The sequence below is a fragment of the Nomascus leucogenys genome, chromosome 15 (genome assembly GCF_006542625.1).
Source record: "Nomascus leucogenys isolate Asia chromosome 15, Asia_NLE_v1, whole genome shotgun sequence".
Classification (NCBI taxonomy): domain Eukaryota; kingdom Metazoa; phylum Chordata; class Mammalia; order Primates; family Hylobatidae; genus Nomascus; species Nomascus leucogenys.
The window spans coordinates 69397929-69686286 of NC_044395.1; the positions used below are offsets into that span (position 1 = coordinate 69397929).

The 288358-nt window shown below is 45.7% G+C and overlaps 3 protein-coding genes, 1 long non-coding RNA gene and 2 other non-coding genes across 9 annotated transcripts; 3 read left to right on the forward strand and 3 right to left on the reverse strand.

Moving 5' to 3' along the window:
* Positions 1 to 24761: 24761 nt before the first annotated feature.
* On the reverse strand, positions 24762 to 92596 carry TRIM66 (tripartite motif containing 66). The gene is made up of 20 exons (XM_030829628.1): positions 92567 to 92596; positions 61295 to 61398; positions 59245 to 59392; positions 57923 to 58055; positions 57477 to 57593; positions 55985 to 56099; positions 55281 to 55427; positions 52584 to 52701; positions 49820 to 50745; positions 48252 to 48413; positions 33963 to 34478; positions 33609 to 33801; positions 32068 to 32128; positions 30783 to 30957; positions 30170 to 30459; positions 29585 to 29711; positions 29192 to 29266; positions 28627 to 28779; positions 27994 to 28212; positions 24762 to 27246 (listed from the first exon to the last, which is right to left on the reverse strand). Exons 1-20 carry the CDS (start codon positions 92589 to 92591, stop codon positions 27187 to 27189), a joined length of 3864 nt encoding a protein of 1287 aa, XP_030685488.1. The 5' UTR covers positions 92592 to 92596; the 3' UTR covers positions 24762 to 27186.
* LOC115838624 lies at positions 81023 to 81822 on the reverse strand. The gene is made up of 2 exons (XR_004033681.1): positions 81685 to 81822; positions 81023 to 81535 (listed from the first exon to the last, which is right to left on the reverse strand). It is a non-coding gene; the product is annotated as an uncharacterized LOC115838624 (long non-coding RNA).
* On the forward strand, positions 92141 to 95250 carry RPL27A (ribosomal protein L27a). Its single transcript, XM_003254910.4, has 5 exons — positions 92141 to 92202; positions 92588 to 92651; positions 93408 to 93483; positions 94120 to 94294; positions 95080 to 95250. Exons 1-5 carry the CDS (start codon positions 92200 to 92202, stop codon positions 95206 to 95208), a joined length of 447 nt encoding a protein of 148 aa, XP_003254958.1. The 5' UTR covers positions 92141 to 92199; the 3' UTR covers positions 95209 to 95250.
* Positions 93629 to 93758, forward strand: LOC115830541. The gene has a single exon (XR_004026091.1). It is a non-coding gene; the product is annotated as a small nucleolar RNA SNORA3/SNORA45 family (small nucleolar RNA).
* On the forward strand, positions 94841 to 94971 carry LOC115830540. Its single transcript, XR_004026090.1, has one exon. It is a non-coding gene; the product is annotated as a small nucleolar RNA SNORA3/SNORA45 family (small nucleolar RNA).
* Positions 95251 to 102683: 7433 nt separating the features above from the next.
* DENND2B (DENN domain containing 2B) lies at positions 102684 to 224135 on the reverse strand. Of its 4 annotated transcripts, XM_030829629.1 has the most exons (21): positions 223972 to 224135; positions 223803 to 223891; positions 160660 to 160764; positions 139671 to 140930; positions 135826 to 135962; positions 127053 to 127204; positions 124905 to 125120; positions 123914 to 124010; positions 123295 to 123339; positions 121833 to 122017; positions 120416 to 120525; positions 120137 to 120206; positions 117096 to 117173; positions 116403 to 116543; positions 111889 to 112037; positions 108536 to 108713; positions 108256 to 108297; positions 106869 to 106980; positions 105771 to 106010; positions 104804 to 104890; positions 102687 to 103461 (listed from the first exon to the last, which is right to left on the reverse strand). In XM_030829629.1, exons 3-21 carry the CDS (start codon positions 160737 to 160739, stop codon positions 103427 to 103429), a joined length of 3414 nt encoding a protein of 1137 aa, XP_030685489.1. In that variant the 5' UTR covers positions 160740 to 160764; positions 223803 to 223891; positions 223972 to 224135; the 3' UTR covers positions 102687 to 103426. The 4 variants fall into 4 exon arrangements, with proteins under 4 accessions (XP_003254955.2, XP_030685489.1, XP_003254956.1 ...); XM_003254907.3 differs by lacking the exons at positions 223803 to 223891; positions 223972 to 224135 and adding an exon at positions 223075 to 223486 and having other exon boundaries at positions 102684 to 103461; XM_003254908.3 differs by lacking the exons at positions 139671 to 140930; positions 223803 to 223891; positions 223972 to 224135 and adding an exon at positions 223075 to 223499.
* Positions 224136 to 288358: the final 64223 nt, after the last annotated feature.

Here is a 288358-nt window from a genome sequence, read left to right on the forward strand (position 1 = left end):
TCAAGTGATCCTCCCACCTCAGCCTCTAAAAGTGCTGGTTTTACATGCATGGGTCCCCATGCCCAGCCTAGGAACTGATCTTAAGTAATCGAAAATGTAGCAAAAAGATTTAAGTGTAAAGACAACCATTAATACATTTTGTACCTGAGGTCTAAATATTCAACAATAAGTAAATTGCAAATAAATTATGTTTCATCCATAGTGTGGGTTATTACAGAGCTAATAAAAATGATATGAAAACTGACCCTTTTATAGTACTGATGAAGGACCATTCCCTGTTCTACACAGTTAACATGCACTAACTCGTTTACTTCTCAAAACAGCATGACATGGAGCCTGTGACATAGGCAGGTGCTGGTATTATCTCCATTTTACAGTTGAGGAATCTGAGGCCAGAGGAGTTAAATGACTGGCTCAAGGCTACACTAAAGCAGAATCACATATCCTCATCTGAAATTCTAAAACCCAAAAATCTTAGAAAATCAAGTGTTTTCTTTTTTTTTTTTTTTTTTTTTCCTTTTTTTCAGAGACAGGATCTCACTCTGTCACCCAGACTGGACTGCAGTGGTGCAATCATAGCTCACTGCAGCCTGGGGTTTGCTCTGGGGCTCAAGAGATCCTCCCACCTCAGCCTTCTGAGTAGCTGGGACTATAGATGTACACCACCATGCCTGGCTAATTTTTAAAAAATTTTGTAGAGAGGGGTCTTATTATGCTGCCCAAGCTGGTCTCAAACTCTTAGCCTCAAGTGATCCTCCCACCTAGGCCTCCAACAAGAGTCAAGTGTTTTCATAAACTTGTGGCAAACTCATTTGGAAAACCTGACCTAAACTGACAATGAAACAATGTATCATCTCTATCCTACTTAGAGCGAATTCATTTTACTAAAGAAAAGTTAATGTGTTTGATTACAAAGTGCTGCCCCAGACCCCATTAGACATGATGCAGTGTCTATACCATGTCATCTTTCTATAAAGTGAAAATTCTGAATTTTAAAACACAACTAGCATCATAAGTTTTCAGATAAGGAATTGTGACAGAGCTGGGATTCAGATCTAAGCCATCTGCCTGTGCTCCTAACCACCATGTGATCTTTTCAGAGACTGTTTAATGACATAGGAAAACGCTTATCATTCAAGTATTTACACAGACAAATTTTAAATTGCAATTGTGATTAAGTGCTACTAAGGAGAAATCACTGGTGTCAGAAGAACCTATGTTAAGCCGGTTTGTCCTAGACAGTCAGAAGCAGTTTTCCTGAGGAAATACTTGATCTGAGATGTGAACAAGAGTTAGAAGAGAAGAGGGAAGAGCACATCTGGCAGGGAGACTATCATATACAACAGCCCTGTAGTAGGAGGGAAAATGGCACAAAAGTCTGAAAAGAAGCCAATGTAGAATAACCATTTGCCTCAGTTTGCCTGACACAGACCCAGGTTAGACCTTTTGTCTTAGTATAAATAGTAACATTCTTTTTTTTTTGAGACGAAGTCTCGCTCTGTTGCCCAGGCTGGAGTGCAGTGGCGTGATCTCGGCTCACTGCAACTTCTGCCTCCCGGGTTCAAGAGATTCTCCTGCCTCAGCCTCCTGAGAAGCTGGGATTACAGGCCCACGCCTCCACACCCAGCTAATTTTTGTATTTTTTTTTTTTTAGTAAAGACGGGGTTTCACCATGTTGGTCAGGCTGGTCTCTAACTCCTGACCTTGTGATCCGCCCGCCTCGGCCTCCCAAAGTGCTGGGATTACCGGTATGAGCCACCGCGCCCAGCCTAATTTTTGTATTTTTTAGTAGAGACAGGGTTTCACCATGTTGGTCAGGCTTTTTTTTTTTTTTTTGAGACAGGGTCTCACTCCATTGCCCAGGCTGGAATACAGTGGCAAGTTCACTGCAGCCTCGAACTCTCAAAAATATCTTGGTCTGGATGGTCATGTACATGGTCACCCAACTTTTAGGCCACATTAAGAGTTTTGTATTTATTCTAAGAATAATGAGAAGCCATGATGGATTTTGAGCTAGAGGAGGTGGGGGGGGGGTAGCATAATTAAATTTTAGTTGTTAAAACACTACTCCTGCTGCAGGGCAAAGAATGGATGGGAATATTGAAAGGAAAGGATAAATACCTTTAGGTTAGTTAAGAGGCTACTACTGGTAGATTGGTCTAGGGTGATAGTAGCAGAGACAGAGATACTCAAATGGATTTGAGATTTGGTTTGAAGATAAAATGAATAGAACTTGATGATTGTTTGGATATGGAAAGGAAGAAAGTACGAGGTGTCAAGGATGAGGCCAAGATTTCTGATTTGCAAACTAGATAGAGGTTGGTATGACCCATTGAGATAGCAACAGATTTACACGAGCTAAAAATTTAAATGTGCGATATATCTGCATATCCATCACAGTCTAAAGGCACGGGCCTGGAGAACAACGAAAGAGTTTGGGTTCAAAACTTGTTGATGTTCCTTTCCATTCACAGAGCCCTCTTCCAAGGCAGGACCATCCTATTTTCTGGTTGGATATTGGAGTCATTTGGTGGTCAGACAAAAAAGAAGGTCCTGCTTAGCTGGTGATATGGGACGGGGAGCACCAGACCACTTTTAGCATGCAAATATCCCTTACAACTAACGCTCAAGTGCTTTTTACATGTACTGTTCACAAAACAGCTTCACATATAGGTTCACTGAAACCCACGACCTTGTGAGAAATTATAATCTACATTTAGGAAGCTGAGGGAGAGTGCTTAAATTACCTGTCCACAGAGCCAGTACAGGGCTGCTTTATGTCATCCTATCACCTCCTATGTGCATCCTCTGGGTGCAAGAGACTATCTTAAGGGCAACAGGAAACCTACCATATAATGAGGTCCCACTAGGTACCAGGCTCTAGCAGATTAAAAAAAAGAAACACAATTTTAGAACTTCTAAGGATGTTTCCCACACACTTACCCTACAGTAAATTCGCTTTAAACTTTCAAAAAGTTTCACTTCCCAAGATGGGGTGGAGGCGAGACGGTGGAGATGAACCGGGGCAAACAGAGACCACCCCAAATACCGGACCCGGGGGAAATCGGGTCCCAACGGCTGGGCCCCAGGAGACACTCGGAGGGGTCCGCGGGCTTGGCCCGGTCCCTCCGCTGGGGGGTCGCCAGCCAACCGGCAGCGAGATACCCAGAGGCCCGTTTTATCCACCGCGTTGCCATAGCAACGGCCTGGGCCGGCTGCGCCCCGGGCCACCCGCCCCATCCCGCGGGCCCGCCCTAAGCCAGTGACTCCAGGGACCACTCACCGCGGCCGGCGGACGGGCGGGTCTCCGACAGGTGCGCACACTCGGCGCAGGCTGTCGCTGAGCCCGGAATTCTGCACCGGGAGAAACTTTCCGGCCCGCAGAGCAGCCGCAGGGCGGTGGACGGGGGCCGCGCGGGGACAAAGAGCGGCGGAGGGTGCAAAGCCCCTTCTCCAAGCCGCGGGGTTGTCCCGGAGGTGCCGGCTGCACAACGGCGCCCACGTGCCCCGGGTGCAGCCCCAGGCGCGCCCAAGGGCAGCTCCCCCTAGAGAAGGACCTAAAACCCCGTCTGGGGCACGGAGCAGCAGCCACATGTTACGTAAAATAAAGCTTTGTAGCAGGAATATCACGGTACTGAGGTGAATGATGCTCAGGCCACTCTTCTCACTCGGAGTCAAGCCCTCAACCCCCAGCCAGTTGGAGCTACAGCTGCAAGCCTTGAACTACAGTGGGTGGGGAGCTGGCCTAAAAAGACGGGAAAATGCTGGGAGGAGGGTGTTTGTCCCCACGCAGGGACTGAGAAAACTCCTGACAGATCAAATGACGATTCTCAGGGATATGTTTTAGCTACAGACCTATGAGAACCATCTGAATGCCTGCCCCATGCAACAGAGGGTCCAGCTGTATGCTAATGTATTTACTGGCCTGAACTAGGAATGGCTTCTGTGGTCCTGGGTCCTACTCTCTAGCAGTGTGGGGAAGAAATTCAACTCTCCTAATACTAGCCTAATTATTTGAGGCAGATGTTCTCTAAAATTAGACTGATTGGTAGCCAGTAACTTGATACGGCAGGTGGATTCATTGTATTGCTTGGGGGGAGGCTACATCTGGCAACTAGTTCATCCAGTCCTTTTCATCAAAAAACTCAAAATGGTCATAATGGGTGACTGGTAACTTCAAACTTCAAACCACTGGACTAGTCCGGGCGCAGTGGCTCACACACCGATAATCTCAGCACTTTGGGAGGCCAAGGCAGGAGGATTGCTAGAATCCAGAAGTTCAAGACCAGTCTGGGTAACACTGGGATGCCCCCATCTCTACAAAATTAAAAACTACCTGGCCACCAAAGGGCTGCAAGAAACCTACCATATAATGACGTCCTACTAGGTACTAGGCTCTAGGATGTTAAAAAAGATCTCCTAGGATAATCTCCCGCATCTTAAGGTCCTTAATCACATCTGTAAAGTGCCCTTTGCATATAAGGTAACATATTCACAGGTTCCAGCCTGGGCGACATAGCCAGCCCTGACCCTAAAAACAAAAACAACCACTGGACTAGGTTTTGCACTGGATTAAACCAGACCATCAAAAAACTGTATGTTTGTACCATTTTGTCTTCACCGTTGGCAACATTGCCTGCACCGGGTCATGTTTAGCACTATGCCATTTGCTTATATTAAGAGATGCTGTTTTAAAAAATTCATGATACCTCTCCATTTACTAGAGGGATTACTTTAAGAATGTTGTTTATTACATATTTGTAGCAGAATCCTACCAGCTTGTCCAGCCCAGAGCTTTTCAAACTTTTTTGAGCACAGTCCATCAAAATAAATATGTTTTACATTATCACTCAATACACAGGTACTCATATATTTAGTAACTGAAACAAGTTTTATAAAACATTACCCGCATCACATGCTATGCACCTTGATACTTTTAATCTCTTTTTAAGGCTAGTTTCTACCCACTAATGGTTTCTTGACCTTCAATGCAAGTTGCATTTTAAAAACAGCAGTATAACCAGATGTCTTTTTCTGGAAACTAGCCCTGGATCCTCAGACAAGGTAACCAGGCCACCTGACTACAGTTGATTGCTCCAATAGTAGGGACCTGATTCAAGATAAGGCAATCATATCCCTCTCCCAGGAATTTGGAATTAGGACGGAGAGATTTCAATCTTTCTCTAGGAAGCTAATGTGGAAACATAGAACATCTTTAAAATAGAAAATCAGAAGCCTTCAACAGACATACTTTCCCACCATGTGGCCAAAAGAAATGTAGAAAGCCAGGCTGCAGGGAAAATGGGAAGAGAACAGGAAGGCTGAAAAAGATATACAGAAAGAAGAGACCAAAAGAGTTCTGACAGCTTTCCATTCCTAGTCATGGTATTTTCTGAAATGAATTGTATTCCTGCCTTTGAATTCCATGTAGTATTTCCAACTCTTTGGAGTTGGGAGGAGGGGCCTACCACACTAATGTAGTCACCTATATGCCCTGTATAGGAGGGTCAATGCAAGAAATATATTTCAATCCTAAGTGCCAGAAAAGAATATTTTTTCCCTAGAGAAACTGACATGACTTTTCTTTATAAAGAAAGCAGACCATGAGATTGATCACATTTCCCTTTCACCTTGACTTCCAGGAAGACAGCACCCAAATTTGTAACTCAATTTTAATAACTTTGTCAAACTACAGTTTGCATATCTGCATCACAACTTTCTCCTGTTCTCTTTCATTTCCCCTCATTCCTACTTTTATCTTTTTGTTGTACTGACTATTATTTTAAACTGCTTCAAATATTTTGCACTTGCTGTTTCCTCTTTCCGTAAGGATCTGCCCCTGTATCTCCTAAAGCCTGGTTCCTTCTCATCATTCAGATCTCAGCTCACTTGCCACCTCCTCAGAGAAGCCTTCCTTGATCTTCCTACCTAAAATAGCCCCACCCCACAGTCTATCACATCACCCTGCTTTGTTGTCTTAGAGCACTTAACACCATCTAAAACAAGCTCTTTATTTTCTTTGCTTCCTCACCGGAAGCTAAGCTCCAAGACAGTAGGGACCTGGCCTCTTTGTTTATTGCTTGTTCCTAGTGCCTGGGAACAGTGCGTGGAACTTAGTAGCTAGTTAGTAAACATTATGGAATTAATAAATAAAAGAATTAATAGAAGAAAGGAAGGGAGGGAAGAAGGAAGAAGGAAGGAAGGGAGGGAGGGAGGGAGGCAGGGAGGGGAAAGGAGGGGAGGGTTGAAGGAAAGAGATTTTGTTGAACATGGTAAGATATAGATGGATAGGTAAATAGGTGGATAGATAGACTGACAAATAGACAAATATTCATTTCCAGTGTGCAAATGTCACTAATATTTATAGAGAGGAACCAGAGGAACTATACAAGAAAGTAAAATATGCTTGATTCCCTAAAATATATAGAGAAAGATCCTAGGTTTCCTTGGATAACTCTTGACATAATGCCTTAGACCATTTTTTTTAAGCATTCAAGTCACTCAAGGCAGCTACGTTAAATATTAGGGCTAGTAACCATAGCTGAAGTCATCAATTCTCAGTGAGATAATGGATTGCAACACCATGACCACTAACATGACAGATTCTTAACACTGCCAAGGAACTCAGTCTATTCTAGGGGCCATTACTATACAACAATCTGCTCTCATTCTATTCCTGTAATTATTAGTGTCACCACTAGCAACAAGTGCTGTATGTTATTTACTTAAACACTCTATGGTAACGTTATTGTTACAATGCAACATCAAACTGCTTGACATTTAAGGAAGAGAAGCCAGAATTGAAATTTGTCAATAAAACAAAACACAGAAGCAATTAGTACAGTTTGTCCCAGGGTTTGCTGATCCTGTTGTAAAAATACCAGAATTTGTGGGGTGAGTGGAGGATTTCAGTTTTCTTAAGTCAAGAAGCAGTGGATTTATACATGTAATCAGGTTATCTCTGCTATTCAAAAAATTTTAAGAGACTCTATATAACAAAAAAGACCCTATAATTTTTTCGTTCCATAAAACAAATTAAGAGATGCTTAGATTATTATGTGTTATATTAAGATTTCTCCCTTCCTTCCTTCCTTCCTTCCTTTCTTTCTCTCTCTCTCTCTTTCTTTCTTTCTTCTTTTTCTTTCTTTTCTTTGAGGGGTCTCACTCTGTCACCCAGGCTAGAGTGCAGTGGCACAATCTCGGCTCACTACAGCCTCAACCTCCTGGGCTCAAGCAATCCTCCCACCTCAGCCTCCTGAGTAGCTGGGACCACAGTCATGCACCACCAAGCCTGGCTAATTTTTGTATTTTCTATAGAGACAGGGTTTCTTCATATTGCCCAGGCTGGTCTTGAATGCCTGATCTCATGCAATCCACCCACCTCTGCCTCCCAAAGTGCTGGGATTACAGGCATGAGCCACCATGTCTGGCAAGATTTCTTAAATGGGAACATATCTTTGAAAAGTATATAATACGAAGTGTAACTTTTTCCTAATGAGATATTTCTCTGATTACTGATAGGCTCTACCAATTTATATGTCTTTCTATTTGTTCTCTTCCCCTACTTCAACAAAATAAAACTATACCTTATCCATACAGCTCAAAAATGAAATAAACATTTGGCAATTAACTTGGTGTGTCTCATCAGTTTTGGATATCTGGACTAGCTTTCTTGTCAGATAATAATTAAAGTTCAAGTTAGTGCACACCAAACGTTCATGGATTGGAAGACTTATATTGTTAAGACAGCAGTGCTCCCCAAACTGATCCACAAGTTCGTTACAAGCCTTATCAAAATGCCAGTGGTCTTTTTTGCAGAAATTGACAACCTGATCTTAAAATGTATATAGAAATGAAAGGGACCCAGAACAGGCAAAACAATCTTAAAAATAGAAAGAAAGTTAGAAGATTCACACTTCCTGATTTCGAAACTTACTACAAAGCTACAGTCATCAAGACTAGATCATTCAGCACTGTAAGACAGGGCAAGAAAAAAAAAAAGACTGGGTCATACCAGTATGAGAATAGACATAAAGATCAATGAAGTAGAATTGAGATTCCAGAAATAAACCCACTTACCTACGGTCAATTGGCAAAGATACCAAGACAATTCAATGAGGGAAAGGGTAGTCTTTTCAATAAACGGTGCTGGGAAAACTGGATATCCACATGCAAAGAAATAAATTTAGACTGTACCTCACATCAAATATAGAAGTTAACTCAAAGTGAGTCAAAGACCTAAATATAAAAGCTAAAACTATAAAACTGTTAGAAGAAACATAAGTATAAATTTTCATGACCTTGGATTAAGCAATGGTTTCTTAGATACAGAACCTAAAGCAAAAGCAACCAAAAGAAAAAACAGATACATTGAACTTCATCAAAATTAAAATTTTCACGTTTCAAAGAACACTATCAAGAGAGTTAGAAGACGATCCACAGAAAAGGGGAAAATATTTGCAAGTCATATATCTGACAAAGGTCTAGTATCTAAATTATATTTTTTAAAATACTCCTACAGCTTAGCAGTAAAAAAGACAACCCAATGTTAAAACGGGCAAAGGATCTGAATAGACATTTTTCCAAAGAAGATTTACCAATGGATGGCCAATAAGCACATGAAAAGATGCTCAACAACATTAATCATCAGAGAAATGCAAATCAAACCGTAATGAGATACCAGCTGGCAAACTGGTATGTGCTAGCCCAGCTACTTGGGAGGCTGAGACAGAAGGATCGATCAAGCCCAGGAGTTGGAGTCCAGCCTGGACAACACAGCAAGACTCCTGTCTCTAAAAATATAAATAAATAAAATTAAAACCATAATGAGATATCACATCACACCCACTAGGAGGGCTATAATAAAAAATCTGGACAATAAACAAGTGTTGGTGAGGATGTGGAGAAATTGGAAACTTCATACATTGCTGATGGGAATGTAAAACAGTACAGCTGCTTTGGAAAACACTCTGGCAGTTCATTAAATGATTAAACATAGAGTTATTATATGACTGCTCCTGGGTATATGACCAAAAGAATAAAAAACATGTCCACACAAAAACTTATACATGAATGTTCACAGCAGCATTATTCATAATAATCAAAAAGAGGAAATGACCCAACATCCAACAAATAATGAATAAAATAAGCAAAGACGGTATATCCATACAATAGAATGTTATTTGGCCATAAAAAAAATGAAGTACTGACACATACTACAATATGGATGCCCCTGACAACATTATGCTAAATGAAAGAAGCCAGATGCAAAGGGCCATATACGGTATGATTCCATTTATATGCAATGTCCACAACAGGCAAATTTATACATACAGAAAATAAATTAGCAGTTGCCAGGACAGGGAAAATGGGGAAGACTGCTAACAGTTACATAGTTTCTTTTTGGGGTGATGAAAATATTCTAAAATTAGACCGTGTTGATGGCTGTACACTTTGTGAATATTCTAGAAGCCACTGAATCGTGCTCTTTAAAAAGGTAAATTCTGGTCAGGTGCAATGGCTCACACCTGTCATCCCAGAGCTTTGGGAGATCGAGGTGGGAGGATTGCTTGAGGCCAGGCGTTTCAGACCAGCCTAGGCAACACAGCAAGACTCCATCTCTACAGAAAAAAAATTTTAATTAGCTGATGCACATGCAGATGATGGTGTGCATCTGTAGGCCCAGCTACCTGAGAGGCTGAGGTGAGAGGATCATTTGAGCTCAGGAGTTTGAGGCTGCAGTGAGCTATGATGGCGCCACTGCACTCCAGCCTGAGCAGCAGAGCAAGACCCTGTCGCTCTAAAAAAAAAAAAAAAAAAAAAAAAAAAAAAAAAAAAAAAAAAGGTGACATGTATGGTACATTAATAGCATCTCAATTTAAAAAGTAAAAACAACTAAATAATGCTTCACATTTTACAGATGCTAAAACCACTTTTTTTTCACTTTTTAACTTCTTGGAAATTCGGTTGCCTCTAACTGATTACATATTACTATTGCTGTTAGCCAGGTAGCAGTCATGATATTGTGGCATAAAAACCTTTTGTTGACACCTTCCTGAAGAACCAAGAAATTACCTACATTTATGTGCCTTCGTTTTAATAAAATACAGGTACTACTAACCCATCTAATAATACCACCAATTCCGTGCCAGGCACTGTCCCGAATGCTTTATGTATTTTAATTTAATTCTCACGATAACTCCGTGAGGTGGGTACTGATGAAGAGACAGAAGTACAGTATACAGGATCGACTTGTCCAAGACCACATGGCCAGTATGTGTGAGTCCCATCCGGGCTGTCTGGTCCAGGGACTGTGCTCCTGACCATTTGGCATCACTGCCTCCCTTACCTGTAACGTGCTGTGAGTGCAAGTCAGCCTTAAACAGCCTTTAAGGTTCCTGGAGGCAAAGTGGGCCAAGAGAGTAACTAAAGCTAATTGTCTAGTGATGGTTTCATGATAAAAACGCCATTCACTTGGAAGTTTGATTCGTACATCGAAACATTGTTTGGCTATGTCTAAGAAATTTCACGGTGGAGAACTTCGTTTACTGAGCACAGATAAAAGGGAATAATCTTTTTCTGCTTTGCTTACACGTGAGTAAAGGGAGCTGGAGCCTTAGTCTAGACCCTCATCATTTTTCCACCAGTTGACTGCAGAGATTGACCTCCCTGTCCTGTGAGAAGAGCTGAGTGAGGGGCAAGCCCAGCCAGGCTCAAGCATAGGAATAGATGGACGAAGTCCCTTTTACTCACATGTGAAGGATATAGACACAGAGGGAAAGCCATCAGAAGTCATCCCAGGAGAGAATGCAGGGCCGCATCTGGGGCAAACGTTCTACCGCCCTGTCACTGACATCCAATATTGATAATTTAATGCAAGTAGATCATAGGAAGATTGGAAGGACTCCTGAGGTTTCGTGGTGTCTGGCATGCCCAGGTTCATGAGAGAAGGTGGATTGTGCCACCTCCAAGAAACTGTAAGCAGAGGGAAAAGATAGCGAAGCCCTTCCTGTTCCCATACCGCCAAGGCTCTTAACACACCCAGTCCTGCTGAGTCCCCTCAGATACCAGATGCCTGTTCAGAATGGTCGGGGAAACCCAGCTGGAGCCTGACTGCTTCCAGTGGCCTTAGCTCACTGAGGGCAGAGTGGGGGTGAAGTCTGGACTCAGAGGCCTCCACTGCCTCTGCACATCCTCTTACGAAACCTTCAGTGGCATTTTCCAGCCATAGACAATAGTGGCTCCTCCCCTCCAGCCTAGGCCTGTAAGCCAAACACAATCCTATCAGAAGAGAAATGATGGAAGCAAAGGAGACAGCAGAAGACACACTCTAATGAGGCAGGACGCTGGCTCTGAATTGTGTAACAGAAAGAGAGGTGGGCAGAGGAGCTACCTGGGATCACTATTGTTTAATTCTTTTTTTCTTCTTAAATTTTTGTTTGGAAATAACTTCAAACTTTTACAGAAAAGTTATGAAAATTAAAATAGTTTTAAAAATGCCCATATATCCTTTTTTTTTTTTTTTTTTTTTGAGATATAGTCTCACTGTCGCCCAGGCTGGAGTGCAGTGGCACGATCTTGGCTCACCGCAACCTCCGCCTCCCGGGTTCACGCCATTCTCCTGCCTCAGCCTCCCGAGTAGCTGGGACTACAGGCACCTGCCACTATGCCCAGCCAATTTTTTGTATTTTTAGTAGAGACGGGAGTTCACCATGATGGCCAGGCTGGTCTCAAACTCCTGACTTGGTGATTCGCCCACCTCGGCCTCCCAAAGTGCTGGGATTACAGGTGTGAGCCACCACGCCCAGCCTATTTTTTTTGTTTTTTTAAATAGAGACAGAATCTTGCTCTGTTGTTCAGGCTGGAGTACAGTGGCATGATCATGGCTCACTGCAGCCTCAACCTCCTGGGTTCAAGCATGGAGTCCTGCTTTGTTGCCCATGCTGGTCTCAAACTCCTGGGCTAGAGTGAGCCTCCTACCTTGGCCTCCCAAAGCTGTGGGATTAAAAGTGTGAGCCACCCAGGTGGGAGCTAAACATGTGTACACATGGACATACACTGAGTGAAATAATAGATATTAGGGAATACAAAAGGTGGGAGGGGGTGAGGGTTGAAAAACCTATTGGGTACAATGTCACTATTCAGGTGATGGATACACCAAAAGCCCAGACTTCAGCACCACACAATAAATGCAAGTAAGAAACCTGCACTTGAATCCCCTCAACATATTTGAATAAATAATTTAACTTTAAAAGAAAAAAAATGTGAGCCACCGTGTCTGCCCCCTATGTCCTTCACCCAGATTCACCTATTCAGATTTTACATCAGCCAGGCACGGTGGCTCACGCCTGTAATCCCAGCACTTTAGGAGGCCGAGGTGGGCAGATCACAAGGTCAAGAGATCGAGACCATCCTGGCCAACATGGTGAAACCCCATCGCCACTAAAAATTAGCTGGGTGTCGTGGTGCACACCTGTAGTCCCAGCTACTCAGGAGGCTGAGGCAGGAGAATCACTTGAACCTAGGAGGCGGAGGTTGCAGTGAGCCAAGATCGTGCCACTGCACTCCAGCCTGGCCACAGAGCGAGACTCCATCTCAAAAAAAAAAAAAGATTTTACACCATTTGCTTTATTAATAGCACTCTCTCTATATATATGTGTGTGTGTGTGTGTGTGTGTGCATGTTTAATTAAAAAAAGATATACATCTACAGTTTTGTTCTGTACCATTTGTGGGTGAGTTACATACGCTAAGGACTTTGACTTCTAAATACTCCAGTGCATATTTTCTAAAAATGAGAATATTCAATTATATAACCACAGTTCAGTTATCAACTTTAGTACATTTAACATTGATACAATAATCTCATCTACTCTCCATATCCCCATTTTGTCAGTTGACCCAAGAATGTCCTTTCTATTACATTTTCCTCACTCCACTACAGGACCCAATATAGGGTCAGGAATTGCATTTAGCTGTCATGTCTCTTTAGCCTCCTTGAACCTGGACATTTTCCTAGCTTTTCTTTGTCTTTAACGACAGGGACATTTTTAAAGAATTCAGTCCCCTATCCCCTGCCTTTACTTAATATAACGTCTTTCATTGTGGGTTTGCCTGATGTTTCTCTGTGATGAGACCAGGTTCTGCATCCTTGGCAGCAATACTTTATCATGGGTGACATCATGTCCTTCACACAGCATTATATCTGGATGCACAGTATGTCCACCTGCCCCTTATTGGTGATGTTATTTTGAGCACACGATCAAGATGTTATGTGATTTCTCCACTGTATAATACTCCAATTGCTGTGTATTTTTTCCTCCCTCACAACTTTTCCTGCACAAAAAAGAGCAGTCAGTGGAGAGACAATTTAGGACTATGCAAATATTCTGCTCCTCATCAAAATTTCCCCCTAGGTTTAGCCCTTAACAAGTTTTCTGACGATCCCTGGGGCTAAATGCGTGCCACTGGCGCCACCTATGGGGCTTGCAGCACACTGCAACACGGGGAATGAACCTCCGACCTCTCTCACTCTGCCACTTGTCTAGAGTCCAGGAACTACTTCAGCCCTAGACATTTTGAAAGATCCTATAGAGACCTGAGTCGCAAGCCTGAGTTCTAGTGCGGACACCACCAATGACTCATGAGGAACCTTGGACAAGTCTTCTTAAGACTTACGTTCCTAGTGAAATGTGGGGTTGGCTGAAGGAGACCTAAGTTATACATTCAAGTAATACTTATTGAGCAACTACAGGCACTGTTCCAGGATCCAAACAAGATTTCTGCTCTCAGGGAAGCTTACACCCTCTGTGACTCAGACAGTGAGCAAGAATACAAGACGAAGAAAAAGATAAACGTACCTCATTGTAAGTGCTATGATGACGATGAAACAAGGCTGTGAGAGAGAGTGCCTGGGTCCACTTCGGATTGTGTGGTTAGGAAAAGCTCTCTGAGGAGGGGTGTGAGCTAAGATCTAAAGGGTGATTGGGGCCAATCCCAACCTTGAGAAGTTTTGGAGGTAGAGCCTTCCAAGCAGAGGGAACAGTCAAGGATGACTAGGGGTTTGGTACTTCTTCCATATCTATGGCTCTTTAGGGGTGTGGGGGTAGGGTCAGGAGACTCCCAGGCGTCCCTGAAGCAGAGCAGGAGAGGATAAGAGAGAGGTATGTTCTCCAGAATAACAGGGAGAAATTCTAGAGGTGTTGACAAATGAAGTGGCTTTTAAAAGATGAGTAAAGATTTTGAAAGGTAGATTATAGAACAGAGAAAGACATTACATGTAGGAACGGGGAAGAATGGGAGGCACACAGGAGTCATTGGCTATGGCAATTCTGAAATCCAAGTGGGCAAATATGTTGAGGGCCTCCTAGTCTGGTTGGGAATTATTCATTATTTTCTGATTCAGGTCCCTGGAAGTAGCTCCCTTGTCTGTTGTTCTCCTTATCCCTTGCTTCTTCCCTCTAAGAGGTTCTTCACGTTTTAGTGTCCCTGCTGAGGTGGGGCTTGAGGCATAAACCTCTTTGGGGGCTAAGCAGCCTTCTCAACTCTTAGGTGTGTTAAGAGCCTGAGCATTCTCTATCATAGATTATTGAAAGCCCAAGAGCCATTTAATGTCTTCAACAGTTATTGTTTTCTGTTAGTCTAGGCTAATCATTCCCCTGACCGTAAAACACTCTAAAAACCTCATTATGGGCCTGGCACAGTGGCTCACACCTGTAATCCCAGCACTTTGGGAGGCCAAGGCAGGCGGATCACCTGAGGTCAGGAGTTTGAGACCAGCCTGGCCAACATGGTGAAAACCCATCTCTACTAAATATACAAAAATTAACCGGGCATGGTGGCAGGCACCTGTAATCCCAGCTACTCAGGAGGATGAGGTAGGAGAATCGCTTGCACCCAGGAGGCGGAGGCTGCAGTGCTCCAGCTTGGGCGACAGAGCAAGACTCCATCTTAAAACAAACAAACAAACAAACACACCTCATTATGTGTCTATCTATTGGAATGCAGGCAGCATCACTGGCTGAAAGCTATACCTGCAATTATTTTTGAGAACTACAGTAGTTCCACCTTATCCACGGGGGATATATGCCAAGGTCTTCAGTGGATGCCTGAAACCATGGATGGTTCTGAACCCAACATACTGTATACTGTTGTTTCCCATACAAACATACCTATGATGAAGTTTAGTACACAAATTAGGCACAGCCAGAAATTAATAATAACTAATAAAATAGAAAAAAATGTAACGATCTACTGTAATACAAGTTATGTGAATGTGATCTCTTTCTCAAAAATCTTACTGTACTGTACTCACCCTTCTTCTTATGATCTGTTGACCTAATAACTGAGAAAGCTACTAGGGACTAAGGGTGGGTAGTATATATAGTGAATACACTAGACAAAAGTGATGATTCATGTCCCTGGCAGGACAGGGTGGGATAGAGTGGGGTGGTAAGAGATCTCATCACACTACTCAGAATAGTGTGCAATTTAAACCTCATGAATTGTTTATTTCTGGAATTTTCTATTTAATATTTTCAGATTACCATTGACCACGGGCAACTGAAATCACAGGAAGCAAAGCCAAGAATAAGGGGAGTTCACATGCCCATGCCTTGCTCTCTCTCTCTCTGTCTCTCTTTATCCCTCTCCTCCTCCTCCCTCCGCACAGGCTTTGGTGGAAAAGCCACATCCTTAGAATTTTTTCCTTGAATCTTATCCAACTAAAAGATTTTGCTGGGCACTATATTCTTATTTTGATATTTTCCCTGAAGTGCCTTAATCCATTCAAAGGTTTTAACAATGAGTATTATGCCCGTATTTTTAATATGATCCTTACCTCAAGGCTGAATTTTAATGGGCCTTCAATTCTAAATTTTATCTTAGTCTTCAGCGTCAAGAAGCAATTACCTCTTCAAAACCCTAAGTCCTTGGATTTTTGTATACTATGTATTTTCTTTCACTCCTTAAAAACAGGGCAATTCTTTTCTGAACTCATGTCTTTCTTGAAATAGCTTGATAAACAGAATATCAACAAATGTAGGCTACCAATGTTGTTTTCCAGTATCTTCCCCTCTATTGAAATTCATTAAGTACATGATGTGACTCCAAATTATCTCAGACTATAGTTTTACCAAATGTTTTTCCACTGCATAACATGAATCACTATCCTTCTAGTCACCAATATCGGTTTCCTTGCTACCTGCTTGCTAGGCCAGTGCCTTGGATCTTAGTGTTTTGTTATTGATTTTTTTTCCCCAAGGAAACCCAAGCTTCTTTGTACTATAGGCCAGCTTATGCTGCAGTAATAAATAACACACAATTCTCACTGACTTACAACAAAAGTCCTCATTCATGCAAAATTTGCTGCAGAAATGGAAAATATTGCAAAACTTATATTATCCACGTATCAGCACAGCACACCAGACTGGTTCAGACTTAAGCATCTTCATATCAGTGCATGCTCTCAGAATCACCTCAGTAAGGCAAGAGAGAAAATAGAGAATCAAGCACTGGCTCTTATTCAACCTGGCAATGACCTACATCACTGCCACTCTCATTGGCCAATTCAAGTCTCATAAACACACCTGAAATAAGTAAGTGGCGTGCAGTAGTGCAATCTTCCCATGCACTCAGAAGGCGAGGAGCACTAGAACCATTGGAAGGTAACATTTACGTCTTCCCCTCTGCTGTTGGTAGGATCTTCTCTGTCTTGGGTGTTCTGCAGTTTCACTGCAATATGTTTCAAGTTTCTTTTTATTTTTCAAGTGTATTTTGTTCAACATCTTATAGCTATGAATTCATGTCATTCATCACTTCTGGACAGTTCTCAGCCATTATCTCTTCAAATGTTCTCAATGTCTCATGATGTTTTTAGTGTGTTTAAACCAAGAGGCAAGTAAGTTCTATATATTGCAACTGGTTTATATGCTTTTTAAGGCTCTTTAAGGTTTCCCCGCCATCTCCCTTTTTTCCCTTTGTAATGTAAACCAAGTTGTTTGTTCCATCGGTCCTCGGAGACTGGATTTTGCTGACTGGATCCTTGTGAAGTCATTTAAGGTGTTCCTCTATTCTCTGCATTTCCTGTCAATTGGGACTTAATCTTTAAATGGGTAGATGTAGAGACTTGTTTAGGTTCAGATTCTATTTGTTTATAAACAAATGCACACAGTGTCTGTTCGTCTCTTTTTTGGTGATGTGAGCAGCCATAGATGGTGATTGCCTAGATTCATTCATTCATTGAGGGCTAAAAAATGGTGATATTTTAAATCTATCAGTCCTTCTTCAATTACTGTGGAAAACTTTTTAAAAAGAAACTTTCCCTCATCAATTATTTGGTTACCAGAGATTCAGTTTATGTAGGAGAGAGAGGATGAATGCTTTATTAAGCTAATTAATAAAATTTACTTTTTATGTTTTCATTGAGACAGGGTCTCGGTCTGTCACCCAGGATGTAGTACAGTGGCACAATCATGGCTCCCTGCAGCCTCAACCTCTTAGGCTCAAACGATCCTCCCACCTCAGCCTCCCAAAGTGCTAAGATTACAGGTGTGAGCCACCATGCCTGGCCCTAATTAATAAATTTCAAAAGTCACAGAGGCACTGCCTTGGCAGAATCTTTACCATAAAGCAACATTGTCAGTGGGCCACACCACACATGGAAACCACTGGAACAAATGAGGAGTCCTAGATACAAACAACTGCTTCCTCCAGCATCAGGCCTTAGCCCTTAGGCTGGGGCAAGACCGAGGCTGTGGTGTTCCTGTTTACAAGCATGAAGCAGATCCTTATTTTCTCCACGAATGTGGAGCTTGGCCTCCGCAGGTCTTACATCTCTGACATAGCGGGAAATCAAGGGTACATCAATTTCCAAAAAAGCTTAGGAATATTGTCCCAGCCCAGTGAGCAAACAAAGCACTGTTTTTGGAATACTTGTTACAATATAGTTAGTTGCTGTAAAAAACAAAACAAAAAGAAACAAAAAACACCCCAGACTGGGTGCCCACACCTATAATCACAGCACTTTGGGAAGCCAAGGCAGGAGGATCGCTTAAGCCCAGGAGTTCATGGCTGCAGTGAGCCATGATCATGCCACTGCACTCCAGCCTTGGTGACAGAGCAAGATCTTGTTAAAAAAAAAAAAAAAAAAGAAAAAACGGATACTGGCAACAACAATTAGCAGTCTCTGCTACAATTGCAGAGCTGTCTCTAAGGATTGGTTACACCCTCTCATTTCCCAAAGCATATTCTGTGCAAGGCCTTCAGGAGTGATGTCTATAGGACAAGGGGTCCCCCTCTCCAACCCGGGCATAACTCCAGGGCCCATGGATAAGAGTGCTTCCCAGAGAACAGGCATTCTTATTCTAGGAAACCCTACATCAAACATGAAGCTGCACCTACAGCCTGTGGTAAATATAGCTTTTATTGCAAATTTTTGAAATTGTTTTTTTATAATTTTGCTTTTTAAATTATTTGGCTAGGAGTAATTCATTTAATTTACATTGGGCTCAGGTTTCTTGGCAATTATCTTGTGTATATAGAATTTCTTATGAAGTGAGAAACTCTAACTTACAAATTGTTTTCAGGTATAACAATTTTTATGAAACTTTATGAAATTGTTATAAAATTAACAATTATAGGTTTAACATGATATATAGACATTTAATTAGACATTTATGTATAATTTGCCATTTTTCATTTTATATTGTTTCAGGGCTTTTTTTTTTTTTTTTCTTGAGATGGAGTTTTGCTCTTGTTCCCCAGGCTGGAGTACAATGGCGCAACCTCAGCTCATGCAACCTCCACCTCCTGGGTTCAAGCAATTCTCCTGCCTCAGCCTCCCAAGTAGCTGGTATTACAGGCATGCACCACTAGGTGTGGCTAATTTTGTATTTTTAGTAGAGATGGGGTTTCTCCATGTTGGTCAGGCTGGTCTTGAACTCCCGACCTCAGGTGTTCCACCCGCCTCGGCCCCTCAAAGTGCTGGGATTACACGCGTTAGCTACAGCACCCGGCCAGGACTTTTTTTTTTTTGAGACAGGGTCTCACTCTGTTACCCAGGCTGGAGTGCAGTGGCACGATCATGGCTCACTTCAGCCTCAACCCCCAGGCTCAAAGTGATCCTCCCACTTCGGCCTCCTGAATAGCTGGGACTACAGGTGTGTGCCACCACACCTGGATAATTTTTTTTTTTAACAGACAGGGTCTTGCTGTGTTGCCCAGGCTGGTCTCGAACTCCTAGGCTCAAACAATCTTCCCACCTTGGCCTCCCAAAGTGCCAGGGTTATAGGTGTGGGCCACAGTGCCTGGCCAGGACTTATTTTTATAGGCCTTTCAAAAGATCCTAGACCCTGGATACTATGCCTCTACTCCCTAGTGGATAAAATAATCCATAGGCCAGGTGTGGAGGAAGAGGAGGTCAAATGCTGCCCCACCTATGAGAGCAAGACTTGCTCCAGGGAGCTGGTCTGATTAGCAGCTTGCCATAGAACTCGAGGAGTGGGGAGTAGAAGGGCTGTGTCCCTGGAACCTAGAGAAGGACTAGTACTAATAAAATTAGTAAGGCAAGTCAGTGTGGTGGTACATGCCTGTATCTCAGCTACTCAGGAGGCTGAGGCAGGAAGATCACAGAGTAAGCAGGGAAACAGTTCACGTACTTGGGCCAGTCTGGAGAGGGGTGAGAGGTCAGAGAAAATTTTTCAGGTCTCATCTTAAGCATTAAAACTGATGATTATCCTTCCTTGAAACACAAACTCCCTTGGCTTCTCTGATACCACATCCCTCTAGTTTTCTTCCCACGTCCTGGCTGCTGAGATGGAGAATATGAGAGGAAGAATCTGTTAAGGGGGTGGCTAGTGTGTCAGGTAACACTGAGACTTCCAAGGGGAGGTGTCCAATAGACCACAGGATCAGTGAGTCTGGAGGTCAGAAGAGTGGGTCCATGACTTTTATCACCAAACATCAGTTAGAGTGTTGAGTTGCAAGCAAATACCAGAAACCATTTCTGGCTGATGTAAGCAGAAAAATGAATTTATTCTAGGGTTTTTTTAGGTGGTTCACAGAATTGTCAGGAAGGCTAGAGAATTATACTCAGAGCTGTGCAGCCAGGAACAGTTCCTGAAATCATGTGCAAAATTGGTCCGCTGAAGCTAGCAATGCCATTGAGCCCCACGTGCTTCACCTTGTACCGCTGCTGCTGCTACTGCTGCCATGGAAACCCCACCTGCCTGCAACCAACACTGTCACCAGAAAGGAGGCTCTGGGCTTTTTTTTTTTTTCTTTTTCCCATAAATCACTACCACTAGGCCTGTAACCTGACTTCAACGGATGCCAGGAAATCAAGATTCTAGTATATTTAGCTTCTGTGGGGAGGAATGAGCTGTGTCTCCCAAGACTCCTGAGGTGGGAAATTCACCAAAAATAGGAAAGGGGTTCAGTTGCAGCCTAATTGAACGACAAATATTCATAACAATGTCCTTGACCCCCCCCCCCCCGCAAAAAAATGGCTAGAAACCACTAGCGTGGAGGAAGCAGAGAGGACAGCTAAGGATAGGTAACCATCCTTATAAAGAACTATATAAAGAACATTCTTGAAGTGTTTAGCACTTGGAAGTGTTAGGCATTCATATGATGCCTTTTCCCTAACTCCACCTCAAACTTGTTGCCTGTGTTTTGAGACAGGCTGTGTTAACACAGTAAGAAGCAGAGACATGGTGGCATGTCCCTGTAGTCTCAGCTACTCAGGAGGCTGAGGTGGGAGGAGCACTTGAGCCCAGGAGTTTGAGACCAGCCTCGGCAACACAGCAAGACCTTGTCTCTGAAGAAAACTAAAAATAATAAAAATAAGAAGCAGGCTGGGCGTGGTGGCTTATGCCTGTAATTCCAGCACTTTGGGAGGCCAAGGCAGGCGGATCACAAGGTCAAGAGTTTGAGACCATCTTGGCCAACATGGTGAAACTCCGCCTCTACTAAAAATACAAAAAATTAGCTGGGTGTGGTGGTGCCCACCTGTAGTCCCAGGTATTTGGGAGGCTGAGGCAGGAGGATCACTTGAACCTGGGAGGCGGAGGTTGCAGTGAGCCGAGATCACGCCACTGCACTCCAGCCTGGTAACAGGGTGAAACTCCGTCTCGAGAAGCAAAACAAAAAATAATAAGAAGAAGGAAAAGCAGAGAGGTGAGTTCTTCCCTAGAGAGAAAGGCTTCCCAGGCTATTCTTCCCCACCTTGAGTTCTTATGATGTAGAGATCTAGGGGCAAGAAGGCCATGCAATAGGTTCAACTATCTTCGCTGAAAAACACTCCAGGACACAATTCTTGGTAAAGAAAAGTGCTGTTTTTTATTTGTTCTTGAATGTATAGGTTCTTTTAAGATCAGTGATACTTCCCTTTAAAATATCCTCCCTCATGCCCCAACCGCTTTGGATCCAGTAGCCGCTCCTAACAAGGGCCTAGGAGGAACTCATCCTACATAGCCAAGAAAAGGGTGCAGCTTGAGGAATGGGCATATGGCTCAGGAAGCAGCACCAGCTGATAAGAACTTTCCCCAAAGCAGCTCTGTTTGGCTTGTGAGTCCCCTTTCCCTGCCCTGGTCTGGGCTCCCCAAGCTGTGTCCCACCCCCCGAATTCCCCTGTTCCTTATGTGCCCTGATCTTTAGAGTTAAAATCATAATTAACATCTTTACAGCTGGAGAGCTGAGAGATCACTGTTCTCAGCCACTCTCCCACCACAACCTTATAGATGAGGAAACTGTATCCAAGGTCACACAGTTCATAATGGAAAGAGCCAAAAATTTTGGTGTTCAGACTCTCAAATCAGATATCTTTCTAGTATATACCTCCTTACCTCCAAGAAAGCAACCAATAGCTGCCTCCAACTCCAGAAACAACTGGAGCAAGCAGGTGGTGGTAATCAGCACAGGTGGGAAAGGCCCTGATATAGGGAGTCATGCTGACTCCAGCTGAGCCCCAGCAAGGGAGCAGCCACCGCACTCCCTAGTCTCCCTCCATCCGAATGTTATCAGCAGCAGACACCCACCCTGCCAGGTTCTCCTCCTGGTTAGCAGCACTGACATGCATGGAAACATGTCTTACTACAATCCCAGGCACCTTCCCAACTGCAGCAGGCTCTAACTGGTGCAGCATCATGGTGAGGAGCTGCCTGCCAGCCTGGTCATCCAGTTTAGCCAGACTGCGGCCTGGATGCTGTAAAACCCAATCCACACCCTCAGGCTGACTTAGATGGGGTCTCTTAGCAAACATGGCTAAAACCTCTGTGTTGTCTGGGAGAGATAGAGGGAAGGACTCACAGATGCTGTCCTCCCAGCAGGAGCTCATAAACATGGCTGGCATGAGGAGAACTGAGTTCAGGAAAAGGAAAGGACTCAGGAAATAGAGAGACAGACAGAGGAAGCAGGAGCAGCTGTGATTCTTCCTCCCTACCCAACTCCTGAAAAAAGAGACCACAGACAGCCACAGACATTTCCCCTGTCTAGGTTTCAAGGACGGCTCAGCCTGTGTGGGCTGAGAGGTAAGAGAGAATCCAGAGACTTGTTTTTTTTGGATTCTCTGAGAATCCAGAGACTTGTGGTGTCATAAAAGCTAAGGGAGGAGGTTGTTTCACTGAGGGTTGGTGGGTGGTGTGAAATGCTACGGAGAGGTCAAGACAGCTGAGCACTGAAAGGTATTCATTCTATTTGGCAACTGGGCAGTCACCGGTGACTTTTATGAAAAAGTATACAGGGCTGAAGAACAGCTGAGGAAGAATCAGTTTTAAAAGGATCTTTTTAAAAGTAACTTGGTTAACAAGGAAAATGTGTAAGGGATAACAGACTCTGAGAAATGCTGTTTTAATCTTGGGGAGAACTTGTTTGCAGGCTGTATGGAGGTAACCAGTGGAGACAGAGGCTGGAGACTCCAGGGAGTGGGAGTAGCGGACTGAGCGAGGGAGCAGTCTTGGAGGACATACAACAGGATTCAAGACATAGAGAACTAAATAGGAGCAAGAATGGAGGGGTTGGGGAGAGTTACAGACACAGATGAATGAGAGGGGAGAGAGGAGCAGTGGGCAAGGAAGCTCTTGCTTTAGGGGCTGTCTTCTGTGAAGTAGACAGTGAGCTCAGTCATCTGTGGAGGGCAAAGATAGAGGCATGGGTGGGGGAAAAAAAAGGGGTCACAACAAGTTAAAGAATTTGCAGTCAATACTGAGAGCTCAACTGAGGCTGCCAACTGTGAATTTGTCATGCTTAGCAGCCCAGGAGGTGGAAGCAGCAAATATGATGCTGCCGAAAATGGAGAATGGCTGATAGTTTCAGCAAAATTGAAGGGGATACGCCTGGCGCAGTGGCTCACGCCTGTAATCCCAGCACTTTGGGAGGCCAAGAGAGGCAGATCGTTTGAGCCCAGGAGTGTTGATACCAGCTTGAGCAACATGGTGAAACTCCATCTCTACCTAAAGTAGAAAAATTAGCCAGGCATGGTGGCATGCACCTGTAGTCCCAGCTACTCAGGAGGCTGAGATGGGAGGATCACCTGAGCCCAGAAGGCAGAGGTTGCAATGAGCCGACATCATGCCACTGCACTCCAGCCTGGGTGACAGAGCCAGACTCTCTCTCAAAAAAAAAAAAAAACAGTTGAAGGGCATGAGAAAGTTCAGGATGCTGATAAAAACATCAGTGTGTGATAGGCTCTGGGTTCATGCTGGGGAGAGGAAGAAGTCCAGGAGAAAGCTAAAAGACAAGGAGAGGAGAGAGAGGGCTGAGGACATGGAAATGGACTAAAGGAGCAGGGCAATTTTGGCAGTACTGAGGGAGGGAGAAGAAGCCCAGGAGATGACGATCCAGAAGGAGCAAAGGCTCAGTTCAGGAGTTCAGAAAAGAAGACTATAAGTGACTCCATGGAGTGAGAGAGGGAGCAGAACAGAGCCCAGGAACAAACAAGGAGGCGCCTCCGTCTTAGCAGCCAGGCAAGGAGCTGTTGCTAGAAATGGGTACGGGGAGGGAGCCAGAGTCCGCCGGGGGGGGATGGCAGGGACTGCCACGGAACAGAGCCTATGGAGGGTCTGGTTGCCACTCAGGTAGGGGTACTAGAGGCAGGCAAGGTGTATAGTTAGCAATTGCTAGAAGTCAGGCAGGGCTAACGTAACCATGTTCTGTGGAAGAGTGCTCTGCAAGTTCATCCTGAACCAATTTTTTTTTTTTTGAGATGGAGTCTCATTCTGTCGCCCAGGCTGGAATGCAATGGCATGATCTCAGCTCACCACAACCTCCACCTCCCGGATTCAAGCAAGTCTCCTGCCTCAGCCTCCCACGTAGCTGGGATTACAGGCATGTGCCATCGCACTTGGCTGATATTTGTATTTTTAGTAGAGACGGGGTTTCACTATGTTGGCCAGGCTGGTCTCGAACTCCTGTCCTTAGGTGATCCACCCACCTCAGCCTCCCAAAGTGCTGGGATTACAGGCGTGAGCCACCGCGCCCAGCCAAAAAATAAAATAAAATTTTAAAATCCTGAACCAATTTTTAACTAAAATCCCCTCTGCATCAACTGAAGCCATTTACTGTCTTATTTCTCAGCGCACCCAAGAAGTCAATTTTTCCTCTAGGACTGCATGCTATCCCATAAGAATCTAGAACTCACCGTATTTCCACTGCATGATGTTGTCAAGAACAAAAGGACTTGGCTGACTTCAAAACTGGGCCATTATGGGAGTAAGTCAAAAGCAGGATCAGCCCAAATGTTAATGAAGAGCCTCTGCAGGCAGTCACTTGGCTAGCAGGATTTTTTTTTTTAATTTCTAAGTCATGTTCTGGTTTTTGCATGCAAAAACAAAACAAAACCATGACTCAAACCACTGGTGGCTAGGTCTAAAGGAAAAGCTAGCAAGAGGCAGGTGTCTAAACATGCAGGCTCTCTGTGATGAGAAGGGAGCATGTGTCTCTCCAGCACATTACTAAGACCCCCCTGGCCCAGCAAGCTGATCCTTGAGCCCAGGAGGCCACACCCAAGCTGGGAGCCTCACTGATATAAGGAAAGCCAAGCTTTTAACAGGCATTTCTGCTTTAAATTTGTGGTCTCCAGTTGCTCCTGAGGAAGGATCAGGTCTGAGCCTGTCACAACACTCACCAGCTGCCCAACACCAAGTACAACAAAGCTCACAGGGATGGTGGGAATGTGGGCTGCACAAAGGGAAGATGACCTAGAGCAAGAATTAGTGACATGAGAACAGAGGGTACTTTGCCAAGCCAACTGAACAGAGAAGAAGATTCAAAAATTGAAAGGGAAATGACCAGACCCCAAACCAAAAAGTCATGTGAGTCTCAAAGGGCAGAAGCCTAAGTCCAAAGACTGTCGGACTAGTAAAGCATTGAAGACTCAGTTACCCCAAACTAGAAAACGGGATCACGGAAGCCCATCTGCTTAGGAGAACGTGGCATGTGCTGCTGAAAGAATGGCAAGCCAAGGGGCATGGTTTGCTTTAAAGTGAAGATGATCTCTCAGGTTGGGTAGAGAAGGAAATGAGCAATACCATCAACTCACAAAGAGAGAAGAAATGTTTTCTAATTAAAAAAAAAAAAACCTGCTCATTAGCAAAGGCCCTACAAACAACATCCTTGAACTTCATCTCTTAGCAAAAACAAAGCCATGACCTCAGACTCCCCTGAAATTAGCTACGCAATGACAGAACCAGGGAGAGCTGTCTCAGTCCTGGCCACTGACATGTCAGGTTCATAGCTCCCCCAACAATATAAGCAATGGGTTCCTTCTCAACCAAGCCCTTGCTTGGGAGGTAGCCTGACCTCCAGTATCTTCACAAACACCCTGCGAGGGCCATGCAGATCCATTCAGGATGCAGCCTCAAGCTCCTGTTCCCATGGCTTCCAGAATGCTTCTCTCTGCATTCTAGGAGAACTAAGGCTCTGAGGTTGCTTCACAGTCACCAAAGGACACTGGCTTTTTGCCTCTTGATTTTTCCCCCTGTCCACCTTAGACAAACTTCCCCCAGGAATGTCTAGATCTGGCCCCTGTTGGTCCCTGAGGCCTTCTCTAACCTCCAACAAAAAGGGCTGCCAGAAAAGTGTTAGCTTTTTTGGGGCTGTAGACAGCCTGGAGGCAGGCTAGTCAGAAGACTCACTTCTGATCTTTGGCTCATGAACTTGGAGAGGTTGAGAACTAGAATCTTTAAGCAGGAAGAGAGGCCCAGAGGAGTGAGCTGGTTGTGGGTTACTCTCTCCACCCAATGGAACTCTGGACCTGAAGCAGACAGCAGCTGTCTCACAGTATTCACAAGCAGAACTCAAGATCCAGACCTCTAAATGAGGATGATGAAGGGTATGGCCACTGACAAGCACCAACAGTCACTTCTAGGAAGGCAGGTTCTCACCCTAAAGAAGTGTGATTAGCCCAGAGTAAGTAGCACAGAGGGCGGGCTCTGAAGTGGACATCTTTCTAAGTCTGTAAGTGAAATCTGAACCAGAAGATGTAAGTGGTCTCTGCACAGCCACCCAGCTCAACCAAGAATGTCACACCATCCACAACATTTTCACAGCAGCCACCTATGTCAACATCAGGAAAGTGACTATGCAAAACAAATACCCTGAAAACCGTTAGAACCCAAACAGGCACAAATTGAGACCTATGGCCTCTAGAAACCTCCACTAGTCTGCACATGGCAGATGCCTCTATCCAGACAGGACAAGCAAAGGCAAACAGTGACAGTCTTTGGCTGTGCTGGGCCAGGGATCACAGTCCTGCCATATGTCTAAACCTCTCTCCCTTCTTTTACCCACTTCTGAGCCCAGGAGGAGTTCAGATGTATACATGGCTCCTGAGCCCTGGACACTAAAAGGTTAGACAGGTCTGCTTTCCCAGGCAGAAAAAAATTCACCAAGGAAAGTAGGTCCTCCCAAGCCTAACCAGGTGTGGTCTTGTCAAGTGGAGCCTATACAATTGATTACTCTGGTAATAATAAATACCTTCCTCTTTCCTGTTTATTACTGAAATCTTCTCTGTAGTGGATGTACTACGGCTCCCAAATAAATGCTGTAGATGCAAATGGCAAAGAAGAGCACTACACAGTTCAACAAGACTCATCTACCATCCACACTCTGAAGAGGATAAGCTGCATGATGGGAAGGAATGGTCGACAGTATGGGACAACAGCTGCCAGAGTGCCCAGTCTCCTTTTGGCTCTCACACCTGAGAGATGCTGTTGGCCAGGCGAAATGACACTCTTTTTGCTCTTTCATTCTCCTGAAAGAAAAATACATATTTGGAATTAAAATAGCCAAATGTAGGATTTATTAACATGAAAAGGCTATGTCAAGATTGCAGTTCTGCAGAGTCAACATATTTTATTCTACCCTAGGAATGCAGCAGTAAAACTTACTGAAGCCACTAAACATTGTATGCTAAGTACGGTAAGCAACTGGGGATGGCTGGTCAGACCCTGGCACACAGTAGGCAGGCAAAATATTTCAGTGGAATTAAACAGCCCTGAATGGACATTTCTGGTCTACACAGGTGGGACCAGCCCAAAGATCAGAGGAGCTCTCTCTGCTGCAAGCAATACCTCTCCTTCCTTACCTACACCAAGGGGCTAAGAAAGATCCCTTCCTTTCTCTCTCAAACCCAAATAGAAACCAGGCACTAAGACCAGGTAATTCCCTTCTTAGGGGCATCACAATCACAGTGTAGTGTAACCAGCACCAAACTGGGAATCAGGACAACTGGTTTCTCAGCCCAGGTCTGCTGCTAAATGCTGGGTTACCCTGGGCAGGGACAGGTACCTTTCTGAATTTCAAGTCTCGCGAGTAACTGGCGTTGATGAGCCCTGTACTGCCCTGCCTTCCCTGGGGGCTAAGGAGCTGGAAGTGAGGGTTCATTGTCACCACTATCTTTTTGCGCCACCTGAACAGCTTCACCTTAAGTTGCTGCTTGGGTGCCCCTCTGCTTGCCTGATCACCGCCCACCTGCTGCCAGCTGGCAGTAACTCTTTACCATATGTCGTCGCCGCCTCTTGGGTTGGATGCCCTCCTGCATGTAGGAAGGCCACGGGAAGCCCTGGGGAGTGGAACATCCACTCTCACTAGACACCTCCTCGGAGTCTGAGTCCTCCTGCCTTGGCTGGGCAAACCGTTTCTCTGGGTAGATCTCCTTCAACCAGCCCTCAAAGAACACTTCCAGGCAGCGGCCGGCCTCTGCAACCTCGGAGTCAGGCTAATGGGGGAGGAGAGCAGTGATGGTCTAGCCCGTTTTTACCAGTCCATCTCTTTCAGGTGCCTCAAGAGCTACACAGAGCACAAAGCCTGGCGGGGTGTCCTGAGGTGTCTGGAACTTGACATTTTTCTCCTAGGACTCAGGAAAACTAGTTTGGTAGCAGCTCTTATAGCAGAAGTGACCCTAACAGGTATCCACAGATGGCCACTCACTAGTACCTCCCCTTTTTCCTGAGTCCATGCTGAGGCCTGAGTGTGGGAGAGAGCTTTTAAACACTCACCACAGCAGGCCCCCAGAATCTGCTCCCCAGTCCTCAAGGCAGCCCAGACCAAACCTAACCTCCCAACCCTACCCACCCATGACAGTCCTGGGGTTGCAAGGAAATAGGAGAGAGGGAAAACAGGCAAGACATACGTAATTGAACTTAGCACAGTTCCAGAACATGAGGCGCACATCTGATACCACCTCCTCTGGGGTGGTATAGTGAGCCGGGTCCTTCTTTTGCAGCTTCCTCCGGATGATTGACAGGTCCATGGGCCTCTTGATAATCTGGTAATAATGCCGGGCCTTGGGGGAGGAGACATGAGGAGAAGGAGGCAAAGGGAGTGAGAGAAGAAATGTAGGTGTGGATAAGAAGGAAGAAGAAATGGAAAATGAGTTGAAATATAAGTGAAAGAATAGGAGGAGGAATGATGAGGAGCAGCAGGAAGAAAAGGATGGAGAAAGAAGACAAAGAGCAAGGGAAAAGGAAGAATGTGTCACCTGTCAAGTAGGATCTGATACAGTAGCAGTTGTGGTGGGGGAGGCTGGAATGGCCATGGCCCTACGGTCCCCTGGACTATCCACAAGTTAATATTGTCACTACTCCCAGTGGCCATGCTCTGAGCCCAACCTGGGAACCATCATGCTCCTGCCTCATGGCCTGGGCCCTCTGAGCAGAAAAGACAGTAGCAGGCAGAAACAGTGTGGCCTTCCTTACCAGGGGGCTGACAGGTTCATGGAAGGGCAGGCTGAGGTTATTGCAGCACAAGGACAATACCAGCTTCTCACACTTCTGCAAAATCAGAATTGGCAACAGAGTCACTTTGTTCTGGTCTCACCTCAGTATGAACTAAAGATGTTGACCCTGATAACTCCCTGGCTCTGTCCCACAGGATGCTAGCTGCCATACTAAGGCGCAATTCAGGTTCCCAAGCCAGAGGAAAACTGCTAGAAGGAAAATTATCCAAACACCCCTGGGCCAAGTTGTCAGGCATAGCACAAAGAAAGGTATCCAGAAAAGCCCCTCATCCCCTCTGAAAGGCCTCAGACCCTGTAGCCAGAAGGGGGCTGCCAAAGGCAGGGAACCTTGTTTCCAAAGACTCCTCCCTACCTTCTGGTCATACATGCTTAGGCCAGGAGATGCCTGCATTCCAGGCTGGTTATAGCGGGCATTCTCACAGTCGTACTCCATCTCGGGCTGGGTCAGGCTGCGGCACAAGGTACACACCCACTCTCCCCTGCAGGGCAGGTGAGGCCATGTTAGGCCTCAGCACATTGCCCAGAGCACCCTTCCCTCTCCCTCTGCCCTATGGCAGGCGTGAGAAACTGAGTCCCTCACCTTGCCATGTAAGAAATGGCTTTCTAGCCACAGGCTGGGAAGAAATTCAATAACTCAGAATTTTGTGAATCTAGAAAAACAGGGGTTAGGGGAGGCTAGGGTAGTAGTATAGGCACAAATCCACATGCAAGAAGAAGGTGAGAAAAGAGGTAGAAATGAAGTCAACCAAATGTCAAGCATCCACCTGTCTGTGTGCAGAAGATACCCAGGCCCATTAACTCACAGACCTGCAATTCAAGCAGGTCCAGAAGAGGGTAGTAAGCCCATCCTGGGAGCTCTATGGATCTGGCCTGGAATAATCATCCCTGGAAGGTAACCCTACTAGCCAGGTGATGGTCCTGGACTGGCATGACTCACCCTGGGAAGCTGAGCAAGGCTGGCACATGGCAGGAGAGGTGGAACACTTTGGGGCAGCGGTCACAGCACAGTAACTCTCCACCATTGAGGCAAACAGCACAGAAGTCCTCATTCTCTATTGGGGCTGGGGGGCCCTTCTTGGCTCCTGGGGTTCGAGGAATGAGTCTGTGTTCTTCAGGAGATGTGCCCTCCACTTCTGGTGGCCGCTGCCCAGCCAGAGAAGTGACAGTGACCTTTCTTCCCTCCAGACCTGGGGCCTGGGTGGCCTCAGACAGTCTGTCCTGGCTGACCTTGGGGAAGAAGTAAGTCTGGGCAGCCAGAGCACAGAACCAACAAGCTCTCGAGGGAGGGGAGGGAGAGACTGGCAGGCCCTGCATGCCTACATGAGAGCCACTTATTCCAGGACCCCAAGCCAGCAAGCCCATGAATGCTGGGACACCTCACTCCTAATATGCATCTCACAGGCCCCTTGCAGCAGGGGACAACGTCTGGCCAAGCTGCAGCCCCATCAGAGACTCAGGAAAGGTCCCAGAGTCAGAATTCAGGCAGTAGCAAAAAGAATAAGCTTTTAGGCTGGGCCAGGGTTTAAGGCCAAGGCAAAGCAAAGTGGTACCTTAATGGACATGCTGGAGGACTCAGTGCCACACTCGATGATCAGCAGGAAGCTCCCACCCTGATCATTCTTCTGTGGCTTCAGTTTGAACACAGGCATCTCTCCTGAGGAGGCAGCACAGATCTTGAGTCGCTCCAGTCGCACATAGGGAATCTTATGCTCGCTATTGAAGGCTCTGCAGCAAGACAGACACCCCGGGGTCTTGGTGGGATCCTCCTCTGGTCCCAACCTCTAAGTCAGAAACATCCATGATCCCTGTGATGATTAATATTGAGGGTCAACTTGATTGGATTGAAGGATACAAAGTATTGATCCTGGGTGTGTCTGTGATGGCATTGCCAAAGGAGATTAACATTTGAGTCAGTGGGCTGGGAAAGGCAGACCCACCCTTAATTGGGTGGGCACCATCTAATCAGCTGCCAGTAAATATAAAGCAAGCAGGAAAACATGAAAAGGAGAGACTGGCCTAGCCTCCTGGCTATATCTTTCTCCTGTGCTAGACATGTCCTGCCCTTGAACATCGGACTCCCAGTTCTTCAGTTTGAGACTCAGACTGGGTCTCCTTGCTCCTCAAGCTTGCAGACAACCTATTGTGGGACCCTGTGATCATGTAAATTAATACTTAATACTTCACTATCCAACTTGGGGGGGGGGGGGGGGGGACAGGTGAGTATATATGGGGGGGGGGGGGGGGGGGGGGGGGGGGGGGGGGGGGGGGGGGGATGATACTGTAAAGAACTACAAAAAAAAAAAAAAAAAATAAACATAATATATATGTGTATATATATGTATATATATGTATGGAAGTATACACACACACACACACACACACACACACACACACACACACACACACATATATCCTACTAGTTCTGTGCCTCTAGAGAACCCTAATACAATCCCCAGCTGAATTGCTGCTCCAGATCCTCTTGGATCTGGACTCTGAATGTGGACTCTACAGGTCCACATTCTGCCCTCCTGGCCCAGCTCTGCATGGCCAGGCCCTGTCAGCCACTGGGAAGCCCTATGGTGTAGTCCTGGTCAAAGACAGGAGGTCTCTGAAGTGCAAGGACTGCACCCAAAGCGCATGCCTCGTGGTGCAGGAGCCAGGACATCCTCCCACAACCATCCCAGACATCCACTTGAAGGTTGAGGGGTTGAAGAAGGCAGTTGCAGGCAAATTTCTTCCACTTGTAGTTAATTCATCAAGGATGCTTCATCCCTGTGCCAACATCTCAGGATGTGAAGTCATGGGTGGGAGGGAGATTAGCCAGGAGGCTGTTACCTGATGCTCTCGTTCTCTTTTGCATCCAGCTCTAGGGCTCCTTGTTCAAAATTCTCACACTCTAAGGCAAAAGACAAACAAATACCTGTGACACACATTTGTGGCAACAAACCTCATCATGCATACCTTCCACTTATATCTGCTATTCATACCTTTGGCCACACACCTGTCATACAGTAGTTACCTACACTATAGTCATTCATAGTGGTGACAAGTCTGCCATGGATCTCCTTCTTGAGAGGAGGAAGCCCACCTTCTTTTAAAAAGATGAACACAAGTAACATTCAGAGGCTGCCTATGGGTGAGTGTTGGGTCAGGCACTGATGGGCCAGTTTCTCACCTCCAAGATGAGCTCAGAAATCACTTGTTCTCAGTACACCAGTGTTGCCTCCTCTGAGGAGTCTTTTTGTCCAGCCTCTGCCCTGTCAGCCAAGTGCTGGGATTCCAGCAATGCTTGAGAATCCAGCTCACACTCCATGGAAAAGAGACTCCCAGGGAGTTCTTCCCTGAGTATGCAGTCTATGGAGATGGGCAGGAGGCAGTGGTGGGGCAAAAGGATGAAACTAGCATCCATTCAGCACCAGGCATGGTCCTAGGCACTGTACATGGGCAAGCAGGGTCTAAAAAGTTTAACTGCATAAAATGCAGCGTCACATTATTATGTGTAATAAGAACCAATAATTTTTCAGTTGGCCTTTCAGTCAGTGTGAAAAAAAAAAAGGAGAAAAATTATTCCTTTCGTTTTCATTTATTACACGTATAAGAAACAGACTAATCATTACAAATTAAACACGCATCATACATTGAACGAAGGAAGTCCCAAATGATCATCAGGGAGTCGCTTCCTGACTTCCCAACTAGCCCTCACCTTCCACAGAAGAACAAACTTAGCCTAGCCTGGTTGGAGAAGGGGTATGGGAAGCTGAGAAGCGAATCAGAACCAATCTCCATTGGTCCAAATTCCCTTCACTATGAGGCACAACACAAATCCATATTACTGTCAGGTACCAGGAAAATCCTTACTACTCAGAGGAAGTTATCAAATGATTTCACTATAGTTATTGGTCCCAGTAGCCTATGAAGTAGGTGCTATTGGCCCCATTTAGAGAGAAAGAAATCAGTTGAGGGAGGTTAGGTATCTTACCCAGGATCACAGGGAGAGAGAACTGGTTTACTAACTTCCATCTATTGGACACCAAAGTCAGACATGCTCTTTTCCCTATAACATTTTGTCAAGGCTAGCCCTCCTGGGCTGAGTTCTGTTTCCCCCTAGGTATAATGCAGACCCCCAGGACTCTTTGCATGGGGAGTGTTACAAAGAGAGTAAGTCCTGGCCATGCCTAGATCAGCCATGGCCACAGTGAGGGAAGCAGAACAGGTGTCACTAAGACAGTTCCAGAGGAGAGAAGTAAATTCAGCCTCAGAGAGATGCACTGCTTCCCCAGCTTAGAGCTTGCCTGCTGGCCTCTCTCACCTAGAAGTGCTGAGTCCATCTGCTCAAGTCTGTGGCCAACACGAAGGGCAGGCTGCTTGAGTCTCACCTTTTGGGTTCTGGTACTGCTGCAGAGCTGTAGATGTGCTGACCACTGGCGCCAGTGGAGGTTTCTTCACAGAGAGGTTAATTGGCTCCTCCAGCTCTGAGGGGATGGCCAAGTCCTTGGGAGCATCCAGACCAGGGACTATGAGACCTTGTCCCAGTGAGTCACTGAAGTGAGTGGAATCCTCACTTTCCATCTTTCAAAAGTGAAATGTCAACAAGAATCAAAGAACTCAGACATGGTTGTCACTAGTGGTCTCAGAACTGTTAAGCTAAGGTCAGAATAAGGGTCCCAGTGGCCAATCTTTTGCCCATTGATGAACAAAGGAAGTTTGAATAGCATTTCCCCAGGACTTACCTTACACAGAGCATTCCCCAGGGAGGGATCAGCCCCATCTCCGGGGCACAGGCTCCCTGAAGTTCGGCCAGAACTGGAGCTGGACCCGGTTTCTGGCTGTATGTCAGAAACTGGAGGGATGCTCTGCAGAGGACAAGTTGCAAGACTCGGCACAGCCTGGGTGTGACCAGACATTAGCCTGGACCCAGCCTGAGGGTGATCATTTGCCAGGCTTGCCATAGCCTGAGGGGAGTCACTTATCAGGTTGGGCATGGACTGGAATGTGTTATGCACAAGGCTGGGCACAGTCTGTAGGTGACTGGTTGTCAGGCTGGGCATGGCCTGGTTTTGAACACTTGTCAGGCTGGACACCATTTTGGGGGGAGCACTCAGCAGGCTTGGTACTGCCTGGGGGGCACCAGCTGTCAGGTTGCTCACACTCTGGATCTGTGGTTCTAGGGGCCTCTCCAACCTGGTAGATGACAACTCCATCTCCAGAGTGTTGGAAAAGCCCATGATGCTCACCGAGGTGGAGTGCTGCGGGAACAGAGACAAGGGGTAGAATCAGGCTGCTAGCTGGGAATGGAGGGAGGCAGAGGAGGGACCCAACCCACAGGAGCTCCCATGCTCCAATTCCACTCTGGCTTCAGAGTCTGGTAGCTGTCAGGAACTCAGGCAATGCATGAAGCCCTGTTCCTCTTCCTGAAACCAAGGAGGCTGCTAGGCTATGACACAGAGAGAGAGGCACAAGCGGAGGACTGTTTTGTGTGTGTGTGTGTGTGTGTGTGTGTGTGTGTGTGTGTGTGTGACAGCAAGAGTGAGAAAGAGAACTTATTTCCTGACCTGAGGCATGTACACACACACACACACACACACACACACACACACACACACACACACAGAGTCAGCCACATCCCTCACCCCAGGCTTGTACCTAAGTAAAGGGTCAGGTTGTGGGACTGCCCTCTAATTTCAAATTCCCCTCTGACTTTACCACCAGTGGCTTCTCTTCCTGTCAAGGGGTGCTATAGAATAGTTTCTGCGATACAAAAGTAGCAGGGGGTTGAGAAGGCTCAAACTCTTATCGGCCTCAGACCTTCTTTGAGAGAATGCCAAGGCTCAGAAAGTTCCAATCAGTCCTGGGGAACCTGGGTCAACTCCAGGGCCTTCATATGGGGTTGTTCAGATCAACTCCAAGCACTACTAACATTTGATGTAGGCTTTAACCAAGATATTTGAAGGTCTTTTCTGGCCCTAGTATACCTGCCAAAGATATTCCAAACCAGAGGCAGAGAACATCAAAGCAGTTAAATCTTAATATCACCCAGTCCGTACAATCATTGGATAAGGCAGTAATGTTCTGACTCCAAAATTATTTTCTTACATCTGAGGAGAAGAGATGTAAAAGGTTTATAAAAAGAAGTTGAAGATATAGATTTCTGTACTGAATCCATTCCATTTTTCAGATTGAAGAGACAGATTTAGGGAAAAGGAGGGAGACTGGCTCTAAATATAACCTTCAGGAATGTGTAAGTTTCATATCCCTGCCCTTTAAAAAAAAAGGCTAAATATATAACAATTTCACATCTTTTGAAAAACAAAGAGAAAACGAGGATTAGACATATCTATCTAAGTTTCCAAAATCAGTGTCTTGAACCTGTCATTTCTTTCCCCATTCAACTTTTCACAGGAAAATAAATACTTCAAATACATTCTCAAGTTTCAATATAAAGTTACTAAAGCGATTTTGCCATGAAGACTGTCCTCATCTCAGTGAAAGTCACTCCTAGTCATTCAGTTCTGCAAGTCAGATCCTATGAGGGAGGCATCAGTGAAGCATCCCTCCTGCCACACCCAAGCTAATACCAAGCCCCATCAATTCTACCCCTTAAACATCTCTCAAATATACCCACTAATTCTTCCCTCTGCTGATGGTGCCCTAGCCTAACCTACTTTCACATCTCCCTAGACAACAGTAGTAGCCTCTTCAATGGAGAAATATTTTCAAAACACGGATCCGATCACATCATTTCTTTTCATAAAACTCCGCAGTGCACTCCATTCTTCTTAGAATAACTGCAAAAATTCTTAACAAGACTCCCGAGACCCTGACGACCTGTCCTCTGTCCTCCTTTGTAGCCATAGCTCATTCAATAACCCTCTCCTCATTCTCTGAACTCCAGTCACTCATTTTTTCCAGTTCCTGAAACATACCAAGCTCTCCCTCCACCCACTATCCTCACCCCCCTCAGATGGACTGCTTTCTCTGCATGGAGGATTCTCCTACCCCTGCCCTGTTCCACTTATCCTTCAGAACTCAGCTCAACTGACATTTTTTGCCAGAAAGACTTCTTTCATTCTCTAGTCCAGACCAGGTTCCTGCTTTTATACTCTCATATGCCTTGTACTTGTACTTTCAGCCTCATACCACAATCCGTGGTATCATTTGATTAATGTCTGTTTCCCCTACTAAAGTGTAAACTCCATTAGGGTATGGATTTTTATCTATTTTGCTTATCCACTGTATTCCTAGACCCAAGAGCAGTGTCTGGATGAATAAATGAATTAATGAGCTGTTTAAAAATTCCAAACAACACTAATACAGGACTGTTTATTCTACAGATCTTTAGCCAAATGAACAGCAGCTTAGGTCTACTGACAACTTAGTCTATGAGTCTCTCTAAAATAATGATTATTTTTATACAGCTAAAGTTTATTGAGAATTTATTATATGCAAGGCAATTTGCTAAATGTTTTACATATATTACGTTATTTAATCCTCACAATAACCATTAAAGGTTAAAAGAAACAATCCATGTGAACATTTAGAACAATATCTGGCATACTGTAGATGCTCAATAAACTCCAGTTGTTTCTACTGCTGCTTCTATTATTTTTATTGTTATTATTGTTGCTGCAGACCTAATTTTACACTTGACAAAGATGAGGCTCAGAAGGGCATCTTAAGTTTTTTCATGTTATTGTAAAACATAATTTTGTAGATTTCCATTTCTCTTTATTATTTGTGTACTGTATATAGAAATACAATTAATTTTTGAATATTGACTTTGTATAGACCTTGCTAAAGTCACTCTGGGATTTTCCTTTCGATTTTCTGTGCACGCAAATCATGTCCATCCATGAATAGTAAGTTTTTGTTTTGTTTTTCTGAACAGGATCTTGCTCTGTCACCCTCACTGGAGTGCAGTGGCACAACCACAGCTCACCGCAGCCTTGACCTCCCAAGCTCAAGCAAGCAATCCTCCCACCTCAGCCTCCAGAGTAGCTGGGACTACAGGCACATAACACCACACCCGGCTAACTTTTATTTTTTATTTTTGTAGAGACAGGGTCTTGCTATGTTGTCCAGGCTGGTCTTGAACTCCTAGGCTCAAGCCATCTTTCCACCTTAGCTTCCCAAAGCGCTGGGATTACAGGCATGAACCACCATACCCTTCCTGAATAGTAAATCTATTTTCTTTTTTTCTTTACATTTGTTTTTCTTGCCTCACTCCACTAGCTAAGACCTCCAGTGCAATATTGAATAGAAGTAGTGATAGTAGCCATCCTAGTCTCATTCCTGAACTCAGAGGATCCTTTCAATATTTCATCACTAAGTAGATTTGATGTAGATTTTTTATAGATTTAGATCCAGATCTTGGTTAGGCATGGTGGCTCACACCTGTAATCCCAGCACTTTGGGAGGCCAAGGCAGGCAGATCGCTTGAGCCCAAGAGTTCAAGACCAGCCTAGGCAATATGGTGAAACCCCATCTTCACAAATGATAGAAAAATTAGCCAGGCATGGTGGCATGGGCCTGTGGTCCCAGATTTTCTGGAGGCTAGGGTGGGAGGACTGCTTGAGCCCGGGAGGTTGAGACTGCAGTGAGCCAAGATCGTGCCACTACACTCCAGCCTAGGCAACAGAGGAAGACCCTGTCTCCAAAAAAAAAGAGAGAATCTATATCTTTGGTACCAAAGCTACAACTTAATTTTGACTTGTCTCCCTCTATACCTCTCTGGGCTTACTCCCCTTCACTATCTCTCATATTCTGTTCTATTTCTTTTCCTTCCCCCTCTTCTCCTCTCTCCCCCTCTCTCTCATGAGCTCCTTCTCTCTCTTCCTGTCCTGCTTTCTTTTATCATCTCTTTCTCTTCTTTCCCTACCTCTTTCCCTTATAATTTAACTGCTTTAGTAAGGCTTATATTTTCTATTCTTAATTTTAAACACAGATGAGTTAAATATCTTTTATCTCTCCAAAGAAAAGTATGCTTTTTATATTTTCCTTAGTAGTTTAATAGTGTTCAGTTTTTTAAAAAGCTTCCATTTCCTCCACAGTGTGAGTGCCAAGACAAGAAAGGTTGAAGGGAAGCAAGGTGGAAAGAATATTTAAACCAAATTGGGTAAGCTAGGAATGAAGCCCAGCTTAAGGGACCAAGGCCAAAAATCAATGGCTATCTCAAACATGCCCAGGCCTGCATTCCTTAACGTCTCCTTGTTGTCCTGGTTATGCACTACCATAGCTTTCTAATATTCTATATTTCCTTATCTATGAACAAGAATACCCAGTGACTATTTCATTCTGTTTTGCAATATATGACAGTCTAATCCTTTGCACTGGATTCTTTCTCCTTTCCCCTATTTGACATGTATATTTAGTGCGGTTTTGGCGTTCCTTTAATCTACCCATGCTGGACATTGAGAATTATATAGATGTCTTTTCTTAGTGAGATCCTTGTTGCCAAGCATTAACAGCACTAAAATCCACGTGAGACCACCCAAATAATAATGGTCAGGTGCCATATGTCACAAAATATGCACAAGATAAAATCCCCAAGGACAAAACTTCCCAGATTAGGGGTAGAGATCACATGCGTGGGAAATCGGCTCTCCTGTCCTAATTACCTACTGCATATGTGAGTTAACATAATGATAGGGGAGAGGAAGACATGCAGACTGAGCTGTGGAAAAATTGCGGAAACCCCATGGCAGTTTATTTTGAGGTGAACCCGATGAGCCTGGTCCTGTAATGCCCAGAAGACAATACGAGGTCAGCAATACATCCCAAGATATTGCATACTTGACTGATTTCTTTCCTTTTCACAGCCACAGCCAATCTCAAGGAGGCCAATGCTATCAGGAGAGGGGGTAAAGCTCTGGTAGTATTAACAAGAATGTGGAAAACTTCCATGGAGCAAGGGACACAGAGAAAGTGCTGTGAGAAAGCCAGCCCAACCCCATTTTTACAGGCTATGCAGACACAATGGCATTTCTGAAACCTATATATGCTATGTGTTAGTTATTTTTATACTATATCAGCTCTCTAGAGTGAAGGATTGTAAAATATTAAAACAAAAGGTACTTATTTCACATACAAAAAGAAAAAGAAGATTTGAGAACCTCCATCCTAGTCTGTTGCTAGTGCTACAAGATGGGTGGGGGCAAGGATAGGGCCAACTTTCACAGCAAAGAAAGCAGGCTGAGTCTCCAGGGCCTGGGAGGAGAGGAAGCACTTCTTGAGAGCATGATGGGATTGGAAAAGGGCTTGAGAGCGTGGCCGGGTTATCTGACACTTGGTGCCTCCCATGCAGAAGGGAGCTCACTTGTCAATGGAGATGATACCACCCGCCCTCTAGACCCCAGGATTGTTCAGAGGTCAAACGACAGGAGGTGAATGTGTATTTCTAGCTATAAAATATGTAGAGGGTTATCACTGAGGTTTCTAGGCTGTCAACTATGTAACTGACACCTTGACTTCATCTTTACATACAAAACCTCTAGATTTCACGAAGGAAAAGGTATATTTTGAGATTCACAACTGAAAATAAACTATTTTCTAGTTTAGAGAGGAAGAGTCAAAATGCCAAAACACATTCACTCTGATAATCAGCTCAAGTCATCTTTGGGGGATGAAGAGAGACAACCCTGAGCCTACGCAGCCCCATCTTACCTCCGTTAACTAGCATCTCCTCTCGCTCCTCGTTTCTCTTCCCCCAAACTGTGTGTCCCCATCCCTGTCCCTTTCCTCTTCTTGCCTCTTTTTTGTCTCCTTATCTTTGTCTGCCACCTTATCTTTGTCTGACTTACCTGAAATTACCTCACCTATTAATTTAATGGATTCAGTTAACCTATTTAACCTACCTGTCTTTACCACCTGACTTGACAACTTGCCTGACCTACGACCTCCCTGAATTGTCTGACTTTCAACCTCTGCTACTAGTCACCTATGTGACCCTGCACCCATCTAACCTGAATTCTGCTTGACCTGTGCTCTGTTACCTGCTGCCCTCTCTCTCTCCTCACTCTTACCACCCAGATGTGTTTCTAGAGTTCAGTGTGTTGACATTATTATTCTAATGATCGCTACGTGGTATTGTCAAAATTCAGAGAAAACATTGCTCTTTCATTTTAACAGGAAGGGAAATTGAGACACAGAGTGATTACCTAGATTTCCCAAGCTCATACAGGTCCAAGACTAGGAATCTGGGACCAGCCTTGAAAACAGGCTGGCTGGTCTTGATTCTGTGCCAGAAGGTAGAAAGCTAGTGCCCTAGTAAGAAATGATTGAGAAATCAATAAACAGACACTTAGTGCACATGCCCTGAGTTTAATATAAATTTCAGATTCTTACAGCAAGATAATATTGCTGGGGATAAAGTAGTGCAGATAGGGTGGTGTTCCACATAAATTAATTTTCCAGTTATCTGAAACATACCTCTTTCAATAACAAAATGCAATTGGCTTAAAAACATTATTTCGAATGGGAGTACTTCTAAAACACTTTACACACTCTTCTGTCTTATTAAACAGAGCATAAGGAGCCTAAGGAGATCATTTGTTAGTGATATCAACGAATTTGGATGAACCGATAAGTAATTCAGTGATGCTTTCGGGAACTTCTAAGAACGCAGGGCTTAGCTTGTTCTTTCAGTGAATGACCTCATACCGTGGCACTTTTCCAAGTGATGTTTCTTGTCTTCTCCCTTGTTAGCTGCCCTTAGAGAAATCTTGGCTCCCTGCTCCTACTCTGCTTACTACTATAATGTAGTTAAACTAAAACTTTCCCAAGAAAACCATACATTTAAGCTTGCTAGATCAAGAACACCAGCTAGATACCCACATATGAGTTTATGATCTCCTACAGAATATAATGCATGGGTTTTGTGATGGCTGTTTTTGCTGCTGTTCCAAAGCTTTGCCTGGTCACTTCTAGTTTCAGATTTCTGTTCTAGTGGTTAAAGTAATCAGAAACTGACCACTGTGTAAATATGCAATAGAAAAAGGGACCGAAGATTTGGGAGTTGTGTCTTGGAAACACACTGAAGGCCTTCAGTCTAGCTAAGGAAACAAGAGAGAGGAAAACAGATTGGTGAATTAAATCCTCAAAATATGCGAATGCACCGGGCGTATCACCTGAGGTCAGGAGTTCGAGACCAGCCTGACCAATATGGGAAAACCCCGTCTCTACTAAAAATACAAAAATTAGCCGGGTGTGGTGGCATGCGCCTGTAGTCTCAGCTACTCAGGAGGCTGAGGCAGGAGAATTGCTTGAACCCAGGAGGCGGAGGTTGCAGTGAGCTGAGATCATGCCACTGCACTCCAACCTGGGTGGCAGAGTGAGACTTTACCTCAAAAAAAATAAATAAATAAAGTGAATGCTTCAACAGCTTCAAGATTAAGTAGACTGGTTTAACAGTAGCAGATCTTGAAACAACGGAATCAGATGGCTGAGGAAGGGACTAACTTTTCTAGTAAGCAGTTTCTCATGTTGATTTTTTTTTTTCTTTTTTGAGACGGATTCTTGCTCTGTGGGCCAGGCTGGAGTGCAGTCAGATGATCTCAGCTCACTGTAACCTCTCCGCATCCTAAGTTCAAGTGATTCTCCTGCCTCAGCCTCCCAAGCAGCTGGGATTATAGGTGTCCGCCACCATGCCCAGCTAATGTTTGTATTTTTACTAGAGATGGGGTTTCACCATGTTAGCCAGGCTGCTGGTCTTCAAATCCTGACCTCCAGTGATCCACCTGCCTTGGCCTTCCAAAGTGTGGGATTGCAGGTGTCAGCCACTGTGCCTGGCCCTCACATGTTGATTTTTAACAGCAAAGTTGTTGCTCTTCTTGACAATGAGTGTTCCTCCATCTCAACAGAAAGCTCTTGTACTAATTAAGGCTGTCACTATGGATGTAACTATGCAGATATATGATAACTTAGTAAAGTCAAATGAGAAAAGGTTCATGAGTGGTGAAGAGAGAAGTGAAAAGTGCCCAGTGCCCTGATAATCCAGGGAGGACAGAAAAAGCAAAGAGGATCTCAGAATCCGAGGTAGAAGAAAGAGGAAAGGAGTAAGCGGATTCTAGTAAGTCTGAAGTGAAAGCCAGATGAGTGGAACCCTCACCCCAAGGCTTGGAGACTCAGGAGAATTTGGTCAAAGGTATTTTGCCCAGGCCAGTGTAGGAAACTGACTTAAAAACATTATTTTGAATACAAAATTATCCAGGCATGGTGGAACATGCCTGTAATCACAGCTACTCAGGAGGCCAAGACAGGAGAATCGCTTGAATCTGGGAGGCAGAGGTTGCAGTGAGCCAAGATTCCAGCCTGGGCAACAAGAGTGAAACTCCATCTCAAAAAAAAAAAAATTAGGCAGGGCGCGGTGGCTCACGCCTGTAATCCTAGCACTTTGGGAGGCCGAGGCGGGTGGATCACGAGGTCAGGAGATCGAGACCATCCTGGCTAACACGGTGAAACCCCGTCTCTACTAAAAATACAAAAAATTAGCCGGGCGTGGTGGCAGGCGCCTGTAGTCCCAGCTACTCCGGAGGCTGAGGCAGGAGAATGGCATGAACCCGGGAGGCAGAGCTTGCAGTGAGCCGAGATCGCGCCACTGCACCCCAGTCTGGGGGACAGAGCAAGACTCCGTCTCAAAAAAAAAAAAAAAAATTATTTTGAATAGGAGTACTTCTAAAACACTTTACACACTATTCTGTCTTATCAAACAGGTAGGAGCAAGGACCTGTTTTCTCATGGGCCAGGAGACCTAGACAAAAATCTTAGGTTTGGATGGTGAATGAAATCAGGATAGAACTAAGGAGATAGGCTTCTTAGAGTGTGCTAAGTTCAGGAGCCAAACTTGGGGAGTGTTTGGCCTGACTCTTGAGTAGAAAGAGCGTACAATTCTCAGATGCTGACCAGGACACAGGCTGTGCCCTAAGAAAGCTTCACCAGGCCCCAGGAACATTCTGAGCAAATGCTGCTGTCAGGGCTAGGCTATGAGGAAAAGATTGTCCCTGAGGTTGAGGACCCACAATCTGATCCACAGCAGTGGCTTTGGAGACTATGGAGGCAGGATGCCTAGTATTTACTCACAGTTACCAGGGTTTAATGAGTTTAAGCAAGTCATTGTCCAGCTCTGGGTTTTAATTTCCTCCTACACAGGTTAATGTAAATCTCACTGAGTTTTTATAAGACTCAGATTAAGAGATCGGGCATCAAAATGCTTCAATAATGGTATAAATACTATCTGCCTGAGTCATTATCCTTTACTCCTCTGTATCACTCTTAATAATCTGCATCACAGGAATGCCTACCGCTTCTGTATCATTTACTGGAAATACATCTCAGGCTCCTAAGCCATGAGCAGCATGCTGGTGGCCTCGAAGTCCTCTCTTGAAGATCTGGGGCTATGTTACAAGCAGCAGAAGAAAGGTCCCTCTTGCAGGTGAACTGGGACTCGGATAGGGCTTTCTGTGATGCCTACAGCTTTGACTCCATGAGAGCTTTTCATTTTTTTGAGACAATCTCGCTCTATTGCCCAAGTTGGAGTGCAGTGGCACAATCTCGGCTCACTACAACTTCTGCCTCCCAGGCTCAAGCAGTTCTCATGCCTTAACCTCCTGAGTAGCTGGGACCACAGGCATGCACCACCACGCCTGGCTAATTTTCTTGTGTTTTTTTTGTAGAGACTGGGTTTCACCATGTTTCCCAGGCTGGTCTCGAGCTGTTGAGCTCAAACAATCCGCCTGTCTCAGCCTCCCAAAGTGCTGGGATTATAGGCGCGAGCCACCGCAACCGGCCAACTCCTTTGAGGAAAGGATTGTGTGCATTTTTCAGCAGTTGATTGGTTCAGAAGCATGAAATGAATGCATCAAAATGTCTCCCAGTTTCACTTGAGATGTAAGGGTTGCTGTGGTAGGGTTGTAGCCATGGTCTTTCTTTCAGAGTGGTTGAACCAAGATTAGGAAGCTTAGGCAACAGCTGGCGCCAGACAAATACCAAAATTCATTCAAAAGGGGTTGCAGAGCTCAAGTCACTAGAAAAATCCATTCTAGAACTTTCACATCTCATTTTCAGCAGCAATCTGTTTCCACCATCGGCTCACGTAGCACCAACTCCAAGGTACTTGTACACAGATGTTCTGCTTCACCAAAAGTCCTCTTTTGGTGATATACAGTCAGTGTGGAACTCACAGAAAGGTGTGTGGTGCCACAGGTTCTTCTGGTCCATGACCTTCAGATAGATTCTTTTGACTTTCCTGGCACTCACAGGCCAGCACAGGCCGGGAGTGAGATGGAGGACAAAACACCTTTACCAGATAAAACAACCAATACCAAACTAGGCTGGGTCCTAAGACCTCTCCCCAGCAAGGCCTTGGGCTACTTCAAGGATTGTAAAGACAGGAAAATCCAGCAGGGGAGAGTCTTATTTCTCCCACTGCAGTGCAGAAAGAGAAGCGATTTAACCTAGTCATTGAACACAGAGCTGTCAAGGACCTATAGTCTGCTCCTAATATTGCCCAATGGGTTGGCTGTATAACTCTTAGGTGGGTCACTTAACCTCTCTGTGTCTCAGTTTCCACGTCTTTCAAAGGGGAATAAGAAAGTGGCCTCCTCATAGTATCGCTAGGATAAAGAGATAAAATGAAATAATCCATGTAAAAACCTATGAAAAAATTAGAACGATACTATACAAAGTATTGTCACTCAATGGTAAAAGGCTCAGAATGTTGTTTGCTATCCTTGAGCTTCACACCCTCCACCCTGCCCAACCCCAGCTCCAAGGCAACAAATTTCCTCAAAAAGAAATCCCTTTTCCTTATTACAGTAGTTTTGTGGACAACCAGTGGCTCTCACTGTCAGGGTTGATCTCTCTCTGCCAATCCAAAGGTTCCTCTAAGCCAGGATGACAAACTTGAGGGTCCTTTTTCTGGGAGTTCAAGCCATGAAAAGCCTATGAAACACATGAAGAATGCCAGGCCATCTGCCCCTCCAAACCTCTACAGGAGTCCCTTTTAATAAGGGGCAGGAGAAGCTCAAAATGAGAAGATAGAGTTCCTAGGATCTTTGCTAACCCCACTGCCAACTTGCAGCCACACAAGAGGGCAGCACTCCTTGCTGCTCAGGGAACCCTGTGGGCCACTCACACAGGCAGCACTGACTCCATGCATGTATGTCGCTCAGCTCCTTTCCTCTGCTCTGTGTATAGGAACAGAACTGAATCTCATCAAATGAGAAGCAGCATTTTCTGCATGGCTTCCACTACAACTGAGCACTGGCAATGAAACCACCTTTGCAAAAATTATATCAATGAGCAAATTATGACAGTGAAAAAGATCTGATCTAACTTACCCACCCCCACCCCTTGCCTTTCCCTTAATCATTCCTGGGCCTATTGTAGATTGGCCTTTTGAGATATCTTTTCAACTTTTCTGCATGTCTGACATCCATGGCTTCACCCAGATCCATCAATCCCACTCCTGTGGCCCCACCCAGAAGCAACTCAGCTCAAATGGACAGCTTTAACCCATGATTTCATCTCCATCCCAACCAATCAGCAGCAAGCACCCATTTCTAGCCACCCCCACCCCTTCCCCAAACTGCCTTTGAAAAATCCCAGCCTCACATCAACTAAACTCTTTCTCTACTGCAATGCCATGGTCTTCATTTGTGCAGCAGGCAACAAGAACGCATCAGGAGGTTACAGCAATTCTCATGCTTGCTTCTGAACTACTGACATCTAGAGCTAGCTGCCTTCAGGTCATCTTCTAATGTGTATTCCATAAAAGAATAGCAATAATTCAAAACTTAACTTCTTCCCCTAAATATGCTCTTTTTCCCGTGCTCCCATCCCAGTGGGTCAAGACAGATCCACTGGGATGGGAGCATGGGAAAACACCTGGGTGTTAAGCCAAAGGGCTTTCTCTGCCTTACCTATCATCAATCAGACACTGAGGCCAAAACTCCTGTGATCTGATATCTCTTGAAATCTTTGCTTCCTCTTCATTCCTATTGCTATTGATTTCATTCAGCCTCCTGTTTCACCTCTGTACTATTCTGGTCTCCCTTACAATAGCTAAAGTGATCTTCCAAACTTAATTCAAACCATATCCCTCCTTTCTGGAAGTCCTTCACTTACTCCTCACATCCCCCGAGACTGAATCCCAATTCCAAAGCATAATTTACAAGGCCTTACAGCCCCTCTGGTTTCAATCCATCCCATTCCCCAGTGCATCTCGTGATCCTATCAAGCCAAATTACAAATTATCTGAAGCCCCCCTAACTTCCCCAGGCTTTCTCTCACTTCTGAAGCTTCCTAGTTGCCATTCCTTTTGACTATTTGTTCTACCCCTCTACCCTTCACTAGCCCAACTTCTCCTTTTCAAAATTTCAGCTTAAAATAATGTCCTCTAAGAAGTCTTCTGTCAACAGCCCCCTCTCCCAGAGCTAGGTGCTCCAATGGGGTGTACTCCAATGACTATTATAGCACTTTACCACAATTTATTATTGTTGCTTAACTGTCTCTTCCACCAGACTGTACTCTCCAGCATGGGACTGACTATCTTATTCACCAACGTATGCCTGGCACCTAGTAGAATATGGGGCACATACTCAGATATATATATATAGATATAGATATAATCTGATTACATATATCTATAACTCAGATATATATATATAATCATTTAATGCATATATATATGCATTATATATATGCATTTGCACATATATATGCATTAAATGATTATATAAATGGATGAATGGTTAGGTGGCGGGCCCAAATACAAGAAGTTAAACATCTAAGAGCCACAAAGGGCCAATATACAGTAACTCAAGCGCCTCTATGCCAAGCCATTTTCAACAGGGTAGGACAGGCACAGACAAAAAGCCTCAAGAGTCACCAGCAATTTCCAAGTTGACATTTCATTTTTGCCATCCCTTCTTTTTTCTAAACTTTCCTCAAGTATCACTGAGACTGACTGTTCTAAGACCTGCACCACTGCAGTGCAATGGTACAGCTAGGGAAACTTGGTGAGGGGTAGATATACTGAGCAACCAGCACAGCTGGGCTGCAGGGCCAGAGGGATGCTACAGGGCCAAGGGTATAGGCTGGGAGAGTTCAGAACACCTCACAGAGCTTCAAGTCCAGGGCTGGGTGGAGGCACCGGAGAGCTGAGGGCACCAGGCCAGAGAAGGCAATAGGGTAAGTGAAACAGGGCCAAGGGACACTAGGAGGAATGGGTGGAGGACACAGCACAGGACTGTGGCTCCAGCTAGATGTATGACAGGGGTTGGGGGTGAAGGGGCAGAGGTGAGAATAGATAGTTGAGGATTTGTGGGGTTCTGGGTTATGTCCAGGGTAAGCGAACACTTTCAGTAAGCTAGTAGGTGGGTGGACAGAAAGGCCTCCAAGAGCTCATCTTCAAGAGATCTCTATGTCTCAGCTGCTTATCTACCTCTGCAGAACATCCCTGCAGACCACTCACCCAACAAATTCCATTGATTCAAATCCTAAGGTATCCAAATCTGGGTTGTGGAGGCCACAAAAAATATTTTCCCCATCTTCATTGTAGAGAGAAAAGTTCAAGCTTTGGATTCTAACTGATCTCATTTTAAATAAACCTCAGCTCTCTCTTCTACTAGCTGTAAGGCCCTGGACTTCAGTTTCTTTAGCTATACAATGGGGATGCTCACTTCCACAACTGTTGGAGGTGAGGTGAGATAATGCTGGTGAAGCAGCACACATGTTTCCAAGCACAGAGTACATGTTCAATAAATTGGCTGTCTTTCCCTTCCTCCTTCCACTCTGCATGAAGCCCAGGAGGTCCCATTTTAAGTGTGCGTGGGGGAGTGGAAATGGGGAGGAGGAAGATCTACATTGCTGACTCACTAGGGCAGAAGGCATGAATCAGGGCTGTGTAGCATCCAGGGATGGAACAGGGACACTCCTTCCCCCACCCTATCCTCCTCCTCCAAGTGCCTGGGGTCTTGGCTGGCAGTGGGTCCCATGTGGTCAGGGAAAACAGGCTCCTTTAGTACCTTTCTCACCACATTTGGAGAGGAGTGCTGGATGGTGCTGTCCACTGGGGGGACACTGCGAGGGGTTTCTTCCCCAGATGCCTGGGGCAAGGCAGCAGCAGTATTCTTGTCAAGATGGAGAGCTGGCTTTGAGCCCTCAGATGCTGGGGGCTCATCTGTAGCCTGGAGAAGAAAATAAGAACTTGGGTGGGTTTTACTGCAGAGAGTGTAGCAGCAGCAGCAGTGGCAGCAAAGGCTAGTGCTCACCCTGCCCTGCCCATTGTCACCACCTATACATTGTGGACTGTTTAAACGTTTTCCAAAAAGAAAAATACTCTTATCCCAACTCTTCCAAAGACTACATGCTAATGGGAATGTCTTAGGATGGAACCCAAACCAAGAATTCTGAGCTAATTTTGTGATATTCACTTTAGCAATCATAACCTAGTTTTAACTTACATTTTAGCTTGTGGCCCTCTATGAACCCTAGACCCTTCTCTGCCATCACATGCATTATTCTATATCTTCTCAAAAGAACTGGGCCTCAGGGGAAGACATTGAAGCATGATCTGAAGTTGTCAGTACTGAAGCATAAATGTGAGGCCTTATATTCTATAATAAAGTAAAAATCTGTAAAGCTGCTTTGAAGATATAACTGTGATTACAGATTTAAAGGGGACATCACTATAGAAAAAGTGAGAGAAGGGTAGAGAGAAGAGGATAGAACAGGAGGTTCTGGGGGAAAAAAAAAGAAAATCAAGAGCTAAGAATGAAGATGTGAAATGCAGCAAAGATCCCAGGGGTACAAACTGCACCTCTTCAACTGTCTTTTAGCTGAGAAAAAAGAGGAGCAGCATCCAATATCCTCCTATGGAAAGAAGACTTCTTCTGTGGCATTACAGAAATGTCAGCAGACCTGAATCCAAGTCTTAGCTCTATCTCTCAATGTTGTATGATATGGAGACAAACTGCTAGCCTTCTCTAGCTCCCACTTATATACCTATAAAGCAGAGATGGTAATGCCTACCAAACAACATTGTCGGTAGGATAAATGATATGGTGCATATAAAACAAACCCAGCTTAGTAGAAGTAAAAAAGTTTAAGTCTATATCTGTGCAGTATTATAAAAGTGCTGCCTGCCAGCATCTAACATGGACCCTCACTCTGCTCCTTAAGCTCTGCCCTTCCCCCTGTCTGGGATTCATAAGGTCCGGCAAGGGAGCTAGGGAGATGACAAGATAAGAGACAGCCTCTCTTCTGCTCTGGCACTGGCAGGAGTTCAGCACAGCTCAGAAGGTACCATCAGTGGGCAGGGTCCCTACTGTCATCCAGGAAGACTAGGCTAAGCCAAGCTACTCTGGAGTGTACTGAGCCTAGATCTAATTTGGGACTGGGTACTATGCTCTCTGGAGCTTTTCTGAGGTGGAAGGTTGAGTCCAGGGTAGTTTTGAAATGTGAGGGCTGAGCTCAAGGCAGCCCTACGGTGCAGAAACTGTATTCCTGTGCTTCCTTGTTTTTGGGGAGGCTGTGTTCCCTGAGTGATCCTAGGACAGGCAGAATATGCATGCCAAGCCACCCTGATGCTTACCTGCAGGGTCTCCTCCTGGCTCTGGGACTGGACAGGTGCTGGCTGCCTCACAATGTAGTTGATCTGCCCCACAATGGTTTGCTGAAGATGCTGAGGAGATTTGGTCTGACTCAGTTGCAGGCTGGGCTGTTGAGCCTGGAGAAGAAGCTCCAAGTCCTTCTGCATTTCCTCCAGCTCAAACTTGTGATGCATTATGTCCATGTTCTGAGAACAGGCAGGGCCAGGAGGGCTCTCGTGCTGACTAGAAGCCAGATGCTGGGATGGAGGTAGAGGTGGGTGTGACTGCTGTGGGGGAGGCGGGAGGGGAGGTGGGGGGTGGGGGAGGGGTGGTGGTGGAGGTGGTAGCTGCTGCTGTGGCTGCTGCTGAAAGTGACTGAGCTTCAGCTTCTGGTGGTGGCCAAACTGGACGTGGATAGAGGGTGTCTGTAAGGTGGGCTGGGCATGGGCTCCTTGCTGAACATCCTGTGGGGGGACAATGCACACGGGCTGGGAAGTCAGCTGCTGCCCCAGCCGCTGGGATGTGCTCTCCTGCTCCACAGGGGGCTGGGTTTCCAGCCAGGGCTGCAGCAGCTTTGGTGGATGAGGGCTGCAGGCCAGCTCTTTCTCCCTGGGCAGCAGGGCAGAGCACTGCAGAGACCCCAGCTGCTGAGGCACCATCTCAGAGGGCTGCCTAAAACTGTGGGCTGGGTGTATGCTGGGTGGGGGGACCTGGCCTTTGAGGGAAGGCGAGACTGGGGAGCAGTGGGAGCAGCACACAGATGAGGAGCACACTGCTGGAGACTGGAACTTGTGTGAGGGGTGGCTAAGAGCCTCTTGCTGAGCCACTGGAGACTGGTGGCTTTGATAAAAGGGTGATGACCCCTGTAAGCCTCCATAACCAGGAGCATCTGCCCTGGACATTTGTCCACCTTCAGTAGTTATGCAGCCTGAAAATGCAGAATAGACAGTTTTTCAAAAGTTTTTCAAGTTGCTCCCACCTTGCTACTTCCTGCTCCTGAGACAAAAGAACCTCATTCAACAATCCTGTAGCAGGAACAGATTAAGAAACTCAACCCTTGATCTCCTAGACTCAGTCTAGAATGCTGCCAGTAATAGCACCTGTATGGACCTGCTTTGGGGGCCTAGGATATTTGAGAAATTAGTTCAGCTTTTACCAGATGCTCAGCCCTGACTCTGTTTCTGTCCCACTAGGGAAACCACAAGCTCTCTCAAATAGCACCCACTCATTTTTTTTCCAACAGAACAGCCCAATCAGACTCTGACAAAAAGAATCAACTTTGGGGTGGGGAGGGAGTATGCTAGAAAGTAGCAAAGGGTAGAGAGTCATGCCTGGGACCAATGAACAAGTTCCCAGATACAGGTGTGGGGAACTGTGTGTTGAGCAAGTAGGATGGAAGAGAGTGGGGAAGCTCTAATACCAGGTGATATGGTTTGGAGCTGTGTCCCCACCCAAATCTCATGTTGAATTGTAATCCCCAGTGTTGGAGGTGGTACCTGGTAGGAGGTGACTGGATCATGGGGGCAGATCCCTCATGAATGGTTTAGCACCATCCCTTTGGTGCTGTTCTTGTGATAGAGGTCTCGTGAGACCTGATTTTTTAAAAGTGTGTAACACCTCCCCCTTGCTCTGTTTCTTGCTACTCTGTCCATGTGATGTGCATCTTCACCTTCTGTCATGACTGTAAGTTTCCTGAGGCCTCCCCAGAAGCCGAGCAGATTCCAGGATCATGCTTCCTGTACATCCTGCAGAATCATGAGCCAATTAAACCTCTTTTCTTTATAAATTACCCAGTCTCAGGTATTTCTTCACAGTAATGCGAGAATGAACTAATACACCAGGTCAGTGCCAGGCACCAGCACTGCCCCCTGAGGTCTCTAGGTCCCTTGTGCACAAGTAGATCTATGGCTAACTCAGTATAATGACTCCTTCATCTCATTATTTTGGTAAGGCTTACTTAGAGGAAGTCTGAGCTCCTTAAGGAATATGTGTTTTATTCACCATTGGTTCTTTGGTGCTCAGCATGGGGCCTAAACAAGAGTAGGTGGCTATCAAAGGTCTGCTGAGTTAAATCAAAGGAAAGAGGAAAGAAAAGAAATAAACCTAAATATCGTTTGCCAAGTTCAACAAATTTTCAATAAGATCAACAGCCTCAAATGAAGGCAGCAGTTGGCCATCAGTTTAACAAACTCGTTAGGCTGTCAACACAGGCACAACTTCAAGCTATCTACATTCTGCCTAAAGATTGAATGCCAGCACGATTGCAGCAGGGAAGAAAAATGCACAAGGCCATGAATTACCTGCTTACATCTCAACTCAAAAGGATATGTCTGTGTAACACAAACATGCACATGCAGTCTCACTGTTGCTGAGATACCCCTGCTTGTGCCCACACGTGTATACCTTTGTGTGACCACAGAGAAACACATTCATCTGTACTGCCATACAGCATTCCAGAGAGCAGGGTGACTGTCTTGTCTCCTCCTCAGCAATAAAACCAATGTAACAGGACATTTACACAGAATGGTAAACTCAGATTTCAACTCATCCTGATACAAAGTCCTATATTGCCATGGTTATTTAAATTCCTCATCCTCTCCTCTTCCCCCTCAAAAAAAAAAAAAAAGGTTTGCTGAATGATTCCATGACCACTGGCAGTCCCAGGAAGTGCTTTCTCTTGGGCATATGCTGACCTACCCAGTAAGGTAAGCAATTAGGTCAAAGCCCACAGGGTGGGTAGGCCTAGGTGTGTGGGTCCAAGCTCACCAAGAGAAGCCAGCTGCTTGGTCCAGAAGTTAGGCTCCCAGGTGAATCTGATACTCCAAGGGGAGCCAGGGTCTGTGTTACAACTTGTCTCCAGCAATCGCTGCATCTGAAACACAATCTGACAACAGCACCAAAGGTCATTTATTTGGGCATCTTGCACCTAAATGACAACTCCCCTTCCCTTACTCTTTGGACAAGCTGAAAGGCTCAAAGTCATGGCCCTTTAACCTCTGGTCATCCTCCATATTCTCATTCTCTTGCACCTTAGCACCTGCCCATCCTCCCAGCTGATCCCTTTCCTCTTATCCAGGCTCCTACATTCTTTTTTTTTTTTTTTTAATTGAGACGGAGTCTCACTCTGTTGCCCAGGCTGGAGTGCAGTGGCGCGATCTCAGCTCACTGCAAGCTTCGCCTCCCAGGTTCATGCCATTCTCCTACCTCAGCCTCCTGAGTAGCTGGGACTACAGGTGCCCACCACCATGCCCGGCTAATTTTTGTATTTTGTTTAGTAGAGACGGGGTTTCACCGTGTTAGCCAGGATGGTCTCGATCTCCTGACCTCGTGATCTGCCCGCCTCGGCCTCCCAAAGTGCTGGAATTACAGGTGTGAGCCACCACGTCTGGCCTGGAACCCCTACATTCTTATATTTTCAGGCCTTAAGTGATTTGTCACTCTCTCTCATGACATCGACTGGCAGCTCCATTCATTCTACCATCACCTCAATTTAAAAGCCTAGTGGGGGGCAGGCATTTTCTGAGCTCCCCATTGCTGTACTTCCACTTGCAGGTAAAACACCCTTCTGTCCTACTCAATAGCCCTCTTCCTCTCCCAACACTTTCATCTATTTCTCATCACTAACTCTCCTATTTATCCAGGGCTTTGGCAAGTGTACAACTTATCCTGCCATCCTCTAGTTAACTAATGTCCCAACTAACATCTTAGCCTCTTATTTCATTGATCTCTTGCATGGCAACCACCTTGTTTTCAGTTTAGTCACCATACCTAGACCCTATTAATCATTTACAACCATTCTACCTATGAGAACTTTAAACTCCAACAACCCACCCAGGTCATAACAAGTTCACGCTCTTTCAGAGTATGTTCTTCAACCTCTCCAAGCCCTGCTCCTTCAGTCCACAGGACTTCCCAGCTTCCTGTCATTTACAGTAATGATATCACTAGTGTCCTAATTCCCTCCCCATCACCAACTCCTACTCTTAGGTAATCCAGCCATACCAAAGCCATGTTATCTGGGGCCACTTCAGTGATTATTAATTTCAGCAGCACCCCTCAGCCCTTTCTCTTGTCACTTCTTTTCTTGTCATCTTTCTCTTCCACTGCACTCAATGACTACTTAAAATCTTTACTTTGGTGCTACTTACCAATGTTTTAACCCTCTTATTATCACCTCCTATTTCACAGAGAAAAAAAGATACCATAAAGGATAAATTACCCCAACTTGTATCCCTTCTACCCTCAAACTTAACTACAGCATTGTCCCCTTCCTGTCCTCCCATCTCAGACGAAGGGACTGTCCTTGTGTTTAAGGTCAACCAGTTCACTCTATATCCTTCCTCCTGCTTTCTCAGTATACTTACCCCACCACACACCCCTCCTCTCTATGTTCAACCTCTTCTCCCATATACATGTGTGCAAATGTTTTCCAAGCTTAAAAAAAAGTTTCCCCCAACTCTGCCATCTTCTCAGGCTACGTTTTTATTTTTCTTCTTTTCACTTCTGTCTCTACTTCGTCCCTACCCATCCTCAGTCTCCTCATTCTAGCTTTTGACCCTTCTACTTCACTGGAGCTTCTTTCAGAAGATAGCCTGATTCCCAGATCTCGAGGCTGCTCTTCACTATTCGTCTTCTTTCACCCATGCAGCGTTGCCAAATGGACCACTTAAAATTGGAAACTGTTCATTTCTGTGCACCACACTCTGTTTTGCTTCTAACCTCTGACCATTGCTTCTCACTCTCCTCCACTCACCATCTTCCTCTGTCTATGCTGAAAATGACGGTATTCCCTGGGTTCCTGACTTTCTCTCTTCTTGCTCCACACACTCTTCCAAGGTGATACCACTGATTTCCTGGTGACTCCTACATCTCCTTCTCTAAAACCAACTTTTCTTCTGACTTCCACACCCATATATTAAAACAGCTTTTTAATAGTAGGTAGCTTGGAGTTGGTTTTGGATGTACTATAGGCACCTTAGATTCAAAGTATTCAAATATAAACCCCATCAACTTCTCTCAAAATTCTTCCTCCCTCTCCTGTGTGCTGCCGTCCTCTCAAGCCTAATACTTCAACCTTATCTCCAACTCCTTTTCTCTCAGACCCCCGTGTAAACCCCAGTAACTTTCTATGAGATGCCCAGCACACTGCTCATGTCCAGGGTGATGTCTGAATCAATTACCTATGACAAAGAACTACAGACTTTCCAACTGAGCTACCTTTGGGAGGGCAGGACCATTTCAGCACCTGTGTCCTCTCTGCACTATGGGATTTGGTAAAAGATGGTGTTTACTTACTAACCCAAAAGCAGTGATTGAATTTGAAGGATGGATGGAGCTATGTTATTCCTCCTTCCATCCTAAAAAGAAAAGGCACTTCCAAGGACCGCCTCATTGCCCCTATGACAAAGGGGATGCTCTGATAAGCTTCAAGGACAGGCTGAGGAGTTGGGAGATTCTTCTTACCAGCTCTTTGCTGAAAAGAAAAGGGACACTGGTTTTGCTGCAGACAGCCCAGTTGATGAAATTCTGCACATGCTCAAACTGACGGTTGAGAACCATGATGCTCTGTAACTGCTGTTCCAGCTTCCGCTTTCTCTCATTAGTAATCCCCTGGGTACAGAGAGAAGACAGAGTCCTTGATCCTGTTATTGGACTGTAATCCACCTGCTTGGGAAGTCTGGTGGCTTGTGTGTGTCACTGATGGAATCAGATGAGACTACACCCCTGAGAGGATGGCGGGGCAGAGTGTTGCCATGGGATGCTGGCTGATGGAAAAGGGGAGGGGGAGATGGTGGGAGATTTCATAGTACAAATATGGAATGGGTAATAAATGAAAGAGGAAATGAATAAATGTCTACATCTCTTGGGCATAAATTGGTGAAGAAGGTGGTTCGTTTCATGACTTTCTCTTCCAGGACTATAACCCTGAGCAGTTAAGGATGGAAGCTGCCTAAGAGACATAGCATCAAAAATCAGTTTGAACTTATTTTCTAGCCCTTCATGAGCCACCCTCCCAAAATTAGGCTGACATTTTAATACAGGGAGCAGCACAGAGCTATGGAAGCTGTATATCTGAATTATAGCCTAGGCTTCCCTAGGTCCTGGGACTAGCTTGATATGTGGATGGTTTCTGAATCCATCCATCTGATCCATCTGTCTATACATACCTCTAATTCCTCTATTAGCCCATTGGCCTGTTTGTTCAGCTCATTCATCAGAACCATCTTGGCCATTTTGATCTGGTTTTCCACCTTCCTATGCTGATGCTTCACTTCAAAAATCCTGTAAACACAGTGGGACAAACCATGGTAAGCTTTCCTCATGGACTATATGAAGACCAAGAGACGGCAAACATAAGAACCAACTTGGAGGCTGCCTACTGAGATCAGGGCCTAGCAGACACCAAATACAAAAAAAAAAAAGAGAGCCTTTCTCCACCACCCCACCTTTTGTACAACCGAGCCTCACTTGATCAAAATTCAGCTTGGTTTTCTCTAGTTAAACCTCAAGTCTACACCAAGGTCAACCCAGTAGCCCACCAGTTGACATAACATTAGAGGTAGGACCAAAAGAGAAAGTATGGGAATGATTTACTGTAATTTGTTGTCTTTAAAAGGAGGATGCTCCAATAAATGTTGCCATGAGGTAAAAAGAGGCAGAAAGCATACTAGTGGTTTCTGAGGGCCGGGGGGTGTTGGGGGAATGGAGAGTGACTAATAATGTTTATATTATTGGCATAATAACATGTTATATAATAAACATATTATAGAATAAATAAACATATTATATAATTATATAATAAACATATAATAATGTTTATATTAATGTGGCTTCTTTTTGGGGGGATGAAAATATTTTAAACGTAGATAGTAATTATATACAGTTGCGCAATTCTGTGAATGTACTAAAGGCCACTGAATTATACATTTAAAAAGAATAATTTTATGATATGTAGATTATATCTCAGTAAAGCTATTTTTAAAAATTTAAAAAGCATGGGCATTGAAGTCACCACAGACCTAGCATCTAAACCCAGCACAGTCACTGGCTAGTTGTGTGATCTCAGATACATTACCTAACCTCTGTGAACCTCAGTCTCCTCATCAGTAAAATGGAGATAATCCCTAACTGAAAGAGTGGCAAGAACTGAACAAAATAATGCATATACGATACCCAACCCAGTGCCTGCCACATGAGGTGCTCTCAGCACCTACCACTTCCTCTTTCTATGTAAAATACCAATGATTTCATGTGACTTGTAGATTTATAGAGAACACACAGGGAAAGGGGTGATAAGGCACAGATTGCCCCTGGTTTGTTCCACCCTCATAATAAGCAGCACTCTCTTCCCTAGTGTCTGCTGGGTACCCTTGTTCTCAAGCACCGACTTCTGGCTAGTTCATAAGGCATATGCTTTCACCCAGACTCACTCTGATCATCCTGACCTAGCTTGGTCTCAGCCACCAAGTGATGACTTAATGACCCCTCCCTGGTCCTGAGACCTCTAAGGCCAAGACATATGCCTTCTAGGACATATGCCCACATCTGCTTAACCACAGTTCCTCTTCAAAGGCACTACATCTGACGGCCTGGTGTTAGAACCCCGGGTGTGCGGGAACAGGGCATTTCCAGCACTGGCAAGGCACTAGCCTGTGCTACCTGTCCTCAATTTGCTTTGCAGATGTCTGTAGACTGGATTTCTTATGTGCCACCTGTGTAGTCACACTTTCCAGAAGCATCCTCTGGTTTTGCAAAACTTCTTCAACATGTCTGCACCTAGGGGATGAGGCAGAGAAAACGCTGAGAAGGGCTGAGTCCTACTTTGAGCATGCCAACCAAGCGGGAATCTCCACAGGGAACTGTCTCAGCCTGTCTCATGGAAGCTGTGATGACTTCTAGGGAAAGTCTAAGTCACCACAGGCTCTTGGCCCATTAGGCCTTTTCCAGAGAAGTCCTACAACAGGAGCAGAGAAAAACTTCAGCCCAGGGGCTGCAGGTTGGCTTGGGCAGGGAGAAGACTTCGATGCATGGGGAGTCCCAGAGCTCTCACAAGTAAGAAATCCAGAGCCCTCCCCAGCCCATTTCAGGCAGTCTGTCAGCCCCACCTGTGTTCTTTGTGTTCCACCATTAGGCAGCTATGGCAAGTGAGCATATCACATGTCTCACAGAATAGCTTGAGTACTTCCTGTGTGTGTAGAGGACAATACAAGGTGAAGTCTCCGGAACCACCATTCACTCCTGCCAGAGAAGACAGAGAAAGTGGGCTTCTCTTGCTCAGGTAGATAAACCTCTCAGTTAAGCTTTGCTGCACAGCCCTCAGCCTTCAGAGGACACTGCAGAAATATGGAGCTCAGGGGAAGTGATATAAACAGGAGATGACTCTCCGGGGCACAAGGATGATTTTGGGCTGAGCTTGGCTGGATTTGCCCAGTTGTCCAGAAATAGCACACCATCAAGTCCAAGCATTCCACTACCTGCCAGAGGCTGAGGAAGGCGCTTGCTACTACTCCACATAGATCTCCTGCAAAATAATGAATCCTTCACAATTAACCTCAACCTGTTCATTAATCAGGATTCCGTTTTTAATGGAGCTGAAACCAGCTACCCAGCCTTGCCAGGCTCCAGGCTAGATCACATGGATCATGAACTCCGGTTCCTGTGGATTTGACAGATGTAGAACCCCTCTCACAATTCAAGGGCCTTGAGAAAAGACTTTCAAGAAGATTGTCATTTAAAACAGATGGTGGCCAAGCACAGTGGCTCACGCCTGTAATCCCAGCACTTTCGGAGGCCAAGGCGGGTGGATCACCTGAGGTCAGGGGTTCAAGACCAGCCTGGCCAACACGGCGAAACCCCATCTCTACTAAAAACACAAACATTAGCTGGGTGTGGTGGCGCATACCTGTAATCCCAGCTACTCGGGAGGCTGAAGCAGGAGAATCGCTTGAACCCAGGAGGTGGAGGTTGCAGTGAGCCAAGATCATGCCACTGCACCCCAGCCTGGGTGACAGAGTGAGACTCCATCTCAAAAAAAAAATAAAATAAAATAAAATAAAATAAAACAGATGGTGCTGGATAGACAAACAAGCCCTAATCCAGACTAAGTTAATCAAGTAAATAAATCAGAAGGGTGGCATGATTACTCTACAGGGGAAAGGCAGGGAGCTCGCCTAGCTTCCACAATAATTCAACACTTTCCTCCCTATATCATTTCATCCACACTCATCCACCCCCACCCCCAACAGGGAGGGATGAGAGTGAGTCACCCCTTTGACTCTGAAAGAGACTTCCTTTGGGAAAGGCTCTGAAACTGTCCCTACCTTCTCCCCCAGCAAGAAAACAAGATCAGAGAGCTATTCTCCAGGGATCTTAGGGTTCAGCCCTGCTTTAGGGTATGGGAGTGGGTGGGGAGAGGTGGGATTGGTACCTGGAGATCCCTTCTGGGCCCGAGGAAAGAACGGGTCCCCAGGGACAGGGCTGTGTTGGTGTTCCTCTGTGCAAGAGCTGCACAGCCAGCGATTGCAGTAGGTGCAGAGGATATGTGCTGCCCTCTTCTCCTTGCACTCGGAGCAGTTCTGGAAGCAGAGAGTTATGGAGTTACTGATGTTATCCTCATTTGGTTCTGCCTCCACAAGTGGCAAATGCTCTAAAGACAGGGGTCCTGCAGGCCTATTCCTCCACCAGTTTGAAGTGTAATCTATTCTGCAGAGCTGTCTGGAGGTAACATGCTGGGGCTTGTGGAAGGAAGCATCCTTTGTGACCAAAAGAACAGTGGCTACGTCAGGTATGGTGGCTCACACCTGTAACCCCAGTACTTTGGGAGGCCAAGGCAGGAGGACTGCTTGAGCCCAGGAGTTTCAGACCAGCCTGGGCAACATAGTGAGACCCCATCTCTACAAAAAATACAAAAATTAGCCAGGAGTGGTGGCACATGCCTGTAGTCCCAGCTACTAGGGAGACTGAGGTGGAAGATCGCTTGAGCTCAGGAGGTCAAGGCTGCAGTGAGCTAAGATCGTACTACTACACTCCAGCCTGGGCAACAGAGGAAGACCCTGTCTCAAAAAAGGAGGAGGAGGAAGAAGGAAAAGAAGAAGGAAGAAGAAGGAGGAGGAGGAGGAGAGGAGGAGGGGAAGGAGAAGAAGGAAAAGGAGGAAGGGAAGGAGGGAGGGAGGGAGGGAGGAAGAGGAGCAGCAGCAGCAGCAGCTGTCTCAGGGGCTGTTCACACAAGTCCTGTGCTGAAGCTAAGGATACCCAGATGCATAAGCCAAGGATCTGATCTCACGCTATCGACGGCACACAGGATGGTATACGTTAACTGAGTAATGCTGTAATAAAAAGGATGCAACATATGCTAAAGAAGCAAAGGAAGCCTTCCTGGAACTCAGTCTAGGAGTGGCTAGGAAAGGTTTTACAACAAGGAAACATTTGAGCTGGATACTGAATGACAAGTAGGTTCACCAGGCAGATAAGGGAGGAAAATGTTGTAACAGAGGGAAAGCACCGGCAAAAGCAGGAAATTCAATGTGCTTCAGAGAGGAGAAGGCCCACATATGGCAGTACACAGCAAGATGGTCAAATGCAGCCAAGAAAGGGCAAATACAGACCAGCGTTCAGAGTTGTGCTCCCACACCTGGGCTCTGCCTGATCTGAGGGTACCTAGGCCTCTCCTAGTCCAAATGTTCATTCATTTCGTAAGCAAATATCTTGCCAGGGCTATTATAAAACATCAAGAGAAGGGGAGATTTGGAAAAGTTGGCCTATCTGTGCTTGAATCACAGAGGCCACCAAATTGATGTGAATTCTGAAAGTTCTACTAATTAAACTATGAATTCCTTGAATGTACGGTATATGGGTCGATCTCCCTAATATCCAGCACAAGGCCTGGCACATGTGAGACATTCAACACAAATCAGACACAGGAACAAGTAAGTAAATTAGTAAATTACTAATTTACTAATTTACCCTACTAGAAAGATACCCTAGTGGAAAGAGGAACAGAAGGGCTGCCGGCCAATAAGTGATAAAAAATTTAAGAAATTCAGGAAAAAGGTGATAGTTGTTAAATACAGGCAAGATTAATAAACCCATTTAATCCAGGCTGGTAGATGAATTTCAACTTAGGATGATAAAAAAAAAACAAAACCCAGTACTGGTATTTTTCAGTAAGAGCTGTAAGAGACAGAAAAATAATTATATAGACAGTAAGCAACTCTTAATGTACCTTAACTTACATTCACCTTCTGCTAAAGGGATTGACACAAAAAAAGTCAGTAATTTTCACTTAATGGAAAACCCCCTCATTGTTTCCCCCAACTCATGCATTTTTATTTTCTTCTAGATGGATGGATGGATGATTAGGAAAACTGATGGAGAAGTAACAAATCAGATGGAGTGATGGATGGACAGACAGACTTATGGACAGGGGCCTCACAGATTTCTGAAAAAGATCAGCTGCTTCTTTCCTTGTCCTGACTTACCCTGGCCATCTTGGGTTGCTCAGTAGGAACACAATGCAGAAAAAAATGTTCAGTTACATCCCTGGTAAGATATACTCGTTTACACCCAGGACAGGAGATGAGCTCTGTGCAAGAAAGATAGCAGAGTCAGGGTAACATGGCTGATTATACCTAAGGCCTGGACATAAGACTTTCTAATACACAACACCAAGATACGTGGCAATACCCGTGTCTGCCAAAATGAACTACACTTGATGCCATAGTCTGCATTTAGTATGTGGGTACCCTGAACATGACCATCACATTGGGGCCTTCCCTACAGACCATCTGGTCTCCTCACATTCTTGTCTTTACCTGGTCCTACCTTCCTACCTGCCCCATAAACCATGCTACTATAGGCCCAACCCTGCTTTGGTTCTGACAATCAGGTGCCTTCTTGCTGCTCCCATTCCTCATTCCACATCCCTGACAGCACAGCTCCCATCACTAGCCAAGATCCAGAGTCAGTTTAGTCTGGGGCACAGCTCCAGGTCATTAAGGTTACCACGTAGCAGGATGACTTGGAAGATCTCGAAGCTACTGCCTCCAGAAGGCTTTAGTCAGAGAAAGGCAAGGCCTCCCCACCTGCTCATCTAGGCGGTATTTTTCTCTTAGTACGGCATATACCAGTTAGTCTGCCTCTGAGGCTCAGAGGTCTTTTGGAGGGCTCTCTCCCCATAGTCCATGTTAGATGCATCATATATATATATATATATATTTTACCTATGAACAGCTTGACTTACAATCTCTCCCCAGAGAAATACATCAGTGTCTAACATATTCTTCAGCATAGTGGGCTTCTGGACTATAAAAGCAGCAAAAGACTCCCACCCTGGAGACCACAGTGATTCTGCCGGCCCACCGCAAGAGCAGTCAACCTACTAGGAACAAGAAAATGAGCCTCTGGAGTAGGGCAAGGTACCTGTGTCCAGGGATGAGGGTGATCTGGAAAGGGGTTGGCTATGGCAGTGAATGCAGCAGTACTGCTACAATCTCCTCTGTCTCATCTCTTCAAAATACGAAAGAATGATATGATGGCAGTTGCTCCAGACTTATAGTCAGACAAATGTAAGTCCAAATACCAGGCTTACCAGCCAATGACCTTGGGCAAAACACTTAATCTCACTTAATTGCTCTGTGCCCCAGTTTCTTCATATGTAAAATAAGGAAAATAAGAGTTGCTGTGCAGATTAAATTAGATAAAACTTCAGAAATCACATGGTCCTCCATGAATGTCAACTTTGGATTCAAAAGATTCCTCAAATCCTATTCACAATAATGCAATAAACTCAATTATCAACTCTCTCTGGTGATGAAAGTTAGTTTGAGTGGTAGATTCAAAAAATGGCCACAAATTCTTCCCCCCCCTGCATCCATACGCTTGCAATCCTACCATCAAAAGGTAAGACTCTCCACGAGCTTCAGGTCAGTGATGAGTTTTTAATTTTTAAAAGAGGTAGGACCCTTCGCCCTTTGAATCTAAGCTCACCTTGTGACTTTCTTTGGCCAACAGAATGCAGCAAAAGTGACAACAAATTCTCCAAGCCTAGACCTCAGTGGCCTTATATAATTCTGCTCTTGTTCTTAGAACTCTAAGAGTGCCATGTGAAAAATCTAACCTGGCATTGAGATTGCTGGAAGATGAGAAATCATGCAGAGAGAGATCTCAGTTGTCTTAGGCATCCCACCTGAGGCCAGCATAGACCAGCCAGCCCCAACTAACCCACTAGCTGAACACAGATGCAAGAGTGAACACAGTCATAATTAGCTAAGCCCAGGCCAAACCAGAGGAATTACCCAGAGAATCCCAGCCCAAACAGCCAAACTGTAGAATCATAAAATAAATAAAGTTTAGTTGTTTTAACCACCAAGTTTAGAGGTGGCTTGTTATGCAGTAAAAGCTAACTGATACATCCCAGGAAAATCGAAATCCATAAAATCATGAAAAATAATAGTTTAACACTCCCTCACCCCACCAAAAAAAAAGAAAAGAAAAACTTTCTGAGTTTTTGCAGAGCCATGAGTGTTAATGACAGGACTGCATCTGGAATGTCCCGCATATTCTCCTGCCTGTCAAGGACAATGGCCAGAGATGGAGAAGGATGCTCTCCACAGGTGACATCATCCAGGGGAATAAGGCTACTGTCCCTCCCTTCCACTTGGCTCACCCTGAGGAGACCTCCTCATCTATCGCAGGACAGAAATGCTGCTCTAATTGTTGAAAACGACTTCCACAAGACTTCCCTGGTACCAGATGCCCAAACATCGGTCATTGTAACATGGCCTCATGAGCAGAATGAAAAAAGAGAAAGAACTGAATAGGTCAAACAAGGCCTCATCACACATCCTCTGCTCCCTTGGCCTTAAAGCCAAAGTCCTCCGCTTGGCATTCAATGCCCCTTGCAAATTGACCTTATCTCCCTCTAATCTCATCTTCAGCTTTGCCTGCCATACAACGTGTTTTTGCCATGCCCAACATCTCTGCTATCTCTTGAATACACCAAACTTTTGCACAACGCTGTGTCTGTGAAAAATGCTGTTTCCTCTTCCTGAAATACTCTTTCTTGCCCCTCTCCTTTTCAGATAAACTCCTATTCATCCTTTCACACCTGTTCAAATGTTCCACCTTTGAGCGGCAGGGTTAATTTCCCCCAGGATGAGTTAATTAGTCCCTCTTCTGGGTTCCCACAGCACCCTGAACATCCTTCCAGTACACAAATATCACATTGCATTTTAAATACCTGTTCACATGTCTGCACACAAAAATAAACCACAGTTGATATTAAAAGATATTACCTGGTTTTTAGCAGACTGAACAATTATAGAGTAAGTCCTCACTTAACATCACTGATAGGTTCTTGGAAATGGCAACTTTAAGTATGATGACATATAATGAAACCAGTTTTTTTCATCAACGTTGTAACAAAAGTATGTTTACTTAAGGAACTGCTGTACATTGTTTTGCTTAAAATCACAGTTTCTAAGAATCTAGCTGATGATGGTAAATGAGGACTGCATTTCTTTTTTCTTTTTTTTGACATAGAGTCTTGCTCTGTCACCCAGGGTGGACTGCAGTGGCACAATCTCGGCTCACTGCAACCTCTGCCTCCTGGGTTCAAGCAATTATCCTGTCTTAGCCTCCTGAGTAGCTAGGATTACAGGCACCTGCCACTACGCCTGGCAATTTTTGTATTTTTAGTAGAGACAGGGTTTCACCATGTTGGCCAGGCTGATCTCGAACTCCTGACCTCAAGTGATCCACCCACCTCAGCCTCCCAAAGCGCTGGGATTACAGGTGTGAGCCACCGTGCCTGGCAGAGGACTGCATTTTTTGGGAGTTTGTGTGTTCCACGTGTACTCTTGCATTCACAGCACTGAAAGTAGTAAGAAGCCACCTGGAAGTTTTCTGGAAAAAAAGCCAGTGCAGGTTTATAAGGAAAGCAGAGATGTGGGGCTTGGGAAAAGCTTTTAATTGAAAAATATGAGTTCTAGGCCCAGGGCTGGCAGTATCTAACTATGTAACCTTGGGTAAGTCACCCCCTTTCACTCAACCTTACTTTCTACACCATTACAATGAGGGAATAGGAATGCAGGGGAGTACAAATTATCCAACCCATTTACTCTGCCTACAGCAGCCAGATGTTTTTTTTCTCCTGGATGCCAGGCACGGTGGCTCATGCCTGTAATCCCAAATGCCAAGGCGGGAGGATCAGCTGAGGTCAGGAGTTCGAGACCAGCTTGGCCAACATAGCAAAACCCAGTCTCTACTAAAAATACAAACAATTAGCCAGGCGTGGTGGTGGGCACCCTGTAATCCCAGCCTCAGGAGGCCAAGGCAGGAGAATTGCTTGAAGCTAGGAGGCGGAGCTTGCAGTGAGCCGAGATCATGCCACTGCACTCCAGCCTGGGCGACAGAGTGAGACTCTGTCTTCAAAAAAAAAAAAAAAATTAATTAAAAAAATAAAGAAAGAAAGAAAGAAAAAAGAAATATTCTCTTGGGCAAGCTAGGAAGCAACAGAGAGCCAAATGGCACCCTGGCTATCATCCCTGTCAGAAAGTCAGGGAATAAGCTTGTAGTTGAAAGGAAGCCTGGATTTAAGAGATTAGCCCTCTAAGAGGGGCTGGGCAGCAAAGAGCAGAGATGGAGAACCATCACAGTGGTGCAGGTACTGTCCCAGGGAGGCTGCGGGCCCCAGAGTGGACCCAAAGGACATGCACTCCCTTCGTGTCACAACATCTTTGTCCAGAAATTCTTCTCTTCCCTCACAAGGTCCCTAACCCCATCAAGCTGTGTCAACCTTGACTTTTTCTTATTTTTAAAGAGATTCTCCATCTTTTAATGAGGATATCAAAACAAAGTTTTACTTTAGACAACTGGAATATATCAACTCTTAGAGCTGTGTATAACCAAACATCTACTTAACAATATTTAATATTTAGTTATAAATACATATTTAAATCACATTGCATGTAAAATATTATTTAGATATCATGCTTTTTTCTATTTTATTCAGTTAATTATTATTCAAACGACAGCCCTACTCTTGTATTTCACATACAAGAACACTGATTCTGAGAAAGATAGAGACAGGGCCCCAAGTCCACACGATTATCCCCAGGAGATGTGGGGCTTCTGCCTCCAGAATGAGGAAGTCACAGACACCACAGGTGTTCCTGAGAACTTAGGAGCCTAGGAGAGCAGCTCTGAAAGCGGAGGACATTTAGTCCATCTGTCACAAGTGCAAACACTTCTGGTCCTTGAGAGGTGTGGGACAAATTTTCATCTGTACACCACAACTCTCTGAACCAGGCACTTTACATGTGTAAAAAATTCCCCAGGTGAATACAATGTACAACCAAGTTTGAGACCCAGCACCTTAGAGAGAGCATCCCCTTCCCCTGTGGCTGAGCCTGATAGCTGTCTCCTGTATCATGCAGCTGAGAAAGGCAGGCTCACCCCACTTAAAAAGAGACTCTAAGAAGTTAAGAAAGACTCTGAATTCAGCTGTGATGTAGTTCCCCTCTGGCAGAGAAAAGGGCAGATTCCCAACAGACAGGTAGTGACCTGATATCCCTGTACCCGGGGATTGGCACTGAGTTGGGAGCCAGACTCCCAGCTCAACTGCAGAAGCCATGGGCAGGCCTAGAGTGCAGCCTGAGGTTTGGCACAAGGACCGCTGCTGGGACCTAGAACATGTGCTAAGCCTAGGACTTAGCAAGGCAGCAAGGAAGTGGGGCCCACACTGGGTAGTCTACCTTTCAGATATGAACAGCAGGGTCAAGGCAACATGGACACCAGGGAGGCAGGGGAGGAGAGAAATCCCAAAGAGGTCTCAGAAAGCTGGTATCGGGTCAGCTTAGGCCACCAAGTGAGGACACATTCATCGCATAAGCCTGAGGCCAACGCTAAGCAATCCTCTGAGGGTTAGGAAGCCTTCATTCCACAGCTCTTGTCCAGGGCTCCAGACAACTTGAAGCTGGGGTCCGAGCTCTGATCCCAACAGAGCAACAGGAGGAGCCTGATGCTCCTCTGCTAGTTCCAACCCGTAGATCCAAAGCTGGACAGAGCTTCACTGTTCATCCAGCCAATTCCCCACCACACAGATGATGACATGGAGGCCCTGAGACAGGGTGGAGCTTAGCTAAAAATCACATGGCCCTTGTATAACATAGGTGATACCATGAACCACTAAGCAGTCCCTGATTACCTCTGTAGCCACAGGTAAGATGATCTACCTCCCTATGCCCCTGTCAGACACTAAGCAACGAGAAAAACACTCTGTATCCTCTGGCAGGCTGGACATCCTCACTAACAGTTCTGCCCTCCCACCCCCAGGCAGCCCCAGTCCACTGAGCACCAGCTAAGGCCCCCACCACACAGCCCCTGAGGGCTTCCTCCAACCCACCACTCAGAGCAGCACCACCTTCATGAAACATGTTGCACCCAATCCCCAAATACCCAGACCCTGCTAGAAAGACAAATTTTTGTCCAAGTCACCCCTAAAGTGACTGCTGCTTCTGCCCCAGCTGCCAGCAGGCTTATCTGTGGCCCTGTTGCCGTGATTAGAGCAACACCTGGGAGAGAAGTCAGAGGAGCGACAGGTGAGATCACCACAGGTCCCAGAAGATGGTGCTTACCAAGCGCCCAGGAACACCCACCCTGCATGCTGCAGCCAGCCACGCTGCAAGGCCTAAGCCTCGGGGAGTGGATACTGGATAGGGTAAAGGGAGCAGCCTGGATCCTCTCCTTTCTCTGATGCATCCTCAGCCAGGGCTGCATTTCTCTAGCTCACCTGAGATACTCCTGCAAGAAAGAGCTTGGTTGACTCCTCCTGTTTCTGTTTATCTCGAAGGCTCTGCAGCAATTTTCCCAAACTGAACAGCAAGAGGGAGACCTCAAAGAGGCGACTCTCTTCCTAGCTGCATCTCCTTCCTAATCCTCTGGGTGCCTTGGAATAGAAGCTCAGAAGGAAGAAAACGACATTTTCAACTTTCAGGAACTAGCTCTGTCGCCCTCTGCACAGCTCGGGAGCCAGCACTCTCAGCCTTTTAGGACTCCATCCAAAAATCCTTCAGCCCTCCATGTTCCCCAAAATGACAGTGCTCATGTGTGGCTGGAACCTGCCCCGATCCGGCAGCTCATTTAAATAGAGCTCATCACAACAACAGTGTTGGTGGTGAAGTGAGTAGCTGCAGGGCCCTGGGGACCCCCTGTTTATACGTAGGAAGAATGATGCAATCTGGGTATCAAAATAGCAATCCAGAATGGAATAACAGGCTCACGCAGCAGCGGTGCCTGCACAGCCAGAGCTCAAGTTGACACACTCTGTCAGCCCCACACTGCTGCAGCACGCAGATGCCAGGCACACACTCTCACCGCATCATTTTAAAAAACAGCAGGAGCCCAAGATATCCCTCCATGCCCCCGGCACTGAAGGAGGGTGTGGGGGTGCCTTCAACAGACATTGAAATCTGTCTCCTACATACTCACCTGCTCCTGCCACTTCACCTGAAGTCCTTATCCTGTGACGTCACAGTCAGTTGCCATAGTGACCAATTGTCCGTCACAAGCAGAGAATTAGGACTTCGGATGGAGAAGACACACATTTATGATGCACAAAGGTCCTGGGAGGTCTCCCTTGGCAGCTAACTCTACCCACCAGGAAGATCCAGTCACACACAAGCAGGGAGGGAAAAAGGGAAGGATGAACAGGGTTGACTGGAGGAGACATTAGGATGGGGCAAAACTACAAGTACAGCATAATTTCAAAAGCACAGAGCAACCAGACGAGGGGGAGTGGCAGGGATGTGCTTGGAAAGACTGGCAGGAGAGTAAGTTCCTGAAGGGACCAGAATGCTAAGCTCAGGAGCTTGACCTTCATCCTAAAATAAAAGGCAGCCCAAAAAGCTTCTGGAGAGTGACTGAGCTGGGCTTTATGATTAACTTGATGGACTGGACACAGGGAGGTCAGGGTAGCTGAGCATTAATGGGACCCTAAATGAGGGTAAAAATGGAAAAAAGCAAAAGAAGACTCATTTCAAAGAGAACTGACAGGACACAAGCAAATTAGGATGTTGGGGCTAGTGGTGGTGTGTGAAGAACAGAAGTCAAGTGGAGGCGCTGTCATGAACAGAGGTAGGTAACAGGAGGAAGAAGTGGCCAAATCTCATGTTATCTATGCCTTCCTTTCTCTGGCATTCTTGCCCTCTTAATATCAGGCCTCATTCTGCCTTGCCTGGACCAGTGATGCCCAAATCTGGAGAGCTTGTTAGAAATCCTGAACCTACCAAACCCAAATCTCTTGTGTGGGTGTGGGACTGGGAATCTGTATTTTTAGCAAGCATCACAAACAATTCTTAGGCATTCAGACCAGCACTGGTTCAAGGCCCAGCAATCAGGAACCAATGGCCTGGACAGCTGCAGTTGTCCAGCAGGTCTTCCTGTATCTAGTCCTGTCTCCTCCAATCATTCTTCTCATTGGGCCAGCATGAATTTGTTTTTTTCTTGTTTGTCTTTGTTTGTTTTGAGACAGTGTTTCATTCTGTCACCCAGGCTGGAGTGTGGTAGCATGATCATGGCTCACTGCAGCCTCAACCTCCTGGGCTCAAGTGATCCTCCTGCCTTGGCCTCCCAAGCATCTGGGACTACAGGTGTGCAACCAGCTAATTTATTTTTTATTTTCTATTTTTTGTAGAGACAGGGCCTTACTATGTTGCCCAGGCTGGTCTTGAACTCCTGACCTCAGGATATGTGACCATATTCCACTGATCAAAAACCTTCAATGGCTCCCCACTGTCCACAGAATAGCTTAATCAAGATCCTTCACAATTTGGCCCTAAATTTCCTTTCTGAACGGAATCCCCACTTCTCTCCTTCAAGCATCCCATACTCCAGCCAAAATTAACTCCCTCCTGTTTCTAATATTTGCCCTCCCCTCCCCTCCATGTGCCTCATCTTAACACTATGCCCTACCTGGGAGTCCCTTGCACATTTTTCTGACTCTGCCTGGTTCCTGCACAGCTATTCCTACTTGGTGTCACCTACAGATTGAAACCACCCAATTTCCCCAGACAGAACCTAAAACAGGGGTCAGAAAACCATAGACTGCCTGTTCTTGTAAATAAAGAATACAGTAATGCCCATTCATTTCCATATTGTCTATGGCTGCCTTCTGCTTTTCTGCTACAGTGGTAGAGCTGAGTAGTTGTAACAGAGACTGTATGACCCACAAAGCCTAAAATATTTACTATCTAGCCTTGTGCAGAAAGTTTATGACATCTGGCCTAAAGCAACAGCTCCTTAAATTGTGCTAGCCTCACCCTTTGGGGTTTAATTCTGATTACGGGGATTTTGCTTGTTCCAAGCCCACGTCCATCTTTGTGAACTCTAGTTCTGTTAAGTGGGTCACATCTGAGCAAGTTTGTGTAGGATGTTTCAAGCAAGAAAAGGCATTTCAGGAGGAAGGAACATCATAAATGGAGAATTATAGATATGAAAGTGTGAGGTCTCTTTGGAAAGTCTTGTAAGGCTAGAACATATAGAGAAATGACAGGAGATAAGGCTATAACATTAGTTTGGGACCAGATTAAGAAAAGACTTGGAGGCCATGCTAAGTGTCTGTTCTAAACTGCAAGCAACTGGAAGCCTTTAGGTAGCTAGAAGTGCAGTCCCGGAGTCAGAGGGCATGATCAGGGTCAAAGCTAGAGGATTTGGAAGCATAATCACAGTGGCAATAAGTGAAGTGAGGTCAGGAAAAATATCACTGTAGGAAAGAATAGGGAATAAACTGAGGTCAGGCAGATATCCAGGGACTGTGAGGAAGAGCCAGACAGCCGGCCTGAGCCAAGAGTCAGAATCTGGCTACGAAAGCCAGGTGACTGGCTGGGGCTGGAGATGGATGCGTGATCCACGGCCTTCAGAGCCCATGCTCCTAGGAACCACCTGGATGTGAAACAGGCTTTCTGTGCCAAAAAAGTACCCACCGTATAATGCAAAAAGTACAGGTAGGATGAGTCTGGGCTCATTTCATTTGATAGATCCTCAATGACCAAGGTAGCACCTCTGTCTCTTTTCATCCCAAATCTTAAAAGTCAATCCAAAAACTGATGCACTGACACACTCCATGCAAAGCCACTGATCCCTTTTCCAGCTGGGCCTGGAGACAGTCAGTTGGGGAACCAAGGGCAGCATCCTATTCTGTGTCTGTAGTTTCTACTGGCCCTCAAGCCCAGGAAAGCCCTGGACTGTCAGGCAAGGGAGCTGGATTTTTTTCCTGGCTCTGCAAGTGACCAATTATGTGGTTTTCAGCAGGATCCTAGCCCTTCCTGGACTCCTGATGCTTCATCTATGCAGGAGGGGTTGGAGATTAAGGGCCTTCCCTGCCTTCTGGCCTCCACAGCACTCAACCCTAACTGCTCCCCCTTAAATCAGAAAGTTCCAGCAGACAAGAGGCTCCTCAAAGATCCCATCCATCAATCACAGCCATCTCGAGCTCCCTCCCTCAGCAAATCTGTTCTAGCTATAGCCTTCCAAGCAGCACTGGCAGCACAAGCACCTCCCCCAAAACACAGCCTGCCTCCTTTCCATTATCGGGGGAATTGCTCTCCCAGTAATGGGTCCTGTTCTGGGGTGCCAGTGCTACTCCCAGGGCCCTAGAGAGCCAATTAAGGCAAGGAAACTGTTCATGAACTAAAAAGCCACTCCACTGATAGGGCTCCGGGCTCCAGCTTCCGCACCTGCTGCACACCCAGCTCAGCAGCCTGCCCTTCACCTGGGAGACTTGAGTCACTGCCCACAACAGACCTCACAAGGCTGGACACACTGCAGCACCTGGAATGAGCAAAGAGTAGTCACCCACCTCCCAGGCTCCTATAGCTGATATCTCACCCCTGGCCTCCCATTCCCACCCAAGACCATTAGAGCCCCTCCAGCTGAGCTGCTCATTAAGATAAGTGTCATTTCCCTCTCTGACTCTAAGGTTGTAGCATCTTGCATCAGTTCCCTCTCTTTGGATATTCCTAAAGTCCCAAGGCCTGCCCACTGAGGGACCATGATTGCTCCTCCTTTCAGCATTAGTAGTGTTCGGGGGATGCTGTCACCCTTCACTAGCTTCAAGAAGCATGGGGCTATGGCAGTTATTTGGTGTTCTTAAATCTCATTAAGTCTAGCCCTGAAAGCCAGAAAGGGCCTAGGATTGCCCAGTCAATTAGTGCTAGTGTCCAGGTGAGCTCTAGGGCCTGTGACTTCCAGCTGCATCCCCAACTTCAAAAACGGGAAAAATAAGATACTAAACAAGAAGATTCTGAAATCTGCATCTCAGTATCAAAGTCTTCCAGCCATGATTTGTCTTTTAATTGACTTGAAGAGAAACAATAAGTAATGTTCCTTTTCCTCACATGGGGAAGGAAATATCCAATTAATTCCCCCTTCCCTTTCCTAAAATGACAAATAAAACCACAGCAACTCTGAGAACCTTGAAGACAGAGCCAGCATATGGTAAGAGTCAGTTTCCCCTGAAACTGTTAGCTCCCTTCAGAGCTTGCTACATTTACTTAAAGTATCATTCTGGTACTCAATGGCCAACTTTCCAGATAGAATTTGACCTGAGACCATTTTTAATTAGCCAAAAAAGTAAATAGCCCCAAGTAGATATTCTCATTGGCGAGAAAATCCAATTCCAATAGCCAGCATTTGTGTACCCAGCCATCCCACTGCATGGCTAAGCCACTGTATTCTCACCACACTCCTACCTTTGCTCTGGTCCCCATCATTAGCTTTTGAAGATCTTGCCCAGCTGGTCTCCTCAGTACCTGAGAGGTGACGCAAACCCATCTTCCTAGTTGCTGGGAAGAATCCCAACTAGGCTGTGGCTGTATTAATTAAAGATGTGCACTTGATCCAGCAATTCAAATACCGAGTATACAATAGTCCCCCTCTTATTCATGGGGCGTATGTTCCAAGATGCCTGAAACAGTGGATAGTATCAAACCCTATATATACTATATCTTTCCTGTGCATACATACCTATGATAAAGTTTAATTTGTAAATTAGGCACAGTAGGAGATTAACAATAATAACATAGAACAATTATAAGAATATACTGTAATAAAAGCAACATGAATGCAGCCTCTACTGTCTCGCTCTCTCTCTCTCACTCTCTCTCTCTTCCCCCTGCCCCCCACAAAATCTCTTAATATTTTCAGGCTGTGAGTAACTAAAAACTTGAAAAGCAAAACCTTGGATGTGGGGGGAGGGGACTACTGTATTTCCAAAGAAAATGAAATCCGTATGTCAGAGACATACCTGCACTCCCATGTTCATTGTTGTACTATTCACAATAGCCAGGACAGGGAATCAACCTAAGTGTCTACTGATGAATGGATAAAGAAAATGTGACATATATACACAATACTATTCAACCATTAAAAAAAAGGAAAACCTGTCATTTGTGACAACATGGTTGTACTTACAGCACATTGTAAGTGAAATAAGCCAGGCACAGAAAGACAAATACTGTATAAGCTCACTCATGTGGAATCTAAAAAAACTGATCTCATAAAAGCGGAGAGTAAAAGAGCGGCTACCAGGGGCTAGAGTGGTTGGCAGGGGGCAAGGGTAGTTAGGGAGATGTTGGTGAAAGAATACAAAATCCAAGTTAGATATCAGGAGTCAGTTCAAGAGATCCATTGTACAGCATGATAAGTATGGTTAATAATATATTGTATTCTTGAAAGATCCCAAGAGAGTGGATGTAAAGTGTTCTCACCACCAAAATGATAACTATGTGAGGTGTTGTGTATGTTAACTGGCTAGATTTAGTCATTCTGCAATGTATCTATACTTCAAAACATCATGTTGCACACTGTAAATACATACAGTTTTACCTGTCAGTTAAAAATTTGTTTAATTAAAAAATATTTATATTTGCTGGCTCAGGCTGCAGGATTTGTTCTTTCTTCAAAGATTCTCCATGGAATCTCCTCATCAGTTTGGTATTCTAAGTGAGTGTGGACTCTCCCCCTGAGCAAAGTGCTACAATGTCGATGGCAAGCTTTGAAGACAGGTGAACCTGAATTTGACCTTACCGGGCAGTAGTTATTAACCTTAGTCTATAAATATCCCAATCCTCACATTTTTCATCTATAAAATGGGAATACTAATACCTACTTTATAAAGCTGCTGTGAAGTTTACAAAAGATAATGCCTGTACAGTGTCTGCCAACCAGTAAGTGCTTGATAAATGCATTTTGTACCTCCCACTTGAAGAACAAAAAGGGACAGATCACAAGCGAAAAAAGCCTCCTACCCAGGCTTTATTGATTAAGTCATTTATTCAATAAATATTCACTTAAGACCTCCTCTCCTGTATCACGTTCTGTGTTGGGCTGCGGGGTTACAGACATGAAAGGCACCGTCTGGTTGAATGAGAAGATGCCTACCTCATGCCATCCCCTCTGTTCCAAGCCCCAGAGCAGGAGTACAGCCCTGGGGAGGCTCTGTTGAAGAACTAGAGTTGCAAACCAGCTGGACAGACCCTGAGACCAGGCACAGCCCCTCTTCCATTCAACATAGCAACTGCTCGGCTCTGCCCAGCAAGTAGGAGAAACAGGTTTATAGAAATGAACTCAGCCCCATGCAGTGTGGCTCCATCCGGTTGGAGGCATTGAAGCTAGGAACTTGTTTATTCCTCAGCCTCTATCCGCCTCCCCTGCCATCCCTCTATCGGCTCTCACATTTTACTTTAAAAAAAAACACAGATTCCTGCCCAGATTCACAGAAAGAGGATAAACTTTCCAGAAAGCCTATGTTCCTACTCTGTTGGACAAAGTGACTGCACTAAAAACTCTCTCCAAACATGGCTTCTCAAACTACAGACCAGAAATCTAAGTTCAGGTATTGGGTATTTCACCAGGCTAGCCAGAGACAGGTGACAGCTCTGCCTTTCATCAGACAGCTGATTTGGGAGCCATTCTTTTGACCCTTCAGAAAATATTCAGTGGGCAACTGATATCTGCCAGTCCTAGTACATAGAGAACTTACCAGAGTTATTGATCCTTTGCTTGAACTTTAAACAATCTTCTCTTCACTGTATTATTATCACCTGTTTATTTGGCTGTCATTCATTAGACTATGAGCTCTTTGAAGTCAAGGGCTCTGTCTTTTAATCTCTGCACCCTAAATGCCATATAGCCTGGTACATAGTAGTCAATAAATATCCATGGGGGAGAGATAGACATACAAACCAACAAATACCACACCACATAGGGTCCTAATAGTTCCAAGTAATAAAGAGGAAGTTAGGCCAGGCGCAGTGGCTCATGCCTGTAATCCCAGCACTTTGGGAGGCCGAGGCGGGCTGATCAGGAGATCAAGACCATCCTGGCTAACACGGTGAAACCCTGTCTCTACTAAAAATACAAAAAATTAGCCGGGCGTGGTGGTGGGCGCCTGTAGTCCCAGCTACTCAGGAGACTGAGGCAGGAGAATGGCGTGAACCCGGGAGGTGGAGCTTGCAGTGAGTCGAGATCTCACCACTGCACTCCAGCCTGGGTGACAGAGTGAGACTCCGTCTCACAAAAATATAAAAAGAGGAAGTTTATTCAACTTTTTACCCATAAATGCAAATGTGGAAGGGAACCATGGCCTAGCCAGACCGTAAGACCTACTAAAGAATATAAGAAGCCGGGCGCGGTAGCTCACTCCTGTAATCCCGGTACTTTGGGAGGCTGAGGTGGGCAGATCACCAGAGGTCAGGAGTTCAAGACCAGCCTGGCCAATACGGCGAAATCCCGTCTCTACTAAAAATACAAAAAAATTAGCCGGGCATGGTGGTGGGCAACTGTAATTCTAGCTACTCAGGAGGCTGAGAGAGGAGAATCGCTTGAACCCGGGAGGCGGAGGTTCCAGTGAGCCAAGATCGCGCCATTGCACTCCAGCCTGGGCAACAAGAGCAAAACTCCGCCTCATAAAAAAAAAAAAAATATATATATATATATAAGATGCCACATATCATATATATTATATGAGAAATTGACTCTCTGGTCCCAAATTAAGCATGTTTCCATCTAACAGGCTTTTTTCCCCTATTTTACATCTTCTCAAGTTCTAAATAACAGCACTTTTTGTTTTTTTTACCTTTCTTACCTTCTTTCTATAAACGAAGCATAGTACAGAAGGCTTTATGTATACGTCCTCATTTAATCTTCACAACAGTCCTATGAGTTAGTAACTATCACCATTAACCCCATTTTACAGGCAAGAAAAAACCTCTTGGGCAGAGAGATGAAGTAACTTGCCTAAATTACACAACTAGTAATGGCAGGCAGATCAGGAATGACACTCAGATGGCCAAATACACTGACATCAAAGCTTTTGTTTTTATTCTTCATTGCAATTAGAATAACTTGGCAACGAATACTATGATTCAGGTAATTGTCATACATATAGACAGAGATGGAGTCTCACTCTGTCACCCAGGCTGGAGTGCAGTGGTGTGATCTCAGCTCACTGCAACCTCCACTTCCTGGGTTCAAGTGGTTCTCCTGCCTGAGCCTCCAGAGTAGCTGGTGCCTGCCACCACTGGTACCTGCCACCACACCCAGCAACTTTTTTTTGTATTTTTAGTAGAGACAGGGTTTCGCCATGTTAACCAGGCTGGTCTTCTCCTGACCTCAGGTGATCCACCTGCCTTGGCCTCTCAAAGTGCTGGGATTACAGGCATGAGCCACCACAGCACCCAGACCATTAATATGAATTTGATATTCTCCTTTTAGAGTCAAACACAGCCTTGACACATGCATAATTCGTTCACGTTAAAAACCTTAAATGAGATCAAAGACCTGAACTTATTAAGAGCTAAAACTATAAAACTCCTAGAAGAAAACAAAGGGGAAAAATTTATGACATTGGATTTGGCAATGATTTCTTGAATGTGACACCAAAAGCACAGACAACAACAACAAAAAACATAGATAAGTTGGACTTCATGAAAATTTAAAACTTTTGTGCATCCCAGGACACTACCAACAGAATGAAAAAGCAACTCACAGAATGGGAGAAAATATTTGCAAATCATGTATCTAATAAGAGACTGGTATCCAGAATGTGTAACGAACTTCTACAGTTCAACAATAACAGTGACAACCCCATTAAAAAATGGGCAAACTGAAACTCTGTACCCATCAAATAACAACTCCCCATTCCCCCAGCCCCTAGAAATCACCTTTCTAGTTTCTATCTCTATGATGCTGACTACTCTAAATATCTCATGTAACCAGAATCATACAGTATTTACCCTTTTATGACAGGCTTACCTCATTTAGCATAATGTCCTAAAGCTTCATCCATGTTGTAGCATGTGTCAGAACTTACTTCCTTATTAAGGCTGAATAATATTCCATTATATGTACATACTACATTTTGTTTATCCATTCATCTGTTGACTAACACTTGGGTTATTTCTACCTTCTGGCTATTGCAAATAATGCTGCTAGAAACATGGGTGTACAAATATCTCTTCAAGTCCCTACTTTAAATTCTTTTAAGCATATATCCAGAAGTGGAATTGCTGGATCATATGATAATCTGATTTTTAATTTTCTGAGGAACTGCCATATTTTCCACAGCAGCCATGCTGTATTATATTCCCTCCAACAGTGCACAAATATTCCAATTTCTCTACATTCTTGTCAACATCTATTATTTTCTGGGATTTTTTTGGTTTGTTTGATAGCCATCCTAATGCGCTTGAGGTGGTTTCTCATCATGGTTTTGATTTGCATTTCCCTAGTGATTAGTGATGTTGAGCATTTTTTCTTGGGCTTATTGGTTACTCGTACTTCATCTTTGGAGAAATGTATATTCAAGTCTTCTGCCCATTTTAAAATCAGGTTTTTTTTTTATTGTTGAGTTGTAGGAGTTCTTTATGTATTCTAGATATTAACCCAACGATGCTGGAACTTTTTTTTTTCCATGGCTTAAAACATCAGAAGTTTATTACTTTCAATGATTCCATGGGTTGACTGAGTAGTTCTACTTCAGTGATGTCATCTGGGATACTGGGATGGCCCAGTCCGAAACAGCCTCACTCATGGCTGGCAACTGGTACTGATTGTCAGGCAGAAACTGCAGTTCTACTCTCCATGGGACTGCTTGGGCTTGCTCATAGCATGGAGACTGGATTCCAAGATGGCATATTCCTTTTCTTTTTTTTTTTTTTTGAGACGGAGTCTCACTCTGTCGCCCAGGCTGGAGTGCAGTGGCGCCATCTCGGCTCACTGCAAGCTCCGCCTCCCGGGTTCATGCCATTCTCCTGCCTCAGCCTCCCGAGTGGCTGGGATTACAGGCTCATGCTGCCACGCCCAGCCAAGTTTTTGTATTTCAGTAGAGATGGGGTTTCACCGTGTTGCCCAGGCTGGTCTCGAACTCCTGAGCTCAGGTAATCTGCCCACCTCGGCCTCCCAAAGTGCTGGGATTACAGGCGTGAGCCACTGTGCCCAGTCCCAAGATGGCATATTCCAACCAGCAAACTTAGACATTGCAGATCTCCTGAGGCCCAGCCTTTGAAGTTACACAGCAACATTTCTGCCACATTCCAGTGGTTAAAGTAAGTCATAGGAACAATACAGATTCAAGGGAAACAAATAGACTTCACCTCTTAGTGGGATGGGTGGCGGAAAAGAATTGTGGCTATCTTTAAATCCCTACAGTCATGAAGGGCACCATCACCAAAGCTGACAAAAGGTGCCACCACTGCTGCAGAGGCCCAATATCATTTGGTCCAAAGCACAGACTGCCTTATGTTGATGCATTGAGACTGCCATCTCCTACTGCTGCTAATACCAACAGTGCTATTTACCATTACTGAAGAATTATGGTAAAGTCACAGGCACTATCCTTCATACTGTCAATACTGCTGAAATCAATGGTACCCAATACCTTGCATCCTCATTGTCCAACATGATTTTAATAAAACTCCTTTAGGGCCAGGTGCAGTGGCTCACGCCTGTAATCCCAGTTCTTTGGGAGGCTGAGGCAGGCAGGTCACTTGAGGTCAGGAGTTCAAAACCAGCCTGGCCAACATGGCGAAACCCTGTCTCTACTAAAAATACAAAAATTAGCTGGGTGTGGTGGCACATGCTGTAGTCCCAGCTATTTGGGAGGTTGACGCAGGAGAATCACTTGAACCCAGGAGGCAGAGGCTGCAGTGAGCCGAGATCGCACCACTGCACTCCAGCCTGGGCGACAGAGCGAGACCCTGTCTCGAAAAAAAAAAACAAAAACTCCTTTTGGGATTTTATTCACAGCCCCCAATGGCAGCCACCTATCACTCAGGCCTCAGGTCTGTCCAAGGGCTGTGGGGCCAGGGTCAGAGATTGTTAAGTAACACCGCATTAAGCCTGAGGGACTAACACAGTAATTAGCCCTCTTCTCTGTCCTTAGGCACTGGAATTGAACCAAACCTGACTACCTCATTTATTTCTTTTAAGTTTTATTTTAGGTTCAGGGGTACATATTTAGGTTTGTTATATAGGTACATTGTGTGTCATGGGGGTTTGGTGTACAGATTATTTCATCACCCAGGTAATAATCACAGTACCTGATGGGTAGTTTTTTGTTTTGTCTTGTTTTGTTTTTATTTTTTATTTTTTTTTTTGAGACAGTCTCACTCTGTCACCCAGGCTGGCATGCAGTGGTGCAATCTTGGCTCACTGCAACTTCCACCTCCCGGGTTCAAGTGATTCTCATGCCTCAGCCTCCTGAGTAGCTGAGACTACAGGCACGCACCACCATGCCCGGCTAATTTTTGTATTTTTAGTAGAGATAGGGTTTCACCATGTTGCCCAGGCTGGTCTCAAACTCCTGACCTCAGATGATTCGCCCGCTTCAGCCTCCCAAAGTCCTGGGATTATAGGCGTGAGCCACCGCACCAGGCCTGATAGGTAGTTTTTTGACCCTCACTCTCCTCCCACCCTCAACCCTCAAGTAGGTCCTGGTATCTGCTGATCCCATCTTTGTGTCCACATGTACTCAATCTTTAGTTCCCACTTATAAATGAGAACATTAAGTATTTGGTTTTCTATAATGCTGGAACTTTTAAGGTATATTTATGATTCACCATATTTATAAATTTAACTCACTGGATTTTCAAGAGTTCTTTAATCAGGAATGCCTATTTGCTAGATAATTGGAGTACTTACAAAGAAAATAAATTACATTTTATTTTATAAAAGCCAATATTAACAACATTTGTAACTAAGTTCACATATTAATCAAAGGCCCTTTAAATGGCATTGTTAAAATTTATGCCACTTATAAAGAGAGTAAGATTTGTTAATTAAAATTAAGATTAAGGGAAAACTAAGTTTATGTTTAAAAACCATATATTAATGTAAAAAAAATCAAAATAGATCATATCTCTCCTGTACTCCAAACTCTCAGCAGACTCTGAGAGGCAAGGTAGCTTGCCCATGGGTTCAGAGGGCTTAAATATGTAGATAATCCAGACTATAGTTTTTAAAACTCTATTATCACAATGAAACACTAATTTTAAAAAATTATTGGACGGGACTCATGAAAATATGTGTGTGGACCTCAGCTTGAGAACATTTCACTAATTAAGAGTGTGGGCCAGGTGCGATGGCTCACGCCTGTAATCCCAGCACTTTGAAGTCCCCATTTTTAACCAGTGCTATAATGCCTCACAGAGAGCCTAGATTTGTGCTTCAAATCACTTGGGAAATACTGCAGAGAATAAAACAAACAGAAAAGATCAACAACGATATTTCTAAATGTTGCCAACTTATTTGACTTTCTCACTGCATAATTTCATTCAATGGATATTCACTGTACTTCTGTGACATGTCCTGTGCTAGAATAATAAAATGAAGGGACCCGGTTCCCGTCTCCAGTGACTGCACAGTTCCCAGTGAGACCGTTTCCTAGGAAACCTGACATTCTGGAGGAAGACACAGGCTCTTCCCTGCTGGGCATCAGCTTAAATACTGAATAGCTCACTAGTCAGTGTGATTCTATTCAAAATCTGTTCCTGACTAACCCTAGGAGGCCAGCCAGCCATTCTCTCTCTGCCTTGGAGTTTTAGTGAGTCAGAACACATCCTCTCCGTCTGGGGAGGCAGCCAAACTTTGAATCAAAACCTTCCCAGGCTTCTTAGTCTGCCACCAATTTAAGGAAATCCCAACATGTAAAGTTCCAGCTTACAAAACAGATATATTAGGCATCAAGAGGATTCACTCTGTCTCACAGATTCCCCCAAAGATTGCTTTCAGCAATGAGCGTCCCTTGGGCATTTAAATTCTGATTCTTTCTACGCCCGAAATTCAGTTCCTATGAAACAGGAAGAGACCTGTTATGTAGTGGGAGGTGAACCTGTGGTGCCTTTGTACTTACCATCTGCAACAGTCTCATGAGCCTTGGCAATCTGCCCTAGATCCTGTATCAAGCCCTGGAAGCAGTCCTTACAGAGCAAATGCTGGCAGGATAGGAGATAAGAGCCCACACCTGGCAGGTCCTGACAGCACAATGAGCAGGTCATGACCACGGCCTCCATCTGTCCATTCTTAGGGCAGTGTTTCTGGCCAGCTAGTGGCAGCCCCATAAAGCTCATGCCCATGTCCACAGCCATGCCTGTGCCCAGGACTGGGGCTTTTCCACTGATATCCTCGGGTGAGAAGCAGCGTGTAGAGCGAGCCAACTCCACCCCCTGTAAGTGAAGCACAAAGCAGAGTGATCTATTTATTTTGAGCAGAAAAAAATCTTGGGCCAGAGGGGCCTCGGAGAACAAGGCCTCAAAAGTCCAGGCCATGTTCCTCCCCAGAGCTGGAGGCTCATGCCTCAGCCTCAGTTCCTCACCTGGGACCAAAAAGAGAGTTTAGCCATCTCTGCCGTGGAAAACAAAGCCTGGAGATGTCTGCTGTTTGTTTGAAGGCAAACAAACCCTTCAGAAGTGTCCCATACCTGTGCCTCTCCTTATTGGTAAACAAGCTTGACCTAAGTTTTAATTTTGGGAAAAGGAAGAAAATTGCATTATTGACAAGTTTATGACAGGCACTTTACATACTGTATTTCCAAGGGGTTGAGACACTTTTACAAATTAAAACCAAGAGGGATAGGCTGAGGAAACAGGCTTAGAGAGGTTGGGTCACACACAAAGACAGATGGCAAATGGCAGAGTCCAAATTCAAATCCAGGTCAGTCTGATTGTGGACTCCAGTCTCTCTCTCTCTCTTTTTTTTTTTTGAGACACGGTCTCACTCTGTGGCCCAGCCTGGAGTGCAGTGGCACAATCACAGCTCACTGCAGCCTTGACTTCCCTAGGCTCAGGTGATCCTCCCACCTCATCCCACCTCAGCCTCACAGGTAACTGGGATGACAGGTGCATGCCACCACGCGTGGCTAATTTTTTGTATTTTCAGTAGACAGAGTTTCACCATGTTGCCCAGGCTGGTCTCAAACTCCTGGGCTCAAGTGATCTGCCTGCCTTGGCCTCCCAAAGTGCTGGGATTACAAGCGTGAGCCACCACATCTGGCCCACACTCTTCTCTTTTTTTTTTTTTTTTTAAAGACAGAGTCTTGCTCTGTTGCCCAGGCTGGAGTGCAGTGGCATGATCTCTGCTCACTGCAAGCTCTGCCTCCCAGGTTCACACCCTTCTCCTGCCTCAGCCTCCCGAGTAGCTGGGACTACAGGCGCCCGCCACCGCCCTGGCCAATTTTTTTTGTATTTTTAGTAGAGACGGGGTTTCACCGTGGTCTTGATCTCCTGACCTCGTGATCCACCCGCCTCGGCCTCCCAAAGTGCTGGGATTACAGTCGTGAGACACCGCACCCGGCCCACACTTTTAATTAGTGAAATGTTCTCAAGCTGAGGTCCACACACATATTTTCATGAGTTCCGTCCACTAAAAAAAATTAGTGTTTCATTGCGATAAAGTTTTAAAAAGTATAGTCTGGATTATCTACATATCTACCACAATATGATTTTGGGGGTGGTGTTAAGAGTCTAGGATTTAGTACACACCAGGCAGTATTACTTGTCTCAGGTTAATGAACTGAAAGAGTGGCAGACTTAATACACAAATAATGTATTCTTGCCACTTGAAGTCTAAACAACATTGTGGCACAAAATGATGCATGTTTTACAGTACTTGGAATAGAGAAAGGAAGTGGGAAAATTGGGCCGTCATCATTGTGGCATATGTTTGCTGAACTTTGCTACAAGAGTGAGCACCACATTTAAGTCATAATGATAGTTTAGTTTAGAAAAACATCACATATATGTGAAATTAATATTATTAATTTGATGGCTTTGTAGTTTTTTATAATTTGTAAACTATATTCGGTTTTATAGTTGTATAAGAGCTAAAAGCCAAAGGAAGTTGTACCTAGTTTTATACTTGTACTTATTTAAGAAACAAAATACAAATCATTTAATTCAAATCTGGGTCTCGGTAATTATGCAAGTTTGAGAAAAATTTCACTCCAGTCTGAAGTCTTTAGGAACCAAGCCTTCAGGAAGGAGGAAGGATGATGGGGCTGGGAGAGGCCAGGCTGCCTAGGGTCCAGAAAGATGCCACTACATAAAGCTATAGATAGACTTGCACTTCTAATTCCTTCTGGGAATTATTTAGCAGAAAACAGCCATAGCAGCAGCATGATTAGAGATGAGGACAGTCTCTATTAGAAGATTCAAGTATGCCTGGGTTTATTTCATTGGGCCAGTAGTTCTCAAACTTTTTGGTCTTGGGAACCCCTTTACATATGTTTACTTACTGAAGACCCCAAAGAGAGTTTATTTATGTGAGTTATATCTATTGCTATTAGAAGTTAAAGCTGAGAAAATTTTAAAACATTAATTTTCAAAATATAATAAACTTGTTATATGTTAACACGAATAACATACTTTTTGGGAAAAAAAAAAAAACTATTTCATTTATTTATTTATTTATTTTTTGAGACAGGGTCTTGCTCTGTTGCCTAGGCTGGAGGGCAGTCGTGCGAAGTTCACTGAAGCCTCAAACTTCTGAGCTCAACAAACTTCTTGCTTCAGCCTCCTAGGCAGCTAGCACTATAGGCATGTGCCACCACACCCAACTATTTTATTTTCACTTTTATTTTTGTAGAGACCAGGTCTTGCTATGTAGCCCAAGCTGGTCTCAAACTCCTGGACTCAAGTGATCCTCCACTTTGGCCTCCCCAAGTGCTGGGATTATAGGCGTGAACCACTGCACCCAGCCTAAAAAAAAAAATTAACTACTTTCAAAAAAATTAATTTAATGAGAAGAGTCACATTGTTTCTATTGTTTCTCATATGTGCCAAACTCTTTAACGTCTGGCTTAATAGAAGACGGCTGGACTCCCATACCTGCTTCTGCAGTCAATCTCTTATATGTTGTTTTGTTTATAGTATATGAGGAAAATCCAGTCTCACACAGACATACAGCTGGAAAAGATAGGAGTACTTTAATAGCCTTATCAGGTAATTGTGGATATTCTTTGATACCACACCAAAATTCAACAAGTGGTAGTAGTTTCTTAAATGTTATTTATAAGGTAGACTCTGAACCAAACTTTTCTTATTCTGTTATATTAAAATCTGCTGATCTTGCTCTTTGAACTAGTCTTTTCCCCAGGCATAGTTTTTTAACACCAAGCGTTGGTCATTTGGAAAATACCAGTTCAATGATTTATGCAGATGTTCCAAATATCGACACATTTCATTATACAATAAGAAAAAAATCATATTCCTTAGAATCACCTCGAATCTCATCAGAAATTTCTTTAAGCATTGAGAAGCTGCCAAACTCATGGAGGCAGCAAAAACTACCAGAATTCTAACTTCTGCTTGAATGCTTGAATTTTATCATTGGCAACAAATACTGTCATTTCACTTTTGAGAAAATATCTGACAAATTCCCCAGCCTGAATAACCACAGTGTGTCTGCCAGTTATTCTTTTTTTTTTTTTTTTTTTTTTTAGATGGAGTTTTGCTCGTTACCCAAGCTGGAGTACAATGGCGTGATCTCAGCTCACAGCAACCTCCACCTCCCAGGTTCAAGTGATTCTCCTGCTTCAGCCTCCCGAGCAGCTGGGATTATAAGCATGCACCACCACACCCAGCTAATTTTGTATTGTTAGTAGAGACAGGGTTTCTCCATGTTGGTCAGGGTGATCTCAAACTCTCGACCTCAGGTGATCCACCTGCCTTGGCCTCCCAAAGTGCTGGGATTACAGGCATAAGCCACCGTGCCCAGCCTGCCAGTTGTTCTTTCGTGTAATACTGATGTTTCATTTTTTATTTTTTAATTAATTATTTATTTATTTATTTATTTTTGAGACAGAGTCTCGCTCTGTCGTCAGGCTGGAGTGCAGTGGCGTGATCTTGGTTCACTGCAACCTCCGACTTCCTGGTTCAAGCGATTCTCCTGCCTCAGCCTCCCAAGTAGCTGGGATTACAGGCACGCACCACCATGCCCAGCTAATTTTTGTATTTTCAGTAGAGACAGGGTTTCACCATGTTGGCCAGGATGGTCTCAGTCTCCAGACCTCCTGATCCACCCGCCTCGGCCTCCCAAAGATTACAGGCGTGAGCCACCACACCGTCCATGATGTTTCATTTTTTAAAAGGCTAGTTTAACTTGCAACTCAATAGCACAAGCACAGTTTCTCACTTTGATGTGTAGCAGGAATACTTTTTCTTCACACAGAACATCAAAAAGAAATCTAAAAAAGTACTTAAGAATTTAAGGATTGAAATTTAATAAAAATTGTTCCCACTTCATCATGTATGGACATTCTTAAGGTAAACTTCCTTTTTTTTTTTTTAACCAGCAGATGCCTAGCGGTAAAGAATATAAGGTTTTGTTCCGGTTTGGTGCCCAAAACATCAGCAGTTTTATACAACATTGCTCTGGCACCATCAGTGCAAATGTCAACCCAGTGAAAAGATCAAATAACACGTTAGCTTTATTATTAAAATTGTTTGACCTGTGGACTCTCTGAAATGGTCTCAGGGACCCCCCACCCCATAGGGTCTACAGACCACACTTGGAGAACTACTGCATTAGACCTTGCATCACAATCCTGGGAACTCAGGGAGGTAGCATGGTTTTCCACCACCAGCAAGTACTACACAGGGTAAGAATATAAAGAAACAGGCATCTCATTTATGTCTTAGAAGAGCAATTGAAGTAACTCCATGAAAGTAAATGGTTAATTTAAAGGCACATCCACACAATGAGTTTCTGATTTGAGAAGAGGAAGGGTCAAATGACCCCATTTCTGCCCCCTTCCTTATGGCTGCTTTCATCATAACTTGGTTCTTCCCTCTCCTTCTTATCTCCCCTGACCTAGAAGAGTGGAGGGGACAGAGTTTGGAAGACTACTTAAGCCAAGGTAGTAAATTCAAATGCCTACAGGGGCTGGGCAATCTATATGAATAAGGCGCTTTACTTAAAAGAATGTGGGTCTAATGTCTCCAAATCTTAGTTTTCCAAAACCCAAGAAATTCTTATTTTTATTTACATTTTAAAATGTTGACAAAAAGTTAAATTTTAAAACATTGCCTTGCCACAAACCACCTCCTTTTAACATCTTACCACATCTATATCTAAGAAAAGGAAAATATTTACTGGAGTACCTTAACCTTGCTAAGGAATGATGGAACAAGTCACTCCACATCACACTGGGAATAAGAATTTCAAAGATTGTTTGCATGAGGGGCACAGAACAAATTATCATAAAAATAACACTCATTTTAGGGAGAAAACGTGAGGGAGAAATAGTAGGTAATGAGAGTACCTACTCTTTCCTAGGCTGTGTTATATGTGATATATTATTTGTTTGCTTGTTTAATGTATGTCTTAGACATAGTCTTAGGGAAGGACTTTTGTTCACAATTGTACCTGCCCTTCACTTGCCTGGCACCTAGCGTAGGAACATAGTACGCACTCAATTAATATTTATAAAAGGAATGAATGAATCTCATTATTTTTTCATTATACAGACAAGAAAACAGATTCAAAGAGAACATGCTATTTGTTCAATATAATTCAGTTAGTAAAAACAGAACTAGGAGGCTGGGCGTGATGGTAATGCCTGTAATCCCAGTGCTTTGGGAGGTCGAGGTAGGAGGGCTGCTTGAGGCTAGCAGTTTGAGACCAGCCTGGGCAACATACAAGACCTTATCTTTAAAAACAACAACAACAACAAAAACAGAACTAGGAAATGAACCCAGCTTTCTGTGTTCTTTCCATTCATTTTATCCTCTGAAATTAAATTAAAACCCAAATATGTAACTCCTTTTTTTCTGCCATTGTCTCAAAGACTCTAGAATTTCTCTTTTCATGTTTTGTTACTCTGAGTTTAATAGCAGCAAGGTTTTCCACCCTAGTTTCCAACAAAGCTTTAGGAATATAATTGCCATGTAGAACAATCTATCCAACACAGGAAAGAAAGACTCCTAAAAATTCCTAATCTTCCAATTAGATTATTTTTACTTTGTGCTGAAGAAAACCCCGCTTGATCCTATGGATTTCCCCTAAATGCCATGTATCAAAAACTACCGATAAAGGCAAACAAAAACCCCCAAGGCTAGGGAGGTTAAAATGAAACTGGAAACTGTACATATTGCTGGTGAATAAATTGGTACGATCCTTTTGGAAAAAATACATAGTAACATAAAATGAATCACAAAAATGTTCATACCATATAATCCAGCAGTCTCACTCCTGGGAATTTATCCTAGACAAGTTATTCAACAGGAGAAGAAAAAATTATATACAAATGCTCATTCCATCATTGTCTCTAACAGCAAAGAATACAATAAGAATTTTTTTAAAAAACAAAATACAAAAGAAAGTGGTTTAATAAATGATAGTACATGCTGAAAATAAATTATTCTTCAGCTGTTAAAAATAATCCTGAAGACTGGGTAGTGATACGAAAAACTGCCATGGTATTAAATAAAAAGAATACAAAAGGATTTGTATACTATGATCATTAACTTTGCAGACAGCTATGTCTCCATGTATACAAGAGTTGAAAGGTAATACTCAGAAAAGAAAATGGCATCGTAGGGTGGAATGATTTGAGTTGCTTATACTTATATTTTTTTCAGAATTTTCTTTACTGTTGTACTGTCTATTATGTATAATTTTCAAGTCTTTCTGAAGTAAATTGGGATTTCTGAGTTTTTGTCTAATTCTCACTTGGAAAAAAGGCAGAAACACTGCTTCTTCCCATCTTGATTAACAGTGCTCTACTTAAAAAAGAAAATGAACATAATATTTCCAAATGTCCACATCTAAAGATGGAGAGCAAGAAAACAGAGCTGGATCCATCCAGGATGTTGCTGCTATCTGAAGGACTTATGTCGAATTCAGGAACCCAGCGAGGAGAGAAAGGAAGAGGGATCACCAGAGCCTTCTTCAGGGTGATGATGTGTTCCCAAGGCCACCTGGAGAGAGGCCTGGGGCAGCAAAAAATCAGCACACTTGCCTGCCTCACCAGGCTGCTGCCTGGTATCATCTCTTCCGTTCATTTCTGAGGTATTTTCTGAGGCCCTCACACTCTGAGGAAGCCCAGATGCCTGAGATGTCACAAAGCCATGCTGTACTTCAGAAGAGATGTCGCAGAGAAGGACACCCCTCAGGAGTCATGGCCAAAGGTCATGTCCCATGTGCCTAGTTGGGAGGGACAGGTCCCCTAATGCCAAATATCTGGCTGCTACTCCACTTTGCAGACAGAGAACTCAGCTTTGTCTGCTCTCTCAGACCTCTGTCGACCTAGGAAAAGTGACACACACTGAACAAACCCCACATGAGCTGTGTGTTTAAGTCATGTGATTGCCTTTTGAAGGAGAGGGAGCTGGATAGAAAACTGGTTTGAGCCAGACAACTACCCAGGGTACTCCCTCTACAACCAGATCAAGCCATTGATGAGAAGAATGTTAGGTGAGCACAGAACCCAACGGGGAGTGCTGGGTCCACTCTGGGAGGCCTTCTGTTCAGCCAGGTGGCCTGAGGGACAGAACGTAGCTCCTGTATAACCAAGGAACCTGGCAAACTATCCAGGAGTGTCTTAGCACCCAGAACCCTACCTCAACCTCTTGCAGTGGTGGTCCTTATTGTAGGCCCCAGCTCTAATACCCCTGATGGTTCCCTTTCATTCCCAAGGCCCTGCCCAGCTTACCTCCATTGACAGATCATCTTCCCAAGGTTAGGTTCCAGGTAACCCAGCTCATTTCTTGTGCACTTACTGGCCAGTTTTGATGTCAAATAGACGATGATGTCTTCTTTGATCTCGCCTCCTACTCTCAAGACCCCTCTTCCTGCTGGTCACATGCAGTATGTGATTAAGGTTGATGGAGGGATGAAGACCATAATGCTGTGAGGTCAGAGAGGCACTGGTCACTGAGGTAAAAGCAGGGGATCTGGAGAGAGACTAAAGGCTAAGCCCAGGCTCTGTATCTGACCACCTATGCAGCCTCTGACAAGTCACCCAATTCCTCTGTGCTTCAGTGTTCACACACGTAAAATGAGGCTGGTAGTGCTGTACCTTCAGGCAGATGTATTTTGTAAATTGCCAAGTGCTCTGAAAATGTTGGTTGTTATCCTTGTGGACTGAAGTGTTCTGGGAAGAAGCAGAATATAAAGTGCGCCTTAAAGGTTGAGGAAGATTCAGGACATGTGGTCAGGAAGAGGATGGGCACTCCGGGATGGGAAACAGCATGAGCAAAGGCAAAAATGCAAATGGGATATACCAGGCATGGCTGCAGTAGAAAGCTTGTGTAAGGGAGAGGCTGAGGTAAGGTTGGAAAGGCAAGTGGGCTATATTCTGTTGGTCATAGGAGCTATTGAACTTTTTGATCAAGTAAGTAAAGAATGAAAGTCATGTTTTCGGAATACTAACCTGGTGGAGGTGTGAAGGATACAGAAATTGGAGGAGGGTTAGAATGCAGGCAGAGTGAACAAAGGAAGGTGTTGTAAACTCCAGTTAAGAGATATGATGGGGGCCTGAATGAAGGCAGGGGCACTAAGGCTTAAACAGAGGAAGCACATTGGAGAGATACAGAAACAAAAGGATAGGGTGACAGTGTAGTAGACAGTGGGGACAATTTTCATTATCTAGGTGGACAATGGTGCCACTCACCAAGATAGAGAATAAAGGAGAAGGCACCAGTGAGCAGTGAAGATTGAGTTCTTTGGATATGTTTACTTTGTCTGTAGAACGTCCAAGGAATACCAACCAGTAATTAAGTGACCATATGGGTGTGGAGCTCAGCAATAAGGATGTGAATTGAAGCCACCCAAGAAGACCATCTACTGTGAAAAGATAAGGACAAGGACAGAAGGCTGAGGAACATCAACATTTAAGTGGTAGGCAATGCTGGAAGAACCTGAAAAGAAGACTGATAAGTGACCAGAGTAGGAGGAAGGCAAGACTTTTTCTAGAAAAAGACGCCAACAGATTAAAGTACAACAGAAAGAACAAGTGATATGAAGGATAGGAAGAGTCCAATTTGGAAATCGGTTCATTAATGACATTAGTAAGAGCAATTTCACTGAAGTCACAGGCTGTGAGCTAGACTGCAGTGAACAATGGATGGGAAGGTGCAAATGGGCAGGATTTGTAGACTACTCTTTTAGGGAGCTTGGCTGTAAAGGAAAGGGCAAGGACATGGGAGAATTTTGGAATTTTTTTTTTTTTTTTTTTTGAGACGGAGTCTCGTTCTGTTGCCCAGGCTGCAGTGCAGTGGGGCTATCTCGGCTCACTACAAGCTCTGCCTTCCAGGTTCACGCCATTCTCCTGCCTCAGCCTCCAGAGTGGCTGGGATTACGAGGGCCCGCCACCACGCCCGGCTAATTTTTTGTATTTTTAGTAGAGGCGGGGTTTGACCGTGTTAGCCAGGATGGTCTCGATCTCCTGACCTCGTGATCCGCCCACCTCGGCCTTCCAAAGTGCTGGGATTACAGACGTGAGCCACCACACCCGGCCAGAATTTTGGATATTTTAGCGAAAATATATTTTAGCATAAGGGGGTAAGACAAAGAAAAATAAATACATGCTCACACATACAGAGAATAACTGAGGGGATGGGATTTTAAAAATTTGTTTCATTTTTCCCATGGGATCTATTAACAGACTAGCAAGGGGATGGGATCTTGAACACTGGTTGAAGGAACTGACTTAAGAGCGAAGACATGCTGCTATTAGTGAAGACAGGGAGGTGAGGGTAAGTTCATTTATTCACTCAACAATCACTAGTTGAGTATGGATAAAAGAAAACAGTCCTTGACCACATAAGGAATTAGGTCTAGTAGGAAAGACAAACGTAGGTCAATAAATTACATAAGGGTTATACTAGATTGTGTGGTGGTACAGGTGGGAAAGCGAGCAACTGTCTGCATTGTGTCCAGGAAAGGGTCACAGGCGTGTTATGTAAATTCTGGAGAAAATTCAAAAATAGCATTTATTTTTACTTATTTACTTTTGTATGTGGAGACGAGGGTCTCACTATGTTGCCCAGGCTGGTGTTGAACTACTCGCCTCAAGCAATCCTCCCGCCTCTACCTCCCAAAGTGCTGGGACTACAGGTGTGAGCCACCGCGCCTGGCCTAAATGTGACATTTAGAAAAAGTATTTACAACATCTGCATTAAAAGGACCATAAAGCAACCAGGCATCTAAGTCCCTGAATTAATTTAAGTTGCTCAAACTTGAGAAGACAACCAAATGATAGCAGAAGGGCAAAAGAGAAAGGAAGCCGGAGTGCCCACTCAGAAGTGTGAGAGCGGGAGGAGGCATTTCGGGAGCCACCGGAGCTTCAGGAAACCGAGCGAGACACCAGGTGGGCACACTGAGGATTAAACAGGGCCTCGCGCTTCCGCACTGCGGCTGGGAGACAAACCAGTAGCCACTATCACCAGCCCCGAGCAGACCACTAAGAACTGTGGAGGCGCGCGGGGCGGCTCAGGGCTGGCGCATTTGGTGAGGAGCTCAGACACCGAGGCCCTTAGGGTCGGCTTAGGCGGTTCCCTGGCCAAGGCGCCAGAAAAGGGCCTGGCTCAAGCAAGCACGGGCGACGTGCAGTACAGCACACCTAGCCCCAATTCTTCAACAGTTTTTGCCCTCCGAGCCTAGCACAACGAGCCTCACCAAGACCGTTCACCGCCACCAGGACACTCCGTGAGGGGGATCACCACCCCCAAAAAGAGAAAGCGACTAGCAGACGCGCGATACCGCGAGACCAAGATGCCCCGCCCGAAGCCCGGCCTCTGTGACCGGAAGTGAGGCATTTTGCCCCCGCCCCCCGCGCCCGATACCTCGCGAGACTTGGCGAAGGCCTTCCTTTTTCGTCTGGGCTGCCAACATGGTAGGTGTTTCGTTTCTTGCCTCCTCTTCCTTGCCGGCGGAGACCCCTAAGCTCTATTCCCATTGCCCCTAGTCATCCACTCCCTACCATGGTCGGGGCTTCCAGGCTGCGCATGGCCGCCTGCAGGGCACGGTGGCCGGCGCGGGCCCGGGGCGGGGCTCCCGGAGCCGTGTGTTAGGTCCGCGGTTCGGATCTCTAGGACACGCGGGCCCTGGCGCTACTGTGGTGAGACCTCACGGCCGTGAGCCGATCGGTACCCTCAACTTTCCCGAACTCTCCAGAAGTTAGGTCTTTGACCCACGGGCTTACAGGACCATCTCAGCTGGCAGGCATCGCCCCCTGCCCCTAATTCCTTAGGCCTTACCACCAAGCTTTTTCCACACAGCCATCCAGACTGAGGAAGACCCGGAAACTTCGGGGCCACGTGAGCCACGGCCACGGCCGCATAGGTAAGTGCCGGCTTCCCCTAGGGGTGGGCCTTGGGCTCTCTTCGGGTGCTTAGCTAGTCTGGAGATCGATAGCCGATAAGTGGGTTAGAATAAGACCTTTTTGTGGTCAAGTTCGACAGCTGTTGATTTTTTTCTGAGGATCCTCTAGTATTCCAGTTGTAAGGAATTTCACATCAGTGGGGTAATAGGAATTGAACAGGCACGGTATTGGGTTAGTTGAAGACATGGAGTACTGTGGGAATGCTGTGATGTGGAACCTGAAAAGATGTTTCACCCGGAATCCTAAAGTAATCGCATTGCTGAAAACGGGCATCGGTAGGGTGGGAACAGCGTAAGCGGGACACAGAAGTCTGGGGAAACACTCTGCTTTTGTGCGAGGAAGTATTCAGACGCGTGAGAAGGCTGTGTGGCGCATGTAGCTTTTTTTTTTTTTTTTTTTTTTTTTTTTTTGTGAGACTGATCATTGTCGCCCAGCCTGGAGTGCAGTGGCAAAATCTCGGCTCACTGCAACCCCTGCCTCCCGGGCTGAAGCGATTCTCTTGCCTCAGCCTCCCGAGTAGCTGGTATTACAGGTGTGCGCCACGACGCCCGGCTAATTCTTTTTCTATTTTTAGTGGAGTCGGGGGTTTCTCCGTGTTGGCCAGGCTGGTCTCGAACTCCTGACCTCAGGTGATCCACCCGCTTCGTCCTCCTAAAGTGCTGGGATTACAGGCATGAGCCATCACACCGGCCCCATGTAGCTTTGTATTCCTGTAGGCAAGCACCGGAAGCATCCCGGAGGCCGCGGTAATGCTGGTGGTCTGCATCACCACCGGATCAACTTCGACAAATAGTAAGTGTCCTTGGACTGCTTTTATTGACACAGCTTGGGAGGTAGGGGCAGAAAGAGGGCTGGCTTAAATAAAAAGTTTAGAAGCAAGCCTTGCCTATTGCTGTTTTTTACCAAGTTAACACTTGGTGTGAACTGAGAACCTGTCATCGAGGCTAGAGTCACGCTTGGGTATCAGCTATTGCCTGAGTGTGCTAGAGTCCTCGGAGAGTAACTGCTGACCTTATTCACTGGCTGTGGGCCTTATGGCACAGTCAGTCACCAGGTTAGAGACATGCTTCACATTCACCTACCCACAAACTAGTGGATGATAAATTTTTGCTATTTGGAAGATGTTTATTATAGGAGTATGGAGATTTTCCATAGGGTGCTGTTATGTGACTTGAATTTTAGTCTCGGCCCTGCTTCTGACATTGTCGGTGGTTTATCCTGGTTCCAGGAAATAAGAATAGCCTTTTCCTCATGATAGTCTTTGGTGGTTTTTAAAACAGTTGTTTAAGTCAGCAGATGTATCATGTGCCTGACACTGCTCTACACCAGTGAATAATTTACACTGTAATAGGGGGAGGTAACTATAAAGATGATAAACATAGCATCTTAATTGGAGTGTGTATGAAGGTGGTGGTTATCTCTTCCTAGCCACCCAGGCTACTTTGGGAAAGTTGGTATGAAGCATTACCACTTAAAGAGGAACCAGAGCTTCTGTCCAACTGTCAACCTTGACAAATTGTGGACTTTGGTCAGTGAACAGACACGGGTGAATGCTGCTAAAAACAAGACTGGGGCTGCTCCCATCATTGATGTGGTGCGATCGGTAAGTTAATTGGATGTTTTTCTATACTTCCATACCTTCCCTTACAAAACTCTGGCTTAATCTAATCCACTTATATAACCTGTACTTCCCAGTTACCTACCAGACATTGATATTCTTCCTGTGGTAGAATTATCATAGGTAGTTCCCTATCCGTAGCAGTGCCTACTGTCACTGCCCAGGTTGTATCAGGTTTACATTTCGTGCTTGAACTATAGCTGGTTTTCATCAAGCACAGCTCTTGGCCCTTCATGTTCCCCAGATAATAGAATCCTAATATGTTCCATTGATACTCAGTGCCATACATTATCTGAGGAGATTTTCCCCCAAAACAGATGTATTATGTCTGTCCTTGCGGGGGTTCTGGTCCCTGTGTCAGTCTTAACTGTCATGAATATGGAGGTAGTGTTAAGAGGCCAGAACCCTAGGGATGCTTTAAATTCACTTCGCGGCCTATTTAATGTCCATTGAGTAGTTCTGGTGGTCAGGAAGGTGGTTGTCTTCTTTTGCTTAGCAGGGGGTATTTGAGCAGGAGGAGGCTTATGCTTTGCCGAGACTAGAGTCACATCCTGACACAACTCTTGTCCTGGTGTGCTAGAGTACTCGAAGATAATCTACTGGTCTTGATTCACTGGTGGGGGCAGTCGGTGCCCCCGTTAGTGCCCAGATCAGAAACATATATACCCTGCCTAGGGATTTAGAAAGTGGGTTGGCAGTCTTTCCTCATGCTCATCACACAGTTGGTACCTACTATAGTGTATTGTAAACTTTTTTCTCTGTTCTTCTAGGGCTACTACAAAGTTCTGGGAAAGGGAAAGCTCCCAAAGCAGCCTGTCATCGTGAAGGCCAAATTCTTCAGCAGAAGAGCTGAGGAGAAGATTAAGAGTGTTGGGGGGGCCTGTGTCCTGGTGGCTTGAAGCCACATGGAGGGAGTTTCATTAAATGCTAACTACTTTTTCCTTGTGGTGTGAGTGTAGGTTCTTCAGTGGCATCTCTACATCCTGTGTGCATTGGGAGCCCAGGTTCTAGTACTTAGGGTATGAAGACATGGGCTCCTGCTGACTTCCCTCAGAAAGTATATGGTAAACATAAGACCAACACAGACGTTGGCCAGTTAAACATTTCTGTTTATAAAGTCAGAATAATACCTGTTGATCACTGAAAGGCCTGCATGTATTGTACTCTGAATTTTTACAGAGAATGAGAGAATGTACCCTAATTGTTCAATGGGGCTCAAAAGGAAAGATTACATTTTGATGGGTCACATTCTAAAGAGAGGGGCAGTGTGATAGGAATGAGGTGGTCCTTCAGGACAGCCCAAGGTTTTTCCACGTGGCCCCCTAATTTTTTTTTTTTTAAACGGAGTCTTGCCAGGCTGGAGTGCAGTGGCACCATCTCGGCTCACTGCAGCCTCCACCTCCCAGGTTCAAGCGATTCTCCTGCCTCAGCTTCCTAACTGGGATTACAGGCGCCCGCCACCATGCCCAGCTAATTTTTGTATTTTCAGTAGAGATGGGGTTTCACCATGTTGGCCATGCTGGTCTCTAACTCCTAACTTCAAGTGATCTGCCCACCTCGGCCTCCAAAAGTTCTGGGATTATAGTGTGAGCCACTGCGCCCGGCCATGGCTCCTTAATCTTGATCCAAATTCTTGTTACATCCAGAATGTGATGAATCAAAATCTTGAGATGGGGGTCCAGCAATCTGAAATTTCAGTATGCCAGGGCTTTTCTGTATGTCAAAGTGGGTTTGAAATTGTTAATTTTTCTTCTAGTCTGAAATGTATCTTGAGAAAATTTGGAAATCCTGAAGGCTGGAAATTGAAATAAGTTTTTCTAGGATTTGTGTCTCTTGCTGTTGGAAAACATGGTGACCAATTCATGTTTACAAATAAGATCCTCATAGATGTTAGGGTAAATTATAATTTGCTACAGTTTTATGGTTCTTCCTGTGATTTTGAGCTTTTTTTGACCCAAAATAATACAGTCTAAAACTCTAGACAAATAAGATGGCACTTAGACTCCTGGGTTTTAGTTAGTGGAGGTTTCCTTAGTGCACTGTGGGGTCATAATATGCATAAGCCAAGAACCATGGTTGTCTATGGGACACATCTGTCAGGACAACCTTTAGAGGATGTTGGGGATCAAATATAAGGCATAGAGAAACACTAAATTGGCTTACATAAGAATAGGATAGAATTACAAGTAGTGAAACGTTAATTAAGCTGGACAATTTTAAACAAATGTATCATTTGGCCTGCATCTTTTGTGCTGGAGAAAGTTAGAAATAAGGGCTCTCCAGACCAGCCTGACCAACCTGGAGAAACCTTGTCTCTACTAAATACGCAAAATTAGCCAGGCGTGGTGGCACATGCCTGTAATCCCAGCTACTTTGGAGGCTCAGCCAGGAGAATCTCCAGGGGGCAGAGGTAGTGGTGAGCCGAGATGGTGCCATTGCACTCGAGCTTGGGCAACAAGAGTGAAACTGTCCCAAAAAAAGGTAAGGGCTCTCCATTAGGGCCCATAGAGGACTTTTAATATGGAACCTGAATCCAAGGATCCCACAATAAGTGGTCAGTAGTTAATGATGAATTAAAAGACTCAATATTTGGTCTTCACCCAATACCTGTGTGACTTTTAGTCCCAATTTCCTCATCTTTAAAATTTAGGTGAAAGTGCCTACCTGAGGATTGTGTAGATTAAAATGGAAACCATGCACTAAATTATTTGTTTTGTTTGAGACGGAGTCTTGCTCTGTCGCCCAGGCTGGAGTGCAGTGGCACGATCTCAGATCACTGCAAGCTCTGCCTCCCATGTTCACGCCATTCACGCCTGCCTCAGCCTCCCAAGTAGCTGGGACTACAGGCGCCCGCCACCGCGCCTGGCTAATTTTTTGTATTTTTAGTAGAGACGGGGTTTCACTGTGTTAGCCAGGATGGTCTCGATCTCCTGACTTCGCGATCCGCCCGCCTCAGCCTCCCAAAGTGCTGGGATTACAGGCATGAGCCACCGCGCCCGGCCCATGCACTTAATTTTTGTGTTTGACTTAGGAACTTAAGTGCAAGCTATTATGGAAGCAGATGGAGTCAATTGGCCTTCATGTGATTGTCAGTGGGAAATTGGTCCAAGCAGAGGGAATACTGGTTCAGGAAACTGGTTTGAGAAGGTTAGGCAAACGGGAAGTGCTATGGTGGAGAGAGATTACTCTGGCCGGGCTGTAAAGGACGGCTACAATGGGAGGCTGAAGGCAGAACCAAGAAAATGGGAGTGAGTATGGAAAAGGTACGATTCAGATGGCATAATGGACGGGACTTGGAGACTGAGTTGTAGTGGGCCGACCACAAAATGATAAGGCATGGAAGGAAGTAAAGTTTTGGGGGAAGGATCCCTAGTCCCTTAATGGCTGCCTTCTTCCCCAGGAGTTCCTTGTTAGGCCATCCGATCCCCTGGCCTGGGAAAGAAACACTAATTTCGTTGCTGGCTTGTTCACTCACCAGAAGCTACACTAGTAACAGTTCTAAAAACTTTTATGTGATGAGGAACAGACGAAAATAGTTTTGAGCCCTAAGTCCGCCGATTCCAGTGCTTTCTTGAACCTGCATTTACTAAAATATTTTCATGACTGCCAAGCTTTGAATAGCCTTCTGTGTTCATGGAGGCTCATACTGGCGATCTCTAGTGCCTGGCTAAAGCTTGAATTGCAAAGGATATAATTTCTGGTCTGATGTATATATGCCTTAAATATAGTTACGTTCCAACTTGGGAGCTGCAGGTGCAACTTGATTTTATGACAAATGTCTGCCACATAATTTGCACAAGCAGTGCTCATCAAGGGCAGCTAAATCAGGCGAGCTTTCAATCAAAATAAATGTACTACTAGACCCTACTTAGCGGCTAACTAGCCCAAGAGCAGACAGCCCAGGGACGGACTGCAAGTCGGAAGCGCGGGCGGAAGCTGTGCAGCGCCCGCCTGGTGGCTCCATCGGCCGCCTTCATCAGTCAGCACGACCCGACCTCAGTGGCGTCCTCACAACACAGACCGGAGCTTGGGTCTTACCTCGGCCCCTGAGAACCACTTCCGGTGAGTAAGCTTCTACTTCCGGAGACGATGACTCCCCCGCGTCCCAGACCGGAAGAAGCCCGGCGGAGACCGGCCTCGCTTGGCCACTTCCGGCAAGGGCGGCGCCGGCCAGTGGTGCGCGAGCGCAGATACCTCCCCTGGAGAGGCGGGATGTTCAACTCCACCCCTAGTCCCTGGGCGGCCGTGGGTCCCCTTCCAAGCGGAGGAATGGCCAACCTCGCCGCACTTCGAGCCCCGTTTAGGGCGCGTTGAAGAACAGTAGGCGTGGCCTTTACGTAAATCTTCAAGATGGGAACTTCCAGAATTTGTCTCAATTGTCTAAAAGGTAGTGAGCGTCAGCGACATTCAAGGGCACTTTGGGCTAAAAAGGAAAGTGCTTGTACACGGATGGCAGTATTCTGGAAAAACATAAAAGGAATTTCCTCTTAGGAGCTTAGGGAAATGAGGGAGACGAAGTATGTTTTGGTGCAGTTTTTCAATCCAATGCATATTTTCATATTGAGAGGCAATATAAATGGAGCAAAAGTATCTTGAGAAAAAAAAATACCAGAACTTGCCATTGCTGAAAAGTAGTATTTTCTCTTTCGAGAGTTTTCATGGCCTTTTAAATTACACCCCCACCTCCACAGGCAAATAAATTTGTTTTGGAATGCATACCACATCATCTGGCTCTAGAAACGTATTTTGTGTAGCTCCCCTAGCAAGAATATAGGTTAAAGCGTATATTTAATTCCTGGCTCTATTTTACATCCCAATTTTTATTTTCCTCTCATTCCCACTTTACGTTGTTTCAAATAACCTAGTTTGTGTACAAAGTAGGTTATAAGTGTACATGTGAAAAGATGTTTTAACAAAAATGTAACTGAGCTGTGACTAATCACACTTATTTTCTTGGGTCATGCTATGGTTTGGATGTGGTTTGAAACTTGGCCGGCAGTATGGCAGTGTTGGAAGGTGGAGCCTATTGGGAGGTGTTTGGATCATGGAGGTAGATCTCTCACAAATAGATTAATGTTCTCCTGTGGGGGTGAGTGAGTTCTCACTCTACTGGGAATGGAGAGCAGGTTGTTTAAAAGGCGTCTGGCTTCTCTCTTGCTTCCTCTCTTACTACCCGATCTCTCTGCACACGCCCAGCTCCCCTTCTGCTTTCTGCAGTGAGCTGAAAGAGCCTGAGGCCCTCCCCAGGTACTGCTGCCCAATCTTCAACTTTTCAGCCATCAGAACCATAAGCCAAATAAGTCTTTTTTCTTTATCAATTACCCAGTCCCAGGTATTCTGTTATAGCAACACAAAATGGACTAAGATGGGCCCTAATTCCACAGATTCCAATGGGAACCAGAGTTTGACTAATGCTGTTTAAGGGCCAATTCTTCAAAATATTGCTTTTTAAAAAGCCCAGAATACTTATTTCAAGACTACAGTTTATCAGAGCATTTAGAACCGTGTAATGAAGCGGCCTGCCCTGCATTAAAAGAACTTACAGAATAGAGGAGAGCTGACACTCCTATAGGTGAGGGGACTTCCCTGGTAGAGGAGATAGCACCATTATCCCTGAGCAACTGCCCCAGTGTTGTCAGAAAGCCACTGTTTAAGGACACTTCCTCTCAATGGCCACAATACCATCTTTTACAGGAGTGTTTTGGAAACAGTGGTTTGTTTTTTTAATTAATCGAAATGAGGTCTTTACTATGTTGCCCAGGCTGGTCTCAAACTCCTGAGCTCAAATGATCCTCCTGCCTTGGCCTCCCAAAGTGCTGGTATTATAAGCATGAGCCACCACACCTGGCCATGCTGGAGCATTTTTGTTGTCACAATCATGGAGGGGAAGGGACCAGGGATGCTAAATATCTTGGAATGGATGAGCTGGTCCTACACAACAAAGAAAAATCTAACTTAAAATCTAACTTCATTTGCACATAACCCAAAAGTTGGTTTGTTTTTTGTTTTTGCAGTTTTCATATACTTCTGTTTCCTAGGATTCTAACTACTGTTTAAATCAGGGGAAGCTCATACTCTGTTTTGTTCAGAACGTTACCAAAAATTGTTCATTTCAGAAAACTCACCAATAACTTACTCAGTAGGATCTGAGTTGCTGATACAACACTTTTCTCCATCTGCATATGTAGCTGTTGCATTCATGGTAATTCTGTGTACGGTGTAGGCATCTGATTATCTCTTCTAGTACAGTTGTACACAAGCATTTACATATTTGAATATTATAACAAAATATTTGTTTTATTTCTCCCCTTTTATATTACAGTTAAGGTATATTTCGGTAGCTTATATTATCTTTAAATTTCATTTCAGGGTAGTGAAGGAGGGAATTAAAGTATTTGCTATTAAAAAAAAACTGTTGGATCTGATAGGGTTGAAAATCATTGGTTTAGAGCTCCAGAGATCATGTGAAAGAACGTGGAAAGAAGCCCTGAGATCATGTGAAAGAACGTGGAAAGCAGCCCTGAATATTTTTTGTAAACCTCAAGCCAGGCCCACTGTCCACACCCTCCTTTCTCTGTAAGGCTGCTGTGCCTTGGCCATGGCAATCACTCTATGGGCCCTTGCAGCCTATTCTAAGCCATTACATGCCAGTACTGATTTTCTGGATTGGGACCAAAGCTGCAGCCACAGTAGCGGGGAGACATACTGCTCTGGTATTCACGCAAGGGCATACTATATTTTAAAGATACATAAAAGTGGCAAAATTTATGAATAAGGCTGGATATGGTGGCTCATGCCTGTATTCCCAGCACTTTAGGAGGACTGTTTGAGCCCAGGAGTTCGAGACTAGTCTGGGCAACATAGTGAGACCCCATTAATGCAAATTTAAAAAAAATTTACACATACACATCTTGTGATCGGATCACATGTCTAAAGGTTCTTCGGAGCCACACTGAAAAGGAGGGGTGGAGGAGAATAGGGGAGGAAGGGAGAGAGAGAGCGCATGTACCTTCTAGGAATTAAATCTGGTTTTTTTTGTTTGTTTGTTTTTGTTTTTTTTTTGAGATGGAGTCTCGCCCTGCGCCCAGGCTGGAGTGCAATGGCGCGATCTTGGCTCACTGCAACCTCTGCCTCCCGGGTTCAAGCGATTCTCCTGCCTCAGTCTCCCAGTAGCTGGGATTACAGGCACGGACCACCACACCTGGCGAATTTTTTGTATCTTTAGTAGAGACCAGGCTTCACCATGTTGGCCAGGCTGGTCTTGAACTCCTGACCTCGTGATCCACCCGCCTTGGCCTCTCAAAGTGCTGGGATTACAGGCGTGAACCACCACGCCCAGCCTGTATTTTTCTTATTAAGGAATCTGGTTCTATGACTGTCCTAAGCCCAGGCTGAGTTAAGAGCGACGAGTTCTGGAGGGAACTACATCCCACTCTGAGTCTTCTGGTTGTAATCCTTGTCTTTTCTCTTGATCTGAACTGAAGACTCAAGAGGCTTCAGTCTCTGTCCTAGTCCTGGCAAATGGCAGAGCCAGAAAATGACTTTGCCTTCCCAGAAGACAAACCCTCCACTTTATTCTGTCAGGCTGACAGCAGGCCCAAACCATGGACAGGTTGGGGCCTGCGCAGGCCTCAGTGGAGATGGGGAGAAGGAAGAGGGCAAGGAAACTTAGGATGGGATCATCTCTCAACAAGGGTGGAAGGACAGGAAAAGTTTACTCATAGTTCAAATCCTGTCAGACCCAAACACAATACCAAAGAAAACTGTTGCAGCTTAATGCCTCACTTGGGAGTTTGCAAAGTCTCTGCTCTCCCAAGGCCTTGGTGGGTGAAAAGCCTAAAGCATCCTTATTTCCCACCTTGCTTCTCTCCTTCCTCTTCCATGGAATGTAGCAGTACTTTCTGTATGAAAACCTAGGGTTCCAATGAAAAAACAATTCACAGAGTGACATGGAAGAGTCACAGGGAGTAGGTCAGGGCTATGCCCAAGCCTGGGTTGGCATTAGCTGGGCTTTACTCTACCAATGTCAGGACACTGAATGACATCTTAGGGGCTTCAGGCTGAAGAGGAAAATGTTAAGACTTACCTAATAATGGGGCCAAAGGGCAAAGAGCATTCTTTCCATCACTGGAAACACTTAAGCACAGGCTGAACAGTTGAGAGAAGCTGAACTACTGCAGTGACTGGGTATCTTCTAACTCCAACTTAGGCTGGAGAACTCCGTTTCAGGGAAGGTCAGTGACTCACACTGAAGCTAACCCCTTAATCTAGTATAAAGTTCCATGTGTGATGGTGTTTCATCCCTGAATGGCCAGTCCCAGCCCATTCCCAGAAGAGAGAACTAGATAACAAAGCCAAGGAACACATGAGGCTTTGGGCCCAAACAACTGTACATTGTTTATTGAGAACACCCGTAGATGGGAAGGAGGGATGCCCTGTACCGCATCGTGGCCACCACTGACTGGGAGCCAGGCCCAGAGAGCACTGGCAGAGCTGGGGGTGGGCTTCCCATGACACACTGACCACCTCGGAGGGTGGGAGGAATGAGAGGACTAGGCCTAAGACCCTGGTGCCATGCTACAAATGGGGACTGATTGGCCTTTGCCTTTCAAAAACAGAGGGTATGGGTATGCGGACTACCAGAAAAAAATTGAAACTCCTGATTTTTTTAAAAGGTCCTCCTGTACATAACAAGACAGCATCTGCTCTCCAGGGCCCAAGACTGGCAGCGGGGGCCTCAGGCAGGCCGGCAGGCCGAAGGCCTCCAGGGAAGATCAGTGGTTTGGCTGAGACAGTCAGCTGCACAAAACTGGCCAGTCACGAGCACCCAGCAAAACTTCATCCATGCTCTGGCAGGACAGGAAAACATCCGGCCCCTTGGGAATATACAAATATTTACCATATTCTCTTTGCTTGTTACAAAAACAGTTAAGAAAGCTTACAGCAGATTATTTACAAACAGTATCCTGGGATATGATGAAGGCAGAGGTGGGCTGGCTTGGAGGATGGGATCTGTGGGGGCAGAGGAGCCACAGCAGCCTAGAGGGTCCCAGGCTGGGCCTTCTCCCCAGGCTTCAGGCTCTGCAAGGCACTGGACTCTGCTACTGAGAAGGGGGCTTAATTCTTCTTGTGGAGAAACTTCATTTTGTTGCCTGTGGGCCAGAGAGGACAAGAGAGAGAATGTTCAGTGTTATCCCTTCCAACCTCCACTCCCTCTCCTCCTTGTAGCCCTAACCCTGTCAGTGGGAAAGGAAGGATTAGGAAGACTGGATTATAGCTGTGATCTGATCCAGGGTAGTGAAAACACGTGAGAGCTCTAATTAGGGCACCGGTATTAATCACTGTGTGGTTTTAGGCAAGCCACTTAACCTCTTTGGTCTCAATTTCTCTTTAAACAGAAACATGCTATGATTCTCTGATCTGGTGGGCTGAGCACCCTGCAGGGAGGGGTGCATTTTGCAGGAAGGGCACTCGCACTGCTGTGTCTGCAGACCTGTTATGGTCTAGAGGAAAGCTCACTGGCTCTAACGGCCTTCATATTCACTCAGGAAGGAGTGCACACAGAAAGACCTGATGTATGTGGGAACCTGGGATTCCTCTTTGTAATGCAATATGGTAAATACAGCCTGCCCTCCATATCCATGAGTTCTGCATCCATAGGTTCCATGTTTACAGATTCAACCAACTGGAGATCAAGAATATTTGGGGGGAAAATGGATGATGGTGTCTGTACTGAACATATATAGACTTTTTTTTTTCTCGTCATTATTCCCTAAACAATACAGTATAATATCTATTTACAGCTGGGCACGGTGGCTAACGCCTGTAATCCCAACACTTTGGGAGGTCAATATGGAGTATTACTTGAGCCCAGGAGTTTCAGACCAGCCTGGCAACACAGCAAGACATCATCTCTACAAAACAAATTTTAAAAATAGCCAGGTATAATGGCATATGCCTGTAGTCCCAGCTACTCGGGAGGTGGAGGAGGGAGGATCACATGAGGCCAGAAGTTTGAGGTTGCAGTGAGCTAGGATTGCACCACCACACTCCAGCCTGAGTAACAGAGCCAGACCTTGCCTCTAAAATAAAATAAAATAAATAAAATATAAAATAAAATAAAATAACACAATTTACATTATATTAGGTATTATAAGTAATCTAAAGATGATCTAAAGTATACGGGAAGATGTGCACAGGTTATATGCAAATACTATGCCATTTTATAGAAGGGACTTGAGCATCTGTGGATTTTGGTATCCTTGGGTATCCTGGAACCAATCCCCCACAGATACTGAAGGACCACTACTGTGCAAAATGCCCTTGGAATTCTGGCTGAGAACCTTCTAGTCACTATGGGATGTCTACATCCTGTTCTGTCTACAGCCCCAGTATAATATATGTTGACATTGATTTAGAGTATTTGGGGACACAAATCCCCCAGCCCCTTCCTTCTTGCTGAACGACTATCTCATCAGTAACAAGGCTACTTACCCAAACCTCGGAGAAACTTATTCATTCCACTCTGCTCAGTGTCTGGGAGTTCTTCTAAGTACTGCTCCACTCGCTGCTCAAAAAGGCCTGGGTAAAAGAAACAGGCACAGGGAAGAGAACAGTCACTGGAGGAAGGGAAGGAGAGGCCTTACATGAAGGGAACCATGGAGCACAGATGCCAAAAAAGGAGAAAGAAAACATCTGGGATGATAATTTGCAGGAGCATCTTACTAGAATTCAGGCTGGCTCCTCAAAGCAATCATTAGTGACATCTTGCCGGGGTTTGCTGCTGCCATCCTGCCTCCCCATGCACATTCCCAAGCTGCACTAGGGTGAGGAGGCTGCTTCTCGGTTCAGAGCTGCCCCAAGTGGACATCTCTAGCTTCCTTCAGACAACTCTACCATGTTGTTCCAGAAAGGTTGTTATACTAAATGGATAGTATTAGAGGACAGAAGAAATACTAACCCTGAGGTTAGACAGAAAGATTGTGATGAGATGAAAAAGCCCTAGAATGAGCTGATGAAATAGCAAAAAACGAGATAACCATCTGCCTTAAATGAAGATTGCCACCAACCTACGACAGCTGGCCCAATGCTCTCTAAGGGAATTCCCAACCCCTGGGTTCTCAGAACCCCCGAAATTGCTCAGTCTGCTCCTTTTCTCTGGATAGAAGGGCTTTCTCCTATCCTTCTCTTTGAGGAGGGGGTGGGTAACCAATGGCATGCTGCTCCTAGGTGGAGATGAGTCCCACCTCTAGCCATGTGGCTTAGCTTGTGCACAGACTTGTGAAGGCATTTACTGTGACAGGAGGAGAATAATGCTACCTTGGAAGTTTCTAACAGAGGTAAAGGGATGTTAAGAGGCCTGGCCCTAGCTGATGTCCAAGAGCTTCCATCATAGTGCCTGGTTCTTCGGCCCTGCTGTGGGTGAAAAAATTAGAGAAGAAAGCTGATAACCAAGCCTTACCCTTTGCCCGACACTTTCTTAGCTCCCTGTCTTGGATGAAGCCAGCAAACATCTGAGACTCCATAAAAACCTCAAGAAAGCGGCGGATGCTTTTGGAGGCCACGGATTTGCGGAAGGCCTCTCGCTGAAAGGCCCTCTCTCCCTTCTCACTCTGTGTCAGAAAGAGGGAGTAGTGCCCAATGGTCTCCACAAAGAACCGGATAAACACCTCCGACACCAGCCCATTGAGGGTATTACATTCTGGAAGAGAAAAGAAAATCTTTGAAGGTTCAGGTCAAAAGCCTGCAAAGCCTTCCTCAATCTTCACCTGGTGTAGTCTTCCTCTCCCCAACAAGACTTCCAGCCAGTACCACTCTTCTGTTCTGGAAGCTCTTTTTGAGACCGAGTTTCACTCTTGTTGCCCAAGTTAGAGTGCAATGGCACCATCTCGGCTCATTGCAACCTCGGCCTCCCGGGTTCAAGCAATTCTCCTGCCTCAGCCTTCCAAGTAGCTGGGATTACAGGTGCATTTTTTGTATTTTTAGTAGAGATGGGGTTTCACCATGTGAGCCAGGCTGGTCTCGAACTCCTGACCTCAGGTGATCCACCTGCCTTGGCCTCCCAAAGTGCTGGGATTACAGGCGTGAGCCACCACGCCCGGCCTCTGGAAGCTTGCTTTCTTGTGCTCATGGCCTTGTAACTAGCCTACAAGCTGCAGAAGGCCAGAAACTATGTTCTGAACATGGAAGTTGAAACATAATTGCTGGATGAATTAAAGTAGAAACTAGAGCACCACTTTCGTCATATCCTCACCCTAAATGATTTTTCTGGCTTCCAAGGAAGAGGAAGTGCCTTTCATCTCCTGCAATGGCTTGAGGCAAGGCCTCAGAAGGAGGAATAATTAGTTTTCTGTCAGCAGAAAGTATCTTTGGGGTTGCCACGTCTTTGGGTTTTCCTTCCTAAACTACCTGGGGTAGAAGAGACGCTAGAGTGAGACCAAGGTCCTCATCAGCCAGAAAGGGTTTGCTGCGCAGAGGCAGAGTTCTGGCCCTATGGGGTCCTGACCCAGAGCAGAGGGAGCCTGGAGCAGAGCTGACCATGCCCAGGCACTATTCTCACCATCGTCGGAGTCGCTGTCAGAGTCCTGGGAGATCAGCTCATTCTTCCTCTCCAGAGCCTGCTCCAGAGCTGCCTGTAACTTCCTAGGTAACAACGTGTCCTCGTCGTCCATCTGCAGGAGAAAGAAAGCACAGTGACAATCATAGCTGACACTGAGCACTTACTATGTGCTAAGACCTGTTAGAAGAGCTTGAGTAGATAATCTCATTTATCTCTCCCAGTAACCCTCATAACTGTCATCAACCTCATTTTAAGATGAGGAACTGAAGCACAGAAAGGTTAAGAAACTTGCCCAAGATTACAGATATTAAAAGTGGTAGAGGGTCAGGTGCAGTGGCTCACGCCAGTAATCCCAACACTTTGGGAGGCTGAGCGGGAGGATCGCTTGAGCCCAGGAGGGAGTTCAAGACCAGCCTGGGCAACTTAGCAGGTCCCTCTATCTGCAAAACACACACAAAAAAACAATTAGTCAAGTATGGTGGCATGCACCTGTACTCCCAGCTACTTAGGAGGCTGACATGGGGAGGATCACCTGAGCCCAGGGAGGTTGAGGCTGCAGTGTCATGACTGTACCACTGCACTCCAGCCTGGATGACAGTGAGACCTTATCTCCAAAAAAAAAAAAAAAAAAGTGGTAGAGCCAGTGTGGCATTCACTGGCCTTTGTGACCAGGACCAGCCAGGGGTTCCTGATTAGGTCTCCCCAATTCCTCCATCTTCAGCTCCAGGTAGGAGGCACAGTTGGCTTGGGGCAGGGAGACTGTGGCCAGCCTGTGTCTCAGGAATGAAGTTAGACTGTTGTTTCGTCTCTACACTCTGTTTCTGTGTCCACATCACTATGCCTGGTACCCAGGGAGTCTTCAGCTCCGTCATTGGTGTGTAACAGACAGTAAGTACATTTCCATAGGGGACAGCACTGGGTTGTGCTCCTTTGTAGAGAGCCAGGAGGATTTCCATGACTAACAAATGCTTTTTGTAGTTGACAATGATTGCAAACCTGTACCTTACACAACAATCTATAGTTATTTGTGTAACCCCCAGCAACATTTCAAGGCAGGTGTTGTCACCACCTCTGCTTTAGAGCTCAGAAGAATTTAGAGGCCTAAGACCATGTGGCTCAAAGGGGGCAAAGTCCAGTGGCCAAGTCTGTGGACTCCCAGGCCTGTTCTTCAAATTCCCACGCTGCCTTCTAGAAGCTCATGATGTCACTGGAAAGGCAGACCCTGCTAAGGTCAAGGATTCCAAGACCAGCTTCTCCCCAACCTTGACTAGTCTGTGAGCAGTATGGAACCCAGAGAGCTCAACAAACAGGTTGTGAAGGTTGAGTAGTGTGTGTGATGGTGCAGGGTGCTCAGGAGCCCGACTCTGGCAAGCACCCACCCTCTTACCTGTCGAATGAATCGGTCAGATCCCAGATTCACCATCAGCGCCTGAGAAAAGGAGTCATTAGCAGAGTGGCCCAGGGCATGAGTCCCACAATGCCCTCTGCCAGGCCTCCAGACCTCCCAGGTTCCCAGGGTCAGATAACAGGAAGTACTCCAGCCGGGGATAGACCTCCCAGGGAGAAAGGATAAGAGCCTGGTAAAGAGGCTGAGGGGCCACAAGTAGGATCCCAGCACCTGCTTCCCCCTCCACCCTTCCCCCCAGCTAGTTCCCCCAGTGGCCCACCTCCTCCACAGGCAGCTCCTTCAGTTTGGGGAGGGAGCTGGAGAGCAGGCCAACCAGGAAGGGGGTGGGACAGCAGACGATGTCAATCATGGAGGCCGGGAGGACAGGAATGAAGGTGTGCTGCCAGGAGAAGGGGTAGAGCAGGGCCACCACCGCGTGGGAGCAGCTGGAGAGGGTACTGATGGGCAGACAGAGAGACAGAGCACCTGAGCCCAGGCCCAGGACCTTAGAGCTCGCTGGAGGCTCAGGACAGCCTTTGATTGTGAACCTCCCAGTGCAACGAAAATGCTAATGGGGCTCAGGGACCTTGCAGACTGGTGAGGTCCCCACTTTCCCACTGCGTAGCGCCTTAAGGACAACAATGCTACTCTCTTAGGGAAATGTACCTGCAAACAGCCAGGAAGGTATGCAGCAACCCGCAGGACAGTCATCTGACAAAGATCTGGAAAAGGGCTGTCTCGGGTTTGGGGGGCACATCAGTGGGCCCGTGGCTGAGGAGGCAGGAGGTTTTGTAAACCCCTAGGGCCAGTGAATGCAGATCCTGGGTACCCTCTCCCACCCTACATCAGAACTAGGCAAGAGGGACAAAGAACTTGTGGAAAACCTAAAACATCAGCAATGGAACATTAGCTGGCTGGACCTACACCTCCCCTCTCCAGCCAGAGGCAGACCCCAGGCAGAACAGGAAGGACATCTTTTCCAAGACCCCAAATTGGCAGAACTTGAATACCCAGCCAGGCCAAGAACAAGACCTTGGGATCGTCCCTCCCAGAATGGTCCTGGAATGTGCTCAGAGGCAGCTGCAACCACAGGAAACAATAGCTATATTCACAGCCCCATGGGAGCTGGGCTGGGGGGGTGGGGTGGCAAAGAGGAAGCTCAGCCCTGAATTAGAGGGTAGAACCTTCAGGAAAAGAAACCTCATGGTCCAGGCTCTCTTAGGGGCCACTAAGGTCAGGCCAGGCCAGGGCACCAAAGCTGGGCAGTCAGGGGCTTTGTTGGCTGACAATGACTGTGGCTGGCACACAGGAGGGGCCTCTTGGAGCTGCTGTACCCAGCTCATTCCAGCTGTTGGGCTAGATTTCTTCACAAGGGCCTGATTGGCCCACAAAACACCTAGAACTGTGAGACACAGAAGCACTGAGGCTGTGATGGGAAGAAGTGAGGGGCAGTTTTCCTTTTTAAACCCTGGTCCTCTATGGAAAAGTCAGCAGCTCTGGTTTTTCTTCCTCCTTGCTTCTCCTGGGCTAAGGATAGGCCTGCGTTCCTGCCCCTATGAAGGCAATCAGGAGTTCATTTCTCGGGCTCCTCTCAACTGCTCCCTCATACATATGGAAGGAAATACCCCAGGGATTCAGGACTTATTGGAGGACAAACCAGAAGGGGGATTTTCCTTCATTGCCCTCCTCTGAGCACCTGACATTAAGGTGGCTTAATGTCCAAATGACCACTCTAGAGAAACCACTGCTTGGGATGGATTCTTTGACCAAAACAATATGTAACATGTTGCCAATAACCCATCCTGTTGTTGTAGGACTTATTAAGAAATTATTTTACACAGAGAGGAAAAGTTTTTGTTTCCTTTTTTTAAAAAAATTTTTAAATTTTTATTTATTTATTTATTTTGAGACGGAGTCTCACTCCCAGGCTGGAGTGCAGTGGCACAGTCTCCACTCACTGCAACCTCCACCTCCCGGATTCAAGCAATTCTCCTGCCTCAGCCTCCTGAGTAGCTGGGACTACAGGCACCCACCACCATGCCCAGCTAATACAGAGTTTCACCATGTTGGCCAGGATAGTCTCGATCTCTTGACCTTGTGATCTGCCCGCCTCGGCCTCCCAAAGTGCTGGGATTACAGGCTAGAGCCACTGCACCTCATTTCCTTTAAAGCAGCTCAAAAACATTTCTTGTCTAGAAAGAAAGCCCTGGCTCTTACAGCCAGGCAGGCAACCTTTGATATGCAAATACAGACCATTAGAAATTGGGCCCACCCAACATGGCAATTCCCACCGTTGTCCTCTTGCCCTTGCCCCCACAGGTGCCTAGCAGCATGGCTGCCCCGCATATTCCCACGTGTGTAGAACATCAGGTGCCCTACATTCACATATTAAAAGGCTATCATGGGAGGGCCAGCTTTTTCGGGGGCTACGTGAATGACATGCCTGGTCAAACCAATCCCCTAAGCCCTATGCAAATCAAACACTGCCTCCTCCAGCCTTCTTATAAAACTGGCTGGTATCCACAGCACTTGGGGTTCCCTCTCTCGGCTTTGGAGCCTCTCTCCCTCTGTCTCTGTACTTTCTTCTCCTTTCTGCCTTTCTTCTTTCCTTCTTGCCTATTAAACTCTCCACTCCTTAAAACCACTCCACGTGTGTCGGTGTCGTTTTATCTAAACCAGCATAAGAACCAAAAACCCTAGTGTTCCTCCACTCATCAGAGCCATATCACTGTCCCTTGCCTGTGTCACCCCCCAACCACCACTGACATAAAACTTTTTTCTTTTTTAAACCTTGGCTGTCTAGAAGAGCTCCGAATTCTTCCTTCCTAAACTGCCTCACGTCCAGTGACCATCACTTCTGCCACCCCTCCCATGGCCACCACCAGACCTTCTCGACACCTCTACCTCTAAAATCATAAATGCCAGCATTTCAGACCAAGACCTGTGACCCATCCAGCTCTTTTCTTACTCCTCCTAAACCAGCTCCCCCACTTCCCTGGCACCTCCAGGCCCTGCACATCGTCTGTTTCCCAGTGTGGGCTGGCCAGCCTTCCTCACTCACTCTCCTCTCTGCACCTCAATGCCCCCACCGCATCCTTCTCCCCAGCCCTCCCAGTGCCCAGCCCTGGGCCACTGCAGTTGCCTTCTCCAGGGGACACCCTCCACAGGACCCTCGCCGGCTGGCTCAGCATTCCTCACACTGTGCCCAATCAGTGCTCTTGCCCCTTCCTCACAGTGGCTCTTTCCTCAAACTCAGCATCCCATTGAGATGGCTTTGCCTCCCCCTCCAGAAGAAATGCAACCATCCGCCAAAAATCTCAATTTCTTAACCTTTCCCCTTTACATATCCCGGCACCTGCACAGTCTTGGCTGTTGCAAAGGAAGAAATGTCCCTCCCTCCTCCCTCAGGCCAAGCCCTCCACAGGGTTCTCAGTCCTGCCACCTGTGTGCTCCCAAACCCTGCTCTCACCCACACAGGGGTGCTACCTTTCCACCTAGTCTTCCATCTCCCTACGCAAAGCCCCACTCCAGCACCGGTCTCCAGGGCATGCTTAGGCTCCTAAACACTTGCTGATTCGCTTGTGGGCATGCCTTCCCCCCTCCCTTCTTCTTCCTTGCCTGGCTGGGCCCTACCTGAGCTTATCTGCCACAAAAATGACCCGGCGCTCCAGCAGCAGCGAGGCAAAGATTCGGATGAGCTGGCGCACACTGAGGCAGGTAAAAAGGCACTCAAAGTCCACGTGCTCCAGTCTTGAGTCCATGGGCCGCCGCAGCTCTAACACCTGCAGGAGAGCGATGGGAAAGTGGGCCGGTGCCAGCCAAGTGGGTGCTGCCCTCCGGCCCTCCACGAAGCAACTGGAGGCTGCTTTCCCCTTCCAACCTGCTCTTTTCCAGGTCTCTCGTCTACCCTGCAGTAAACTCCTCTTCTCCATCCCTCGGACTACAGCTCTGCTCTCGTAGCACTCGAACACCCAGCCTGTGGGCAAGAGGGCTGCCTGTGAAAGCGGGGAAGCCTCCAGAAGGAAGGAGTTGAGGGACCATCCATCGGGACCTCAGGAAGAGAGGAGAGCTGACTGCTCTTAGAGATAGGGAGAAGAAGGGAACCACACAGCCACATCTCTAGGGTCCTCCTGCCCAACTCCCCAGACAAAGCTCTAAGCCCCCCAGTGCTGACTAGACCCCACTGCTCTCCAGGCATCTCCGCATCCCAGGACTCTAATCCCAGCCACTGCCTCTGGAAAGGCAATGCTGGGGTCCTTGTTGCCCTGTCCCCCTCCCTTTCCTGCAGAAGGAGTTTCATTCCAGAGGCTGTTTGTCCTGCCATCCTGGCCTTTATCTCCATCACCCTAAGTCCCGTGCCAGGCACAAGGAAAACACAAGCAAAGGGCTGGCCATTCTGCAACCTTGCCAGGAAGCAGGACTGTCTTATCAGGGCCAGGCCTAGCCCTCTTTCCTCCAAAGGCTGCTCCCAAGGTCAGTGCCACAGCTCAGAGAGCCACTTCTCTGGGGGCAGTCACAGGGGTGGAATGTAGCGAGTGACCCCAGCAGTGAGGGCAGGAGGAACTGCTGACGCTCAGGCCGTGCCAAAGCAGCTGTCCCTGGGGTCTGCCTGGCCTCATCCTTGGTCCTGCAGCATGTGTGTGTAGCACAGATGTGCAGGCCTCCTGAAAACTAGGGTGAGAAACCAGTTCTCTCTCACTTCCCTATGGCATCAAAGGTAATGCTTTACAAGGAGTTTTTATACCCACATCATCTCATTTGTTCCTCAGAGTCTAAGCAAGTGAAGGAGTTCTAACTCCTAACTCAGCATCCATCCTTCTGGGCCCCAGAGAAGCAGCAAAATGGGCACAGGGCACGGTAACGGTCTGTGTCCACTGTCTCTCCTGCCTGATGGTGTACTCCCAGAAGGCCCAGTGATCCGCCGTATGCTGGGTACACCCCAAATGGTCAGTGAATGTGGGCTCATGGAAAGAAGTACCACAATGATGCCAGAGCCCTTTATACCTGCTCCAGGCCCTGTCCCAACCCCAAAATTCGCAAGCCCCCTGCATGCAGCCCAACAGGCTCTGCTCTCTAGCACCCAGCCGCAGTCCCTACATCCCTGGGGCCCAACCCTCCCCCTTCCCCCAGGGATTGAGAATTCACACAGGCTACTCCCACTCCCGGCCTTGTTCCATGCATCCCTGCCTTCAAGGAGATCAAGCCCAGGGGGCTGAAGGAGCTGAGCAGTAACAGCCTGGGAGTCCAGTGTCAGGACAGAGGCAGATGTGACCAACATCTGCACAGGGACAGGCAGGACATCTAGAAGGGCAGCCAAGCTCATATGGGTGGGGAGAGGTCAGGGAAGCCCTCTCAGAGCACAAGGTACTTGACTCCCCAAAGAGAAAAGAAGAGAATTGTCTTCTAGGCAAAAGGAAGTAGGGTTGAGGGAACAGTAAGTATCAAGTCAGAAGACGAGAGCCCAGTGAGGTGGCCAGGGCCAGACCACGAAGAGCTCCCAGGCATGATGCTGGGCTGTAAGGGAAGGGTCACCTATCCCGTGCCCCACAACCACCACGAAGCCTAAAGTTCCTCTAAATGAAGGGGAGAAAAGAGGCGAGGAGAAAGCCCTCAAGCTAGGATTTGCCACTGCTCAGCAAGCCTGGTATGCTTTTTTGGTCAGTCCCTCTCCTACTCTCTACAACTAATTTATTTATTCTTCCCTCTCCTAGAACCCAACATCCACCTCTTACTCTCAAAGTAATACCTTTTCTATTTTGACATATATATTTTTTGAGATGGAGTCTCGCTTTGTCACCCAGGCTAGAGTGCAGTGGCGCGATCTTGGCTCACTGCAACCTTCACCTCCCGGGTTCAAGAGATTCTCCTGCCTCAGCCTCCCAAGTGGCTGGGATTACAGGCATGTGCCACCACACCTGGCAATTTTTTTTTTGTATTTTTGGAAGAGATGGGGTTTCAATATGTTGGCCAGGCTGGTCTCGAACTCCTGACCTCAAGTGATCCCCCCGCCTCAGCCTCCCAACGTGCTGGGATTACAAGCACATGAGCCACGGTGCCCGGTCTGACCTTTTCTACTTTGAGAAGATCAAAGCCATCAGATGAGAATCCAAAATCTACTAAGCCACTCCCTCCTCTCCTAATAAACGCCAAGCCCTCCGTGGAGCCTAACACCCATATCTTCTCAGTACACTCTGCTAGCCCCTCCTCCTCCTGCAGCTCGAACCTCTTCCTCTGGCAGCCATTCCCACCAGCATACAAACAACCATCCCTAACAAGCTTCCCTAGTTCCACATTTCAATTGCTGCCCTCTTCCCTATTTCACTCCACAGCCATGCAATCTTGAGAAGATATCTACACAGGCTGTTTCCACTTCCTCACACCCATCACTTCTCAACTCACTCCAGCCCAACTTCTGGGCCCCAGCACTTGTCAAGCTCTTGCCACGCCTCATCCTGACCTCTTGGTGGTTCCTGATCCGGATCACGGCTTCCTTCCTTTTTGAGGTGCTCCTGAGCCGCAGCCCTCTCCTGGGTGTTCCTCTCCTGCAGGGCCTCTGCATGTTGGGGTTCCCCAGGACTGAGGAGGACCCCATACTGGGCTCTCTTCTCTTCCCTATTTACACTCTTTGCTACCAAATATCTTCTTTTGGGGGTCTCATGGGCATCTCAAACTTGACACGTACACATTTGGACTCTTCCTCTTCCTCCTCATTACCTGCTTCTCCTTCACGAGCTCCCATCTCAGTACGTGGCTCCATCATCTACCCTGGGGCTCCAGCCAGAAAACTGGGAGTCAGCCTTACAGTCTCTGTAACAACTACTCCCTGTTTCCAATCAAACACAAAGTGCTATTGGTCCTAATTCTAAAATCCATCTACTTCCCTTCCCCTGTTCTACCACATCTTAATCCAAAGCTGCCATCATCTCTTGCCTGTAGTGCCGCAACAGTATCCCTACTGGTCTCCCTGTTTTCACTCCAACCATTATCTACATGGCAGCCACAGTGGGCTTTGAATACATGTATCAGCTGGCCACAGGTGGCTCACGCCTGTAGTCCCTACAGTTTGGGAGGGGGAGGTGGGAGGATTGCTTGAGTCCAGGAGTTCAAGACCAGCCTGGGCAACAGGGTGAAACCCTGTCTCTATAGAAAATACAAAAGTCAGCTGGGTTTGGTGGTGCACGCCTGTAGTCCCAGCTACTCAGGAGGCTGAAGTGGGAGGATCGCTTGAGCCCGGGAGGGTGAGGCTACAGTGAGCCGTGATAGCACCACTGCACTCCAGCACCACTGCACAATATGGGTGGCAGAGTGAGACCCTGTCTCAAAAAAATAAAACGAAATGAAAACATATATCAGATCTTATCATACCCCTGCTTTAGATAAAACCCCCAAATCCTTAACTTGGCCTAGCAAGGACATTGTGATTGGGTTCTTGCCTGCCAACCCACCCCTCTACCTCCACCCCGTCAACCCTCTGACCAGCATATGCCCTTGCCCAACTTTTGCCTTTGCAGATGCTGGTTCCTCTGCTTGGAATAATCTTCTCCCGTTCATATCCTTCTCTTTCCGTCTCCCTCCTCCTGCTTCATTTAGTTGCCCCCACTCACCACTTAGGTCTCTGATAAAGTGTTACTTTCTCAGAGGAGACCTTCCCTGGCCCCTTATTTAAAGCAGACTCCCCTGTTCCACACTCTCATAAGGTCCTGTGCTTTCACCTGGCTCATAACACATTTAGGAATTATCTATTTGTATGTAAAAGTGTTTATTATAATAGCAGTATCTCCCGCTAGACTACAAACTTCATGAGGACAGAGCCGCGCCCCTCTACCTCTGACTCTGCTCTGAGGTCTGGCGCAATCCCTGATGGTGAGATGGCACACATTCAGTAACTGTTCAATGAACAAAAGGAAGGCAGGTGGAATGCAGTTTAGTCCAAATGGGTCAGGGAAGGCCCCTGGGAGGAACAGAGGGCTGGACAACATGTACATTCCTATTGTTTGCTGTTTTGGTCCCTAGTGATGGGGTACACCGATATGGTTGAGCAAGGAGGGGCTGTGCTCTGCACCCCCCAAAGACTATGACCTTGGCTAGCATGGTCCTCCTGCCACCCCGGCCCGTAGCCCGAGAGAAGAGGATGCAGAAATCCCTACCTCATTGCCAGCACCTGGCAGGAATGTCTTCACTTTGATGGTCTTCCCTGGGGCTGGGAAGGGTGACTCCATGAGACTTCTCATGAAAGGATAGACCAGTGCAGCGGAGATCCCACGCCGGCGCTCCACCTCATCTAGGACCTGTGCCCGCCACCAGCAGCCCAAAGAGGAAGGGTGTCAGGGCATTGCCCTTCCCCCTCCTGGCAGAGAAGAGGGCAGCCAAGCATCTGACCAGGCTAGCCCAGAAGCTGGGAGACCGGAAGGCGGTCTTGCCAGGATCTGCACACTCTACCCCCTCCCGTTTTCCTTGGCACTCAGTGACTCCTCTGTTCCCTAACTGGCCTTGCTTCAGTCCCCAAGAGCGGAGTAGCTGGGCAAAGGAAATACCACCCAAGAGTCAGCTCCCTGGGCGCTCCTGCTTCCCCAAGGACTCTGGCTCTGCCCAGGGCCCAGGGTGGATTGTGACAGGGGCAGACACTGCCAGCACAGGAGCTGGGGAAATGCCAGCCGGCTGGGTAGAGAACCAGGCTGGGGAATGGGAGGGTGTCAGAGAGCTCGCTGGTACTTGCTCCTGCATTCCGTCTCCCGCTCGCTCACAGTCACAGGTGGTTTTCTCATCTAAGCTGGCTGCAGATACTCCTGTGGGAGCTGTCAGCTGGGGGAGGGGAAGGGAAGCCTCCCAGAGCCTCTTACCTTGGAAAACAAGCCGAAGCAGCCAAGGCGGCTGATGACACAGTACACCTCTGGCAACCGGGGCCCTTTCCCACTTGGCTGGGCCGGGACAAGGAGGAGGAGGAGACAGACAGACACAGAGAATGCATGATTACCATTTCTGGCTCCTTTTCCTTGGGAACGGAGGAGTAAGGACTGCCCTTCTAGTGGAGGAAGACTCTAAGCCTCCTCTAAACCTCTCTGCAACCAGAGCCCTGAAGGAAAAGCCACCACTCTCAGGACAGGCCTCAGCTCTGCAGGATCTCCTAGCACCAGGTACCAGGCTCCTGCCAGGCTCCACACAGGCTCCGCCCTTCCTCCCAGGAGGACGCTGACAGGGGCTGGCAAAGGGCAAAGCAGTTTGGCAGAGGCTACAGGGTGTCTGTGGATTCATATCCCTGAGGCTGGGACCCCAGCAGATGGGAAGGACTAGGGTACATCCTTAGGAGCAAGCCATTGTAGCTTTTTAGCCCCATAGGGCACATTCGGCATACCATTTCTTTTTTTGGTTCTTTTCTCCCTTTCTTGATCCACCTCCATTCTAAGAGGGCAAACTGAAAACAAGAGATGGGAGCTACTATTTATTGAACATTTGCTATACCTGACTCCTAGGCTTAGAACTTTATGAGAGATTTGTGAGAGAGAGATTATTATCCCCTTTATAGATGAGGCAACTGAGTTCAAAAAGATAAAGCCATTGCCTAAGGCCACCTATCTAGAAGCTGTGGAGCCAGGAGTTTGCTTTGGCCCTGTTTGGCTGTCTTACCCCTAAAGCCTGCTGCTTTCTGACAGGAAGGAAAGAAAACAAAGACACTGGGTAGAGGTTTGCTATGAAGTAAAGGGGCACAAAGAAGAACGGGACTTAAAAGGTGGGCACGGCCGGGCGCGGTGGCCCATGCCTGTAATTCCAGCACTTTGGGAGGCCAAGGGAGGTGGATCACCTGAGGTTAGGAGTTCGAGACCAGCCTGACCAACATGGAGGAACCCCCATCTCCACTAAAAATACAAAATTAACCGGTCATGGTGGCATGTGCCTGTAATCCCAGCTACTTTGGAGGCTAAGGCAGGAGAATCGCTTGAACCCGGGAGGTGGAGGTTATGGTGAGCCAAGATCACACCATTGTACTTCCAGCCTGGGCAACAAGAGTGAAACTCTGTCTCAAAAAAAAAAAAAGGTGGGTAGCTAAAGGGGAGACATGCCCTGAGAGCTCCCAGGCCTGGAGCCCCCATGCAGGCTGCAGTGCCTTCTCCAGCAGGGCTCAGAGGCCTGGAGGGCCTGGCAAGTCCAAGTGGGGAGGGAGCAGAGCAGCAGGTGCTGGCCCCTCATGCAGGCTGCTAAGCAAATGCAGATGGGGCTATTTCAGTCTCCAAACCTGCTGGCCACACGTCACAGATCTAAAGAGAAGGCAGAATCTGTTTTTGTCCATATTAGGCCTGAAACTCACTCCTGTCTCTTTCCCTCTCCCCCGCCTCCCCTAAAGCCCCAAGTGATTAAATCAAGTATGTGGGATTTGGGTTAGAATCATTGTGTCCAATCTGCAGGAATGCCGAGCTAGTGCCAGCCCCCTTGGCAGAGACCCAGCCCAGGCCGTCTCTGAGCACGCCAGGACAAACACGCTCTTCCCTGGGGGCAGCAGCCCCACTGCAAAGAAGCAGCTCTGCTGCATCTATGTTCCAGCAAAGACAGCCTTCACATCACTCCTTCCAAGCCTGGGAGGCCCAGGCGGCCAGAGGCATGCTGGCCTCTGCCTGGCTCACCACCTGGCATCACTCCTGTGCATATGCCCTTTGCCCCTCCATGGGCATTCTACCTCCCCACACCCCCTCTCCCCAGTCCATCCTCTGGGGGTGATTCAAGAGTACAAATTGGTGACAAATGACTTCCCTTCTGGTTCTGTATGACCTTGGGCAAGTCATTCTACCTCTGAGTTTTGACTTCCCAATCTATGGATCAGGGATAATAATAACCCATGATCCCAATAACCCAATAATACTATGATCATTTTTTTAAAAATACATACTTGAAGCATCTAGCTTGGAATGTGACAGGTTCTAAACAACATTTATTCCCTCTTATTCCCTTGGCCCTTCCCTCCTGTGTTGAAAGTGGAATCTCCTGTAATAGGCCATCTAAAGTCCCTCGAGAGGAAGATCCATGTTAAACTCATCTTTATACGCCCTTAGCACGTGCCTGACTCTCAATAGGTCAGGGCTTCTGATAAGGGATGATAAGTGTTTCTGAATTAATGAATGACTGGCCCCAAATCCTTCCTTCAGGGCTCCAGCCCCCTTCATCTACCCCTAGACTGGTATCTGGGGAGGCTTTCTCTTGCTAAGGCCTGGAAATCCCAAAACATTGTCAACAACCCAGTGCTCCAAGCTGGGAGTGCAGCAGGGGCCAGGCTCTGAGCCTCTACCCAATCTATTTCCCAGGACTAATGGGAAGGGAGATGGCGAGGGACTTCTCTTTACAAAATGGCTAACATTTTCAAAACCCAATCCCTTTCCCCTAGATTCAAGGTATCTCTCTCAGATTCCCAGAGAAGGTATGTCTCTGTCCCTGCCCAATCTCCGGCCCCACCACACCACAGACAGGCCTCCTCCCCACTACAGGCTGGCCAGGCATGGGGGTGAGGAAGGTTGTCCCTCACCTAATCTGATCCATATACACATACTGCTGGGGGCGATTCGATCCTGCAACCAGAGACCAGCAATCAGAGCCCATAATCCCAAGGGAAATGACAAAAAAGTAGAGAAAAACTAAAAAGACATGAAAACCCACTCCCTCCCCTTATTCCAGATAATCTCCAATCCTAAGGCCCCCTCAGAAGCACCATTCTGAGCCCTGCTCTCCCAGGGTGACCTCACCTGTGAAAGTGTGTGTGTTGGCAGGGGGTTCGGGGTGGCCTCAGGAAGCAGAACATAGGATTTCATACAAGCTAAAATTGCAGAAGGGCACACACACACACACACCCTGGCCTATCCCCTGCCTGCCAGCCTGAGGACCAAATGGCCTCACTCACCAGTAAGCGCCTGCAGTAGCCAAAGCGTCTGCTGCCATCTTCCCCAGTCAGCATGAAAGAAAACGTCTCACTGGAACAAAGAGAGGTCTGGCATCAGGGAGGTGTGAGAGGACCTAGGAAACAGCCCCCAAGAATAGGGACCGTCATTTTCAGGGTGGGGTGAAGGGCCAGGTTGCTGTAGGAGAGGATGAGACTAGAGCAGGCCCCACTCAGGTGCCCACTGCTATGGGGGTAAAGAAGGCTATGCCCCTTCCTCCCTCAGGCCAGGCCAGGCCTCACCTGCTATACTCTGACACAGGGAGCCAGTCCTTGGCATCAGGGAAGCAAAACTGGGGAATGGCTTTGAGCCTTTCCTCTGCCTCTCGCATCTGCTTGGTGGGTCGGTCCAGCTGCAGGGAAGAAGGAACCAGGAGATGACATGGAACCTGAGGGCGGGTGGTGGTGGCTGAGAAGCCCCTCCTCCCGAGGGCCCTAGATGCCACTGACCAGCGGGCATGATCTCAGCAACCCTTGTCCCACTCCGAATTCTTACAGAGCCCAGAGTCATCATTCATTCATTCAATAAATGCCAGTGGAGTGCTTTCTATATGGCATCTGACACGGTGCTGTGCACCAGGGCTCTTGGCTCTCAATGGAAAACAAAGGGGACAAGGTCACCAACCTTGCACATTCTGGTCAGCAGAGTGAGATGGTCAACCACAACATCTCAGAGGGGGGCTTAAAAAGAAATAAGCAGGGTGACTGGGCGTGGTGGTTCATGCCTGTTATCCCAGCACTTTGGGAGGCCGAGACGGGCGGATCACCTGAGGTTGGGAGTTCGAGACCAGCCTGACCAACATGGAGAAACCCCATCGCTACCAAAAATACAAAATTAGCCAGGAGTGGTGGCGCATGCCTGTAATCCCAGCTACTTGGGAGGCTCAGGCAGGAGAATCGCTTGAACCCGGGAGGCGGAGGTTGCAGTGAGCCGAGATCGTGCCATTGCACTCCAGCCTCCGCAACAAGAGCGAAACTCCGTCTCATAAATAACAATAAGCAGGGTGATGTAACAGAGCAAGCTGGGCAGGGGAGGGGCTCCATGCAGGTGTCTGGACAGACCTCCTGAAAAAGGTCCTACTTGAGCAGAGCCTGAGAAATGAGAAGGAGCCAGCAGCCAGGTGAAGTGCTGGAGAAAGCACATTCCTGGCAGAGGCAATGGCAGAGAGAGAGGGGTTGAGTGTGAGAGGAAGAAGAGGGAGGCCAGCCTGGCTGGCGACAAGCAGGGAAGGCGGAGTGAGAGACAGGCTAGTGGGAGAAGTGCGGAGTGACAGCTAGTGGGTGCAGAGTTTCTCTTTGGGGTGATAAAAATGTTCTAAAATTGATTGTGGTGATGACTGCACAATTCTGTGAATACACCCAAACACTGAACTGTATACATTAAGTGGGTGACCTGTATGGTATTCAATTGTTCTGGATTTTATTATAAGCACATTGAGAGGTTCTTTCTCAGTCCTCACCCTTCGAACAAGCACTGGCCCAAACCCACCCCCGCTACAGCCCTGTCTTCCCTCCTGGCTGAGAGGAGGCAGGTTCAGGGCTGTGGCAGCTCGGTGAGGACGTATGATGAACAAGATCTCTCTCCTTCCCCAGATAGGCCTGGCGGATAGAGGATGGAAGAGGGGGAATATGGGCAAGGTGGGGAGAGAGAGGGCCTCACCTTGGGAAACTGGTAGGAGACTTCGGGGAGGTAGGTGTTTCGCGATGGCTTCTTCTTGAGGGACACCACCACAAAGTACTCAAAAAGCTCCCGCTCCTGCCACTCCAGCAGCTCCAGCTCCAGCGTGCGATAGCTGGGGGCGCGCTTCAGCATCGACTGGATGTGGACCAGGCGCTGTGTGTGGGCTGGAGGCAGGTTGTACATCAGGGAATGGACCCTCACAAGCCTCATGTTAACTTCTCTACCCCTGGCTCAGGGCTCCATCGCTGTGGAACACTTTTAAGTGCATGAGCCTAGTCTGATACCATCCCCAGCTCGCAGTACAGGAGGACTGGCAGGCACAAGGTGCTGACCCCTGCACAAAGACTCTGCCCTGACACAGGAAGCTGTGCGCCTGGTCCTCCTAGAGCCTCTGGAGACTGAGCTGGGGCAGGAGGACTGCCGAGGCCAGGCAAACCCAGGGATGTATCTTGACACCCACTCTGTCCCTGTACCAAAAGGACCAGAATACACGAATATCCACCAAGGCTTCATCCTTGGGCCCCTAGCAGGACTTGAGCCTTGTCCATGCTCCTATATCCAAAGTCCACTTGCCCATTTGCCTGGGGATGAGAGGATAATCATCCAGGAAGGCCTAGGCAGGGTTTCCCAGTAGAGAAAGCACAAAAATTTATCCAAGGACCCTGGAATGTGAAGGTTCCAGAACCTTTTCAGGCTCCTCTCTGGGGACAGGGGAGATGGGGGGCTGCAGGGCCTCCAGAGAAACAGTTTCCTCAATCTACGCCACATTTCTTGCCAGAAGAGGTCCTTGTAATCTTCTGTACCCATCCCTGACCCTCCAGATCTACATTTTTTTTTTTTTGAGACAGAGTCTTGCTCTGTCACCCAGGCTAGAGTGCAGTGGCATGATCTGAGCTCACTACAACCTCCGCCTCCGGGGTTCCAGTGATTCTCCTGCCTCAGCCTCCCGAGTAGCTGGTATTACATGCACCCGCCACCATGCCTGGCTAATTTTTGTATTATTTTAGTAGAGATGGGGTTTCACCATCTTAGCCAGGCTGGTCTCAAACTCCTGACCTCGTGATCTGCCCGCCTCGGCCTCCCAAAGTGCTGGGACTACAGGCATGAGCCACCGCGCCCGGCCGAGATCTACCACATTTACCAGGCAAATCTAGCACCCAATTCCCATGGACAATGGCTTGGGACAGTTTGGGCAGGTCACCTCCCTTACATTTGGCAAAGGGAGACATCTGGATTTAACCTTGCAGGGCTGAGCTCACATGTCTATAAGGACAGACTTCCCTGTGGCTCCCTGCTCTGTTGTTCTGGTATCTGGCCTGTCTGTCGCCTCTCCACATCAGGCCGGTTAGGGACACTGGAACCACACATGCATTGGAAGGGAAGGCTGATTCCCTGCAGCCCTGCTGGGAGAGCTTCCGTACTCATGGGAGCTGTGCCTCACCTTTGAACCTGTCGTCAGAGTCGCTCTCGCTCTCACTGTTTTCATCTGGAAAAGGAACGGCAGAGTACACATACTTGCTGGACCTCACAGCCAATGTTTTTTGCTCCCCCACCACCCCAACTTTTCTCACAGGGGATGGATCTCTACCTTCTCTGGGCTACTCTGGGCCCATGGTCAGGCATCTGCAGGCAGGGAGCTGAGTGGCCTGGGGCCAGGCTCCTTCAGAGCTCACACTGCAGTGCCAATCCTATATTCAAACCCATGAGGGAAGTTGAGGGCCTCAGTTGGAGGCTGAGCCAGAAGAGGGGACTACAGGCCTGGAACAGATGGACCCTGCCTCCAGGAGGTCAAGATTTGAAATGGGAAACAGACCGCAATGCTCAGTGAGTCTGGCCTTTCCTTTTGCAGAAGCCGATTCCCACACCCACCTCCCTACTCAGGGCCTCACAGCCCAAAGTCTGAAGGAACCCATCCCAGACCTTTCTTCCCTGTCTGCTCCTCCCTCCTATGTGGCCATTTCCTGGCAGGGCTCTACCTTCCACAGGTAAATTGATGCCTCTCCCATTCCTAATGCCCAAGGGCCCCAAACACCTGAACCAGCTCCGGCACCAAAGCCTACCTCTCAGTGATGCTGTTTCAATGCTGGACATAGACAACTTTTTTAATCTCTTCTTTCCCCTCTTGGCATTGTAGATGGAGTTAATTCTTTGGACAAGCTGGGTGAGAAAAGCAGGGTGGGTGAGGTAACTTTAACACCAGTTGCCCTACTTCCAAGAAGGCTGAGTAGGAGCCCATCCCTGCCCTTAATGGTACAAGCTTTCTGCATTGCACCCGCTGGGTCCAGGACTGGTCTAACTGCAGAACCAACCTCAAGTGGTGACTCACCAGCCATGCATGGTAGCTCTCCATATACCTAGTCCCCCAGGAGTGGTCTCCTGCCCCAAGACAAGGACACTAAACTTAGCTCCCCAGAGGAAGGAACTGTGATCAAACTAGACAGGATGGTAGCTCCTGGGTCCCAAGAGTCATTGAACCAACTGAGACAAAGAGCTTCTGAGATGCAATAACAGGAACAAGGATTCTAGCCTTTCCCCTCTGGGCCATAACCTGGGGCCCCGACAGGAAGAAGCTAAATTCCCAATATACCCAAGCATTGTTTGCAGGCTAAAAATACCATCTGGCTAAATCCTGCTGCTTTGGGCTGGGGATTTGGGCCTGGCTGCCTTTATGTGAAAATCATTGCTGAAAATTCTTCAATGCTGAGAGTTATAGGAAGAACCCGTTTGAGTCCTACGTCCTTGAAAGACTGGAAATGCTTATGTGTGCAGATACCCCAAAATTCATACACCACACTTACTAATGGGGAGCCTCGGTTAGCCTTTCCTTCCTCTAACATCTGAGCACCAAGGTCAGTTAATGCATCTTTATTGATAAGAAAGGGGAATTAATCAGATGAAAAAGAGGACAGTACACGGACCCAGAATTTATTCAAAGGGAATCGAGGAAGCAGTCCAGATTAGGGAAGGAAGGAAGCCAGGAAAGAGAGAGAAAGGCTGGCTGCCTGCCCGCCCACCTGCCCAGCTCCAGTGGGCTGCCTCTGGGGAGGGTACCTTGGGAATACGGCGGGCCCGGCGGCTGGACAGCAGCTCGCTGGTGGTGCTGAGGCTGTCTTCGTTGAGGCTGGAGGGTGAGGACGGCAGGCTCAGCTGAGCCAGCAGCAGCATGTCGTCATGGCTGTGCCTCTTGGGTAATCGTGGCAGCCGGTGGCTCTTCCTTTCTGACCAGTTCCCACTGCGCAGGGACTGGCTGTTGGGTTTCAGGGAAAGCTGGCATGGGGGAGAGGACATGTGAGAGGGGCTCGCCACAGAGGCCTTGGCCAGTGCCTGTCTGCTGGGACGGGGACACAGAGGCCAAGGGCCGGCATCCCTGGCTCCCCGCAATCTTGCCCTGGAACTTCCATCCCTCTCTTAAGACTTTAGCTGCTAATCGGCCAGGTCAGGGATAGGTTAGATACTTGCCTTCCCTAAAGGAAGCTTCACTACTGCCAGCAAAAAAACGAAAGCAGAGGCTAAAAACACCTGTGCTCTCATCTGAGTGGAAAAAGAAGGCTAAGTGGGAATTTTGGGGGGATCCTCCTGAGCTTTGGGACAAGGATTACTGGGCCTGGGTGATGGTACCAGTCTTCTGGACCTCTGCTCCCGAGCCAATCCTAAAAAGTTTCTGACAGCAGAGGCCATAACCTACTGGCCAGCCTGCTGGGCTGGGAGATCCTGCAGCCTGGCCCTCCTAACTGCTCCCATGGAGAACACAGGGGCTCCGGGCTCTTACCACCAAAGCTGGGCCAGGCAGGCCTCACACTGAATTGGATCCCACACCCACAAGCCCTGGCTGCCCTCTCCCCAGCCCTGATCTACTCTCTGCCTCTCTCCATGTGCGCTGACCTCTCATCCCAGGGCACCATCCTTGTCGTGGACCCTGTCAGGAGGCAAGTACCCCACAGACACCCAACCACTGTCTGGTTCTGGAATTGCCTTTCCTCACTCTTCAGCAAATCCTCCTTCCTCCACAGCCCCCAATTTCCTGTTCTCACCCAATCAATCTGGCAACATAAACTCAGGAGAAGCCTGTTTGAACAGTGCCCTAATTAGAGGGTAAATCTTTTTTTTTTTTTTTTTTTTTTTTTTTTTTTTTTTTTTTTTTTTTGAGATGGAGTCTTGCTGTGTCGCCCAGGCAGGAGTGCAGTGGAGCGATCTTGGCTTACTGCAACCTCCGTCTCCCGAGTTCAAGCAATTCTCCTGCCTCAGCCTCCCAAGCAGCTGGGACTACAGGCGTGCGCCATCATGCCCAGCTAATGTTTGTATTTTTAGTAGAGATGGGGTTTCACTGGCCAGGCTGGTCTCAAACTCCTGACCTCAGATGATCTGCCCACCTTGGCCTCCCAAAGTGCTGGGATTACATGCGTGAGCCACCACTCCCGGCTATGGGGTAAATCTTTTATAAAAACAAACACCTTATCCCAAAGCCAGAAGAAATCATTTTTATATTATCTGGCCAATGCTATATAATATCCAGGTCCTTCCATTTGCAAAGAGAATTAGAGTTACCTGGGGAGGTCAGAGAAGCCTCTCCACCTGCCTCCTGATACCCTGGACAAGGACAGAAGGAGCTGAAGTCCAAGAGCTTCCTTTGGCTTTTCACCTTTCCTCTCATTCTGCCTTCTCCCCGTCTATTCCTTAAAGATTCATGCTTACTCTCTCCCATAGGAGTGGCTCCAGGTGTCACACACACCTGTCTGGCTCTCCAAATGTGGTTTGGGGGCCTACACCTGGCCCCCTAATGCCAGTACTGAGATGACTTCTGGCAGAGTTGCAGAATGCCAAGACTCCCACTAGGGCCCTGTCTTCCTGTTTCCCACAGGGTGATAAATAATCAGACAGGAGACTGCAAGTGCTCCTGGCTGAGTTTTGCAGCTCAGAGCTTGTGTAGGAAGGGAAAGAAGATAGGACAGGATGCTCCTCAGAGCAGGTGCCAGTTGTCCACAGAGGTTTCAACATGGTGGACATCCTTGAGTGCACAGCCCTTTGCTGAGGAGACCTCCTTTATCAGACGAGATCAGGCGCGTTCAGGGTGGTATGACCTTTTATCAAGTACTAATGAGGGTAAAAGCCTGAGTGGAAGCTGGGCCCAAGTCTTGGAAGAGCAGGCCCCCACTGTGGCCCTCACGCTAACCCTACAGGCCCATGTCAGGGCTGAGTTACCTGTGTGGGTGGGCTGTTGTACTTCCTGTCCTGAGGACTCCACATCCTGTGCAAAGAGTCCAAGGAGTTCTCAGACAGTTGCTGGGATTTTCGTCCTGCTCTTCGGCTCTTTAAGTCCACATCCTCATATGGATTCTCCTTGGGCAGATCTCCTGCAGAGGAGGAAGAGTTAGAGAAGGGGGAGAAGGGAAGAAGGAAACACACGAACTCACACACACACAAATAAACAAGCAGAATTCCTGTGAACCAAAGAGAATGGCTTCTGCCTGGCCCCTCAGCTCATGAGTCATGCAGCTGCCCGTCTGCAGTGGGGAGGCTACAAACAGATCCTGGCTCCAAGTCCAGAAGCAGAGCCCACCCCCCCCACCCCCCCACCCCCCACCCCCAGCCCAGCTCAGCCTGGCCTCTGCTTTATAAATTCAGGGATTGCACAAGACTGGCTCAGCCACCCCTGCCTGTGCCCAGCCAGAGGACAAAGCCAGCACCAAGAGTCTTTCCTTGGCTCCCTTCCCTCTGCTGCAAACACCCCAGAGATAACACAGTTCAAGGTAGGAAGGGTTTTCAGGTCACATGGCTGTCCCTTCACCCAACTCTCAGGGGATCTCCCTGGGGACCTACTTTGGAAGGTGGGCATGGAGGAACTCATAGAACCGTAGAGAGCCCCCCTCTCACCTACGATGCCATTCAACAAGTCTTTTAGGGCAGGGTTTTGTGTTGTTCACCGAGGCAACCTCGGAACGGAACAGTGATTAGCAGGGAGGAAGTGTTCGGTAATGATCTGTTCAATGACTCTCCTACTGTAGTGTCTATGCCCTCTACCGCTGATCTCAGCAAAAAGAGAACCATCAACACTCCCCTTTTGGAACAAACTCTCCTGCTGTGACACAGGGGAGGTGTGAAAGGCTTGGAAGGAGTCTGGGCCAAAGGGTGGGGGTGAGGAGAGTTCTTGCTTCTCAGGACTAGTTCTAAAATCTCTGGCAGTGGGCATTGTATTGGCATTACCAGAAAATCTCAGAAAAGTCCAAGACACAATCCCTGCCCTTGAAGATGTTGAGTGGCACTCCTTTCCACAAGCTGTATCTCCTGCCCCCACCCCTCCAACATACACCTTTTCTAAAATAGAGTAACACCATGGGCCAGGTCAGTCCTAGCTCGATCCTGGTGGCAGAATCCATGGGGTGAACAGTTCCCTGGGGAACTCAGAACACAGCCCTCTCTGCACCCCTTTCCCTATTTTCCTGCTACAGAGCAGGACTCACTCCAGCACCTCTGCTCAGCAGCAGGTTTGAGCCCGGGTGACCACTGAGTCCCACACTTGTCCTACAGATGTCTGACTGTGCCTTACGCCCCAGAGGAACTCAGACCCCACTCCTCAGAAAGCAGGCAGAAGAAGGAGCTGGAGGATGAGGAACAAAGGCTGCTGAGAGTGAAGCTTTCCTAGAGAGGGCACGGGAGAAGAGCCAATCCCTGTATGCTTGCAGATTTCTCCATTTCCAAAGTGGAGCTCCCTCCACATTGTGGCATCTACTTATGCAGAACCACAACGAATTTAGGAAATGCTCTTACAGAGTTAGGGTGTGGGTGTGAAGAAAGGATTTCAGTGACAGCTAAATAGACTGCAGTGGGAGCAATATAAATCTCTGTAAACTTATGAGTCAAAGATGGGTCATTGGGATTTGGGACTGGATTAAGTGATTCCCAACTCCAAGCAGAGTCCCCAGCAATGGAGCAGACCTTTTCCTGTAACACAGTCATGCTATTAAAATGACTTGTCTCCATTCCAGAGCCCTGACTAAGCGGAGCTGGCCCAGCAGCCCTGTCGCAAGAAGCCAAATAGCAAACCCGGCACCCCCTGCATGTTTTCTCCAGCCTACCCTGCTGTGGGGCACTTAGGGATGCATTGGGGATGGATTCTCTACTTCTTGGTCCTTCCCCAACATATGCCCTGCAGGAGTGAGGAGGTGGGGGAACTAAGAAGGGAGAATGCCAGGACACAGTCTTCTGATCCCCTAAAACAGGACCAGAGCATCACTGTCCACATCAGGGCAGGGAGAACATTTATGCCAAGCTCAACAAATCCAAACTGCCCTGGACTGCAGGATAAGCCAGGGCCTTTATTATAATCCCCAACCTATAGGAAGCCTTGTCCCAACCCCAGGGGTTTCTCCAAGCCACTGACATTTGGGGTTGAATAATTCTTGTTGTGGGAGATTGTCCTGTCCATTTTTAGGATGTTTAGTGGCAACCTTGGCTTCTATCCACCAGGAGACATTAGCATCTCCTTAGCTGTAACAGCCAAAAATGTCTCCAGACACTGCCAGATGCTCCCTGGGATGGACAGAGGGAAGAAAGGAGGGAGACAGAGGGAGGGAGGCAGGAAGGGAGGGAGGGAAGAGTGAAGTTGTCCCCTCACTGAGAACCACTGCTTTAGATAGAGCTTTCTAAACTTCCAATGGCTTCTGAGTGTGTGACATGAGTCCCAAGACTAGCCCTCTTTTTTGACATCCTTCCCTCCTTCACCTCACTCCCTCCTTCCTTCCTTCTTTTCCCTACAGTAAGAGCTTTGAATATTGATACAAAATCCAAAGCTCTAAGAAAAAGACATAGGATACTGAGGCCCAGGGAAGTAACAGATGTACAAGGCTGGTGCACATCACTGACAACCCAGGGGAAAACAGCCAGCAACATCAGGTTCTCAAGATAGGTCCTGTCTCTGGAAACTTGATTTCAGGAAGGCCTGCTCCTCCCCAGCCCCTTGTGCCAGCCTCTCTTCTCCAGCAATGTTTAACGTCCTCTCTGATGTAACAAAGCCACTAATCAGTTCTCCAGCAAATAGATGGCTGGCCCAGCCCACATGCTGCCTCCCCAGCCTCAGCTTGGTCCCTTCACTGCCCTAACTCATCTCCCAGCTTCCTGGACCATTCCTGACTGCCCTGGAGGAGCTGTCTCAAATAGATTCTCCCAGTCATCTCTCCAGGTGGACAGGGGGCCAGGGGGTGGAGATGTACAGAGGCAAGTGGACCCTGAGTCCTGGACCACTAAACTGAACCAGCTGAGAGCAAATAAATATCAAAGCAATGGCTCAGAGTTGGAGGAGACGGTAGGCTGGGAAATGGTGTGCAGAGCGTCCTATGGAGGACAGAGCTGAAGGAGCTAGGGCTGAATGGGAGATTCAGCATGGGCATGAATGGGAGACAGGGAGCCTAGCAGATTGCAAATTTCTACCTGCATTCCTGCCCACACAGCTTTCTCGGGACAGTCCACATGACCCTTGGAGAGGGACGAAGAGGTGGACCCTCTTCCCTGAAGGCCCGGCCCTCAGCAAGCCCAGCTGGAGAAGCGAGAGGTCTCAATCTTTCCCAGCTTGGATGATGAAATAAGGGACAAAAGGCATCACCAAGAATTTCTGCTTTGCACTCTTCTAAAAGGGGACTGTCAGAGCCCAAAGGTGTCACACTAATCTTCTTAAAGGAAGAATCCAGCCCCTCTGGGCCCTGCTCCCACTCCTCCCCACAACCTCCTACTCCTCCCCACGACCTCCCACTCCTCCCCACGACCTCCCACTCCTCCCCACGACCTCCCACTCCTCCCCACGACCTCCTACTCCTCCCCACGACCTCCCACTCCCCCCACGACCTCCCACTCCTCCCCACGACCTCCCACTCCTCCCCACAACTTTTCACTCCTCCCCACGACCTCCCACTCCTCCCCACGACCTCCCACTCCTCCCCACGACCTCCCACTCCTCCCCACGACCTCCCACTCCTCCCCACAACCTCCCACTCCTCCCCACAATTTTCACTCCTCCCCACGACCTCCCACTCCTCCCCACGACCTCCCACTCCTCCCCACGACCTCCCACTCCTCCCCAAGACCTCCCGCTCCTCCCCACGACCTCCCGCTCCTCCCCACGACCTCCCGCTCCTCCCCACGACCTCCCGCTCCTCCCCACAACCTCCCACTCCTCCCCATAACTCCTTTGGTCTTAACCACACATACAGCACTCCCCCAGCCCCAACCTAACTGGAAAAACCAGTTAGGAAAGGGGTGTGTGTATACACACAGGCACTGAGAATTTCTCCTAACACAGTCCTAAGCTTCCTGGACCACACCCATTATTAGGGTCCTGGGTCTGCAGCTTCCCTCCCCAACAACGTCCGGTTCCAACCAGCTGTTTCTCCTGGTTCTCAGTCTTTTTCCCTCTCTCACACAGGACAGAAAGGGCCAGGCTAAGAGCCCAACTCCCCGGCAACAGATCGGATTGGGGCCTCTAAGGGGCTGGCTGTTGCCCACCCTCCAAGCCTTGACACCATTTCTCAACAGCCCTGGCACCTTCCCAGGCTGCACCTCTTGGCTGTTTTGTTTCCCACTGCAACCTCCATCCCAGTGGGTGCCCTCTGCTCCTTACTGTTTCCCAGCCTGGGGGCAAATAAGGGAAGCAACCAGAGAGAGTGGAGGCTCAAAAGCCTTTGCAGTCCAGGCTGACTGGCCCGGTCCCCAGCTTGCATCCCACTGAAGTTCCTGGAAACGCTCCCTCAGCCCAGGCTAGCTGATGGGAGTGGGAATCTGCAGGAATGCAGCTCAGGCGCCGAGGCCACTACACATAATTCCTTAACAAGCTGCTTCCTTGGGTGCATTTTTAAGTGTCAGGCTCAGAATGCAAACATAAGGTCTTGTAGAATAGCAGCATCTTCCAGGGGCAGATGTCAGATGGGACAGGCAAGAAATAGCAGCCCAGGAAGCAGCAAGGCAGTAACTTTCTTTCCGAACTCCTTTTCTGCAAGTTAGCAAGGTAAACCTCAGCATGTTTGGGAGTACCCCACCCCAGCTCCTCAGGCATCATGCCTAGTGTACGCAGGAGGCCAGCAAACCCCCCACAACCCCCATTCGAGTCCAATGCTCACAGAGAGACATGTTTGTCTTGGGGCCAACTGGCCCTCCACCTCTGACAGACAGGACTCCAGTCCAATCACCAGCACCCAAGATGGAGATAAGCACTAGGCTCTCTGCCTCCCAACAGCTCCATTCCTGCATGCCTGCAGAAGCCTGATCCAGCGGGGTCAGAGTCATCCTTCACCCCACAGAGCACAGGCTGGGCCAAGACCAGAGAGATGGCTCCCAGGAAGTCCGAGCCACTGATCAGTCCTAGGCAAGATGGGAAACTGCCATTCTGAGTTCAGCAATAAGACACCTCCTGAAGCCTTGTGGGGAGCTCTGAACTCTCAGGCCTGTCCCCAGGGAAGAAAAAAGAAACCCACCAGAATCTAACAGAAAGAGAATATTTTCCTCTGTATTTCCCTCTGGCCTCCCTAGTCAGGTCCCAGAAATTCAGATTGGGCTGCTATGGGGACATAAAAAAGGAAAACATGCACAGGGCACTGTCCTAACTGCAGACTCCGGAAACCACCCCCACCACCCCACGAGGCCAAAGCAAAACCTAAACATCCGATGTAGTATATTCCCAAACTGGTGCCTGGGTCGCTCCCCTCCCTTTCTCCCACATCCTCCCCCTCTCTTCTTTCCCTGTTCTCTAAGTGCTCCAAAGATCCAGAAGCCAGGTAAGCAGCTACGTCTACCTTCTGCCCACAGAGCGCTGACCCCTAGCTGTACTCAGCCACCCAAGAGGTAGCCAAGCTGCTCCCATATTTTTTTTAACTCCTCATGCAACACCCAGAGTGGAAGAGAGTCCTCCCTAATGAGTGGGGAGGGAGCTCTGTTGCCCCACCCCCTCCCTACCTCCTGTTGCAGGGTACATTCTCATTCACTCTAGTTTGGCAGAAACTGCAATGTGTCAGTTTGCTGCCCAGGACCCTGGGGGCACCCAGTGTGGGTGCTGCCGTGGGCAGAGAGGGCTGTGTTTTTCTGATGTCCCTTGACTATGCTGGGTGCTGGCAATCCTGTGTTCCTCCCGTTCTCTATTATCTGACAAGGATTTCCTGTGGGGATACCTTCTTGGATCATCTGAACTGAAATAATTTGAGAAAGGGATGGCTTCAACCATTTCTCTCTGTCCAGGGTTCCACCATCCAGGGCTCTGTTCAGGATTTTTTGGGGCAATGTTTGGGGGGCAGAATTTTGGAAGAACTGTCCTGGGCAACACAGCTGTTCCCCAGGCCTTCTTAGGTCAGGTTTGAGAGAAGGGAAAGAGGAGGGCAAGTGTGTCTAGGCCTCTGCCTACTCACTCACTCGGGAGGACTTTCTTCCGCTCTGGGATGTTGGTCTTGCATAAGGAGGTGAGAAATACAGGAACAGCATTGGCTGCCTCTTGGGTGGCTGGGGTATGGGCTGCAGTTGGGGCGTCTTCCTTAACTGCCCACCTGGCTTCTGGATCTTTTGTTCTGATGTCCCTAGCTCTTGATCTCTGCTCTGGGTGGCCTGTAGGTACAAAGCTGTCTTTTCCCCGGTGGTAAGGGAAAGGGCCTCCCTCCCCAAACTCTTTTGCTGTTCTAGGGACCTCATTCCCACAGTCTTCCTGCTGTGACCCAGTTTTGCATGGCTACATACTATACACTCTGTTCCTGGGAAAGCAGTGTCCCTGCAGGTCCCGGCATGGCTGCTGTCTCCCCAGAAACGCTGGCCCAGCAAGTGGTAAGGAAACGGCTATGAAACCAATGGCTCAGATCAAATGAGGGAACAGATGGCCCTCTCTTCATAAGATTCCAGGCTTCTAAGCTGGCCGGGCGCAGTGGCTCACACCTGTAATCCCAGCACAGTGGGAGACTGAGGCGGGCGGATCACGAGGCCAGGAGATCGAGACCATCCTGGCTAACACAGTGAAACCCTGTCTGTACTAAAAATACAAAAAAATTAGCCAGGCGTGGTGGCAGGCACCTATAGTCCCAGCTGCTGGGGAGGCTGAGGCAGAAGAATGGCGTGAACCCGGGAGGCGGAGCTTGCAGTAAGCCGAGATTGCACCACTGCACTCCAGCCTGGGCAACAGAGCAAGACTCCGTCTCAAAAAAAAAAAAAAAAAAGAAAAAGAAATATTCCAGGCTTCTGAGAATCTGGAGGGTTCCCTCTACCCTGGGCCACTTCTCTCTCTCCTGTATTAACTAACACCACATTCTTCAGATCAAGGCCCAAGACAGAGGCAAGACAGGGACATAGAGAGGGAGCCAGCAAGCAGGCAACACACAGCCTCTCTCCTCCTCACTGACCTACAATGATACGCACACTTCACTTGAGCAGAATCAAAGTCCCTTACTGAAGAGGATGCTAATAGAATTGAAATGAACGCCAAAAAACAAAACAAATGCAACCCAGCCTAGAGCACCTATCTTTCATCTGATCCGTGAACACAAGTTTGCCAATACCATGTCTTCCCACCTGTTGGAAGACAAATCTCAATGGAGTCTTGCATTTCTGCCCTTCTTCTGAACAAGAGGAACTGATAGTTCCCGACTGTATTTTAAAGGGTATTTATACAGCAAACAGCCTTGGAAGACAGAGATAGTGTCTCCCTTCAGGGCAGAGGCAGATTTGTTTCCTGACCAGAGTGATAAAGATAATGTTTCCTCCAAGGACAAAGGTTAGGCAGGTTTGCCAGCAGTCTCTGAAAAGACTGGGGTTTCCTACACTTGGGCTCCCCAGCTGGAACATGGACCCGCAGCGTGTGCAGCTTCCACCTGGGCCTTCTCCACACCGCCCCATGGGACTTAGGCACAAGGGGAAATCCGTATGAACACGAAGCTCATGCTGCTTGCTGTGCCATGAGTAATAAAGTCCTTTGTGACCCAGAGGTCTCGTGTCTTCTGCCAGCACCCATGAAACTGGGGCAATGAAACGTGTTAGCTTGTACAATAGACTGAATGTTTCTGTCCCCCAAAATTCCTATGTTGAAACCTAATCCCCAGTGTGCTGGTATTTACAGGTGAGGCCTCTGGGAGGTAATTAGGTCATGAGTGCAGGGCCTTCACCAATTACGGCCCTTTTAAAAGAAACCCCAGAGAACTCCCTCCGCCCCTTCCACCACGTAAGAACACAGAAAGAAGATGGCCATCTCTGACCAGGTAGCAGGCCTGTACCAGACACTCAATCTTATTTAATTCTAACAATAACCTTATGAAGTATTGTTACTTTTTTTTTTTTTTTTTGAGATGGAGCTTCACTCATGTTGCCCAGGCTGGAGTGCAATGGCGCGATCTCAGCTCACTGAAACCTCCGCCTCCTGGGTTCAAGCGATTCTCCTGCCTCAGCCTCCCTAGTAGCTGGGATTACAGGTGCCTGCCACCATGCTCAGCTAATTTTTTGTATTTTAGTAGTGATGGAGGCTGGTCTCGAACTCCTGACCTTAGGTGATCCACCAGCCTCAGCCTCCCAAAGTGCTGGGATTACAGGCATGAGCCACCATGCCCGGCTCAAAATATTATTACTATTACTGTTGTTGTTAATATAGTCACATCATCATTTTATAAGAGAAAAACAGAGTCTTCACAAAAGTTAAGTGATTTGCCTTAAGGGCACACAGCTAAGGAAGAGGGCCTGCTGGACTTCAAAGCCTTCTAAAAATAAAGGAAAGGAATGATGTCGTTTTCTCCTTCTCATGTCCCCAAAGGTCCTTTGGATTTCAGTTCATTCAAGAGCCAAGCTTTTAATCACAAAGCCGCTCTATCTTTGCTAAGGTGCTTCCCCTGATGTCCCATTCCAGGAGGAGTTCCAGAAGGTGGGACCATGCCTGCCCACAGTGAAGGAGGTCAATCTAGGTGTCTCCTCCTGTTCCTGTTCTTCTGCAGTCCCCTGAGATGACCCAGCCGCCACCTCTGCCATTGCTTACCCACAATATCTTCATAGGCATTTTCTTCTAAAGTGCTTTTGGATCCAAACTTGGGTTGGTTCTCAGTACCATTCTCAGTGGGAGAAGAGGGGTACAGGGACTGGAGACTGGATGCATCCTCAAACTCAAAGGATTTTCTGTGGATAACAAGAGCAAGAGTCATTCCTGCTGAATCAAATCTCTGCTGCCTTGCTGGGGAATGTCCATGGCAACAGCAAAGACCATAGGCCCTCCTCATAAAGCCAGCTTCTGAAACAGCATCAAGGTGGGTCCAAACTTACCATCCAAATGAAGAGACAGATGGTCTGAAAGACCTCAGCCTGGGTGCCTGCAATGTGCCTTATCCCGAATAATTCTGCTATTAGGTAACAACAACTACCCCAGCTTAAAAGCATGCTGTTCCAGGTGCTGCATCAAATGCACCTTTACATGTGTTATCTCATTAATCTTCACAACAGTGTCACCAGTATTGTGACATTTTGTGAAAGAGAAGATGGAAGTGACAGAGGCACGATTCTCCCAGGCAACGTCTCACTCCAGGGCCTGAGCTCTTAACTATAATTTTGGCCTCAAGCCCTAGAGAATATCCTCCTTGAGAAGTGTCTGTGATTCCACTGGAATTGGGTGCCTGGTCTGCCTCTGTGGTCTCACATCCTCATCTGCATCCTAGCTGGGGACTCCTGCCACTGCACTAAGCAGGTAGGAAGGTTCAACACTGGGAGGGTCCCACTCAGGGCTGTCAGGGGGTTGGAAAAACAGTTGTTGCTGGGTGGTTTGTTGAAGCAGGAAGGGCTGAGCCCTTAAAACAAATAAGACCACTGCCAAGGTGGAGCTGGGAGGACAATTTGCAGCCAGAAGCTGCTTCCAAGACCAAGCTTCCCTTCAGCTAGCTTGCTCCTTTCCATCCTTTGGACAACCTTCCTCTCTACTGTACAATTTCAAGACCACAGCTTGTTGTCTCCTAAGACACCCTGAGCCTACAGCACTCTCTGCCCCTCTCCTTCATGGGAGAGGTACGTCCCTCATCTGAGACCCCAACTGCATCCTCTCCCTCTCCAAGGCAAGTCCCCGCAGGCTCCTGGGGAGGGAGAGAAAGAAAGGCACTGACTGGATCCCTCCTCCCACCCATGAACACCTCCCTCTTCTTTGGGGCACCATCAGACCTTTCAGCCAATAGAGCCCTTTTTCTCTTGTTTACTAACAGCTTCTCCTGAGAGTCCTAGGGTGTAGGTAAAGGACTAAAAGTGTCCTGAAGGCTACAGCTTGTTCTTAGCTTGCCTGCCCCTGCCCTAAGCACTCAACACAACCGAACACTCTGTATATTGGCATCTCCTCCCTGTGCCTCTGTGACACATTCCCTCCTGGCTTTCAACTAACTCTCTGGCCACTACTTTTCAGACTCTTGTGAGGGGTCCTCCTTTTCCATTTGCCTTTTAAGTGTCCGGGTCTCTCAGAGTTCTGTCTTAAAAACTCTTTCTCACTCTGCACTTTCTAGGGACCAAATATCCATGGGCCATTGCCATATCTACCATCTCTATCTTGATGACTCCCACATTTCTGTCTTTGGCCCAGATTCTCAACTAGTTAAACATCCAGTGGCTGAGCACAGTGGTTCACAAATGTTGGCCCAGGACCAGAGTTAGTGTGAGAGCAAGTTTTCTTTGGCATATACAGTAGACTCAGCATCGTATGCAGGTAGCCCTCAAGTCAGTAAATAAGACACAAATCATGTTCAATCAAATTATCCTTGAAAATCCCCCAGGAAGGTGTCACACTGAGGACCAACATTCTGTCTCTCATTAAAACTAATAGTGTCTCCCCAGGTTGGTTTTTTTTTTTTTTTTTTTTTGGCTGAATGCCAGAAGAAACACTTGGCTTGGCTTGCATTTTACACACACACACACACACACACACACACACACATTTCTTTGAGACAAGGTCTTGCGCTGTTGCCCAGGCTAGAGTGCAGTGGTGTGATCATACTCGCTATACCCTCAACCTCCTGGGCTCAAGCTATCCTCCCTCCTCAGCCTCCCAAGTAGCTGGGACTACAGGCATATGCCAACACTCCAGCTAATTTCTTAAATTTTTTGTAGAGATGGGTTCTCATTATGTTGCCCAGGCTGTCTCGAATTCCTGGTCTTAAACGATCCTCCCACTTTAGCCTCCCACAGTGCTGGGATTACAGGTGTGAGCCACCTCACCTGGACTGCATTTTTTTTTAATAAAAAAGTATATTAAATATGAGAATCACACTTGGTGTAACAGACACAAACTTACCATCTCTACTCCTCATGGAACATGTTCACTGCGTGAAACGGCATACAGAACAGACTGCACTTTTGGAACTGTTTCTCTTTTTCCAAGAGCACAGATTTAAGTTTGCTAATTAATTCTTACATGAAGGGACTCCTCTATATATGGTATATGTGTGTATATATTATATATAAATGCAGTGTGGGGTAGAATATGTGTAAAACCTTCAGGCTGATGAACTCTCCCCCCACTCCCTTTGGTCACCTAGTCAACTGCTTTTGGCTCTTCTAAATTTAGCTCAGCAACTCCCTCTATGAGGAGCCTCCCTTCTCTCCCCCATCTAACTCAGATGCCCCTTCTCTGGGTCTCTGCAGCCTCCTGCACTGCCATGAGTCACGGCACGTATGACATTATCTATGATTTATCTGTGCACCAGACCACGAAGTCCTTGAATGGAAGAACCATGTCCTATTTGCCTCTGCGTCCTGTTGACCAGCACAATCTTGGTGCACAGTAGGCTCTAGATGAATGTTTATAGAATTGGATGAATAAGGACAAAGCAAACACTCTTGGCAGGCCGTTTAAGAATTAAAGAGCCAGTGAGCATTCTGGGGTGGACTCAAACATGGGATTACCCTTAGCCATGGGCTGTTCCGACTCGGGGGTCTGAATCTTTGAAATTTCTTCCTTTCTGCACATGGCAGGAAAGTTTATGTATGAGATGGGATATGTTAGATGAAGCCTGAAGTGTGGGGACAGACTAAAGAATCCCTGGAAGTGAAACAAACCTGAATACCCATTTGTTGTGGGGTTAGATAAGAAAGGCAGTAAGGTGTACGCAGATGAGTATTCCGAAGGAAGCTCACTCCCAGCCTACCCTGATTCAGAGAACAAGATGCCTGCCAGCTTTCACCAATTCCAATAGCTCCAGCTCCAAGTTACTGGGGAGACTGCCCTTAGTAATCTGGGGTTAGAAATCCTGAGACTGACCAGGACACCAACGTGAGCCTCGGAACAGGCTCATTCCTGTTTTACTCCTTTTTTCACCAATCTCCCCAATAATCCCCTCTTGATATAGGCCCAGGGTTCGTGTATGGCCAGGAGGCCCTCAGAAGAGAGGGAATTGTGTTAAATTTGCAGACACTACCATGTTAATGATAAAATGCAGTATTCAGATAATGCTTCATTCAAAGAAATTAATTTCTAATGCTGGTACTTCAGGTTGTAAGGAGGCTAAGATCCTACTAGTCCGCAAAGGACTGCCTGCTTTACCTACTCCCAATGGAAGACTGAAGAAGCTCCAACAGGTGCAGGACACAGCCCAGCTCTACCCCAAAGGCCAAGCCCAGACAATACCTTCAGTGACCAGCACTCAGGTCCCAAGTATCCTGTAAGCATTCCCACTCACGTCCAAGTATCTTGTAAGAGTAGAACAATCTCATTTTTCACTACCACAACTACCACCTAACAATTATTCAGTATTTCAGAGCACTACTGACTGTGACCCATCCTACAATCTGTGTTTGCACTGTCCATTTAAAAGAAAACCACGGTATTCAGCTACAACACACCGGAGGGGCATGCGTTACCTGCTCTGGGACTTGCGGTGACCACGCATGTCCTTCTTGGGTCTCCGGGTGACTGGCGGGGCTGGGGTGGAGGGCAAAGGGGGTGGAGCAGCAGGTGTGGGTGAAGGAGGTAGACCATTGCTGGGCTTACTCTTGGGGTTCTTGTCAGCCTCGTATTCAAAGGTGCGCTTGGGTTTGGGGACAGGGTTCACAGCAGGATCGGGGGAACTCTTCGATGGCAGCTGCTGGGAGCTAGGGCTGTTTCCAGGGGTCCCGGGCTTAGTGGAACCACTGCCTTCCCTCTCTGGGGGTGGGCCCGCCTCCCCCCCAACTCCAGCCACTCCGACTGCCCGGCTGCCAGCGCTCACACTCGCACCCCCTGCCGGCTCCTCCAAAGCGCCCAAGGTTCCAGTCTTCCTTTTCCCCCGGTCCACACTGTAGCAGCTGCTGGGGAGCTGGGGGAGCCCCCGGCCTGGCTGCTCCTTCAGGGCCTGTTCAATTTTTTGGATCCGGCTCAGCACTGCTGAGCTCTCCTTCCTGCTGCCATGCCCCCTGAGGAAGGCGCTGGGCTCACTCCGGCCCAGCCGTTTCTCCAGCCGGTAGAAAGAGTCCCGGACAGGGAGCGCCTCTCCCTCCTCCTCAGTCTCTGGGTAGGAACACTCGGAGAAGGTCCTGCTCATCCTCCGGAGGCCCTTGAAATCAAAGGTCTTTTCTGAGCTGCAGGGGGACGGCACCACGCTGGGACAGCCCAGGCTGGGGCAGCCCTCACTGGCCGCCCACTCGCTCCCAGAGCCCTCCCGCTTCTCTCCACACATGCTCATCCTGGGCGACGCCTCTCGGCGACCTTCCCATGCTGAGATCTTCTCCCGGATGCCCAGGCTGTGAGCACGGGTACCGGTACGGGTCAGCAAGACGCCCCGGGGGCCAGCCGCTGGCCCCGGGAATGGCGTGCTCTGGGCAAGGGGGAGGCAGGCAGCTACCCCTGCTACATCCTGGGCTGCGCCTTGGACATTCTCCTTCTGGGCTTCTCTCTTGCACGCCGAAGGGCTTCTGTCCAAATAACCGAAGCTAGTGGTCTTGAAGGGACAGGTGGCTGGGGAAGTATCTGGGGAGGGATCTTGAGGATTCTGGGGTGAAGGAGCTGGGGGGTGCCGGTCCTTGAGGAGCACCCGGGAGCTGGAGTGGCTGGGGTACCTGCAGGCTGAGGTTTCACTATCACTGAGCGGGTAGATGGGACTCCTTGGTGGGGAGAGAACTGGAGGTGGAGAGACTGACTGAGACCTGGGGGCAAAACAAAACAAAGGAAAAGAAAAGAAAATGGCAGTGAGTGGCTGACCAACCAGTGGCATCCTGTTTTATTCTTACAGAACTCAGCATCTTTTTCCTGGAGGACTCTCAAAGAGTACTCTATTCAAGTAATACACCTTGAAGGCTGTCTTCAAGGAGAGCAATAGCTCCTTAATCACAGCAGGCCAAACTCAACAGGTCTCTCTGCCCAAACCATCCCCAGGCACCCTGAGTAACGTCTGAAACAGACACCTGTTCTGTGCCAAGCGAGAGCATCCCAAGAGTCTACATCTGCCAACAAGAGGACAGAAAGCCCAGTGGTGTGCTGCCACATGCTTAACAACCAGTTCTCAGAAGGTGTGGCTCATGCCTGTAATCCCAGCACTTAGAGAGGCAGAGGCAAGAGGATCACTTGAGCCCAGCAGTTCAAGACCAGCCTGGGCAACATAGTGAGACTCTGTGTATGGCAAAAAGAGGGAAAAAGGGACCAAAAAACCCAAAACCAAACAAGTCTGAACAACCGGCTCTCTAGGGGCAACAGCAGATTGGTAGCACTTGCCAATTTTGGTAGTATAAATATTCCAACTATGGCTGAGCTACCAATGTGATGTCATTGGCTGTGGAGTTGAGAAGAGATGCCACTAATCAGCTCTTGTGAACTGGTGCAAGGTGGTTCTTCATCGCCACTCCCTGAAGTAGCCCCCACATACACTCAAACCCTTTGATCTTTCCCCTTAACAAGCCTCTGTCTCCCCTGGGACTTCTGCTACTAGACGTAACATCTCGCTTCTTCATGCTGGGTTCTGACCAGAATTAAAATCCCTGAGGGCCTCAGAAAGGTCAGAAGGGCCCCTCAGGAAAGAGTCTTTTCCACTCTGTCATTGAGGAAGCCAATGGAGTGGGGAGGCCAACTCCTTAGGCAGCCCCACCCTCCAGCAGTGGCATCACATCCAGTAAGCATCTACCATGTCCCAGCTCCAAATCTATATGCAGATCTTGGCAAATACAAGGAACAATTCTGAATAAATGCTTTTACATATGTTAACTCATTTCATCTTCCTGAAAATTCGATGAGGTTATTATCATGTTTATTATCTTCATTTTACAAATAAAAAACACTAAGGCACAGAAAGGTTTAATATCGCATCCGAGGTCACTCAGCTGGTAAGTGAAACCAGGACATGAACTTCCACTATACTAGGCTGCCTCTCTGAAGAGGAAGCAGTGCTCTGCCACTTTCTGAACCGCCAGGGCCCTGAGGCAGCTCAAGAGAAATCCCTACAGCACTTGGCACACCCCTGCCACAGCACTTGTAAGTATCAAGGGACTTCTTGGTCTTCCCTACTAGACCATGGTTTCTTCTAGGCCCAGAGACAAACAGATAGTGTCTGGAAGGTGCTCGGTGAATGATGAACAGCAAAAGGAAGGGAAAGGTGAGCTTATTGAAGAGAACCATGAGCATACTTCCTCTTGGGCACACTTTTCTAGTTGTCTACTAGAGTAACCACTGTCAACTTTCAGAATTCTTTCCAAATAGTTTCAGTTCAAAAACAGCAGGATTTGCCAACACTGCACAGTACAAGGCCTACCTGACCCTAAGGCCGTGGCCCTCAGCTCTGGGCTGCCCAGCCTCTCAGGCTCCGGAATGCCATGCCATCCACAGGAAGGCAGCCAGCTGCCCCTGAGCCAGGCTGCTGTCACTGCTCGCTCACACACAGAAAACTGGAGCTTGGGTGACTCAGGGATTGGCTGACAATTCCCTGCTGGGTCACAGGCCTCTGGCTGCCCCCAATCAACAGGAAACCTCAACATGCTTAAGTTGTTTTTCAAAGGGCAAGTCAAACAAGAGCCATCCCATGTGTATATGGCCACAGATGAGAGAAATTCAGTGCCCAGCCAAGCCGATGACCAAAGAGGCTCTGCTCAGTGAGGAGGTGTGAACAGAGTAAGCCTCGGCACTCCCTGGGGTAGGGAGCGGCAGGGCAAGGCGCCAGGCTTGAGGCGGGGGGAGATCCCAACTTCCTCACAGCTCATGGAGGCCTTAGGTCTTTCTTATTTTATAGAACCATAAATAGAAAAGGTCATCAGTCTAGCCCCTAAGTGAATGAGTGTCTGTGCTACACAAAGGACTCTTGTTTTAGTTCTCAACTGAAGATGCATTTGACAGAGGACAATTTCATTTGTTTATTCATCTGACAAATACTTAGTGAGCACCTACTCTGTGCTAGGCCTGTTCTAGGCGCTAGATACAAGAATAAACAAAACAGACATAAATTCATGTCCTCATGAAGCTTATATTCTATTGGGAGATGGCAGGCACCAAATGAGACTCACAATCTCTTGGGAAGCCTTTTTAAACTATACATGCCTCACCAGCTCAGGCACTTTGATATGTAGTTCCCTAGGGCTGTGTCTCCCCAGTGGCCCAGGAGAGAATTCACCAGTCCATGGAACCACTGTTACTTATAGTAGTGTGGGGCATGGCTCCTTGGGATAGGAAAATGATTCAGGGCCTCTGGTCCATCTGATCCCAGCATGCTTTCAGAAAGAATGATTCTATAACTTCCCTTAGTGGTTCCAGCACGAATAAATCCTCACAGGTTAAGAACTTTCTCTCAATGTCTACCCTGCTTGAACTGAGGTTTCATTTCTCCCCTCTCATGCAGCATAAAATAGAGAGTAGACTGGCCCTTTCCTCTGAAGGTCCTGTCTTTGGTGTCACTGTTGACCTGGGACCCATGGCTTCACGTGCTACCCTTGCCCCAGCCTCCCTACACAGGCCAGGCCCAGTGCACTGTACCACAGAGGAGCCTGCCTGTGCTGACTTGAAGCCCCGTATCACAGAGAAGGCACCAGTCACTCACTCCAAGGTCTGGTAAACAATAAAGATAAGGCCCTGCCCTCCTCGGGTGACATTCTCACTTGAGGGTAGAATTCTCTGTTATCTGTCTGCATGTTTCTGATTCTACCTCTTATTAGCAATGGACTCACACTCTGAACATCCAGTTTCATTCCTTCAAAACTGTTCCGCATTTTACATCACAGGGTTGTCATATTGAGCCAATGAGACCATGGATGTGAAATGCTCATTATCATTAGTACAGTTTTGTTGTTTTTTTTTTTTAATCAGGTTATGGCTAGCCAGTCAGTCTCAACAGAGGGTAAGAACATCACAGCCTTGGGGTTCAAGTTTCAGGGTAGCCACTTATAAGCTTCATGACTTTGAGCAAGTAATCTTCTCTCCCTAAGCCTCAGTTTCCTTAACTATAAAATGGGTGTTGGAAGATCACCTATCTCGGCCAGGTGCAGTGGCTCACGCCTATAATCCCAGTACTTTGGGAGGCTGAGACAGGTGGATCACCTGAGGTCAGGAGTTCAAGACTAGCCTGGCCAACATGGCGAAACCCCGTCTCTACTAAAAATAACAAAAATTAGCTGGGCATAGTGGCAGGCACCTGTAATCCCAGTGACTCAGGAGGCTGAGGCAGGAGAATTGCTTGAACCCAGGAGGCGGAGGTTGCAGTGAGCCAAGATCACGCCATTGCACTCCAGCCTGGGCAACAAGAGTGAAAACAAGAGTCTCAAAAAAAAAAAAAAAAGGAAAGATCACATATCTCAGAGAATCCCTGTGAGAAACAGACAGTACCTGTCGAGCGTTGAGCTTGGGGCCTAACACAGAGTGTTCCATCTTAGCTTGATAATTACTAATATTCACAAGGGACTGACTCTTCAGAGTAATCACCTGGGAAATTTGGTCAGTTTGCCACTGTCAATGGATCCTGAACGTTGTCGGGGAAGGAGGGGGGGGGCGGGGGCAGGGAGTAAATCAAATATGGCCATGAATTCTTGGCAGCTCAGGCTATGGAAAGGTGGAGTCTATTGCTCTGTCACTCGAATCTTGGTTGATCTTGGTGATTTGCTTTGAGTATAATACAATGTGGCAGTAGAAATTGAAATTGTTCAAATTCTAAACTTGAGGCCTCAAGAGGCCTTGTAGTTTCTCCCTTTACCCACCTGGAATGCTGCCCTGACACCGTCACATAAGGAAGCCAGTCTAGTCTTTTAGAGGACAAGAGGTCCCATGGAATGTGACCGAGGCACCTCTGTCAATAGCCAGCCTACAACTGCCTGACTCATGAATGAGGCCACCTTGGACCCAGACCCAGCTGGACACAGCTACATGAGTGTGCCCAGGGGAAACCAGCGGAGGAACCACCAGAAATCCCACAGAAATGTGAGAAACAATCAACTGTGTTAAGCCACTAAGTTTTGGGGTGATTTGCTCCACGGCAGTAGTAAAAAGATGCAGGTGGGAAAGGCCACACCTGTGTATCATTGGCCCATCCCATCCCAGTGCAGAGCCACTGCCCTGGCCTTCCTTCCCCACAGGCCAGCTAAGCTTCCATGATGTATGGATTGGATCTCTCTCTCACTACTACAGGCTCTGATGCTCTTATGGGGGCACTCCCTGGAAGTGGAGCTAGTTCAGCCACTCTAAGAATCAGCTTCCATCAGTCTTTGCTCCCAGGCTGAAGGAGGGTCAGGAGAGTCTCACCTAGAGAGGGAACACTAGGGAGGCTTCAGGAGGGACACAATGGGAGCCAGGTGTCAGGATACCTAGATCCTCGTGACGAAGTTTGCACAGCAGGTGGCATCCCCTGACATGGATGGGAGAGAGTGCTCATTCCTGGGCTTCAGCTCCTCTCTGTCTAGTTGTTTCCTAGTTCCTCAAACTGAGACTGGGAGGGAAAGTAAGATCATTCTCCCCTGTTGGACAAGAGGAGACCACGGCCAAGAGAAGGGCAGGGCCTGCCTTCAGATGCCACCATGGGAGCAAAGCCACTGACAGTCTCTAGCTTCACTTCTTCCTGGTTCCTAGGCCAGCTCCTTGCTAGCCTTCTCTGCATCTGAACAAAGGAAGCCACCTATCACCAAGACCACAGTGTGCAACCCCACCAGGCCAGAGACACATTTTGGCTCTCCATCCATTCAACCAGATATATTGAGCACCAAGTCTATTCCAGGCATTATTTTAGGCTGAGGTGGGAGGACTGCTTGAGCCTGGGAGGTCAAGGCTGCAGCAAGCCATGATCATACCACTGCACTCCAGCCTGGGCAACAGAGTGAGACCCTGTTTTTTTTTTTTCTCAAAGGAAAAAAAAAAAGGATCAGCAGAGACTAAAAACAGACAAAGTCTCTTTTTCTATAGGTTACATTCTGGTAGAGGCACATCAAGTTGCCTTATTTGTTTAGAGTGAGCAGATAACAAATCAACTCTGTGAGATGGTTTGGGGGCCAATAAAGAAGCAAAAAGAAAGGGAAAGGGATCAGAGATGAGCAGTGGGGATGAGTTGCTGTTTTACATAGGGAGGTCAGGGAAGCCCCTCTTGCCAGGGGACACATGAACACAACCCGAAGGAAGTGAGCAATGTGTCTATCCAGGGGAGGAATGTTCCAGACAGAAAGTGCAGTAGGGCAAAGATAACTGCATGCCTACTGTATTCCAGGGGCAACAAGGAGGCCAGTGTGGCCAGAGTGGAGGGAAACAACGAAGTGTGGGCTGGAGATGAGCCTGAGAGACACCAGAAGCCACATCATGGAAGGCCCCACGGGCCACTGATAAGACTTGGGCTTACACTCTCAAAGAGAAGGAAGCTCTAACGGGTGTGAGCAGGACAGTGTCAGAATCTGACTTCACATCAGAGGATGACAGGCAGGGGTACAAAGGTGGCAACAAGGAGACTATTTAGAAGGCCACTGCAGCAATCCAGACAAGCGATTATTATGATGACTTGGATCAGAAGGGTAGTGGTAGAGACGGATCTACTTTGAGGGCTGGGCCAACGCGATTTGCTGATGGGTTAGATGAGCAGTGAGAGACACAAAAGGGAAGTCTAGGACAGCATCAGGATATTTGGCCTGAGCACTGGTAGAATAGAGTCTGGGTTATAAATTTCAATATGGGAGTCATTAGTGGTATATAGAAATATTTAAAACCATGTGGCCAAATGAGATCCTCTAGAGCGTAAGTGTAGCTAGATAAGTCCAAGTGCTGGGACGTTCCAGTGTTTTGGGGTCTGGACAAGGAAGAAGAACTAGCCAAGGAAACCGATTGAGAAGAGGATTTAGTGAGAAAAGAAGAAAACCATGAAGAGTGATGTCCTGAGATGCTCAGGAAACAGGGAGTGATCAACTGAGTCAAACCTGCCAGCGACTGAGTAAGAGAAGGACTGAGAAATGATCTGAAATATGGAGGTCACTGTGACCTGATGGAGACAGGTTTTGGTAGACAGGTAGGAAGGGAAGCACGACTGGAAAAATTCAAGAAAAGGGAGAAGAAGCAGTGGAGACAGAGTTCAGACAACTCTTACAGTTTTCCTAAAAAAGGAACAAGGAAATGGGATGGTAGCTGGAGAAGAATATGGCATAATGGAAGCATCTTTCTCTCTCTCTTTCTTTCTTTCTCTTTCTCTCTCTCTTTCTTCTTTTCTTTCTTTCTCTCTTTCTTTCTTTCTTGCCTCCCTCCCTCCCTCTCTCTCTTTCTTTCTTTTTCCTTTCTTTTCTTTTCTTTTCGTTTCTTTCTTCTCTTCCTCTCCTTCCTCTCTCTCTCACAGGGTCTTGCTCTGTCGCTCAGGCTGGAGTACACAGCTCACTGTAACCCAAAAATCCTGGGATCAAGCCATCTTCCCACCTTAGCCTCACGAATAGCTGGGACTACAGGCTCATGCCACCAGATCCAGCTAATTTTTTTTTTTTTCACAGATGGGGGTCTCACTATCTTGCCCAGATAGGTCTTGAAGTCCTGGCCTCCAGTGATCCTCCTGCCTTGGCCTCCCAAAGTGCTGGGACTGCAGGCATGAACCACCATGCCAACCTTGTGACTGTAACTGGAATGATCCAGTAGAGAGGGAAAGGTTGTCAATGCAGACACAGAGGGCACAAATGCAGGAATAACATCCTTGAGAAGGCAACAAAGAGGTGGGGACCCAATGCCCGTCTAAAAGGGCGGGACTTACACTAGCACCCGCTTTCCCATGTGCCTGTGCTGGACGTCTGCTCTCACAGTCTCGTCCCTATGCTGCTTTATGCTTCAGTTGATCACTCCCTGTTTCTTGAGCGTCTCAGGACGTCACTCATCATGGTTTTCTTCTTTTCTCACTAAATGCTCTTCTCAGTCGGTCTCCTTAGCTAGTTCTTCCTCATCCAGACCCCAAAACACTGGAACGTTCCAGCGCTTGGACTTCTCTAGCTACACTTAACGCTCTAGAGGAACTCATTCCAGAGGGGGGAGAAAAGGTCAGAGTTTGTTCCCCTCCTGCTTCAAGCACCTGGATCCAGCCCTCTCCCCAAACACACTGATCTACTTGATGACTATGTCCTACCAATTCTACTTCCTAACATCTCTCAGGTGTGTCCCCCTCCTCCCCATCCCTGCTGCTACTGCTACTTCTTTGGTCTCTTAACTCCTCTTTCTGCCTTCAGTCTTAAATCAGTTTTGGTCCATCCCCTCATCTTCTGACATTTTCCCAAAATGAAAAACTGATCATGCTTGAAACTCCTCATATCTACAGAATAAAATGCAAATTCACTGGCATTGTTGACAAGGCCCCCCACGAGCTGGTCCCTGCCTATTTTCCCCTTCATCATCCCACATTGTTTTCCCTCCATATCAATCCTGTATCCCACCCTTAGGCACATCAAACTCTCAGCTTTTTCACACCCTACCCCCTTTCAGGCAGAGATGGCCTACGCAGAGGCCTCCCCTGGGGAAACGTCTGTGACGGCATGTATAACACTGCATTGCACCAGACTGTTTCCTCTCCCTTACTAGACTATGAGTGAGCCCACCTGAAGGTGGTAACAGTATCTTGTTAATCTCGATATCCCCTGCAAAGTGCCTAGAACTTAAAGGGAATTATTATTTGTGTTGAATGACTAAATGAATGAAAATGAAAATGTAAACAGTTAAAAACCTAGGCCTCTTGTATGCCTGCTCACAACATTATCTGCAGACTTCCCCGCCTCTCTCTTTGTGGTGTATGAGCTGAAGAACAACAGAGAAAGGTACACAAAGCACTCGGTGCAGCCCAGTATTCCCGTCAGCCCCCGAAGCCCTCTCCCACTAGGCACGAAAGCTACACACTGGCTGGATCCTGGTCCCATCACTTTCTGGGTGTGCTCATGCACAAGCCCCCTAAGTTCTCTATGCCTCAGGTTCTTTAACTATAAACACAGACAACACTTACTCTGAGTGTCCTCACATACCAGCTGTGTGGCTAAGATGACGCAAATCTCTAACAGTGTTTGAACACTATAAATCATTCCATAAAGGTAAAATAAATAATTTTTAAAAGTAAATACAAAGCAGCCATCAGACACCCAAGACTGCTCTTATCATCCCTCTGTTATTCTACAATCCCAGAGTATGCCCCTGGGAGGCAGACGCTGTAGAACTGGGCACTTGTGCCATGGCCTTGTCAGCAGGCAACCAGTTCTGCCGCTCAACACAGGCATGGATGCCAACACTGCAGCATGCGACTGGCCAAAACCAACAATTTTAAGGAGAGATGAAGTAAGATGAACAGATACAAGAAAGCAGGGGAGAATGCAAAGGACATTTAAAAGAAACAGAACACCATAAATGCACACACACATGCAAATATGTAAGACACATAATTAGGATGGAAAGAATATGAGCTAAGGTATGGAAAGAGAAATAAATTTAAAGAAAAAGTATTGTGGGCCAGGCATGGTGGTTCATGCCTCTAATTCCAACACTTTGAGAGGCCAAGGTGGGAAGATCACTTGAGCCCAGGAGTTGGAGACCAGCCTAGCCAACATGGTAAAACTTCATCTCTACAAAAAAAAAATTTTTTTAATTAGCTGGGTGTGATGGCATGCCCCTGTGGTCCCAGCTACTCAAGAGGCTGAGGCAGGAGGATCCTTGAGCCCAGGAGGTCAAGGCTGCAGTGAGCCATGGTTGCACCACTGCACTCTAGCCTGGGCAACAAAGTGAGATCCTGTCTCAAAAATTTAAAAAAAAAAAAAAGAAAAGAAAAAGCATCATGTGTATGTGTGCACATGCACATAGAAAGTGAGAGTTAAAGTGCATAATATTCCCTCTGGTACTGTCTCATAGGAACACGCTCCAATCCCCGGGCTAGTGACACAGGCCCCTCTTCAGTAACACAAGAAGTATTTGTGCTAAGGAATGCCCCTTATATTGTCAGGTGCCCCGAGGAACTTTTTTGGAGGGAAGGCTGTCTTTAGTCCTTGATGAACTTGGCATGCTCTAAGTTGCTCTGCTTTTTCTGGTCAAAGGGCTACTACAAGTGTTAGTAACAAGAAGGGACCAAGCTGGAGCTAGTTGGGAAAAAGTCCTAGTAGTCCTAGAAACAGCCTGAGAGGTACCAGGATGGGTTATAAGTGCCATGAAGTGGGCCTGTCTGCAGGTGAAGGTTATACAGGGCTCAGTGTCCAAAACGCTTCCATCCCTACTAAGCAATGTCTAGCCTGCTTCAAATGAAACCGCCTGGAAGGTGGCCGGCCATTCAGCATTCTCGAGCTTCTCAACTAAGGGCCTTGTTGGCTTGGCGGCATCACCATCCTCCTGCCACTCAGTGACTGCCTCAATTCTGGGGATGGCATTCTCACTACGCTACCCTAAAGCCATACTCTGAGCGTGGAGGAGAAAAAGGAGGAAGGGTGCCTGAGTCAGCAAGTCCAAGAGTTTGTTCCCCAGCCTAGAGCAGAAACTTGCCCAGTAACAAGACATAGACATCCTGCTCCAGAAAAGTCCTGAGAAAAAGCCAAAGGACAGGGTGATACTCACAACTTGGCTTTCTTGCTCCTAAAGCAAGCATCTCAAACAGTTGTGAGCCCCCAGCAGGGTCCAGGGCAGCCTCAGCCCCCAACTGGGGCTATATCTAGGCCACCATCTATAGAGATTTTCCAGGTCCCTACAGCTTGTCAGGGTAAGTGAAAGGTAGTGAGGGTCACAGCATAAATTGAGTTGCCTTTTCAATTCCAGAAAGCACATCTAAGAATCTACGGAAGCCACGCCTGTCTGCCCCCAAACTAATTTCTAAGGAAGCACCAAGTGGACTGCTGAGCTCTTCTCTGGGAGGGAATGATGAACTCTCTTAAGTAGAAGTGGCAAGTGAACACAGAGAGAATACCAACACTGCAGAAGCCCTGAGGTTACTGATCCCTGACAGGAACATTCCCAGTGCCCTAGTCCAGTAAAGACTGGGCTGCTATATAAAGCAGAGCCAGGCATTAGACAAAGCCAAGAGGGAGGCAAATCTGATTCCAGGAAACCATGCCAATGGCACTTGTGGTGGTTTTAAAACGTGGTCCCCAAATTCTTTGACATGCCTCCTGTCAAAATAACCCCTCCTCTTAAATCTGGGCTCTGTTACTGCTTGATTGATAGCATACAAGTGATGTGGTGCTACTTTCAGGCCCAGGCCTAAAAAAATCAGCAGCTCCTAATTCCTGTCTCCCATGCTAGGAGCAAGCCCAGCCCATGTGGAAAGGGTACATGTAGGTGTTCTGGCTGCCAGTCCCAGGTAAAGTCCCAGCAACAGCTAGAATCCCCCAGACATGGGGTTAAGACATCTCCAGGTGATACCAGCCCCTAGCTATTGAGCCCCTCTAAGCCTTGAAGTCTTTTACTTTTTTTTTTTGAGAGACAGTGTCTCACTCTGTTGCCAGGCTGCAGTGCAGTGGCAAGATCTCAGCTCACTGAATCCTCGAATTCTTGGGCTCAAGCAAGCCTCCCGCCTCAGCCTCATGAGTAGCTGGGACCACAGGTGCATTCCAGCACATCCGGCTAATTTTATTATTACTAGTTTTTGTAGAGACAGGGTCTTGCTATGTTGCCCAGCCCGGTCTTGAACTCCTGGGCTCAAGTGATCCTTACGCCTCGGCCTCCCAAAGTGCTGGGATTACAAGGGTGAGCTACTGTGCCCAGCCAGCCTTGAAGTCTTTTTAGCCAAGGTAGACATCATGGAGCAGGGGCAAGCCATCCCTGCAGTGCTCTGTCTGAATTCCTAATCCATGGAGTCTGGGAGCATAAGAACATGTTGTTTTACGCCATGAAAATTTTTTTTTGAGGCGGGTGGTTGGCAGTAGATGTCTGGAATATATTTTGGCACCTGCAAGAGAGGTGCTACTGAAACAAAATCTTAAAACAGTGACTTTTGGGCTGTCAGTAGGGGCTTAATGGAAAGTAAGGAAATGCTATTAGAAGCTAGAGGAGAAGGAACCCTTATAGTGTTGAAAAGCTTATCAACTGTGGTAACACAGATAATAGGAAATATAGCTAATAAATCTGATGAACTAGCTAAGGAGATTTGCAGGCAAAGTGCTGAAGGTGCCATCTGACTTGCTCTAGCTGCCTACAGTAAAAAAGAGAAAAGAGGTAAACTAAGAAGGAGGTGTTTCGTTGTTAAAATTTAAAGGAATCACAGATGAGAAAGGGCTTGCTGGTTTTCACTTCCAGTCTCTCTAGGCAGGAAAACATTCTCAAATTAAGAAATGGCTTCCAGATTGTGGTGGCTGGGCGTGGTGGCTCATGCCTGTAATCCCAGCACTTTGGGAGGCTGAGACAGGCAGATCACCTGAGGTCACGAGTTTGAGACCAGCCTGACCAACATGGAGAAACCCCGTCTCTACTAAAAACACAAAATTAGCCAGGCATGGGGGTGCATGGCTATAATCCCAGCTACTTGGTAGGCCGAGGCAGGAGAATCGCTTGAATCTGGGAGGCGGAGGTTGCCGTGAGATGAGATCATGCCATTGCACTCCAGCCTGGGCAACAAGAGCGAAACTCCATCTCAAAAAAAAAAAAAAAAAAAGAAAGAAAGAAAGAAAGAAAAGAGGCCGGGCTCGGTGGCTCACGCTTGTAATCCCAGCACTTTGGGAGGCCGAGGCAGGTGGATCACGAGGTCAGGAGATTGAGACCATCGTGAAATCCCGTCTCTACTAAAAATACAAAAAATTAGCTGGGCGTGGTGGCGGGCGCCTGTAGTCCCAGCTCCTCGGAAAGGCTGAGGCAGGAGAATGGCATGAACCCGGGAGGCGGAGCTTGCAGTGAGCCGAGATCGCACCACTGCACTCCAGCCTGGGTGACAGAGCGAGACTCTGTTTCAAAAAAAAAAAAAAAAAAAAAGAAAGAAAAGAAATGACTTCCAGGTTGTGGTGATGGTTTTATTGAGTATGTGTGTGTGTGAGTATGTGTGTGTGTGTGTGTGAAAACTCAAACTGTATACTTTAAATTATATAATTTATTGTACTTTAATTGTCCCTCAATAAATCTGTTTTAAAAAATCTAAAGTGAGACTGAAAAACCCTTTATTAAGACCCCAAAAACTGGCCAGGCGCAATGGCTCATGCCTGTAATTCCGGCACTTTGGGAGGCTGAGGCGGGTGGATCACCTGAGGTCAGGAGTTTGAGACCAGCCTGGTCAACATGGCAAAACCCCGTCTCTACTAAAAATGCAAAAATTAGCCAGGCATGGTGGCGCATGCCTGTAATCCCAGCTACTTGGGAGGCTGAGGCAGGAGAATCACTTGAACCTGGTTGGCAGAGGCTGCAGTGAGCCAAGATCACGCCACTGCACTCCAGCCTGGGTGACAGAGTGAGACTCCGTCTCAAAAAAAATAAAACAAATAAAAATTTTAAAAAATTACTTAAAGTGTTGCCTCATAGAACAGACAGACAGACAAAAGGCCTCCTAAGAATCTTATGAGTGGGTCCTGTAAATCCTCTCTGAAGACAGTAAGGCTCCTAAGAATCTTAAAAAGCTTTGTCCCATAGCAATCTCACAAGAAATCCAAATCGAAGTAGAGAGGGGCTTATCTGGTTTTTTTTTTTTTCTTTGAAACAAAGTCTGGCCACAGGCTGGAGTGCAGTGGCTCCATCATGGCTCACTGCAGCCTTGACTCCCAGGCTCAAGCAATCCTCCCACCTCAGCCTCCAGAGGAGCTGGGACTACAGGTATGCACTACCATGCCTGATTAATTTTTTTTTTTGTAGAGATGGGGTCTCACTATGTCGCCCAGGCTGGTATTGAACTCCTGAGTGCAAGCAATCCTCCCACCTCAGCCTCCCAAAGTGCTGGCATTACAGGTATGTACTACTGCACCTGGCCAAGGGGCTTATCTTGAAGTGATTTGTATGTGTGTCTTTTGCTATTATAAAGGATTATAAAATGATTCATAAGAAACCCATGACTTTTTTTTTTTTCTTTTTTGGGACAGAGTTTTGCTCTTGTTGCCCAGGCTGGAGTGCAATGGCGTGATCTCGGCTCACCGCAACCTCCGCCTCCTGGGTTCAAGGGATTCTCCTGCCTCAGCCTCCCAAGTAGCTGGGATTACAGGTGTGCACCACCACGCCCGGCTAATTTTTGTATTTTTAGTAGAGATAGGGTTTCTCCATGTTGCTCAGGCTGATCTCAAACTCCCGATCTCAGGTGATCCACTCGCCTTGGCCTCCCAAAGTGCTGAGATTACAGGCGTCAGCCACCACGCCCAGCCACAACCCATGAAGTTTTTAAAGGAAATCTATCAGCTTGGAGTAAAAAGAGCAGAGACAGTACAAAATGAAGAAAAGACTTTGGGCCCTGAACATATTATGGGCATGAAGCAGATGGAGAAACTACTCACCTGCAATAATGAGCTACTTCTATGGAAAAGAAAAGATGACTCAGAGGGCAGAACCAAAAGCCCAGAGGGTGTAGCTAGAGACAAGGTAAATGAATCAACACCTAGTCAAAGAATCAGCAACAGCTGTCCCACTGAATATAAGAAATACATCAAACCAGTGAGTGCTGGGTACCTCCCATTTTCCCCTTTTTGAAAAGAAGCATATTCAGTGGTTACCCTAAGCCTGTCCCACCAGTGTATTTTGGGTAGCAGATATACATTCTCTTTTAAGTTACAGGTCTTCACAGCAAGAGAAACAGTACTTAAGGAGCTGCACACAAGGAATGAACCTGCGCCCCAAAAGTCTCATCTACATCCGGACCTGATTTTTTTTTTTTTTTTTAAGACAGGGTCTCAGTCTATGACCAAGCTGAAGTGCAGTACAATCTTGGCTCACTGCTACCTCCATCTCCCAGGCTCAAGAATCCTCCTGCCTTAGCTTTTAGAGGAGCTGGGGCTACAGGCATGCATCACCACACCCAGCCAACTTTTTTATTTTTGGTAGAGAGGGAGTTTCACTATGTTGTTGCCCAGGCTGGTCTTGAATTCCCAGGCTCAAGTGATCCTCCCACCCCAATCTCCAGAGTAGCTGGGACTACAGGTGTGCACCACCACATCCAGCTAATTTTTGTATTTTTTGTAGAGATGGGTTTTTTCCATGTTGCCCAGGCTGGTCTCAAACTCCTGGGCTCAAGCGATCTGCCTGCCTCAGCCTCCCCAAGTGCTGGGATTAGAGGCATGAGCCACTGCACCCGGCCCTATCTGGACCTGATTTTGGTGACAAGATTCCATTGTAATAGACTTCAAGATGATGTCATGAATAAGAGGAGACCTGAGATTTTAGGGGAGAGAGTGAGTGTATTTTGCATCTGGGAAAGATGTGAATTGTTGCAATCAGAGGGTAGACTGTATTTTCCAAAGACAGGTACCACAACCTATCCCATTCCACATACCTTCTTATAAAGAGATGTTGATATTCCTCTCAGCAGGTGGTGGAAATTATATTCCCTTCTCTTGAACTTGGGCAGCCCATTGTTACTGTCTTAATCAATACAGTACAATAGAAGATAAACTATCTGACTTTTGAGGCTAGCTCATTAAAATGCCATGCATTTTTGCCTTGTTCTCTTGGGATTCTTACTCTTGGAACCCACATATCATGCTATGAAGGCATGCTGCCAAGTGTGGAGGTGACGTGCAGGTGTTCCCTAGCTTTAGTCCCAGCTGACCGCCAGCATCAACTGTCACACATGTAAGCCTTCAGATGATTTCAGCCCCTAGCCATTGAGTCACCCATAACTTTCAAGCTACCCCAGCTGATGCTGCAAGGAACAGACACAAGCTTTCCTTGCTGAGCCCTACCCAAATTGCAATTGGTGGGCAAAATAAATATTATTCTAAGCCACTAAGTTTGGGGTCATTTGTTATGTAGCAATAAATAACCAGACCAGTACTGACAGCATCATGGTTGGATTCTAGGAAGCATCTCGAGTAACGGGCTGAGGCCACAGGGCCTCTTGAGGGGGGCCTGCCATGGCCAGGACAGGCCCTGCAGCACTATCTTTTACCCACAGCTACTCAGGAGATTTTTCTTCTCTTTAAGCTCTTAGCTTCTCCCTGATCTAAGGCACAGGGTCCAACTCTGTGCCTACGTTGGCCATGGAACCTTAAGACATCTCTGGATTTCACTGTATCACAAACTGAGGCCACCCTCTGCATAAAAACCTGCAAATATGAGTTGAAATTAGGGCTCCACTGCCAATTAGCTGTGTGCGCTTACAGGTTCCTCATTTGTAATGTAAGTTACTGAGCCAGATATATCTCAAGATCCCTTCCAACTCTAACATCCCAACAGAGAATATATCGGGCCTCCAAAGAGTTCCAGCTGAGTAGGGGAAATAAGACCCACACAAATACCCACTTTATGAGATACTATATGATAAGTGCCATTTGGCCGTTTTGAACCAAAGATTCTGAGTGAATGCAGAGGAGGGAGGGATTTGTCTTAGTTGGGTGGTCAAGAAAAACACTGGGAGAGAAGTGAATAATTGCATCCAGATTGGCAGAAATGTAAGGTTTGCATTAGAGAAGAGTGAACTATTAAGGCAGAAAGAAAGACCAGGGCCAGATCATGAAAAGCCCTGCAAACCAGGCTAAGTTTGACTTTATCATGGATAGCAGTACTTTGGGGGCAGGAAGATCCCAGGAGTGCTCATAGGAAGGGAATGTGTTGGGATAATAAAGTAACGGAAGGATGAAGAGAGGCAGGCTTGAGTACCTCTTCCTACTAGTTTTGTATCCTTAAGGAGTACCTCCTCTTTTCTGTGCCTCAGTTTCCCAATCTGTAAATCAAATGGGTTGGACTGAATGAGCTACTAAAGCCCCCTTTCAGCTCTGCCTTTCTAAGAAACTATAGACTAGATGAAAACAGAGTCCAAAGCTAAGATGACCCATTAGGAAGGTACTATAAGGACTCAAGTAGAACAACAGCCTATGCTCTAAGAGGCTGCTCTCCCATCTACCTAGTTGACTGATCAACAAATAGCTAATGGCTTCTATGTGCCAGGCATTGTTCCAGGCTCTAGGCACACAGAAAGACATCAAAGTCCTTGCCCTCGAGAATTATATATTCTCACAAACGTTCAGATTTTCAGCACCCACCACAAGCAAAGTTCTCAAACTCAAGGCTGATATAGTCTGTTATTTCCAAGTTGCAATGACCCAGGTGCTGGAGTTTCATAGTGAAGAAGCTGTGGAGGAAATCAGCAGGTCTTCAGAGAAGAGCCCCTGCTGCCTGCCAGGTCTTAACTGCACAAGTGAAATCTCCTGAGAGCAATAAGTGGCAAAGTTCACCCTATCTAACACAGCTGAATTAGCTCTAAACATAATACTTCCTTTTTTGCAAGTTACCAACCTGCTTCCAGTCCCACCCCCAGGTCATCAACACCAACACAGTAAAGGCTGACCTCTAGAATTCAGAAGAGGTTTGAGAATCCCACCCCCGACCCCCAGAGTGGGATGCAGCCATATCTTGTGAGCTGAAGTGGGAACAGCCTGTGGGGAGAGTGTATCTGGCAGGTAAGGATGAACAGTATGCTCATTTGGCCTCATCAACAAAAGCGAAGACAAGGAAACCTGCTCCAGGAGACCAAGACACAGCGAAGAACAAAACTGAGGCAGTCACATGAAAGGCTTAGATTTCCTCCTCCTACACATTCCTGCCAAATCAAGACTAAGCTGCAAAAGAAAAGGAACGGAATAAATGAGCAACACACCTGTGAAAACCTAGGGACTGGAATCCAGGGTCTTTAACCCAGACAGGCTTGGTGGTAGCAGCAGGTGAAGTCTTATACAAATTAAAGGTACAGTCCTTCAAATACACACCTTGACAGTTACACAGGGTCCCATCTGCCCACCCCCGCCAGTTTTCCTTGACCAGACCTCCCTCTTCCCCCAAAGCTGGATACAAATGCCTCTTAGAACCAGTGGGTTCCTCTGCCTTCATGTGGATGATGTGGAGGTCCCCGACGTAGCCAAAGTGTCAAAGGCCCAGCTTTCCAAGGCCCTGACACCCTCCCCTCCCCAACTAAAGCTCTGGTCACACCGAGGAGTCTCCTCCTTGGATTCATGTGCTGGCAATGATAAAAGGGCCCCAGGTCACTACCAAACACCTATTGAAAGGTCAAACTAAGAAATTCAGGTGCCAAGATCATCAATCCAAGTTGTAAATACCTTGGAGAAAGAGAATGGATCATCCCTCTTTGCCCTCCAGTGCCCAGCACAGAGCCTGGCACCCAGGAGAACCCTCTGAGTTCACTGACAATGCCTTCCTAAATGAACCGGTGATTTACTGCCTTAGCCCAAAGAACACACCCAGATGTGGCCAGGGGTGAAGGCAGCCAAAGAAACCACCAGATCACAATGTCTAAATACTACTACACCCCAGGGGTAGTCTCTGAGAGAAGGGTGTTGCTAGCCACAGAGGCCTGCAACTTCAAACCAAAAGCCAGCCTCCCAGGAAAGAAGGGAGGGAGGGAGGGAAGGAGAGAAGCGGAAATGTGGTAGGAAGGAAGAGAAGACTTAGAAGGGAGGCAGGAAAGGTGCTTTTTTTAGGCACATCTGAGGCTCAGATATTTACAAACACCATTTAGCATGTTATGATGGCAAGCATGCTGAGAAGCTAAAGGAAGAGCAATTTCTGAAAACACTTAGAAGTAAGTAGGCATTTACTCCAAATAGAAACTGGAGCACCTGTCAGCAGTCTCGAGTCTGCTTTGAAACTTGATGTAAATACTGCCCCTCCCACCCCTCTACCCCATTCCTGCATGGTGGAAATTAGAAGGAAAAAAAAAAAAGAATATTTAAAGGAGTTGAGGGTTGCTGGGAATGGTAATCTCCATGTCAGGTACTAAATATACAATTTCTTTAAAATTACGAATAAAATGACACAATCACAGATATTTGTTTCACTCCTACAGTAGTGTGATATTCTAAAAAACTGGAACCTTAGTTACCAGCCCCATCTGCCAAATCAATCATGGTAAGAATGCCACTAGGCTGACAAGAGCCCAGCAACGTGGTTCCCAGGAGCAGACAATGGGAGACAAAGACTCAGACCTTGACTTGTTTCTGCCTTGGACACCGGCATGTTCTGGAGGAGGTCAGTTTCTCCACCTGCTTTGCCCAAGAAGCTGTTTCTTGCCATTCCCAGCCTCACTCAGTACAGGGAAGCTGGTATGCCACCAAGCCCAGTCTAAATGAGAGGGATTGCCTGGGCAGGGGGTGTTCCTATCAGTCTTGCTGCTGCAAGTGGATAGTCAGTTTGCTTGGCTAAGTCCCAGGATCTTACATACTTAACAAGTCAGAGTCCATCAAACCCTGTTTGGCATAGTCCATCCAGACTGTTTCTATTGGGACAAAGTCCTGTATGTATGGTGTGGGGAACCCCTGCCTCCTTCATGACAGTCACTCCCCAGGGGCTACATCACGTGCACTATTCTACCAACTATATCTGGACTCCAGTTCTGAATGAACCAAATGTTTACCACCAACTCTGACCAGACCCTATTGGACTCAGCCTAGCACTGCACAGCCAGATATCCAGGAATGAACTAGCCCTGTCCAAACCAAAGCTGAGCATCCTTCTCATAGCTATCCATCTTAGAGGCAGAGGCCCCAAAAGCCAAATGTGTCCACCTGACATTCAGCAGAAAGGGCTACGAAAGGTACACAGCTTTAATAAAAAAGACTAAAGGTTCTTTTAAGATATCAGTGTCCAGCCTTGGCCAAGACCAGAGAAGCCCTGGTGAGAGTACTGTGCATCTATCTGTGCATTTGTGAGTTCTGGAAGCTTTGATCTCATCCTCAAAAGGGGGTTACAATTTACTGAGTAGCTTTATGTCAGCCATAATGCTAAGCACTGACATATATTATCTCATTTAGTCCTCACAGAAACTCTGTAAGATAACTACTATTATTATTTTATAGATGAAATAATGAAGATTTTATAGGGCACAGGCAAATGTTCTGAGAGCTCACTATTTGGTAAGTGGTTAGAACCTGGATTTGAACCAAATCCATGATTCCAAAATCCACGGTTTCTCTAAACTCTTATAAAGCCTAGGCTGCTGCTTGGAGTTTGTGCTAATATGCGTAACTGCCTCTCCACCCTTAGCCCAATGTGGTCAGCCTCCCTCACTACAGTGCAGCTTGGCTCAGGCACAGGCCCCAAGCTCTCCCGACCATGGGAAAAGGTTACAGCTAGAAGAACATCAGCTGCTTCTTGCTGGCCCCATCCTTGGAATGCTAGACATAAAGCAAAGCTTGTTTTAGGGTTACTGTTTGCTATGTCACATGGAAACTTATAGAAAATATCTTCGGCCTAATGGTCAGCATGAGCTGACTGTCACCCGGATGACTGTCAGTCAAGATGATGACTATTTACATTTTGGAGGGATCCCACCCAGGACCTAGGTCCCTTGAGGCCACCTCCCACAAGTGTTCCCTTACCCACCTGCTCAGAGTCCCCCGAGGGGCCTTAGTGCCTCCAGCTCCGTGGGTGATGCTGGAATTCTTGTTGGCAGTCATGGTCATTTCGGCTCTCTGCAAACCCAGAGCCCTGCAAAGACGACAATGCTGGTAAGCCAAGTTTCTATAGGCAGCCAAAAGCATCTTGAACATCTTCCAGATGACCTCCAAAAGTGCCAAGAGGGTGTCTGTGGCAGGTAGTAGAAACTGCTTTCCTACTTAATGTTTAACTCCATGTGTTACAGCTTAAGAGCCCCCAAGAAACCCCTGGCCTGGAATAGGGAAGAGTGTGAGCTAATTTGATTGTGAGTGCACCAATCAGCACTCTGTGTCTAGCTCAAGGTTTGTGAACACACCAATCAGCACCCTGTGTCTAGCTCAGGGCTTGTGGATGCAGTAATCGGCACTCTGTATCTAGCTTATCTGGCAGGGACTTGGAGAATCTTTATGTCTAGCTAAGGGATTGTAAATACACCAATCAGCACTCTGTATCTAGCTCAAGGTTTGTAAATGCACCAATCAGCACTCTGTGTCTAGCTCAGGGTTTGTAAATACATCAGTCGACACTCTGTATCTAGCTAATCTAGTGGGGACGTGGAGAACTTTTGTGTCTAGCTCAGGGTTTATAAATGCACCAATCAGCACCCTGTCAAAATGGACCAATCAGCTCTCTGTAAAACAGACCAATCGACTCTCCGTAGAATGGACCAATCAGCAGGATGTGGGTGGGGCCAGATAAGGGAATAAAAGCAGGTTGCCCAAGCCAGCAGTGGCAACCCGCTCGGGTCCCCTTCCACACTGTGGAAGCTTTGTTCTTTCGCTCTTTGCAATAAATCTTGCTGCTGCTCACTCTTTGGGTCCACACTGCCTTTATGAGCTGTAACACTCACTGCGAAGGTCTGCAGCTTCACTCCTGAGCCAGCGAGACCATGAACCCACCAGAAGGAAAAAAACTACAAACACATCCGAACATCAGAAGGAACAAACTCCGGACACACCGCCTTTAAGAACTGTAACACTCACCGCGAGGGTCCGCGGCTTCATTCTTGAAGTCAGTGAGATCAAGAACCCACCAATTCTGACACAATTTCACAGAAAACAAAATAAACAAAGAAGCCCAAGAAACTCCATCTCCATCCATCTCTCCTCTTTCCTTAAGTTAGAGTTTCCTTAAACTTCTATCATTCTGTACAGTCCATGGTTTTTGCCATATTTGCATACCTCCTGACATACTATTTATTCAATATTTTTCTTGAATATACTTGAAACTGACTTCCTTTTCCTAAAAAGAAAAAAGTAACCTCATTCTAAACAATAAACTATTCATTGAACAAATATTTACTGAGCACCCATGTCCAAGGCAAATGTGATCCAGCAAAGAGTAATACATAAAGTCTCTGACCTCATGCAGCTTACATCCCAGTGGGGAAAAACAGACAATGAGCACACATGAATTATCACGTGTGTGATAATAAGTGTACCTTCATGTATAATATGTAAGGTGATGATAAGTGGAATGAAAAAAAATTAAGTAAGGTTGAGCCGGGAGTGGTGGCTCACACCTGTAATCCCAGCACTTTGGGAGGCCAAGGCAGGCAGTTCACTTGAGGTCAGGAGTTCAGACCAGCCTGGGCAACATGGTGAAACCCCTTCTCTACTAAAAATACAAAAATCAGCCAGGTGTGGTGGCAGGCAGCTGTAATCTCAGCTACTTGGGAGGCTGAGGCAGGAGAATTGCTTGAACCTGGGAGGAGGAGGTTGCAGTGAGACAAGATTGCACCACTGCACTCCAGCCTGGGTGACAGGGCAAGATTCTGTCTCAATAAAAAAAAAGGGAGAGAAAAAAAAACTTAAGCAAGGTAGAGGGAAAGAGAGTGGTGAAGAGGGTATCTTATTTTAAATAAGATGTTCAGGGAAAACCATTACGATAAAGTAACATTTGAGTACACATCATGAAATTGAGAGCTAAAAGTGCGAATCATTTTTTCTAATACCCATTAAAATAAAAGTAATATACATTAAGGTATTTAAATATTTAAAAGTAAAAAATGTTCATGTACCATATATTCTTAGCTAATATATCACAATGGTAAATGCACTATCCTTTCAGGAACACTATTTTATGCCAAGTAATAAAAGGAATATGAAGATTAAAATTTAAGGGTGCATTTGGGTTGGAAAGAAGGAAGTAAAATTATCTCCATTTGCAAATGGCATGATTTTGTACGTAGAAAATCCTAAGGATTCCACTAAAAAACCTATTAAACTGCTGAGTGAGTTCAAGTAAGTGTGCAGGATACAAAATCAATATTAAAGATCAATTTTGGGACAGGCGTGGTGGCTCACACTTGTAATTCCAGCACTTTGGGAAGCCAAGGCAGGCAGATCCCTTGAGCCCAGGAGTTCAAGACCAGCCTGGCCAACATGGCAAAACCCCATCTCTACTAAAGATACAAAAATTAGCCAAGTGTGGTGGTGCATGCCTGTAATCCCAGTTACTCGGGAGGCTGAGGCATGAAAGTAACTTGAACCTGGGAGGCAGAGGTTGTAGTAAGCCAAGATTGCAACACTGCACTCCAGCCTGGGTAACAGAGCAAGACTCTGCCTCCAAAAAGAAAAAAAAATCAATTTTATTTCTATATACTAACAATGAACAATCTGAAAATGAAATTAAGAAAACAATTCTATTAACAATAGCAGCAAAAATAATAAATCACTTAGAAATAAAAGGAATGCAAGACATATATACTGTAAATTATAAAACATCGTTGAAAGAAATTAAAGACATAAAAAATGAAAAGACATACCATATTCATGGATTGGAAAATTTAATATTGTTAAGATGGCAATTCTCCCTAAATTGATTTACAGACTCAACAGAATACCCATCAAAATCCCAGCTAGCTTCTTTTCAGAAATTGACAAGCTGATCCTAAAATTTTATGGAAATGCAAGGGATACAGGACAGCCAAAACAATCTTGAAAAAGAACAAAGTTAGAAGACTCTGAGTTGCCAATTAAAAAAAAAATACTAAAAAGTAACCAAGACAGTGCAGTACTGACATAAGAACAGAAATAGAGATCAATACAACAGAATCCAGAGTCCAGAAATAATCCCTTACATTTATGGTCAACAGATTTTCAATAAGGATGCCAAGACAATTCATGGGGAAAGAAGTGTCTTTTCAACAAACTGTGCTGAGAAAACTGGATATCCATATACAAAAGAATAAAGTAGGGCCCCACCTCATACCATATTTAAAAATAAAGTAAAAAATGTAGTATAGCCCTAAATGTAAGAGCTACAATTACAAAAGCAAAGCTAGAAGAAAACAGAAGTAAATCTTTATGACATTGGATTAGGCAATGGTTTCTTAGATATAACACCAAAAGCACACACACACAAAAAAAAAAAGGAAAAAGGACATGTATTATGTCAAAGTAAAGAACTTTTGTGCTGTAAGCAATACCATCAAGAAAGTGAAAAGACAGCCTAAATAATGGGAGAAATTTTTTGCAAATCATGTATCTGCTAAGAAACTTGTATCCAGAATATATAAAGCATTCTTTCAACTCAATACTAAAAAAGTAACCCAATTAAAAATTAGACAAAGAATTTGGAACAGAAATTCTCCAAAGATAGAAACTTGGCCAATAAGCATATGAAACAATGCTCAATATCATTAGTCATTAGGGATATACAAATCAAAACCACATGAGATATTACTTCATATCCACTAGGATTGCTATAACAAAAAAAGACAGATAAAAACAAATGCTAGTGAGACTGCAGAGAAATTGGAACTTCCATTCCTTGCTGGTAGAAATGTAAAATGGCACAGCCACTCTGGAAAACAATTTGGTAGTTCCTCAAAAAGTTATACTCAGAGTTACTATATAAACCAGGATGACCCACTCCTAGGTATCTGTTCAGAAGAAATGAAAATATATGTCCACACAGGACAGACATGTACACCCATAGGTCTTCCCTGCAGTGGAGCGCTATTTATTTCACAGCCAAGAATAGTGCAGAATTTGTCATCCCTGAAGGAGATAGAGTCAGAAAGTACAAGAAGTGAATGACTGACTACTATACTCAATTTTGTTATTATTATCAATTAATTTATTTTGTCAAATAAAAATGATATATGTTTATGGTGTCCTATATGTTGTTTTGAAATATGCATATGTGGTGGAATGGCTAAATCCAGCTAATTAAAAAAAAAAAAGAAAATATATGTCCACACAATCACTTGTACATAAATGTTCATAACAGAATTACTCATAGTAGCCAAAAAGTAGACCTAACCCAAATGTCCATCAACTGATGATAAACAAAATGTGGTATATATCAATACAGTGGAATATTATTCAGACATAAAAAGGAGTAAAGTACTGATACATTCTACAACATGAATAAACCTTGATTCCACTTTTGTGAAATGTCCAGAACAGGCAAATCTATAGAGACAGAAAGCAAACTAGGAGCTGCCTAGCACTGGTTGAGGGTGGCAGAATGGGACATGGCTGACAGGAGTATGGGGTTTCTTTTTGGGGTGACAAAAATGTTCTAGAATTAGATAGTGGTAATGGTTGTACAACTCTTGTGAATATATTAAAAATCATTACATTATATCAATGAATTTTACAGCATGTTAATTACATCTCAATATAGACGTTAAAACAAGAGCTAAATAAATCTTTTTAAGTGCCTTGGAGAGTGGGTGTGAGGGACAACACAAACGACACATCAAGCACATTTCCAATGTCAAGGTGCACCACAGCCTAGGTGAACACCACCATCACGGAAGCTGAACAGTTCACAAACAGTAGTTCTCTCCCTCTGATTGGCATCCTCCATCACATTGGCCAAAATGAAGTATATCTGGATGTGAAAGTTAAACATATTTATTTATGGCCACTGATGACCTTAATCCTGGAGACCATCTTATTACCTTGGTGCAAATAAGTGATTGGTTTTGATCATAAAAATAAGTCAAGTCCTAATTCTTGATACCATTTATACTTCTTTCCTAATCTCAAGATGAAATGTACTAGCTCTAATTTTAACTTTGCATAAGCTCTCAGGGTTGTGGTTTTAGTGATGGTGATAGGGAGTGGTATGGTAACTGGAAAGAGCAGAAGCAGCCAGTAGGCAGGGGATGATTAGCTGATGGTGACAGCAATGAAACATCCCTCCAAGGTGAATACGGCAGATGCTTCTGGAAAAAGGAAACCAACTCTCAGCCTCACTTTTACCCTTCATGAAATGGAGTTGGTCCAGCTAACTTTTTTCTTTTTGGTAGAGATGGGGTTTCTTTATGTTGCCCAGGCTGGTCTCGAACTGCTGGTCTCAAGTGATCCTCCCACCTCAGCCTCCCAAAGTGCTGGGATTACAGGCATGAGCCACCATACTTGGCCCTATAAATTTAAGTCTATATTAATAGCATAACATTAGTGATGGTGATGATGATGATAAAGTCAATCTTGCCCCCAGGGCATCTATGCACACTGACTCTAGTTCTCTCTACCTGTACCAGCCCAGTGCCAAGTAAAGTGCTTGGCATATCATATTGCTATATGTACAACAGAGAAGGGAGACAGGACGTTTTCTCAGGACAGTTTTCAGGGTCCTCAGGAAGCACAGTGCTATAGGAATCAACTTGCTAAGCATCAGTTTTCAACTGTGGCAATGGTCACAATAACCATCACCATCCATGAAAACAACACTTGACCTGCTCTATCAGCTTCAGGGCAGCCCCTTGGAGAAAAGGCAAAAGATCTGTGGCATGACCAGAAACTGAAACATGTTAAAAGAACATGATGAAAACATATTCTTTCTTTCCCTGAATTTCTGCTTTTAGGAGGGTAGACTCACTGCTCTGAAATGCTATCATGCAGTTGTATATGAGAACACAGAGCCAACTTACTAAGAAAGAGAAATGTAGTTGACTCTGACATCTGGGTGGCTAAGAAGAAAAATCCTGTGAAGATGTAACCAAGAAAGAAGCAGAACAAAATTGCTTCCAGGCCCATGACAGGGACCCTTAGTCACATTTCTCCAAGAGTACAGCTGCCATTCTCAGAAGTGGCCTGGGAATTCAGGCATCTTGAGCCGGCACTGCTGAGAACCTCACAAGGGCGCACTAGGTTAGAAACACAGATGCCTACTCACCAACCTCCCCAGCAACTGCTCTCTCTGGGCCAGGTCTATCAGGGTCAGAGAATAATTTGGGACTTGAGGAGCTGAAGGCCAGTTAACCCTTTACACCTGAAGCTCAGGCTTGAGGACTCTCAGCATTCTGGCTTCCTGGGCTACACCATTTCTCCCCACCTCCTACAAGCAGCCCCAGGCCCTCATCTATGCTTTTAGCCTGATATCCTGGCTAGTCAGACTGCAGGGAGAGAAGATGCTCCTAAAGCAGAGGAAATGCCCATGGGAATGGAGCAGAGACTCAAGCATGATGAGAGGCTTCTTTGCTAGTTCCCAGGCCCTCAATGGCAACGTCTAGGCAGAAACTGCATGTTTAGAAAAGGAAATTGTTCAATTAGCATATACCATCAATCCAAAGTTCCTCAAAAACACAGCTCTGACAAATTATAGACAACTATCTGAAGAGTTACAATCCAGAGAAAGTAATAATAAGGTACCTCTGGAACCTTTCTACCAACTGCATCCAGACAAAGAGGCACAGTCGCAGGCCCCGAGGGGCAGTGGGAAAAACACCTGCCTTGAGTCCAGCCCTGCCTCTGACAACTGCTAGTTATGTGACCTTGCTCCAGTGAGTGTCAAAGACTCACTTTGTCACTGTAACAGCCATAATAGCAACATGACCTACCTCCCATGATTGCCCTGTCTGGCAATAGAAGCTTAAAAAACGTTTGTTCTTCCAGATCACACTTCCTTAGGTATTTGGAAGACAACCTCTCCATTCCCAAGTCCGAGTCATCTTTCAGACTCCCTAGTACTATCATTCCATTCACTGACCCTATGTGAGGCACTGTGCAAGGTGCTAGGATATTAACATGGAAGACACAGTCCCTGCCCTGGAGAAGCTAACCGTGAAGGGAGACAAGAAAGTAAAAAGTGGACTCCAGGAAGGCCTCATCAGGAGGTGACATTTGGATTAAGCCTTAATCTGTTACTCACAGTAAGGGGACCTAAGGAAAAGCAAAGGAGCATTTACTACGAGACACGCTGCTAGACTTTTTATACATGTAATTATAACAGCTAAAGCTACAAGCACTTCACGTGTATTAAGCCATTTAACCCTTTAACAACCCTGTGAGGTGGATACTATTAATATTTCACAGGGTTAGTTACACTTTACCAGGGAAACCAAGATAGAGAGCAGTTAACTAGCTTGCTCCAGGACACATGGCTAGAAAGGGGCAGGGATTTATGCCCAGGTGGCCTGCACCAGCTCTGGGCCAGGACCCTGTACTGCCTCCAACTGTCTTCTAATTTAGTTCTCACCATTCTACAAGGTAGTGATAATACAGTCTCCTTTTTTCTGATTAGGAAATTTAAATTCAGAGAAATTAAATGACTGGACCAAGATCACTCAGCTAGTGAAGGAACAAAGCAGGAATGTAGACCCAGCTCTGTCTCACTCCATTGTCCACTTATTTTCTTTAACATTGATGGGGTGCTTTAAATTGCAGAGTCCCAGGCCCCAACTACTGAACGGGAATCTGTGGGGATGGGGCCTAGGAATCTGCATTTTAGTAAGCACTTTAAACCAGGCTTATATGCCCTGAAGTGCAAAAACTTGTGTCCCACAGCATGTTCTCTAGGGACTTAGTGGGGTCACGACTCACCATCTTCCCAAGAATCTGCCTAGCTATGTGCAACTAAAAGATGGGCACTCAGACCCTCTTCCTCCTCCCCCCATCCCATTAGCTTCTTCCACCACACAGAGAACCACTGGCCCTCAACCACAAAGGAACACGCACACCACGGGATCCAGTGAAAGCATTACCAATGGCTCATCTAAGCCATTTCCTCAGTCTCCAGGTGTGCTCCGTCTTCCTGTATTTTGAAATTACTCTTCCTGCCACCCATTCTGATCTCTTTGCTTGCTTTCTCCTCATTTCTAAACTCCTGGGAAAAAGAGTTTACATCAGAAGTCATACACTGGTGGTCTGCAGAAGCAAAATCACGTCTCATTTGGCCTTCCTTTTATTTTTAAATAATCTGAATTAGTTGTCAAGCTTAACAAAGCAGGTGAATAGAAAGAAAAATTCAGATTCTAGCTTGTTTTGAAAAATGAGAAAATTTACCATCACTGTGTGCACTCCTGTATGACAACAGTGGGCCAGAGCTAAGCACAAGTGGCCCAGTTAGATGCAGCGGCTCCCTCCACCGCAGCGCTGTGCCTCCTCATCCATGGCCTCCACCTGGTCCACTCGGCTCCAACCTGACCTCCCAACCAGTGTCGCAGCTCTCTAGCCTGCGTCCCAGCAGGAAGGGTTAGGACGCACGGCATTGGCAATAGCCACACAAAACCTCCTGGACGGCTGGGCAGGAGCAGTGCAGGGCACAGCCTCTTGGCTGCTTGAAACCCCCATCAATTCCCCTCACTGCCACAGGAAGAAAGACCTCTTGGAAGGCTGACAGCTTTTGCTCAGTCCAGCCTCCACCAGGCAACTCTCTAGCATCCTGAGTGCTCCTTCTCCTTCTGACCCGATCCCATCACCTGATCCACAGCGGCTCTCTCAAAGGTCCAAGAAGGGACCGATGAGAGCTCAGTCTCTGAAGGGAGCTCTTTCTGAGGGGTGCCCCACCTCTAAGAATGGACCTTCCTATCCTAGAGCAAAAAACCTATCTGTCCTTGTTTAGGTGACATTTCTAAATGTCTGTCTGATACTTTTCTGCATGCATAACTGTGGATGTGACAGTATGCCTTGCTCTTGAAGCAGGAGACAGCTGAGCCCTGAGTGAAGAGGAAGAAATGCAAGCATTTGGAGGAAAGCCTCCCATTCTGCTGAGGTTGATGTCACCACTGAGAGGCAACGTAAACATTGCCCAGCACTCTGCTTTATAGCCGAGGTAAGAAGTCAAGACGCCTGAAAATAGGAAACCTCTCGACCACATGAGAGAATTTCTGCTACATCTATGTTCCACTACTCTCCTAAGCAATTCTGCTCATGTGGAAGTCAAAGTTTAGGCAGCAGCCTAAAGGGACAGAGAAGGTGGGAACGGGAACAGAGCTCTTGTGTGTGTTCTGAGAACACGGTGAGAGCCAGGAGAGGGCCATCAGTACAATGACAGTATAGTGACCCAACAGTGTGCAGCTGTGGCCTGATTGCCCTGGGACCAACCTGCCTACTCATCCTGCCCAGCAAACATCTCCTCAGACCCTCTTTACCTTCTTGCCAACTCCTTCCTGTACCTCTCCTCATCCATGGGCCCTGGCCAAGGACATGAGGAACAGACTGGCAGCTCCCCAGAGGAGGGCTGCCAAGAGTCTCAGCAACCAATACTGGCCCTCAGATTCTAAGGAGCTTAACAAATGCAACTAAATCAGGATGATCCTTCTCCGCATGGGACTTCAACCTCACCCTCAGCACTTGTGTCTTCTGGATCCTCCCATCAGCCCCTATTCTTCCTGAAGCAGTGAGGACCCCTGCTAAATTCCTGTGGAAAAGCTCCCCTGCTTCCTAGAAAGAGCTAAGCCCACCAATGCTATAAGCAAAAGGCACAGCCCCTCTCTGCCTAACCTCCCGACTGATTGACCACTTGCCTGGTTCTCAAAGGGATAAAAGGGCTCCTAGAAACATACTAAGAAAGAACCTGAGAAAAAGCTATGGCTCCTTTCCTTCTATCTTCTCAGTGCTGCCTCCATTCTCTCCCTGCCATACCTCCCTTTCCCCCACCTGCCCACACAGCCCAGAGCCGCTGCAAGCTTCAGTAACCTTAGATTAAGTTCCTTGTAAGTACCCAAACCAAGGTTCTCAAAAATGTGAGCTTTCACCTGTAATCCCAGCACTTTGGGAGGCAGAGGTAGGAGGATTGTTTGAGCCCAGGAGTTTGAGACCAGCCTAGGCAACAGAGCAAGACCCTGTCTTTACTAAAAATAAAAAATTAGCAGGATGTGGTGATGCACACCTGTAGCCCCAGCTACTTGGGAGCCTGAGGTGGGAGGATCACTTGAGCCCAGAAGTCCAAGGCTGCAGTGAGCTATAATCATGACACTGCACTCCAGCCTGGGTGACAGAGTCAGACCCTGTGAGAAGAAAAGAAAAGGAAAAAAAAGAGGAGAAGAGAAGAGAAGAAAAGAAAAGAAAAGAAGTGCCAGGAAGGATTTTCTCAAGACCGTCCCATTCCCTACAAAACAGTAAACCCTTTTCTCCTTCACTACTTCTATACACATTGTAAATCTTATATCTTCTCCATTCCAGCCCCAGGTCCAAAAAGCCCTTCAAGTAAAAACGTAGTGGGGATAATGAGCCTGGTCAAGTGGAGAGGAACCAACATTTGTTTTGCTGGGAGGTCAGAGGATAGGTGGGTAAACAGGTCCCCGTGAGGCTGAAATCTCCCTCAATCAGCCACAGGAAAGACAATTTTTTGTTGTTGCATAATAATCAGAAAAAAAAGTAAGAACTTTTTCCATCTCTTCACTGTCCACTTATCATTCCCACATCCTCTTTCCCAACCCTCCTCCTCAAAGAGAGCCCTTTAAGTCTGCTTTTTCAACCTCAACCATTTTTCAATCCCTTTTCCTGCCAGATGGTCCTTCTCCACTTCAGTGCAGATCCTGCAGAGGTTTAAAGCTGGGTTTAAACACTTCCTGAAAGCCTGAACTGGAGTGAGGGCTTGTTAGGCAATTTCAGGCCAAAGGAAATCTGGCTGTTTCTCACATAGTTTTAAAAACCTAGACATGGCTGTTGGTGCCATTCTGGAAACTCAGCCTCTCAGCAAGTGGCTTATCCTAGCTCTGTCAAGACTATGGCACCTACTCTGCCGAATGTCTTGTCACCACTTGGAAAAAGAAGGCAGATTGGAAGCCTGATCCATAAAAAACCCTGCTCCTGGGGACCAACCACTGCCCTCTTTCACTCTGGCAAAGAGAACATGGTGGGTCCTGCAATTTTGACGATCCAGAGGCCACAGTCCTATCTCAGAGCAGCACCTTCACTCTGGCCAGCCACATCTCACTGGATGACATTTCCTGCACATGCCAGGAATGTTCATGCCGCCAAGCTTTTGTTCAACCAATTCCTTTGATTTTTCAGTGTCCCTTGCCCCTCATTCTTTCTTAAATATCCAGTTCAAGTGTCAACTTCTTCCTGACTCTAAGTCCTGACCTCCTTCTCACCCTTCCCATGCTCTCTGGTCTAGCTGAGCTCAACCTGACTGATGGCAAGCTGCCTCCCCTGCTCTAGAAGAAACTTATCATCCACGAGCTGCACCTTCTCCATGTAAGACTAGGAAATAATAAAGGCTAAAGGGACTGGGCAAAATACTAATACCTCTGTTTTACCACAGATAGCTTAGGGAGACTACTCCACCTCTATAATGAGAACACAAAGCTCAATGAGAAGCCATCTATAAAGAACAGTGGGTACTCAGAGCCCAGTGGTACTGGAAGTCTCTGGGCTGGGGTTTAGCTTTCCCTCCAGCTCTCAACTTCAGCACCTCCTCCCTCATCCTCACTCTTTTAGCTGCCTCTGCTTCTGATTTCACTAAGAACAGATCCTCAATGAGCTACACCCATCACATGTACTCTCCACCAGCATCATGGCTTCTGTCACCCCATCTATTCAAAACTCTCAAAACCATAGCTCCCATTACTCAAAGTAAAAGCCAAAATCTTTACAATGACTTATAAGGCCCTCCATTGTCTGCGTCCCTTTTATATCTCTGGCCCCATTTCAACTAATCTTTCTCCTTCACTCTCTGCACTCCAGCCACACTGTCCGCTTACCATGTGCTCAAACACACCAGGTGTGTTCCTACCCCAGGGCCTTCACACCTGCTGTACCCTGTAAGTAGAACTGCCCTCCCTAGATAGGGTGAACAGCAGTTGGGCTCCACAGTCCAGGCCCATCTCTAGTTCCCTCTGGCCTTCCCAGTGAAGGGTCTGACCCACTTATAGCAACCACAACCACTCAGAAAATTCAAAAGGAGGCCTCCCCCTGTGAAAACCCAAACGATTCTGGGCAGGAGTAGCTTCAGCCCAAGAACTCAACTAAAACTGCTCTCTGAAAAGCTTATAAGACCGGGCCCAGTGGCTCATGCCTGTAATCCCAGCACTTTGGGAGGTCAAGGCGGGTGGATCACCTGAGGTCGGGAGTTTGAGACCAGCCTGACCAACATGGAGAAATCTTAGCTCTACTAAAAATACAAAATTAGCCAGGCATGGTGGCACATGCCTGTAATCCTAACTACTCAGGAGGCTGAGGCAGGAGAATCGCTTGAACCCGGGAGGCAGAGGTTGCGGTGAGCCAAGATCACACCATTACACTCCAGCCTGGGCAACATGAGCAAAACTGCATCTCAAAAAAAAAAAAAAAGAAAAGAAAAAAAAAAAAGAAAATATTATAATGACTTTCCTATTACACCGTGCAAAAGGTACTTTTTCTGGGCTTAATGAATTCCAGCACCTTCCTTTCCTGATGTCTACTGTTTTGGACACTGCTGATCAGCCCTCCCTGAAACACTGTAATGTAGTTAACTCTCAATCTGGAGCACACCCGCAGAGTGTGAAAGATCTTTATGTTCATTAAAAGAGGACGCAGGTTAAGAAAGGTTGGGAAGTAGTGTAGGAGAACTAAAGAAAGAGAGATAGGTGAAGACATTTCATTTACTTATTTACTGGAACCCCTTGAGGGGATCTTTCCAGCCAGGCCCCCATGTTGCTGTGCCATGCTCTGGTCCTTGCCCTTGAGCAGCTCCCCACCCTGTCTGAGATGGATAAGTAAAGATTCTGGTACAATGTAACAAGAGCTGTGATATAAGTATGAACACAGAGCTCTGGGAGAGAGGAGAAAGGCATCTAATCAGGTGGAAGGATGGATGCTGGGGAGGATTTCTAGAGGAGACAGGAAATTATGGGCTGAGTCTTGCAGGATTGGAAGAGATAAAAGAAGGCAGAAGAAAAAACAAGAAGAAAAACCATAAACAAATGCCAAGGAGATCTTGGAGCAAGTGGAGATTTCTTAGAAGGAAACAAAAAGTGATAACCATAATGAAAAACACTGACAAATTAGACTACATTAAATAAGAACTTTGTTCATTTAACAAATGCCATACAGAGAGTGAAAAGCAAACCAACAGAGTATAAGACACTGTACTCAGTAGACCATCCAACCAAGAACTCATATCCAGAATATATGAGGAACTTTTACAATAAAAAACAACTCAAAAGAAAAATGGCGCAAGAGTAGAACAGATACTTCACCAGAGAGGATACCCAAACAGTGTAGAGATATATGAAAAGGTATCCAACTTTATTAGTCATCAACAAAATGCAAATTATAACTGAGATGTGATACCCATTAACATACCCACTGGAATGGATAAAATGAAAAAGAAAATACCTACTGTTGGCAAGGATGTGAAGCAACTGGAATTCTCAAACACTGACAGAGGAAGTGTAAATCAATACTACCACTTTGGAATAACGTTGGGTATTATATACTAAAGCTAAATATAGGTATAACCCATGACCCAGCAATTCCTTTCTTAGTTTCATACCCATCAGAAATGCATACACATGCGTACTAAAAGACAAGTATGAGAATGTGCATAACGACACTGTTCATAATGGCTATAAACTAAAAACTCAAATGCTCATAATCAGAAGAAGAGAAGGCAAATTTTGGTATTTTACATAATGATTACTATACAGCAATGAGAATGAACATCTACAGCTACACACAACATGGATAAACCTCTCCATTATTCTGAATAAAAGAGCCAGAAACCAAGAATACATACTAGATGAGCCTATTTATAGAAAACAATAAAACCCAAAAATAAATCAATGCTATTAGAAGACAGGAGAATGGTTACTCATCGGAAGACTGGAGAGAGATTCTGGGATATTGATAATAATCTGTTTCTTGATCTGAGTGTTGGTTACATGGGTTCAGTTGTAAAAATTTGTCGACTTGGATACATATATACATTCATGTTGTATGATATACTTCATTAAAAAGTTTAATATAGCAAGCAGGATACAGAGCTCAGCAGATTTGGGAACATTAGATCCACAGAGCAAAGTTATTAAGAAGCAGTAGAGAGGCCAGGTGCAGTGGCTCAAGCCTGGAATCCCAGCACTTTGGGAGGCCGAGGTGGGTGGATCACGTGAGGTCAGGAGTTTGAGACCAGCCTGGCCAACATGGTGAAACCCTGTCTCTACTAAAAATACAAAAATTAGCTGGGCATGAAGGCAGGTGCCTGTAATCCCAGCTACTCAGGAGGTGGGGGCATGAGAATCACTTGAACCCAGTAGGCGGAGGTTGCAGTGAGCCAAGATCGTGCCACTGCACTCCAGCCTGGGCAACAGAGCGAGAATCAGTCTCAAAAAAGAAAAAAAAAGAAGCAGTAGAGGGTAACTCTGGAACTGCAGATCTTAGATCATAGGGCTCAATTTCCCTTTGGAGGAAAGCTCTTTTTTCCTCAAATTTGGAAGTAGAAGAAGAAAGCACCCCTATATAGCCAGGCTCTGCTGGTTCTATGCATGTATTTAGCTTGTGTAATCTTAGTTACAACTATATGAAATAGACGCTATTATTTCCATTTTATGGATGAAGAAGCTGAGGCTGAAAGGTTAAGTAATTTGCCTAGAGTTTCATAAGCAGCAGACCCCAGAGTATGGAGAGGTTGGCATGAGGCTCTAGAAGTGATACCAGAGCACATTAGTTCTTTGGTCTCTGTCATATCTTGTGGCAGGAAGCCACCCTCCATCCCAAGTACACCCCTGCAGCCCCACTCTATCTGGATAAAGAATTAGAAAAGGGGTCAGGCATGATGGCTCACGCCTGTAATTCCAGCACTTTGGGAGGTCAGGAGTTCGAGACCAGCCTGACCAACATGGTGAAGCCCCGTCTCTACTAAAAATACAAAAATTAGATGGGCGTGGTGGTGGGTGCCTGTAATCCTAGCTACTCTGGAGGCTGAGGCAGGAGAATCGCTTGAACCCGGGAGGCAGAGGTTGCAGTGAGCTGAGATTGCGCCATTGCACTCCAGCCTAGGTGACAGAGTGAGACTCTGTCTCAAAAAAAAAAAAAAAAAAAAAAAAGGCCAGGTGCGGTGGCTCACGCCTGTAATCCCAGCACTTTGGGAGGCCGAGGCAGGTGGATCACGAGGTCAGGAGATCAAGACCATCCTGGCTAACACGGTGAAACCCAGTCTCTACTAAAAATGCAAAAAATTAGCTGGGCGAGGTAGCGGGCACCTGTAGTCCCAGCTACTTGGGAGGCTGAGGCAGGAGAATGGCGTGAACCCTGGGGGGCGGAGCCTGCAGTGAGCCGAGATCGTGCCACTGCACTCCAGCCTGGGCGACAGCGAGACTCCATCTCAAAAAAAAAAAAAAAGAACTAGAAAAGGATATTAGCAGAAGGTCCAATGCCTGGCCCCTGAATTCTGGTTGTCAAAATCCCATTTTTCTTTAAGCCATCTAGTTCAGAAGGCTCTGAGTCAACAACAAATAAGCGTAAGAGATGCCTATCATCATTCTTCCCCATCTAGAGAAAGGGGCTCACACACACAGACTCTGGTCAAACGAAGACCTTCCCCCTAACAATGCAGTCTGCTGGAGCTGAGACTGCAGAGAAAGAGTCTGTCCATCCACCTGCCCAACTCCTTTAAGGGCCATAATGACAACCGAACTTGCCTCTTCTTCCTCCTTTAAACAGAGCAAGTGCTACTTGGCAGTTTCAGGTCTTCGCTTCTCAGACTGTGTGCTGAGGTGCCCCAAAGCACCATGATGAACTCACAGTGATGCTGCTAAATATTTTAAATCTTTGAGGGAAACAGAGCAACACTCAACATTTGTTGAACACCCCATGAGTTCACAGCTTAAACAACAGACTGCATTACATTCTTTTCGATGATGTCATTTCTTTCTGAGGCTGGGTTTTCAGCAGTTGCTGTGATAAAAAGCAAATACCATGTGAAAAGCAATGTGGAACAGGAAATAAGGATGGCACTAATCAATCTGGTTCCAAGGTCTGCTATGCTATGCAGTACCTAGTACATCCCATTAATAAGTAATTGTGGTTAAGAATGGAATATAAATATTTTTCCTTTCAATTTCTTACATCATTTTTTTTCAGATGGCTACTCAGTTGTTAGGATATAAATACTTAATTGTTTAAACCTACTTAAGGCCAGGCACGGTGGCTCACTCCTGTAATCCCAGTACTTTGGGAGGCCAAGGCGGGTAGATTACCTGAGGTCAGGAGGTCGAGACCAGCCTAGCCAACATGGTGAAACCCTAATTTTACTAAAAATACAAAAAAATTAGCCAGAAGTGATGGTGCCTGCCTGTAGTCCCAGCTACTAGGGAAGCTGAGGCAGGAGGATCACTTGAACCCGGGAGGCGGAGGATGCAGTGAGCCAACTGCACTCCAGCCCAGGTGACAGAGTAAGACTTCATATAAAAACAAACAAAAAAACCTACTTAAAAAAGAAAACTTAGGTATTTCTTTTGGGCTATGGACACTGTAAAAAAAAAAAATTACTGAAACACTAAGGCCCATGAACTAAGAAAGTTTGGGAGTCTGTGCAGCAGGTGTTTTTAAGCCTCTGTTCATGGAGCCAAGAGGAGTTCCCAGGGCAGGCCCAACCCAGCCCCAGAAGTGGGCAGGAGTCAACATTCAGGCCTGTGGCAGCACACTCAGGCTTCCCAGAGTGGCTGGTAGAACAGCCCCTCTGCCTGAACAGAAGTGCCTGCACACCAGTTATCCCTCAGCCCAGGCCCTGCACATCCGCATAAGCCTCACCCTAGGCTCCCAGGCACCCCTATGAACTCCCTCCCTGAAAAGCTCCGTTTAGCTCCAACCTCATGAATAAAATCCAAAGCCAGCCCAGAAGCCTGCGGGCCAGCAGAGGCCTTCCACACACACTCAGACTTGGGCAATGTCCACAAACCAAATCATTAATCCAAAAAGACAGGGAGCAATGGGAACCAAGGAGAGGGCTTCCACTGACAGACCATCCACTGAAAGGCCAACTCAGGCTTTCTGGGTGAAGATCTGCATGAAAATACCTTCTTTGTTCCCATGGGGTTTCTTGCCAGCTATACGCCCTCCCTCCATTCTTCCTTGAAGTCACAATCCTCTGTTGGTGACATCACAGTTGTTGATACAATAGCCAACTGTTGTGATGTCACAGGACTCAACTTTTGTCATTTTAGGTGGGGGTGCTGGGGTGGAGAATGTGACAGAGGACAAGAATAGAATACAGTTATAGAACTGGAATTCGCTTTTTCATGCTAATTTCCCTGATAATGAAGGGCAGTGACTCAGAAAAGGAAAGGCAAGCCTCTGGCAGCAAGGCTGTGTGTAGATTCGTCTATACCAAGGGGAGGATGGTGGGGAGGCAGGGAGGAGACAAAAGAAAATAATTTTGAATTCCAGGATTGGCCAAATATGAAGATGCTCTTAGTCTGACCAAGTCCAGGACCTTCTCTTTCCCTCACCTATCGCCTGAGCCCAGAGTAAGGAGAGGCTCCCGGCTGGAACACTTCCTGGAAATTAATGTGTGGGAGGTGGTATTCTGTTGTGGACTCCCAACTGGCAGAGGGACAGTCAGTTTGGACTGAGTCCTAAGGACAGTGACCAGGATGGAGAGGGCACTCAGAAGCATGTCACAGGAGAAATGACGGAAGGAACTGAGAATGTTTACCCTGGAGAAGAGAAGGCTGTGGAGCGGGCAGGGTGACCATTGGCTTGGGAATTCTGAAAGGCTCTCGTGTGAAAAAGGGATTAGATGTGTTTTCTAGGGTCCCCCAAAGAGACCTCAGAAAATGAGAGACCCAGAGAGGCCAAAATGAAGAAGAAGTTTTAATTCTTAAATTCCATTTGGAGACTATCAATTCTTTTTAATTCCTTATTTCTCAATTACAGAATATGTTCCAGAGGACAAGGACTGTGTTGTTCATCACAGTATTCCAGAACTTAAAAGGAACTGGCACATAATTGGAGCTTACTAATATTTGTCAAAAAAATGAACAAATGAGGCAATGACAATGGTCTTGTGAAGCTGCTGCTATTTACGGGGACTCACTCATTCCGCAAGTATTTTTTGCACCCCCTACCACACTCCACTCAGTTACATGCTGGGAATACCACAGTAAAGGCAGATAAGGTTAGTCCATCCCCTCACCTTTGAGATGGGCGTGAGTGGCACCTAAGGTCGCTTTCAATACTGAGATTCCTAGATTCTTAGAGTTGACTAAAAAGTTTAAAACTGAGAGGAAAGAGTACCCCAAGGGCCACAGATTAACCCTCCCTTCTACTATCTCCACTAGAGATCTGGTAATGAAGGGCAGTGACTCAGAAAAGGAATCGCAAGCCACTGGCAGCAAGGGTGTGTGTAGACTCACCTATACCAAGGGGAGTTGGGAGGACAGGGAGGGACAAAAGAAGGAGATCCAGATCAAGCTGTTCCTTCTTTCTGAGCTGGGAGAGGCCTCTTGGTGAGAAAGCACTGCCAGATCAGACGAGAGCAACCAGGCTGGGCACTTATCCAAGTACCCCTCCCCACCCGGAGACAAAGTGGGCTCCCTCAACCCAGCAATAAAATCTGTATGGCCCAGTTAGGTAATATAAGGTATTACATATGACCTTGCTTCCCTCAAGGATCTTCAATTTATTTATTTATTTATTTATTTATTTATTTATTTATTTATTTATTATTTAGAGACTAGGTCTTGCTCTGTCTCCCAGGCTGGAGTACAGTGATACAATAAGAGCTCACTGCAGCCTCAAACTTGGGCTCAAGTGATCCTCTTGCCTCAGCCTCCAGAGTAGCTGGGACTACAGATGCATGCCACCATAGCCAGCTAAGTTTTTAAATTTTTTGTAGAGATATGGGTTTTGCTATTTTGCCCAGGCTGGTCTCAAACTCCTGGCCTTAAGTGATCCTCCTGCCTCCCAAAACGCTGGCATTACAGGTGTGAGCAACCGTGCCTGGCCAAATGTGCTATTTTCTAATGTGGTTTGTAAACTGGTCAGGAAACAATTCCCAAAGAAGAATTAAATCTACCATCAGGTGAGCAGACCCCTTTAGCTGTGTAACCGCAGGTGTGACTAGCAGGCTACGGTCACAGCTTATACTTTCTCCCTTTTCCCGAAGTCCTCAATCTCCCTGTAGGAAGCTTGGGGAATGTGCCTCCTGCCCTCTTCTGGACCAGTCAGCATGCTCACCAAGCACACTAAAGCCACCCAAGTCACAGCTGACTCATGCCATTGCTCTTTGTAATGAGGTATGACATGTTTCTAAGCTCTTGTATATTTTTATATTTGTAGCCTACAATTAGGCATTTTTGAGGGATGTAGCTGACTAGGGGTTCTGTTCAGTGACCTATAATTATACATTCAGGCATCATGGTCAATCCAGGCAACTCTCAGGCCTGCAGGAACCTCATGGAGGAAGCCACTTGGCTCTAAGAAGCTCCAGAGAATACTGTAGTAATGTGGCTTAGAAGGGCCACACTGCCCCTCCTTGCTGCTCTTGGAGGCACTCACTCTATGTCCCCTTCATCTCCCTTATCATTCACTGCCTGACTCAGCAATGCCTGCCAAGCCCAAGTGCTGACACATTTGTGTATCTAGTGCCAGCAGAGGACGACTTTGAGGGACAGTCTCCATTGCCAAGGTAACAGCAATGTAAAGCAACTTCTTTTTTTTTTTTTTTTTTTTTTTTGAGACAGAGTCTCACTCTGTCACCCAGGCTGGAGTGCAGTGGCACGATCTCAGCTCCCCGCAACCTCTGCTTCCCAGGTTCAAGTAATTCTCGTGCCTCAGCCTCCTGAGTAGCTGGGATTACAGGCACATACCACCACTCCCAGCCAATTTTTGTATTTTTAGTAGAGACGGAGTTTCACCATGTTGGCCAGGCTGGTCTTGAACTCCTGACCTCAAGTGATTCGCCCGCCTTGGCCTCCCAAAGTGCTGGGATTACAGGTGTGAACCACCGTGCCTGGTCATAAAGCAACTTCTAAAAACTCCCACAAGCGTCTCATCTTAGAAAAAAGGGGTCACACACCCCGTCCATGGGACCCTGCAGTCAGCTGCTGTGCCTCCGCTCTGAGCCAGCCTTTTTGCCACCTGCTGCAGTGGTCACACTGATCCTAATCCTCCCCCATGCAAATGCCTACCACCTAGCTTTACCACTATTTCCCTGGCTGGGAAAGAAGGACTGGTTTAGCACAAAAAATCTGTCCCTTATGACATTTCACATATACATTTGGCTCCAATAAAACTCATTTGTTGGGCCAAGTGTGGTGGCTCATGACTGTAGTCTCAGCACTGTGGGAGGCCAAGGCAGGCAGATCACCTGAACCCAGGAGTTCAAGACCAGCCTGGGTAACATAGTGAGGCTCCATATCTACAAAACATAAAAAAGAAATAAAGGGGCAAAAAAAGATTTCTTGATTTTTTTTAAGAGCAGCTCAAATCCTGGCATTTAATCAAAGAGACTGCCAGTAGCCCACCTTGTGTAGCTGTGAAGGGCAATTGTGGCCCATGCTCAGAGCAGCATCTGCATTAAGTATGAGCCCAGTATCTAAACTACAATTACTTTGCAAGTTTCCCTTCTTCCCCAATGCAAAGTACTTTAGAGTACTTTATACTGTTCAAAAACACTTTCACATATTATCTCATTTGAGTCCACCAATAAGCCCAATAGGAATAAATGCAAAAGGTATCTTCTCCGTTTCACAAAGGAGGAGGCTGGGGCTCAGGAAGGCTAAGCATCTCGCCCTCAGTTCACTTAATTAGTAAGAGTAGAACCAGGTCCAGAATTGCTCTGCAATCTTCAAAAATCAACAATTAGTAGTCACTACTTCATAGAGACATTGTAAGGATAAATGAATTAACATATGTAAAGTGCCTGGAATAGTGTCTGGCTCATAGTTAGGACTATGTTATCATTATGAACAGTAGAATCACCACCACCCAGAATCCTCAATTCCAAAGCTACAGCTCTTTTCCTTCTATCCTGCTGCATTTTGCTCAGAAAATAGTTTCATCTCACCTTGAGCGAATCCAGACCTAATCCGTATAGTCAGTCTATGGAGCCCAGAACTCACTGGGCTTTTCTTCTTTTTTCTAATTTATTTAAAAAATCTTTTTATGAGCAGGGTCTTGCTCTGTCACCCAGGCTGAAGTGCAGGGGCATCATTATAGCTACTGCAGCCCTGAACTCCTGGCTAAAATGATCCTCCTGCCTCAGCCTTCCCAAGTAGCTGGGATGATAGGTGTGCACCACTGCACAGACTCTATCTTGCCACTCCACGAACGACTCCATACTTGTGTGCACAGGGAAGTACACACACCCCACCTTTTCTGCCAGTCTGACACTCATCTCCTAGCCTCTCTGATGGCACTTATGCCATGTTAGACACCTTTCTGTGGTTTGCCCTGCCTGCAGTACATGACCTTCACTTAGATCCAATTCTTCACTCATTTAGTTTCTTTCTTCAACAATCATTTCACAAGCACCTACCCTTTACTAAGCCCCATACTAGAGGCTTTTCCTCGAAAACATATCAAATGAAATGTGCAAGAGCAGCAGGATGCACAAGGAGCGGTGGCAGCATAAAGATGCCAGAAGGTAACCGTCAGCGGGCAGCACAAAAGATTTCAGAGGAGGCAAAGCTAAAATGGGTTTTAGAGCAACTAGAGTGCTCTCAGCAGACAAGGGGAGAAAAGGACATTCCACGCTATGGGGAACAGTGTACACACAGGAACACAAAGCAGAATCATATAGAGTATGGGGCATACAATCTCACACTACCAGCATGCAGGGGCTGTGAGTGTGTGTGTGTGCGTGTGTGTGCACATGTGTGTTACTGTGAGATAAGAAATATATATATATTTTCCATATATATAAAATAATGAATACATATAGATATATATCTCTATATATATAAAATAAGGAATATACATATGTGTGTATACACACACACACACACACACACACACACACACACACACAGAGCGAGAGCCTTCTTCCCAGTTCTGGGCACAGCTTCAAAAACCCTTGGCATTTCCCAAGGGGTGGGGGTGAGAGGAGCCTACTTTGTGATTCATAACAAGTCCCTCTACCATACCTGAATTTATGCTAATGAAGTGAGGATTTATTTCTTATGGTTCCAGAGGCTGGGAAGTCTTAAGATTGATGGCTGAATCTGGTGCGGGCCTTCTTGCTGCATCATCCCATAGCAGAAAGGCAGAGGGCACAACAGCACACACAAAAGAGAGAGAGGGCAGGAGGGGGCCAGACTTGTTTTTATCAGAAACAAACTCTAGCAATGATGGCATTAATCCATTTATGAGGGTGGAGCCCTCATGGCCCAATCGCTCTGAAGGGTCCTACCTCTTAATACCATCACAATGGCAATCAGATATCAACATGAGTTTTGGAGGGGACATTCAAAACATGGCATGCCGACATAGTGAAACCTCCATAAAAACCCGAAACTTCTGAGTTCACAGAGCTCCTGGTTTGGTGAACACATCAAGGTGCTGGGGGGATGGTGCACTTTGAGAGGGAATGGAAGCTCTAAACACACACACACACACACACACACACACACACACACACACAAAATTTTGCCCTATGCATCTCTTCCATTTGGCTGTTCCTGAGTTGTATCCTTAATAATAAACTAATAGTAATATAATACTAATAGTAGGGTTAATAGTAAGTCAACTGTTTTTCTGAGTTCTGTGAGCCATTCTAACAAATTACCAAACCTGAGGAGGGGGTTGTGGGAACCGATCCCTCCAACTTTATAGTGAGTTGGTCAAAAGTATGGGTGGCCCGGGCTTGTGATTAGCATCTGAAGTGGGGACAGTCTTGTCCCCACTTAATCTGTGGAGATTATGCTAGCTCCAGGTAGTGTCAAAATTGAATTAAATTGTAAGAAACCCCAGTTGGTGTCCAGAAAGTTTGGCAAATTGGCCAATGTGAGAGAAAAAAACCCCACACATTTGGTGTCAGGAGTGTTGTGAGGAGCAATATATCATACTAATAGTAGAGTGAGTGTGAGAGTGTGGGTGTATGCAAGATGGAAGGAAACAGAGAGAGAGGGAAAGAAATTAGACTGGATATGGGATGGTGCAAAATGAGGCTAGAAAGGCAGGGATAGGCCTAGAGTGCCATGACCAGGAGACACCTGGGTGGCTCCAGCGTTCCAGCAACCTTACACACTGAAGCCTCAAGGGCATTTCCCTCCAAACTGCCTGGGGGTGGCAGGCAGCTGGGACAACAAACATCAAGCCTGCCTTTCCAGGGATGAGTGGCAATCCCAACTCCTTGGGTATGCTTACAGCGCACCAATTTTCAATGAAAAATCCTTTAACAACTGTTTTCTCTCTCTTTCTGTCTTTCCTTCCCCTCCTTCTAAAGAAGAGCTGTTTATCCCTCTTCTCATTTCTGCCCCGCTCTGAGCCCTGAGTTTTAGTGCCAGTGCTTTTACACAAATCCAGCTTTACATCTTGAGTGAAATATAATTTCATAGGAATGTAATTCTGGAATGATCTCATTGAAAAAGCACATCCAGCAAAGGCCATGAGCAGACTTCAGGCCAGCCCATTCACACCCAGAGCCAAGAAGATTGCAGACCCCTTTCCCTTAAATGGAGAATGTGCCTGAGACCCAAAGCAAAGCACACCAGCTACCTAGGGATATTCTCCTGCCTACAGCCAGCCACCCTGCCTGCCTGCAGACCATGGCCAGGGCCCACAGCAGCGGCCACCATGAGCCACTCTGGCACCATACAAGGACAGACTCAAGAGGGCATCCAAGCAAACAGGCCTCACCCCAGAGACGCTGCCTCTGGCCCTCGGGAGGGCTCTGGCTCCATGCCATCAAACGTGAGCTGAGAATATTAACACTCCCCTGTCATAGCCCCATGGGAGACAGAAGAGTATCCAGAAGCCCAGCTGCTAAAGATCCTCCCCACACCTACCTGCCTTCCTAACTCTCTGAAACCCAATTACCATCTGACCCTATTGAGAGAGAGTCAGAAAGTGGGGCATTTGACTCTGAAACTAGATGTCAAAGCCAGGCCCAGCCCAGTCCAGCAGAGCTGAGGCAGAGCAGAACGGGGGAGAAATAATATAGTCTGATGGACGCTCAAAAAATCCTACTGAAAAAAATCACCAAGTTGGAATCTCTGGAAAAAATGTCCTCATTCCAAATCTGTTCCCCACCCCCAATGAATTCTCATAAAATGGACCAGAAAAGGAGGGAAAAAAAAAAAACTTAATGGCTTGCAGGGTCTATGGGAACTCTCTGTACTATCTTTGCAACTGTTCTGTAAATCTGAAACGATTCTAAAATGTAACACTTATGAAAAATAATGGCTTATGGCGGTTTCCTCTGTAAGAAACAATGGGAAAAGCATGATCTTTGGGTATGAAACTCTGCCTCTACCAGCTATGAAGCTTTGGATGTGTTGCCTACCCTCTCTAAGCTTTAGTTTTCTCATCTGTAAAATGGAGAGAACAGTTCCAACCACGAAGTGCTGTTGTGCAGATTAAGATAGTGCATGCAAAGGACTTACCACTGCTAAAAGTGCTTTCTTTCTGGGCAGCAGCAGTTTCTCCACTCAGTCAGCCTTCACGTTGGGTTCTTGACAACTGCAGCTGGAGACCCTACCTCCACCCTTCAGCCCTACCTGTCTTCATGACTAGCAGCCTCTTCCAGAAACGGCAGGACACTTTAATCCCAAAGCACAGTAATCACCAGAAAGGCTGAAGGCTGCCTTATAGCAAGTTCTGACTAGTGAAAGCACACCTTTGTTGACAGAAACATGTCCTCCTTCCTGCTTTCCCTTCCTCCATTAGAATCCAGTGTCACTGCCATTAGCTGAATGACTTTCCTAAGGGTTACAGGGATCCATCAGAAGGAAAGCCAGAAGCTGACAGAGTTGGGCTTCTGACAGAGAGGAAGTGTGCTCTCAAAATCGCCACAGAAGATTCTTCCCCTTCAGTAGCACCACTACCATCCATCATCGCCACCACCCTAACTCCTGGCTGTGCCCTGCTCCCCATCCTGGCCCCAAGCTGGGCTGATAAACTACAGATCCACAAGTCAAGGGGCACAGCAAGTTCCCCCAAACCAAGACATATGTCTCAAGGCTGGGCAGGAAGTTGCCCCCAGGCCCTGAAGCCTGACTCCGGAGCCTCAGCCACCTTGCCTCTTGTCTACAAGATGATGTTACTTGCTTCTCCCCTGGGGAGACTGAGATGAGTGGGCAGTCTAGGAACCCTATCTAGGTTTTCTTATTTTTTTCGTTTTTTTTTTTTTTCACTTTTTTTTTGAGACAGAGTCTCGCTCTGTTGCCTAGGCTGCAGTGCAATGGCGTGATATCAGCTCACTGCAACTTCCGCCTCCCAGGTTCATGCGATTCTCCCGCCTCAGCCTCCTGAGTAGCCAGGATTACAGGGGCCCACCAACATACCTGGCTAATTTTTGTATTTTCAATAGAGACAGGGTTTCACCATGTTGGCCAGGGTGGTCTTGAACTCCTGACCTCAAGTGATCCTCCCACCTTGACCTCCCAAAGTGCTGGGATTACAGACGTGAGCCACCGTGCCTGGCCCCCATCTGGGTCTTTTAAGTGGATGGACTACAGACCAAGGAAAGAATCAGGTGAAGAAAGGTACAGCTGTGATGTCGTGTTATCTCCTTGAAAATCACTCACAAGAATGTCAGATACTTAAAAAAACAAAAAACTCTCCCAAGACAAAAGATAAGTCCAATCTTACCCTGAAAATTTACTGTCCAAATAAGGGAGCAGTCAGTGCTACAACAGTCAGGCTGTTCCAACTCCGAAAAGCCCTGGGAGAGGGGCAGTTCCCGGGCTTCAGATTCCACTGACAGGTTGTAACCCCTCAAAGTCACTAATGGGTACATTCTAGTGGCTAATTCCTCTGACCTTCCAGATGGCTGGGTTGGGGACACATGCCAGCTGAGGCCCAAGGACATCGGTTCCTGGCAGGGAGTATGCAAAATCTCAGCAGCTCCAACCAGGCCAGATAACAGCCCCATGCTCAAGGACGAGCTGCCGGAAGCAGGACCCAGGAGGAAGACGTCCTTGGAGCCATTTCTTCTTTAACCAAATAAGAGCCAAATATAGCCAAATATGAAGAAACAATGTCATCTTCTTTGAAATTTTTCTCCACTTCATCACCTTATACCTAGTTTACTGCAATGGTCTCTGGTTATATAGACAGCACTTTATCCAGTGCCAGCCCATAGGAGGCACTAAATAAATGTTAAACAGTATTATTATATGACAAGCTCCCCTCTATTCTTCTACCTCCAGTCCTCTCTGCTCATAAGTGACAGACTAAGCATCCTGGAATGTCAGTATCATCATGTCATTCTTCTGGGCTCCTTAACTGCCAATCACACCAGACTCAGGTTCCCTTAATTGGTTCCAACCAATCTCACTTTCCAATTCTTCCTTCCCTCTTCAGCCAGCCCTGGCCCTACCTTCAGCCAGCCCTGGCCCTACCTTCAGCCAGCCCTGGCCCTACCACCCTCCCCAGACCTGCCCACACAGAGATACACAGCCTTGCACATGCACACAGACGCGTGTGCATGCGCACATACACACACACACACACACACACCCCACCTCTATCCAGGCAGGACACCTTCTGCTCCAAACATGTCCACATGTCCATTTCTGCCCCATGTTTCTGGGCTCAAATCACTGGCAGCCTGGAGTACTCTTCTTCTTCCTCTCTGCTTATCCAATTCCTAGTATGCTCCAAGGCCCAGGCCAAGGTCCCCTGAAGCTCAGGCTGAGAAGCCATTCAATCCACAAATGACCAAGAACCTGCCTTATGCAAGACACTAGCCCAGTCACTGAGGACACAGGAAGGAAAATAACACAGTCCTACAGGCTCCTGACTGGTGGGAGGGGCTTCAACATGAACTGCCCTGCTCACCTGAACCATGCAGGCAGCAGAGTCAACCACCAGACATCACAGGCAGCTTGCTGTGACACTTGTAGGAGTAAGGTGAGGGCAGCGCATGAAACCCAGCTAGATGGGGTCTTCTTACCTTTCAAGACTTCAGCCTTTCAAAGAAGCCACCAGGGCCTAGTGGCTTAGAATATATTCTAAGAACCTTCATTCTCTGTGACCACCATGGGTAGCACTGCCCCATCTTGCTTTAGAATTTTATCAGCTAGGCTGGGTCCGACCTCATTCAATAATAGCCATGGTCAGCTACCTCTCCTTAGGGCCAGGCACAAGCCTCACATCCCTGCCCTAAGCCAGGGAACAGAGAGAGAATGATCTCCTTAGGGGTTCCTAGGCCTGATGCTACTTGACTACAGAGATGATGGGGGTCACATGGGAGCCAACCCTTAGGCCTCTTCAGGGAAAAACGGTAATCTGCAATTCTCAGACCATAGGAGTAACTCCACCCTTCCCTCTCTTACTTAAGAAAGCTTATGAGAGAGTGAGTGGGCTTGCTATTATTATAGGTATAATCTTGCATACCTTCTAAATTATAAGAATAGGTAACCCATTTAAGTTTACTTTGGTCCTTTAACTCCTACAGTAAAAAATGCCTGTGATACATGCCTCACATCTAGTCCTAAGCTGCTAGTGAGTTACAGTGCCTGGAGAGAAGCAGCTGCTGTGAGCTTCCAGTGTGCCACCACCCCCCAGGCACCCCACCTTGGATAGTCAAGAGGGCTACCTGGGTAAAAACGAGATCCTAAGACAGACTTGTAAGCTCAACCCAGAGGGTAATCCTAATTCATTTCCCCCTGCCCAGGGGAGACAAATGCTGCTACATCAATGACTGGGGAAAAGGCCCACATATTTTTCATGTCTCACCCTCATGGAGTGGCGTCTCACTGCTTCTAGAAGATTGGAACTATTACTGACTTGGTATTCATATGGACCAAAGGTACTTTCTGTTGGACATTCCTTAGGCCTGTCACACATGGTTCAAGAAAGCAGTAAGATGGAAAAGAGAGACCAGCTAAGAGCTACTCCAAACGCCCACATCATCAGATGATCATCCCAAGTGTCAGAGAATCTATGAATCAAGTGCTCAAAGCTACGCACGTTGGGAGTGCTCTAAAATTACTATCAATACAGTTATTCTTTTTCCCAGAACCAGGAGAGGCTCTCTTGATGTAATCTCAGATACCAGGGAATATAATGTTCAACCCAGGGAAAAAAAAGAGAGAACACTTAACCCATCCCTACTTATATTTCCAGCAGTAGAGACTCACAGTCTTCCTCATCATCCACCCTCCCCGTAATCTACCTGAACCTGAAGTCTCTGAATAAGCTTATCTCACATGTGACTTAGCTGTTGCTTTTTATAGCATGAACTATTCAGCCTCCTACTAAGACCATCTTTTCCAGAGAGGCTGAATGGGTCTCAGTCTCTACTAAGGAAGCTCACATCCTTCAGGAGCTTACCCAAAACAACAGTCACATATTTAGGCATGCTGGCTTGTACAGCTCAGGTCAGCCAGAAAGGCCACAGCAGCTGCTGACCAGTACACCACATGTGAGTACTAACGGGGATCAATGAGTCAAGCCTTGAAAGGGCAGAACAGAAGGAAAGAAGTTGCCATTGGCCCTTGGATCACCAGCAACTAGCTCGAAAGAGTCTGCCTAATGAGGACTGCATCCAGCTGTAACGAGCACCTAATCTTTGAAGCCTGTGGCATCCAGACAGTATCACTTCCTACTTGACTGCCTTCAGAGGGGCCTCCTACACAGCCACCCCTTACACTACACCCATCTCCAAGGCTGAAGAGAAGACCTAGGGCACACTATCTTGACAGGCTTAGCCACACATTTCAGTCCCCATCCACATCCACCCTTCCCCTGCCCCTGACAGCTCAAATATTCAGTCTCCACATATGTGTCTATGTGCCTGTGTGTCTGTGTTTTATTTATACTACCCATGTCTGTTGTTAGCAACAGAAACAAAGTACTTTAAGGCAGAAAAGGCAAGTCTGCCAATTGGCTTGCTGCTCCCCGCCTGCTTCCAGCTCAGGGAAGGGCTGGTAAATGATCCTTCCAGCTCCAATTTACCATGTGTGCCTACAGCTCCCACGTACCCGGGGGCTGGGAGGCATGGCGCCAGTTTGCCCCACATTAGTCACTGCTGCATGGGGTGCTGGCCATCACCTCTCTCTCTTCTTCCCTGGAGGGCACACCCTGAAGACCTGATTCCCTCACCTGCCTAAATGTTGATTACTGTCAAAAGGCAGAGCTTCAGAAGCCAGAATTCGAGAAACCCACGGTAAAAATGAAAGCGCAGTGCCTCCCCAGACTCAGACTCTGGAGAACTAGCCCAGGCTAAGTTTTGCTTTCATGTCCTTCCATCCCCACTTCAGTTTTTCTGCTACTGATAATCTTCCAAGTTCCAATAGCAGGCTCCCTAATAACATTGACAGTAATTATTGATCACTACTTTGTTTCAGCTGAGAGAACAAAACATGAGATGTGATTCTTACATGTGGGGAGCTCACAGACAAATGTAGGGCGATGAGACACAACAGCAAACGATGCAAGTGTGGGACACAAACTAGAAAGACAGGACAATGGGGTGGTGGAGGGGACAGAGCAGCTCTGGATGGCGCTTCTGTGGGAGAGGAAATGTGAGCCAGACTGTAAAGGACAAACAGTAGCTGGACAGAATGAGACAGAAGACTGTTTGAGATGAAGAGTGAGACTATGACTCAAGGTCCCAAGGCAGAGAGAGTGGCAAATATCACACCCATAGCGTTTTTCTCACATTCAACTGAGGCTCAGCCCTAGCAGGTATGGAGGAAGGAAAGTGGCGTGACTTGGTAAAAACAGAACCCTCCCCTCTGGGTTACCATGCTCTCCAGCCCCTCTGCACCTACCTCGCCAAGAGCATGCTCAGGGTTTCCTTTTTCTTTCTTTCTTTCTTTTTTTTTTTTTTTTTTTTTGAGACGGAGTTTCATTCTTGTTGCCCAGGCTGCAGTACAATGGTGCAATCTCGGCTCACCGCAACCTCTACCTCCCGGGTTCAAGTGATTTTCCTGCCTCAGCCTCCTGAGTAGCTGGGATTATAAGCATGCACTACCACACCGGCTAATATTTTGTATTTTCAGTAGAGAAGGGGTTTCTCCATGTTGGTCAGGCTGGTCCCGAACTCCTGACCTCCGGTGATCTGCCCCGCCTCAGCCTCCCGAAGTGCTCGGATTACAGGCGTGAGCCACCGCGCCCAGCCAAGGTTTCCTTTTTCTGTGCTACTCCAAAATCCTCTCCCTTGCACGTCATGGAATGCAGCCAGCCTAACTCCCTAAATCAAAAATGTCCCATTGAAATTCCTGGTACTCAAGGCTCCTGCTCCCACGGTAGGACAAGCTTCAGGCTCCCCCAGGTGCAACGTGGGCCAGGAGCTTGAACTATTCCTCTGTTGGCCTGGGTCAAGCTGTGAGTCTGATTCTTTTCTCGCTAGAGCAGAAGGGGGGCAGTATGAAATTGTAATTATGGTTCCTGGAAGCCAGGACAACCATCTTTCTTCCTTCCATTCATACAGTCATGCATTCATTCAGCTAACACACACCAAACACCAACCATGCATAAGCCAATATGTTTAGTGCTATTTGGACACCAAATGCATCAGATATGGGTCCATCCTCAAGGAGCTTCCACTCTGTAGGGTGAATACAATAGACATATAAATCTCATAAATACCAGGAAGACTATTTTAAGTGCCATTAGAAAGATGAAATTAAGTGCCACTAGAGAGATGCCATTAGAGAGATACAATGTTGAAGCTTAGGTAGAAGGAGATTACTTCCAAATAAAGGATCAAGAACACTTTACAGAGAGGGTGGCCCTTGTGCTAGGCCTGGAAGATCAAATGGCAAAAGAATACAGAGGTATTCCTAGACAGATGGAACTACATGCACAAGGGCTCGGAGGCAGGAAAGCAGAAGACGTATGAAGGACAACAAAGTGTTTGTCAGTCTGATGGGAGTTTAATTGAAAGTAGACCAGGGAGAAAGATAGTTGGAAAGACAGACATGTCAGCTCTTAGAGGCCTCTGAGAACCAAATTAGGGATCTTAGTTTTTCCCTGGGGAATCACAGAAGTTTTCTGAGAAAAGAATGATGGGTCAGAGATTATGCTTCTGAAAGATGAAGCAATACTCAGAGGTCTAGGGGCTATGGCAGAAAAATCTGTTCAAGTGGTCCACGAGGGCTGATGATCACAGGAGGGACAAGGGAGAGAGAGAACTGAGGTAAGCAGCAAGTGCAGGATGAGAATTTCTGCCTTTGAAGTTCAGGCTGAACAGAAAAATCAGTAGGCAGTGGCCAGGGTGGCTAAGAGGCTACATAGGCAGAGAAGAGCTGGAGAGCCAGCTCTTGGGAGGGGACAGTGAAGGAGTGGGAGGTGGAAACAGACAGGAGACTGGGGAAGGGAAGGGAATCTCCGAGTTCAGCATCCTAAAAGTAAAACTGCTCCAAGTGATAAAGCCAAAGGTACCCGAAGAGGAATGAAGATGAGGTCCTTAGAGTTGGAAGGACGGAGGGACTGTGAGGCCAGAGCATTGATGGATTCTCAGTATGAATCCTCAAATCCTAATTATGCCAAAAAGAGGACATATGAAGAAGGTTAACAGTTAGCCTGAAGTCAATAGGCAGGTAAGGGCACCAAGAGTGAGCAGAGGAGGGACTAACTTCTCATGGGAAAGGCTGCCAGCCAGGGCTTGGAAGCAACGTGGGGAGTTCAGAGCAAGAGTTGGTAGGAGGTGAAGTGGCTTCACTGGAGAGGGTCACAAGGAAGTAAGATCTTCAGGGAAAAGCCAGCTTTTGGCTATAACAAAGAGGTAGGAATGTTCTAGGAAAAGGCACCAAAGAAGGGGCAATACCACTTTTTGTCTACTACACTGGGCAAGATGAGAAAACTATTCCCAGAGTCAGGCAGGGTGTGGCAAGCTGGGCACTCTCACATACTGTTTGATGTTCTGTAAACCCGTACAATTTTTCTGGAAAACAATTTAGGAATACACATACACACATATCCTCACAAGGATAACCTATACAAAGTTAAAAGATAAGCCACAGACAGGAAGAAAATAATTACAAAGCACATAACTGACAAGTGATTAAAAATCAGAATATATTAAGAACTTCTAAAGGAAAAAGACGAAAACCCAACTGAAAAATAAGTAAAAGATATGAACAGAGAATTCAAAGAAAATAAAATATTGCTCAATCTCTTTGATAAATTGGGAAAATGCAAATTAAAGTGATGAGATATTATATCATACTTATCAGACTGGAAAATACTGAGAAGCATGGGATCTCCAAGTGTTAGCAAAAATAAGGGGAAATGAACACTTATATACATTGGTGGTAAACACATACAACTACTATAGAGAACAATTTGGAATTACCTAGTAAAGCTAAAGAATCATACTCCTCACCACATCACTTCCATTCCTAGGTAGCTGGCGTACACAAACTCTTGCACAGTCATTACAATAGTGTCTGTAATACACAAAAATCAGAAAGACTTTAACCATTTCTCACTGCCATATAATGGTGCATCATACACCAATTAAACTGAATGATTTTACACATGAAAACTTTTTAAAAACGACCTTGAATGAAAAAAAATCAACCTGCAAAAGGTTGCCTGCAAGAATAGTATCATGTGTATAACATTTTAAAACACAATACTATACATTATTTTTGGACACATGTATGTAAAAGGATAAGATATGCACAGTAATGAGGCTTTTATCAGTATCAGGAGGAGGAAAGGACTGCAGAAAGCTTTAGTCATATTTGTCCAATTTTTTTTCCTGAGCCTCCAAGCATGAGTACATATTTGTCAAACTTAAAAAAAAATTTATGTAACAGATCTGAAGCCAATATGGTACAGTGTTAATATTTATGAAATTTGGATGATGGGTCCATAGATTTTTATTATATTAACCATTTACTTTGCCATATACTTTTCCAAGTTTTAAAAGATATTGTTGGCCAGACGCAGTGGCTCACGCCTGTAATCCCAGCACTTTGGGAGGCCGAGGTAGGCGGATCACGAGGTCAGGAGATCAAGACCATCCTGGCTAACACGGTGAAACCCCATGTCTACTAAATATACAAAAAAATTAGGCAGGTGTGGGGGCGGGTGCCTGTAGTCCCAGCTCAATGGGACTCCTGTACTCAGGAGGCTGAGACAGGAGAATGGCATGAACCTGGGAGGCGGAGCTTGCAGTGAGCCAAGATCACGCCACTGCACTCCAGCCTGGGCGACAGTGTGAGACTCTTTCTCAAAAAAAAAAAAAAAAAAAAAAAAAAAAAAGATATTGTTAAATAATTTAAGTATATCACATACCTTTCGAACCAGTAATTCCATTTTTAGAAACTTCTAGCAATAACTATCCTGAAGTTATAGAAGCAGGCACAGCTATACAGATATGTAGATATTTGCCACCATATACCTTTTTTTTTTTTTTTCCAAAGAGATGGGGTCTCGCTCTATTGCCCAGATTGGAGTGCAGTGGCACAATCACAGCTCAACGTAACCTCCAACTCCTGGGTTCAAGTGATCCTCCCACCTTAGCCTCCTGAAAAGCTGGGACTACAGGCATGTATTACCACACCAGCTAATTTTTTTTTTTTGTTTTGTTTTGTTTTGTTTTGTTTTGTTTTTATTAATTTTTTTTTGCACACAAAAACAATAAACATTTTCTAAAAATACATACAAACAAAAAGATGAGTATCAAACATATTAGGAAGGTTACACATGGGAAGTCGGGGAATAGAAATGGGGGGTGGGAGTTAAAATAAGGTAGAGAGGGACTTTATGTGGATCAGTGATAATAACTCAATCCTCTATTTGACAAAGAAGAGGGAGAAGGAAGAGGAAGAAAAAGAAAGTGGGATAAAGGATCAGAAAGGGAGGAAAATAGAAAAAATTAGAGTATGACTCCAGGGTAGACCTGTTTTGTTGTCACTGAGTTGGTTGGTTGGTTTGTCTGTTGTATTTTTCATGTTTCGCCAAGTTGGCCAGACTGGTCTCGAACTCCTAGCCCGAAGTGATCAACCCGCCTCGCCCCCCAGAGTGCCGGGACCACAGGCGTGAGCCACCACGTCCAGCCCCCACATTGCTTCTGGCCTCCATTGTAGACCTCCCAGACGGAGCGGCCGGGCAGAGGCGCTCCTCACTTCTTCCCAGACACAGGGCGGCCGGGCAGAGGCGCCCTTCACTTCCCAGACAATGGGTGGCCAGGCAGAGGCGCTCCTCACTTCCCAGACGATGACACCAGCTAATTTTTTACTTTTTTCTAGAAATAGCATCTCACTATGTTGCCCAGGCTGGTCTCAAACTCTTAGCCTCAAGCAATCCTCCTGCTTTGGCCCACATAGCTTTTAATAACAGAAACAACCCAAAAGTCCATCGTCAGGTTAACTAAATAACAATTCATCCATACAATGTAATTCTAGGCAGCATTAAACATTATAGAGTAGCTCTATATGTACTGTCTGTGGAATATATCCAAGTAATATTAGTCAGAAAAGTAGGTTACAAAATATAAGTGCAAAATGATGGCACTTTGGGGGAAAAAGCAATATATGTTAACACATATGAAGAAGATCCCAAAAGACAAGATACACCACAAATTAACAATAATTATGCTATACGGGATTATGTGACTTTTACCTTCTAATATTTTTTGTTATTGTCCAAATATTCCTCAACGATCATGTATTTCTTTTATTAGAAAAATCAATAAAGTTAGTTAATTTTGCACAAAAAGAAAATAAGGACGATCTGGTAATGGCAGATGAGTTTTACTTGAAATAATGGAAAAGGTAAGCAGAAAAAGAGGGAGATTCGTAGACAGAAGTATAACAAAAGCTCTACCGAAACGAAGAGCTAAGAGGAAGAGCAAGGCTTAGAAGTTTTTATCCAGGTTGGGCATTTTCAGCAACAAGAACAAAGAAGGCAAGAGGGAGGAGGTCAGCTGGGAGAGCTGTTTGTGACTGAAGGGCAGAGAGTACAGACAGAACTACACAGTTCTCAAATTCCATACAAAATTTTAATACATTTTTCACTTCACAGATTCTGAACCTGCCACAGGACCAGCTCCTTTGGTGTAATGTGAGCGAAGGAAAGATTCTTGGGTAGAACTTCATAAAGTCTGTCATAAGATCAGCCCCAGAGGAGGAGACTTTTCAGATCCCATCCCTCATACACATTCAGAAAGCCAAGGAAACACCCTCAGGATTGAACTATGATAAAGAAGGTGACAAACAGCCTGGACAACACAGGGAGACCCCATATCTACCAAAAAAAAAAAAAAAATTAGCCAAGCATGGACAGGGAGGTGCATGCCTGTAGTCCTTGCTACTTGGGAGTCTGAGGTAGGAGGATCACTTGAGCCCAGGAGGTCGAGGCTGCAGTGAGCGGTGACTGTGCCACTGTACTCCAGCCTTGGCAATAGAACAAGATCCAGTATCAAAAAAAAAAAAAAAAAGGGTGACAAAGGAGACAAAAGCAATGACATCACAGTGGCCTTAGTTTAGCCTACACAACCAGCAACTCTGTTTCTCTAGAATTGGTGAGATAATGAGAAGCTGAAGAAACAGATGGCTAGGTGCGGTGGCTCACGCCTGTAATCCCAGCACTTAGGGAGGCCGAGACGGGTGGGTCACCTGAGGTCAGGAGTTCGAGACCAGCCTGGCCAACATGGTGAAACCCTGTTTCTACTAAAAATACGAAAATTATCTGGGCGTGGTGGCACATGCCTGTAATCCCAGCTACTGGGGAGGCCGAGGCAGGAGAATGGCTTGAACCTGGGAGGGGGAGGTTGCAGCGAGCCGAGATTGTGCCACTGCACTTCAGCCTGGGTGACAAAGTAAGACTCCTTCTCAAAAAAAAAAAAAAAAAAAAAAGAAAGAAAGAAAACAAAAGAAACAGAGTGAGAAAAGTGGGCTGGTAAGCCAGTGGGTGATCATAAGCCAATCTTGTGTTTAGGCAAATACGAAACATCTACAACTTGAAACTAAACAGGAAAGTAATGGCTGTGTGGCCACCTATGACGCAGCATGGATGTTCCACTGGCACGTGTCTTCTTTCTGGATATAGTACCCCCTCTAACACAGCGGCCACATGGTAGAGTAGTTGCTAAGAAGCCATAGGAAGGTACAACATCTAAGATGCCACGGGTGTCCACTGAAATTAAGCCATCCTTTTACTTTTACCCCTACGCTTTTGGACTTGGACCTCATCCAAGGAGCTGGCTGCCTGCACTTTCACAGACCATCAGCTTCATCCCCAGGCCCCAAATCCTGAATTTGCCCTATGTCAATGAAAAACCATCATCAGCTTTTCTTTACATTAAAAACTGACTGTGATCATAGCAGTTTTTCCTGTTTTCTGGGATCACTGCTGCAAAGAGGAAAAGTCACAAGAGGATAAAATGACACACACGCAAACTCTTCTGTGGCTGAAATTCCCCTCACTCTTCCTGCCTCTAACCAAAAAGGAGGATACAGACCAAGGAGCACTTCATGAAGGTAGTCGCCTCCCTGCCCTGCTGTTTTTCACCTTCAGGAAGAATCACCCCCTCCCAACTAGGACCTCTCCCTGGTCACTATAATCCCATGATTTGTAATGTGGGCTTCATTCTGCAAAAGCCCAGGGCTGGTGTTATCTAGGAGTGATGGCATTCATTTCCAGATCATGAGCAGTCGCACAGATAAGGCAAAGGGTAACTCCTGCCTAGCATGTGTGACCCAAGAGATGGCAGAGAAGAGAAGGGAGGAATGCAATCCTTCACCTGGTCCCTCAGCACTGAGCCAGCCTCCCATTTATGCATGGAAGGAAAGGCCAATACCTGATACTTAAGAAAGAATTAACTGTTAGGTCAGCCCCCTTCCTTCCCAGGGCTAGTATAAGGATTAAACAAAATAATGTTCTAATAAAAGCAAGAATACAAGTTACATGGCTTTACTTGGCTCCAATTTCTAGCTGGTAGGAAGTCAATCCTTTCACCTGTTTTCCAAAGTCTATGGATCTGCCTTTAGTTGGAAATACAGAATATAGAAGATATTATAGAACTCGGGGTCTTGAATTACTGTCCAACTCTTTACAAAATTCCATCTGAAAGAAGTGATATTTAGGAAGACTGTCTAAGGGGTATGATATAAATCCATGCACCTGCGTATTTTAGGCTCCATTTTCTAGCAGATCACCTGAAAGCTACACAGATGTCATTAGCTCAGCTCCTCACAGAGTGGTTTTCACTAAGTTGCAATTTCATGTAAAACCTTTGCATTTTATCTGCAGTCTCTATGAGAGGTATAGAAAACCAAGCCTGCATAAGCACTGGTTATAAAAATAGCAAGGAAACTGTCGCTGTAGTGGTAAAAACAAGAGAAAAATAAATAAATAAAACATACTTCTTGGTTTAAAAAAAGTAAAAATTACTATTATATCATTCAATATTGCCTTACATATCCATATACATTTCATTAAAATATAAAACTCATTTAAAAAACTTTGTCCTTTGAGAAAGTGGTATGTTGACTGCCAAGGAGAAGGCCATTCATAGCAATCACGTTAAGAACACGATTAGGAAGGCCAGGCACGGTGGCTCATGCCTGTAATCCCAGCACTTTGGGAGGCCAAGGTGGGAGGTCTCTTGAAACCAGGACTTTGACATCAGGCTGGGCATCGTCGCGAGACCCCATCTCTACAAAAAGTTAAAAAATTAGCTGGGCATGGTGGTGCACATCTGGGGTCCTAGCTACTCAGGAGGCTTAGGTGGAAGGATCACTTGAGCCCAGGAGGTCGAGGCTGCAAGGCTGCAGTGATCTGTGACTGTGCCACTGCACTCCAGCCTGGGCGACAGAGCAAGACAATGTCTCAAAGAAAACAAACAAACAAACAAACAACAAAAAAACAAGATTAGAACAGCTGCATGCTCTTCTTTTCTTTGGTGCTGATGTTATTTCTGTTTCTATGTTATTAACATGCCTAAGGCCTCTCTTTACCAGTTATCTAGTGTGTGCCAAGCATTGTTCCCAGGTGTTAATTATGTTAATTCATTTAATACTGTAACACAATCCTATGAGGTAAATGTTACCAATTCTATTTTACCAAACAGGAAAACCAAGGCCCAAGTCATACAGCTAGTAAAAGGAGGAGCCAGAATTCAAACCAGGACTGATTTCAAAATTCTCATTCCTTCCACTATGCCATGGAAAGTACAGTAGGGTGTTTTTATGTCAACTGCAGCCAGACACATCAGTTTTCTCTTCTGAGAAGACAGGATATAAATCTGAAGAAACAATGTATATGAAAATATGCTATATGCTATAAGGCAAGATTTATATGTAAGTAAGTATCATCAAACTCCAGGAGAAGATGCCTAAAGCAGAGCTGACAGTTTTCTTTTTCATTTTTTTTTTTTAAGAGACAGGGACATGTTTCCCAGCCTAGGCTGGACTTGAACTCCTGGGCCAAGCGATCCTCCCGCCTGCTGAGTAGCTGGGACAGGCACATGCCATCATGCCAGGCCAGAACTGGCATTTCTACTGCACACACACCAGCAAACTCAGCAGGAAGTGAACTCTAAACATAGCCTAAGAGGAGAACTTTTCTCTCAACACTAAAACTCATAAATACATGCAAGCAAGTGTGTGGGTCAGTCACTCCCTTAAACATAGGTGTCTGGCAAGATAGTGAGAAATCATCCCACATCTAGCGTCCATGGGCACAGACTCCTGTTTGCTTCAGAATCCTGGAGATGCTGGCATTTGGCCAGGTAGGCCTTCTTTCTTCTCAACTCTCTTTTAATCTCATCTCCTTCAGTGATGACCATTCTCAAAGAATTATTTCAAGAGACACTATCTTTGAGAAGAAGAATTATTTCAAGTTTTAATTTCTAGCTCATCTACAAATCTACGACTTTTTGAAATCAAAGCTCTCCAAAACTCTGAAACCTACAATGTGCTTCTTTCCTATAAGTTTGATGGCTATTACCTAGGAGACATGCATGCCTTCCCTGGTAGTTTAGAGACAAAGTTTGGAATATGATGTGCTCAGAAAAGGGGTCACTCTACCTTTAGTCCTGGACATCAAGGGCTTTCTAGATGTTTAAGAGGGAAGTGGTCACCAGCAGCAAGAAAACGCTGGGGTGGGTTCTCTGGACCACTGCTTCACTCAGGGACAGCCACCCCTTCTCTACTCAACCCATCCAAACCCTGTAAGTGAAGTGTAAAGAATGCAACACAGATCTTCACAAAGACTACCTACCAAAACAAACCCCAACCACAAAAGCATTGGGGTTACTAGGCAAAGGGATCCCTCAGGGATAAAACAGGAAGAGAGGCTCACTGAGTCTCCTCTCAAGGGCGCCTGCTTCAACCCCACCTATGTATCACAATTCTTTTCCTCTTCAGTATTAACCCCCTACCTCATTAATTTCCTCCACTCCAACCAGTGGGCAGCAATGTCCAACAGAGCACAATACATTTAAAACTGTTTAAAATGGTTGTCTTGCATTTTTCTCACCTTGTCTTCTTCCACCACTGGCTAAGCTTTCAACCGATTCCACAGTGCCCCAGCTCTGCAGTAAAGCCAACTACCCCACATCTTCAAACTCTTCACAGAATCATGCACCATCTCCTGCCCTAACACACACCAGGCTCTCCCCGAGGGTGCTCTCTCCACCCTGGCATCTTCAATAGCTACGTGGATGGATCCACTCAAAACTCTTAGCTCAGCCGGGCGCGGTGGCTCACGCTTGTAATCCCAGCACTTTGGGAGGCTGAGGCGGGCGGATCACGAGGTCAGGAGATCGAGACCACGGTGAAACCCTGTCTCTACTAAAAATACAAAAAATTAGCCGGGCGTGGTGGCGGGCGCCTGTAGTCCCAGCTACTCGGAGAGGCTGAGGCAGGAGAATGGCGTGAACCCGGGAGGCGGAGCTTGCAGTGAGCCGAGATTGTGCCACTGCACTCCAGCCTGGGTGAGAGAGCGAGACTCCGTCTCAAAAAAAAAAAAAAAAAAAAACTCTTAGCTCACAGCTGATTCCCTGACACCAATTCCACTTCCACTTGAGTCACCCACACTTTTGCACAAACCCTGAACCTTAGACTACCCATCTCAAAACCTTGCCCTCTACTGTCTGACCACAATTTCCCTTCCTGTCTATCTTTTGACCATTCACTACCTGACAGCTGCTCTCCGACCTTGGCCAGGCCTCTGTTCCCTTAAGCCTTTTTCCTACTGTATATCAGCCACCTCTTGACCTTTCCTTCTGCCAATCCAGGCTGAAATCCATGATTCAGCACAAATGGATCCATCTCAAATCCACAGCTCCGTTCTCTTTCCACTGTACCTACCTAAAAAGCCCTAACTATGATATTCTCCATTCCTTTGTCAGCACACCTAAAAATTGCTAGTCAGATACCACACATCCAATACACTTCTGAAAGGTCTTTTGGAGATACATCCTGAAGCATTTATGGATGAAATGGTATGATGCCTGGAGTTTGCTTCAAAAAATTCAGTGGTAAAAAAGGAAGAGTAGTGGACAAGAATAGAAATAAAACAAGCTAGTTCACGTGTTAATAGTCATAGTTATGCCAGGTGCGGTGGCTCACGCTTGTAATCCCAGCACTTTGGGAGGCCGAGGCGGGCGGATCACAAGGTCAGGAGATCGAGACCACAGTGAAACCCCGTCTCTACTAAAAATACAAAAAAAAAATTAGCCGGGCGTGGTGGCGGGCGCCTGTAGTTCCAGCTACTCGGAGACGCTGAGGCAGGAGAATGCCGTGAACCCGGGAGGCGGAGCTTGCAGTGAGCCGAGACTGCGCCACTGCACTCCAGCCTGGGCGACAGAGCGAGACTCCGTCTCTAAAAAAAAAAAAAAAAAAGAAAAAAAAATAGTCATAGTTATTAGTTAATAGTTACAGATAATGGTTGAAGCTGGATGATGGACACAGCAGTGGTCATCTATTCTCTCTACTTTGGTTATGCTTGGTATTTTCCACAACAAAAAGTTTAACAATAAAACAACCTACGTGCAAGATTAATGGGGAACAATGCCAAAGGTCACACACAGATTACCTGCTAGTCACAAAATGAAAACTATAATTTCACGATGGAGAAATTTAGCTGATCCTACCTTAACCAGTAATCAAACTTAGCATCAATAATAATGGGCCAGCCAAACATCATGTGCCTCTGATCTGCTGCATCATTCATAAAGGGTTGTTTTCTCCCCAAAATGCTTAACCTAAATCTAATCAGGTCTCTAGATCTAAGTTACAGTTTATAGAATACACAGAGGAGACAGGAAGAACCTGAACAATATCCCAAAGAAACAATCAGACAAATCCATAATGTGAAAAGTGAATTCATGTTCAGAAATAAGAAGTGTCTAAAACTGAACTCCCAGCCTGGGCAACACAACAAGAGCCCCATCTCTACAAACAATTAAAAAAAATTAGCAGATTAAGCAGAGTGTGGTGGCACATGCCTGTACTCCCAGCTGCTCGGGAGGCTGAGGCCCCCACCATCTAACTAAAACTACCCAAGAAGACCCCGAGCAAGAACCCCAGAACCAGGCAAGTATTGTGGTTTTAAGCCACTATGTTTTGGGGTGGTCTGGTAGGCAGGACATTGGTAAATCCAGCCTTTCAAGAGCCAGCCCTGAGAACTGTCTCTGGAGTCTTGACACTCCTCACTCTACCCTGCCAAGGACAACAAACATGACCAACTGGGACTTCCCTGCACACTCTACACTTACAGCTTCACTCCTGTCTTTGTGCACGCAAATCCTTCTACCTGGAATGCCCCTCCCTGCCCTGTCTCCTTATAAAGGAACTATGCCTCCTTCAAAATCTGTACCAGCACCATTTCCTCTGTGAAACCGTGCCCTCCTTTTCCCCACTCTCCTCCCATGAGTAACTCAAGTAATCCTTTCCTCCCAGTGAAACATCTAGGGTGGCATAAATTGCAATGCAGTATACTGGCTTTTCATATGTCTTGTCCAATAAACTATTAAGTTCCATGAAGGTAAGTGCTATATGTCTGTGCGCTGGTCCTGCAGGGGCCTAATGAATGTATGCTGATTGGAAGTGGTTTCTCCTGCTTCCTTACTTCACCTATTTCTACTAAAAACATTTCTGGGCCAGGCACAGTGGCTCACGCCTATAATCCCAGCACTTTGGGAGGCTGAGGTAAGAGGATCACTTGAGCCCAAGAGTTCGAGACCAACCTGGGCAACACGGCAAGGCCCCATCTCTACAACATTTTTAAAAATTAGCCAAGCATGATGGTTTATGCCCATGGTCTCAGCTTCTCCAGAGGCTGCAGTGGGAGGATCACTTGAGCCCAGGAGGTGGAGGCTGCAGTGAGCTGTGATAGCATCACTGCACTCCAGCCCGTGCAACAGAGCAAGACCCTGTCTCAAAGAAAAATTCTGTTTAAGCCCCTGGCTGATGGAGCAGAAATGATGCCCGCTAAATCCTGCTTTTCTCGGTCTCCTAAACTCCAACTTTTCTGAGTTCACAAGTTCACAACCCTTGGAACAACAACCCTAGGTTGATCCAGCACTGAAAGCTGCCTTTTAAAATACAGTTAGGTGGGACCTGACTAGCTTAGTGTCTGGGACATAAGTAGGTACTCAATAAACATTATTTCTTTCCCTTCTCTCACTTCAAAAACCTTCCTGAATCTGTTGGCAAAGCAGCTCCATTTCCTCACACCTTTCAAGCTGCTCTTCTCCAAAAGTCACACCCTTTCTGGGTCTTAATACCTGCTTAGACTTTGGCCTACTGCCTCTCCTCAGTACCAGCTGCCCACCTGCTGCCACCTTAGCCAGGGTGAGCTCATCAAAGCAGGTATAATTTTTAAGGGAGAAGCTTCTATGTCACAAGATCTAGGTCCAGCGTGTCAATACAATTGCACATAGGAGGCACTGGAAAGTTTTGCAAAGGGGATTCATGCAACTATCCCCAAACATTAACAAAAGAAATCTGGTTGTGTCGTATATAGGATAAGAGAAAACAGACAAAAAACAGGATTAGGAATAGGAAGACGGGTGAAATTTTTAATCTGCCTCTCTCACTAAAGGCTTTTTTTTTTTTTTTTTTTGTAAACTTAATCAGAAATATTCTTTTAAGCCAGGCACAGTGGCTCACACCTTGTAATCCCAGCAATTTGGGAGGCCGAGGCAGCCAGATCACTCGAGGTCAGGAGTTCAAGACCAGCCTGGTCAACTAGCGAAACCCCATCTCTACTAAAAATACAAAAAATTGGCCAGGTGTGGTGGCATGTGCCTGTAGCCCTGCCTACGTGGGAGGCTGAGGCATGAGAATCATTTGAACCTGGGAGGAGGAGGTTGCATGAGCTGAGATCATGCCACTGCACTCCAGCCCAGGCTACACAGCAAGACCCTGTCTCAAAAAAAAAAAAAAGGAATATTTCTTTAAATGTCACAGAAAATGTTTTTAATTGTTATGGTACATCCTTAAGTGAAAAGAAGTTTACAAATTTTACGTAAAGAAAAAATTTAATAGAAAAAAAGGTTATCTTAGGTTTTCTTATCAACAAAATGTAATTCCTGCTGGACACAGTGGCTCATGCCTGTAATCCCAGCACGTTGGGAGGCCAAGGCGGGTGGATCACCTGAGGTCAGGAGTTCAAGACCAGCCTGGCAAACATGGTGAAACCCCATCTCTACAAAAATACAAAAATTAGCTGGGCATGATGGTGGGTGCCTGTAATCCCAGCTACTTGGGAGGCTGAGGCAGGAGAATCGCTTGAACCTGGGAGGCAGAGGTTGCAGTAAGCTGAGATTGCACCATTGAACTCCAGCCTGGGCAACAGAGTGAGACACTATCTCTCTCTCTCTCTCACACACACACACACACACACACACACACACAAAGAAAATTTAATTCCTACTTCTCTCCTTACAGCAAAATTAATTACAGTTTAAATGTAAAAACTGGAGCCATAAAAACACTAAAAGAAAATACGAATAAATTTTTTTTTGTGATTCTGACAAGTGAAGAAGATTTTTCCAAGTATGACAGAAAATTCAACTCCACAGCCGAGAAGGGGGATGGGGGGAAGCACCTTGAAGGAAAACATTTGCCTAAATAAAAACGTAAAATATGTGAAAGGCAAATAATTAGCATAAACAAAGTCAAAATTTTTTTTTATTGGGGGAAAAATTATCAGCAAAATATATAGCAAAGAGTCCTAATGCAGTATGTATGTAAAAGCTCTCACAAGTCTACAAGATAAAATAGTGACCAAAAAGAAAAATTAACAATGTATTTGAGCAGAAAATTTACAAAGGAATAAAATCAACTACCAGAAAGATAAAAAGATGCTAATTTCATTAATAACTAAAGGCGTCCTAAATAAAGTAACAATAAGAAATCCTTTTTCACCTATCAGATTGGCGAAGAGAAAAAACGGTGTATAACACCTATGTTGGGCCAGGGTGCAGTGGAAAGAGGCACCCCCATACACTGCTGATGAGAAGTACACTGATGCAACTTCTTTGGAAGGCAGCTTGGCAATATTTATTAACATTTATAATGAGCACACCCTTTGATCAGCAAATCTTTCCTTCTAGGAATTTTGCCTAAGGAAATAAAATACAAGTACTAGGACACATGGGCAAAGACAGCTGGATACTGCTGTCCATTACAGTACTGCATATAATAGGAACAATTGAGAAACAATTCAATTGTCCATCAAAAGGGGCTTGGTTAAATAAATTATGATACATCCCTCTGAAGAAACGCAATGCTGCTCCTTAAAAGCACATACTGAGGTGGAAAAATATCCTAGGTAAATTACAAGTGAGATGTTTTTCAGTACAGTATAATATTTTCTTTCCATTTTTTAATTGCAGTAAAGTATATAAAATTCCCCATTTAAAAGTGTACAATTCAGTGGCATTAACTATGTTCACAATGTTGTGCAACCATTACCACTATTTCCCAAACTTTTCCAAACAGAAACTCCGCAATGATTAAGCAATAACTCCCCATTCTCCCCTCTCCCCAAGCTCCTGGTTTACCGCTAATCTATTTTGCTGTCTCTATGAATTTGCCTTTTCTAGATATTTTATATAAGCAGAATCACAAAATATTTGTGCTTTTGTATATGGCTTATTTCAGTTAAGGCAGCATTTTCAAGGTTTATCTACATTGTAGTGTGCATCAGAACTTACTTCCTTTCACAGCTGAATAATAGTCCACAGTTTGTATTACTGTGTTCATACATTTTGTTTGTACATTGTTTGTACATTTTGTTTATTCGTCAGTTGGTGAACATTTGGGTTGTTTCCACCTTCTCACTGCTGTGAATAATGCTGCAATGAACACTGGCATGCAAGAATCTGAGTCCTTGTTTTCAATTATTTTGGGCATATACCTAGGAGTGGAATTGCTGGGTCATATGGCAATTTGGGGCTTTTTGGGGAATAATCAAACTTTCCCACAGCAACTGTACCGCTAACACTCCCACTGACAATGTATGAGCATTCTAACGTCTCTACATTCTCACCAACACTTTTTACTTTCCTTTTTTTAAATTAAGAGCATAAACTTTTCGTGTAAAACTAAATGTACATAAAAATGCATCATTTAAAGAATCTTTATGGCTCAAGGATGTTAAATATATAACTAAAAAATAGAAATAAATAAAAAATCTAGTGCTACCCAACTGTTAACAATAACTATTTTTCTGGGGCATGGGTTTATAGAAGATGCTCATATTCTGCCTTACATATTCCCCATTTTGCAAAAGTTTTCAGAACACCTGGTGTTGCTTAAAAAATGTCTTAAACAAAAGTTAGCCAGATAGACGGTTTGATGCCTGCCTGCTAATGTGAAACACAGTTTCAGTGTTACATACACAGCAAGGCCCTAAATGAGCAGAGGTGAGAAGACCTGAGTCCCAGTCCCCACTCTGCCACCCTGAGCACTCTGTATTGACACCTCTCAACTCCCAAGCACCTAGGACTGAATCCAAGTTCCCAATGAGTACCCCCAAAATAGACGACAGCTGTGTGGACCCACCTACATGGTCCTTCCACCCCGGGGACAGCACTGAGGCTACAGGAGCCCCAGGTGGGTTGTCTCAGGCTATGTACGGGCAGCTGTCTCCCTTTATCTAGTGTGCCTTACAAAGATTAAGTTGGGCAGCACCGTGCCAGGCAGCCTGTAATATCCCTTCCCACATCGAAACAGAATTCTATGGTTGTACTGAACTAATGAAGGAAAGTAAGAAAAGGAGAGCTTGGGGAAAACCTGCAAGTCATGGACTATGAAGGAAAATGACGGCCTTCCCCGCAAAGAAAGAAGCAAGCCCAGAAAAGAATTCAAGAAACGATGATGCCAAGGAGGACAGGGCAGCTGACATTGACTAATGCCAAGTGTCTCACCTGAAGCCACAGATGCTGAAGTAGACAGCAAACGGCAGTGCCTGGAGCCACACTGCTCTGTGGGAACCATCCCAAGGTCACTTGCTCAGGCAGCAACAAGGAGAAAACCCAGCCTCTGTGGGAAGAGGCACTGAGGCCTGGGGAAGTGAAAGTCAAGTGAAATCCTTCCCCTCTTCCAGGTGTTCTCAGCCTTTTGGCCGCCAACTGTGGACTTTGCCCTTGAAATTCAACTCCTGGCCTAAAGAGATAATCTCCCAGGCATGTCCTGTGTAAATTTGGCTAATCAACAGAACACACTCTGTGCAGCCCATGCTGGCTGTCCCTGAAATAGTCCTGCCAGCCAGAAGCAGTGCTGACAGGTGGGGGAAAGCTTTTCCTGGCAGAAATGCCACCAATCCTAATGAAATCAAGTGCCCAGGATGGGCATTTTCCAAAAATCAGACAAGCATCTCAAGCATCTGTTTAAAGACGAGCACATACCTGGAAATCTCATCCAGAAGTGATACGGATTTGGTGAGAAGAGTCATTGAGAGCATGGACCTTTACCAGGCTTTGTTGATGTTTTAGAGTAAGCCACCTAAGAACATCTAAAGTAAAGCTTTGTAGATGTGAAATTCTGGGTCAGTAAAAGAAAGCAAGCCAATTAACATCTGGCCCTCACACCCTTACTGGCATCTCAACTGCCAAGCCTCTTAAGCAGTGGTTCTCAAAGTGGGGTTCCCAGCCAACAGTAGCAGCATCACTTCCGAACTTGTTAAAAATGCAAATTTTTACTAAAAAATTTCTACTAAATTGGTTAACAAGGTCTCCAAGTTAGTTTGGTGCACAGTCAAGTCTGAAAACCACTGCTCTACGGCTCCAGAAAGCTCTGCATTCTGGAGTTCTGATCCCGCCCGCCCTGAGACTTCCCTTACTTTCTGTTCTACATGAATTTTGAGGGACTGGAATATCACCCTCCAGTTACAGCCAATAAAATAGGTGAGTTTCCTCCCACTCCATTTCCATCTTCTACATGGTCTCCTAGGTTTCTTTTCTACAAATCATATTCAATTGTGTTTCCTTCCTGCTTCCTGGGGAAAGTGATTCCCCGCTTTCTGGATGGTTCAATCCCTTCAAGATCTGACCTCAGCCAGTCTTTCCAGCCTCATCTTCTAACCCATCTGTGTGTCCCTGCTCATGGCAGATGACCATTTAATGTCTGCTCATTGTGAATCAGTGATGAAGACCATCTGAACAACACCCTCCCAAGTACATTATCTTTCCTTCAGAAGCAAGTCTGTTACTGAAACAGACTGGGAAGGGGAGACAGGAAAGCGGAATCCAGTGACTTACCAAAGAAATTCCTCTGTTTTCTAGCAATCTATGCTAAATCTGAAATTCAGTCTCACCCTGCTCTGCCCTTCACAAATTATTCCATCTAAGCAGGCTGATTGGGCTGGCCACAGATCTCATGAACACCAAGGAATGAGAGTTTATAAACACTGCATACATTTTCATTTCAGAATCCCGGGCCTTCACTACTGATAGAATCCAAACAGGATCAAACCTTTAAAAAAAAGGAAGTATGGGCCAGGCGCAGTGGCTCACGCCTATAATCCCAGAACTTTGGGAGGCCAAGGTGGGCAGATCACCTGAGGTCAGGAGTTCAAGACCAGCCTGGCCAACATGGTGAAATCCCATCTCTACAAAAATACAAAAATTAGCCAAGCACGGTGGCGCATGCCTGTAATCCCAGCTACATGGGAGGCTGAGGCAGGAGAATGGCTTTAACCAGGAAGGCGACAGTTGCAGTGAGCCAAGACCATGCCACTGCACTCCAGCTTGGGTGACAGAGTGAGAATCCACCTCGAAAAAGAAAAAGAAGTATCAACCCATAGAAACTAGTCAATGTTCAATTTCCAAGAAGTGAAAGTTGTAGCCTGATACATTCTTTCCTCAAACATTTCCAACAAACTTGAAGACTCTAGAAGAGATCTGTACACTAGGAAATCAGGGTTTATTTACAAATACTAGTTTACTGACAAATTACTTACTTTTTCCAAAAGTAAATTCCATCTTCTTATACAATAGGGGGAATTGCAATCTAAGACATCTAACTACTTATGGAGCGTTAAGGAGAAAGGCCATTTTTTTCCTGCCCAGATGAAGAGATGTAAGTCAGGTTAACTGCTTCCAAGTCTTGCCACAGCCCCACCCTCCCCAGTTGTTTATATGGACTCGCATTCTCAGTATTTAACCAGGTACCCCTTTCAGAGAAAGCTAAAAAAACTCATTCAATCCTGCAAACATTCAAAATGTGACCATAAATAACACATAGTGATACAAAGGAAAAAACTCATTAGATATTCTAGATAACCAAAGAAAAGCTGCATTTGATATACCAACCAGAGTGGAGGTGTGGCAAGAACACATGCTTGGAATCAAACAGCCTTAGATTTAGATTTTAAGCAAGTTAGCTACTCCACGTTCCTGCAGATGTTACAACCTCAACAAATTAACTCATAGATCATCGTAAGGATTTACTAAAATAATGAAATAAAAATGCCTAGTATAACACAATGCTTAGAACAGAGTAAACATTACACTAATGCCTTACCATAAACCTAAAATCTGCAGAAAATTTAAAAATACAGTGCTTGATCCCAAGAAGTATGCTGACTATATTAATTTGACTTCCTTAGCTAAGCAGATATGTCTATGCCCACTCCAGATCCCTTTTGTTTCCTCATATTCTTATCCCCTTACCCCTTCTTCCCCTTTCTTCCCCCTTTCTTCCCCCTTCTTCCCCCTTCTTCCCTCCACTTCCCCCTTCCCCCCTTCCCTCTTCTCTTCTCTTCTTTGAGACAGAGTCTTGCTCTGTCTCTTCTCTTCTTTTCTCTGAGATAGAGTCTTGCTCTGTTGCCCAGGCTGGAGTGGCATGATCATAGCTCACTGAAGCTTCAAACTCTTGGGTTCCAGCGATCCTCCTGCCTCAGCCTCCCGAAGTGTGGGGGTTATAGGCATGAGCCACCATGCCCAGCACCATACTCTTTTTCCTGATTCTTCTCAATCAGATTCAATGTTCCTCTCTCTCCCTCTCAAATTTCCATACCTTATCCCAAGTTGTGCCACATCCTCCATCCCGACACCCCCTTGCTCCCTATATTCTAACAATGATGACTTCCTAGGTGTCCTTTCTGCATGTCAAGCTCTTTCCTACCTCAGGAGCTTTGACAGCTGTTCCCTTTTCCAGAAAGGAACTTTCCCCAAATCTGTACATTCACGGCTTCTTCTCATCCTTGGGCTCACAGTTCAAACGTCATTCTCAGAGGCCTTCTCTAACCTCTCAGGTCCCTGTTACTCTCTCTTTTACATCACCATTATTTTCTTCCTAGCTCACAGCACTATCTTGATCTCATCTATTGATTTGTTTACTTGTTTACTGAAATGCTTCCCTACTCACTATACGTTAAGCTCCATGACAACAAGGACTTCAATGTCTTAGTTATCTCTACCTCCTCAGCATACAGAACAAAACCTAGAACAGAAAGCATGCTCAATAAATATTTATTGAATGAATAAATACATTCAGTTTCTGAAGCAAGAGAGGCAGAGTTAGATTCCCCCTCACTCCTTCGCTTTCTCTCACTGGTGACAGTAGAAGATGGAATCCCAGGGAAAGATCGTAAATTAAAAACAGAACAGACTGAGGATTAACTTTTGGGGAACACCAAAAAATAAAAGCCATCCCAACCCCCCCTGCTGACAAAACATTAATGGCTATCAGGGACCCAGGAGGATGGCACAGGTGTTGCAGTCTCCATCGCCTTTTTTTGTTTCTATAGCTTTCCAGAAGAAGCTCAGATTCTTCCTGCAAGGCCATATAGACATCTGGCCTTCAGTGTTTTTCAGATAAAAAGAAGTCTGGATATCACTACTTTCAAAACCCATCTGGGCACATAAGCAGAATAGGCACCTACATCTAAATGGAGGAAAAAAAAAACCCACCTGGGTTTACCAAACAGTTGTGGGTCCTGCAACTGGAGGGGGTAGGAAAGAAAATAAAAAGGCTTTTCTATTTCCATTTAATGAGATTTAAATATAACAACAATTTCCGGTTGCTTCTTTTTTTTTTTTTTTAGACGGAGTTTCACTCTTGTTGCCCAGGCTGGAGTGAAATGGCATGATCTCAGCTCACTGCAAACTCCGCCTCCCAGGTTCAAGTAATTCTCCTGTCTCAGCCTCCCAAATAGCTGGGATTACAGGCACCCGCCACCACACCCAGCTACTTTTGTATTTAGAGACAAGGTTTCACCATGTTGGCCAGGCTGGTCTTGAACTCCTGACCTCAAGTAATCCACCCATTTCAGCCTCCCAAAGTACTGGGATTACAGGCCTGAGCCATTGCACCCTGCCCTGGTTGCTTTCTTTTTAACCTGGATCCCTGCCACTTCCCCCTGGGCACTTATTAGAGTTCAATTGACAAAACCAATAGCCCTTCTTATCTCCAATATCTTCACAACTGGCTCTCCCAGCACAGCCAAGAGCAAACCCTGAGCATCAGTGATGACTCAAACGCAGAGAGGCAGGGACTCGGAAAGGACAGTTCTACCTGTTCCATTTATGTTTCAACCCAAAGGGGTGAGTCAATCAGGAGGTTGGAGAGAGGCAGAGAAAACAAGAAACTTCAGTATTTTCTTTCCTTTCTAGATTCAAAAGCCTCAATTCCCAGAACATAGCAGCCAGAGTCAAAGCCACAGACTGCAAACCAAGGTCACTGCCATTGCCAAGCTCATCTCACATGTCCTAGCTATTTTCTTCTCACACTCATGTACCATCCTCCTTTTTCTCCTTTTTTTTTTTTTAAGAGACAGCGTCTTGCTATGTTGCTCAGGCTGGAGTGTAGCATGTATTCACAGGTGTGATCATTGTGCAGGACAGCCTCAAACTCATGGGCTCAAGCAGTCCTCCTGCCTCAGCTTCCTAAGCAGCTGGGACTACAGGTGCCCAAACCCAGAGCACACTCCTTTATAGTTGCTGGGGTCATTCAAGTTCCTTAATTTCCTTTCCCTACTGGCATTCCTTTTTGCCAAGTGGCAAAGTATATACACACAAGTCAGACCTTTTTGTCCTAAGGTCTTTGCAAATGAGCACAAAGTTCCATGTGTAGTGTCTGCAGTCCCCAGTCTTCACCATTTATTATTATTTATTATTATTATTATTATTATTATTTTAGAGACAGGATCTTGCTCTGTCACCCAGGCTAGAGTGCAGTGGCACAATCATAGCTCACTATAACCCTGAACTCCAGGGCTCAAGCAATCATCCCACCTCAGCCTCCCAAATAGCTGGGACTACAGGCATGTGTCACCATGCTTGGTTAATTTCATTTATTTTGTAGACATGGGGTCTCATTATGTTGCCCAGGCTGGTTTCAAACTCCTGGCCTCAAGCAATCCTCCTGCCCTGGCCTCCCAAAGTGTTAGGATTACAAGTGTGAGCCACTGTGTCCGGCCTTTACCATCTTTTAATTACTCCATCAGAATACATATTAGGTCGCAAATTGCTAATAAACTAAATGGGAGGGAGATTCCAGCATAACTCTGCCAAGGAAACTTACCTCCACTAAGGAGTACGGGACACAGTTTTAGGAGCTCTATGCACCATCGAGGCTGAGCTTCTCCTGGTTCTACAGGGAGCTACTGTCAAATGTGAGCCCCTGCTTGTGGAAGCCTGCAGAAGTAAAAAAGCTGAAGAACAGGATGTTTGACTATCATCTAGAGTTTGGTCTTCTAAAGCAAAAATAACCTTACATTGTAAACAGCCTCACTCAAAGAGAAAATTTGTGAAGCCTCTACTCTTAGGAACTCCCCATTCTGCCCTAGGCCTGTCAGGGCTCAGTAGGCCCATAAATTGGCACTGTTGATATGACCTTTCCAGGCTGTATTTCAACAAGAGATAACAACAAAGCTCAGAGCTTTGGTAGCACTCAAAGAAGATTTGAGGGACTTAAAACACACTGCTAAATTTGGCAGCAAAAGTTCCTGTTCCCTGAAGTTGCAAAAGAAAATCTCTTTATAATTTACACTTGTAGATAAGGAGCTACTCATTCTCTTTAGAAACAGATTAGACCCTCCTCATCCCAATCCACCACTCCTCTGAAAAAGGAGTGAGACTGCTGGGGCAAGTCTCACCTGGGGCTGGGATCAGGCTATCTCTTGGGAAGATGAAGTACCAGGAACTTACCTTGATGCCTCTTACTGCCTTAGCCACAAATGCCCAGAGACATTTGCCACTCTTCACTATCTAGAGCCTTCTGTCTCCCTCACCCTCCCATCAGCCTTTCCAATTCCCATTCTGCTCTTTGACACTGGGTCTGCCATGTCCCTATCCCTGTTGTTCATACAACACACATTACTCCTCAGAGAGGGGCCCGCTCAGCCTAGAGGCTCTTTTGATTCGGCCACATTCCCCCTCTGGTTTATAATTTCTTTACAAAAGCAAGGTACAGGAGCTCTGATCTATATGCTGATTGGGGGACATTTATCACTGCTCTGCTGATACCGTCTGCCCAAGACACAGAGGAAGGGGATATCGCCTCGCATTTCTCAGCACAACAAACCCAACAGACAAGCCACAAAGAAATAAACACAGCTGCCTGGCGTGGTGGCTCACTCCTGTAATCCTAGCACTTTGGGAGGCCAAGGCAGATGGAATGCCTGAGCTCAGGAGTTCGAGACGAGCCTGAGCAACATGGTGAAACCCCGTCTCTACTAAAATACAAAGAATTAGCTGGGCATGGCAGCATGCACCTGTAATCTCAGCTACTCGGGAGGCTGAGACAGGAGAATTACTTGAATCTGGAACGTAGAGGTTGCAGTGAGGCGAGATTGCACCATTGCACTCCAACCTGGGTGACAGGGCAAGACTTTGTCTCAAAAAAAAGAAAAGAAAAGAAGAGAAGAGAAGAGAAGAGAAGAGAAGAGAAGAGAAGAGAAAAGAAGAGAAAACACTGCTGAGGCTGGATGCAGTGGCTCATGCCTGTAATCCCAACACCATGGAAAGCTGAAGTGGGCGGATCACTTGAGCTCTGTTCGAGACCAGCCTGGGCAACATGAAGAAACCCCATCTCTATAAAAAAAAAAAACATAAAGATCAGCCAGGTGTGGTGCACATTTGTTACCCAGAGGCTGAAGTGGGAGGATCACCTGAGCCAGGGAGGCAGAAGTTGCAGTGAGCCAATATCGCACCACTGCACTCTAGCCTGTGTGACAGAGTAAGTCCCTCTCTTGGAAAAAAAAAAAAAAGGGCGGGGCGCAGTTGCTCACACCTGTAATCCCAGCACTTTGAGAGGCCTAGGCAGGTGGATCACCTGAGGTCAGGAGTTCAAGACCAGCGTGGCTAACATGGCGAAACCCCATCTATACTAAAAATACAAAAATTAGTCCCAGCTACTTGGAAGGCTGAGGCAGGAGAATCACTTGAACCCAGGAGGTGGAAGTTGCAGTGAGCCGAGATCGTGCCACTGCACTCCAGCCTGGGTGACAGCGAGACTCTGTCTCGGAAAAAAAAAAAAAAGGAAATAAACACTACTTGGTTTATAAGAGAATAATAAACATAACAATAACTGCAAACATTTTGTTCAGCAAGGAGGCAGGAAGTACTATTCTAGGCACTTTACATTTAGCATTTAGGCTTTGTTACAGCCCTATGAGATAATGCTACCACTGCCTCAATTTTACAGAAGAGGAACTAGGGCAGGGACAAGTAACTTGTCCAAGGTTACAGAGCTATTAGGTGGCAGAGGCAGAATTTGAACCCAATCTGACCCCAGATCCCAGGCTCTAAACATTACTCTCCTATTGGATGGCTCCTCGCCTAAGACACAGATTTGTCTCTGGGCACCAACTGGCTCACCCTAAACTCTAAAGGAGAGGAGATTGCTCAGAAAACACTGGCATTTTTCCCCACTGAGAAAAGGAAACAGTGATGGCAGTATTTACTCAAAGAGCTGGTCTAAGGCTACAGAGCCGAACAAGTAAGTACCCCAAACATCTGTTAACCAAAATTTTCCCAGGGCACCAAGAGAAACCTACCTTCTTACTTACTAAAGGCTGAGGCCTCCTCATACTGCCCTCTGCATCAGAGAACAAGCTTCCATCCTCCGAGTTCTGAGAACCAAGTCAAAATGCTTCCTAGAATCTGGCTGATGGGGTTAAAGAAAAGTTACTGAAATACTTTTTAAGCACCAACTATATATGTTAGCCATTTGGGGAAATAAAAAGTATAAAATATTATACTTGATTTCACACAACTTCAAGGAATCTAGTTGAAAACACAAGATATACACATTTGAAAAGTCAAGTCAGGGCCAGGTGTGGTGGCTCACATCTGTACTCCCAGCACTTTGGGAGGCCAAGGCGAGCAGATCACTTGAGGTCAGGAGTTGGCCACCAGCCTGGCCAACATGGTGAAACCCCGTCTCTACTAAAAATACAAAAATTAGCCAGGTGTGGTGGCACACATCTGTAATCCCAGCTACTGGGGAAGCTGAGGCAGGAGAATCGCTGGAACCCAGGAGGCGGAGGCTGCAGTGAGCCAAGATCATGCCACTGCACTCCAGCCTGGGCGACCAAGCGAGACTCTGTCTCAAAAAAAATGTCAAGTCAGGATGTCAATGAGAACACTGAATCTATGCCTTCTACTTTCTGGAAGAGGAGACTGAACCCTAGAGAAGTCAAGTTACTTCCCCAAGATCACCCAGCAAGTTAGAGACAGAGCCAGAACTAAAATTCAGACCTGCTGACTACCTGGCTGGGACTTTCTACCGCTATGTGTAGGCAGAGAAATTCACAGGAAGGATGGATTACTAACAACAGCAGCAGCTAACGTTTATTGAGAGCATATTTGTGTCTAGAACTAAGTCGAGTGCCTTACATAAATTAACGCATTGAAACCTTACAATAACCCTTTGAGATGGGTAATATTATCACTCCCAATTTACAGATGAAAACACTGAGGCTTACAGAGATGAACTCACCAGAGGTCCACAGATAGAGGAAAAACCAGACTATGGACCCTCAGAGCTGGCTGCAAAGCCTATTCTATGCTCTAAACTGCGTCTGGAAGGGTACAAGGGCAGTATTTGTGGAAGCAGGGGTGAGGAGGGCTGAGGCAGAGGCCAGGGTCTGGAGCACTGAGAGCAGCTTGTGAAGGGCCTCCAATACCACACTGAGAAAGACCTCAGGGGCCCCACCTAGGCTGGCCAGCAAGAAAGGCGCAGGCGAGAAGCAGTTCTGGATGGACTGGTCTCCCCTGTCTGTGAGGGGTGAGCATCACATAGCAAGAGGAAAGAGCTGAACCTGTGAAGCTGGGTTGACAAGGACTACCTCAGACTCAGGATTCCTGACCTCTCCAGTGTGAGCGGCTGCCGTGTCCTCAAAATCTCATTAGCCCCTACTCCTTCCTCTTAAAGGACACTCTCAAGTACCTTCCTAACGTGTAGGCCAGGTCTGAAAGGGCAGTCCTCCTTGGCTGCTGGTGACTTTCCAAAGCAACTGTCTTTCTCTCCTTACCTTGTCCATGGCCCCCTGTGCCCTTTCTTTGATCTTTCTGCCTGATGCAGCAGCCATAAGACATAGGGAGCTGTCTGTCAAGTGGCAGGAACTGAACACAAGCAGCTTTGAGAAGTGGGGAGGAAATCCTGTGTTATTAGGAAATCTCGTATTATTACACACCCAGGACTGCACAGACCCCAGACCAGACTACCTGAGGTCTTGACAGAAAGATGAACAAGATTCAAAATAGCAGTTACTTCTTTTTTTTTTTTTTTTTTTTTTTTTTGAGATGAAGTCTTGCTCTGTCACCCAGGCTGGAGTGCAGTGGTGCGATCTCAGCTCACTGCAACCTCTGCCTCCCAGGTTCAAGCTGTTCTCCTACCTCAGCCTCCCGAGTAGCTGGGATTACTGATACACACCACTATGCCCGGCCAGTTTTTGTATTTTTAGTAGAGACAGGGTTTTACCACATTGGCCAGGCTGGTCTCAAACACCGACCTCAAGTGATCCACCCACCTTGGCCTCCCAAAGTGCTGGGATTACAAACGTGAGCCACCGCGCCCAGCCAGCAGCTACTTCTAAAAGAAGAATCTGGTTTGTTCCCAGCGTAGTAGCATCAACCTGTTTGACAGACACCAGCCCACTCTCTTCAAAATGCTGCTCTAAGTTAATAATATACTGGAAAGCATTGGACATTTACTATGTACCAGGCACCGGCCTATTTACAGGTATCATTTCATTTAATCCTTACCACAACTCTATCAAGTACTATTACATCCATTCTACAGATGCCTCAAAGAAGGCTGATGCACAGAGAGATTAAATAACCTGCCCAAGGTCACACAGCAAGGTCAGGTTCTAAAGCTAGGCCTCTAAGACCCCTGAGTTATAGCTGTTAATCACTGCACTGCACTGCAATGCATGTCAGATACTCACATTAAATGCAAATGGTTCCATCAGAATTGCTCTAAGGCAGCACCACGCACTCACTGAGTACCTAAGAGTCGCTGAGAGTTGAATAAACACACCACAGGCTAGTTCATTTTAAAACAATCTATAAAACTCAGTTGTCAGAACTCCATAAGGTAGCCTGTGTTCCAAGTCACAAACACACCAAAAGTCAGTTCCTCGAACAAAACTAGAGTTTTAAAAATAGCTGACTTGATAGTTTTTTTCCAACTTTCCCATTTCCCCTTTCCTACAACTCCCTCCCACATACCCCATCCTTTGACACTGTCAGAGAAGCTTCAACACAGGCCTAGAACCCTCACCCTCCTATTTCCAGTCCTTCAGTTGGCTCTCTTCCTTCATTCGAACAGTGCTTGAAATCAGTCTGTTGGACCCTCCTCCTTTTTCCCAGGCTAAGAGCATGAGATGGTCATTAACCCTACCATCAAAACTCAGAACTGCAGCAGGTCTATGCTGCTTCTCTCTTAATCACACAGGCAGAGTGGGGGAGAGAGGGGAAGAAATAACTGCAACACAACATCTATTAGAATATGACATAGATGGGAGTAATGCCCATACTTGATACTTCTGCGGTCCTTCCCAGCTTTTGGCCCAGACACTCCGTATTCACTGACTAAATGGGTGAACAGACCAACACTGCATAGACGGGCACCAGAGACGCCTCTGAGCCAAGAACAAACAAACAGAGGTGTTAACCCCAATGCCAGCCACCCCTACCCCCTCCAGTGCTTCTGAGGGCCTGCACGACACTGTCCCCCTGAGCGCCCTGGGGGCAGTCTGGCCTTCTGCTAAATTGTGTAGGCCTCTAAGGTCAGTTCTTCTCTCGATTACCACCTGCTGCTCCTGAGAACTGCCTCCGCCCAGGGCCCCTTGACCAGCACCTCACTCCTGCTTCCTTCCAGTAGTCTTCCCCCTGCCTCAGATCTTGTCTCCCGTAACCCTCGGTTTATCTCATTTTTTCCCAGTTCCAAATAATCCTCCATCCACTATGTGATTTCCAACAGTCCATCTCCAGCTCACACACAACCCCTTTGGTGATGACAGGTCACACAGAGGAAGAGTCTGGAGCTTTCAGAAACTGTGGTGGTTTCGTGACAAGCCTGTAGGAATAGGTCTGCTTTGGTTAAGAAGGCTTCATAGGCTAACTGCATATAATTCACTCTTTTATAAGGACAGTGAAATCTAACATTCAGGCAGTTTTAGATGAGAAGAGTATAGTGATAGTTTCAAAAGCCTCCCCAACAACAGTACATTCATCACATCAGAGCCAAAAAAAATAAGAGAAGGGGTCTTTTGGAGAAATTCTTCAATAAGGTAGTCTAGACTCATTTGACACCCTCCTCTCCCTTCAAAACACACACACACACACACACACACACACACACACCCAGGAGAGCTTTCTGGGGCCTATGGCTACAAATAGAGACCTCAGGTTTTTTCTATCAGCACAATATTATGTGGCATGTTCCCGTAAGACAGATGCACCCAGTAGTTCCTCCGACCCACCTACTGAGACAAACACGCACGGCCCCTCCCCTCCAGGATGAAACGAATGCCTAGCCTCCCCAGCCCCCGCCTCCCCAGGAGAAGGCACACACTAATGCAAGTTTTCCCACAGGCTTTAAAGACAAATCTCTGCAGACTACGCCAGATGGTCTTTTTTTTTTTTTCGTTCTATGCCCTCCTGGCCCCTTCTTCACTTTCCATGGCCCTCCAACTCAAAGAACTCAATTATCTGCCTGCAGATTTCCCCTTCCCCTCCTTGCAGCCTGCCCTAAACACACCCTCCCTCCTCCCAAGCCCATGCAGAGGCACAGAAGGAAGGCCAAGCCAGGGCTCGGAAGGGCTGCTGCCAGGCCTCCCCCAGCCTCAACTATGTGTTCCCTGGGCTTGGCTGCCTCAGCCGAGTCTCTTAGGCCCAACGGTGGAAATGGGGACATTTCCAGGGCAATGACAGTTAACAGCTAAGAGCAGTGACAGGAAGGAAGATGTATTCTTCAATCATTCAGTCCCACCTGCCCCACAGGGAGGTGCTTCAGAAGGCCCAGGCCTCAGAGCGTCCCATCTCCCTGAGGTGCCAGGTGGACCTCCTGTAATGCAGTTCTTAGAATCAGACGTGGCGGGAAGTGGGGCACAGTATCTCTTAGGTCTAGGCTACCAGTGGGGCCATGATACTTGGATTGCCCTCCTGAATCTGTACACCCCGCCCTTCATTCCAGGGAAAGAGGCTAAACCAGCAGAACCAAGGGTGTCCTTGGCCTGTTCTCCAGTGTATTTCAAAGTTTCACCTTCCCTGGGTGACTGATATCTAATTTTAGAGAGAGAGAGCCCAAGGGGAGAAGGTACAGGAAGGGGAGTAGAAGAAGGAGGAAAGAGGGAGTGAGAACAGGAATGTTACTTTTTAATCCTTAAGGAACATAGACAGATCCAATTTGTGACTCAGCTCTGGGAAGCCGGACTGATGGGAGTAGGGGAACAGCTGCAGCCCCCATCTAAGCTATGGGCAGCTTCTCCTTCGGGCCTTAGAGGCTGTTGTGACATGACTCAACTAGAAGGGGAGCTGCTTATTTTGTTTCATTTTTTTAATCTGCCTACTACGGGTCTGCTCAAGGGCTTCTTCCCAGACACCACTCCGGGACACGGCTGGCAGGTTTTCCCCATCCTACAGTAAAGCTAGGGCTGTGGGTGAGGCGCTCTAGTATGCCATACGCCCTTTCGACTCACTGAGGACAGACCTGAGACTCTCCTTGCCTGGAGTCTCCCTTCCGCTGCTCTTCCATTCCTTGGCACAGTCCCACGGCATATCAAGAATCTCTGCCCTTGGAATTCCCACTTCCTTGTTTCTTTTTCTTTCCCCATAAGCTGTGGCCTTACGAGTTCCTGAAAGACCTGCCCAGCCCCCAAGAAGCCTTTCGGAGCAATAACACTTTCTCCCAGTTAGAACCCTGCCTTCTAAACCCAGAATGAAGGAGAAAGACCCCTTTGCCCACGGCAGAGTCTGCCCAGCAGGACCCCGCAGGATGAGGGAACCAGGCCTGGTCTCTTTTCCAGCTGCTAAAGTGTATGATGCCACAACTCTACAGGCAGCTGTGGGACACAGGAAAAGCAACAGGTCTTTTGGAATACCTCTCCTCTATACTATATATAAACACATGAGTCAGGTGACCAAGGAAAGCTTCTTCTCTGCAGGATCGTCTATGAGGCTCCAGGTCTACGGCGAACATCACTCTTATGAAATGACCCAACCCACGGAAAGCAACATTTGTTTCCTTAAACATCCTGAAGAAGTCTTTTCAGATTTTTCTCATGTTTACTTATAAATGCAGAAAAGAAGAAGGCACTTCTTCAGAACAGGGAGGCAAAGCGACTTTCCAGAGAGAGTTGGGTCATTCCTCAAGCTTCAATTCACAACACGTTACATTAGATAGGAAGTGATTTGTTTCAAACTACTTTCATGGAAGTTATCCCACTGGGTCCTCCCAACAGTCCTGTGAAGTTGTTCTTATTACCTCCACCTCACAGGTAAGAATCTGAAGCTCCTATTAGTTAAGATACTTGCTGTGGCCACCGTATGGGAACAGAATCTAGCCGTCGACTCAAGTCTAGCAACCCAAATCCATTATTCTTTCTGCTATACCAAAAGAAAGAGCACCAGCTCCTGAAACTGGGTCTCTGCTAGCCCTCTTCACACATGTGGGGATGGTAAAATTGAAGAGCTCCAACTACACACACAAGTAGAAAAGAAGGCTGAGGTTCTGGATTTACACTGCCAACTGAAGGGCCCACTGGCTCAGTGTTACACCACATCCCTCCAGCAAAATGTAGGTTTCAACTAAGCAAAGGATCCCTGGAGTGTAGCAAGAGAAATAACTTCATAAGTGGACCATCTGAGGTCCAGGGCCATGGAGTTCACCCCTGTGGACCCTCAGGCCACAACCATGATGTATACATGTACACATTTTAGGGAGCCAGAAATGGGGACATGGCCAGTGCTTGCATTGGCAAGCTGACCCGAAGTTAATCAGAATGCCCCCTCATTGTTTGCCAGAATACAAAAGACATTCTGTTCAGAAAGTTCAAGAAGAAAAACCGAAGAGCCAGGATAGCAGCTGTTCCCTCATCCCACAGAGAAACCAAAGGCATTTGCAAAGTTCCCTGAGGCCAAGAAGTGAATTTAAGACATAACATGGCTCAAGTGGAAGCACATCCCCTGATGGGTCTCCCTTGCAGGGAGTGTTTGCTGCATTCATCCTCCTAATAATATTACTGACAACCCTGCTACCCTATCACCTATAAAACTGCCTTTCTGGGAGGGTCTCCTTTCCTAGGCCACACAGCTCACTATGTACCACTCCTCTAGGTCAGAACAAGTTTTACCAAAACTTAGGGCAATCAGCGTAGGAGTGCACAGCGTGGACACTGCGTGCCCTGAGATTTGGTCAAAATGTAACCAAAGGAATCTACCCAGCACAACTACAGTGCTTCATGTTCCCCAGCTCTTAGCAGCTGCCGCTGAGAGCTCACTCTGGGACACATGGATGAGAAACCTGTTTGCAGGCCCCCCAACCCCAAGCCAGCCCCCTCCTCCACCTCTTAAGAAAGTCTGTGATCGACCTTTTAATGTGGGAGGACAGCTTGATTCTTACCAAGCTGCCTGGAAGAGAGAGAGTGCAAAACCCCAGCTCAGGCATCCCTGTGACAGTCCCTCTGTCCTAATAAATGCTCTAGAGGGACTTGGAACTCACCACAGGCTCCTCGCTGAGCTTAATTAGCCTTTTTTTTTTTTTCCCTTACAGGTCAGACATAGCAGCACCAAGAGACAAAACAGACAGTGTTCACTAGGACGAACAAGCGGCTCAAAAGGCACTGGAGTTTCCCTGTAAGAACTACAAACACCACGGGAGTGATGTTAACTCAGATTTTTCCATATAAAAGATGCTTCCTGTAAAAATATCCTGTGCCTTTGTGCTAAATAAAAGTAAAATGATGCTTTTTAGAGTGAAGTCTAAACACCTCAGATTCAGCAAGAGTGAGATCAGCTAGATTTGCAAAGTCAAGAAAATTGGCTGTTTCCCTCCTCCTTAAGCTAATACAATCCAACTGTTGGAGCATGACATCATTCCTGAGCCCCAAACCCCGAGCAGAGACTACAGACACTCGCCTGCCTCCCAGAAAACAGCCGGAGAGAAGGGCCAGGAAAGGAGGCCAAACGATCCCAGCCCGGTGCTGCCCTTACCTGAAAGTCCCGCTGCTTTCCTGCCCACTCCATTCTCACACCGCAGCCGGCTAGGGAGCCCAGGGCCCCCAAATCCACTGGCTTAAGCTCCGATACCTGCTGCGAGCTTCCCACAGCTCCTTCCTCTGACCTTTCGTGGCGCTCCTCGCCGCCAAGTGAGCAAAGCACTGCTAGCCGGCCAGGCTAGTTGTCATGGAGACCCTGTCCTCGCTAGGCGGGCGCGCGCACAGCGGCGCGCTCTTGGCCTAGCGCGTGCACAAGGGCGCTCTCTTTTTCTTTCTTTCTCACTGTCTCTCTCTCTCTCTCTCTCTTTCTCAGTTCTGGGAGGCTTCCATGAAACAGCACTGTCTTTTGATCAGCTCGGTTTCTGCATGCATTCCACTCCTCCTACCTCCCTTCCAGTCCAACAGGGGCTCTGAACTGCTCCTGGGAACTTGCTTGAACAGCTCAGAGGGGAGAAGGGAGAAGACAGTGAGTGGACTTGTTTTCTTCCCCTCCAGTGTCTCATTTTTTATAACTTGGAAGAATCCCTGCCGGCGGCGGGGAGGGAGCTAGCTGAAGCGCTTGGAGGGGAAGCCAGCCCTTCCTCTGGGTCCTGGAGCTCGGGTAGGAGGGACCCTGATGCGCTGCCTTGACTTGTTTGTGCACTTGGGATTTTTCCGGGCAGCAGTTGGGGCAGAAATGTACTCACATCCCAGGAGCTCGCCTGGACTGGCCTCTCTGCTTACCTTGCTGCCTGTCCAGGTTGTGGCGATGGCTTTAACCAGTGCAGGGACTCATGGTACTAGTGGTGGCGCCTAAGCAGTCTCTCATCTTCCTGAAATGGAGAGCAAAGACACTCGGTCAGGACCAGGAAGAATCCTGGGCAAGTCGAGAGTCACAACCCAGAAGACAAACCTGACACAAATATAGCTTTGTCTGTCTGCCCTGCTCAGGGTCTGCAGCTAAGGCGCAGGCTTCGTGGGAGCTGCTGTCACAGTCAGTAATAATACTGCTCCTGTCAGAAAATGAGCATAGTCCCTGGGACACAGCAGACCCCCTAAGTTTAGTCCCATCCCCATCCCCATCCTGTCCCTTCCTCTCCACCCTACCCAGCATACATTTCTGCTTTGTAATACTCTTTTTACATGTATCATTTTGTTTGATCCTCATAATCTTTTGAAATACACTGCACAGATATTTTTATGACCATTTTTTCAAGTTTATTTATTATTATTTTTAAACTTCTTTTAGAGACAGGATCTTGCTCCATTGCCCAAGCTGGAGTGCATTGGTGCAATCATAGCTCGCTACATCATCAAACTCCTGGGCTCAAATGACCCTCCTGCCTCAGCCTCTGAAGTAGCTGGGACTAAAGGCATGCACCACCATGCCTGGCTACTTTTTTAATTTTTATTTTTATAGAGACAGGGTCTCACTATGTTGCCCAGGCTGGTTTTGAACTCCTGGCTTCACACAATCCTTCTGCCTCAGCCTCCCACAGTGCTGGGATTACAGGCGTAAGCCAGCATACTGGCCTTATGACCATTTTATAGACGGAAAAACTGAGACTCAGAGAGATTAAACATTTGATCTGCACTTATACAGTTAGGCAGTCAAAGAACTAAGAGAAGAAAGCAGCCAAGTTCCCCCTAGTCCAGCACACTTTCAACTCAAGTATATTGCCACCTGATTTCAAAAACTGTCAACTTTTTGATAACTGGTATGAGATAACACTGGGCTCCCAAGGGAAGGTGGAGAATCCTTGTAAGTTGTGGTGAGATAGGCTGACTACCATCCTTTCAGCCTAAAGACCTTAAGACAGCATCTCTGAGATGTAAAATGTCCTGATGCACAGCTTGGAGAAAAAGCCCTACCCTACAGCTATATATGACCTTCCGCTTTTCTAAACGACTCTCAAAATCTTGGCTCATCTGTTCAACATGACAGGTCTGAAAGTTAGGATTGGCATTATTATACTAATTTAACAGATTTTTTTTTTAAAAAATTCTACAACAGAAGTAAAAGTACTTGCCCCAGGTCACGGAACCAGGAAATAAAATCTAGAAACAATCCCCAAGCCTTTCAAGTCTCTTGAGTACATTAAGCACAGTGGTTGCAACAGCACCAGGGGTCAGAAGACCTTGGCAGTGCCTGACTCCACCACTAACGGGCCACGTGCCATTGGGCAAGTCATGTGACTTCCCCCTTTCCACCTACAGAGCCTACTGACAGGGCTGGGGCTGAGCATCGGAAGAGATGCTGTCCGTGAAAGCACTCTCAAGTCAGGCACTGAACTAAGAACTTCACTCCTCTCGACAACTCCCCATCAAAAACAAACAAAAAACACTGGGACAGTTAATACCCTCCCCAGGATGAGGACACTGAGGCTTAAAGAGGATATTTTCCAATGTGGCTCCCAAAAACAGTGCTAAAGGTCCTAATGTTATTTATTTACTTTTATTGACACGAGGTCTTACTATGTTGCCCAGGCTGGTCTTGAACTCCTGAGCTCAAGCAATCCTCCCACCTCAGCCTCCTAAGTAGCTGGGATTATAGGTGTGTACCACCACACCCAGCCTGATAGAATCTTTAATGCAACATCCTATGCAGAATCTATTATTTTTTTAAATTAATTTCCAGCATATCGCAACATTCTCAAAACACGATTCTGATTGATTTGAGTTTAAATGGTAAATATATACCAGAAGTTAAGGTAGGAGAAGTGTTATAAAATCCAACAGGAAATGACAGAATGGCACAAATCCTAAATGGGGGGCACTACTGCTTTAGTGAAGCAATCAGAGCTTCAAAGGGAGTGAATCTAATCACCCACTATAAATCCCCAACCTCACCCAAGCCCCAGCTGAAGAATCCCAAGTCTACAAAGAAAGACAAGACAGAAGGGCAAACGCAGTATCATCAAATCACTAACCTTCCGCCTCTTTCTTGTCCAAAAGGCATCCCTCTGCTCTCCTCCTGATCCTCAAAATGTACATTCCACTTGCCCAGTCTCCATCCTGAGAAAGAAGGGGTGATCCCACCCCTTTCTACAATAAGATAATATTAATAATACAGTAGTAACACCAATTAACACTTATTGAGGACCTACCATATGCCAAGTATTCTTTTAAGCAGTATGAGGGGCCAGGGGTCAGGACTGAGTACTAGAGCTGATACAAGTGAGTTCCTGAAGTAATCCAAATTTAAAAAGCCCTCCAAACCAGACCCAGAATGCGGGCCATGCTCCCCCTAGTGGCATGCTGGAGTTATGGAGGTTCCTTAGGGCCTTGTCCTGGGGGAAGGGACAAAGGAAGGGCCCCATTAGTGAGAGAACTGGAATCCCTGCCAGGGTAATGCTACTGTGTACACACTCCTTAACGGCGCAGAGTCAGGGACAGCTGAATCCCGCCACTGCCTCTGCAAGGCGGGTTTTAGACCAATCCTACCTGACCTTTCTGAAGGATAAGGATTTGACAACCTTATATAAGCTCTCTGCTGTCTGCTGAGAGGCCTGCAAGCATACATGTGCCAGAAACCTGGGAGACATCCTCAACTCTCCCTTTTTCTTTCTGCCCACATCCAACCCATTTCCCAGCTGCAAACAATTCTACTTCCAAAATATATCTTTTATCTCTCCATCTCTGATGCTACCCATCTCTCACCTTAATTATTGCAAAAACCTCCTAATTGCCCCAGCTTCCACTCTCCCCTCACAAAGCCATTAGAGCTGTCTGAATCACCTTTTTTTTTTTTTTTTTTTACACCAGATCAGGTCATTTCCTGCTTAACACACTTCATTGACTTCCCACTACACTTAGGATAAAATCTAACTTCTTACCAGGACCTACAAGGCCCAGCATGATTCTCCTGCCTTCTTTCAGCACACTTCCTGCCCTTCCCTGTCTGTGCATCAGCCACATACAATTGCTTTTAGTTCCCCCGAAGTGTCATATTTTTTCCAGGTTGTTTCCCATTGCTGAGACACTCCCCTACCAAGCAGTCTTTGCCTGGATAGCTCTTACTCACCTTGCCTCACCTTGACTCTCCTGTCTCTTGACTTTCACAATCCTCCAATCTAAATGAGGCTCCCCACACTTATCCTTCAGAGCACTCACCATGCTGTGTAATTATGCATTTGTACAGTTATCTGCTTAATCTCAGTCTTCCCTCACGAGTTCCTTAGGATACGAACCTTGACTATTTTGCTAACCACCAATATTCCCCGCACTTAGTGCAGGGCCCAGCTCACAGCTGGCACTCAATAAATATCTGCTGAATGAAATGCATGAAACCCCATTTCTTCCTGTCCGACAGGAAGAAGAAACTTAGAGCAGCTATTTCATGTCACTCATTGCCTCTTTTCATAGACTTACAAACTACAATTACATTTCTTTTCCTCATGTGCCTTGCCTATGGGCACAACCAAAAATTCCTGTAAAGCCTCCCTGTGGTTTGTTTCCCAGAAGTTTCCTGGTAAGGTCACTCTCCTGGGGCTGCCCTCCAGGGTTTTACAGCTGCTCCCATTACCAGTGCCCACTCACAGGCCTCCACCACCACTGGGTCATTGCCAGACCACTGTGTAGGAATGGCCCAGCTCCCACGATGACAAGGTTCTCTCAGGCCAGCAGCTCCAAGGACAAAACACCTCCTCTCCCCTCCATGGTGCAAGCCACTGTGCTTGTAAAAAAATATATTTTTACTAAAAAAAAAAGTCTTATGTTTTATAATTTGGAGATGGTTGTAAAAAGTTCAGAAAAAAGGGTTCTATTACTAAAAAGAATTTTGAACACTACAGTCTGGAGGAAAAATGAAGGTCTAAATAACAGCAACAGCAGTGTGACTATGTCCAACGTTCCCTCTTCTGGCCTATGCTCCCATCCAAATCTGAAATCCTCTGGCTTCATCTCTTGCCCACACCTCCCCTGCTACCAACCACCCCATTACAGGCACAACCACAGTGCACTGCCTGGTTCTTTGAACACTGCCTGCATTTTCCTCTCCCTCCCTCTATGGCTCATGCTGTTACCTCTATCTGAATGCCTCTCCTTCCCCCACTAACAAAATCTTACTGCCTTCAAGGTCCAACTCAGTTATCACCTCCTCTGTAAAATATTTTTCAACCTCCTGATAGAATCTGTTTGTCTCTTCTGCAAATCAACAGCAGTTTAAAGATGCCTTTACTATAGCGTTGGTAGCACTTTATCACCGTTACTTACACACCTGTCTCCCCCACAGACCTGAGCTCCTCGAGGTGTATCCACTTTAGTATTTCATTCAATGTGTGCAATGAGTGTGTGTGAGATAAATGAATCATTGAAAAGACTCTCCAAACAAACAAACAGAAATAGCTATTTCCTCTCTAAGGTGAGGGAATTTGAGTGAATGGACCTACATTGTACAAGAAAATACATATATGTAAATTGGATTCCAGATTAGGTCACTAGAGGGGTTTATAGTACTTTCTTGTCTCTTTAAAGACAAATGAAATTCTGAACCTGAAAACACAGGAACAGAGTAAATCTTTCAAAGTCATTCCTTACTTTGGGATCAAAGAAATTCAAGTAAAATGGGCTGTTGTTTCAATATTATTGGTTGGATCTTAGAATGTCTAAGAAATGGGCCGGGCGCGGTGGCTCACGCCTGTAATCCCAGCACTTTGGGAGGCCGAGGCGGGCGGATCACGAGGTCAGCAGATCGAGACCATCCTGGCTAACACAGTGAAACCCCGTCTCTACTAAAAATACAAGGAATTAGCTGGGCAAGGTGGCGGGCGCCTGTAGTCCCAGCTACTCGGGAGGCTGAGGCAGGAGAATGGCGTGAACCCCAGGGGGGTGGAGCCTGCAGTGAGCCGAGATCGCACCACTGCACACCAGCCTGGGCGACAGCAAGACTCTGTCTCAAAAAAAAAAAAAAAAAAAAAAAGAAATGGCGGTCTAATTTCAAATGCCTCTGGGAAGCCTAGTTTCTAATGCCCACCAGACTGGGGTCCAGTGGTATTCCCACTGAAAACATCCAGTTCTACCAAATCAGTGGGTGATCAGGTCAAGTGCAGTGGCTCACACCTGTAATCCCAGCACTTTGGGAGGCTGGGGTGGGAGAATTGCTTGAGCCCAGGAGTTCAAGACTAGCCTGGGCAACATAAGGAAACCCTCTCTCTACAAATAATAATTTTAAAAAATTGGCTGGGCATAGTGGCACACGCTTGTGGTCTCAGTTACTCGGGAGGCTGAAGTGGGAGGATCGCTTGAGCCTGGGAGGTTAAGGCTGCAGAGAGACATCATCGCATCACTGCACTCCAGTCTGGGTGACAGAGCAAAACTGTGTCTCAAAAAAAAAAAAAAAAAAAAAGGTGGGGGGAATCAAACACGTTCCTCTCCACACCAATTCTCCTACACTGGGTTCTAGCTGCCATTTATAGAAGAGCCCTAAGGGCTTTACAATTTTCCTCTTCTGCCTGTGAATGGCAATGTGGTAAGGAGGGAAGCTTTTAAAATTCAAGAGTAGACAGCTAGCAGGCTGGAGCCCAGTCCTGGCTTCCAGCTTTCTGGAATGGTAAAATCCTGGGCAAGTCCCTGTCCCCCTTAGGGCCTTTGCTTTTTCCTCCACATGAGAGGGCTGGACTAGCTATTCAAGCATCTTTCGGCTTGACTATCCTACTGCATCATTCTACTGCAGTCACCCAGTCCTACGGCTTTCTGAGTAAGTCCAAAGCAGCGAAAGACTTCTTTCAGCAGAGCCCCAGGCTTGGGGCTTTGGGATCAGACAGAGGTCCGTCACCAGTGAAAAGTAGCCTTTTTTAGAAGAAAAAAAATGGGAGACTCAGGCTTCCTGCCTAAGGAGGGCTGGACAGAGAAGAAAGGTGCTAAATTACAGGATGGGGAAATTAGGAAATGGCCTGGAAGAGGACTAAGGCTCCTGCTGAGGTCCTTGCTCAGACTCACCCCTACCCATAAGTCTGAGACAAAGTTGCCTTTACAAAGCAGACATTGAACAGCTGACAATACCTAAATTCTGTTGGAAGACAATCTGTCTACTGCAAATCAAGCATTCTCTACCCGGGTGCTATTAGGGCCTTCAGATCAACAAAACAAATGTCTCCCTCAAGATGGCAATCCTGGGCCCCCTCCACCTGGAAGCCACATCTGGTAGGACCTGCACAGTGTTGGCCATTGCCACACAAACTTTGCTTGCACAGCCTTCCTAGGAAGGCAGAGAAATACCCATTCTGTGGTCAAGTCCTAGTGTTTTATGATAGGAAGTTTTCGCAGGTCCTTACTCCTGACCTAATTCCCCCTGCCTCTCCGACCACCAGTACCCCACCCCTGACCTTAAGGCTCTGAACTACAGAAGTGTGGAATTCAGCCTATAATTCTCCTAGACCCCACAGCCCTGTGGTGAAGCAGCTACCACACACCTTCATGCTGGGTTGCGCCTCCTCTCCTTCAGTCTGCCAGTCATCCAGCCCTAGTTCACCTCCGCTCAGCTCACAACCCTCCGTATAAAGCTCAATGTCCAGATACTCACGACATAGGTGCTCACAGCTTGCTCCAGTTTCTTGGAGTCTCTGTGATAACGTTAATATATAAGCCAATTTTCTGAAATCTCTCAAATCCACAGGCCCCTGACCGCTGTCCCTCATTAAGTCGGAGCATGTTAACACTGGGCCACATAAACATAGGCTTGGGGCCAGGAAAGACTGGATCAAGGAAGCAATACCCTAGACCCCCACGAAAGCACCATTTTACCCTTCTAGAACAGGGTTTTCTGGCCGGGCGTGGTGGCTCACACCTGTAATCCCAGCACTTTGGGAGGCCAAGGCGGGCAGATCACTTGAGGTCAGGAGTTTGAGACCAGCGTGGCCAACATGGCAAAACTCCGTCTCTACTAAAAATACACAAACTAGCCAGGAATGGTGGCAGGCGCCTGTAATCCCAGCTACTCAGGAGGCTAAGGTGGGAGAATCACTTGAAACCCGGGAGGTGGAGGTTGCAGTGAGCTGAGATCACACCACCGTACTCCAGCCTGGGCAACACAGTGAGACTCTGTCTCGAATAATAATAATAATAATAGTAATAGGCTTTCCAAGCTTAGCTGGCTCAGAACTCTGAGTTCAACAATGACCTTAACCTACCATGATTAAAATCTTCAGGATTGGGGAGGCAAGATGCAAAGTGGAGGGAAAGGGAAGAGGTAGGGGATTAAGAGGAATGTGGACTGAAGCTGCTTTTCTATGATCTACCCAAGAAAATACCTTCAGCCTGGGAAAGAAGTACCCCTCAGAGTAAGATCTGGGCAAGGCTGTGGGAAGTGTGAGCCCAGACTGTGTCAACCTCCTCAATCCTAGCTCCCCTCATTCTCCCTGGCTAGACTGATTCTCTAGCCTTACCCCCCAGTACTCCTCAGAACAGGCTGCCATTCCAATGCCAGCCACGCCCCATTGCCTTGTGTGACTGCACCAAGGCTCATTCAGCTTAATTCTCCTGCTAGCCGTAATATTCTTTAGAGAAAGAACTATGTTTTAACTCTGAATTCTAGCTTAGGGCTGTGTACCAAGTACAATTAATAAATTTTTAAATGAATGAACTAATAAAACCAACCAACTAATCAATCCAACTAAAAAGGGTATTAACAATGTCACCACAGAACCTAGACCATTTGATGCTTAACACCTCACAGTAGTCCAGAGTGTCCAAGATGGAGTGTGTATGCAAGATGATTATAAGAGGTATATGGACAAACATGTTTTAAAATTTTTAATACTTTTATATTACTTAATGTATAGAAGAACAAAGCCAGCTACTAACCTCATTATTACCAATCTCATTGATTAGATCAATACTAAAGAAGTTATGTTTTTTGTTTGCTTTTAGTATTGTTTTATAGCAGGTAGAAGTTGAAGGAGAGGCAGGGCTTGGTGGCTCATGCCTGTAATTCCAACAATCTGAGAGGCCAAGACGGGAAGATCGCTTGAGCTCAGGAGTTTGAGACCAGCCTGGGCAACATGGCAAAACCCCCATCTCTACAAAAAATAAAAAACAGCCAGGCGTGGTGGCACACACCTGTGGGCCTGGCTACTTTCTTTTTTTTTTTTTTTTTTTTTTTTTTTTTTTGAGACGGAGTCTCGCTCTGTCGCCCAGGCTGGAGTGCAGTGGCGCGATCTTGGCTCACTGCAAGCTCCGCCTCCCGGGTTCACGCCATTCTCCTGCCTCAGCCTCTCCGAGTAGCTGGGACTACAGGCACCCGCCACCGCGCCCGGCTAATTTTTTGTATTTTTAGTAGAGACGGGGTTTCACTGTGGTCTCGATCTCTTGACCTCGTGATCCGCCCGCCTCGGCCTCCCAAAGTGCTGGGATTACAGGCGTGAGCCACCGCGCCCGGCCGGGCCTGGCTACTTTCGAGGCTGAGGTGGGAAGCTCACTTGAGCCCAGCAGGAGGTCAAGGCTGCAGTGGGCCATGATCATGCCACTGCAGGCCAGAGCCTGGGTGACAGAGTGAGACCCTGTCTCAAAAAAAAAAAAAAAAAAAAAGTTTAAGGAAAAATGGGATATTTGTGCAACCTCAAAGTATCTCTCCCAGAATATTTATTAATTATAAAGGTGGAAATAACCTCACGGTGGAGAAATTGGCACATATCACCTTAATCAAGTGATCAACGTTAACACTATAGGCAATAAAGCCATAATGACACCACGTACCCCAATACCATGCGCTGAGAAGGGCATTTCACCTCTGTGGTGCTCTTCCCAAATCCATGACCTTGATCTAATTATGAGAAAACATCAAGTAAACCTAACCTAAGGGATATTCTACAAAATACCTGACCAGTACTCCTCAAAAGGGCCAGGGTCATGAAAGACAAGGACAGACTGAGGAATTGTCACAGATTAGAAGAGACTAAGGAGACGCAGCAACTAAATGCAACATGGGATCCTGGATTTGACCCTGGAATAGAAAGAGGAGTTTCATAGGAAAAACTGGTGAAATCCCAGTTAAGTCTATATCAATATCAATTTTAGTTTTGATCACTGTACTGTAGTTACACAAGATTAGGAGAATTTGTACTGCCCTTGCAACTTTTCTCTAAGTCTAAAATTATTTAAAAGTAAAAAGTTTTTAAAAGCCAAATTTAAAGTAAATAAAAGCATATACAATACATGGTTACAGGAAAAAATCATAAAGGTAGGTAAGACTGACTCAAGTTTGGGAAGCACTAAAGTATTTACCCTACACCCAAGAAAAGTCACCCCCAGAATAAGAATCACTGCTGTTGAAGAATATTTAGTGAAATACGGAAATGTTCACTTTATATTACTTGGGGGTAAAATTAATACATCATCCCTTTCTGTTAAAAAATATATATATCACATATATTACCCATAGAAAACAGTCTGTGTTAAAATAAAAATAACCCATGCCAAACAAAGCACAGAAGACATTTATTAAATAGTAAACGGGATATGGCTTTTGGAAAGTAACTTATCAATTAAAATGCTCATAGACTGACTCAGTAGCCTCACTCAGGGACAGTATCCTAAGAGAAAATTCCTAAGTATGCAGAATAAATGTCTGTTTCCAGCATTATTTATAAGAATTTTAAGAATTAGAAACAATCTCCATATCAGTCATTCCTAGATTAGTATTTTTTTAAACCGCAACCCAATCAAGAATGTTTTACATTGTAATCTAGCATATGCATGTGTGAGAGTGTGTGTGTATGTGCGTGTGTGTAAAAAACTGAACCAAAAAGGTTTCTCAAAACAACACTATCTTTACTATATGTGATGCTCTCTGCTATTTTCAATCCTAATCTATGTTATTAAGAAATTAAGAAAACAAAGTACATAGAGCCCCACTAAACTGATTTCCTGACCCAATAATGGATTATGGCCCTTAGTCTGAAAAACTGCACTAGATGGACTATTGTGCAGCCATTGTAATAGATGACTATGGCTGGGTGCAGTGGCTCACATCTGTAATCCCAGCACTTTGGGAGGCCAAGGTGGGTGGGTCACTTGAGGTCAGGAGTTCGAGACCAGCCTGGCCAACATGGTGAAACCCTATCTCTACTAAAAATATAAAAATTAGCCAGGCATGATGGTGCATGCCTTAATTCCAGCTACTTAGGCGTCCGAGGTATGAGAACTGCTTGAACCCAGGAGGCAGAGGTTGCAGTCAGCTGAGATCGTGTTATTGCATTCCAGCCTGGGCAACAGAGGGAGACTCCACCTCAAAAAAAAAAATTAATTAAACTAAATTTAAATTTAAAAATTTTAAAAGAAACTACTATAAACCACAAACTGGTAGCAGCAATTTGTTCTAAGGAGAAAAGAGGGTGGGAGGAAAACTTGCTTTTCACTGTATATCTTTTTGTACCTTTTGAATTTATAACATATGTTTTTTATTTAAAAATTAACTAGCTGGCTCACACCAGTAATCCCAGCACTTTGGGAGGCCAAGGTGGGAGGATCTCTTGAGACCAGGAGTTCAAGACCAGCCTGGGCAACATAGAGACCTTGTCTCTACTAAAAATAAAAAATAAAAAAATTAGCACAAGCCTGTAGTCCCAGCTACACAGGAAGTTGAAGTAGGAGGATCACATTAGCCTAGGAGATAGAGGCTGCAGTGAACAGTGATCACGTCACTGCACTCTAGCCCAGGAGACAGAGATCCTGTCTCAAAAAAAAAAAAAAAGAACTAACTTTAAATGGAAATTACGAAGACTTTACTAGCATGGGAGACAATGCTAATTATGCATAATAAAGCTATAACTATGTTAAAATGTAAAGACATATGCAAGTGAAAAAAATTTATACCAAGCAATAATCATGTTAGCAATTTTTTTTGTTTTTACTAAATTCTACATATTCTACACTGCTGCTATTGTAGATTTTTTGTTGTTGTTTTGTTTTTGAAACAAGGTCTGGCTCTATCGCCCAGGCTGGAGTGGAGTGGCAAGATCTTGGCTCACTGCAGCCTCTGCCTCTCAGGCTCAAGCAATTCTCCCACCTCAGCTTCCCGAGTAGCTGGGACTACAAGTGTGCACCACCACACCCTGCTAATTTTTTTTATTTTTTGTAGAGATGGGGTTTTGCCATGTTGCCCAGGCTGGTCTCAAACTTGTGAACTATTTTCTACCATTCAACATACATTTATTTTCTTAAATTAAATCAATTATTGGCAAGGACACAGGAGATTTTAAAGTTAATGGTAGCGTTTTCTTTCTTAAGCTAGGTGGTGGGTCACTTAAACTATACATATAAAAATAGATATTCTACATATTTTAAATAGTTTCTCAATTTTTCCAACTTTACTGAGTTATGATTGACAAAAGTTATATATACTAAAGATGTACAGCATGATAATTAGATGGACTAATACACTGTGAAACAATTATCACAATCAAATTAACACATTCATTACCATACACAGTTACCATTTTGTGTATGTGGCGGGGAGAGGTGAGGACACTTAAGACTTACTCTCTTGGCAAATTTCAAGTAAACAATCCAGTATTAACTACAGTCACTACGCTATACATTAGATTCCCAGGATTTATCTTATAACTGAACATTTAGCAACATTTTTTTAAAGAAAAGATTTCAAAAGTGGACTCTTTCCCGCAACCTTCCTCTTTGACCTCAGACTCACGGAGCCACTCCAACAAGGTACTGAGATATGATTTAAAACTGTCAGTCAACTGGATACTTTCCACCTCTGTGAAGAGAATCTAATGTGGACTGTACCATCCCCACGGCTTCTAAAGTTTTCCCTTTCGAACTCTGCAGGTGGGCTAGTTTCAGCGTTCCATTCACACTCAGGACTGTTCTTTTGTTTTTCCTCCTTTCCCCACCAAGCTATTGTTCATTCCCTTACATTTTTAATTACATATAATCTCTTCTGAGCATATTCATCTTTGAATTTCCAGCAGGCTGTAATGCAGTACTTTCTTTGTACATAGCAACTGCTCAAAAAATATTTCTTAATCAATATCATAGGCAAAACTCCAGAAAAGAATATATAAAAAGTGGCAAGGACTCAGAGAAGGAAGTACTGATCCCTGGAGATTAAGTACAAATTGCAACAAGAGGCATCATTACTTTTAGTTAATGAGGTTATTATATAATTATTGTAGAGAATAAAATAGATAATACATGTAAAACACTCAGCAATAGCTAGTAAGTGATCCATAAATAACAGATTGGGGACTTAAAAAGTAATATCCATACATATTTACACTATGTATATTTGTATATAATATATATCATATAAGTAAATACACACATATGCACATACATATGGCAAAGAATGTCAGGGACATAATTTATCTGGACTTCAGAAAAATCTCTCTTGATCTTTTAAAAAAAAAAATCAGAGATACACCGGCAGCTGGATGGACTGGTAACTCAGGACAGCTGGGTCCAAACATTGCTATGAAATGAATCAGCATCAACCAGGAAGAGGAGCTCTGGAACTCCTAGAAGTTTAGGCACATCCCATCTGTTTTTATCACATTTATTGATTTGCATATGTTGAGCCATCTGATATGGTTTGGCTGTGTCACCACCCAAATCTCATCTTGAATTGTAGTTCCCATAATCCCCAGGTGTCATGGGAAGGATCCAATGGGAAGTGATTAGATCATGGGGGCCATTTCCCCCATGCTGTTCTCATGATAGTGAGTGAGGCTCATGAGATCTGATGGTTTTATAAGCTCCTGGCATTTCCCCTGCTTACACTCATTCTCTCTCCTGCCACCCTGTGAAGAGGTGCCTTCCACCATGATTGTAAGTTTCCCGAGGCCTCTCAGATATGTGGAACTGTGAGTCAATTAAACTTCTTTCTTATATAAATTACCCAGTCTCGGGCAGTTCTTTATAGCAGCATGAGAATGGACTAATACACCATCCTTGCATCCCAGGGATAAATCCCACTTGATCATGGTACATGAACCCCTTTTTTTTTTTTTTTTTTTTTTTTTTTTTTTTTTTTTTGAGATGGAGTCTTGCTCTGTCGCCCAGGCTGGAGTGCAGTGGTGTGATATCGGCTCACTGCAACCTCTGCCTCCCGGGTTCAAGCGATTCTCCTGCTTCAGGCTCCTGAGTAACTGGAACTACAGGCGCGTGCCACCACGCCCGGCTAATTTTTTGTATTTTCAGTAGAGACGGGGTTTCACCGTGTTAGCCAGGATGGTCTCGATCTCCTGACCTCGTGATCTGCCCGCCTAGGCCTCCCAAAGTGCTGGGATTACAGGCGTGAGCCACCATGCCCGGCCTCTCTTTTTTTAAATTTAACTTTTAAGTTCAGGGGTGCATGTGCAGGTTTGTTATATAGGTAAACTTGTGTCATGGGGGCTTGTTGTACAGATTATTTCATCACCCAGGTATTAAGCCTAGTACTCATTAGAATTTTTCCTGATCCTCTCCCTCCTCCCACCCTTCACCCTCAAGTAGGCCTTGGTGCCCGTTCTTCCCCTCTGTGTCCAAGTGTACTCAATGTTTAGCTCCCACTTATAAGTGAGAACATGTGGTATTTGGTTTTCTGCTCCTGCATTAGTTTGCTAAGGATAGTGGCCTCCAGCTCCAACCATGTTCCTGCAAAGGACATGATTTCATTCTTTTTTTATGGCTGTACAGTATTCCATGTTGTATATGTATATTTTCTTTAACCAGTCTACTGTGATGGGCATTTAGGTTGATTCCATGTCTTTGCTATTGTGAATAGTGTTGCAATGAACATACATGTGCATGTATCTTTATAATCGAACAAAATTTTTTTTTTTTTTGGAGACACAGTCTCACTCTGTCACCCAGGCTGGAGTGCAGTGGCACAATCTCAGCTTGCTGCAGCCACCACCTCTCAGATTCAAGCAATTCTCCTGCCTCAGCCTCCCGAGTAGCTAGGACTACAGGCGCACACCTCCACACTCGGCTATTTTTTTTTTTTTTTTTTTTTGTATTTTTAGTAGAGACAGGGTTTCGCCATGTTGTCCAGGCTGGTCTCAAACTCCTGACCTCAAGTGATTTGCCTGCCTCAGCCTCCCGAAGTGCTGGAATTACAGGCATGAGCCACCTGGCATCTTATAATCAAATGATTTATATTCCTTTGGGTATATACCCAGTAATGGGATTGCTGGGTGGAATGTTATTTCTGCTTTTAGGTCTTTGAGGAATCGCAACACTGTCTTCCACAATGGTTGAACTAATTTACACTCCCACCAATACTACATAAACATTCCTTTTTCTCCACAACCTTACCAGCACCTGTAATTTTTTGGCTTTTTAATAACAGCCATTCTGACTGGTGAGATGGTATCTCATTGTGGTTTTGATTTGCATTTCTCTAATGATCAGTGATGTTGAGCTTTTTTTCATATGCTTGTTGGCCACATGTATGCCTTCTTTTGAAAAGTGTCTGTTCATGTCCTTTGCCCACTTTTTTAAAATGGGGTTTTTTTTTTTTCTTGTAAATTTGTTTAAGTTACTTATAGATGCTGGATACTGGACTTTTGTCTTATAAGACTCAGTGTGCTGTTGAATTCTATTTGCTAGTATTCTGTTAAGGATTTTTGCATCTATGTTCATCAGGGATGTTGGCCTGTAATATTCCTTTCTCTTCCCATTTATTCTAGATCTCATCATGGTTACCCTTTTTATCAACGACTTGGATAAGACACAATTATCAAATATGTTTATGATAAATTAATTGGGAGGGATCATTAATATACTAGATATAATCAGAGAGAAAAGCCTCCACAAACTGGAACCATAGGTTAAATACAGCAAAATGAAATTTTTAAAGGGCAAAATATGTAATTTTACACTGAAGCTTAGAAAAATACTGCAAGACAACAGGATAAAGATGGTTATTAGTGAAAAGACCTGAGGAAAGGTTCAATATGAGTCAACTGATGAGCAAATGTGATTTTGAGTTTAGCTGACAAAACACAGGGCCCAGATCAAACGAGATTCATGTCCTACTCTGCTCCATTCTGGTTAGAACAAAAGTGTTTCCAGGGGACATATACTATATTGCAGTCCCAGGGGTAAATGGAGTCTTGAATAACATTTCAGACAAATATATTGAAAGAAAAAAAGGAAATCAAGTCTTTTGGAGCCCCTTAAACTGAGAAGTAAGATAACATGTCTATTCATGAAGTTGTAAGTTCTCCTGCAGAACAAGAAGATAGAAAACTACCGCTTTTACCCCCATGGAGTCATCTCTGGGGAATAAAGAACGCTCACAGAAAGAAGAGACAGCTGGGCCCTGCCTGACCTGCCCTTTGTCCCTCCTGCTAGTCACATCAAAACCTCCCAGTCCGGGCTCTGACCATCCGAGCTTTATCAAGGATATAGAGCAGCCCAGGCATCCAAACAATTCTGACCCATCATCTCCCCAAACCACGGTTCACTACAAGCAGAATCACAGTGATATTTTTAACTATCAGAGTGAATTCTTGTGGATCTTCAACCTCCTATACTAAGCTGTCATCTGATAGCTGTTGTGAGCAAGGACTCAGGCTTAAATGCTGTAACCGAAACATTAGATGGTAGGAATGCAGCATTTCAGCTTCTTCAGGGATTGCTGGGATATAGACATACCAGCTTATCTCCTGTAAAGGAACCCTATGATGCTTCTTCTAATGACCTGGGGAGAGAGAAGAGCAGTGGCCCTTCAACATCCGGTTCTTATCCTAGGAACATGGAAGGCGGCCCTGATCTACAGATGAGTCATACTAAATAAACGTCAACATCCTACAGGAGAAGATGTCATTTTTTAAACTATCTTCTTTTTCCCCAAGGTTAAGAACTTAGAAGTTCCTAATCTATGCAATGATTAGCTCCTTTCCTAACAAGACATGCACTGGGCCCATCCTATGTTTATGCGGAAGAGAGCTAGTTTGCCTTTGTGTAAAAAGAGGTCCTTATGAATGTTCATTCACTTAGAGATCAACATTGAACAACCTGTGCAATAATCAATTAAACCCCAGCATGCAAGGAAGGGAAGATGAGGGAGATGATGAAAGGAAAAGCAGAGGAGAGTAGAAAGCAATTTAAGATCCTGAAGGACAGAAACAGGAGGAAGCTTGTTTGGAAGTCTCAGAGTTGCAAATTTGGGGGAATTCCTGAGCATTACTCCCAGGGATGTCAGGGAACATACTTGAGCACCACTTAGCCTTTTGAATTTGCAGGAAAGAAAGAATTCAGAAAGCCTTTATTCCCTCCCTGTCTGGGGTTCCTTACCCTGGGGTGATACAACTGCCTACACCCCACTTAGCTGGTTGGCTGAGCTGTGAACGACTGAGAGGAGGAAGGCAGAGTGAAAAGAACAAGGTCAAGGACTACTGTCCCCCACACAGCTAGTGCCAGCAGAACACTCAACTCTTACGAGGCCATGGGACTCCAGAGGCTAAAACTGGCAGATGCTAGCTCATCTCAAACCCGAGCAGATAAAGGATGTCAACGATTTCGCAGTCCTCCTGAAGGTGATGAAAGATTATAGCCACTCATCTCCAATGCAGACAGCATCTGCCATCAGTAATGCATGACACAGCTCTTCTAAGGTAAAGGCCCAGAGGAGATGAAGAAGGGGTGCATACTCTGGGAAAATTTGGCAAGATGAGGCTTGACTCTCTCTGCGTGCTCCCAAAACAGTTACCAAGTTACCACTGCTTTAATTAAGTCACAGAGGGTCCAAGACCCAGAGAGACACAAGAGTTGTCAGAGGCTAAGATAGAGACTTGTGTGGTTGGGATTTGGGGGCTTGAAGTGGTTTTTGTTTTGTTGTTGTTTTAGTAAATAAGACTGTCTCAGCAAGCTTCTGAAGGGTGAACCCTGTACCTCTGTTTTATCCAAGATGGCTAGGAAGAGAGACAGCTCAACGACATCTGACTTCGCCTGCTGCTCTGAGGGTTGGGAGGGAATGGGATAGACTTTCCAAATAAAATAACAATTTGCCAGCCACAAACTTCCTTCCTCTACTATCCAGGTAATCCATTTCCTCCTTAAATCCCTATTGCACCAGACTGGAGGTGCGGAGGGGGGACGGGGGTGGACTGTGGCAATGTTGTGTGGAGGAGACAAGGATAAAAATGTGAGACATGGACCCAACTGCTGGCTATGGAACTTGGGATGGACCCCAAGGCCAAGGCCATTCAGTTAAGGGCACTATGAAGTTTATTACCTTGAGAACCTCTTGAGTTCTCAAGGAAGAGAGCTGCTCCTGTATACAGTGGCTGGGGCAGAGATCTAAAGCAAGTGAAGGACCAGACAGATGCTGAGAACCTAGAAGGAGCACACAAAGCCTAATTCAGCCTCATGACCTCAACTTCCTCTTCCAGAAGTGCCTGGACACAGAGCAGTGCACCTTCAACAGCACAACTCGGCTATTAAGGCTGCACCAAAATTCATTCAGGAGCCCAGCCCTGGGCAAAGCAAAGCCTCCTGTCCCCCAGGATGCAGCACTTCTCTGGTTTGTCTTCAGGGGCTCCAGTGCAGCTTTATCTGTGGAGAAGCTGGGGGTCAGGACGCAGACCACAAGAACCCACTCTGTGAGGGGTCACTGCTTTCAAGGACACCAAAGGGGACCCTCATCTCTGTGTTCCTTTCTTCCACCATGATCCCTCTCTCTGCTTCCTCTCCCACCATGTGGGGCGGTGAGAATGGGGACAAGCAGGACAGACCCAGCACTCTTTTAGTAGGAAACAAGGACTCGGAGGTGACCAGCTGCAGAGGTGAGCAAGGCTCCAGAAGCCCTCCAGCTTCTGACCCGGATGGCTGAGTGCCGCCACCATCTCAGGGAACACTGACCAAACAGAAGATTCCATGCTGCTTTGCTGTGGTCATGTCTGAGTTTACCCAAGAGGGGAAGCTGCTCCAACAGAGGAAGTTAATTAGACCAGACAACAAGAGCGGGGAGCAGAGATGGAAGACAGGGATGAGACAAGAAACAGTGGAGGACAAAAAGTAAGATGAAAGGAAGGAGGGAGGCAGGGAAGGGAGGAGAAAGTGTGTGTGTGGGGGGGTGTGTGTGGGTGTGTGTGTGGTGTGCATGTGTGTGGTGTGTGTGTAGTATGTGTGGAGTGTGTTGTGTGTGTGGTGTGTGTGGTGTGTATGGTGTGTTTGTGTGTGTGGTATGGGTGTGTGTGGTGTGCTTTTGTGTGTGTGGTGTATGTGCATATGTGTGGTGTGTCTGTGTTGTGTAGTATGTGTGGTGTGTGTGGTGTTTGTGAGTGTGGTGTGTGTGTGCACGTGCATGTGCAGGGTATGTTGTAAGAGGAGGTGGGAGAGGAGTGGTTGACACATCAGAGCCATCACTGCAATGCTGAGCCCCTGGCTGTGGTGATGACTGGCCACAGCGCAATTCAGCAGTGGTGTCCTTGCAGTCAGCTTCCGTGGTCAGCACAAGGCAAAAATCATGTGGAGTCAAGTTATCTTGAAAATTCCCTTAGAAAGGCACCACACTGGAGACCCGCCAGTCTCCGGGGAGGCCCATTCAGTACTACTCATATACATTATTTTTGTGCACTCCTAAGAATCTCAGAACTAGAAGGACCCAAGGAGTCCATCTTCCTTCCCTGTGGTTCTCAAAAACAATTCTGAGGAGCTGAACCATTGATATGGTCTGAATGCTTCGGAGTAAGTTTCTCTCAGCTCTCAGAGAGACTGGTTTATCACCTAATGTTATCCAGCCAGACGGACTTTCTGCCAACCCCACACTCTCCTCCACGCTGCTGTTGTCTTAAAATTGTCTTAGGAGGCAGAGGCCTAGATCGTGGGTCCCGCTCCACCACTAAATAGCTGTGTGTGCTGGGAATAGTTGCTTCCCCTTTCTTCCCCAATCTCCCCTTCTATAAAACGGAGCCAGACTAGATGAACTCTAAGAGCCCAGACAATGCTCTGCTGAATGAAAAAGTGCTTTGAAAAGTCCAAGTCCTTCACAAACAGAACGTGTCAGTATTGGTCAGCTCTCACAGGTCAGAAACATTGGCGTCTTCTGTCTTTCCCCTCAAGTTCATCCTTCATGTCAGTCCTGCCTCATCTACTCTGGAATATTCTCTAGGACTCGCCCCCTTCCTCTCTCCTGTTGCTGACCTGTCATGCCCTTTAGCAGGCCTCCTCACTGCCTTTCTCTGGCCTCTCCAAAGTTATCCTATTTTCATCGATCTACAGGAGAGATTTCCAGAAAACTCCACCTTCGCTGCATCACTTCACATCACCTATGTAATGGCAGGACTTCCAGAGCTCAGGTCCCTGGCTCTGCTCTGCCACACCTACCCCTCCAAGGTAGATCATTGCCGTGACACTGGAGTGAACATCTCTCCTTTCCTTATAAAGTTGACCCAAGTTTAAAGACCAGAAAAATCCTGCCTCCTCCAAGAAAAGTTTTCTGTGGTTGTAAGATACAACTTTCTTGTTCTGAACTATAAATATATCCATGGTTCATAAACCAACACAGTTAAGATCTTGGATATTCTCTACTTGTTTAACAAACACTGTCTCTCCCAATAGCTTATAAATTCCCTCAGGTCAGAAAATAAGCTTTATATAATATTTGCATCACAATGTCAGTGGAGCTGAAAAATTCAGCGAGGGCTGCATTGCCTTACTGCCTGATGGTGGAAAGCAAGATCTTTGTTATCTCTCTGGCCCTTGACAACTGACAGGGAATGTTGGGGTACAGAGGAAGGAGAGAAGAAGTGGAATTAATACGCTCCCAACTCCTAAAGTACCTTCCCGCCTGTTCCTCCCTGCTTTCACCCACTGTGGTTGGGGGAAAGGAGCCCCCATCACAGGCTCCAATCCACCTCTTCTCTGAGGCTGAGCCTCAGCCCATCAGAGCAGCATGCAGACAGCTCTATTTAGCTCCATTCTTCATGTTCTGATCCGCCCGTGTGATAGCAACGGCTGCTCACAGTGCCTGACAGTAGTGGGAAGATAAAAGGAAGAAAGAGACACATAAGAAAGAAAAGCCAAGACCAGTAGTCATCTTCTAATATATATTTCAGATCTGGGCCCTGGAGGGAAATCTGCTTCAAATTAAGCCCCATCTGTTCTCAAGCCCCCAAAGAGGCAGAGCACCCGTGAGAAGGGCTATACACCCTGCCAGGGCACAGACACCAGTGAAGACTGGCAGCTGCAAAGAAGGATGGCATCCTTGAGGAAGCCAACAAACTGGGAGGTGGAGCCTCTGGCTGACCAGCCCATTCTCAGACTCAGAGCCTTTGCCCCACAACACATGACCCCAAGACCTCCCTGAAGGTAAGAATCACATAAGTATGTAATGGGTGTAAAATGGGGAGGATTGTCAGGAGATCGGCCCAATTCCCAGAGGAAAGCATTCCTGGCCATCATACCCAAGGTACTCAGCAACGCAAGCATAACCTAGCATGCCTAAACCCACCTTCCCCACTACTCCTGGCTTCTGGCCACTTGGGAGCAAATACACCTCTGCAAAAGTCCCAGCTTGTATGCTCCCCACAGCCAGCCCCCACCATTGTCTCTCCAGATCCTCTCCTGTTTATTAGATGCATTCACTCCTACTCTCCACTTCCAGACACACACACACACACACACACACACCCTTGGGTAGACACAGGGCAATGAGCCTCCCTCTCAGGCTCAACTTCTGGGTTGCGCACAGTGGGGTGGCTCGCACCTGTAATCCCAGCACTATTGGAGGCTGAGGTGGGCGGATCACGAGGCCAAGAGATCAAGACCATCCCGGCCAACATGGTGAAACCCCGTCTCTAGTAAAAAATACAAAAATTAGCTGGGCATGGTGGTGTACACTTGTAGTCCCAGCTACTCAGGAGGCTGAGATAGGAGAATTGCTTGGACCCGGGAGGCGGAGGTTGCGCTGGGCCAAGATCACGCCATTGCACTCCAGCCTGGCGATAGAGCAAGACTCCGTCTCCAAAAAAAAAAAGAAAAAAAAAGGAACCAACACCTCATCGTAATCCATGAAAAGCTAGCTCCTGGCTCTAGGACTGCAAGAAAAGGGAATTCCACCTTCAAACTCCTGGTTACCTTCCATGGCTGGTCTCAGTGGAACTGCGATAGCATTCCTCCTCACAGAGGCATGAGGCAGCCACACCCCACACAGCCCCAGAGCCCAGAGGCAGAGTTGGGCAGAAAGGAATGCAGATAGTTTCCCAGAAGTGTCTGGCCAAGAAGGAAACCAAGAGCTTACCCACAGCTTCCTGGGCCCTGCCTGGGAGGCACTGGGTTCTCAGAACAAGGACTCTGGCAACTCAGGGATAGTGAGGCCCTTGTATGTGAAAGCCCACAGGAGGCGAGAACACAGTGGTGGGAAGAGGCCCCCATGGAACAAGCCTGGGCTGGCCCCAGACGGCTTCCAGTAAGCAGCGGCTGCACTTGAATGTGAGCAAGGGTCTTAGGGAGACCCAAAGCAATCCAGTCACAGAGGAGCCCAAGGCAGGCCCGCAGATGTGAGGTCGGATCCTCTTAGCATAAGCTTTGGCGTCACCTGCTTTCCAGGAAGCAGGCTTCATTTTCTAACACATCTTGAGGGAGGAGGGCAGAACTGGAGGGGAAGCCCAACATCTGACAGGCCAGCAAAGCTGGTGAGCAGATGGGCTCCAATGCCTCCCAGCTCGATTCTCTCAGTCATGCTTCAGAGGTCATAAGGCTTTTTCCAGTCCTACTGTTAGTACCACAGCTCCCAGAAGCCTGTGCTTCCTCCAAATTATGACCCTGTAAGGCTCTGTTCTAGGATAAGCACAGGAGAAGGAGCAGAACACAGTTATTAAAGATGCCTTCCTGTTATAAACTAAGTGTCCACGTGAAGGATATCAAAATAAAATAATAAAATAATTTTAATTTAAAAGTGGATTACATCATTAACTGTTTCCTTTGCAAGGAAAGGGCAATTCCTAATACAGATTCCATAAAATCCAGATGAAACTTCCCCTTCTCATACACGACCTGGACTCTGAAAACCTTAATCAGTTGCTAGCATTAACACAAAATACACACAGAGACACATATAGACACACGTCTGTTTGTTCTTCAAAGCTTTGTTCGGGAAGCCAAAGATACAAGACCCCTTCCAACTTCATGTCCCTATGGGGACAACAGGAGGCACAGAGTTAAATACAGTTTTTCCCAAGCAAAGACCTTGGCTGCTAATAGGATTAAGGGTGGCTCTGGACACCCCCACATGCAGGAAGAAGGCTAAGCACCTGGAATCTCCCCTTCCTCCACAGCACCAGTAAATGAACTGATGTCATCTCTCTGGTAACCAAACATGTCTGTCTCCCAGCCCCTAGAATTTCACCCATCCTCACCTCAAATTTGCATAATAAGGGTTTGCAGCTGGTTAGTTCAGTTACTCACAGCCTGGTGCCAATGAAGCAAAGGTAAAAAGTTGGCTACTTAGAGCCATTAGTTTCACCTTACCCTGTGGCCACAGATTTTAACTGTTTAAACCTAGATAAAAATACATGCTGCTAACTGGCCGGGCGCGGTGGCTCAAGCCTGTAATCCCAGCACTTTGGGAGGCCGAGGCGGGCGGATCACAAGGTCAGGAGATCGAGACCATCCTGGCTAACATGGTGAAACCCCGTCTCTACTAAAAAAAATACAAAAAAATTAGCCAGGCGTGATGGCGGGCACCTGTAGTCCCAGCTATGCGGGAGGCTGAGGCAGGAGAATGGCGTGAACCCGGGAGGCAGAGCTTGCAGTGAGCCGAGATCGTGCCACTGCACTCCAGCCTGGGCGACAGAGCAAGACTCCGTCTCAAAAAAAAAAATCCATGCTGCTTTTTTCAGAGAGACAAGACCAAAGATGAACTCAAAAAGAGCATCCCCGGGCACCATAGAAAGAAGGACAAAGATAAAATCAGCTGTGACTGTACTTCTTTGGAACGGGATGACACACACTGATCCCCAAGCAAGAACATCTGGATAAGCTTTCCCACCATCACAGGAAATTTTTTTTTTTTTTATTATACTTTAGGTTTTAGGGTACATGTGCACAATGTGCAGGTTTGTTACATATGTATCCATGTGCCATGTTGTTTTGCTGCACCCATTAACTCGTCATTTAGCATCAGGTATATCTCCTAATGCTGTCCCTCCCCCCTCCCCCCACCCCACAACAGTCCCCGGGGTGTGATGTTCCCCTTCCTGTGTCCATGAGTTCTCATTGTTCACTTCCCACCTAGGAGTGAGAACATGCGGTGTTTGGTTTTTTGTCCTTGCGATAGTTTACTGAGAATGATGTTTTCCAGTTTCATCCATGTCCCTACAAAGGACATGAACTCATCATTTTTTATGGCTGCATAGTATTCCATGGTATATATGTGCCATATTTTCTTAATCCAGTCTATCGTTGTTGGACATTTGGGTTGGTTCCAACTCTTTGCTATTGTGAATAGTGCCGCAATAAACATACATGTGCATGTGCCTTTATAGCAGCATGATTTATAGTCCTTTGGGTATATACCCAGTAATGGGGTGGCTGGGTCAAATGGTATTTCTAGTTCTAGATCCCTGAGGAATCACCACACTGACTTTGTCGCAGGAAATTTTAAGTCACCTGGAACCTAGAACAGTTTGGAAAGTCATTCTATTTTCCTGAACTGTTCATTCCACAAGAAGATGCTGCAGTTTACACACGGTGCACTGGGACATCTTCAGTTTTCATAGATTAGCAGCATATGCATCCTACAGGAAAGGTCCGTAGCTTTAAATCAGACGCTTTCCACCCTAAGACCTGATACAGCATTGCAACAAGAATGTATTATTTCCTTGTCAAAAATCAGAGGAGATAACTCCACTAACCCCACTAAACAGTAAGTTTAAAGAATGTGATCCTGTCATAATTACATCATGATTTTCAAAGTGGGAGAATTTCACTGGGTTTTAAGCTCAAGTTTTTCCCAGTGTGACACACAGTGCGAAAAAGAAAAGAGCTTAGGCAAAGTTAGGCATGGCACATTCCAGCTCCTCTAGCCTAGAGACTGAAGAAAACAGACCTAGCTTTCCTGACCTGCTCCCAGAAGCCCTTGGAAGCACTTTTCTCCCTCTTCATATAATGGGAATAAAGTCAGTCTCTTCTAGAGCAATTTCACCAGCAGGGGCCAGAGGGTGAACAGACTGTGTTTTCACTAAAAGCTCCTTTTTCAGGCAGTCGCCCTTTATAGGTTGAAGACAGTTTTCCACAGAAACAACACCAGACATGGTAGCCAGATGCGCAGACAAGCTCATTAATGAACAACATGGCTGAAATACTGTTTATACGTAATAAAGACACAAAACAATACCTCTGTAAATACTAGCAATAAAACAAAATGTAAAAGGAATAAAATTAAATCATTTTTGGCCAGGCACGGTGGCTCACACCTGTAATCCCAGCACTTTGGGAGGCCAAGGTGGGAGAATCAATTGAGCCCAGGAATTCAAGACCAGCCTGGGCAACATGGCAAAACCTATCTCTACAAAAATACAAAAATACAAAAATACCAAAATTAGCCGGGCATGGTGGTGCGTGCCTGTGGTCCCAGCTACTCGGGAGGCTGAGGTGGAAGAATTGCTTGAGCCCAGAGGGTGGAGGTTGCAGTGAGCTGAGATCGTGCCACCACACTCTAGCCTGGGCAACACAGCAAGACTCTGTCTCCAAAAAAACAAATAAATAATAATTTTTACATATTTCAAATTGTGGTCCTGGAAGAAGGGCAGGTTAATTAAAAGATGGATATCTGGGGGGATCTTTAAAAGCATTCTCAAGAACAATAGTGATGGCACTGCTTCTTCAAACTGTCTACTTTCATTCCCAAATGTCTGACTGTCCTTTCAGAAGTATTCTTGGTTTCACACTTTACCAGCTATGATCAAAGCTAGCTTTTATCCCACAGGCAAAAAGGGGATAAGGAGGGTGTTTCCTGAGGCAATTAGGCAAAATCGTAAGGATAGAAAGAGAAGGAAAGATGAGGATTAAAGAAGATGTGAGTAGGATCTGAAGAACACTTACCTGAGGGAGACCTCAATTACCTGTGATTGGTGAGAGATACAGAAGCCAGCCGGTTCATGACTACTGAGAATCGGAGTGCCAGGGAGGACACACTGGATATTACGTGACAGATACAAGTTGGGTCACCTGACTAGGACAACTTAAGATCAAAGAATGGGGGAAAATACCAAATGCCAGACACAGGCTCACAACTCTTATCCTGCCCCAGATCAAACTATTACTTCAACCAGACATCGTTGGCATTCACAAGGAACACGTCTACAGAGCCTATGGGGAATGCTTACTGCCTGTTCTCCTGAGCTGGCTGGCTGGGAGTACCGATCTATCTAAAGAAAAGAAACTACCCCAGAGTTCTATGTCACCTAGCTCTAACAGTCTCAGCAAAGTAGGAGGTATCCTCATCGGGGATGTAGGTCACAATGGAGTTAGGGCTTATGGAATACATAAAAACATGGTGAATATAGGGCCGGGCACGGTGACTCATACCTGTAATCCCAGCACTTTGGGAGGCCGAGGTTGGCGGATCAGGAGGTCAGGATTTGGAGACCAGCCTGGCTAACACTGTGAAACCCTGTCTCTACTAAAAATACAAAAAAAAAAAAAAGAATTGCAAAATAACAGAGAAGTCCTACTTGAAAGTATACAGAATCAATTATGGAGCTCTTCTGCCTAGAACTATTCTACTTAGCTCCACAACTTTCTCTAGCAAGTTTCAGCAGCCCGAGAGCCTCCCAGGGTTGGGCACAGCAATAGTGAGCATGGGTCCTCATCCTCATCACTAACCCTGCAAAGACAAGCATTCTTCTGTACATTTTTTTTTCTGAGACGGAGTCTTGCTCTGTCGCCCAGACTGGAGTGCAGTGGTGCGACCTCAGCTCACTGCAAACTCCACCTCCCGGGTTCAAACGATTCTCCTGTCTCAGCCTCCCAAGTAGCTGGGATTACAGGCATGCGCCACCATACCTGGCTAATTTTTGTATTTTTAGTAGAGATGAAGTTTCACCATGTTGGCCAGCCTGGTCTCAAACTCCTGACCTCATGATCCACCCGTCTCAGCCTCCCAAAGTGCTGGATTACAGGTGTGACCCACCACGCCTGGTACTTTGTTGTTTTTGAGACAGGGTCTCACTCTGTCACCCAGGCTGGAGTGCAGTGGGATGATCTCAGCTCACTGCAGTCTCGACCTCCCTGGGCTCAGGTGGTCCTCCCACTTCAGCCTCCCGAGTGGATGGGATTACAGGCACACACCACCACACCTGGCTAATTTTTGTATTTCTTATAGAGCTGGGATTTCACCATGTTGCCCAGGCTGGTCTCGAACTCCTGGGATCAAGTGATCTGTCTGCCTTAGCCTCCCAAAGTGCTGGGATTACAGGCATGGGCCACCGTGCCCGTCCCTCAATACTTCTTTAGGAGAATTTCTGAGAATGACAAAGGACCACAGAACAGCAAAAGACTTTGGAGATTGTCTTTGTCCAACTCATTCTGTACTGGAAGAAGCCAATGCAAATATTTAACTGGAACAAAAAAAAAGTCTAAACTATGCAAGATCTGACTAAATCTCAGTCATTTCAGAAGGGTACAGGGATAAGGAAGAAATGTAGCTCTGTCTATCTGAGTATGTGTATTTGGGGAGGAGGGCTGGGGATTACACAGACAGAAGTTAAACCATTTTGTTTCTTCTTCAAAGGAACACCAAGAGGACACCTACTCAGTTGTTTCCCTTTATTTCTTTTTCTTTTTGAGATGGAGTCTCGCTCTGTTGTCCAGGCTGGAGTGCAGTGGCACGATCTGGGCTCACCACAACCTCCACCTCCCGGGTTCAAGTGATTCCCCTGCCTCAGCCTCCTGAGTAGCTGGGACTACAGGTGCCCGCCACAATGCCCGGCTAATTTTTGTATTTTTAGTAGAGATGGGGTGTCACTCTGTTGGCCAGGCTGGTCTCGAACTCCTGACCTTGTGATCTGCCCACCTCAGCCTCCCAAAGTGCTGGGATTACAGATGTGAGTCACCGCGTCTAGCCGTTTCCCTTTATTTCTTAGTTCTTGATGATAGGGTCCCCCAAATACCCTCCCCTTCCTTGCTGGAACCAAATCATACCACCCTCAGGGTATAAGAATTTCAACATAGCCATGAATAGAACCAACAATCAATAAATGTAGAGCTTGGACATGTTAGCAAACATTGAAGGTCTCTGGAAGCTACAACTTCCAAGGACCAATCTCCACATGATGGAGAAATCAAAGCCAGGTGAAGATCTGGGCTGAGTTTCAAATATTCCTGAGTTTATGAAGGAGGTGGAAGGTGGGAAGAAGAATTCTGGAACTGAACCCGTGGAAGGTCAAGCCTCCCACATCCCAAGGGTGACAGCAAACAGGTGTGGACCCGCAGCAAACCGAGGCATGGACAGGCAGTTATCTCCTTAAGTGATCCTCGTCAGAGAATTTCCATCAGTTTTTCTTACTACGTTTTATACTTTTTCAAAGTGACTACATATATTACTTTTATCTGTTTGGAGTCATCTGAGTTCCCTTCCAGTTCCACTAAGGATGCTCACACTAATGGTTCTCTGCCTCTTGCCTGTCTAGTCTCTCCTGGATCTCCCGGGCTTACACTTTGGATTCCCATCTCATACCCACAGAGTCCTGTCTTCTTCACCATGAAATAAGTTCCCCTCTAACAGAAGGAAATTCAGACATATAAATGTGCCTTGCGCAAGATCCCACCACAAATTAATAACACTGCAGGGATTAGAATCCAATTCTCCGAACTCACGTCCACCGCTCCTTCCAACTGACCACAACACCTCCGTTATAGGAGAAACATCTGCCCTACAGCACCAAGACCAAGAATCAAAACAGTTTATTGCATGTCTTTTTAAGCAAAACAACACAGCCAGAATGTTTGGCAGGGACTAACTAAATATTTCCCCTGTGACCTACGCCAGAGAGGAAAACTGGGGGAGCTGGCTAGGCACAGCACAGAGGGAAATCGAAGAGACCACTGCAAAGGCCAGCAGATGGATGACAAAAGAGGAAAAATGCAATCCTAAACTGAGGCCAAGCTGGGAACAAAGGAATCCGAGTTTTAAAAGTGGTTGAGATCTAAAGATAGGATTGTAGGTCTAAATGGGAATGTTATCTAAGAGGGAAAGCATTTATGGAAAACTTAGGAGGACTACCTTCATGACCTTGGGGCGGGAAAGGAATTCTTAAAGGACACAAAAAGTGCTCACCAAGACAAAGCTTGATCAAAAGGATATGGAGCTAAAATCTCAGAGCAACATAGAAGCAATGACCATTCTTACACCTACAACACAGATGCATGCTGAAGCAACATAACCCAGGAAGCCAAGCCTACTCCCAGCACCAAGGTCTGAACTGAAACCTGGCTTAGAAAAAAAACCCAAAGGCAAAACATTAACTTTCCAGTGAAGAAAGAAGGAGGAAGAGAGAAAGAGAATGGATACTAATTTGGCCTAACAGAAGCTAGAATAAAGCTTGTGACATGATAAGGTAGACAGGAATCTATGGGAATGAGACGGAAGCCCTGGGAAACCAGGAGCATCATCAGTGGAACTGGAAGGAAATTCAAGGGACCCGAACAAGGATCTTTGCTGGGGGAACTGAAGAAGTCACTGTACGGAACTAGATCCACTGATTTAAAAAACAAAATGTAAAAACCTACCTGAATTATCCAAGAAAGAAACTCTCCAAAGGGTGTGAAATCTGTGAAAAGAGTGGAAATGTTGTTACCACCAAGTAAAATTCACTTATACTTTCCAGTAACCTTTAAGAAAGGGCTTCAGATAGGATCCCTCAGTTGTATTAGAGGCTCTGATATCAAGACTGTTCAACTGAACAAGAAAAGGTGGGCGGGGGGTTCCACAGAAGAGCAAAGAGGTCTGAGGCCAGCTTTCTACCCATGCTCAGGGCAACAGGCTTTCCCTCACTTCTGAGGTGACCACACCAGCAAACTGGGCCACCAGTGGTCCCCCTCCCCAGTGACCCCTCCTCTCCTCTCACAAGCATTACATACAGAGTGGGGAAGAGAGAAGGAAAAAACCTGGAGCTCTTAACCTCAAAGGGTTTCCATCCTACTCAAAGTGCCAGGACACACATTCCTAAGGTCCACGAACCCTTGCATCAACACCTCAGCTCAAGAAGCGCCAGGGAGCAGACCAGACTCTGGGCTGGGAACACTGTTCGTTTTGTTAGGAAAGAGTGCTGATAACTACAGCAGAGACAGGAGAATGAGAAAAGGCCTAAGAGAAACCAGGGGAAGGGAATTTCAGGAGACAGATGAATTGCTTCCTGAATATGAACTGATCCACTTACTGGACAGTCTATGAGACAAGGAGTTAAGCTAAGGGGAGTTTTGGGTTTTTTTTTCAAGGCAGCTCTTCCCCAGGTGGAAAAATTGAGAGCACAGACAAAAGGAAGGAGTGACCTCCCTGGAAGCAGGGGAATCCCCCACCCAATGCCTCATTTGTAATCAAGGGCAGCGAGGATGAGACTAATGTAAACAGGCCAGGGAAGCTAGCATGCCCTTCTCCAGAGAGGCCAACACACACACTTCCCCCAGCATGGCCCCTGGAAAGGCAGAGGTAGGTATTCTCTTGGACAAAAGAGAGGGGACTTGGGGAGTTCCCAAGGTGCTTTCAGGCTTTTCTGTTCCCAGGCACTCAGCATTCACCAAAATTCCAGGGCACCAAGACCAAAAAAAAGGTGAAGCTAAGACTCTGCTGCTTGGAGGAAAATGCAGTTTGCAAAAAGACCCCATAAGAAAGGCTCAGAAGAAAATAATGGGGCTGAACGGCAGGACCACTCCCACATGTGAGCACCTAGGCCTGAGTCCCGCAAGCTTCCCACACCCCTCCCAGCACCAACGCAAGGAACAGCTGCCCTGGAGAAAACAATGGGGCCTTTGTCTGTGCCTTCTCCTGTAGATCTCTTTTTGGAGAACCAAACAGGATAATTCCTTTACAAGAGGGGCTCTCGTAAATATCAGTCCAGGCCAAGATGAAAGTTTTTACCATCCACAGCATCCCTCTCAAATAAGACTCCTACCTGTTCCATACTGGGCAGGAAGGGTGCTGTGCAGCATCCAGCCCCACCCCACATAGGAAGCACGGGCAGACAGGTCCTTGCAGCCCCTTCCTGCAGCCCTCACCAGTCACACACAGGAGCTGCTCCTCCTGCTTTCTTCCTGGCCTGGCCACGGAACTGAAAGCCTAAGAACTGTTCTCACTCCCCTTCTTGCCATCCACCGGAATATTCCATATTGAGTGAAATTACAATGCTTGTTGATACTGTTTTCATCAAAATCTGTCAAAATGGACTCCCAACAGTAACTATGATTTAAAAAAAAAAAGGCATGAAACAAGCTGGACAGTCAAACTTCTCTTAATGTTGCACTACTAAATAAAAATTCCCAAACTGACAAATATCAAGAAACTTACGCTGTCATTTTCCATGATTCAAAACATCTTAAATCTAACCTAACTATATAATAGACAAGTAGAAGGTTCTTTCTTTGCTGTCTTATTAGCCCATTTTCTTGATTTGTTTTTAATTTATTTATTATTTTGATTTGCAAATGTCTCTTCTTATATGTTGTGAAGATGATAATAGATTTGAGGTTTTTGTTTTTAGTCCCTTTCCCTAAAAAAAAATTTTAAATTTTTCCTATGTTGGTCCAAATTAAGAAACAAACAAACAAAACGTGTATTTTGTGAAGCCAGGTGCCTCACGCCTATAATCCCAGCACTTTGGGAGACCAAGCTTGGAGGATCACTTGAGCTCGGGAGTTCGAGACCAGCCTGAGCAGCATAGTGGGACCTCATCTCTACAAAAAAAATTTAAATATTTAAAAAACTATCCAGGCATGGTGGCACACACCTGTATTCCCAGCTACTCAGGAGGCTGAGGCAGGAGGATTGCTTGAGCAGGGGCGGTCGAGGCTGCAGTGAGTTATGACTGTACCACTGCACTCCAGCCTAGGTGACAGAGTAAAGCCATGTCTCAAAATAAAAGAAAAATGTGTTTTGTAAAATCCCATATGCCACATTTCTCCCATTCTCCTTCATTGGGTAACTGGTAGCAGATGAATTCAGGACCCACTTCTTCCAAACCACCACCATGGACTACATGCCATGGCACAAAATTCCATTTCCATGAAACGGAGACAGTCTGAGCAACTCCTGGTGTCTCTCTCCTCTATTCCTCTATTCTAACCATCATTCTTCCTCTCCCCAAACACCTCCAGATCAAGGATACTTGGGTTTTCAGGCCAGTTAGCTGGATACCATGAGTTCCTCAGTTCAATCCGGAGTATCCCCCATTCTCCATGATTTCAGCACAAGAAGGCATCACAAAGAAGTAGAAAGAAATCTGGAATCAAATGAACCAAAGTTCAAATCCTGGATCTTCAGTGATTTACATAATTTCTCTGAGTCATGATTTCCTCCTCTCTGAGACAATCCATTCATGAAAGTATCAAGTTGTGAACAGCACATAGTAGGTCCCCTGTGCTGACTCATTACTTCCTTGACAGGTTTCTCTCCTGTCCTCCCAAAAAAGATAGGCTTTTCAGAGACTTTTTTAAAAACAGGGAGGTGGAAATACTGCTATCAATAAGACATTGTTCCACAGGGAATCAAAGTTATGCAGTGTCCCTTACCTTGCTGTGCTGGTTGCATTCCGATGACTGCCCTCAATTCCTTTCCAGCCTCTCTTAGGAAAGGCCCAGAACATCTATTTAATGGTATAAACCTCCATTTCTCCCTCTCAAGAGTCTGGAGTTATGAGTTATTAGGTGGCTCAGGGTTCTCTAAGGGTAAGGCTTTCAGTGTCATCCTGGAAAATGTTAAAGTGTGGAAAAACCGCTCATCCCACCACCTCGTGTTTCTGTGTGGTATCGACTCAACCCTTAATGGTTTCCTTTTGGAGTGCGTTCAATCTGCCCTGCGCAAACACCACATCAGGTCTCTATCGCTGTGCTAAACAAATGTTCCAAATGGGAAAAAAATTGTCATCAATTTTTTCCGGGACTGCTCACAGTGTTATTTCACTGCACTTATTTCAAGTCTTTCACTTATTTAAAGTCTTATTTCACTTATTTCATGATGAAGACATCATGAAAGCCAAAGAATTCCCTGTAATTCCCTGTACCATTCCCTGTACCAGAAAAGTGCCACGCGTGCTACCTTTCCTGAGACCAAAGAGTTTATACAGTTAAATTCTTTACAGTAAGGGTGATTTAATAAATGCATACATTCAGTTTGATTTAATGTTTAGGACTCTGTAAAGGCTTCTCACGTAAGCAAATTCAAAAATCAGGACAAAAATCCTGTACTGGCCTAAGGATCTCAAATTTTGGCTCCAAAATTAGAGTAGCTCTTCTTCTCTCTCTCTCTCTCTTTTTTTGAAATGCAATCTCCCTGTGTCACCCAGGCTGGAGTGCAGTGGCGCAATCTCGGCTCACTGCAACCTCCGCCTCCCAGGTTCAAGCAATTCTCCTGCCTCAGCCTCCTGAGTAGCTGGGATTACAGGCAAGTGCCACCACGCCTGGCTAATTTTTGTATTTTTTGTAGAGACGGGGTTTCACCATGTTGGTCTCGAACTCCTGACCTCAGGTGATTCGCCCACCTCGGCTTCCCAAAGTGCAGGGATTACAGGCGTGAGCCACCGTGCCCGGCCAGAGTCACTCCTCTTAATAACAAGCTGAGGGCCCTAATTGAGCATGTGGCCAATGTGGAACCTTGGGCTGCAGCACTAAGCCCAATCTGCCCTTTGCTACTAAGTACAAAACCTGCAAGAGGAACAGACTCTCAGTGGGCCTCATTTTCTTCCTCTAGCAGAATGTAAATAAGAATCTCTGCATTTGTAAAAATGTCCAGAAGATTACTAAGATGGAAAACAGTCACTGGAAAGGAAGCACCCCTTCAGGGGTCATTCTTGGCCTCACTTGCTCATGCCTGGCCCTTGACAACAGCTACCTCCACACATCTCCAGCCCCACCGCCTCTCTTTTCCTAGCCCTCCTCTCATATGGAATACACAAATCCTGTCACAAATACTACGCTGTCTGGCTTCTGTAAATCACCATCCTGCTCATGCCACACCGTGCTTTCCCCCAAGGTTGATCTTGATCTTCTCTGCTTCCAGACCCTTCGCACACACCGCTCCCTCTTCCCAGAATGCCTTCCTTCCTCTGTTTGCTAAGCCAACTCCAACAGTCCCTCAAGATGCCGCTCCTACGGCACCTCCTTTGGTTGCTTTCCCTGGCCATGGGCTTCCCTTGCATCTTCTCCTCAACATTCTTTGCTTTCCTCTGGTCAAACATCTGTATCATACTCCATTGTAAATGTCTGTTTATCTTATGTGCCCTAAAAGAATGTTATATTACCCTCCTTACATTTAATAAATTTTTGCATCACAACCAGTAGTAAAGATGTACTTTCTGCCATATTCTAAATATTGTCATTTTATAAATATTTACAGGCCTGGCACAGTGGTGCATGCCTGTAATCCCAGCACTTTAGGAGGCTGAGGTGGGAGAATGGCTTGAGCTCAGGAGTTCAAGACCAGTCTAGGCAACACAGTGAAACTTCACCTCTACAAAAAATCGAAAAGTTAGCCAAGTTTGGTGGTGCATGCCTATAGTCCCAGCTACTTGGGAGGCTAGGTGGGAGGATGGCTTGAGCCCGGGAGATTGATGCTGCAGTGAGCCATGATTGCACCACTGTATTCCAGCCTGGGTGACAGAGCAGAACTCTGTCTCAACAAAAATGTTTTATTAAAAATAAATAAATAAATATTTACATTTTTACATTAAATACAACATTACTCTCTTAAATGAATCTAAATGATCCAATGGATTCTAAATGCCATAGTGGATCATCTATTTAAAGAACATACATTTTATACTATGCCTTTTTGATAAGTCTTACTTCCTTTTATTTCCTCTTCAGAATTTTATCCTAATATTTATGCTGCAAAATCTTTTACTGATCGACCTATACTTCCCTGCAATATATATATTAATATTATGCATATATAAATGCATAAATTTTTAAATTCTGCTATGATTATAACCTCAATTTCTTGTTCTATTTATTTTATATTTTTTTAGAGACAGGGTTTTACTGTATCACCCAGGCTGGAGTGCAGTGGCGTAATCATAGCTCACTGCAGCCTCAAATTCCTGAGCTCAAGCAATCCTCCTGCCTCAGCCTCCCAAGTAGCTAGAACTACAGATGCCCACCACATTGCCCAGCTAATTCTTTCTATTTTTTATTTTTGTAGGAACAGAGTCTTGCTTTGTTGCCCAGGCTGATCTCAAATTACTGGCCTCAAGTGATCCTCCTGCCTCGGCTTTCCAAAGTGTTGAGATTACAGGTGTGAGCCACCACATCCAGGCTATAATCTGTAAATGTTAAAAAACAAAAAATTCTTCTTCTGGATTGGGTTTTCATCATCTTCATTGTTAATATGCAAATGATCAAAACATAATTGGTTTAGAAATTGGTACTATTATTAAACATAAAAAGTAACATTTTATTCAAAATGCATTAATTTTTCATTTTTATAGTGGTAAGCACCAAGAAACTTTGTTCATATAAATAACTAAACAGAAGTGAGAGTCAACAGCCATACTACCCTGAATGTGCCATCTCATCTGATCTCAAAAGCTAAGCAGGGTCAGGCCTGGTTAGTACTTGAATGGGAGAAGTGAAATAAATTTTGATACAGCAATATCAGTAACTTTAGAATTACAAGTCAAAATCATGTCATGACCTATAATCAAAAATTATTTTTAATTATCTACCAACTGACAATGCCTTCAATTTTGTTGAAAGCAAGAATTGGAAACCATTTGACTTAGAAAAGGATTTGCTACTCACAGTCATTCACTTTCCTAATAATAGTCCTAATTGTTCCTTTGCTTGTTAATCTGGAGGCTTTCACACATCAGGCACACAAATAGCAAGACTCCAGATTAATAATGACTGTGTCTTCCTTTTGTAAAGTGGGAGAAGAGTGATTGAGAAAGGAAACACCTTGAGTGCAACTGTATTCTCAGACAGATGAGCCTTTGGAAAGGGGACATAGAAAGTCAAGAGTCTAGAAAATATCCCATCTGAAGACTACTAGCTTATCTGCCTCTCCTACCAAAACAGTGGCATTATCAAAATTAACATTAAATTATATTTATCCGTGGATGATTACTGTTATATTTTAACAGAAAGAGACTGAAGACAACCTAACTGTGCTTCAATAAAGGTCTGATTAAATAAATTACAGAGTGTCTAAAAACCAAAAATACACAGTTTCCCTTCAGGACTGAATCAAGTCCCTTCAGAATCAGGGCCCACACTTTATTCCCACAGCCTCAGCACCTACAAGCCCTTCGAAGGTCCTCATGTGCATCATTCCCCGCTGCAAGTGATGGTTTCTAGATGGGAATTGTCATCTAGAAATTGTCATCATGAGCCAGCTCTCCAGAGACACGCCCACATGGTACAAACCACGTCCTAGTGGAGAGCATTCTCCCGTCATGAGAAGCTCTCCCTTCAAGCTAATCTTAACAAGATTGAAATGGGAATTTGGAATTTCGTTTCCCTTATACAAAGTCACTTCCTAAAATGGGGGGATTATAATTAGGTGATCATTAATTACACTCGCCATTACAAAATTCAAAATACCTCAATTCCTTTACCTTTTATAATGAACCTAAAGTGGGATCTCAATAGTATATTTAAAAGAACTTCTCACAAATCTCAGTAAATACAATACAAATAAAATAGTCTGAAACTATGAAAGGAAGATCAGTAAACAGAGAAGAATGAATATATAGGAAAAGGGTATAAGCAGTCAAAGAAAACAAAGCTTAACCATAGAAAAGAAAAGAAAAGCTAATCCCTGTAATGGAATGCCAACCTCACAGTAAGCTCTCAATAAATATTTGTCATCAAATTTACAGAAAGGCTTATATTGATTCTCAAGGCGATGAAACAGACTATGCAAGTGCTGGCTGCAAAAGAAATAGAAACGTAAGGTCCATACTAAATCAATGAACTGATGAATGCAATAAAAACAGAAGTGATGCTACAGAAAAAACTAATCAGAAAAAGATATAAAATACAAAAGTGTATTTTTCGATAAAAGAAACAGATTCAAAGCACGCACAAGATGACAAGCACAAGAAGGAATGCAGCTCAGAGAACTATCCTGCAAATGATCAAAGTCTTTGAAGAAATGGCCTCAAATCTATAATTTAAAGTTTAACAGAAAAAAATGCTATCTAAAAATAATAGAAGGATTTGCTCTGAATACAAAAGATTTACAAAATCATCAACCAGAGACTACCACTACGACATTCTCATATTTTTAAGCATAAGAAAAAGAAAAAACTCAGCAGGCAGAGAAGACCCAAATCCAAATTTCTTCCAATTTTGCAAAGGATACAATTAAAGTCCAGAGATGCATATAAAACTCTCAGAGAAAGTATTTTTACCTCCAATGTAACAAGGTGAGTAGACTCTTTGAGCAAGTGAAAAAGAAATATCTCTTAGAGCTTTGATCATACCTGAAGAAATTTACCCATCACACACTTCACTTTAAATTATGTCCAAGAACAACTTTAAATGAGACTAAAATGTTTAAGTTTTACAAATAAGACCAAAGAACCCAAATCAACAATTTCCCATTAAAAATAATAATAAAATGTTAAATAGGGAAAGAGCAATTGTCAAAAAGACATTATTAATAAAATAGGACTGCAAGCACGTGCCACCATGCCCAGCATTTAAATACCAGACAACATTGAGACAACTGAGGACATTTAAATATGGCCTGAATAACAGATGATATTAAGGAATTATTGTTAGTTTGGTTAAATGTGAGAGAGTAGTTATAGATTTTTAAAGTTCTTATCAAATATGCTTCCTGAAATATTATTGGGTAAATAACATAATGTCCAGGAATGGAGGAGAAAGATAAAATTGGCAAAATGTTAATGATATTTGAAGCAGATAAACAATATATGGAGTTCATTACACAGATGGGAACAATGGCTATCATTATTCATAATAGCCAAGATACTGAATCAGTTCTCCTAACTTTTGTGCATATTTTGAAATAAGAAGTTTTTTTAATTAATATTTATTGGGTGTCTACTGAGTACCAGGTATTGCTTAGGTATTTGACACAAAAATAAAATGGCCTCAAGAAAAAAAAAAACAGTAAAGCAGATTCTTAACCCAGAGTTTATCTAGGGAAATATCCATGATTTTTGGATCTGCCATTACTATTGTTTTATGGCCTATATTCATAATAAAAAGAAATGCTAAATTTCAATCAGGGGTGGATGAAAATGATGTAATTTTTTTTCCTATCCAAGTTGCAGTCCCTTCAAATTCTACCCATGGACCCCCAAGGGTTGCACCATTCTGCAAATATTCACTGAACACTTAAAATAAGACAGTCACTGCTAGGCACTAGGGATACAAAGGTGAAGAGAATACTACAGGCAGGGCACGTTGGCGCACACCTGTAATCCCAGCACTTTGGGAGGCCAAGGTGGGTGGATAACCTGAGGTCAGGAGTTCAACACCAGCCTGACCAATGTGGTGAAACCCCGTCTCTACTAAAAACACAAAAATTTTCCAGGTGTGGTGGCAGATGCCTGTAATCCCAGCTACTCAGGAGGCTGAGGCATGAGAATCACTTGAACCTGGGAGGTGGAGGTTGCCGTGAGCCGAGATCACACCATTGCATTCCAGCCTGGGCGACAGAGCTAGACTGTCTCAAAAAAAAAGAAAAAGACAGAGAGACTAGAGAGACTGATGAGGCCGGGCATAGTGGCTCATATCTGTAATCCCAGCACTTTGGGAGGCCAAGGTGGGCGGATCACTTGAGGTCAGGAGTTCGAGACCAGTCTGGCCACATGGTGAAAACCCATCACTACTAAAGATATAAAAATTAGCTAGGTGTGGTGGCAGGCACCTGTAATCCCAGCTACTCAGGAGGCTGAGGCAGGAGAATTGCTTGAATCCAAGAGGCAGAGGTTGCAATGAGCTGAGATCACCCCACTGTACTCCAGCCTGAGCGACAGAGGGAGACTCCATCACAAAAAAAAAAAAAAAAGAAAAGAAAAGACCAGTAAGGCTGGGTGTGGTGGTTCATGCCTGTAATTCCAACACTTTGGGTGGCCAAGGCAGGTGGATCACTTGAACCCAGGAGTTCAAGACCAGCCTGGGCAACAAGGTGAAACCCCATCTCCAGAAAAAATACAAAAATTAGCCAGGTGTGGTGGCACGTGCCCGTAGTCCCAGCTACTCAGGAGGGTGAGGTGGGAGGATCACTTGAGCCCAGGAGGTCAAGGCTGCAGTGAGCTGTGATCGTGCTACCTCACTCTGGCTTGGAGGACAGAGGGACACCCAGTCGCAAAAAAAAAAAAAAAGAAAAACTGATAAATTTCACATTAAATTACTAAAAATTTTTGTATGTGTAAAACAAAGTTAAAAGACAAACTGTGAAAAACATATGTAGTATATATGAGTTGTTCTTAATATTTTAAAAGTTGGTAAAATGCATTAAATAAAATCTAAAACTGCTTGATCTGATAAGGGGTTAATACCCAAAATATATAAGGAATCAACTCAATAGTAAGAAAACAACTTATTTAAAAATGGGTAAAGGACCTGAACAGACGTTTTTCAGAAGATATACATATGGCCAACAGGTATATGAAAAAATGTTCAGCATCACTAATCATCAGGGAAATGCAAATTAAAACTACAATGAGATAACACCTCACACCTATTAGAATGGCTACCACCAAAACGACAAAAGATAACAAGTGTTGGAGAGGATGTGGAGGTTGATGGGAATATAAATTGGTACAGCCATTCTGGAAAACAGCATGGAGAGTTCTCAACAAATTAAAAATAGAACTATCATATGATCCAGCAATCTTACTACTGAGCATATATCCAAAGGGTATGAAATCAGTATGTCAAAGAGCTATCTGCACTTCCATGTTCATTGCAACATTATTCATAATAGCCAAGATATGGAGTCAACCTGAGTGTCTATCAACAGATGAATAAAAAAAGAAAATGTGGTTTATATACACACAATGGAATACTATTCAGCTATAAAAAAGGAAATCTTGTCACTTCCTACAACATGGATGAACCTGAGGACACTATGTTAAATGAAATAAGCCAGGCACAGAAAGAGAACCACCACATGAGCTCACTTATATGCCGAATCTAGAAAAGTTGAACTCATAGAAACAGAGGGTAAAATAACCATTTTACCAGAGGCTAGGGGATGAAGGGATTGGGGTGATGTTGGTCAAAGAACATAAAATTTCAGAGAGATAGGAGGAATAAATAAGTTCAAGAGATCTACTGTACATCATGGCAACTATAGTTAATAACAATACATCACATACTTGAAAATTGCTAGTAGAGTAGATTTTAAGTGTTCTCACCCCCAAAAAAACATAGGTATGTAAGGTAATGTATGTTAATGAGCATGACTTAGTCATTTTAAATATATATATATATAAAAATCAAAACAGCACATTGTACATCATAAATAGATACAATTTTTATTTGTCAATTTAAAAATAAAATAAATACACAAATGTGTAAATCATAAAAGAAATAGAAATTAAATGGCCATTAAATATATGAGAAAATATTCAAGTTCCACAGCAATCCAAGAAATGGAAATTAAAACAGAAATGCAATACCATTTTTATCTTATCAGATTTGCAAATACTGATTATCTTCATTCTTTTTAGTTTGGCAAGAATGGCTGGAAACAGGCACTCTAGCTCACGCTAGTAGAAGTGTACACAGGTTAAAGACTTTCTGGAGGGCAATTTGGCTAAGCACATCAAAAGCCCTTAAAAATGTTCATCCCTTTTACTTCTAGGAATCCCCAGAATAATCAAGGAACTGCACTAAAATATGGGCATAAGGATATTCATCATAGCATTTCCGTAATAGTTTAAATACATGGGAGGGACAAACTAAACAATAACAGGAGATTAAAGTAGATCAAATATTTAGTATTTTCTGAATATTTTTAAATTTGTTTTAAAGTATTCATATATATTTTGGTATATATGTAAACAATAATTATCTCTGTGTAGTAGGATTGTGGGTGATTTTTTTCCTATTTGCCAATTTTTCTAGAAAGACCATGAATTACTTGTATGAAATTCAACTAACTAATTAGGGGGCAAATGCCCCATCATCCCTGGGCTCCTGAAAGCCCAAAGCCACCAGTAGAGGAGAAAAACGTTATAGGTATAAAAGCAACTCCCTATAACAATCGTTGCTTCTGGAGTGCAGAGAAGGCCTTGGTTCTGCCTGGAGCTGAGTTTTGAAGGATGAATTTGCCAAGGAATAAAGTGAGGAGGGCAAGAGAATATCAAGTGCAAAAAATGGAAGCGCCTACTATGTTGATAAGCTACATGCAATTTCGGCGTGGCAGAAGGGCAGGGTGCAAGTGGAGGACTGAAGTAAAAGCCAGATCACAAAGACTTCTGAATGTCATGTTAAAGGGTGGAATTATCCTGTCAAAGAAGAATCAATAAAGAGCTTTCATGGTTCATTAATATGAGGATCAAAAAAAGGTAAAACAGGCCAGGTTCAGTGGCCTATAATCCCAACACTTTGGGAGGCCAAGGCACAGGAAGATGGCTTGAGACCAAGAGATTGAGACCAGCCTGGGAAACATAGCAAGACTTTGTCTTTACAAAGATAGTAAATAAACAAGTAAATAAGAGAAAAGAAAAAACAAATGATAACAGAAGAGTAATTGGCATAGGAATGTGGATACTGTCTGCGAAGAGGCATCAGGTGACCTTCTGAGATGCTAGAAATGTTCCACATCTTGATGGGAGTGGTGGTTATAACAATGTATGCAAATGTTGAAATCCATTAAGCTATACGTTTAAAATTTGTATACTTTACTGTGTTACTCCTCAGTAAGAAAGCAAAGAGTTTTTGGCAAAGAAGTATCATAATTAAACTATTCTAGAAAGCTCATTCGTTCAGCAGCCTAGAAGACCGAACACCCTGAGGCAGCACTCTGAGAAATGAAAGCTGCATTCTGGCAAAAGACGGTCAAGACTTCGGCTGGATTGGAGGCAGCAAGACAGTAAGAAGAAGGACGATTCATGACACGTTTGGGAGGTGGGCCTGATAAGCTTTTATGAGTGTGATTGCTAATTAAACTTCGTGATTAAAATTCATGGGAAAATCTAACCCCAAGGTGATGGTATTAAGAGGTGGGGCCAGGGTCGGGCGCGGTGGCTCACGCTTGTAATCCCAGCACTTTGGGAGGCCGAGGCAGGCGGATCACAAGGTCAGGAGATGGAGACCATGGTGAAACCCTGTCTCTACTAAAAATACAAAAAATTAGCCGGGCGTGGTGGCGGGCGCCTGTAGTCCCAGCTACTCGGAGAGGCTGAGGCAGGAGAATGGCGTAAACCCGGGAGGCGGAGCTTGCAGTGAGCCGAGATTGCGCCACTGCACTCCAGCCTGGGTGACAGAGCAAGACTCTGTCTCAAAAAAAAAAAAAAAAAAAGAGGTGGGGCCTTTGGGAGGTGATTAGATCACCAGGGCTCTGTCCTCATAAGCAAGATTGCTGTCTTTATGAAAGAAGCTTCGGCCAGGCGCGGTGGCTCACACTTGTAATCCCAGCACTTAGGGAGGATGAGGCGGGTGAATCACCTGAGGTCAGAAGTTCAAGACCGGCCTGGCCAACATGGTAAACCCCGTCCCTACTAAAAATACAAAAATTAGCCGGGCGTGGTGGCACACGCCTGTAATCCCAGCTACTCAGGAGGCTGAGGCAGGAGAATCTCTTGAACCCGGGAGGCGGAGGTTGCGGTGAGCTGAGATCGCACCATTGCACTCCAGCCTAGGTGACAAGAACCCAAACTCTGTCTCAAAAAACAAAAAGAAAAGAAAAGAAAGATGCTTGAGGGAGCCTGTTAGCCTCCGCTGCCAAGTGAGGGCACAGCCAGAAGGTCCTACCTATGAAGAGCAGGCCCTCTCCATACACCAAATCTTGGGCTTTCCAGCTTCCAGAACTGTAAGCAATACATTTTTGTTGTTCACAAATTACCTGGCCTAAAGTATTTTGTTATAGCATCCTGAATGAACTAAGACTATGGGGAAATCTGAATATGGTCTAAGTATTAGTTAAAATAAAAAGTTACTGAATTAGAAAAGTGAACGTAATTGAAAAATAAGATAGAATAAAAAACAGTATGTATAGTATAATCTTACTTTGATGGAAAAAGAATATAAATATGTACATCTGTATGCGTAGAGAAAGACCTAAAAAGGAGAGGACTAAGATTTTAATAGCAGAAATCTCTGAGTGTTGGGAAAGTGAGGTTTTTATTTTTTTAGAATGTACTGCAAAGCAAACACTATATTTTTAAATGTTTTTTTAGAGACAAGGTCTCACTGTCACTCAGGCTCAAGTGCAATGGCACAATCACAGCTCACTGCAGCCTTGAACTCCTGGGCTCAAGCAATCCTCCCCCCTCAGCCTCCCAAAGTGCTGGGATTATAGGTGAATGCCACCATGCCCAGTTAATTTTTTTTTTTTATAGAGACAGGGTCTCACTTTGTTGCCTAGGCTGGTATTGAAGTCCTGGCCTCAAGCAATCCTCCTGCCTTGGCCTCCCAAAGTGCTGGGATTACAGGTGTGAGCCACCATGCCTGGCCATGTATTACATTTTTAAAAGAACCTATTTATTTATTTATTTATTTATTTGAGACAGGGTCTCGCTCTGTCACCCAGGCTAGAGTGCAACAGCACCATCTCAGCTCACTGCAACCTCCACCTCCCGGGTTCAAGCAATTCTCCTGCCTCAGCCTCCCAAGTAGCTGAGATTACAGGCGTGCACCACCACGACCAGCTAATTTTTGTATTTTCACTAGAGACAGGGTTTCACCATGTTGGCCAGGCTGTTCTCAAACTCCTGACCTCAAGTGATCCACCTGCCTCGGCCTCCCAAAGTGTTGGGATTACAGACGTGAGCCACAGTGCCTGGCCTAAAAGAACCAATTTAAAGTTGAAAGTTGGAAATAATTTTCTATTCTGTAGTTTTCTATTAAAGGAGCTCACGGGCACAAAAAAAAGTAGCAGCCACTGGGTATGATGGCTCATGCCTGTAATTCCAACACTTCGAGAGGCCAAGGTGGGAGGATCACTTGAGCCCAGGAGTTCAAGACCAGCCTGGGTAACATGACAAGACTCTATCTCTACAAATTATTTTTCTTTTTCCAGACAGAGTCTCACTCTGCCACCCAGGCTGGAGTGCAAAGGCATGATCTCGGCTCACTGCAACCTCTGCCTCCCAGGTTCAACCAATTCTCATGCCTTAGCCTCCTGGGTAGCTGAGATTACAGGCCTGGGCCACCACGCCCAGCTAATTTTTGTATTTTTAGTAGAGATGGGTTTTGCCATGTTGGCCAGGCTAGTCTCAAACTCCTCGCCTCAAGTGATCCGCCTGCCTCGGCTTCTCTACAAAAAATTTTTTTTGAAAAAATTAGCCAGGCATAGTGGCCCACATAGTGGTCCTAGCTATTCAAGAGGCTGAGGTGGAAAGATCACTTGAGCCCAGAAGGTGAAGGCTGCAGTGACTGTGTTCACACCATTGCATTCCAGCCTGGGTAACAGAGGGAGACTGTCTCAAAAGAAGAAAAAGAAAGAAAAGAAAAAAGAAAATAAAAGGGAAGGGAGGGGGAGGGAAGAGGAGAGAAGAGAGAGAAGAGAAGAGAAGAGAAGAGAAGAGAAGAGAAGAGAAGAGAGCAGCAAACCTCAAACGGGTAGTGTACAAGCTGGCTCCAGATGCCAAGCAAGGCGGGGAAGACTATCTTGCTCGGGCTGGCAATCTAAAGGCTTCATAAAGCACTCCTCTTGGGCGCCCATCTTATGTTCCTCTCTTTTGTTCTGAGCAGCAGCCTCTCTAGATGGGAAAATTTAGCCTGATGGATCGTGATGGATCATGCTAAATTTTCACATCATCTAGAGAGGCTGCTCATCTGCATCATTCATTCTAAGAAAACAAGACGCCATGCCCCTGCCGGCATCCCCACCATGAGCCAACGGAGCAGGCAGATGCAAAGAGCCTGAGAAATACCAAGTGCTGTGCACCCTGTATCCACACAGTAGGCAAAAGCAACTTTCATACGAAGGAGGAAACAGCACGCCGAGAAGGCTCTTCTTTGGGATTACATGGCAGCAGAGATTCTCGAAGGGTTTCTAACTTTAGGGCATCATCGGGGAAGTGCTGTCCTGATGGAGCTGCCCAAACTTACTACAAAGGAGCTAATTTTCATTTGTCTCAAATTTAAAGACAGGGATTAGGGAGAAGGTGTAAAGGGCAAAGGGAAGGGCCCAGTCCAAACAGAACAAGGAAAGGGGATACATTGCTGCTGACTATACTCTCCTCTGGGAGGAATCCCAGCAAACTAGACAGCTGCCAGATCTACCTGGTAAATTCCAGTCAACCAGCTAGAGAATTGGAGAACCCTCTCCAATTCTTGTTCATCTTCAAAACTGAGCACCCAATATATGTTGCCTGTTACACATAAACATTCAACAACTAAACACAAACATAAGTGAACAGCCTGAACCAACTGAAGGTTTATGGACCAAGCTGTATAACCTTTGGGGCTGAAAGAGCTTAACACGAAATAGAATCAAATGTTAATGTTCCATTAATAACATTTGATGCAATATGATCAAAAGACTGAAGCTCTAGTACCCAGCACAGTATCTGGTGTTTAAGAAGTGCTCCTCAATAAATATCTGTTGAATGTTAACTGATCCAGAATTTTTTTCTTGCATCCAAAACTTTCAGATCCAGTAGAAGACATTATTTAAAAGTCTGGTCCTGGCTCCTCTGCTCCTGTCTTTGCAGTCTCTTCTCCACATAGCAATGAGAATATATATTTTTTTAACCCTCACATGGAATGCTATCACACTTAGAAGTAGAATGCACGTTTACTACCAAGTTCCTGTGTGGTCTAAGCCCCAGCTCTCCCATCTGCTCCTGCCTTCCTCCCATCTCTTCTGTCTCATGGCCTTTGCCTGCTCCTAGGATGCTCTTCTCCTTGAATATTGCTGGTTTGTCACCCATTTCATTTGAGCATGGGCTCGGTTGTGCCACCTCCGGAAGGCCTTCTCTGCCCACATGTAAAACTGCTCCGAGTCACTCTTTAATCTCCTCCTTTGTTTTTCTTCCTAAAATTACATTACATATTTCTGTGTTTTTCCTGTCTGCTTTCCCAAATAAATAAACTCCATGAAGTTAGGGACTTGATCCATTTGTTTACTGATATCTTTACTTTTTAGAATAGGACATGGAAGGTTTTCTTTAAATATTTGCTAAATAAATGACTAAATGGTATCTTTTGCATTTATTTGCTGTTCATGACTTCACTTGGGTAAAAATAGTGGAGAGGAAAGGGATATACAGGTGTTAACTACAGGCTGGGTCCTAACTGGCTTTATGTTTATTACCAAGGCTTTGCTATCATAACATGGCCAAGAAAATGCTCAGAAATCTTGGTTGAATGAATGCACTGTGTAATTTGTTCTGGATTCCACACAGAGGGGACAGAATAGTGTGGGCTGAAGTGCTCAGAGAAATTTCTTGGAGGACTTGCAGACTTTGAAGGAGAGATTGGATTTGGTTGAGCATATAGGAATCGAAGAATACTTTTTTTTAAAGGTGGAAGGGATATAGGGTGAACTAGTCCAATCTTTCCGTTTATAGACAGGAAACTGAGCCCAGAGAGGTGTAGGACCTGCCCAAAGGCACACAACTGGTTGATGTCAGAACCACGTCTGGCATCCAGGTGTTTTGACTCCTAGTTTAGTTCCCTTTCTTCTACACAGTGCTGCCTTCAGAATCCAGGAGTACTCTGGGGGTTGGGGAGTAACTAGGGGAAGCATGAGCAAAGGCCCAGAGGCAGAAAAAATGTTGGCTTGTATGGGCTGGAAATAGGTGGTCCTATTAGAATCAGCAGGTTTATAAAGGAGCCCATCGGAGACAGACCAGGCTGAATCAGATCCTCTGGGATCTTGAATGTCATCTTGAAGACTTTGAGTTTGGGATGAGTGGGAGGCATGTGAAAATGCTTTGACAATTGTTCTGTCTTTCTCTACAGGGATGGTGACAGAATGGATAGTATAGAAAATGGATTGGAATTGAGGAGGAAACTAGAAGCTAAAAGGAGTTAGGAGGCCCTTTTAACAATCCACGTATTATTGCTAAAGGCCTAGTATCATTTTAGTTATCTCTGTTTCTGTTTTTAGAGATTTGTGGTGGTTTTTGGAGAAGATGACATAAAATTCTCAGGCAATATGTGTATACTCAGCTTTCTAATAGAGTTTGGGGATAAGAAGGAGGAGACCTGGTATTTTGCCTTAATTCTGTATGCGGCTATAAATGACATTTTAGTATCCAGATGATAATTCTTCTAAGAAACCTGGGCCAGGTTAGGACAGGAGGGACAGAAGATAACATTATACTGGTGTGAAAATAGTGATGGGGCTAAGTGCAGTGGCTCATACCTGTAATCCCAGTGCTTTGGCACACTGAGGCAGGAGAATTGCTTGAGCCCAGGAGTTCTAGACCAGCCTGGGTGATCATGGTGAGACCTTGTCTCTGCAAAAAGTAAAAAATTAGCTGGGCATGGTGGCACACATCTGTAGTCCTAGCTACTTGGGAGGCTGAGTTGGGAGGATCGCTTGAGGCCAGGAGTTCAAGGCTGCAGGGAGCCATTAATGTACCACTGCACTCTAGCCTGGGTGACAGTCAAGACCTGTCTGAAGAAAGAAAAAAAAAAAAGAAAATAGTGATGGAGTGAGGAGGGACTGAAGGAACAGACGGAAATGAATGGGAGCAGCTCCCCAGAGAGGGCCTGGGCCTGCCTTTCTGTCAGGGGAGCTGCCCAATATAGTGGTTGGGGAGTCAGGCATCCAGGGACCCCCAACCAACCTTGCACATTTTTTTTTGAACCAGTCGAGGGCTTGGCTGGTCCCCCAAACTAGGTCACCTCCTGGCTCTCCAGCTTATAAGCTGTGTGAGCTCAAGAAAGTCCATCTCTTGCCTCAGTTTCTACACCTTTAAGCAAGGATAATAAAAGTACCTATATTATAAGGTTGTCTGGAAGGCTAGATTAGTGCACATAAAACCCTTAGAACAGCCTCTGGCAGACAGTAAACATTCCATAAATGCTAGTACTTCAAAGCCAGGGGATCACCTAAGAAAAGTGAAGACAGAGACAAGAAACAGGCTGAAGACTGAGCCCTGGGGCACTCCCAAAGCTCCAAAGGCCTCCATTTGGCCCAAGATTTGCCATAAGCCTGCACGTCCTAAACCTTGTCTGGGGCTCCAAACCCACTGTATGTATCAATAACTCAAAATTTAGAGCTTGATGATGTACTGCTTTATATCATTCTTTAGTTAACAATTATATGTTCTAAGTTCAGGTTATCATTTTCTCTCACTTGTATTGTATATCTACTACCAGGCTTGGTATAGGGTTAGATAAATACTAACGTGGTTTTTTTTTTTTTGGTTTTTTTTTTTTGAGATGGAGTCTTCCTCTGTCGCCCAGGCTGGAGTGCAGTGGCGCGATCTCGGCTCACTGCAAGCTCCGTCTCCCGGGTTCACGCCATTCTCCTGCCTCAGCCTCCCGAGTAGCTGGGACTACAGGTGTGCGCCACCACGCCCGGCTAATTTTTTGTGTTTTTTAGTAGAGACGGGGTTTCACCATGTTAGCCAGGATGGTCTCAATCTCCTGACCTCATGATCCACCCGCCTCGGTCTCCCAAAGTGCTGGGATTACAGGCGTGAGCCACCGCACCCGGCCACATGTTTTGCAAATACTCACTCATGGATTATATCATGTATATTTCAAAGAAATCAATGTAAGGCACTATACTTCCTTTTAAAAAAAAGAATCATCTTCTCTTCAAGGAATTATGTGAATTATAAGTTATATCCTCAGCACCGCCCCACTACCCCCACTACTCTATCAGTCCCATCTTGGCAGACGGGCACGCTGACCAAAGAAGTCACACCATCTGCCTTGCGATTTTCCCACCTGACTTCCTGTCCACATGCTTTGTGAACAAAGTTTTCTGTCTCTTCTTTCCTGGAAATTTCTCAAGCTGTAAAAACCTCCCATACCTAGCAACATGTCACACCTGCCCCCGTCCCCAGAATTCCCCATGGCCCTTAAAAAAGCCTAAACAATGAAGCCAAAATATTCCCAGAAAAACAGGAGCATCAAAATTTAGGAAGAAAAGAGGGAAAGAAAATGGGCATAACCCAAATAAACACCTAGAGAATCATCCAGCAGGGTTCTTCCCATCAAGGTACAGGAGTCTCAGTGCCTTCAACTAGTTACTATGAATATTTATAAAATCATCTTAGGAAGTCCTAGCCAGAACAATCATGCAAGAGAAAGAAATAAAGGGCATCCAAATTGGAAAACAGGAAGTCAAATTATCTCTGTTTGCTGATGATATGATTGTACACTTAGAAAACCCTAAAAGATGCCTAGATCCTCCAAAAGACTCCTAGATTTGATAAATGAATTCAGTAAAGTCTCAGGTTACAAAATCAACGTACACAAATCAGTAGCACTGCTATATACCAACAACCACCAAGCTGAGAATCAAATCAATAACTCAATCCTTTTTAATACCTTCAAAAACAAATAAAATACCTAGGAATATACTTAACTAAGAAGGTGAAAGAGCACTACAAGGTGAACTACAAACGCTGCTGAAAGAAACCACAGGTGACACAAACAAATAGAAATACACCCCATGCTCATGAAATCAAAGAATCAATATCATGAAAATGACCATACTACCCAAAGCAATCTACAGATTCAATGCAATTCCTATCCAAATACCAACATCATTTTCGAAAATATTAGAAAAAACAATCCTAAAATTCATACGGAACCAAAAAGGAGCCCAAATAGCCAAAGCAATCCTGAGCAAAAAGAAGAAATCTGGAGACATCACGTTACCTGACTTATACTGCAAGGCTATAGTAACAAAACAGCAATGGTACTGGTATGAATGTAGATACACAGACCAGTGAAACAGAATAGAGAACCCAGAAATAAGCCAAATACTTATAACCAACTATTCGTAACAAAGCAAGCAAACAAAAACATAAACTGGGAAAAGATACCCTATTCAATAAATGGTGCTGGGAAAACTGGCTAGCCACACGCAGAAGAATGAAACTGGATCCCTATCACTCACTGTATACAAAAATTAACTCAAGATGGATCAAAAATTTAGATCTAAGACATGAAACCATAAAAATTCTAAAAGAAAACCTAGGAAAAACTCTTCTGGACATTGGATGAGGCAAAGAACTTATGACTAAGACCCCAAAAGCAAACGTAACAACAAAAATAAATAAATAAATAGGACCTAATTAAACTAAAAGGCTTCTGCAGAGCAAAAGAAATAACCATTAGAGTAAACAGACAACCCACAGAATGGGAGAAAATATTTGCAAATTATGCATCTGACAAACAACAAACATCTAGAATCTGCAAGGAACTCAAATAATTCAGCAAGAAAAAAACAATCCCATCAAAAAGTGAGCAAATGACATGAATAAACATTTCTGAAAAGAAGATATACAAATGGCCACAAAATATATGAAAAAATGCTCAACATAACTAATCATCAGGGAGATGAAAATTAAAACCACAATGAAATACTCTACCTTACTCCAGCCAGACTAGCCATTACTAAAAAGTCAAAAAACAATAGATCTTGGCATGGATGTGGTGAAAGGTGAACGCTTATACACTGCTGGTGGGAATATAAATTAGTACAACCTCTATGGAAAACAGTATGGAGATTTCTCAAATAACTAAAAGTAGATCTACCATTCAATCCAGCAATTGCACTACTGGGTATCTACTCAAAGGATGAATCATTATATCAAAAAGATACTTGCACACATATGTTTATCGCAGCACAATTCACAACAGTAAAGATATGGAACCAACCTAAGTGCCCATCAACCAATGAGTGGATTAAAAAATGTGGTATGTATACACCATGGAATACTACTCAGCCATAAAAAAAGAATGAAATATAATGTCTTTTGCAGCAACTTGGATGGAGCTGGAGGCCAATTATTCTAAGTGAAGTAACTCAGGAATGCAAAACCAAATACTGTATGTTCTCACTTATAGGTGGGAGCTAAGCTATGGGTATGCAAAGGCATATCGAGTGGTATAATGGACTATGGAGACTCAGAAGGGGGAGGAAGGGAGGGAGGGAGGGGAGATGAAGGATTAAAAAGACTATATATTGGGTACCATGTACACTACTCAGGTGACTGGTGCACTAAAATTTCAGACACAATTCATCCATATAATCAAAAACCACTTGTACCACAAAAGCTATTGAAATAAAAAATACGTATTTTAAAAATATAATAATAATGAACCATTTAAAAATAAATACATAAATAAAACGACCTCAAGTGATAAGGGTTTCCAACAGAACAAAAGTCCAAGTCAGTGAGGAGAAAAAGATTAACTTTTTCACTCTTTTTTGTTTTTTTTTTTTTGAGACAGGGTCTCACTCTGTCATCCAGGCTGGAGGTCAGTGCCACAGTCTCGGCTCACTGCAGTCTCAACCTCTTGGGCTCAGGTGATCCTCCCATCTCAGCCTCCTGAATAGCTGGGACCACAGGTGTGTGCCACTGCGCCTAGCTAATTTTTCTAATTTTTGTAGAGATGGGGGTTTACCATGTTGCCCAGGCCCTGAGCTCAAGAGATCCACCTGCCATGGGCTCCCAGAGTGCTGGGATTACAGGCGAGTGCCACAGTGCCTGGCCAACTTTTTCACTTATTTATTCAGTTTCCACAGAACTATCTGGTCTTCTGTTTTTCTTGCCTGTCCTACCCACCCATGTTCCCACATGCCTAGCCTGGGTGATAAGCCGCAGAAAATAATGCTGACCCACCAGGACCACAGCTCTTGATGTGGCTTCAACCAAGTCTGAGCCTCATATCCTGAGATCTACCCCAGCCCTCCAGGGACCAGAAATAGTGACAAACACATGGGAACTATGTAGGCGACTCAAATGTAGACAGAGCTGGGCACATCATACTGCTCCCAAACTGGCTTTCTTGCACAAACCTAACCTGAAATAGACAAAGGCTGCTAGATGTTATTTTGCCAATACCTTTCGGCAGAGCTATTTCTAGCTAATTCTGATCACTGAACTCATGGAGGTTTTAAAAATGGTCCATCTTTAATCCTACCATTTTGGGAGGCAAAGGTGGGAGGATCGCTTGAGCCTGGGAGTTTGAGACCTGCCTGGGCAACATAGGGGGACCCCGTCTCTAAAAATAAATAAATAAATAAATAAATAAATAAATTTTAAAAAAGTTTTAAATGGCCCTCTGAAACAAGATATAAAGTGGCCTCTACCCACGCCCCATGACTCTTATGCCACTTTTTTTTTCTTTTTTTTTTTTTTTTTTTTGTGAGATGAAGTCTTGCTCTGTCACCCAGGCTGGAGTACACTGGCACGATCTCAGCTCACTGCAAGCTCCGCCTCCCGGGTTCACACCATTCTCCTGCCTCAGCCTCCCCAGCAGCTGGGACTACAGGCACATGCTGCCACGCCCGGCTAATTTTTTTGTATTTTTAGGAGAGACGGGGTTTCACCGTATTAGCCAGGATGGTCTCTATCTCCTGACCTTGTGAGCCGCTCGCCTCGGCCTCCCAAAGTGCTGGGATTACAGACGTGAGCCACTGCGCCCACCCGGCCTGCCTCTTATGCCACTTCCTATGCAAACACTGTGGTCCTGAGTGCTATTCTAATTCAAAAGAGTGACCTGTCAATACACAAATGGGGGAAAAAATAGCAAAACAGAATCCTCACAACTGATATTGCTGATTAACTGGACATGAAGGATTCAAGTAATACACTTTGACCTTAAGTGCCATTTTTCCATGTTAACCCACAGCACCAAATACTCATTTGCAAGTTGGGTTTTCCTTATCTCCAGGTCTCTATGCACAGATTCAAGTGACTACTGAAAGTACAAAGCTTTGATTCCCCTCCCATACAATTATACCATTTTCAAGAGAATTTCCATTCCCCTAGGACTTGGACCCAGTAGAAGAAGCCTTTTGGGTCTATGTACTTAGAATGCACCCATCCCTGGCTCAAGAGGCAAGACCAGACTTTCAAGAAAAGCTTCTCTAGGCAGTCATGGAGAAAGACAGCTATTGAGTGGCACTTCCTAATTCAAGGGGATATTATGCTAACTAGAGTTCCCGGCAACAGTAAATGTAATCCAACATGACTAATAGAAAAAATAACTGACTAGGCCCTGTTTACTCACTAGAAAATATATCCCCACATGTTGAGCCTTAACAGGGGTCATCTCAGCTCCCAGAGACCAGAGTGTTATTAAAACAGTTGCTTCCCAACAGCAATATTTGGATCAGGAGGTACCCAACACTCATGTCCAAAACTAATTTCCCATCCAATTTCTTTTGTTGTTGTTGTTATTTTCAGACAGGGGCTCGCTCTGTTGCTCAGGCTGGAGTGCAGTGACACAATCTCGGCTCCCTGCAGCCTTGACCTCCCAGGCTCATGCAATCCTCCCATCTCAGCCCACTGTTTAGCTGGGACCACAGACACGCACCACCACACTTGGCTAATTTTTGTGTTTTTTTCATAGAGACGGAGTCTCATTGTGTTGCCCAGGCAGGTCTCAAACTCCTGGCTTCAAGCAATCCTCCCAATTTGGCCTCCCAAAGTGCTGGGATTACAGGTGTGAGCCACCAGGCCCAGCCTCCATCTAATTTCTTAACTTCATCCACTCATTGATTCATCAAACCCCTAACATTAAGCATATTCACTCAAGAAAGGTAATAAGAGAATAAACAGATGCCTGTACACACCCCAGTGCTTTTTCCGCAGGAGATATTCAAAAACTGTAGGACACAAGAAAGGAAAAGTGTATAAATGATAGTGATACAGAGCACTTCCCAGAGACCAGTGTCTGACAGTCTCAGGACACTGACTCTGATTAAAGGCCCTTTTTACCCCACTCTAGTTAGCTGCCTCCAAAAGGAAGAATGGAACAAGACGGAAAAAATTAAAAAATATCTAGATTCAAACTTGTCCTTAGCTAAATTTACATCCAAGATCCCAACTTCACATCAAAGAAAGAGCCACCCAAAGTGACCCTTGCCTACTCAAAGGAGTTTCCAAAACATTAACAAACAGGGACAAATTCCCAGCATATTCTAATTACTATGACCTTTTATCATTAAGAGTCCCATAAAAAGGGGCTTATTTCTAATGCTACTAACAAAGGGTTAAGCAGATTATTTCTATCATATTTGCGTGGAGATCCTAAATTCCAGTTTAAACAAATGATTCCCAGACTTCTAGAAAGGCCTTAATTGGGCTAATCTGTTACTTTTAGTGCAGTCTTGCAAAGGCTGGATTCTTCTTAAGCCCTTAAAGGACTTGAGTAAAATTCTTTTGATGGTAATTTTTTTAAAAGATCATCTCCGGAGTTTACATATATTCCACAATTACTTATGCTGATAGAAAAAAATATACATATTTTACTCCAAAAGTCTCCTTCCAGTTTGAAAGCTCTAACTGCCAACATATCTGATATGAACTTCCTGCATAAAACAAAACACAAAGCAACAAGTATAATCATAGGTCTAAAAAGAGAGACTTGTTAAGGAAAACAGAGAAAGCTCAGCTTGTTTAGCCAGAGGAAGGGAAGGAAAGGATGGGTACAGATGGGACAGTCTGTGCATTTGGTAGCTGCCTTTAGAGTACAGGAAAGACAATTTGTTCACTCTGTGAACATCTATGCATTGAAGAGGGATAGGAAAACAGTAAAAGTAGGAAACATTAAAAGAAAACTTGAGCTAACTACAAGGAGATAATCTGTGATCATCAATCTGGAAACCTTCCTTAGAAAGTGTTTCCCAGGGAAATTGTGAAATCTCTTTAAGAGAGACTAAATCTGTTCAGAAAGATTTAAGGATATTTGGAGGTGGAGGAGGTCAAAATAGTCAAAGTTCTACCATACTAGGAGATTACATCTGAGTATCAAAGGGATATTCCAGTCCTGGGGAATTGTCCAAATGCCATCCCCACTAAAAAATAATTTAGACTATTTTTAAAGAGGATATTGCAGTCCTATTTTTCTTTTTCTTTTTTTTTTTTTTCATTTTGAGACGGAGTCTCGCTCTGTCCCCCAGGCTGGAGTGCAGTGGCGCGATCTCGGCTCACTGCAACCTCCGCCTCCCGGGTTCACGCCATTCTCCTGCTTCAGCCTCCCCAGCAGCTGGGACTACAGGTGCCCGCCACCACACCCAGCTAATTTTTTGTATTTTTAGTAGAGGCGGGGTTTCACTGTGTTAGCCAGGATGGTCTCCATCTCTTGACCTTGTGATCTGCCTGCCTCGGCCTCCCAAAGTATTGGGATTACAGGCGTGAGCCACCACGCCCAACCTGCAGTCCTATTTTTCTAAGATCTTAGCTATCTTAGAAAACCTAAATAGGGCCGGGCGCCGTGGCTCACGCCTGTAATCCCAGCACTTTGGGAGGCCGAGGCAGGTGGATCACGAGGTCAGGAGATCGAGACCACGGTGAAACCCCGTCTCTACTAAAAATACAAAAAATTAGCCGGGCGCGGTGGCGGGCGCCTGTAGTCCCAGCTACTCGGAAGGCTGAGGCAGGAGAATGGCGTGAACCCGGGAGGCGGAGCTTGCAGTGAGCCAAGATCGCGCCACTGCACTCCAGCCTGGGAGACAGAGTGAGACTCCGTCTCAAAAAAAAAAAGAAAACCTAAATCACCTGTTTAATAAATTATTAAAATGACAAATACCAAATATAAAAACATTAACTATGCAAGCAATGCATAAAAAATGCAACCAAGCATTTCTGACATTTAAATAAGGGCATTGCCAAAGTCTCTTCTTGAGGCCTCAACTCTCAAAACTAGGCTCAAGAGCATTCTCCCAGGAAGACATACCAAATGATCCCCAACCAACAATGAGCTTTGCCATTCTCTGGAGGAATGACCACGTAACCTATAACCAGAGGCTACAGAGAAAATAAAATGACTTTCAGGTGACACAAAATACAAACTGGGAGAAGGAACCAAGGTACTAATCAGGGTGTGACCACCTCTATCTGGCCCTAAGGGATTACCCTGATCTAGAAGAACTAGGAAAACTGAGCTCAGAGATCTCTCAAACATCAAATTCCAGGAACTTCTGAATAAATGGCAAAGCTAGAACTTTAACCCAGGTTTTTGAACTCCAAATCCCCTACATTAAGAGGGGTCACATTCCTCAGAGGTCCAAAACCCAAGCTGAGTCATATCCTGACCCATGTAGAGGTCCTGGTGATAATTTCACCTATCAAAGCCCCATTCAGTAGGGCAAGCTCTCCAAGGTGTGAGAGGCTCTTAAAGGTAAAAATGGGTGTGGAGAACTGAGATCATATTTTGATTTCGCATTTTTTATTTGACAAAAAACCATGGGTGACTCTAACATTAATTAAAAGAAAACTTCTTTAGTTGACAAACGTCACTTTTCTGCCTGTCAGCTGCCCCTCCTTAGTGAGCCCTCCTGCTAGAGGATATTCCTTGGCCAAACAACCAAGTCTCCAGAGCACTAACAAGTTCAGAGGAAACGGCGTACAGGTTGCACAAGAAATAGCAAGAAATCCAGATTGTATTCAAAGTGGCAGACTAATTCTAGTAAAATGTCTCCACCCACTGCTGCCCTTCCTGAGCCCATTATCTGCTGAGAATCAAAGGGACTGGCTATAAATGTGGGTGTCCAATGTCCTTGTAAGCTCTATAAGCTGTATACATGAACAATACAATTAACTGATAAGAAATGTGGAGGGGTAGGAAGGCCTCTGCACATCTCTAAATTCTGGCTTTCCTATCCCTTCTAAATCCCCACGCAGGAACTCTACAAAGGCCTCCTGTTTTTCCTCCATAACAAAAAGTGAAATAAATGTACATTTTATGTTAATCTTTCTCATAATTAAGAAAGGTAATCTAAATTCACTTTTACCTTACTAGTACCAAGTTTTAAAATTCAGCTTTTTTTTTTTTTTTTTTTTTTGAGACAGGATCTCACTCTGTCACTCAGGCTGCAGTGCAGTGGCGTGATCGTGGCTTACTGCAGCCTCAACCTCCTGGGCTCAAGTGATCGATCCTCCCACCTTAGCCTCCTGAATAGTTGGGACCACAGGCACATGCCACCATGCATGATTAATTTTTGTATTTTTTGTAGAGACGGGGTTTCACCATGTTGCCCAGGCTGGTCTCCAACTCCTGAGCTCAAGCAATCTGCCTGCCTCCACCTCCCAAAATGCTGGGATTACAGGTGTGAGCCACAGCACCTGGCCAAAATTCAGCATTTTTAAGAAACAAGAGAATATGAGAGGAAAAGGCACATCAACTTACGTAGATGTTTAGGGCGAGGAAAAGCTTTTAAACAAATTACAACACTGATCTACCTCTCAGGGTAGTCATGAAAGAAAAAAACCAAAGCATTGCGAAACATGGGGGAACATAAAGGACAAACCAGCAGTGGCATTGATCCACATACACATTCCATTTCAGCGTATGCCTGTTAAGATTCAGCTCTTTTCTGATCCAGAGCAGCCCCGTGGTCACTGCAACTAGCTCTTTACCCAGTGAACCAAGCTACTCACTGCAGGGTACAGTAAGTGAGACAGGAATTGAAACACCCAGATATCCTGGCTACATTCCCTTTTTGAACCTCCTCATTAGGAATTATGACTTGCACATGACTTGTGATGAGCATGTCACATTCCTGTACATAGATGTCAACTTAATCTTCTAAAATCACTGCTTTAACCATAGCTCCTTTTCTCAAACATCTTTAAAACCTAAACAATGTCTACAGGATAAAGTTCCAGCCCTTGAGCCAGAATTCAAGCTGACCACTGGACCTCCCACTGCTCTTTGGAGAAGGCAGCTGTGAAAGCACCCACATGCCTGGCTCTAGTCTGAGAGCCAGGCATTGGAATTCCAGCTCTGCCACTTACCACTTGTGTCATCCCAAGCTGGTTACGTATCTTTTTGATCTTCTCTTTTTAAAAACAAGAATTCCCTCATCTTTAAAACAAGAGCAACAATACCTATGTCACAACACTGAAGGATGAAAGAGAGAGTTGGCAGGTGGCATAGTGCAGATGCTATTACTTTTCTCTCTAGGTCCAGTCCAAATGGTCTGCTCTCTATTCTCTTGAAAGCTTTCCCCAGCAACTCTCCATCAGTTTCAGAAGCATACTTGGCTTCAAGGCCCTCCCCTCTTCTATGAAACCACCCTGCCTCAGAATCATTTTCTCCTTGAGCTTTATAATTCTTAGATTCTAAGCCAAGTTTGTCCAACCTGCGGCCCATGGGCCGCCCAGGACTGCTTTGAGTGTGGCCCAACACAAATTCGTAAACTTTTAAAAATATTATGATTTTTTTTGCAATTTATTTTAAGCTCATCAGCTATCCTTAGAGTTAGTGTATTTTATATGCGGCCCCAGACGATTCTTCTTCCAGTGTGACCCCGGGAAGCCAAAAGATTGGACGCTCCTGTTCTAAGCCAACTGATCTGAAATTATCCTTCACTAAAATGTCACTTCTCTTTCCCCAAGGAGTCTACAAACTCAAGACCAAGGATTTCCCTAATTACCAAGCCAATCCAATCTAAGCACTCAGTAAAAAAATACTTTTAAGGTTAAGAGTTGCCTTGGAGTTGTCTACCAAAATGGGTGCCCTTCTGGCCCAATTAGGGGATAACATTTCCCATACATACACTTGAACAATTTTTTCTTCCCCCATATCTTGGGGAGTTTTTCCAAAGGTAATATTTGCCAGATAGTCTGGGCCCAGTGGCTCACGCCTGTAATTCCAGCACTTTGGGAGGCCCAGGCGGGTGGATCACCTCAAATCAGGACTTTGAGACCAGCCTGGCCAACATGGGGAACCCCATCTCTACTAAAAATACAAAAATTAGCCCGACGTAGTGGCAGGCGCCTATAATCCCAGCTACTCAGGAGGCTGAGGCAGGAGAATCGCTTGAACCCCAGAGGCGGGGGTTGCAGTGAGCCGAGATTGCACCACCGCACTCCAGCAACAGAGAGAGACTCCGTCTCAAAAAAAAAAGAAAAAAGAAATTTTTAAATAAAAAATATATGCCAGATAAATAAAAAGGAGGGTTACATCTATGTTAGTCGCCTAGGAACTCTCTGCCAGACCAGCAGAATTTAAGAAGCCTTCACTTCATGCATTCAACAGGCTCTTCTTGAGTTCTGGCCTTGTGCGGTCCTTAATTCAGCAGGGAGAGAGGCTGTGAACAATTCAGTCTCTATCTTGGATTAGCTTTCTGGAACCTAGACTACGTCTAACCCTTTAGAAACCCCTAATTCTGGCAAAAAAAAAAAAAAAATCAATTAAGGGATTCACCTTCTGAAAAATATTAAAACAAAACAATGCAGCCCTTTGGGTTTTAACCCTGTGGCCCCATCCCAAAATGGCCAGTTGCAGTGTGTACAGCTAAGAGGTAGCTGAAAACAATCTTGCAGATGGGATAATGACCTCTTCGCCATTCCCAAGACCCTGCTATCCAAACAGCAGAAACACCTGGTTGGTAATAAAAGCAAGAGCTGGACTAAGGCAGTACTAAGGCAAATTTTCTCACTTAATGAAGATTTTATTCATATTAATCATCAACTACTTTCATATAACGATCCCAGGAAAATACAATAAGCCCTCTTTAGAAACACTTGAGAACATTGTCTCTTGAACTCTACTCAGTTACTAAATTATTGGATAAGGTGCCATAAACGTTGACGAGAGTGTGGACCCTTTAATACTTAGTGCGTGTCTGCACAAGGGCAAAAAGTGAACCATCCACAAATAAACAGTTTAACTTGTTGCAGTAATAGCATGCAAAGTTAATTTTCCTTTGTTTGAGTTCCGTGTGTGTGTCTGTGTGTGTGTTGTGCCTGTGTATGTGTGTGTGTGTGCGCGCGCGCGCGCGCGTTCTTCAAGGAGCCTGCATACAAGCTGCAACAGCTCCAGGTAGGAGCTCGAATGCCGCCACTGAGAGGCGAGGCGGTGCGCAGAGCCCGCTCCCAGGGCGTCCCGAGGTCGGGTCTCCGCTCGGCACCAGGCAGCTCTTCACCGCCGGACCCTGCCCGCGAGGTTCCCCACCCCCAACCGCGCGGCCCCCGCCGGCCGGAAAGCACAGCCGGCCGCTACTGACCGCCCGGGAGGGCGGACCCCACCAGCCCCGCTCCTCTGCGCCTGCGGGGGCCCCCTTGCGCGTACTCACGGACCTGGACACCGCCGCCGGGGCCGGGAGTTGGGAGTAAAGGGAAAAGGGCTGGGAGGGCAAGGGCGGGACCAGGCGCGGCACGCGGGAACCGGGGCCACCCGGCCCGGAGGCGCTTACCTCTGCGCTCCCTAGCCGGGCCGGGCGCGGCGCCTGGATGGGGTCTCGCCGGGAGCCGCGCGGCGCGGAGAAGGAGCCGCTCCTGCAGAGAGGGCGGACGGCGGGCAGGCATCCGCGCCCCGGGCTGCGGCCGGGCTGCAGGGAGAGAGAGGGGAGGGAGCGCAGATTTGAGTAGAGGGGGCGTGGAGGATGTGCGCCTCCACCCAAGACAGAGAGGGTGGGCTGCTGGAGCCCGGCGGAGGGGAGCGCTCGGAGGCGCCGGAGGCAGCTAGAAAGCCGCGCCGAGAGTGTGCGAGGGAGGGTGGGGGACAGGGGTGAGGGAGGCGGGAGCCGGGTGCAGCAGGGACGAGAAGTTGGCCCCCAAACTGGACGCCTCTCACCTCCGCACCATCCGACCAAGAGTTGTCTGGGTCTGGAGCAAAGCACAACGGGGTCTGAAACTTTATGTCATTTTCTCATACACACGTGACCCCCCTGGAGTCCAGATGGTTTCAATCACTGGAGGAAAAAAGCGGCTCTTCTGGTATGCGTGAAAAGCCGGAGCTGGGAGAGTCTGGGAAAAGCCGCCTGCACAGCCCGCCGGCCTTCAAACAAACCGAGGAGCTCTTTCCCTTCTCCCAGTTCTCGGGCCTCGGGGGAGCCCTACAAAACCCAAACGAAATTCAAAGAAGCTACTTTTGGTACTGCAGCAGTAGCACAACTCCCAAAGCACTAGGGTTCCAAGGAGCCCGGTCTCAACCGAAAGTTCCAAAAGGGATTCTGAAATTTTACTTTAAATACTCCACTGGTTTGCAAAACCAAAAACTAGAAAAGGGTGCCATTTAATAATAAAGCAATGGAATACCAGCACTGAGAATCTATGATTTATTAGTGGAATTTGAAGGAAATCATTAGCCCAGTATAACAATCAACTTGGAAAAGAAAAATGTAAATTACTTAAGACCCAAACCCATACTTAGTGAGATGTTAGAAAACCGTGTAATCCATTTTTTACTCACGTAAATCACTGTAAATAAAATTTGATATAGAAATGCAAAACTGAGCAGCAATGAAAATTGACTTTTGAAGTTTCAGTTTTACATTGACTTTACAAATTTACATTTCGAAGGAACCAGTGTGTATGAACATAAGCAGGTTCTAAGGCCAGGACATGTTCCAAAATCCAAGCCAATTCAATTGTCACATATCCTAAAGAGGTATTTATTTACTCAGCTGCAGGGCAAGCATCAAAAATAATGAGTTTAAGATACATCCTGAGGCTGGGCGCGGTGGCTCAGGCCTGTAATCCCAGCACTTTGGAGGCCAAGGTGGGCGGATCACTTCAGGTCAAGAGTTCAAGACCAGCCTGGCCAACATGGTGAAACCCCATCTCTACTAAAAATACAAAAGTTAGCCGGGAGTGGTGTCAGATGCCTGTAATCCCAGCTACTAGGGAGCCTTGAGGCAGAAGAATCCCTTGAACCCAGGAGGCGGAGATTGCATTAAGCCTAGCTCGCACCACTGCATTCCAGCCTGGGCAACAGAGTGAGACTCCGTCTAAAAAAAAAAAAAGATACATCCTGGAAATAATTTAACTTGGTCAAGATCGAACACAAGTAATGGCAAGAACCAAACTGATAAAGTCTACTGTTCCTTTGCCAAAAAAGGATATTACACAGGAATTACTAGTATTAACTCTTTGTCTCCAAAATACTGAGGCCAAAGGACAGTTTGGCCTTTCTAGCAGAAGGCCTTATATGCGGTGTGATGCAGTCTGCGCATGAAAAATAAATCAATTCCTCGTTGAGTTGGTTCTACATTAGGAAAGCCCAAGATTTCAGCTGTTGTTGAGGCACATTGGAAACACAAAGGCCAAAAATCAAAACAGGTTTTACTCCAAAAATCAGAACAGTTTTACTTTAATCAGAACAAGTTTTACTCCAAACTCACAATCTAAGTGAGTTTCTACTGTAGTTTACCGAAGTGCTTGAACCCTTCAGGAGACCTGGGCCATATTTGGATGAACTTAGCCCTCTCTAGTCTTTTCCAATCTCTCCAATCTCAAATTAGGATAGTTCTGCTCCAAACGTGGAACAAGAGAACTCATGAATGTAAAGGCAAGCCACAGAATTTAGCCACCCTCCAGGTAAATTCTACCTGCAGCTCTCTGAGCTCTGTAAGGAGGTTCTTAAGTCTCCCACTTTCAAAACTATCGGAACCTCTACTACTAAAGTCCCGTTTCTCTTGTAACATCTCTAAGGAAAGACAACTCAACAGACAGCATCAAGATTTTCTCTAATCAGACCCAGGACAATAATTATTTTCATCATTGGCAGCTGCTGCTGCCTCTTATATGTGCTGAAGCAATGTAAGAGGGCAATAATGAGATATAAATACTTGTTCTTTTTGTTGGCCAATTCCATTGTAAATTATGCATGGAACTGTTTTAATTATTAGGGAAAAAAAACTTCATTAGATCTGCTCTCTCAGAAAGAAAAGTAACATCCCTTAAATTGTCTAAATATAGTCTAAATATAGCCTTGAGTCTAAACTTCACATATGTGACTATTAGTTCATCTTAATACTGGCCAAATATTTATTAGAGACAGTGACATCAGAAATGTTATTAATGCTGTATTTTAAATAGTAGTAATTTAGTAATTTGCATTAACCTAATGTTCACATCACTTGACAAACAAGGTCAACTATGTATAAGGGATGGCAAGCTCTTTGAGGACAGCAACCTGGCCTGTCTTGCTAATAATTACATCCTATCTGCCTAGCACACTGCCCAGCATGAAATAAGCGCACAGTAAATATATGCTGTCTGAATAAATGAAAGATAAATAAAAACACTCCTCATAAGGTTACAATCCTGTCTTAGAGACATGTGACTTATAAACAACAGAATGAAATAGCCATGGGAGGATACTAGCAACAAAAAAGAGGAAGGGATCATTAGCATTAACCAGCTTTGGACTTTAATCACAGCATATATTCAGAAATGTGCAGAGACTGCTGAAAATAGGAAGCGCTTGTAGGAGGAATTTGGTAAATTTACTACCTAATTTAGGGGTCTGAGATATACTTTCCCATGTTCCATTATTCAGTCCCATCAACACAGAGCCAAGACAAGATTTGAGCATAAACATCCTGGCTCTAATTTGGATAGTATGAATACTGTTCCTTTCATCCTCTCTCATACGTCTCCTCCACCCCCAAGCCATTTCCTCTGTACTGTCTTCTGTCAGTCTAATGAAAGTTTCCTAATCTTTAGAAGCAGTAGCTTTGGTTCTCTTTGTGCAGAGAAGTACAATATGCCCTGATTACATGGTTATATTCCATACAGATGCCTGGCAACACATCTTATAGCTAAGAGTCTGTTTAATATTTTAACTTTGAGAGCCTTATAATTCAACTACTTTGTTATACACCAAAATAGAACTTGACATCACAAAGATGAGCTTTACTTCCTTTTGCTATTTTAAATCCTGCAGTTAAGCATGGTGAGTTGTCTGGGTTTTCTGGTTCATGGATTTTGCTTTGGCATGTTTTATTTTTTCCTTTGAGGGACAGAAGTGTTAAGATTTTCTAGGAAGATTTTCAGGTTTGCAGGTCTAGCATTCACGAAACAATGATTTCTTCCTAGGTACTCTGCCTAGGAAGAGTAATATAATATTACTCTGTAATATTATATGTATTCATTAAAGGGGCAGTGAGGGTTGGGTTCAGTGGCTCATTCCTATAATGCCATTATTTTGGGAAGTCAAGGCAGGAGGACCTCTTGAGCTCACGAGTTTGAGACCAGCCTGAGCAACATAGTGAGACCCTAGTCTTTAAAAAAAAAAAAAAAAATTAGCCGAGCATGGTGGTTTATGTACACCTGCAGTCCCAGCTACTCAAGACATTGAGGTGGCAGGATTGCGTGAGCCCAGGAGGTCGTGGCTCCAATAAATTATGATTGCACCACTGCACTTCAGCCTGGACAGCAAAGTGAGACCCTGTCTCAAAGAAAAGGGGTTGGGGCTGTGGGGCCTTATTTATGCTTCATGATCCAAACAACCAGTTTTCTCTAAGGCAGACAACTGGGAAAGGTGGTTGGCCTAGATGACTTTAAGTGTTCCAGGCCAGGCGCGGTGGCTCACGCCTGTAATCCCAACACTTGGGGAGGCCGAGGCGGGCAGATCACAAGGTCAGGAGATGGAGACCATCCTGGCTAAGACGGTGAAACCTCATCTCTACTAAAAATACAAAAAATTAGCTGGGCGTGGTGGCGGGCACCTGTAGTCCCAGCTACTTGGGAAGCTGAGGCAGGAGAATGGCGTGAACCCAGAAGGCGGAGCTTGCAGTGAGCCGAGATCGCACCACTGCACTCCAGCCTGGGCTACAGAGCGAGACTCAGTCTCAAAGAAAAAAAAAACAAACTACTTAATTTTCTAAATTGCAGTGAGTAGGAAGCCCAGAAACCAAAATTGCATGCAAAAATTTTTGACACTGTGATTTTTTTTTTTTAATTTTACTATTCTTGTTTTTTTGAGAAAGAGTCTCTGTTGCCCAGGCTGGAGTGCAGTGACACAATCATAGCTCACTGCAGCCTCCCGCCTCAGCCTCCCCAGTGGCTGGGACTACAGGCACATGCCACAACACACGGCTAATTTTTTAAAATAGAGATTTTTAAAAATCTCTATTCTATAGAGATAGGAGTCTCACTATGTTGCCCAGG

Excerpts from the sequence above, each read along its gene's own strand:
- TRIM66 (XM_030829628.1), bottom strand. The coding sequence starts at position 92,591 with ATGGCTGTGTGGAAAAAGCTTGGTG. Across the intron at positions 57,594-57,922 it reads GTGGAACACAAAGAACACAG|GTGCAGACATGTTGAAGAAG; the intron begins GTGGGGCTGACA and ends CTCATCCCCTAG. Across the intron at positions 29,712-30,169 it reads GCCTTGCTCAGCTTCCCAGG|GGGAGAGTGGGTGTGTACCT; the intron begins GTGAGTCATGCC and ends CCTGCCCTGCAG.
- DENND2B (XM_003254907.3), bottom strand. The coding sequence starts at position 160,739 with ATGACCATGACTGCCAACAAGAATTCCAGCATCACCCACGGAGCTGGA. Across the intron at positions 140,931-160,659 it reads CCTCGGGGGACTCTGAGCAG|GTCTCAGTCAGTCTCTCCAC; the intron begins GTGGGTAAGGGA and ends TTTTGCCCCCAG. Across the intron at positions 103,462-104,803 it reads TAAGTTTCTCCGAGGTTTGG|GCAACAAAATGAAGTTTCTC; the intron begins GTAAGTAGCCTT and ends TCTGGCCCACAG.
- RPL27A (XM_003254910.4), top strand. Across the intron at positions 92,652-93,407 it reads CCACGGCCACGGCCGCATAG|GCAAGCACCGGAAGCATCCC; the intron begins GTAAGTGCCGGC and ends GTATTCCTGTAG. Across the intron at positions 94,295-95,079 it reads TCATTGATGTGGTGCGATCG|GGCTACTACAAAGTTCTGGG; the intron begins GTAAGTTAATTG and ends CTGTTCTTCTAG.